The sequence below is a fragment of the Agelaius tricolor genome, unplaced genomic scaffold (genome assembly GCF_023055355.1).
Source record: "Agelaius tricolor isolate 1412-34295 unplaced genomic scaffold, bAgeTri1.0.p SCAF_66, whole genome shotgun sequence".
In the NCBI taxonomy this organism is placed as follows: Eukaryota; Metazoa; Chordata; class Aves; order Passeriformes; family Icteridae; genus Agelaius; species Agelaius tricolor.
This window is the reverse complement of record NW_027269326.1, coordinates 1-231,040: the sequence shown is the minus strand read 5'-3', so window position 1 is coordinate 231,040 and position 231,040 is coordinate 1. Positions and strand designations below refer to the sequence as shown.

The 231,040-nt window shown below is 58.7% G+C and overlaps 25 protein-coding genes and 1 long non-coding RNA gene across 69 annotated transcripts; 10 read left to right on the top strand and 16 right to left on the bottom strand.

Moving 5' to 3' along the window:
• Window positions 1-6,933: 6,933 nt before the first annotated feature.
• On the bottom strand, window positions 6,934-31,081 carry KCNN3 (potassium calcium-activated channel subfamily N member 3). Its single transcript, XM_071456960.1, has 8 exons — window positions 30,212-31,081; window positions 26,975-27,070; window positions 23,567-23,985; window positions 17,743-17,884; window positions 16,105-16,215; window positions 14,430-14,557; window positions 14,189-14,258; window positions 6,934-13,516 (listed from the first exon to the last, which is right to left on the bottom strand). Exons 1-8 carry the CDS (start codon window positions 30,926-30,928, stop codon window positions 13,220-13,222), a joined length of 1,980 nt encoding a protein of 659 aa, XP_071313061.1. The 5' UTR covers window positions 30,929-31,081; the 3' UTR covers window positions 6,934-13,219.
• Window positions 31,082-31,800: 719 nt separating this feature from the next.
• On the bottom strand, window positions 31,801-33,922 carry PMVK (phosphomevalonate kinase). Its single transcript, XM_071456727.1, has 5 exons — window positions 33,784-33,922; window positions 33,578-33,641; window positions 32,761-32,913; window positions 32,241-32,370; window positions 31,801-32,048 (listed from the first exon to the last, which is right to left on the bottom strand). Exons 1-5 carry the CDS (start codon window positions 33,864-33,866, stop codon window positions 31,912-31,914), a joined length of 567 nt encoding a protein of 188 aa, XP_071312828.1. The 5' UTR covers window positions 33,867-33,922; the 3' UTR covers window positions 31,801-31,911.
• A 932-nt stretch (window positions 33,923-34,854) lies between these two features.
• On the bottom strand, window positions 34,855-38,355 carry PBXIP1 (PBX homeobox interacting protein 1). Of its 2 annotated transcripts, XM_071417085.1 has the most exons (11): window positions 38,277-38,355; window positions 37,696-37,774; window positions 37,378-37,489; window positions 37,227-37,294; window positions 36,991-37,135; window positions 36,686-36,898; window positions 36,581-36,604; window positions 36,425-36,498; window positions 36,215-36,340; window positions 35,162-36,126; window positions 34,855-35,081 (listed from the first exon to the last, which is right to left on the bottom strand). In XM_071417085.1, the coding sequence occupies exons 2-11, from the start codon at window positions 37,753-37,755 to the stop codon at window positions 35,024-35,026; spliced, it is 1,845 nt and encodes a 614-aa protein (XP_071273186.1). In that variant the 5' UTR covers window positions 37,756-37,774; window positions 38,277-38,355; the 3' UTR covers window positions 34,855-35,023. The 2 variants fall into 2 exon arrangements, with proteins under 2 accessions (XP_071273186.1, XP_071273188.1); XM_071417087.1 differs by lacking the exon at window positions 36,581-36,604 and having other exon boundaries at window positions 36,425-36,518; window positions 36,682-36,898.
• Window positions 38,356-38,488: 133 nt separating this feature from the next.
• Window positions 38,489-40,495, bottom strand: PYGO2 (pygopus family PHD finger 2). 2 transcript variants are annotated; one of them, XM_071417097.1, is made up of 3 exons: window positions 40,240-40,495; window positions 40,106-40,155; window positions 38,489-40,030 (listed from the first exon to the last, which is right to left on the bottom strand). In XM_071417097.1, exons 1-3 carry the CDS (start codon window positions 40,361-40,363, stop codon window positions 38,957-38,959), a joined length of 1,248 nt encoding a protein of 415 aa, XP_071273198.1. In that variant the 5' UTR covers window positions 40,364-40,495; the 3' UTR covers window positions 38,489-38,956. The 2 variants fall into 2 exon arrangements, with proteins under 2 accessions (XP_071273198.1, XP_071273196.1); XM_071417095.1 differs by having other exon boundaries at window positions 40,106-40,495.
• A 141-nt stretch (window positions 40,496-40,636) lies between these two features.
• On the bottom strand, window positions 40,637-51,657 carry SHC1 (SHC adaptor protein 1). Of its 7 annotated transcripts, none has more exons than XM_071417094.1 (13): window positions 51,608-51,657; window positions 45,861-46,022; window positions 45,595-45,665; window positions 45,260-45,323; window positions 44,880-44,999; window positions 44,414-44,467; window positions 44,276-44,327; window positions 43,968-44,094; window positions 43,699-43,867; window positions 43,457-43,514; window positions 43,177-43,344; window positions 42,353-42,615; window positions 40,637-41,533 (listed from the first exon to the last, which is right to left on the bottom strand). In XM_071417094.1, the coding sequence occupies exons 2-13, from the start codon at window positions 46,017-46,019 to the stop codon at window positions 41,405-41,407; spliced, it is 1,434 nt and encodes a 477-aa protein (XP_071273195.1). In that variant the 5' UTR covers window positions 46,020-46,022; window positions 51,608-51,657; the 3' UTR covers window positions 40,637-41,404. The 7 variants fall into 7 exon arrangements, with proteins under 7 accessions (XP_071273195.1, XP_071273194.1, XP_071273191.1 ...); XM_071417093.1 differs by lacking the exon at window positions 51,608-51,657 and adding an exon at window positions 51,527-51,580; XM_071417090.1 differs by lacking the exon at window positions 51,608-51,657 and adding an exon at window positions 49,613-49,696.
• On the top strand, window positions 49,753-52,671 carry CKS1B (CDC28 protein kinase regulatory subunit 1B). Of its 2 annotated transcripts, XM_071417099.1 has the most exons (3): window positions 49,753-51,918; window positions 52,227-52,354; window positions 52,421-52,671. In XM_071417099.1, the coding sequence occupies exons 1-3, from the start codon at window positions 51,860-51,862 to the stop codon at window positions 52,471-52,473; spliced, it is 240 nt and encodes a 79-aa protein (XP_071273200.1). In that variant the 5' UTR covers window positions 49,753-51,859; the 3' UTR covers window positions 52,474-52,671. The 2 variants fall into 2 exon arrangements, with proteins under 2 accessions (XP_071273200.1, XP_071273199.1); XM_071417098.1 differs by having other exon boundaries at window positions 52,227-52,671.
• A 249-nt stretch (window positions 52,672-52,920) lies between these two features.
• Window positions 52,921-55,871, top strand: FLAD1 (flavin adenine dinucleotide synthetase 1). Its single transcript, XM_071456963.1, has 7 exons — window positions 52,921-53,102; window positions 53,198-53,957; window positions 54,379-54,526; window positions 54,720-54,818; window positions 54,900-55,089; window positions 55,476-55,549; window positions 55,631-55,871. Exons 1-7 carry the CDS (start codon window positions 52,953-52,955, stop codon window positions 55,764-55,766), a joined length of 1,557 nt encoding a protein of 518 aa, XP_071313064.1. The 5' UTR covers window positions 52,921-52,952; the 3' UTR covers window positions 55,767-55,871.
• A 1,375-nt stretch (window positions 55,872-57,246) lies between these two features.
• On the top strand, window positions 57,247-60,842 carry LOC139605474 (mothers against decapentaplegic homolog 6-like). Of its 3 annotated transcripts, none has more exons than XR_011684409.1 (5): window positions 57,247-57,666; window positions 58,007-58,420; window positions 58,563-58,661; window positions 59,282-60,332; window positions 60,395-60,842. XR_011684409.1 is itself a non-coding variant. In XM_071456967.1 (4 exons), the coding sequence occupies exons 2-4, from the start codon at window positions 58,027-58,029 to the stop codon at window positions 59,815-59,817; spliced, it is 1,029 nt and encodes a 342-aa protein (XP_071313068.1). In that variant the 5' UTR covers window positions 57,247-57,666; window positions 58,007-58,026; the 3' UTR covers window positions 59,818-60,842. The 3 variants fall into 3 exon arrangements, 1 of the variants encoding a protein (XP_071313068.1); XR_011684408.1 differs by having other exon boundaries at window positions 59,282-60,361; XM_071456967.1 differs by having other exon boundaries at window positions 59,282-60,842.
• A 52-nt stretch (window positions 60,843-60,894) lies between these two features.
• ZBTB7B (zinc finger and BTB domain containing 7B) lies at window positions 60,895-75,821 on the top strand. Of its 3 annotated transcripts, none has more exons than XM_071456965.1 (3): window positions 60,895-61,019; window positions 72,286-73,295; window positions 74,358-75,821. In XM_071456965.1, exons 2-3 carry the CDS (start codon window positions 72,295-72,297, stop codon window positions 74,776-74,778), a joined length of 1,422 nt encoding a protein of 473 aa, XP_071313066.1. In that variant the 5' UTR covers window positions 60,895-61,019; window positions 72,286-72,294; the 3' UTR covers window positions 74,779-75,821. The 3 variants fall into 3 exon arrangements, with proteins under 3 accessions (XP_071313066.1, XP_071313065.1, XP_071313067.1); XM_071456964.1 differs by lacking the exon at window positions 60,895-61,019 and adding an exon at window positions 62,278-62,410; XM_071456966.1 differs by lacking the exon at window positions 60,895-61,019 and adding an exon at window positions 65,219-67,596.
• A 2,640-nt stretch (window positions 75,822-78,461) lies between these two features.
• On the top strand, window positions 78,462-84,356 carry LOC139605475 (translocon-associated protein subunit beta). 2 transcript variants are annotated; one of them, XM_071456968.1, is made up of 6 exons: window positions 78,462-78,606; window positions 80,640-80,794; window positions 81,625-81,723; window positions 82,087-82,195; window positions 83,079-83,156; window positions 83,824-84,356. In XM_071456968.1, the coding sequence occupies exons 2-6, from the start codon at window positions 80,640-80,642 to the stop codon at window positions 83,932-83,934; spliced, it is 552 nt and encodes a 183-aa protein (XP_071313069.1). In that variant the 5' UTR covers window positions 78,462-78,606; the 3' UTR covers window positions 83,935-84,356. The 2 variants fall into 2 exon arrangements, with proteins under 2 accessions (XP_071313069.1, XP_071313070.1); XM_071456969.1 differs by having other exon boundaries at window positions 78,561-78,715.
• A 2,346-nt stretch (window positions 84,357-86,702) lies between these two features.
• CCT3 (chaperonin containing TCP1 subunit 3) lies at window positions 86,703-97,208 on the bottom strand. The gene is made up of 14 exons (XM_071456961.1): window positions 97,070-97,208; window positions 94,720-94,781; window positions 94,154-94,204; window positions 94,012-94,074; window positions 93,177-93,273; window positions 92,734-92,851; window positions 92,305-92,491; window positions 91,570-91,719; window positions 90,441-90,573; window positions 89,898-89,979; window positions 89,601-89,781; window positions 88,393-88,638; window positions 87,658-87,789; window positions 86,703-87,051 (listed from the first exon to the last, which is right to left on the bottom strand). Exons 1-14 carry the CDS (start codon window positions 97,098-97,100, stop codon window positions 86,947-86,949), a joined length of 1,638 nt encoding a protein of 545 aa, XP_071313062.1. The 5' UTR covers window positions 97,101-97,208; the 3' UTR covers window positions 86,703-86,946.
• A 1,011-nt stretch (window positions 97,209-98,219) lies between these two features.
• LOC139605411 (cilia- and flagella-associated protein 45-like) lies at window positions 98,220-103,375 on the top strand. The gene is given in 12 exon segments (XM_071456799.1): window positions 98,220-98,451; window positions 98,454-98,599; window positions 98,602-98,759; window positions 99,055-99,196; window positions 99,536-99,691; window positions 100,217-100,395; window positions 100,512-100,641; window positions 100,843-100,989; window positions 101,446-101,559; window positions 101,772-101,965; window positions 102,811-103,035; window positions 103,164-103,375. Coding segments are annotated over 12 exon segments (1,884 nt in total). The 5' UTR covers window positions 98,220-98,237; the 3' UTR covers window positions 103,243-103,375.
• Window positions 103,029-104,720, bottom strand: LOC139605412 (uncharacterized). Its single transcript, XR_011684344.1, has 3 exons — window positions 104,631-104,720; window positions 104,023-104,044; window positions 103,029-103,177 (listed from the first exon to the last, which is right to left on the bottom strand). It is a non-coding gene; the product is annotated as an uncharacterized lncRNA (long non-coding RNA).
• A 345-nt stretch (window positions 104,721-105,065) lies between these two features.
• LOC139605465 (Fc receptor-like protein 6) lies at window positions 105,066-109,665 on the bottom strand. 3 transcript variants are annotated; one of them, XM_071456949.1, is made up of 6 exons: window positions 109,617-109,665; window positions 107,230-108,416; window positions 106,534-106,554; window positions 106,220-106,450; window positions 105,715-105,981; window positions 105,066-105,625 (listed from the first exon to the last, which is right to left on the bottom strand). In XM_071456949.1, the coding sequence occupies exons 2-6, from the start codon at window positions 107,258-107,260 to the stop codon at window positions 105,264-105,266; spliced, it is 912 nt and encodes a 303-aa protein (XP_071313050.1). In that variant the 5' UTR covers window positions 107,261-108,416; window positions 109,617-109,665; the 3' UTR covers window positions 105,066-105,263. The 3 variants fall into 3 exon arrangements, with proteins under 3 accessions (XP_071313050.1, XP_071313049.1, XP_071313051.1); XM_071456948.1 differs by lacking the exon at window positions 109,617-109,665 and having other exon boundaries at window positions 107,230-109,442; XM_071456950.1 differs by lacking the exons at window positions 106,534-106,554; window positions 109,617-109,665 and having other exon boundaries at window positions 107,230-109,442.
• A 225-nt stretch (window positions 109,666-109,890) lies between these two features.
• SNX27 (sorting nexin 27) lies at window positions 109,891-133,184 on the top strand. Of its 2 annotated transcripts, XM_071456953.1 has the most exons (13): window positions 109,891-110,188; window positions 116,569-116,605; window positions 116,688-116,882; window positions 117,640-117,832; window positions 119,652-119,716; window positions 120,739-120,843; window positions 121,556-121,634; window positions 122,892-123,055; window positions 124,420-124,509; window positions 126,076-126,225; window positions 127,563-127,691; window positions 129,670-129,729; window positions 131,008-133,184. In XM_071456953.1, the coding sequence occupies exons 1-13, from the start codon at window positions 109,929-109,931 to the stop codon at window positions 131,053-131,055; spliced, it is 1,575 nt and encodes a 524-aa protein (XP_071313054.1). In that variant the 5' UTR covers window positions 109,891-109,928; the 3' UTR covers window positions 131,056-133,184. The 2 variants fall into 2 exon arrangements, with proteins under 2 accessions (XP_071313054.1, XP_071313055.1); XM_071456954.1 differs by lacking the exon at window positions 116,569-116,605 and having other exon boundaries at window positions 116,651-116,882.
• LOC139605466 (CUGBP Elav-like family member 3) lies at window positions 133,154-149,979 on the bottom strand. The gene is given in 15 exon segments (XM_071456952.1): window positions 133,154-135,782; window positions 136,284-136,416; window positions 137,212-137,355; window positions 138,337-138,371; window positions 138,373-138,436; window positions 138,967-139,032; window positions 139,104-139,253; window positions 140,028-140,046; window positions 140,048-140,167; window positions 140,757-140,900; window positions 142,113-142,192; window positions 142,602-142,730; window positions 143,936-143,984; window positions 146,132-146,214; window positions 148,896-149,979. Coding segments are annotated over 14 exon segments (1,356 nt in total). The 5' UTR covers window positions 149,041-149,979; the 3' UTR covers window positions 133,154-135,782; window positions 136,284-136,288.
• A 1,039-nt stretch (window positions 149,980-151,018) lies between these two features.
• MRPL9 (mitochondrial ribosomal protein L9) lies at window positions 151,019-159,673 on the bottom strand. The gene is given in 8 exon segments (XM_071456719.1): window positions 151,019-152,165; window positions 154,680-154,763; window positions 155,315-155,347; window positions 155,349-155,417; window positions 155,491-155,541; window positions 156,675-156,799; window positions 158,272-158,431; window positions 159,411-159,673. Coding segments are annotated over 8 exon segments (777 nt in total). The 5' UTR covers window positions 159,534-159,673; the 3' UTR covers window positions 151,019-152,033.
• On the bottom strand, window positions 159,665-167,437 carry TDRKH (tudor and KH domain containing). 6 transcript variants are annotated; one of them, XR_011684339.1, is made up of 13 exons: window positions 166,923-167,437; window positions 166,479-166,585; window positions 165,595-165,793; window positions 164,482-164,621; window positions 164,094-164,391; window positions 163,234-163,397; window positions 162,465-162,637; window positions 162,318-162,382; window positions 160,905-161,056; window positions 160,373-160,441; window positions 160,189-160,282; window positions 159,906-160,066; window positions 159,665-159,872 (listed from the first exon to the last, which is right to left on the bottom strand). XR_011684339.1 is itself a non-coding variant. In XM_071456712.1 (13 exons), the coding sequence occupies exons 1-12, from the start codon at window positions 167,041-167,043 to the stop codon at window positions 160,023-160,025; spliced, it is 1,626 nt and encodes a 541-aa protein (XP_071312813.1). In that variant the 5' UTR covers window positions 167,044-167,437; the 3' UTR covers window positions 159,665-159,965; window positions 159,999-160,022. The 6 variants fall into 6 exon arrangements, 4 of the variants coding, with proteins under 4 accessions (XP_071312813.1, XP_071312814.1, XP_071312815.1 ...); XR_011684338.1 differs by having other exon boundaries at window positions 159,939-160,066; XM_071456712.1 differs by having other exon boundaries at window positions 159,665-159,965; window positions 159,999-160,066.
• Window positions 167,438-167,905: 468 nt separating this feature from the next.
• Window positions 167,906-179,413, bottom strand: RORC (RAR related orphan receptor C). 2 transcript variants are annotated; one of them, XM_071456716.1, is made up of 10 exons: window positions 179,357-179,413; window positions 173,622-173,707; window positions 172,698-172,839; window positions 171,271-171,681; window positions 170,764-170,885; window positions 170,407-170,539; window positions 169,506-169,613; window positions 169,322-169,432; window positions 168,403-168,512; window positions 167,906-168,186 (listed from the first exon to the last, which is right to left on the bottom strand). In XM_071456716.1, exons 1-10 carry the CDS (start codon window positions 179,361-179,363, stop codon window positions 168,022-168,024), a joined length of 1,395 nt encoding a protein of 464 aa, XP_071312817.1. In that variant the 5' UTR covers window positions 179,364-179,413; the 3' UTR covers window positions 167,906-168,021. The 2 variants fall into 2 exon arrangements, 1 of the variants encoding a protein (XP_071312817.1); XR_011684340.1 differs by lacking the exons at window positions 167,906-168,186; window positions 168,403-168,512 and adding an exon at window positions 168,797-169,050 and having other exon boundaries at window positions 169,096-169,432.
• On the bottom strand, window positions 175,011-176,682 carry LOC139605481 (cuticle collagen 2C-like). Its single transcript, XM_071456979.1, has 3 exons — window positions 176,652-176,682; window positions 175,311-176,557; window positions 175,011-175,273 (listed from the first exon to the last, which is right to left on the bottom strand). The coding sequence occupies exons 1-2, from the start codon at window positions 176,680-176,682 to the stop codon at window positions 175,617-175,619; spliced, it is 972 nt and encodes a 323-aa protein (XP_071313080.1). The 3' UTR covers window positions 175,011-175,273; window positions 175,311-175,616.
• Window positions 179,414-179,956: 543 nt separating the features above from the next.
• Window positions 179,957-184,817, bottom strand: LOC139605378 (acyl-coenzyme A thioesterase THEM4-like). The gene is made up of 5 exons (XM_071456718.1): window positions 183,842-184,817; window positions 182,308-182,488; window positions 181,692-181,802; window positions 180,894-181,018; window positions 179,957-180,146 (listed from the first exon to the last, which is right to left on the bottom strand). Exons 1-5 carry the CDS (start codon window positions 184,050-184,052, stop codon window positions 180,085-180,087), a joined length of 690 nt encoding a protein of 229 aa, XP_071312819.1. The 5' UTR covers window positions 184,053-184,817; the 3' UTR covers window positions 179,957-180,084.
• A 778-nt stretch (window positions 184,818-185,595) lies between these two features.
• S100A10 (S100 calcium binding protein A10) lies at window positions 185,596-192,501 on the bottom strand. Of its 6 annotated transcripts, none has more exons than XR_011684425.1 (4): window positions 192,402-192,498; window positions 188,404-188,557; window positions 186,129-186,375; window positions 185,596-185,954 (listed from the first exon to the last, which is right to left on the bottom strand). XR_011684425.1 is itself a non-coding variant. In XM_071456997.1 (4 exons), the coding sequence occupies exons 3-4, from the start codon at window positions 188,533-188,535 to the stop codon at window positions 186,214-186,216; spliced, it is 294 nt and encodes a 97-aa protein (XP_071313098.1). In that variant the 5' UTR covers window positions 188,536-188,557; window positions 191,617-191,903; window positions 191,936-192,036; the 3' UTR covers window positions 185,596-186,213. The 6 variants fall into 6 exon arrangements, 5 of the variants coding, with proteins under 5 accessions (XP_071313098.1, XP_071313097.1, XP_071313093.1 ...); XM_071456997.1 differs by lacking the exon at window positions 192,402-192,498 and adding exons at window positions 191,617-191,903; window positions 191,936-192,036 and having other exon boundaries at window positions 185,596-186,375; XM_071456996.1 differs by having other exon boundaries at window positions 185,596-186,375; window positions 188,404-188,546; window positions 192,402-192,501.
• A 527-nt stretch (window positions 192,502-193,028) lies between these two features.
• On the top strand, window positions 193,029-206,665 carry DEDD (death effector domain containing). 3 transcript variants are annotated; one of them, XR_011684412.1, is made up of 6 exons: window positions 193,029-194,116; window positions 198,135-198,498; window positions 199,795-199,902; window positions 200,982-201,128; window positions 202,671-203,315; window positions 204,003-206,665. XR_011684412.1 is itself a non-coding variant. In XM_071456987.1 (5 exons), the coding sequence occupies exons 2-5, from the start codon at window positions 198,141-198,143 to the stop codon at window positions 203,045-203,047; spliced, it is 990 nt and encodes a 329-aa protein (XP_071313088.1). In that variant the 5' UTR covers window positions 193,029-194,116; window positions 198,135-198,140; the 3' UTR covers window positions 203,048-203,322. The 3 variants fall into 3 exon arrangements, 2 of the variants coding, with proteins under 2 accessions (XP_071313088.1, XP_071313089.1); XM_071456987.1 differs by lacking the exon at window positions 204,003-206,665 and having other exon boundaries at window positions 202,671-203,322; XM_071456988.1 differs by lacking the exons at window positions 193,029-194,116; window positions 198,135-198,498; window positions 204,003-206,665 and adding an exon at window positions 198,626-198,863 and having other exon boundaries at window positions 202,671-203,322.
• Window positions 205,826-213,869, bottom strand: NIT1 (nitrilase 1). Of its 14 annotated transcripts, none has more exons than XR_011684418.1 (8): window positions 213,774-213,819; window positions 213,226-213,297; window positions 212,300-212,572; window positions 211,005-211,108; window positions 209,836-209,969; window positions 209,207-209,332; window positions 207,079-208,288; window positions 205,826-206,476 (listed from the first exon to the last, which is right to left on the bottom strand). XR_011684418.1 is itself a non-coding variant. In XM_071456990.1 (7 exons), the coding sequence occupies exons 3-7, from the start codon at window positions 212,557-212,559 to the stop codon at window positions 208,019-208,021; spliced, it is 894 nt and encodes a 297-aa protein (XP_071313091.1). In that variant the 5' UTR covers window positions 212,560-212,572; window positions 213,226-213,297; window positions 213,828-213,869; the 3' UTR covers window positions 205,826-208,018. The 14 variants fall into 14 exon arrangements, 2 of the variants coding, with proteins under 2 accessions (XP_071313091.1, XP_071313090.1); XR_011684416.1 differs by having other exon boundaries at window positions 205,826-207,574; window positions 207,654-208,288; XR_011684417.1 differs by having other exon boundaries at window positions 205,826-207,552; window positions 207,654-208,288.
• A 3-nt stretch (window positions 213,870-213,872) lies between these two features.
• On the top strand, window positions 213,873-219,148 carry PFDN2 (prefoldin subunit 2). Its single transcript, XM_071456991.1, has 4 exons — window positions 213,873-213,995; window positions 215,193-215,281; window positions 216,270-216,393; window positions 218,898-219,148. Exons 1-4 carry the CDS (start codon window positions 213,933-213,935, stop codon window positions 219,069-219,071), a joined length of 450 nt encoding a protein of 149 aa, XP_071313092.1. The 5' UTR covers window positions 213,873-213,932; the 3' UTR covers window positions 219,072-219,148.
• An 803-nt stretch (window positions 219,149-219,951) lies between these two features.
• On the top strand, window positions 219,952-230,748 carry LOC139605367 (V-type proton ATPase catalytic subunit A-like; the record flags this gene model as incomplete). The annotated part of the gene is made up of 15 exons (XM_071456701.1): window positions 219,952-220,011; window positions 220,595-220,934; window positions 221,635-221,763; window positions 222,343-222,557; window positions 223,329-223,466; window positions 224,314-224,465; window positions 225,371-225,533; window positions 226,572-226,680; window positions 227,198-227,320; window positions 228,248-228,362; window positions 228,817-228,880; window positions 229,485-229,757; window positions 230,007-230,045; window positions 230,165-230,206; window positions 230,707-230,748. Coding segments are annotated over exons 2-15 (1,671 nt in total), but the record flags the coding sequence as incomplete, so codon positions are not given.
• Between the last annotated feature and the right edge of the window lie 292 nt (window positions 230,749-231,040).

Below are 231,040 nucleotides of genomic sequence, written 5' to 3'. Positions count from 1 at the left end.
ACTGACATGGAAAATCTTCCTAACTCCACAGCATCAGTTCCCCTAGAAGGGAAAAAAAAAATGCTTTATTTCCTTCCAATTGATTTTTATGGTAGCTGTAAACATGGAGCAGGTAACACATGGGAGGTGCTGCCCCATTCTGAGCCTGTGCCCTTGGAATGGGCACCAGAGCAAGGAGCTGCTTCACTGAAAGGCAGCTGGGCCTGGCACATCTGCAGCAGAAGGAGGCAGCAACGCTGACTCCCACGGCAGCTGCAGTGGTGGGAAGCAGGCACAGGTTTTATTCTGCCTGGTACAAAAGGTACCCTTGAAAAAAGGCAGAAGGCAGACTGTGGCTCAGGCAGGACGTGCTACGTGAGCACGGCCTCCTCTTTGAGTTCTTGGATGCTCATGTGAAATATTATTAGTAAATTATTATTATTATTATTATCATTATTATTATTATCATCATCATCATCATCGTCGTCATTACTATTGTTATTATTGTTATTATTTTAAATATTAAAATTAATATTATATGTGTTGTGTTAGGAAGTAATGCTGTATTCATTCTCTTGTGTTAAATATAGTTTTAGGTTATAAAAAAATGTTAAAATAGAAACTATGCTGTGTAGGATACTTTTTTTAAAGAAAGGACTTGCAGTGAGATAGCAGCCACGGGACACCTCAGTCTTTCAAAGAAAAAGAATTTATTGCTCATGATCAATAGAAATGAACTTCTTCCCACCTCGAAGGTGCTGTCAGGATTCAGAGGAAGAAGTTGATGATGACCAGACAGAATCCTGTGTTTGACTGGAATTTATGCATCATGTATGAAGTGTATGAATATGCAACAGGCTGTTGTTTTTAAGGGTTAATCTTTTGTTAATGGGGGTCCCTTTTTTGGGCTCGTACCAGAAAAAAGGTACCTGGACTGTTTGTAACTCTTTGTCTTTATTGTCTCATAATGTCCTAATTCAAATGGTCCAAATTATTATTACCCTAATTGTGTTACTATTTTTATAACCATTTTATTCCTATTAAACTTTTAAAATCCTAAAAACAAGTGATTGGCGTTTTTCACACTCGGGGGCTCTTTTTGTGTGGTTTTAGAGCCATCACAGCATGTGTGGTTTTGGAATGGGCTCCCTCCCAGTGCCTTGATGCCCAGGGGCTCCTTCAGCTTGGAAAGGAGCTGTGGGAATCCTGGCTGCTCAAATGTCAGCGTCTCTGGCATGGCTCCATGGTCAGCCTGTCCCTTGCAGAGCTGTTGGCTCAGGTGTGGGCCAGAGCCTTGCTGCAGGAGGTCAGGTGGGATCCTAGACAGGCCATGAACCTCCCAGCTTGTGAGGAGGAGGGGGTTCCTTTCCCTGCACATCTGATGCAGAGGTTTCCAGAGAGTCAATCAGCTGAATTAATGAATCCTTCCTAAAGCCAGAATTCAAAGATCTTCCCAGTGCATGTCAGCTGACGTGGCATTAACACTCCCTTCTGTGACCTTTACATCACCATCCAAGCCCAGGCTCCCCTTTTTGCCCTTTCATATTTAATATTAAATCTGATTTAGCTGCACGGGGGCTTTATCATGTGCTCAGACAAACCAAAGGGATTTCACAATCCATCTCTGAGGCAGAGCCATGGGTGGGAAAAGCATTGCCCTGAGGAGAAAAGCACTGACCTGAGGGGAAAAGCACCACATGCACCGAGGACAGAGCCCTCCACCACTACTCCCTCACCACTTAGCACCACTCCAGTGCCTGATTTTTACCTGTGTTGCTTGAGCTACTTGCTGACCCCCCCTTTTTTTCTTGGAGCTCAGTGCTCAGCAAACTCCAAAGCTGCCCGAGGCAGCAGCTGCTGCTCTCCTCTCCTCTTGATTTATGTGCTGTTGAGCACAGAGAGATTCTAAAGCACCAGCTCACAGGGAAAAGCCTGGCACAGCTGGATCTCCAAAGGACTTCCTTGCTTGTAGGACTCCTTTGTGCCTCCCGTGAGGTCCCATTACACCTCTTCCACTGCTTTTTCTTTAATTGCTGCAGATGATTTTTTTTTTTTTTCCATGCAGCACAAACTGACTGCTGATGGAGTCAGTGCCATGTGCTGCTGGAGACACAGGAGGCTTGACTGGAGGGAGTAATGGATGGCAGAGGAGATGCCAGCTGCAGATCACAGGGACATGTACAGCACTGCCATTGGTTGGCTTGCACAGATTTCCTCCCAAAACAGCATTTTTTAATCTAAAAGAATGCAAGAAACTGGAACATGTCTTGCTTCATTCATGGCTTCCCTGGAGGCAGCAGCAGCATGTTAAGGAAAAAAGAGAAGGAGGAGGAAAAAATAGTCAGAAGCACCAGGTGGCTGAATATCTTGCAGCCTAATTGATTCCTCTTTAATTAGAACAAAACCTGTTGCACTCAACCAGCATTCAGTGCCAGCTTTGGAGAAAGCAGCATCTTCCCTGGCCCTGTACCAGCACAGCTTGGCATGGAGGGAGGAGAGGAACCTCGGGGAACCATGTGAAGCTGACAGTGCCTCTTCCACACCTGGGAATTCAGGCAAACTCCAGCTCCTACAACTTTCTCCGAGGCAGCAAGAGCAGGATGAAGGAGAGCCAAGCATTTCAGTGTCTGTTGCACACTGAGCTGCAGCAAGGGGCTTGGCTGGGATTAACTGGAGTAACTGAGACTTCACAGGGATTTCTGTGCCTGTGCCTGACCTCACTTGGGAACTGCTCACCGCTTCTCCCAGAAATCCAGTTATTTTTAAAATGGGAAAGAGCTCGGCTTCGTTTGCAGTGAAATGATTTCTCTGCTTTTTTGCCTCTTCAGTTTTGAATGGATGTTGGGGACCCTCCCCACCTGCAGGGCTGTGTCCAGCTCTGGGGCCCCAGCACAAGGACATGGAGCTGCTGGAGAGGTTCCAGAGGAAGCCATGAAGATGCTCCCATGGCTGAGGCACCTCTGCACTGGAGATGGGCTGGGAGAGCCTGGAGAATTGAAGCCTCCAAAGAGATCTTAGAGCCCTCTCCAGTGCCTAAAGGAGCTCCAGGAGAGTGGGAAAGGGACTTTGGACAAGGGCCTGGAGGTACAGGACAAGGGGGAATGGCTTCCCACTGCCAGAGGGCAGGGTTAGATGGGATTTTGGGAGGGAATTCTTCCCTGTGAGGGTGGGGAGACCCTGGCAGAGGCTGCCCAGAGAAGCTGTGGCTGCCCCATCCCTGACAGTGTCCAAGGCCAGGTTGGACTTGAAGCAACCTGGGATAGTGGAAGGTGCCCCTGCCCATGGCAGGGGGTGGGACAAGATGAGTTTTAAGGTCTCTCCCAGCTCCAACCAGTCTGTGATTCCATGGAAACAGGCTCTGCACTGGCTGGTACAGGTTGGGTGGCAGTGTCCAACCTCATCCCCCATCTCAGCACCTGCTCACATCTCAAATGCTTTTGGCAATGCCACCTTATGGTTTTAATTCTTTGGTCCCTGTGACATGTGCAAGGGTGCAGGGTGGCTGTGGGGGCTCTGCTGTCCTCTCACAGCTCCTCCCCAGCAGACCCAGGAGTTGGACCCCACTCCTGGCCCTGGGTTGCTAGTTCTATTGAAATGTCGTGATGGATGAAGCGACAGCTTCATCTGTCTGTGGGTTTTGTAGCAAAGCCCCCAGCACCAGCTGGCTTGGGATGGCTGCTGTTGTTCCAGCACAGTGACTGCTCCCCAGCAGAAAACCCCAAAACAATCATTTGAGTAGCAAAGTGTCATTTTCCAGCCCATCCCTGCTCAAAAACCTTTCTTATGGTGGCAGCACCAGGCCAGCAGCCTCTGGGAAACTGAGATGACTTCTTCCACCTGTTTAACATGTACAGGGGCACAGATGCTGTTGAATCCAGCCTGGCCTCTCATCAGGCAGCTCCATCCTTTGCAGGTGCTCTCAGGAATTACAGGGAGAGAGGAGGAAGCCGATATGCAAATACTGGGGCTGAGCAGGAAGCTCAGAAGGGAAAAAGCATGAAAAAGCCTCCCCCCAGCCCCTGCATGCAGCCCCAGCTGTGCTTTCCTGCCTGAGCAGGGGAGCTGGCACTGCCACAGGCTCCAGCAGTTCCCTGATCCCATTGCTCCATCCCTGGAGCAGCCCTGAGTGGGTTTGTGAGGGCTCAGGAGCAGTTTTTGTGGTGCCCAAGCTGCTTGGCTGATGTTACCCGCTCTGATCTGGCCTGCAGAGCTCACACCACTGCTGGTAATGAGCAATAATGAATGAAGCCCTCCGTGCCAGGAGCACCAAGGCTGGGTGGGTGAATTAACAGCACAGCAGCCTCAATTTTACCTTGGAAAAGGAGCAGCACACCCAAGATGGAAATAGCTACAGAACAGGTCCCCACCACCTCATTTTATCCCTGCAGCAAGTGCAGAAGAAGCTTTCCTGAATGCTTTTCTTCCTGCCTTCAAGAGCTGGGCACCAGATCTGCATTGCCCAGCTGGAATCCACCTCTCCTGCTCACTCACCACCCACCCCATCCCCGAGGAAGCAAAAGCTTCTCTGCAGGGAGTGAGACTCCCAGCTCCTGACTGGGGGAATGACCTTTTTATTTATTTATATATTTATATATTTATATATTTATGTTTATATTTATATTTATTTATTTATTTATTTATTTATTCATATTTTTATACTTTTATATTTTATTTATTTATATTTTTATAATTTTTATATTTTTATATTTCTATATATTTATATATTTATATTTATATTTATATTTTTATTTATTTATATCTTTATATCTTTATATATTTATATTTTATAATTTTTATATTTTTATATTTTTATATTCTTGTATATTTATATATTTATATATTTATATATTTATATATTTATATATTTATTTGTATTTTTAGAATTTTTATATTTTTATATTTCTATATTTTTGTATTTTTATATTTCTATATTTTTATATATTTATTTGTTTATTTTTATTTTTATTTTTTTATTATTATTTTTTATTTTTATTTAGAGGCCTCAGCTCAGCACAGAACACTTGCCTGCCTGCAAAGTCAAAGCCTGCTCCAAAGCCCCTGTTCCCTGCCTGCCCCTCCCTCGCCCCCAGGAGCTGCCTCCCACATCTGCTCACTCCCAGCAGGCAGATGCTGATTCAAACCTGTGCCCTGTGGAGCCGGTTTGCTTGGGATTTTCCTCTGCCTTGTGGAAAGCCAGTAGTTCCCCACTTTCTATGAAAGTTCTATCTGTAAGGAACTGTTTAGCAAAACAACAGCTTTTTTTTGGGTTTTTTGGGGTTTTTTGGGGGGTTTTTTGGTGGGATTTTTTGTTTCGTTTTTTTTTGTGTGTGTGTGTGTGTTTTTGGAGTTTGGTTTTTTTTGTGGGTTTTTTTTTGGGGGGGGTGTTTTTTTGTGTATGTGTTTTTGGGGTTTGGTGGGTTTTTTGTGGGTTTTTTTTGAGGGGTTTTTTTTGTGTGTGTTTTTGGGGTTTGGTTTTTTTTGGGGGGGGTTGGTTTTTTTTGTGTGTGTGTTTTTGGGGCTTGGTGGGGTTTTTTGTGGGTTTTTTTTTTGGTTTTTTTTTTGTGTGTGTTTTTGGGGTTTGTTTTTTTTTGGGGGGGGTTGGTTTTTTTTTTTGGTTTTTTTTTTTTGGTTGGTTTTGTTTTTCGGTTTTTGTTTTTTCCCCCCTCCTTTTTTCCCCTCTTTTCTTCGGAATGCACTTCCCCTCCTGTCACTGCACATTCCAGCACTGATGCAGGCACATTGAGCTGGGTGTAAAAGGCTGCCCAGACCTTCACACCAACAGCATCCTCCTCCTCCTCCTCCCTCTCACTCCTGGGACTGGGAAAGCAAAGGGCAGGCACAGGGAGGTGGAGATCTGCACTATGGCCATTATTACCTTTCTGTTCAGAGAAACTTTAATCCTGAGCCATTATTTAAAACAGATTTCATGCTGCACATAAAGATTAACATATTTTGCCTTGCCTTCATGGGCAGTATCAGAACCAGAGCTGCCTTTGTACAGCAGGGCTCTGCTGCTCTAAGCCATTAATCCTGGAAATGAAGCTCCAAGGGTTTAATCACCTATCAGAGAGCCCCCCGGGCTGCTGGAGGTATTTTTAGGATTTAGACGTATTAGCTCAAAACTAAAAAAGCCTGATTTATTGATTAATCACAGTTCAGCTGCTGCACATCTCCCTCCTCCTCTGCTGGCTCCACAGCACCATGTTTAGCTGGGGGAGCTGTTTCTGTTGGCATCCTCCTAGCTTGCAAATGAGGGTGGAATTTGGGGTGCCATCTTCAGGGTGAGCTGAAACCAGCACTGCCCCATTGCTGGGCTCAGAGTGCTGCTCACTGGGAAAGCTTCCCCTTATCTCAACCAGTGCATTCAATTTGGGAAAGTTATTTGTGTGCTCTTTGCACACCCCAGACAACTTTTAGCCTTGTGGGTTTTTTTTAAGAGGTGAGGGATGAACTGGAGGGAGCAGCCCAGCTCTGATGTTTGAGCAGAGCTGGGTGAGCGTGAGGAGCCTCAGTGCAGAGCCAGAGGAAAAAGCACCAACCTCCTACGCTCCTTTCTCGAGCCACAGCCCAAGAACTTGGCAACCAAAAATCCTTTTGGGGACCAGGAGTCTGGAAAACCCCTCACCACTCCCATAGAACAAAGCACCTGGGGGTTCCCCCTGGTTTTCCAAAGTGCCCAGCAGCTCCTGGCATGGGGAGCCCAGAGATGTGACCCCTGCACAAGGGGACAGGGATTTATCCCCTGCCCTGGGGGCTTCCCAGGCTGTGCAGATGGACCCTGAGGAGCACCAAGCTGCTTCCTGGGGATGAACAGCACTGCTGAGGGCAATCCCTGCACCCAGCACAACCCTCGAGCACAAAGTTTCACCTTGGCCAGGGGTGCCTGGGTCAGGAATGCCTGCCTGAAAGGAAAGAGCTCTCGTGGCTTGCAGAACAGAGGGTCTGAGGCACTGGTGGCTGTACGTATAGATCATATATTTGTGTGTGTAACTCTGCACACAGAGCTGCATCCTTACACACCCGCACAGGTAAATACTTCTAGATAGTGACCTCTTCAGATTAAAGTCCAAGGCACTTTTTACAGTGAACAGGTTAAAGCCATAGTTTAAAACATGCCTGTTTCTGGGTACAGCTCGGGTTTATGGCAATGCTGTGGGGATGGGCTGTTGTTGTACAGGCCAGCCCTCACTCCTGTCCTCCAGCTGAGAGACCGGCCCTGAAGGAGGAAGGTAAAGCCCAGGACTGGCTCCTGACCACAGAGAACATGCAAGCAGCTCCCACTGGAAGGTGCATGGGCAGTGCTGAGACCCCAGCGGGGGGAAGAACACTTTGGGTGGAAGAAGGAGCAGAGCTGGGTGCGCAGAGCCCCCAGCCAAGAGCACCCACTGGGCTCTGGAGCCCTGCCTGGTGCCTCATGGGGCTCTGAGGTGGCTCATCCCATAGGGAAATAACCAATGCCATGGGGAAGAAGCTTTTTCTCTCTCCTGCAAACTCCCCTCTCTACAACCTTGGACCCTTTGGATGCCTGTTAGGAGGGAGCTTGGAGTTAGGTGAGAAGCAGCTCAGAGCAGTCAGCACAGAGCCTGGCAGCAGAATCTTCCCAACCTGCTGAGCAATCACCACCATTGCCCCCCACCAAACATACCTGGTGGCCAAGGCAAAGCCCAAGGGAGAGGACCAGGAATCCCCTGGCAGCCCCAGACCTGGCTGGCAGCAGCAGAGGCTCAGCCCTGGCCTCTCAGAAGAAGAACCAGCCTCTTTCCTCCATCAGAGCTGGTTTCTGCAGGGAGATTTCAGGTCTGGGGTCCAGCAAGGAGCATCCAGACCTCATGGCAGCTCATTGCTGCTGGGGCTCTGCTGGGTTGGACTGGCCTGGAAGGGTGAGACCAGCACAGCTCTACGGTGACAGCATGGCAGTGGCTGCAGCTCTGACCAGGAAGGGCCAGTGCAGGGACTTTTGGACTTTCTCTGGACAAAAGCAGCAGGAATTGGTTCCATAGGTGCTGCTCATTCCCAGACACATCGTGCTCTGTGAAAACTGGCCAGGACAAAGTTTGGCTGCCAAAGAGCAGTTTAAGACTTAAGATCCAGCAGGGATCAGGTCCAGCAGCTCAGGAAGGGCTGGAGGTAAGGTAGTGATGCTCTCTGAGGCTCAAGGAGTCCATAGAATCACAGAATCATGGAATCACAGAACAGTTTGGGTTGGAAGGGACTTAAAGCTCATCTCATTCCCCATGCCACGGGCTGAGACACCTTCCCCTAGACCACGTTGCTCCAAGCCCCATCTAACCTGGCCTTGAACACTTCCAGAGATGGGGCAGACACAACTCTGGGCAGCCTGGAATGCTGAGACAAAACAATCCCTGCAGCCTCTTCTCATTTCTCTTTCAGGCTCAGGGTTTTGTCCTCCCATGCCATCATACCCTGAGGTTCAGCAGAAGCTGCAGCTCCCCAGGGCAGGGTGTGAAAGGTGAACTGGACCTGTCCCAGTCTCTTCTCCCAAGTAACAAGTGAAAGGACAAGAGACAATGCCTCAAAGTCGTGCCAGGGGATGTTTGGGTTGGATATTGGGAAAATTTCTGGCGTGTAAGTGTGGCCAGGCTGCCCAGGGCAGTAGTGGAGTCCCCATCCCTGGAGGAATCCAGAAGATTTGTGTTTGTGGCACTCGGGTGCATGGGCTTGGTGGTGCTGCTGGGTTAACAGCTAGACTTGATGCTCTTAGAGGACTTTTCCAACCTTAATGATTCCATAATTCTATGAAAATGTGCTCTGCAGCGCTGCTTTCTCAAGAGCCTCCACCCTGGAGGAAAAGGGGAATTTTGACTCTTGCAGAGCTTGTGCCCAGGGAGCAGAGTCCCTCCTTCTGCTGGAGGACACAACCTGGGGCAAAATGGCTTTCCAGAACCTGGGGAAAAAAAAAGGGGGAGCCTGACCTTTCTGTGGGGAGAAGCAAAGCTCTGGTGCCATTGGGCCACACACAGATCCAGACCTGTTAGAGGTCAGCTTCCAAGTACTGGAAATGAGTACAAGGGTGATAAAGGGTAAGAGCGTGGGTTCTGCACCTCTCCCTGTCCCCCATCCTCACTGGCAGTGGTAGCTGTACTCAGAAACAGACATTTTTGGCAGCAGCCTGGTGTTGCTGCCTTGCTAACAACCGTGTTGGGTACAAAACCATAATTGAAAGTTACCATAACCATCATAATATAGCAATATATTTCATAGTTAAAATAAACTATTATGCTTTCCCCTATCATTAAAAAAGAAGCGAGCAGTACAGAGGCAAGATGCAAACCCAGGTCAAAGCTCCTTAAGTCTGGACAGAAACATCCATGAGTTTGCAGAGAGATTGTGGAATTTTTCTGGGATTTCTAGGACAGTTCCTTGCAGGCGGAGCAGGAAGGAGACTCGTGGAGCAAAAAAAAAGCCCCCAAGACTGTGCCAAAAATGGGACTGGCTGGGTCAGGTGGGTCCTGGAGGGGCATTGGCCCCACTGGGCTGTGGGATCAGATGCTTCCCAGCTTGCAGGAGGTCGGCATCTCTGCGATTTTCCTCTCGTGCTGTTCTTCCACCTCGGTTGCCGATCTCTTCTCTCCGTCCTGATGTCCCTTAGGGTACCCAAAGTGATCATCTCAGGTGTGTGGGCTGGGCTGGACTGGCTGGGGAGCATTTACTGGAGCTGTTCACCGGGGCTGTGCCAGCCAAGGCTGCTGGTGACCTGGAGCTGCCATCAGGGAGCAGCTCTGGGTGGGCACGGTGGGCCCTGGGGGCTCCTCACTCCTCCTGCCTCCCCCCGTGGCCTCAGGTGGGATTTGGGCTCCTGGAGCAGGGCTGGAGGGGGTTGGTCTCAGTGCTGGCCATGGTGGAGTCTGGTGCTGGGAGCAATGGGTCAGGGCTGCTGCTCAAACTGGCAGGGGAGTGGGTGAAGGGGTGGGATAGGGGTGTGGGGATTGGGATGGGCATCCAGGGGTGTGGAATGGGGGTGAAGGGGAGTGGGGATTGGGATGGGCATCCAGGGGTGTGGGATGGGGGTGAAGGGGTGGGATAGGGGTGTGGGGATTGGGATGGGCATTCAGGGGTGTGGGATGGGGGTGAAGGGGAGTGGGGATTGGGATGGGCATCCAGGGGTGTGGAATAGGGGTGAAGGGGTGGGATATGGGGTGTGGGGATTGGGATGGGCATCCAGGGGTGTGGAATAGGGGTGAAGGGGTGGGATATGGGCTTTGCAGATTGGGATGGGCATTCAGGTGTGGAATGGGGGTGAAGGGGTGTGGGGATTGGGATGGGCATCCAGGGGTGTGGAACGGGGGTGAAGGGGTGGGATAGGGGTGTGGGGATTGGGATGGGCATCCAGGGGTGGGATGGGGGTGAAGGGGTGGGATATGGGCTTTGCAGATTGGGATGGGCATCCAGGGGTGTGGAATGGGGGTGAAGGGGTGGGATAGGGGTGTGGGGATTGGGATGGGCATTAAGGGGTGTGGAATGGGGGTGAAGGGTGGGATAGGGGAGTGGGGATTGGGATGGGCATTCAGGGGTGTGGAATGGGGGTGAAGGGGTGTGGGGATTGGGATGGGCATCCAGGGGTGTGGGATGGGCGGTGGAGGGGTGGGATAGGGGCGTGGGGGTGTGTGGGATGCAGGGTGCAGGGTGCAGGGCACAGGGTGCAGACCCCAGGTCACAGGCAGAAGGGTGGCTGCACTGCAGGTTGTGCTGAGATGAGGCCAGGGCAGGAAGGCTGTGGGGTGCACAGGGATCCACTGCCCCAGCCCTGTGGCAATCCCACTGCAGCAGCAGCGGCTGCTCTGCCCCAGAACAGGGGGCTCTTGCTCCAGCTGCAATCCCAACACTCTCACTGTGGCCCTTAGCACCTCCAGGCAGCTCCTGCTCTTGTCTCACTTGGTTGGATTTCCCAGACTTGATCTGTGCCTGGCAGGAAGGTTCCTGCTGGCAATATTGATCTTTAAGGATCAATACTTCCCCTGGCTCCCTGATGCCACAGGACACATCTTCACAGCACCATTCCATGGGCAGTTTGCTCCTATCTGAAGCCCAGAAAGCATTTTTTTTTTCTCCACCAGCTGCCTGCAGGCTGGGGAAAATGCTGCATTTCAGGCTCTTTCTCAGAATTTCTAACTTATTCTCCATTGCTATGCTGGGAGCCTCCTGAGAGAGATCAGCACGATGGACAGGGGGGCACCCACAGGCACCCAGGGAGCAGCAGCTGGGCTGAGAATAGACCATGGGGGGCTTCCAAGGCAGCAGTGAATCCCCAGCCATCCGTGGGACATCAGTGATAGTAATTACAAGAGCTTGGAAGAGCAGCTCCTTCCCAAAGCCAGTTTCTCTCCCACTGGCCAAGGACCAGCAGCAATGGGCACGTGCCTGCCTGAAGGCAACAGGGATGGGTGTGTTTGTCCCCTGCTTCCAGCACCTCTGCAGCACAGAGATCTCATTTTGCAGCCTTCCTCCTCCTCCTCCTCCTCCTCCTCCTAGGGCCAGCATGGGGGCAGCGCTCCTCACTAATTTCTGCTTATTTTCTATGTAACTCCAGCTGCAGGGCACAGGGAGTGAAACCACCTCACACCACTGGCAGCAAGGAAATCCTTCAGCATTGGGGGTGTAGGGGTGGTGGTGGTGCAGGAGGGTGGTGGGTCTCTACCCCTACGTGTGCACAAAATCCAGCATTATTTATGGAAGGGGGAAAAGTTACAAAGGAGAGCGTTACAGGCTGAGTATACCTGGAGTAACACAGTGACTGATTACAATTACTGACACTGCTGGGTGAGGTGCAATTAATATTGCAGAGTAATTACATGGTTACTTCATCTGTTTAAAAATATAGAAATATTCTCTGCTGAGTTTTCATGGAAAGCAGCAAACACCAACCCCAAAGTCAGAGCCTGGCATGGCTCCATGCAAGGACCCAGGAAAGCCAGAACATGACACTGGGGAAGAAGAACTCAGGAGGAAAAAGGGAGAAATGGTGAAAGCAAACCAGAAAGTGGCTGGTTCCAGAAGCAGCCAGGTGATGCCAAGGGTACCTCAGGAAGCTGAACACCAGCAAAAAACTGTAATGGGGTCTGATGTGCTGCTCTTTGGCAGGCATGGGCAGCAGTGCCTGTGCCAAGACGGAGCCAGAGAGTGCTGCTGTCCTCCACCAAACCCAGCAGAAGTGGCATGAAGGCCATGGGCTTTGTTTTAAACAGATGAAGCACCTGCCCCTGCTACCACATCACTTGCCAGTGAGCTCCTGCTTGATCCTGGTGGATTGGGCATTGCCAACTGGGCTCAAGCATGGATGTTCCCAGCGCGAGTGGAGACAGCTGGAGCTGATGGGGTGTTCATCCAGCACTTCTGAGACTGCTGCAAAGAGCCCACTGGCTTTGCAAAATGCTGGGAGGCTCCCAGCAGGCAGTGATGTGAGCACCTGGAGACCCCCTCAGTGCCCGAGCTGGCCTGCCAGCCCCACCACTGGCCACCAACACGTTGGCTCTGGGGGCAGCCCTGCGTGGCCCTGCACGCTGTAGGCACTGCTCTCCTGGCTCTGGCACGTGTCTCCAGGCAGAATGTGACACTAAGGACCAGAAAGAAGAAGTGTCCATCGTTTCTTCTCTGGGTAGAAAACACTCACAGCTCCAGAGAACTCCACAGGAAGGTTACAGTCAGGCATGGTCACCCAGCTGTCAGTGTGAGGGGGCTGTCCTGTGGCCAGGAGATGGAATGGAGCATAGGCAGCGTCAGCCAGAGCCTGCATCACCAACCTCCCCACGCTGGCATCTGCCTGGCGAGGTTTGGCAATCTTGAGAGGGCCAGGGGGCCAGGGGGGGCGCCCCAGGGAGAAAAAACTCTCCCTCCGGTGTCTCCGTTGCTTCAGTGCTTCTGACTTGGTGTTTTGTTTTGTTTTGTTTTGTTTTGTTTTGTTTTGTTTTCAAATGTGAAGACCTGAGATTGAGCGTGGGTTTTTCCCGTCTGCCACCGGACGCCGCGGCACAGGCTGGCCCAAGGCATCACCTTCTGTCCCCTTCCTTCACCACGTGTAGAGGCACCTGAAGAGGGATGCAATTCCCAATACCAAGGCGTTGGCAAAGCTCCGAGCGACGCTCGGCACTGCTGGTCCCACTACTGGCTCCAGCTGAAGGCTCCTGCAGCGGTTCAAGGACCAGAGGAAAAGTTCACAGAGACCTCGCGATCTGTGTGGAAATGCTTCCCCTGTCCACGGCGGGGCTGAAGGGGCTGAAGTGTTTTAGCAGCTGCTTGAGCTCGTGTAAGGGGTGGGGAAGGAGGTGGAGCTGACCCCGATGGGGCTCTCAGAGAGAGGGGTCTGGGGGGTGCCCACGGGCACCCCAACCCCTCTGGCCTCCAGGACGGCGCTGAGCAGGCGCTGCTGCTGCTGCCGCAGCATGTCAGCCATCAGCAGGGGCAGGGAGTTGAAGCTGGCACTGAGCTGCTCCAGCTTGGATTCCAGGCCGCTGATCTGCTTCTCCAGGTCCTCACTGCGGTCGTTTAGCTCTGTGATGAGGTCGTACATCACGTTCTGCATCTGGGGAGGGGACACGGGGGACAGTTAGTACCATGGCTGGAGGGGTTAATGCCACAGAGCTCACCCTTTTACCCCTGAGAGCTGCCCCATCTCAGCCCACCCCAGCTTCTCCAAGGGCTCTGCCACTGCAGTTTGGCTCAGCTCACCCCTTTACCCCTTTCTGCCCTGAGAGCTGCCCCATCTCAGCCCACCCCAGCTTCTCCAAGGGCTCTGCCACTGCAGCTTGGCTCAGCTCATCCCTTTACCCCTTTCTGCCCTGAGAGCTGCCCCATCTCAGCCCACCCCAGCTTCTCCAAGGGCTCTGCCACTGCAGCTTGGCTCAGCTCACCCCTTTACCCCTTTCTGCCCTGAGAGCTGCCCCATCTCAGCCCACCCCAGCTTCTCCAAGGGCTCTGCCACTGCAGTTTGGCTCATCCCTGGCTGTCAAAGCAAGGAAACTCTGCTGGCCCTGTGCTGCTGAGGTGTGGTACCCCTTGCAAAAAGGGTTGCAGGGAACCTCTGGCTCATGAATGTGTATCTCCTGCTTTGCAAGGGCAGCCATCCCACAGCAGCTATTCCTTGCTGACATTTACTGAGTCGGAGCATTTTGCGGTCAGCCAAGTCTGCTTTAGTTATTCCAAGCGAAGAGAAACACTCAGTCTGGCCAAGCCACAGGGTTCCTGTGGGACTTGCCTTTGAGAGGTCGACAAGGGTGTTGGCTTGGTCACTCAGCTTCCTCTGCTCCATCTTCACGCTCCGTAACCTGGGGAGAAGGAAAGAGCACGAGGCTGCACTCCCTCCCCTCTTCCAAACTGCACCTGGGCACCTGCCTGCATCTTGGGCAACGCAAAACTGCCCCCACAGCCCTGCCAGGGACAGGATCCTGCTTTATCTGGAGCTCAGCCTGCCCCCAGCCCACTGCACAGCCTCTTACTGGTGGATGGCTTGTAGGAACTTCCTCTGGTGCTTCCTGACTTTAGCATGGTCGATCTTCTTGAGCAGCTTGGTGTGTTTGTAGATCAGCCATGTCTCCCGCAGGACGTTGGCTGCCGCGTTCTTGATCTGAGAAGGAAGAGTGGCTGCAGGTCACCAGCCATGTGGGAGCCCAGAGACGCTGCCCTGGCTCTGCCATGGACCTGCTGCACATGCCCTGCCCCAGCTGGAGCGGGGCTCTGCACCCACAAAGCTCTCCTGGCCTGTTCCAGGGGATGCTGAGCACTTCAAGGAGTAAAAGAAGGCAGAGCTGTTGGCCCCTGGTGTACCCACATCCCAGTCCTGGCTCTTAGCCTACACACAAAGTTGTACCATAAACCTCAATTAAAAAAAAAAAAACAAAAAACCCATTTTTTTTTCTCCACCAGCTGCCTGCAGGCTGGAGAAAATGCTGCATTTCAGGCTCTTTCTCAGAATTTCTAACACATTCTCCATTGCTATGCTGGCAACCTCCTGAGAGAGATCAGCAGCAGCTTCTGCTGGGCACGATGGACAGGGGGGAACCCATCTGTGAATCCTGGCAGGTCCCAGACCAGCAGGTCCCAGTTGTGCTGCTGGTGCTGGGATGTGATTTCTGCAGGCTCTGTGCCTGAACCACAGCTCAGCTGCTCATTCCAGGAGCAATTGGCTGCTCTCTGCCTGGCATGGAGCCTGCAGATCCCTATCAATGGCAGTGCAGAGGGGCTCACCAGCTGTTCTGCTCTCCCAGCCTGGTCACACCAAGGTCCTGACTATTGCTGGGGTGTCAGGGCTTTGTCTGGGGCTCTGCTCTCTGGGGTGAAGTGGGTGCCCTGCTTGCATCCCACCACTGGTTGCCTTTCCAAGGGCTGCACTGATGCTCCTTTTGCCACCATCCCCTCTGAAATGTTTTCTATTGAGCAGAGACCATTCTATGACACACCACTGTGGGTTGGCTGATGCTTTGCCACGATGAGGCTGCCAACACCAGCGACCTCCTGCTGCTCCTACATGCTAGCAGGGATGTGACACCAGTTCTGGTGATCCCATGAGCACCCTGCTGCAGGCTCTCCTCAGGGGAGCCTCGCAGTATGGTTTTTATCTGTGGTGGACACTGAACCACTGAAATCCAGTTGTCTTCCTGACAGCAAGAGGAGTGAGATCATGCTCTGGAAGAGGAGGGAGTGTGCTCCCAAAATCACCTCAATCCCTGGAAGAGAGCTGCTGTCTTTGTCTCAGTGTAACACTTGTGCCTGTGCAATGTCCACAGCATCTGGAAAACTTCCTCAGCAGTGGTACCCACAGGACCCACACCCAAAGGTGCCAACACCTTCCTGTCCTGTTGTAGCTTCACTCAGAGATGCTGGCACCTCCTTCCACTGTGATACCCACAGGACCCACACCCAAAGGTGCCAACACCTTCCTCTCCTGTTGTAGCTTCACTCAGAGATGCTGGCACCTCCTTCCACTGTGATACCCACAGGACCCACACCCAAAGGTGCCAACACCTTCCTCTCCTGTTGTAGCTTCACTCAGAGATGCTGGCACCTCCTTCCACTGTGATACCCACAGGATCGAGAGGTGCTGACGCCTCCCTCCTGCCACGGTGGCCCAAACCCCAGCTCCTGGCACTCAGCAATGCCCCCATGGCACCTTACCCTCTTTGTCAGCTGTGTGTCCATCATGAAGTTGTGGACGTGCTTCTCAGCTTTGGTGAGCTCCAGCTTCCTGGCCACCACAGCCACCACCAGTGCTGTACATCCAGCACCCTGTGCAGGGACATCAGGTGGGGAAACAGTTTTTGTCTCTGTTTTGTAACACCAGCACTCCCACCCTCCCCCTTGAAACCTGCAGATTCCTAAAGCTACGTGTCCTCCCTGTTATCCTGACAAGATCTGGCAGAGCCTGGGTGTCCTTGAGTGGCTGATGAAGGGCTCTGTGACTAACAGGAGAGGCCAGGGGCTCTGTGACTAACAGGAGAGGCCAGGGCTGTCAGCAAGGTCAGCAGTGGTTGATGGGGAGCCTGTGCCACTGCAGACCAGAGATCTGCCCCGTGCCCTGTGGGATGAGGAGCCCTCCATTCCCAAGAGAGGGCTGGGCTGGGAGAGCAGTGGGGAAACACCAGGCAGCACAGGTGAGAGCAGAGAAGGGGCTCCAAATTCAAACTGGTGCAGCTGGGAACTCCCTTATCCAGCAATCACACCAGATGTGCGTGGCAGCCACCATCTCCAGTGCACATCTGTGCTGAGCTGTCCTTCCCAGAGGCTCTGTGCCTGCTGTGCTCCTGAGCTCTGCTCGTTCCAGCTGGGCCCCTGCCCCCAGAGCTCTGGCAGAGAGCTGTCAGCCTGGCAAGCTGTCCTTAAAGAGCCATTAATTAACCTGCTGGCCTGAATCCTTCAGTGTCCTCAAGGGTCCTGCTGCACTCTCTGACTGCCACCAGGATCAGTGACTCTACCCTGGTGCTGACTGCCCAGCAAAGCCTCCAACCCCACAGGGCGTGGGGGTCTCCATTCCCAGGGGTGGGGGGACACTTTGGAAGATGGGGCCTCACTTCAAAGTTATCTCTGGCTGGGCAAGGGTTTTGGGAAGCTGGAACCCCCACAGCTGAGCCAGCAGCTCCTCCTCTGCTGGCAGTTGCTGCATCACCCCCATCCACAGGGATTTTCTCCCACCAGAAACACCAGCCTTGCTGCCTCTGGCCTCATCCAAGACACATCAAAGATTTGCAGGTGATACAGGATGAATTCTTCTTGCTGGAGCCCCTCCCCAGCTGATGGTACTCATGGGGTCTGCCCTAGCTGGAGGAGGGATGGCTCCATCCCCAGGGCCTGGAGCTGAGGTGGGCAGAGCTGATGGCTGGGGAACATCTGTGAGGACCCCCCAGCTGCTCCTTCAGCAGCCCTGGCTGGAAAGTCCCACAAGCCAGGAGATCTCGTGGTGGGCTTCTAAGGGCAGGTACTGTGGAGGCACTGGAGAATGGTGGCCTTTTGGCTGAGAAGGAAAGGAACCCCTGGCAGATGAGCAATGGAAGCCAGATGATGTGGACCAGGATGGCCAAGGGATGCTCAGGTGCCCTTCTGCTCCCTGACTCCACCCTTACTGACTGTGGGTCCAAACCCACCCCAAATTCATCAGCTGAGACAACTCTCTGAACTTCCAGGCTGTGAGACCTCAGAGCTGGACTCATTAGGCCTTGTACATTGAGAAACAGGCACTGGTAAACTCCAGAGGCCCCTCCTCTGCCATGGAGACAGGCAGAGCCCACAGAAGGGAAAGCAGCTCAGCATGGCCCTTACCATGATGCCAGTGAGCAGGCAGACTCCCTTGCCACAGTAGGTGTGTGGGACCATGTCCCCGTAGCCAATGGAGAGGAAGGTGATGGAGATGAGCCACATAGCACCCAGGAAGTTGCTGGTTACATCCTGCTGGTCGTGGTACCTGCCAAGGAGACAGGGGCATCAGTGTCACAGCAGGGGACAGGGATGGATGGGGCAGAAATGGGGGTACCTGGGCTCCCCCAGCCTGGGCTGGGCTGGGGTGCAGGATTAACAGCGCAGTAGGATGTGCCATAGTGGCAGTGCTTGCGTAATTTCTGGCACTGGGAAACCCAGATGGGACAAAATGAGAGCAAAAACTCGGTGGAAAAGGCTTCTGCTTTCAGTCAGACCTGTCACCACATCCCAGCCCTGTTGTGTGTCCCCAGTGGTGCTGCAGTGAGGATTGGCTGGAGGGACAAAGAGCTGTGGCTCTGCAGAGGCTCTGAGCACAGCAGCTCACCCTTGGCATAGCTCCCTGCATCCCACTGCTGCTGTGGCACTCCAGAGGGCACAGCTGCCAGCAGAACTGCTGGGGATGGGCCCTGTGGAGCCTCTGGCACAGCCTTGGCTTTCAGGAACACAGGAACAGCTCCCACACACTCAGGACACAGCACACGTGGAGTGGCTGCAGCTTTGGGAACGCTGCAGATTTTCCAGGTCCCTGCTGGGGATGTGAGGTCAGTGACCATTCTGGCTGTCCCAGAGCTGGGTTTTGGCTCTTCCAGCAAGCACACAGAGAGGGGCCCCAGCTGCCTCCAGCTCCCCAGGGCACAGCCAAGCCAGGCAGGTACAAGTGCCAGGGATGTGGTGCTGACTCCTGGCAGCCAAACTCGGCCCTAAGCTGGCAGGGGCAGGCAGGGCCTTTACCCCACTATGAACAGGATGGTTGTTCTCCTGCCTCCCTGGCAGGCTTCTCCCAGCCTCTTCACAGGATCTGGAGAGGGAAAACAGATGGAGCTTTTGGCAATCCCAGCTCCAAGAGCATCACTCGCAGAGCAGTTGGGTTTTCTCCTCTTCTGAAATGTTTTTTTCCCTCAGCTGGGGACTCAAATGAGGTCCTGGTGCAGGAGAAAGCACCCTCAGCCTTGGTAAGGCTCACTCTGGGCAGGGTTGGCCAGGGGAGATAGAGCCCATAACCACAGTGATGCTCCCCAAAATTCCAGTGCCAGCAGTGGGGAACACACAATCATCCCAGAGCTGGATAGGTTATGGGCTCTGTGGGAGTTAGGGCCCATAACCTCAGTGGAACTCCCCAAAATTCCAGTGCCAGCAGTGGGACACACACAATCATCCCAGAGCTGGATAGGTTATGGGCTCTATGGGAGTTAGGGCCCACAGCCTCAGTGGAACTCCCCAAAATTCCAGTGCCAGCAGTGGGGCACACACAAAATTCTCCCATCCAGTGTCTTGTCCTGAGGAGATCTGAGCCCACCTCATCCCACAGGGTGGAATATCCTGAGAGAACAACCCCAAGAGCATCATGCTGGACAGGGGGGGTTCCAGGCCTGCTGGACAGAGGGACATTTTCTCCACTAAGCAGCATTTTGAGCAAGATTGATAAACCAGGGGGGTTGACCAGAAAGAGGGGCCACCTGCTCAGACACCAGCACCATTTTCTGGGGTGAAGAGCAGAGGGTCTGAGGCACTTTCTGTCATCCCTTGACCTGCACACAGCCACCCTCACCTCTCTGGCTGCCCTGAGCATCACCTACAGCCCTGCCCTGAGTGCAGCAGCACCAGCCCCGGGCTCTGGGCAGCCCTGGCTGCTGCTCCGGGCACACGTTCCTGTCACAGGCATCTTTTATGGAAAACCCTTTCCTGAGGATTGTTCCTCCTGAGAAGCTGAGAGGCCTCAGGAACAAAATGTAACCAATGGTTATCTGCTGCTGTGGAATGCAACAGGTGCATCTGGGATTTGGCTCATGTGGTTGTTTCTAATTAATGGCCAATCACAGCCCAGCTGGCTCGGACAGAGACCCGAGCCACAAACCTTTGTTATCATTCTTTCTTTTTCTATTCTTAGCCAGCCTTCTGATGAAATCCTTTCTTCTATTCTTTTAGTATAGTTTTAATAATATATATATAATAAAATAATAAATCAAGCCTCCTGAAACACGGAGTCAAATCCTCATCTCTTCCCTCATCCTCGGACCTCTGTGACCACGGTGCCACGTTCGGGCTCCGGGCACACGTTGGGGCACACGTGCGCTCCGCGGGGCCGGGCGGGCGCGCACCGGAGCGGCGGGCGGGGTTGCTAAGCAGCGAGAGGAGCGGCCCCGCGGCGCACGGGAGGATGCTGAGGATGCTGAGGATGCTGAGGATGCCGAGGATGCTGAGGATGCCGCTGCTGCCCCCACAGCCACGGAGAGCACAGCTCGGTGCCGTTGTTGCGTTGTGATTTCGGGGTTTACCTCAGAACCTCCGTGAAAATTCCCTGCCAGGTGTGTCAGTCACCTCTCCTTTCCCCTCCCAGTGCCACTCCTGGAATTCCAGAAGTGATTGGCAAAATTCAAAAGATGCTTTCCACCCCTGGGGGGCATTGGGCCATCCAGGTGTCCTTTGTCCCTTGTCCCTCCCCTCCTGTCCCTGCTTGGTGCCTCCCTGCCCCTTCCCTGCCCCTCTCCCCGGGGTTAAAGGAGCAGCAACCACAGGCTCAGGGAGTTCTGTTGGAGCTGGTGCTGCATTCAGAGGCCTGAGGGCCAGAATAAAGCTCTGGATCCAAACCCTCCATCAGAACCGACTCCTTTCCTTCACCATGGCCTCAAAGCCTCTCTGGCAGAGATAAACCTGAGGAGCAGCCCCTGTTATGGGGGGAAGCTCCATCCCAGCACCACCAGAGCTCCTGCAGGCCTGGACTTGTCCCCACGTGCCCAGCTGCAGCACCCAGGCAGCCCAAAGTGTCTGTGGGGTGAAACACCACACACCCAGGCAGCCAAAAGTGTCTGTGGGGTGAAACACCACACACCCAGGCAGCCAAAAGTGTCTGTGGGGTGAAACACCACACACCCAGGCAGCCAAAAGTGTCTGTGGGGTGAAACACCACACACCCAGGCAGCCAAAAGTGTCTCTGGGGTGAAACACCACACACCCAGCCAGCCAAAAGTGCCTCTGGGGTAAAACACCACAGTTGCTGCTTTTTGGTTCAGCAGCAAGGGCCAGACAAGCTCAGGCACGTCCTGTCTGGCTAGATTGGTAAATATTCCAATAAGATGTAGCACCCCAGCCCCAGGATGTCTTGGAGAGGCACCACCACCTCTAAACTGCCTGGGCCCAGTGGGTGCTGCTGGGGAATGGTGCTGCAAATGGCTGGAAGCTGTTTTCCAGTGCCAGTGGGCAGTGTGGACAGGGGGACACGTCCTGGGTAGCCCTTGTGGGAGCTGTGTGAGGCCCCCAGGGCTGGTGCATCCCCCAGGGATGTGGCATCCCTCACACACAGAGCGTGTCCCAGGGCCTCTGCATTCCCCCAGCCCTGCATCCCCCAGGACTGACGCATCTCCAGCCCACCTGGGTTCTCTTCTGCCTCTCTGTACATTGAGGGAGGTGATGGCAACTGCCAATGATCTGCAGTGCCTCGTCTGCATAATTTCTGGGGATTTTTGTTCCTGATAGTTCTTCGTTGCTTCCTCCAGCCTGAGCCTTGCCAGCTGTTGGATTACCCTCCTGTGTGTGTCCTGGGTGCCTGTGCTCCTGCTCCCTGCTGAGGAGGCACAAACCACAATCTCTCAAACACAATTAGGCACAGCCTGAGCATCCAGCTCATAAGGAGAGCATCATTAAGGGAGCCAGGAAGGCAAATGCAGCCAGTAAAAGCTCATAAAATCTCAGCGTGCCGTCCCACGCCACTGCCACAGCACTTCCAGCTGCCCTAATGCCCCTTTGCAGTGTGGCCACAGCAACGGGTCCCACCCCGAGGAGGAGGGGGGTGGCCTTCCTCTCACTTTGAAAGCAATCTAGAATCAACCTGGGTGTCCCAGGTAACCCTGGGCTGCCAGTTGCTGTGATCCCTCACACCTCAGCTCCACGAATGACACAAAGCTACCACAACAGGGCAGCTCCTGGAGGAACCTGCCCTCCCTTCCCCGGGTGCTGCTGCACTGTGGCTGTGGAGAAAACCTTCTGGCACAGCCCTGGGATGCCACCAGCACAGCCCCCTGGTTCCCTCAGTAGACAAAGAGTGGTGGCAGGTCCCTGAGAGATGGAGGTGCAGTGATACCCACCAGGCTGGTCGCCACAGCAACCCCGGTGCTGAGCACGCTGGTGCTGGCGTGATGCCATCAAGCTGTGGGTATGTCACCACAGTGTTGTCATGGCAGTCACTTGCAGCGATGCTGGAGCCTGAGCCAGGCCCTGTCACTCCCCATCAGCACCTCTGGGTCCTCCCCATGCACAGCCCCCAGCTCCCAGCACTCTCCTTGTCCCCCACCCGTGCTCCTGGAGCTTCTGGCACCACAGATGTTCCCTTGCACAAGGACCCTGTGAGGACAGGGCTGACCCTGCTCTGCTTCCTGCCTGTGCAATTTATCATCTGTAACAGCAGGGCTCAGTGCAGGGAACCACTGAGGCCCCAACACCCCCCCTCCTCCAGGCTGTTGGGACATCACATCTCCATTGAGAATTCCAGACTGCCGTGAATCCCAAACCACAAACTGCTGAGCTTCCAGAGGCACTGCACATCATCATGCATTCCTGAACCGCTGCACATCCTGAACCGCTGCACATCCTGAACCCTGGAGCTTTCCAAACCTCCACACAGCCCAAACTGTTTGTCATGCTCGTGTCCTGAGCTACTGAGCATCCCAAACCTCCCTGCATCCCAAACCTCCCTGCATCCTGAACCTCATCATGCATTCCTGAACTGCTGCACGTCCTGAACCGTGGAGCTTTCCAAACCTTCCCACATCCCAAACTGTTTGTCATGCTCATGTCCTGAGCTACTGAGCATCCCAAACCTCCCTGCATCCTGAACCGCTGCACATCCTGAACCGTGGAGCATTCCAAACTCCACACATCCCAAACTGCTGTTGTCGTGCTCGTGTCCTGAGCATCCCAAACCTCCCTGCATCCCAAACCTCCTTGCATCCTGAACCTCTGTGCATCCTGAACTGCTGCACATCCTGAATTGCTGCACATCCTGAACCGTGGAGCATTCCAAACCTCCACACTGCTGCTCATCATGCTTGTATCCAGAACTACTGAGCCTCCCAAACCTCCCTGCATCCCAAACCTCCCTGCATCCCAAACCTCCCTGCATCCTGAACCTCTGTGCATCCTGAACTGCTGCACATCCTGAACTGCTGCACATCCTGAATTGCTGCACATCCTGAACTGCTGCACATCCTGAACTGCTGCACATCCTGAACCGTGGAGCATTCCAAACCTCCACACTGCTGCTCATCATGCTTGTATCCAGAACTACTGAGCCTCCCAAACCTCCCTGCATCCCAAACCTCCCTGCATCCTGAACCTCTGTGCATCCTGAACTGCTGCACATCCTGAACTGCTGCACATCCTGAATTGCTGCACATCCTGAACTGCTGCACATCCTGAATTGCTGCACATCCTGAACCGTGGAGCATTCCAAACCTCCACACTGCTGCTCATCATGCTCGTATCCTGAACTACTGAGCCTCCCAAACCTCCCTGCATCCCAAAACTCCGTGCATCCCGAACCTCTGTGCATCCTTAACAGCTGAGCACCCCAAACCACCAAGCCCTGAGCATCCTGAGCTGCCACAAACCCCTAACCCCAGCTCACTGCAAACACCCTGAATCCCAGAGCACCAGGCACCCCAGCCCCTCTCACCTCTCACACACACGGACTGTCCACGCAGCGATGATCCAGAGGGAAATGCTGAAGACCAGCAGCACTGTCCCGGGGCAGATGGTCATGAGTGTCTTCATGACGAAGCGGGTGTTGAAGTTGATCTTGTTGAGTGCCCCGATGCTGCGCGAGGAGGCGTCGGTGAAGAGCTTGCTGTGCAGCAGCATCACCCGAGCGATCAGGTAGAGGCGCAGGAACATGGGGATAGACAGGATGATGTCCACATCGGCCTCTGCCCGAGATGGTGTGTAGGAGAAAGCCAGGCGAGCTGTCCAGAAAAATTTGTACTCCCCAGGGATGGGGTGTATGGCACAGACCAGCATCTCCAGGCTGATGTAGAGGATGCGCTCGTACGTCATCGCTATCCGCCAGTCGTCAGCTCCATTGTCGATCACAAAGAGCTGCCAGGATGCAGAACAGTCACCAGTGGCCCCACAACCTGCCCACTGCCATCCCTGACCCTCCCTCCGCAGGATCTGGGGGTCAGAGCTAAGAGGAGCGCTGGGTGTGGCTCAGCCAGAAGGGTTGGGGATGGATGGGGGAAGAAAAACATGGGAATGAGTCACCACCAAGCTCTGTGCTGCCCTGCTAGTGTGTGTCAGGGATGGTCACCAAAACTTTAAGGTGCCTGGCCTTGAGCACACACACCCAGGGACAGCATGGGGACAAGCTCACTCAAAATCTGGCTGGCAGGAGCCCACCTCCCAAAACATCCCCCTCATCCAGGCCACAGAAATGGGCAAGCCATGGTGCCACAGAGCCCCAGCATGAGTCACCCCAGTCCCTCTGCTCCTGGGGTTGCACTGATTTTGCTGACAGTTGTCACACCCTGAGTGCCAGGGCAGTATCTGGGCAGTGAACACCACAGTCGGAGCATCCAGCTGCTGGCGGAGATGGGATTCAGTTGTCATGGCAACTGACGGTTCATCCTGGGTACAGCAGCTCCTCTCCCATCATCAGTGATGGAGCTGGGGTCTCTGCAGGAGCTGGGAGGGGGTGGCAGCTCCGTTGGCCTCCCTGGGATGCCAGCAGAGCCCTGGGAATCACCCATGCGGGTGACTCGGCAGGGGCAGTCCTGAGGCTGCCATTGGCTCCTCCCTGGTGCGACAGGGACACCCGGCAGGAGGGACGGGCTCGGGGCCTCTCTGCAAGCAGCACTTGCCAAAGGAAGCACCAGGAAGGGATCCAAGGGGGATGTGGCAGCTGGTGCCATTGTCCGTGTCCTCAATCCCTCACTCATGGAGCGACGCTGGCTCGCTCACAGAGCCAGGGCTGGGCAGAGCCCAGGCAGAGGGTGAGAGGTGAGTGGGGAGCACGGCCCCAGCTGGCCCTGAGCCCAGGAGCAACCCCCCAGAGGCCCCAGTACACCTGTGCCAGCCCAGCGTGGCATTTGGGGCTCTCCCTGGGGATGGCAGGAGCCACGGGGACTGAGTCACAGAGTGGCTGTCCCAGCCACCTCCCTTTCTGTAGGGAAAACTCTGCTCCTTTTAGCTGCTTTGTTTGAGAAATTGTTTACAAAAATGCTCCAAGCTGTCAAGGGAGATCCTCAGGCATTTAGCAAGCTGACAGCCTATTCCTTCCTGGAAAAGGGTGTTAAAATAAACAAATTAGCAAGCGGAAAAGGCAGGAGCCTTTTGACTGTATGATGGGGAACTGCCATAGGCCAGGGAGGGGAAGGAGCAAGATTTGGGCAGGATTCCCCTGAGCCAGCCCCTCTGTGTTCTGTACCTGTAAAGCATCAAAGTGGGTTTCCATGGAAACCTGGAGTGGTTCAGTGGTACCCAAGGGGGCATTTCCCAACACATGCAGCATCACTGGCTCCAGCAGGGGCAGGGACAAGATCCACCATGTCTCCAGAAAAACAGAGGCCAAGAAAAGCTACCAAGACGCCTCATGAGGACTAAAGTTTCACCAATAGCCTGAACAGCTCCAGGCACTCCAAGCACAGGGATGAGGGGGTCTCTGCTCATCCACAGCACCCTGGCAGGAGCTGACAGCATTACCAGCACTGCTCTCCTTCACCTGTTGTGATATAACGTGGTGCTGAGTGATGCCTCAGCCCCAGAGAAACTGAGGCACAGAAAGACCTTCAAAGGACTCATTAACACAATTAGTAGGATGATAGAATCACAGACTGGTTTGGGTTGAACAGGACCTTAAAGTTCATCTCATTCCACCCCCTTTCATGGGCAGGGACACCTCCCACTACCCCAGGCTGCTCCAAACTCCATTCAGCCTGGCCTTGGACACTTCCAGTGATGAGGCAGCCCCAGTTTCCCTGGGCAAGAGCTGAAGAGGGAATCCTGAGGGAAGAGGCTGATTGTTTCCCAGAGGCTGGGAGGTCTGACAAGTGCCATGGCCAGCTGAGCACAGTCCCCCACCTTGGCCAAGAGGTACAAGAAGATGAGGATTTACAGCTCTGGCAGCCCCATTCAGTTTTTGTTGGATTGTCAACAATTTCTTTATAACATTTTATAACACTCAGGGCAATGAGCAGCCAGCACAACTTTGTTTGGAGCAGATCAAGTCCAACTCATCTCATTGTCTCATTCCCTGTCTCCCAGTGTGACTGGCCTGGCAGAGCAGCTGGGATCATGGTGAGGTGCAGAGGGACAGCAGTGGCACTTTGGCTCTGCTCAGGGCAGGAGAGGTGGGATGACCTGTGTGCTGCCTGGGTGGATGTTGTGTTTGCCCAACCCACTGCCAGGAACAACAAGCAGAGAGGAAACAGCAAGCACGGAGGGCACAGCTCACCCGGCTGACCCCAGCCACCGTCATCCTGGGGTAAATATTATTGCAGCAACAAGCAGAGCTCTCAAATATTTGCATTGAGCAACTCACCCCCAGGCTTGGTCCCCATGGGTGCAGGCTGAGCTGGAGTGGGGACTGGGGCAGGCAGGGAGTGGGTGCTGCTGCCAGCGCCTCCATGGCAAAGCCCCCCAGCCTCAGGAGGGACAGGGTGGGATTTTGGTGCACTCAGGGCCGGGGGCTTTGACATCCCTTGCCAGGATGCTCCTTCTCCTGCCTGGTGATTCATTCCTCCCAGGCCCTGAGCAGGCTGGCATTGTGCCGAAGCACAGGGAAGCAGAGCTTTCCTGGAACAAACTGGGACTCCTTTAACTTCCCAGGGAGGAAGAGAGTGTGCAGCCCTGATTAGGAAAGGATTTCTTGGCTTTCCTTGGCACTTTGACTGCCTTGAGCCCTTCCTGGCTGCAGTCTCCCCAAGCCACCAGTATATCTGCCCAGCACCTGGGGCTCTCACAGGCCAAGAAGTGCCCCCCAAGACCCTGACAAAGAGGAAGGATGCTCCAGGGTGTGAGCTCAGGTGCTGTGTCCCACTCAGGTGCTTGGCAAACCCCACAGCCCCTCACTGGCGATGCCAGGACCTACCTGCACCTCCCGGGTGTGGTAGGCGATGATGAGGCCCAGCAGGATGACGGTGGAGAGGCTTATAAGGCATTTCAGGGCCAGGGAGAACATGGAGTCCTGCAGGGTGAGAGCAGGGAAGGCATTAAGGGGCACACAGCTGTGGGAGTCTGCTGGCACTGAGCTCCACACCCCAAAGGAAACACTGCCCCCAACACCTGCTATCCCATCCTCAAAGGCACTTTTGCTGCTTCAGCTTCCCCCCAGGCAGCTTGACACAGTAGTAAGGGCACCATCAGAACCATCAGCACCACTGGTACCACCAGCAAAAATAAACAAAAACTCTTTTTTTAATTCTCTTTTGCTGAGTGCAGTTCCCAACCTCCCCTCTGAGATGTGCAACATCAGTGCCCCAGCCCCATCCAGCCTGAGCCCAGTGTTACGGTATCCACACAGAAAATCTAACCAGACCCTCCAGCTAATTAGCCTTATGTAAATTAAACCAGCCCCTGATTCCCTGATGCCTGTGAAAAGCAGGATTCAGGGTTCCCTTTGGATGCTGGTTCACCCATGTGCATGCCAGCCACAGTCCAGCCCCACAGATGGGGAGAATTGGCAGCCCCTCACCAGGATGTTACCCCAAAACCAACCCCCCTTAGCCCCCATCCCACACCTCTGTGCCACCCCTGGCGTGCTGAGGCCTGGCACACCCGGCCTGCCAAGGCCCAGCTCGCCCATGGCACCCAACCCTTGGCTTCCCCAGCGTGCTGGGCTGGCTCTGGGCTGGCTCTGGCCTGGCTCTGGGCTGGCTCTGGCCTGGCTCTGGCCTGGCTCTGGGCTGGCTCTGGCCTGGCTCTGGCCTGGCTCTGGGCTGGCTCTGGGCTGGCTCTGGCCTGGCTCTGGCCTGGCTCTGGGCTGGCTCCGGGCTGGCTCTGGCCTGGCTCTGGCCTGGCTCTGGCCTGGCTCTGGGCTGGCTCTGGGCTGGCTCTGGCCTGGCTCTGGGCTGGCTCTGGCCTGCTCTGGGCTGGCTCTGGCCTGGCTCTGGGCTGGCTCTGGGCTGGCTCTGGCCTGGCTCTGGCCTGGCTCTGGGCTGGCTCTGGGCTGGCTCTGGCCTGGCTCTGGGCTGGCTCTGGCCTGGCTGGGCTGGCTCTGGCCTGGCTCTGGGCTGGCTCTGGGCTGGCTCTGGCCTGGCTCTGGCCTGGCTCTGGCCCGGCTCTGGCCTGGCTCTGGCCTGGCTCTGGGCTAGCTCTGGGCTCCCTCTTCCCCGTGCTCCTCATCCCCACAGGCTGTTTGCACGCAGAGAAGGGACTATTTGCTGTGGAGGCGGCACCGCATTGTTAACGACTTGGCTCTGGCTGTGCAATTGTGTGGATATAATGGCTGGTGCTAAGAAAAGTGCTGTGACTAAACACTACTATTAACAGGCAAGCTCCGGGGCAGCATTGTGCCAAGGTGGCTCTGGCCAGACCCTTCTCAGGGGCACAAACCCTGCGTGGGGCACCTGGCAAGCGTCACACAGGGTGTACCAATACCTCCTGCCTGAGGAGAGCTGTCAGGAAGAGCCATTCCTGCATCCCAAACAACATGGGGTGGGGGCCAAAGTGGAAAAGGACCTTGGCACCCCTGGCGCACGTCCTGCTGCACCAGGGGATGCCAGGGTGCTTCACACAGGTGGTGGGAGCAGCAGTACTGAGAGGCCCTGTCCTGCCCGCAGTCAGTGGACAGGCAAACCCTGGCCAGTGTGTCCCTGCTGCCCAGCTCAGCCCTGGCACCCTGTGGCTGGCATGGCTGGGGCCGTGGGGCAGGGCTGGGGCTGCACTGCCTGCACCCCATCTGCACCACAGGCGCTCCCACACCCGTGATCACGGCCCTGCCGCCGAGTTCTGGTTTCCCACCGGGGGATTCACTCACAGCTGCTGCAAATCTGGCCAAGGGGCCTGCAGAGGCCAGAGGCAGGCACTGTCCTGCACCCTGCTTGTGGCTGTCAGCACGGTTGTTGGTGTGACAGTGGGGCAGCAGCGTGTCACAGCTGCTGCATGGCAGCAGCGCTGACTCACGGGGTCTTCCCCAGCTGACACAGCAGCTCCATTGGGCATGGCAGCATTCTGCTGGTGAGGCTGGACAGTCCCCCTGGCGCCAGGCACGCGGGCACACGGAGCCTGCCAGCCTCAACAGGTAGCAGATGCAGGTGGGGGATGGTGGTTTGGCATTGCTCCTGCCAAAGGGGGAGTGGGAACCACCAGAAAAAAAGGCTCTGGCATTGAAGCATCTTTCTTTCTCGGCGAGGATGCCAGCTTGGCATGCCCCAGCCTCAGACAGAGCAGTGCAGCTGCTGCCTGCACCCCCCATGCCCACTGAGCCGTGCAAAGATGGGGCTCAGGACCACCCCCCCCAAATCTGGCTGGGGAGGCAGCAGGGTCCCCAAAATCACAGGAGCCCCGACTGTATTTCTCCCCTCCTCCACCTCCCGTGCTCGCAGTGCCCATGGATCATGGCAGGAAGGGGGGAGCAGCCCCTTCCCACCGCTCCTTCCCCTTCCCACCGCTCCTTCCCCTCCCCGGGCGGCACCGGGACCCCCGCTGGCTGCACCGCAGCCCCCTCGGCAGCAGCACCGGCCCCGCTGACGCCCATGGGTGCTGGTGGGGGTGCCGATGCCTTCCCCCCTCTCTGGATAAGTATAAATAACATGACAGATGTCTATACAAAGAGTTATTCATATCGCTGCCAACCAGCGCAGCCCTGGGAGCAGGAGCTGGAAGGGACGTGGGGGGGAGAATTATAAATAAAAGACACTGTCCTGCAAAAAAAAAAAAAAAAAAGAAAAAAAAAGGAAAAAAAAGGCAAAAAAAAAGGCCAAAAAAAAGGCAGGAAGGGGTGTGGAGGAGGAGGAGGAGGAGGGAGGGGGTGCTTCGCTGCACGGCCGGGGGCACAGTGCTCGTGAGGAGTGCACTGCCATGCCAGCAACAGGCACCACAAACCTCAGTGGGTCGGTGCCTGCTGCTGCTGCAAGTGCCTGGGGCAGGACTGGACAGAGCAGCAGCCGCCAGCACGAAGCCCCTGCAGCTCCAGCCGGGTGCTCACCCTGTGCAACACCTGTGGCTGCGGCATCCGCTAAAGAAAGCGCTGGGAACGTCCCTCCAGTCACCAGCCAGCCTGTCTGCCCCTGCTGCGCTCCACACGAGCTCCATATTTATCCCGTGGCACAGATGGGGCAAATGGCTCCGCGCTCACCCCGCACACACCCCCCGGCCCCGCCGGTACCTTGGAGTAGAGCCCCCAGGAGAGCTCAGTCTCAATGACCATGACGACAATGCCAAACATGCCGAAGATGAGCGCGTAGTCACTGAGGCGCTTCCTCTTCTCGAACAGTGCCCGGCGGTGCCCAAGGCGGTATCCAATGTTCTGTGCCTTGCGCTTGGGCCCCTTGGCAAAGGTGGTGGGGGCCGGCCGGGCGGGCGGGCGGCTGGGACGGTGGGCGGTGGGCGCATGGTTGTCCTCGCGTGAGACAACAATTTCGGGGGGTTCGCCGGCACCAAAGAGCTGCAGGGGTTGCGCCTCCGGCTCGGCCTCGATGAGGTTCCGTCGGGATGCGCTGAGTCGGCTGAGGGGCTTCATCACCCCCCCGCTGTACTTGCAGGAGCTCATGGCGATCTCGGTGAAGGGGTTGCTGTCCCGCCGGTGGACCAGAGGGCTGGGCTGCCGGTGTTTGCTGCTCGCCACCCCGGAGCCCGCGGGGTGGTCGCCGAGGTTGAGCTGGCTGCCGTGGCGGGAGGAAGGGTGGAGGGCGGCGGGGGCGGCGGGAGGAGGAGGAGGGGCCCGTAACGACCCGGGCGAGGAGTGCAACAGGCTGTGCTGGAGCGGCGGCAGCGCGGAGGGCGGCGGCGGTGACCGTTCATCCCCCGGTAACGGGCAGGGACACCGACCATCCTCCTCCAAGTCCCCCACGCCCGAATCGTGGAGATGCCCCGATGTCTCCATGACGGCGGTACCGGCGCCGCTTTGCAGGGCACCGGTTCCGCTTTACTTGCCACCGGCCCCGTTCGCTGGATCATGAATGGGCTCCGTTGCTCTCGCCGCTATCGCCGCCGCCACCGCCCCCGCCGCTGCCGCTGGCCCGGCCCCGCAGCGCCATTGGCCACGCTGGGGCTCCCCGCAGGCTGACATCATCCCCGCCCGCTCCCCGCTTTGGATCTCCCCCCCCAGCACACCCCCGGCTCCTGCATCTCTGCGGGGTCGTTCGGGACTTGTAGTGCACGGGGCTGCACCGGGCTGCACCGATGAGCGAGTCCCGAACGACCCCAAATCTGGTTAACCCGTTGGGTTCCCCCTTCACGGGCATCCCCCCTCCTTTGATATGATCCCCTTTAATCCGTTTAGAGGACGGGGATTACGAGCAGCAGCCGGAGCAGGTGTTCCCATCCCGGCGTGGGTCACCCCATGGACGGGGGGCACGGGGTGTGTGTGTCCCACGGTGTCCCCAAGGTCGGGGTCAGGGTAGGGGTAGAGCCAGAGTATGGGATACACACATACAGATCTACATAGGGCCCTAATCCCCCCTCAAAACCCCCAGCCCACCCAGGCACCCCCAGCCCCTGCCGTGCCCAGCTGTTGCAGGGGAGGAGCAGATGTGAGTGTACGAGTTTGGGAAGCAGATAATCTGTAGGGAATTGGCTGCTAGAAACCTTATTAAAAGACACCATGAGACATCCAGCTGGTGACCCTCTGCTTAGACAGAACTGCAGGACAAAAGTTCTGCCTCCTGAAAGCTGGGAAACCTGTGGTGGGCATGGGGCAGGATCACCTGTGTGTCCCTTCCCCAGAAATGAGACACAGGCCCAGCGTGGCAGCACTTCCCAGAAGTCAGAGCTTTATTCCAGAACAGGAAGCAGCAGCAGGAGGTGGAGATGCTGAGGGGCTGGGGGGATGAGGCAGTCCCCAAGCCCCAGTGGAGAGACATGGAGCTATAGGCTCCTGTGGAGAGACTGCACCAGCTCCTCCAGCTGCTCGCCCAGAGCCGCCTCATCGCCGTCATTGGTGATCACCCAGTCAAAGGCCACTCCTTGGTCCAGGCCGCACTCAGATTCAGCGTCGTCCACCCCTGGTAGCACAGAGCCCAGGGAGGCACCAGGGATGGTCAGGATGTGTCTGCCTGTGCCCCCACCACTGCCTCACCCCCCAGAGGTGGGGGGGCCTTGATCCCCAGCCTCCTGCTCCCACTGCCAAGGAAGGGCAGTGGAGGCAGCAGACAGGTTTGGTGTCACATAGGCCAAGCTGCCCCTCCCTCGCTCACCAGCGACAAAGACCCAGTTCCTCCTCTTCCTCGTCTCCTCAGTAGCCACCACCCTCACGGTCTGCACCACATCCCCGTAGGCGTCCCGGAACCACTCCACGTCTGAGAGGCGCCGTGTGTCGCTCACCACCTGCACAGGGCTCCATCAGCACCCGGCCTGTGCCCCCAGGGCCCCTGTGCACCTCCCAGAGCTCACCCACAGCAGCTGCAGCACCCCCAGAGCTCACCCACAGAGCCTGCAGGATCCCTGTGCCCTTCCAGAGCTCATGCACACCGGCCCCAGAGCTCACCCACACCAGCTGCAGGGTCCCAGAGCTCACCCACACCAGAACAGGGTCCCCATGCCCTCCCAGAGCTCACCCACACTGGCCCCAGAGCTCACTCACACCGGCTGCAGGGTCCCAGAGCTCACCCACACTGGCACAGGGCCCGGTGCCCTCCCGTTGCTCACCCAGACCGGCTGCAGGGTCCCAGAGCTCACCCACACCGGCACAGAGCCCTGTACCCTCCCAGTGCTCACCCAGACCGGCTGCAGTGCCCCCTCCACCGCGGCCCGGCAGAAGAAGCCGGGGTCGGCGCGGCGCTTCTCCTCGCCCCAGCGGATCATGTCCTGGCGGAACCTCTCCTTGTAGGCGCTGGCATCCAGGAGGCGCTCAAAGTCCAGCCCGTGCTCCTGTGGGGAAGGAGGGTCAGTGGGCATGGCCTGGGCACACAGCATGGCATGGCATGGCATGGCATGGCATGGCACGGCTGCTGTGACACGCCACAGCACAGGGACGGGCTGGCTCAGCACAGCATGCAACAGCTCAGCACGGTGTGGTACAGCACGGCTGTGGGATGGCACAACGTGGCACAGCATGTCCTGGCATGGCTTGGTGTGGTGCAGCATGGCACAGCATGGCACAGCATGGCAAAGCATCAGATGGCACAGCACAGTGCAGCAGGGAAAGCAGAGGACAGGCGAACACATGCCCTGGCACAACTCAGTGTGGCACAGCACAGCTCGGTGTGGCACGGTGTGAGCGTGGGATGGCACAGCACAGCACAGCAGTGTCCTGGCACAGCTCAGGATGGTGTGGCACTGTGTGGCACGATATGAGCATGGGATGGCACAGCACAGCAGTGTCCTGGCACAGCTCGGGACAGTGTGGCACTGTGTGGCACGATATGAGCATGGGACGGCACAGCACAGCACGGCACAGCAGTGTCCCGGCACAGCACGGCAGTGCCTGGCATAGCTCAGGAAGGTGTGGCACGGTACGAGCGTGGGATGGCACAGCACGGCACAGCACGGCAGTGTCCCGGTACAGCTCGGCGGCTGTGACATGGCTCCGTACCTTGGCGTATTGCTCCTTGAGGGGCCCGGAGAGGCGCAGAATGGTGCAGACATCAGGGCCCAGCCTGCGGGAGAGGGGCGAACGGGACGGGCACTGGCACCGCCTCTACTCGGCCAAGTCCCGGCCTCCCTGTACTCCGGTACCATCCCCGCCCGCCGTGCCTTCCCCGCCCACACGCTCGGCCCCAGTCCCGCCCGTCCCGGTACCGGCTCCGCAGCTCCTCGGCCACGAAATCCTTTCCCGATTTCCTCTTCCCGCTCAGCAGCAGCACCGAGCGCGGCGCCGCCATCGGCGCCTCCGCCCCGCCCCTGACCACGCCCTCGGTCACGCCCACACTGGCCCCGCCCCCGGCAGCCCGCGCGTCTCACGGCGCCCTCTGCCGGGCAGAGCCCGCACAGCAGCGAGGCCGCCCCGGGGACACGGCGAGTTCTGCCCCCGGTACCCCGCACCCCGACACCCCTCTGCCCTCGGTATCCCGCACCCCGGCACCCCCCTGCCCCCTGCCCTCCCTGCCCCCGGTATCCCGCACCCCGGCACCCCCCTGCCCCCGGTATCCCGCACCCTTCTGCCCCCGGTACCCCGCACCCCTGCCCTCCCTGCCCCCGGTATCCCGCACCCCGGCACCCCTCTGCCCCTCTGCCCCCGGTATCCCACACCCCTCTGCATCTCTGCCCCCTGCTCTCCCCTGCTCCCAGTGCCCTCACTTCCTCCTCACACCCTCCATTCTCCTCTGATGCTCCCTTTCCTCAGCACCCTGCTTCTCCCAGCATCTGCATTTCCCCAGCACTCTTCCCCCCACAATCCCTACTCCTCTTCTGCACCCCGCTTTCTGCCAGCATCCGTTTCCCCCAGTAGCCTCTTTTCTCTCCAAGCACCCTTCCTCCTCAACATCCTTATGCCCCCTCTGCACCCCACTTTTTCAACTGCTCCTCACTTTCTCCAGCACTCCCCTTCCCTCTTCACTGTTCCTCCTCTAAATCATTTTCCCCCAGCACCCTCAATACTCTTTATTCTCCCCCAGCAACCCCCTTCCCCTCCAGCACACCATATTCCCCTCTACCCCACCTTTTCATCAGCACCCCCTCTCCCCCAGCAGCCCTTCCTCCTCCCTGCACTCCTTCCTTCCCTCTCACAGCACCTTCTTTTTCCACAGCACTTCAGTCCCATCTGCTCTCCCCTTACATGCCCTGCCTCCTCTGAACCCCCATTTTTCCAGCCCTCTTCCCTCAGCACCCTCCTTTTCTCCCACCCCCATTTTCCCCACATCTACACAGCTCTGCCCAGCAGTGACTTTATTGATGGTGGCAGTGCAGCGTCACACAGTGCATTTGGTTAGGGATGTGGCCCTACTTGGCCCTACAGGGTGTGGGTCACCCCTAGACCCCCATAAACAGCATGTGGGGAGCCCTTGCATGGGGGTGCTGGTACACTACTGCCCCCCTGGCTCTACCCACGTGTGCCATGCTGCCTTGGGGCTCTCTGGCTCCACATGTTCCCGGAGGTGCTGCAAGAGAAGGGAAAATGTGATGGGCAGCAGTAGGAGGGAATCCCTGGGGACCCCTGGCACTGCCCACCCCAGCTCACCCACTATAGTGCCGCAGCATGTACTCCTCGAAGCCATCAGCCGCCTTCTTGTCACCCTGTTCCTGCCACGCCACGTCCTCAAGCAGATCCTCCACATCATCCACAAAATCCACGAACCGCAGGCGGTCGTGGGCAAAGACACCATCAGCCCTGAAGGCCCCATCGAGCTGGGGTGCCAGCCTCCCAAATTGTCTCCCCAAGCCCAGCTGCCCCATGAAGCTCTGCAGCAGTTGCAGGAACTGCACCTTCTGCACCGGCTCCAGGGCAACCCCAAGCACTTCCCGGCCCTCCTTGTGGGCACAGTCGGTCACCCCAGAGCAGCCCTGCGGTGCCCGGTACCGCTTGTGCCAGGGCAGCTCATGGGAATCGTGCCAGGGGTGGCTGTGAGATGGCTTCCCCCAGGCTTTGCCTGGCTTGTGCTCACGGGGGCCTCGGGGCTCCTTTTTGTGGTGTTTGCCCTGCTCTCTCCTCTCCTGCTCATGGGGGGATCCCCTGGCGCCGTGCTGCTTGTGCCACTTGCTCTCCTTCTCCACCTTGGATGGCTTCTTCCAGGGTGTGGAGAAGGACCTGTCTGCCTCCATCACCTGGGCCAGGTGCTGCTCCAGGGCGCTCAATTCCTCCACGAGCCCCTTGAGATCCCCAGAGCCCCGCACACGGTCCAGGGTGTCCGCCAGCTCCTGCCGCAGCGAGTCCAGGCTGCTGTGCCGCCGCGCCGTGGCTCTGCCATTCCCTGGCACACCCGTGGCACGTGGCTGCTCTGCCCGTGGCTCCCTGGGGCTGCCAGGGTCCCCCGTGGCCTGCAGGCGCCGCAGCTCAGCCTGGGCCTGGCGCAGCGCCGTCACCTCGCGCTCCAGCGCCGCGCGCAGCCGCGCGTTCTCCGCGGCCAGGCTCTGCTGCTGCGCCCCGGCCGCCGCCGCCTCGCCCTCGCTCTTGTGCAGCAGCGCCTGCAGATCTTCCTTGTGGGCCTGGGGCAGGGGTGAGAGGCTGTGAAAGAGGTGGCAGCGGGATAGAAGCACCGGGATGCAGCTCAGAGGTGTAATGGGCACCACCAACCTGTAGCTCTGCCTGCATGAGCCGGATCTCCTGGTTCTCTTTGGCCAGCTTGTCCAGGAGCTGGCTCATGGACTGCATGCTCTGCGGGCCCCCATCATCTGGCAGAGGGGGCTGCTGCTGCGAGTCCTGGAGGACAGGAAGGTTGGGAGCCCTGGGGGCGTTGAGGACACCCTCTGCCCTCACTCAGACCTGCTTGGGACCCCTCCTTACATTGCTGTCTATGGACAGCAGTGACTCCTGCTCCCCAGCAGCCAAGTCCCAGCTCCCCACACTCTCCACAGGGCCTGCAGAGAAGGACACGGGTCTGAATGTCCAGGCTGCTGTGAGATGTCCCCCTGCCCAGGTGGGCAAGTCACCTCTACTCACCATCTGCCACGTCGTAGATACCACCTGGGGAGAGGAGGGGACAATGAGGGGGACGTCTGGACCCTCCCCTGTCCCTGGGGCCTTGGCCACTGGGGCCCCACTTACCAGTGATGATCAGCAGCCCCACAACAACCATGGCCAAGGCCCCCAGCAGGTACGTGCTCATACTGAGCCCATCATCACCAGTGTCTGGTGTCCCCCGTTGTGGGGCAGGTGTGACAGTGGTGGGCTCAGGACGGGGCTTGTGGCCCGGCCTCCACCGCAGCCCCTCCATGTTATCGTCACTGCTGGTGCAGGACACGTCCTCCGTTGTTGGCCCTAGGGGGAGATGGGGGGAACCTCCAGGGAGGGTCTACACCTAAATACTGCCAGCAGAGATTCCCCCAGGCCAGTCCCCTGTGAGGCCTGACCTGCTGGGGGGGTGTCAGGGCGGGGTTGTGGCTCAGCCTCAGCATCCAGCTCCTCCTGCTCATCGCCCTCCAACACGCTGGGCTCTGCAGAGCCATCCAGGGCAGGCTCTGCGCGTGCCTTGGAGTCCTCACATTGCTCTGGGTCCTGCAGACACAGGCTCTGGCACATGGGGTATCTCTGTGCAGGGAGCAGCCCAGCAGTTCCAGCTCACCCCCAGCCCCCAGGTCTGACTCACCCCTTGCCCGCTGCCCTCAGGGCACAAGGTCTGCCTGGGGAAGGTGGTGGCACCATTGGCAGTCACAGCTGGGGAGAGGCAGAGCAAGGTCATGAGACAGTGGCACAGGAAGGTGACACCAGGCTTGCCCCATATACTGCTGGCTGCCTGCCTGTGACTGTGTCCTGGGTGCCTTCATCCTCCTCCTCCTCCTCCGGTTCCTCATCGTCAGACCCGTGGGAGGCTGAGTCCCGCTCTGGACCCACCGTGTCAATGGGCAGACCCTAGGGGAGGGGGTACATAGGGAGACACTTTTAGCCCCAACTTCCACGTGCCCACTCTGCCTGCAGCCCCAGGTGGGCACTGTGGGGTGTGCCCGGGGGTCTCCAGCTCTGGGGGGCTGCCCCCAAGGCATGGGGTCCCAGGTCTGGGATGTTGCCCTGGATATCTCAAGCAGTGAGGGTCTGCTCTAGGGGTTGCAAGCCCTCACCTCACCGCCCGCCAGCACCCAGTTGCTCTCTGAATCCCGGGAATCCAATTTCTCCGCCATAGGGACAGTCCAGCGCTACCTGCAAGGGGACAGACGGGCGGACACACGGACAGCGGGACACGACCCAGCTCCCAGGACCGGCTGGATGTGACCGGGAGAGCCTGGGTCCCGGTGCCAGCCCGTCCCTCCAGCCTGTAGCTGGGAGGCTTTCAGGGAGCCGTCCCGGTGCACCGGCTCTGGGCTGCTCCCCCCTGCCACCAGCTGCCGCCGCGGGGTATTTTTAGCCGGTGATGCGACCCAGCAGGTGGACGGGAGCCGCAGGGCCCGGCGTGGGGGAATCAGGGGCCCCGGTCGGGATCCCACAGCCCCACAGCAAAGCGGCAACACCGGACGGGGGTCTCGAGCAGCCCCCGCCCCTCTCTTCCCCTCCCGGTTCCCCGTCCGGGACTCAGAACCGGCCCGGTGGCTGACAACCCCCTCCTCTCCGCTTCCCACGGCCTCTCTGAGCTGTGCCCGCGCCCTCAGCCCCGTCCTGGCTCGGTTGGGCCCGGCAGGGGCAGCGCTCCCGCCGCTCCCGGTACCTGCGCCCGCCGCGTCCCGCCGGGAACTTTCCCCGGGGCCGCCGCCACCGCCCCCGCGCACGTGACAGCGGCAGCCAATCACAGCCCGCGGCGCAGCGTCGCGAGGAAAGGGGCGGGGACAGCGGCCGGTACCGAACACCGCCCCCCCTCCCCCAACCCCCCCAAACCCGGTACCGGACAGACACCGACAGCCCCGGACAGACACCGACACGCGCGTTTCAGAGTTTTATAACGACGGTACAAAAATTTCCATTAACGGTTGGCTAAAACGGACGGACCTGGGGTGGGGGAGCGGGTACTGGGAGCATCCCGACCACCGGAGCAGGGGGTACCGGGACTCTGCCCCGTGAATGTGGAAGGGGACACACCAGGAGCGCTGCACAGCCCGGGAGGTGCCCCCTGCAAGGGTAATGACCCAAATGGGGGCAGCACTGTAAAGCACCAGGAAACCCCAGCCCTCAGTGAGCCGGTACACCGGGACCAAAGGGCTGACACCGACACGGCCAGCACCGTCCCCGGTCCCCTGGAAGGTCCCGGTGCCAGGCAGTGCCCAGTGAGCAGCCACAGCCAGCACATAGCAGTGGCTCTCTGGCTGGCAGGGGGGGGTGACAGCTACAAAAAACGGGTGTTTGGTCCTAAATCAGTGTGGGGAAAGCTGTACATGGCGGCTGAAGGGTGGCTCAGCCGTCGTTGGCGGTCACCAGCTGTCCCATGCCCTCCCGGATGTAGACCGACTGGATCTCCTTCGTCTTGAGGCAGAAGTCGCAGGCCCAGACGGCGGAGGCCTCGGTGGTGAGCAGCCCGTAGGCGTTCTCGGTCATGCCCGTGCACTCCCGGTGGAACCACTTCTGGCAGGAGGCCTCGCACAGGATGGCGTCCTGGTCGTCGTTCACCTCGTTGCGGCAGGCCCCGCAGGGGTAGACGAGCCCCGGGGGCGGCTGGTGGCCCGAGGCGCTGCCGGCCTTGCCGGGGGCCGGCAGGGGGAGGCTGTTGCTCTCGGGGGTGCCGGCGCCGCGGCCGCCGCTGTTGGGGGCGAAGCCGGGCTGGGCCCCGTTGACGGTGGCGGGCGAGCCCGAGTGCTGCTCCTGGGCGAAGGTGCTGGGGGGAGGGTTCTTGCCCCCCTCCTCGCTGCTAGCGGGGAAGCCGGGATCCGCCCCAGGGAAGGGACTGGCTGTAGGGGGCAGCGGGGGCATGTTCTGCCCGGGGCGCTGCATGGGCGACTGTCCAAAGAGGTTGCTGGGCTGGCTGAAGCGCTGAGGCACCGCTGGCCCCCCGGGGGGGTTGAGGGCTGGCCCCGGTCCCATTTCCCCCCGCGGGGGCTGCCCCATAGTGGGGGACATCATGGGCCCGAAGCCCCCAACGGGCCCCTGCATGAGCTGCCCCATAGGGGGGCTGAAGTTCTGTCCGAGGGGCTGGCTGAAGGGCTGCCCGGCGAAGCTCAAGCCCCCCGGCTGCACGTAGTTTGGATTCTGGGGGGGCATGCTAAAGGCCGGGCCCATCTGCCCGGGGGCGAACGGCGGCGGCTGCCTCCGCAGGGACTGGGGACCACCGCCGTAACCAGGGGGCACCTGCGGCGACATCCCCCCCTGCATGCGGAAACCGCCGAACGGGACCGGGCTGCCCAGGAAGGGGGCGGGCGCCGCGCCCACCTTGGGGGCCCCGAAATCATCCTCGAAGGGGTTGGAAGCCACCAGGTGATCCACCATGGGGGTGGGCGGCGGGGCGAACTCCGAGAGGTGCGAGTAGGCAGGGCCCTGCAGGGAGAAGGTGGCGGTCAGGCTTGCTGCGGCTCGTCCCCGGCCCCCGCGCCGCCCCGAGCCCGGCCCTACCTGCGTGTTCGATTTGCGCCGCTTCTTCTCGGGGCTCTTCATCTGCAGCCCTGCGGGGACAAACGAGGCCGCGTCAGCGGAGCCGCGGAGACCTCCACCCACCCCAACCCCGACCCCGGTCCCCCCGCGCTCACCTGCCTTGCCCTGCTTCCGGCCGGGCCCGCCGGCGGCAGCGCTGCCCGCGGGGTGCGGGGGCCCCGGCGGGGCCGGCGGGGCCGGGACCGCTCCCTCCAGCTTCTCTGCGTGAGGGGCCGCCATAGCCCTCACAGCGCGCGCGTCGCCGCCATGGCCCGAGCGGAACCGGAACCCGCGCGGGGCCAATCACAGCGCGCGGGAGGGGCGGGGCGAGGCGCGCCAGACGTGTCAATCACCGCAGGCTCCCGCCCCACCCGCCAGTCGGACCAAACCAAATGCGGCATGATGGGAGGGGGGGGGAGCAGACGGGACAAACCACGTACGAGCTCCCGGGGGGCGCACAGGGATGAACCACCCGCCCACAGCGATCCCTCCCGTTTCACACCAGCCAGGACCTAGAGAAATACCAACTTTAATACAACCGCCAGTTCCTTTGGTATAGCGGGGCAGGGGCTGCGAGGCTGCGCTTTGGCTTGGGGGAGTTACACTGTGCATGCAGGGGGGTCCTCCCGCCAACCCCCCGGGGCTGCCCGGAGCTGCCCTTGCCCAGCCGGGATGGGCAGGGAGGGAAGGGGACATGGTGGCAACGTGTCCTGGAGCACAAGCATGTCACGGAGGGGGTACAGGGTGCTGGGAGCACGGGGGAGGCTCTGTAACCAGCCCCTGCCCTTGCATAAGAGTGTGGGACCTGCGGGGTCAAGGCACAGAGTTAACACGTAAAGTGATCCGGTACAGTCGAGGGCCTCGTGCTTGGGGGAGCAGAGCCCCCCATGGGCACCCTCCTTGGGCCCAGGGGCCAGAGATAAGGACAGGCTGCCTCTGGCTCAGGGGGGCTCAGCCCTGCCAGTCCTGAGCCCGTGCTGGTGAGCACAAGAACGGCTGTGGCACAGCAGCAGGGCTGGATTTTGGTAGGAGCTGAGCTGCTCTGCAAAGGCTGGAGCTGGAGAGGCTTTGCAAGAACGGTTCCCTACCCTGCAGGCACTCACAGCCTGAGCCCCCCATGGCCACCAGCTCCACGTGGTGAAAGGAGAGAGGCCCTGTCCTCAGGCAAGTCCATGCTCAGTCCTGGGTGGAGCACCTGCAGAGTCTGAGGGCTCCCTGGGGCACGGAACACGGCCGGAGGGCTGCGCTTTGGGGGTGCCGTGCGCTGGGGTCCCCGGGCGCTCACAGTCTCCTCTCCACGGGCTGCTGCAGGCACATCTCACTGCCGGCTGAGATGATGGGCAGGTGATTGTCCATGTGGTAGCTGATGAGGTGGCTGACGCTCTCGAAGCGATGATCTTTTGTCCTCACCTGGGGGGACAGAAAATGGGCACTTGGGACGCTGTCAGTGCCCACGTGAGGCCACAGCTGCCACCCTCCATGGCACGGGCTGGGCACAGAGCTGGCGCTGCAGTCTCCAACCCACGCTCTGCCCAAAGCCAGCCCAGCAGTGTTGCTCCTAATATCTGATCTAAACCTACTGTTTATCAGTTTGAAGCCGTTCCCCCTTGCCTTGTCACCCCAGCCCTTGTAAATAATAGTGTCTCTCCATCTTTCTTTTCGGCTCCCTTCAGGTACTGGAAGGCCACAATCAGGTCACCCCAAAGCCTTCTCTTCTCCAGGCTGAACAATCCAAATTCTCCCAGCCACTCTTCATACAAGAAGTGTTCCGTCCCTCTGATCTGCCTGGTGGCCTCCTCTAGACTGGCTCCAACAGATTCATGTCCTTCCTATGCTAGGACCTCAAAGCTCTCCTTTGATTTATAACTGCTAGTGAATTAACACCCTATGATATGAAGCAGTATGCTCCATATATTTGGGTCTCACAGTGCTCACCCCAATGCTCTGGTGGCTCTTGTAACCCCTAGGACCCACCGTGCTGCCCCTTTGAGCCCCCTGGTGCAGAGCTGGCCCTGCTCAGCACCTGCCAGAGCCAGAGAGCTCCAACTTCTGCTCTACTTGGAGAACCACTGAGAAATGGCACTAACTGATTCTGGGCTGATAGCCCCAGGCCTCAGGGATCAGCCCTCCAGCTGCTGAGAGGATGCAAAGGCATCTGGTGTGAGTGCTTCACTGAGTCTGAGGAGTTTGCCCGTGCTGCCCCAAGCTCCTTCCCCTACGTGGACTCACCACTCCCTCGGGATCCACGAGCAGCAGATGCTTGGGCTGCCCACCCTGCAAGCCAGTCAGCACATACTGGCCCGGGGTGGTGGTGCTCTCCCTCACCAGGAAGTCCCCGTTGACCTTCAGCAGCTTCTCGGCCTCCTTGCGGCTCATTTTGCCATGGTACCAGGGCTCCCTCCTCAGCTGCTCCTCCATGGAGGCCACAACCTGGGCAGGGGGCAGCCCCACAGGCACAGAGGGGGGCACACGCAGGGCATCTTCAAAGGGCTCTGCAAGGACAGAAGAGCTTTGTAGGAATGTGCCTCTTGTTGAGGGAGTGACAAAATTATCCTTTGTCCCTTTAAAAAGGAAATAAGCTTAGGAGTTTCTATTTTGGATTAAGTGAAAAGGCATCTCATAGGACTTGGAGGATTTCACTTCAAACTTAAGGATAGGTAATTGGAGCTTAAAAGTCTTGCTTGGGCAATTTACTTTCTCTTTATAAAATTTTACTTTCTCTTTAGAAAAAGAAGAGAACAAAGAAATTAATTGCTTTTGTGAGGTGTTTTACTAGAGGCAGGAGGGCTTCTTGTACTTGGATTGGTTTTTCTCTGTAAAGAATTTGTTATTTTGCCTTTTATTGAAACTTTTCTGTTTCCAATACTGCCACAGAAGCCATCCTGCTGATTTTATGCTTTCTAAGGTAGCTGAGCTATCTTGGGTGTGATATAAATCTCCAAGAGCTTACGAGACCTGGCTGAAGGAGACTCCTAATCCAGGAGCAGGGGGACCATAACCAAGCCCAGAGCCACCTCTGCCCAGCCCTGGCTGCAGAGACACCGTTCACTCACTCATGTCAAAGAGGTCCCTCTGTGTGCTGCCGTTGGCTGTGGCAGGGCTGCTGGCAGCTGGAGCTTGTCTTGTCTTGTCTATGTTCTGCACGTTGACGTAGGACGGGTCATCAAAGAGGTCTGTGCGCCCAGCTGTGCCTGCTGGAGCCGGGTACTTCTCTCTCCCTGCTAGCAGGAGCACTGTGGTCAGCAGGGTGGGCTTCAGCCCACCTTGGCCCCCCCCCCCCCCATCAGAGCACTGGGGGTCCATGGGAGAGGATGGAGACACCCACCACATTACCTTGGGCAGGAGCGTGCTGCTTCTGCGGGTCAAACTCCCCACCGGATTGGCCAACAGGCTGCAGGGAGAGGCAGTGATGAGCCCCCATCCCCTTTTCCTGCTCATCCCCCTTCCTGCTCCCCACACCCCAGAGACATTGAGGAGGCACAAATAACCTTCAGCAGAACCCACGGCCCATTTAGGGTCCCTACATCTCCCTTACAAGACGGTGCCTCCCCGAGAGGATGTGCCCAGAGCCTCACCAGCGTGGCACCCAAGTGATTTGGGGTCTGAGCAGCCCCATCCTGCAGCCTCATGTCCACGACCCCCCCAATGGGAGGCTCCTTGCCAGGGAAGTCGTTGTAGTACTGGTGATCTGGAGCTGGTTCCTCCTCTTCTTCATCCCAGGCAGAGCCATCAAACCCTGCCATCCTGAGGGAGCACAGCACAGGTAAGCCCGTGACAGCAGCCAGGGCTGCATCCCCCCCTCTCCAAAGCCACCTTTGTCCTTGTCACAGCACCCTGCTCTGACCTGTCGTGGGGTGTCACCAGCTTTGGAGGGTTCTTCAGGTACTGCTTGAAGCGCAGCTCGAAGGCCTGCCCGATGGTGCTGATCACATCCTGGGCCAAGCCTTCAGGACACTCCAGGATATGACAGGCTGGGTAGAAAACGGAGGAGTGGGATTGTGCAACTCCAGCACCAATGTTCTCCACCCCTGAGGCTGCCCTGTACACCCCAGAGCTTTCTGAGGGGTCACCCAGCTCCCCCACTACGTTGAGCTGATCCTCAACACCTCCAAAGTGGGGCTTTGGCATCGAGGACCCTTGCAGCACCCTCACCTCTCTGATTGACGGGGTCTTTGGCAACGTAGGCAACGTATTCAGCTGTGTCCTGTGGGTGAGACAGCAGCAGTGAGGCTGGGGCTGCTGGGGAGCACTGGGCAGAGGGCACAGATGGGGACCCTGCCAGGTACTCACCGGGTCTCCCCCTGATGCGAAGGAAATCGACTGCATGTGGTGGTTGGCGATGATCTGCAAGGTGGAGAGCTTGTTGGACACAGCCAGGAGTTCCTTGTCACCCACCCAGGGGTGGCCCATCCCGCTCCTCCCCAGGGCTGACCTGCCATGGGGGCTCAAAATCCTCCAGAGCCCTGGCTATGAGCCACAGACCACCAGGAAAAGGACTGGGACATCACCAGGACTGGGGTCAAAACCAGGAGATCAAGGGGATTTGGGTCTCAGTCTCCAGGAGAGATCCAACAAAGCACATGGGATATTCCTCCCACCTCTTCAGCCCCAGGCACTGTGGGGAGGTGAGCACCCATCTCACAGCCCATCCAGACATTTCCTGGGGAGGCTGGGGGCATCCCCTGCCCCAGCAAGATCTGAGCTCCATGAGGATTCCTGCCTGTCCAAAGCCAAGCCAACCCCTCCCCATTCTCACCTGCTTGCAGTCTGAGGCCATGAGGTTGAGGCTGCTGGTGGAGATGGTCAGGGTGATGGGCATGCCTGCAAACTTCAGGTTGCTCTTGCCCAGGATGGAGTTCAGGGAGCGGCTGCAGGGCTAGGGGCAAATGGTGGCGTAGAGAAAGGGCTCCCCAGAGCAGAGAGCCCAGCAGCAGGAGGACAGAGCACATCCCACTGCTTCCACAGCAGAGATGGGCACCTTGTCCTCACCAGTGGCCCTGGTCCAAGCCTCAGCTGGGAGATCAGAGCCCTGGGCTGACCAGCACAGCACTGCCAGCTGGGCTGGGATCTGGTCCTTGGCCCTGTGCCCAAACCAGCCACAAACGCTCCCCCAGCAGCTTCCCAGCCAGGCCTCACCTTCCTCCTCCTCACGGCTCCCTTGGCACCAGGCACAGCCTCACATACCAGCCCAATGGCCTCCCTGCAGGGAGTGCAGTGAAATGTCAGCCCCCCACAGTGCCTGCCTTGCCCCAAGACCCCCCCAAACACAGCACTCGGGACAGTGGGGACACAGGGGTCAGCACAGGAGAGACAGGGTGACAAAATGGAAGCTCTCAGGCAAAGTGGGGCTCTTTGGGTGGGCAAAGTGCACTGGAATTAGTGTTTGATGGGCTGCAGCAGCCCCTGGCCCCCACTGCAACTTCCTCACATCTCCCCAAAAAGAGCAGCCCTGGGGGAGAGGCAGAGCTCACCTGGTCACCTGTGTCCTGGTGTTGAAATCCAGAGCCCTCATGGACTGGAGCACTTCCACACAGCCCATGTACTGTGCAAGAGAGCAAGGTGAACTTGGCCAGCTGTGGAGTTTGTCCCCCAAGCACCCCAGCTCACAGCAGTAACTACCCCAGGAATCCCACTGCCCCACCCTGTCCCCCACTCCTCCCAAAGATCTTGGTGCATCCTCCCACCAGGAAGTCCCCAAATCCCCACAGTGACCCTTCCCAGTGTCCCCAGCACTCACCCGGACATGGTAGGAGACCCCAGAGCCCATGACCTTGTCATCTGGATGCAGCCAGCCACGGGTGGGTTTATTGACAAAGCTGCCGTGGCGCGTCCACTCATCACCCCCCAGCTGGCCGCCTTCCACCCGCGTCTTCTTCCCACAGCTCAGCTTGTTCATATCCTGGGAACAGACAGTGACAGGCCTCCCTGAGCCAGGGCTGGCACCACCCCCTGGCACTAGTGCTGGCATCCCAGGGGGACCAGGCTCCCCTGGGCTGCTGCTGGCTGCAGAGCCCCGCAAGCTGAGCAAGTTGGCGGGATTGGAGAGCTTCAGGTTGGCCATTTTGGGGAAGAAGGAGCAGAGGGTGGTAGGGCTCTCGTCCAACTCAGGTGAGAGCTCCACAAGAGGCGCAGCGTGGCTGAGGGAGGAGGAGGACAGGGAACCAGGCAGAGACTGCGTGCTGGCAAGGGACTCCACTGGGGAGGGCAGGACTCCCAGGCCTGCCATGGCCTCCTCCGGAGAGGAGACAGATTCATTCCTCAGGTGGCTGTATTTGCTCTTTTGCAGGAGATCCATGCTGGAGGCAGGTGAGAAGAGCCACAGCCGCCCTGTCCCGAGTGGCAGTGGGGTGGATGCAGCCAGCTGGGCCTCACAGGGGCCCTGCAGAGAGTCCGAGTGCCTGCAGCCGCCGGGAAGCTGCCCCCAAGCAGAAGCCTTGGCTGAACTCTGTGCTAGATCCACGCCAGCCCCACATGGCTGGCTGGGAGAGCTGGGCCTGGCAGCAGGTCCAGGGGCTGCCTGGCACAGCTGATCAGTCCTGATCAGCGGCAGAAGGATGTGCAGATCCGTTCAGGCTGAGAGCAACACGCTACAGCAGGGAGGAAACGGGGCCGCGGAGCTGCCGGCACAGGGAGGGGAGCTCAGAGTGCTCTGGGCTCAGCCTGGAGGTCCTCAAGCCCTTTGCCACTTCAACACCGAGCCAGCAACAAAACCCATTGTCTTCATCCAGCTCCAGCTCCCTCTGCCCTGCTGCTGGGCTCGGCACGGCCACCCTCTTCCACCCCACAGCTCGCTCCAGCCCCCGCGCCGCTGCCCGCTAAGAGGAAATCAAAAGCATGAATATTTAAAGCCCGGAGATGAGGCAGACACAGAGCGCATCCAAGCCCATCCCAGCCCTGCTCCGAGCACTGTCCAGGAGGGAACAAGGTCCTTGTGTGGCAGCCAGCGCCACCCAACCCACGTGCCGGCGGTGAGCAGCTGCTGTTGGCTTGCCGGGCTCTGCCGGGGGGGAGCAGCGATGCTGAGATGACACCGGTGCTCGCAGCTTCCTGGAATACGGGGACATGCAGTCCTTTTGAGAGCACAGATCTTGCCTGGAGGGCTGCTGGGAGAAAGAGGAGGACGGCCAGGAGCAGGATACAGGTAAGGCAGGGCTCAGCACAAACCCCCAGCCGTGGTGGGGAGCCCGTGGGAGAGGCTGCAGCGAATCGCTGCCGCTTCCCGCATGCCCAGCTGCTCCTCCTGCGAGAAGAGATGGAGGGGCTGCGGCTGATGGGAAGAGCTGTGCTGACTCACAGGCGGCGGGGCAGGCTCTGCCCGCGGCGCGGGCTGCGCTGGGGCTGGGGCGGCAGCGCAGGAGGGGCTCCCGGCGAGGGGTGGGGACGCAGCGCTTATCTGGAGCAGAAAAATCAAGGTCACAGGCGGAGCTAGCGGGAGAGGGCGGCAAGAACGTGCCGTGGGGGGAGAAAAGTTGGCCCCTTCAGCCTCGGGGAGCTGGGTGAAACTCCCACCTGTGGATCAGGGGGCTCAGGGGCAGCTCTCCCTTGTTGCCCTGTCCTCGGCGCACTTGCACGCAGCAGGAACTTGGGCCAGCCCTGGCCCCAGTGAGGGATGAGAGCTCTCCCCCATCCCCTCTAGGATGAGGCAAGGAGTTCAGACAGAACCCAAGCCCTGACACACCACGAGCCAGATCCTTCCGAACCACCAGGTGCTCTGTCCACCAAACCAAAACTGCGTAAATCCAGGCCAAGGAAAAGGCTCTGCCTGCTTGCAGCCTTCATCCAGCACTGCTTGGCACTGGCAGCTGCCTGCCCCACTTCACAGAGCCTGGCACACTGCCATGGGCACAGGGGGCTGGAAATTGCCACCTCCGTGATGCGAGGGGCTGTGGCACACACGAGTGGGGCCATCCCTGAAGCATCTCCTTGGCCATGCACAGTAGCTTTGTGAAAGCCAGCCCTCCCACCTCAGCCACGGTGGTCCCACAGGCACAGAAAGCCTGGCACACTGCCATGGGGACAGGGAAAGCCACGAGAGGGCTGGAAATTGCCACCTCCGTGATGTGAGGGGCTGTGGCACACACGAGTGGGGCCATCGCTGAAGCATCTCCTTGGCCATGCCCCCCACCCAGCTCAGCCAAGGTGGTCCCACAGGCACAGAGAGCCTGTGCTGGCTGTTCCACACGCTGCCTGTCCCCTCCAGGGGCCCCTGGCTGCTCAGTCAGTGCTGTGACCTTCCTGTGGCCGCAGCACCACTCCTCTAAAGAAAAGCAGGAAGCCCGGAGGCAGGAAGTTGCTGGCCCGGTGAGGGGCCAGTGCAGCCCTGTTGCCAGGGGAGCCTGGCTGGGCAGCATCAAGTGGCCACAGAGCACTGGGATTTGCCCACGATGGACAAAATGGTTGATGTGGGCTTGGGCTTGCCTGGCACAGCAGCTCTGTGAGCCCTGATGCTTCCCAGGATGAGAGCAGGAGGGAATTGCAAGGGGGCAGGAGAGTTTCCTTGGCCCCTTTCCACCAGCAGCCATCACCTCCAGGCAGCAAAGGGCTGATGAGCCTCCCAGCTGAAGCTCCTGCTCAGACACATCTCTGCTCTTAGAAGCTAAAATAATTCCTGATTTTCTCAGAACCTTCCAGGCCAGTCTGTAAGAGCTTGTTACAAGATGCATGGCAGCTCCCAGCCCTTGGAGACCAGAGGTGCTACCATCACAGCACCCCCCCCAGCCCCAGAGTCCACCCCAGGGCATCAGAGCTCCCTCTCAGCGGGCTCTGAGTGCAGAAGGCAAACCTGGAGATGTGCAAAGGTGCAGAACTGCCTGAACAGGCAGTCCCAAGCCCCATCCCCAGGCTGCAGCCCTTCCCTTTGCCAGGAAGATGCCAGAAGCTCCTGTCCCTGCAGCAGAGGATGAGCAGAGCAGCTGGAACTGTCCCTGAGGAGCTCTGGGGACATGTCCTGCTCCATGTGCCCTGCCGCCACAGAAAGATCTGGATCATGAGGAACAGAGGGATGTGGGCTACTTCCAGGCACCTGAGACTGGGAATTCACACAGCAGCTGGGGCAAGGAAGAGAAGCAGAGTGGGGATGCTCAGGGCTCCACTAACAGCATCCTCCCTGGAAAAAAACCTGGGAGCTGAGTCAGAGGCCTGGAACACACCAGAGGTTTGGCAAGAAATCACAGCAAGGTGCAGGTGGCCACACATACAAACCTGACCCTGGGCAGGAGACCCCCTCTGTCCAATGCTGAACCTCTGAGGCAGGGGTGAAGCAAAGGAGAACACTCAAATCCAGCCAACAGCTGATTTTTTCCCCCACGCATCACAACAGCATCGAACAACATTTACACATTCCTGCACGCAACCTTCTCCTTCACTCTGCAGAGGGGGTTAGGAGATACCAGTGGAGATGTGGGGAAGAGGCTGGAGACCTCCCAGAAGGCAGAGGAGGCAGGCAGGATCCACCACCGAAGCCACTGAGCCCTCCACCGAGGTCCTTACCACATACTCCATCGCCGGCGGAGGGCAGGGCAGGCCCCGGGCGGGGAGCAGAGACACAGAGCCCCTCTCGTCTGGCACTCCAACCTGTGGTTCAGGGACAAACAGGGAGTTAGGCAGCCCTGTCCCAGCCTGCTGAGGTGGCCATGGTGCCAAGAGGCAGACCCTGCTCCTCCATATGCTGTCCACAGGTGGATGGGGTTGTGGCTGCTGTGCCGTGCTGCTGGCACCAAAGAGCAGGAGAAATCTGGAAGCTGCCTTCTTGCCATTGGAAAGAAGATGGAGATGGGATGTGCTGGGACAGGAACACCAGGCTGAGCCTGGCGTTGCTTGGGCCCTGCCCACACTGGCAAATGGTATTGGGGGCCTAGAGTCACTCTGTGACCCAAGGAAAGTGCTGGAGCTGATCCCTGTCCAGCCCTAAAACCAGTACTGGAGAGCCACACGCAAGGAGGGAGAGCAAAGGCAACCAGAGGGGCAGAGCTGTCCCTTCCTGCACCACTTCAGCTGGCATCCTGATGCAAAATTACACACAGAGCCCCCAGGGCTGTGTCCCTTCCTCCCAGGGGACCGGTGAAGACAAAAGTCATGGAAAGAGTCTACAAGGGGTGAGCTGGCAGAGGCAGGAAGCTCTGCGAGGGGAAAACAAGGCAAGCAAAGCTCTTTTCTCACTCCTCTCACTGCCACTGCCCAGCTGAGGCAGTCAAGGCCGGGCTGGTAGAGCAGCAGCCATGATTTACTGCTTGGCAGCACTTGTACCTTTATCTGCCTGTGCCAGCTGTCACCACCAGCTTGGAAAGCAGCAAGATAAGGAGGGCTGTGCTTGGCCATGGAGATTGACCCCTGCAGCACCACGCCACTGCCAAGCAGAGGTGGTGACCAGGGCACCGAGGCTGGTGGCAGGGAAGAAGCATCTGGACCCAGGGCCAGGGTGCTCAGCCTTACCAAAGCCCATTTGTGTCCCTGCCCAGGATGGAACACTGCTTTGCACAGCTCCAGAGGGGATTCCCCCACCAAAGGGCAGCGGGGTGGATCCTCAAGCCCTCCCTGGCTGAGAGGAGATGGCATCTTCAGCCCCTCTGGTACAGGCTGACACCAGGGCAGCCCCAGCAAACACGGAAAAGAAGTGCCCTTTGCCCACAGATTTCTGCAGCGCCAACGTGGCAAGCAGGGCCCGGGTCACATCTCCTTGGAAGCCGTGTCCATGGTCTATAATCTGTGTGGGTGACCCCATCTAAGAGATTCAAGGGGAGAAGCAAGAACAGATGGACACAACACGCAACTGGAGAGCAGACACACAGATCTCCAAAGGGGAGCAGCTACCCCTGTCCACAGCAGCTGGGTAGGCTCCAGGTACTCACTGCTGCCTTACTCTGAAGCACAGAAGGCCGGAGGGCAGAGCCCAGCACCGCAGAGAACGAGGAACCCTCCAAACCCAGCCGTGCCCCGTCCCTGCTGGAGGTCGTGCCAGCCTCGGGGTTGTCCCCGGACCCTGCAGCGCCTCTACAGCCCACAGTCTCCTTCCCGTGCACCGCACCGGCACCGGGTGGGGACCCCAGGCACACGCAGCAGCCGCCACGCCGGGTGGGTCACCCCCGACCTCAGCACGGCCCGGCACCGGCTCCTCCGCCCCCTGGTCCGGGCCTGCCCCACGCCGGGCGAATGAGGCAGCTGGGAAGGGCGGCTCGGCTCTCACAGCACGGGGAGCGACGGCGGCAGAACCCCCCACAACTCGTTCCGCGGAAAGCGGCGGCGAAGCGGCGGCGAGCGATGCGGCCTCAGTCCGGCGACACAGCGGCCGCGGGGGGGGCACGGCGGGGCCTGGCCCGGAGTCCCGGGCCCTTTACACGGGTCTCCCCCCCTCCCACCCCTTCCTCCGTCCGCACGCCCTCACCGCCCCGGCCGGCGCGCGCTCACCGGGCACCATCGGTCACGCGCGGGCCTCGCTCTCCGCCGCTCCCCCCACCCCCCCCTCCCGCCGCCCTCACCGCCACTCACTTCCGGCCCGCGCCCCTCCGGCGTGGGCCCCGCCGCGCCCGCGCCACGTGACTCCCCCCTCACACACCAGCCAATCGCGGCCCGCGCCCGGCCCGCGGGAAGCAGCGCGGCGGCCAATGAGCAGCCGCCCCGCCCCCCGTCGCGGCGCGGCTCTGGCCAATGGGAGCGCGAGGCGGCGGTGTTTGAAAGCACCGCGGGGGGGCGGGGGCGCCAACGGCCGCCGAGGGAGGGCACGGCGGGGCCTGTCCCGTCATGGCGCACAAACAGATCTACTACTCGGACAAGTACGACGATGAGGAGTTTGAGTACCGGTAAGGAGCGGGGAAGGGGTGCCGGTAATGCCCGCTTGATAAGGAAGAGGGGGGTGTCGGTTAAGGTTTGCTGCGGTGAGGGAGGGAAATGCCTCGGTAGCGTAGGATTAACGGCTCGCGAGTGGGAGGGGAACGGGGGGCGAGTCGCTGGTCAGGCAAGAGGGGAATTATCCTGATAATTTGGGGGAGGGGGTCCCGGTGAGGGTTCTGTATCGGGTCACGGCGCTGGTGCCGTTAACAGCTCTCCGGTGGGGAATGAGGGGGTTTCGGGGGTGCCCCGGTGTTGACTGAGAGGTGCGGGACTGCAGGCACGTGATGCTGCCCAAGGACATCGCCAAGCTGGTGCCCAAGACCCACCTGCTGTCGGAGTCGGAGTGGCGGAACCTGGGCGTGCAGCAGAGCCAGGGCTGGGTCCACTACATGATCCACGAGCCAGGTGAGCCCCGCGGGGAAGCGGGTGGCGCCCAGGCGGCCCGGCCTGACCCCCTCTTTTGCCCCGCAGAGCCCCACATCCTGCTCTTCCGACGGCCATTGCCGAAGAAGCCAGAAAAGTGAGTGGCCCCTGGTCTGCCGAAGCTCCCAGTCCTTCCACTCTGAGAAAACACCTTTCTCCTTCTTCTTCTCGACATTTCTTGGGGGCTTCACCCCCTGACCCTCGACGCTGCTTGGGCGTCGTTTTGTCGGCTCGGCCCCGGTTCCGAGGGCCCTTCTCGTTGCGATGCCTCCAAAGCTTCAATAAAGTGATGTTTGGGAGCTGTCTGTCTGCAGTACCGGGGGCAGCTGGGCTGGAGGGCGAAGGGGTCCCGGTCGCGCGGAGGTTCCCGAGGAGACTCCCCGCGCCCACGGGAGAGGAGATGTGCCCCGGTCCGCCGGGCACGGCCGACACCCCCTCCCTTCGGCCCTGCGATGGTTCCGTCCCCGCAGGTCCCGCCTCTCGGCCAATGGGATCTGGCGGATCCCTGTGACTGACGTGCGGGCCGGCCTGTGAGCGCGCGGGGCGGTGTCGCGGTGTGCGGAGGTGCCCGGGCGGCTCCATGTGGGGGGTGCTGAGGGTTGCGGGGAGGGTGTGCGGGCCTCTGCGCGCTGCCGCCTGCCGCCTCATGGCCGCTTCGAGCCCGGCAGCGGTGACTCAGGGATCCGCCAGCACCGCCGGCATCATCATCATCGGCGACGAGATTCTCAAGGTGCGGCCGCGGGCGGGCCTGGGCTGCGGGCATGGGACGGGCTGGGGCCTGGGGTCGGGGCGCTCCGCTGTCACGGGCGTCTGCGGTCCCCTCAGGGCTACACACAGGACACGAACTCCTCCTTCATGTGCCGGCGGCTGCGGGCTCTTGGCGTGAGTGTCGCCCGCATCTCCGTGGTTCCCGATGATGTGGAGGCCATCGCCAGCGAGGTGGCCGCCTTTGCTGCTCGCTTCACCTACGTGCTGACCTCCGGCGGCATCGGCCCCACGCACGACGATGTGACCTTCGAGGCCGTGGCTAAGGCCTTTGGGGAGAGGGTCATCCTCCATCCCGAGCTGGTGGCACTGGTGCACAAGTTCTTTGGCAAGACGGAGGAGCAGTGCCCTGAAATGAAGCTGGCTCGCGTCCCCGAGTCCTCCCGCCTCAACTACGGCACGGACGGGCACACTGGCAGCGCTTTCAAGTACCCTCTGGTCAGTGTGCGCAATGTCTACATCTTCCCCGGCATCCCGGCGCTGATGGAGCGGGCCCTGGATGGCCTCGCTCACATCTTTCGCAGCAAACAGACCCATTTCCACTCCCGCACCGTCTATGTGGCATCTGATGAGATGCTCATCACGCCGGTGCTGGACAGGGCTGATGCCACCTTCCGGGGCCGCGTCAGCTTGGGCTCGTACCCAGACTGGACCAGCAATTACTACCGTGTGAAGCTGACCCTGGACTCAGAGTCAGAGCAGGACCTGGAGGAAGCGTATGGCTTTTTGATGAGGGAGCTGCCACCGGGTGTTGCTGTGCCGTTGGTGACAGACTGTGTCTCTCCAGCAGCTGTGGAGGTTTATGGCCTGGCTGAGTCAGGTACTGGGAAGAGGTGCTGCAGCACAGCTCTGTGCTTCCCCTGTGCAGCCTAGCAGGGCTGGGGCAGTGGGAACTCCAACCTGGCAGCAGAGCTTGCCTGTTGTGTGCTGGGAGGCTTGAGGTGTGCTGCAGCTGCAGTGGGCTTCATCCTACACGGGTGGAAATGGGATCTGTAACCTCAATTAGGGCTGGTGATGGCAGGGTCTGAGAGCACACTGTGCAGCAGTAGCTGCAGTGCCACAGTTCCCCATGTCCTCATGATCCCTATCACGTTGTGGCCCAGATCTCTGGGTTGAACAAGCTCTTGGCTGTGGTACCAGCAATGGCTCTGCTGTGTGTCCAGAGGGTGAAGTGCCCTAGGCCCTGGGGCCATGCTAAGGGAACATGAGCTGGGCAGGCACCAACTGTCCTGTCCTGGCAGGCTCGGCCCTGGGGCAGAAGGTGGCAGCAGCCCTGAGAACCATCGAGGAGGCTTTGGACCAGTACAGTCTGGTCCAGCTCTGCGTGGGCTTCAACGGGGGCAAGGACTGCACAGCCCTGCTGCACCTCGTCCATGCTGCTGTGCAGAGGTACCCACGCATGGGGCTCCAGGCTGGGGCAAGGCTTAGGGGTCCTGCAGACCCTGGCCAGGGCTCTGGGGCTCTTGCTTGCTCCACCCTGGGGGAATGAGTGGATTCCTGGGCTCTATCTGGTCAGATCTGGACGCTGCCTTGCCTCCAGTTGCCATGGGTCAGAGTCCAGCTGCCCTGGGTCTCTCTGCAGGCGGTTCCCAGCGAGGCAGGAGAAGCTGCAGGTGCTCTACATCCGCATTGTGTCCCCATTCCCTGAAATGGAGCAGTTCATTCAGGCAACAGTCCAGAGGTAGGAGGCACAGTGGGGTGGGCTGCTGCCCAGAGGCTGTGCAGTGCAGCCTGCAGACAGCTGTCCACCCTGCCTGTGCAGGTATGGGGTCCAGCTCTGCACTGTGGAGGGCTCCATCCGGGAGGCCCTGGCGCAGCTGAAGGAGCAGCAGCCCCAGCTGGAAGCTGTCCTGATGGGAACGCGGCGCACGGACCCCTACTCACGCACCCTGACCCCCATGTGTGTGACAGACCCCGACTGGCCCCCTTACATGCGGGTGAACCCCTTGCTGGTACGTGGCCCCCACCTGCTGTGGGGCTGGAGCTGTTGCCACAGGGCCTGGCAGGGGGATCTGGTGGGGCTGGGAAGCAGCAGTGATCCACCCCCATCCTGAACAGCTTCTCTCACAATTCTCGCCCTCCCAGAGCATTTGCTGCCCCTCTGTGCAGCTGTGGGTGCCCCTTGCTGCAGTGATGCTGCTGGGTGCTGTTGGGCAGGGCTCGTTCTTGCCTCCTGGGGGGTTGCCCTGTTTTTGGGGAGGTGCTGGGAGGAGTGGTGGTGCTCTGCTGACCATCTGGCTCTCCCAGGTGCTCTCCAGGAAGGTCTGGCTTGCTTCCCTGGGAGGCAAGGGAGCAGCCTTTTGCCTCTGCCTCAATCCCTGCCCAATTCTGCCTGCAGGACTGGACCTACCGGGACATCTGGGAGTTCCTGCGCAAGCTCTTTGTCCCCTACTGTATCCTCTATGACAGAGGGTGAGTGCCCGCTGCTGCCCTTCTCACATGCACAGCCAGTGGCCCTGGGTGCAGTCCTGCAGCTGCTTCTTCCCTCCACAGCTACACATCCCTGGGGAGCATGACCAACACAAAGAAGAACCCAGCCCTACGCTGCACCGATGCTCAGGGCCGGGAGAGCTACAGGCCTGCCTATGAGCTGGAAAATGAGGAAGAAGAGCGCACCTCCCGCCAGTGAAGGCCACGTTCTGGGAGCCTCCTCCACTGGAATGCTGCTGGGAGTGACCCTGAATAAAGTTGCTGCCTGTCAGCACTAAATAAACCTGCTGCAGTCTGCACTGCACTGGCACGTGGTCTTGTTGAGCCCTGAGGGCTCCATGGGGCAGGAGTGGGAGGAACAAAAGGGTCCCCAGGTTGTGCCCCCTTCCCTGCACCCACTATTGTAGGAGTTTTGGAAATGCAGAGAATGTAGCAGGTTCCAGTGCTTGCCAGGGCCCCACACGTCAGCACTGCTGCCTCTCCCACCGTGTCAGATCCTGCTGATTCCTCATGGGCCATGCACATCCTCTGGACCATGGCAGCCTGTCTGCAGGGTGCTCCCCAGCCAGTGGCACGGGTACAGGCCCTGGCACTGCCAGCACCCGCTGCCACCTCCCTCGGGCTGCGCCTGGGCTCCTGGTTCCTGCGGCTTCTGTGGAAATGCATCTACTTCCTTCTCTGCAGCTGGTGCATCCGTGAGCTGCTGGACTAGGGAAGGACCCTCCCAGTGTCCCAGGACCCTGTCAGCCCCTGCCTGCCCTGGTGCTGTGGGTGAGTGACCTGCCTGCAGCTTGACTTGACATGGTGCTTGGAACATGACAGGGGCCTGGCTGTGGCAGTTCTGGGGGTTGAGAGGGTGTTGCCTTGGTACTGGTCAGTGGGTTGTTACCCCCTGTGCCTCTCTCCCCTCCCCAGGACTGTCCCTGTTGCCCTGTGCTGATGGAGCTGATGGACCTCTGGCGTTGAGACTGATCCAGCCTGTGCCCTCCCTGATCAGAGACCCCAATAAACCTGAGCAGTGCCTGACTGGCTGCATCTGTTTGGGCAGAGCTCTGGGAATGTCTCTGTGTGTGTGTGTCCCCAACCTCCTGTTCCTAGCCCTGGGTAGCACTAAGGCACTCCAGCACACCCCTTGCCCCTGTCCAGGACTGAGGGTCCCCACATCCCTTGGGGCCAAGGGGCAAGAGTGGGGGGCTGGGGTTCTTCCTGCATCTCCTGCCTGCTCCCCCACTCCTGCCTGTTTCCTATTTCACTCTGTGGGAAGCAGCTAGAGCAAAATATCTCCGATGGGCCCAGCCTGGCTGGGAGCTGCAGCAAAGGTCACGGCTTGTAGCACCAGGGGGTGGCTGTGGGTCTGTGAGCCCACCCTGCCCCACTGCTGCCTGTGCTGCTGCCTGGCCCCAGCACAGGGGAAGCTCTGCATGCCCCGTCCTCGGCAGCAGCGCTGGCGCCAGCGTGGCCTCCCTTATCTCGGCGGGAAGTCAGGAGCAGGAAGCCTGGCCCGGCGCGGGATAAGGGTCCCGTTTACATTAGCTCCTTTGTTGTGGAGCAGGCTCCCACCCTCACCCACTGCCCGCAGGGGGGCCCCGGCCAGGTCAACATCTGAGGGGCAGCAGAAACCCTTGCCCAAGATGCCACGAGGGGCTTAAGGTGGTCCTTGCAATGATCCCTGCGAGGACGTGAGTAGGGATGGGGTCTGCAAAGACTCTGCCTTGTGGTGTCCCCCTGCCCAGATCAGCTCTCAGCTGGACCCTGCCCTGTGGTTGTGCACTGGTGTCTGTGGTGCTTTTTAGGCTCCTGGCTGCCTTGGTAGCACAGTGCTGGGCATCCCTGACCACTGCAGCCCAGGCATCTTGTGCCATGTCCTGGTGTGGTAGCCCTGACGTGGTGGCCCTGGCGGTGGCTCAGCCCCAGGGCTGGCTGGGATGAGGGAAATCAATGAATTCCCCAAACGGGAAGGTCCGGGGGAGGGGAGAGAGCGTCCCAGCACAGGAAAAAGTCCAGGCAGTGACGCGTGACGGGCAGAGCAGTGCCGGCCGCCCCGAGAGCACAGCCCCATGCGGTGCCCTGGAGCCTCTCACCCACCTCCACCACCCACCGTGAGTGAGACCCTCCTCTGCTGGGACCCCTTTCCCAGCCCCATGACAGACAGGGGGGTGAGAGGGTGCGGGTGGGTGCTGTGGGCAGGAGCACAGGCAGGTTCCCCAGCGGTGAGGGTTGTTTTTGGGCTCGTGTCTGATGTGACCTTGGGGATGCCGCTACGCCTTAAAGCAGCACCATGCCCACATGAGGTGGGGATGACAGCAGCAAATCCAGGCAAAGCAGCCTTGCCAGGGACCTGGGTGGACACGGGGAGAGATGCACAGGGTCCCCATTGGGACCCCCCGGAGCCACAGCTCTCAGAGGGCACGGGGGGTGATGCCTGTCTCCATCCTGCAGGTGGTCCCCACGACCACCGCATGTTCCGATCGCGCCGTGCTGGGCTGGTGCGGAGGCTGTGGCGGCAGCGCTGTGCAGCAGCCAGCCCCGAGGATGGCCCCGCTGCCCTCAAACCAGCGGTGCATGCCCTCTTCAAGAAGCTGAAGGATGAGGAGCTGGAGCTGCTGGTGCAGGTGGTGGAGAGCCGGGGCGCCTGGGAGTCTGGCTGCGTTTTGGCACCACGGGGGGACCCACGAGGGGTCAAGCAGGGACTCCCCCCTCAAGTCCTGCTCTGCCGCCTCTTCCGCTGGCCTGACCTCCACCAGTCCCATGAGCTCAAGCACCTCTGCTACTGTGCTGGGGGCCAGGGAGCCTGTGGGGACTTGGCTGGGCTGTGCTGCAACCCCCATCACTTCAGCCGCCTGGCTGTACCTGGTGAGTGCTGGTGGCAACACTGGAGGCTGCCTCACCCACCCAGGCTCTGACCCCTGCTCTCTGGGGCTGCCTCAGGGCTCCAGTGGGCTCTGGGGGGCAGGATGCACTCCCAGCCTCCTATTTCCCTCTCTCTCCTCTGCAGAAACCCCGCCACCTCCCTACTTGAAGGCATCCTGTGGTCCCTCCTGGCCAGATGAGCCCCAGCTCATGGAGTTCAGCTACGACGGTGGGGACTGGTGCGGTAAGATGCGCCCAGCACGCTGGGAGACACACAGGGCACAGCCCTCTGCCACACCCAGCAGGCAGGAGGGCACTGGGCAGGGCTGAACCCCTGAGTCAGAAGCAGAGATTGGAGAGGACAGAACATGAAAATCAGGGAATGGAGCCAGCAGTCACTCCCAGCAGGAGGAAAAGACTCCGACAGGGGATGAGGGGTTCCTGCTGGGGGAGCGGTCTGGGCCCAGACGCCCCCCCGCCACTGAAGCTCCTGTTATTTTTGGCAGCACCAGGCTCCCTGCTGGAGGAAGCGCTGCCTATGGGGACACACACAATGTGCCTTGACGCACACAGCCCCAGCTCCCGCCTGGCTGCTGGCCACCAAGGCCACCAGCTGCCACTGCCCCACCTTCCCCTGCACTCAGGGACCAACCCCCCCCCCGACAGCCCGCCCCCAGCCCTTCACCACCGTACTCGGGGACTGGGAACAGCTCCAGGGGCTCACACCCAGCGCAGGACTCTGCACTGAGGCACCACGTCCATCTGTCTGTCCTCACACACCCTCTGTGCCCACTCCCCTCGGCCCTTCCAGCTGCTTGGCTCAGTCACATCCTGCTGCTGACAGCCCTGCTCTCCCCTTGCCAGACACCAGTCTCTCGTGGAGCACCATCAAGGACGGCTGTTGGTGCAAACTGGCTTACTGGGAGTACCGGACGCGCGTGGGCCGCCTCTACGCCGTGCACGAGGCCTCGGTGAACGTTTTCTGCGAGCTGCCCCGGGGCAGCGGCTTCTGCCTGGCCCAGCTGCCCGCCGCCTACCGCAGCTGCGCCGTGCGCCGGGCCCGGGGCAAGATCGGCCGGGGGCTGCAGCTGAGCCAGGAGCCAGGGGGGGTGTGGGCCTACAACCGCAGCGAGCACCCCATCTTTGTCAGCTCGCCCACCCTGAGCCCCCCCGGCGCCTGCGGGCTGCCTGTCCTCAAGGTGCTGCCCGGCTACTCGGCAAAGGTGTTCGATTATGAGTGGGCAGGGGGCAGAGGGGGCTGGCAGCTGCCTGGGGAGGGGCCCTGTGATCCCCACAGTATCCGCATCAGCTTTGCCAAGGGTTGGGGACCCTGCTACTCCCGGCAGTTCATCACCTCCTGCCCATGCTGGCTTGAGGTCCTGCTGAACCAGCCACGCTGAGGCTGGGGTTGGTGGGGGGGGGGTGCCAGGGAGCTCCCCCAAAGCAGGTTCACAAACTGGGGGGCCCTTCTACTGTTCCTCAGCCTGTGTCTTCCAGGGCTGTGTTGCAGCAGGATCATCCTGGCTCTGGGGACTTTCTGCCTCAGTGCCCCTCTTGCATGGTTCACCACCTTGCCAGCACCTGCTTCCCTCAGCCATGGGGCTCTCAGTGACACAGGGCACTATTTAATATCTCTTTTTTTTAATATAATTATTATTTTAATGTTTAAGTTTATATTAATTTATCTATTTTTGTAAAAAAAGCAGAGCATGAGGCAGGAGTCCCCATTGTCAGGACCAGGCCTGGGGGGTGGCAGCCAGAGCCCGTGGGGACAGGAGGAGCAGGAGAGAAGAGGGGTGAGAGGGAGCGAGGAGGAAGGGGAAGCTGTGGGCCTAGGTGTCACTGCAGACAAGGGGAATGGGAGTGAACTGGTACAGCTGGGGGGGAGGTGGGGCAGGTTAGAACATCTGGATAGGTGTGGCATAGGTCAGAACATCTGGATAGGTGTGAGGCAGGTATGAACATCTGGCTGGATAGGTGTGGGGCAGGTTAGAGCATCTGGATAGGTGTGGAGTAGGTTAGAGCATCTGGATAGGTGTGGAGTAGGTTAGAATATCTGGATAGGTGTGGGGTAGGTTGGAACATCTGGATAGGTGCAGGGCAGGTTAGAGCATCTGGATAGGTGCAGGGCAGGTTAGAATATCTGGATAGGTGTGGGGCAGGTTAGAATATCTGGATAGGTGTGGGGTAGGTTGGAACATCTGGATAGGTGCAGGGCAGGTGCAATGGGGAGGGCAGGTGAGCACCCCTGGGGTGGGGACCGGGTCAGGGTTACCCAACCTAGGTCCCAGGCCCGGGGGCTCCTTCAACCGTTCTGGCAGCATGGGGGGAGCCCCGAGCAAGTGCAGCCGAGGGGATCCCGGATTGCCCGAGTCGTGTCTGCTGTTTTTAACCTAAATAAACGGTGCCACCGGCACCAAGAGACCCCCGTGTCCCTCCGCGTATCGGTGCCGCCCACGGGGCTCGGCTCCGGGAGCCAGCAGTGCCCTCTGCAGGCGGCTGCCGCGGGCCGCGATGACCACCCGGTCCTTCCTGCCACGCCGCCGGCCCGGCTGAGCCCGCGGCCCCCGCCCGGCCCCGCTCTTGGCCCCCGCCGGGAGAGGTGAGTGCGACCGCACCGTCGGCATCGCCTCGGGGGAAGCAGGGAGAGAAGAATCACCGGGAGCACAGCCGCGGGCAGTGGCAGAGCGCAGCGGCGATGGCGAACCGTGGCCCGAGGGGACGGGCGGGGAGCGATGGAGCCGGGGGTCGGTGGCAGCCGCGCGGAGGGTGAGGTTGTTCTGCGGATTCCCCTCTCCGCCCCGCGGAAGCCCCGAGCCTGGCGGGCCGGTACCCCGGACGGGGATGCAGGTGCACGGTCAGAGGGACGGAGCCGAGGGGAGCGAAGAGCGTGGCTGGGCGAGGCGCGGCGGCAGGTGCCCGGTACCGGGGCCTGGCGACGGGGTGGGGGTCCCGTTCTGTGCCCCGGCGCGGCCCCCCCCGCCCACTGACATAACGTCTGCGCGGGGCCGTGTTTGCCTTGGCAGCCCCGGAGCGGCGGTGGCTCCTCACACTTTCCGCTAGCGCCGGGCAGTGGCCGCGCTCGGAGCCAGGCGCGGGGGGGCCGGGGTGAGCCGAGGTGAGCCCCGGGGCCGCCGCTGCCTCCCTGTGAGCCGGCAGCGGCCAAACAGGTTGCGCGGGGCCCGCGCCCAGGCACCTGCGGAGGAGCCACCCCGCTGGGGGCCGCCGCGCCCCGCTCCAGCGCCGCCGAGAACCGGGGGCTGCTCCCTGTGCCGCTCCCCGCCGTGCCACGTTCTCCGTGTCCAGCTCTCCATCCCCCCGTGCCCGCCGCTCCAGTATCCCGGTGCCCGCTCCTCGGTGCCCGGTTCCCCGAGCTCGGCTTTCCACCCTCCGTACCTCACCCTACGCACGGTTTCCCGTGCCCGGCACTCTAAACTCTCCCTCGGTGCACACTTCTCGGTTCTTACACCCCCCCCCCCCCTCCACCTCCATGCCCGGTTCCCCGCCCCCCCGTGTCCGCGGGGCGGAGCGGGCAGTGCCGTGCCGGCCCCGGCACTCGGCGGCCGCAGCGGGCGGGGCGCGTTCGGCGCCTGGCACCGCACTCGGCGCCGGTGGGGGCCGCAGCGGGGCCGTCCCGTGCTCTCCTGCCCGGGCCGGGGCCCGACCCCCGCCCGATCCCGTTAACCGCCTCTGACTCAGCCGCCCCCCACCCGCGCGCCCCGGTCCCGCGGGCCCGCAAGACCCCCGCCCTCCCGAGGGGGGGGTGGGGCGGGGCTGATGGGCGGGGCATTCCACCAATGGGACGCGTGACCGCCGGCGCGCTGCCCAATGAGGAGGCGGGGGCGGGCGCTTCCTGGAGCCCCGGCGGCGGCGGCGGCGGCGGCGGCGGCGGCAGCAGTGGCCGGGGGGCGGGCGGGGCGCGGCGGCGGCAGGTGAAGGCGGAGGCGGGGCCGTGGCTCCGGGACCGGTCTGTGGCTCGGGCGGGGTGCGCAGGTGAGCGGCAGTGGGTGGGAGCGGACAGACCCACCGGCGGGGCTTGCGCGGAGGTACCGACCCACCGGCAGCGGGATCGGGACGGGGACCGGTGCGGCGACCGCTTTTTGCCGCCCGGTTGCGGTGAGTCGCGCTGATTCGGGATGCTGCGGGCAGCGGGTGGGCACGGTTGGCACGCGATCGCCGCACGGCCCCTGTGTCCCCGCCCGCCGCCGGAGCCGGTGGACACGTCGCCCGTGGGGCGGGGGGTGTCACTCGTGGGCTGTTCCCGGTCCCTGCGCACGGGGCTGCGGGAAATCTGTGACATCGGCAGGTCCCCGCTGCGTGCCGGGGCGGCTGCCAAGGTTCCGCTGTGGTCCTGTTGCGGTGCTGCTCCATTCAGCCGGGGTCCCACGGGTGACTGCGTGCTGCCACCCCCCCTTCCCAACCTGGTGAGCAGCTTGGCGGCATGCCTGGCGCACCGGATGGGGACGGCACCGTTGCAGGAGGAAGGCAACTCAGAGAGCCCCTTCTGCACCCATATTGGTAGAGTTGGAAGCTATCCCAGTGTCCCAGCACGCTGTGCCACGCTGGTGAGCTGGTGAGCCCCGGCGCTGGCACAGTGGGCAGCAGCAGTGGGTGCCTCTTCTCGGCTGTGCAGTGGTCCCCCGGGATCGGTGTCATGGTAGCACCTGCCAGGCACCGGTGGACTCTGCCCCGTGCGCCCAGCCCTGCCGTACCTGTCCTCGTCCCCCTGGCTGGCTGCCCCCGGCCGCTGTTTGCCCGGGGCGGGGTGCGGTATTTACCCTCCCGCCGGAGCAGATCCACGTCTTGGGCCACAGCCGCCCTCGATCCGTGGCTGCGCTCACTTGGCGAGGGGACACAGCGCCGGTTTTGTCGCGGGGTGAGTCGCACCGTGCCTCGGTTTCCCCCACCGCAGCCGGGCTGGCAGGAACGGGGTCAGCCTGGGATCCCCGGCACCGACGGGGGCACTGCCGGGGACACTGCCGGGGGAACGAGGCAGCTGCGGCCGCTCAAGGTTTCGGTGGTGATGCTGGTGCTGGGAGGGAGGGACTGAGCTCGGAAACTTAAAAGTGGGCGCATGGAGAAGGGGAAACTCTGGCACAGCAGAGAGAGCGGGGCAGCAGGGCTAGGAGTGTCTGTGCCGGGGATGGGTGCGGAGGTGACAGCTGTGTGCCGGGGGGGCACACCCGTGTCAGGTCCTGGGGACCCTCCGAGCCCCCCTGCCCGGGCGCGGGCTGTCCCCAGCGCTGCGGTGCTGAGCCCGGGGCTGTGGCAGCGCGGCTCTGCCAGCTGCTGCCGTGCACCCTCAGTGCACACGTGGCACGAACGGGACAGGCCCGAGCACACGGGGGCGGGAGGGGCACGGCGGGGCTGCGGCCCCAGCGCGGCCCCCGCTGCACCCCAGCCCTCGAGGGGCGGCTGCTGCCCCGTGCGTGAAGCAGGAACTTCTCCTTCAGGGCAGGCAGCGGATGATGAAACCAGGGAGAAATCTCTCCTGGCAGCGTGTGGGCTGCTGGCGGGAGCCCCCGGGAGCCTGCGCTCCCCCTGCGCCACCAGCGCTGCCTTCCCATGGTAACTCCACGGCGGGAGCAGGCAGGGTGCCGGTGGGAGCGGCCGCCCCGTCTGGAGGATTGGCGCCCGCCTGGCTCCCCGTGGCAGCACCGGCGTCCCTGACATGCCCCGAGAGCTGCATGTCCACACCCCAGCAAGCCCCAGGGCGGTCAGAGGACCTGGTGAGGGGCTGGGCTGAGACCCGTCAAACTCGCTTCGTGCCAGGAAGATGGCGCTTGGGTAGCCATGCAGGCAGGGGAGGGAGGTGGTGGTGCCGGGGCTGTGGCCGATGACCTTCAGTGCACCCGGGCACAGCCTGTGCCCAGGGCTGGGCAGGTCGGTTGACATGCAGGATGGTGCAGTGGGAGCCATGGTGCCCGGGTGATTTGTATCCCCAGAGCTTCTGGCATGACTTGATGGAGCCCTGGGCAGGCAGGGGGACCAGCCCGGGTGAGGGAAAATGAAAGCAGGTGATGCGGAAGGAGAAGTAGGTCAGGCGAGCTCTGGCCTCTCCCGGCAGCCTCGGTTGCACTGTGTGCTCCACTCTGCCCAGCTGTCTCTGTCATGTCCCCAGGCCCCGTGGGCAGCAGTTGGAGTGGGGAGTGGGTAAGGGGGTCCTGCTGCCAGGCTCGGGGTCCCGGGCAAGGTGGGTGCCAGGCACTGCCAACACTGAGCACCAGCAGGGTGGAGAATGTGGCTGTGCTGGCTGCCATTCGTTGGGTACAGTGACACCCCAGCAGTTTTGCTTTGATTCCCCTCCCCTGGGCAACCATCAGGGCACAGGACTTGGAGCCATAGCAAGGGTGGGCAGGGGGATTACCAGCCCCACTGCAAGGAAGAGAAAGGAAACCAAGGAAACCGAGCCCCTCGTGCCCTGCTGGGGTGGCACAAGGCAGCTGCTGTGGTGTGGATATCACGGTGGGCCCTGGGGACAGAGGGGCTCCACAGAGGCTGCCCATGCCTGCTGCCCTGCAGAGCCCTGGGGCATTGCCCTCCCCTTGCTGCAGGGCTGCCTGGGGTCTCCTCGGTGCCACTCTGTGGGTTGGCGTGGCTGCGGCGGGCACGGCCTGGCTGTCGGTGCTGTGTGGGCTCAGGGGGGGGCTGGGGGGGGGGGGATTAGAATCTCCTGCCCCCCTTCCCTCCCCGGGATCAGCCGTGGGCAGCGGGGAGCTGGCAGCAGGCAGCTGCCGTGGGGGCGGAAGCCGGGCTATTTTGGAGGGTGTGGAGGGGGGGCTGTGGGCTGGCACTGTCCTTGCCAGGTGACCCCACCGGGACCAGCGCCACCCTGGTGCCAGGATGGAGCGCTGGGGGCACAGCCTGTGCCACTGGTGATGCTCAGTCCCCGAGGTGCTGTGAGGAGGAGGTGCCACCAGCTGGGGGGGGCCCCTCGGGCTGTGCAGCACAGTGGGACCCAGGGGGTCTGGCTGCCCTCCAAGGGGTTCCCGTGACTGTGCTGCGGGGCCAGCAGCTCCAGAGCCAGCTCACCCTGGGGCCAGCCAGCAGGCCCAGTGGTAGGTGAGCCTGCCTGTCCCAGGCTGCTGGTGGCTGGCAGAGCCTTCCTTCCTTCCTTCCTTCCTTCCTTCCTTCCTTCCTTCCTTCCTTCCTTCCTTCCTTCCTTCCTTCCTTCCTTCCTTCCTTCCTTCCTTCCTTCCTTCCTTCCTTCCTTCCTTCCTTCCTTCCTTCCTTCCTTCCTTCCTTTCCTTCCTTCCTTCCTTCCTTCCCTCCCTCCCTCCCTCCTAGGCCAGAGGTGACACACAGAGGCCACATCTGCCCTGAGCAAGCATGTGGCCATGCCATGCCATGCCCTGGCAGGTCAGGGTGCTGCTCTGTGTCAGGATGTGATGCAGGAGATGGGATTGCCCATCGTGCCATTGGAAGAGGAGCTGGGATGAGGCCATGTCCCCTCACTGGTGACACTGGTCAGGGTGACACTGGCCAAGGCAAGGGTGGAGCGGATGGATGGATGGATGGATGGATGGACGGACACATGGAGGTTAGCCCATCTTCCCCAAAGGCCAGCACCTCCCCAGCTGCCCCCCCAGCCCGATGCCCCCCAGCCAGGGCGAGCAGCAGTTTGTGGCCAGCGCCCGGGTGGTTGCAACACCCCCAGGGTGGGGGGGCCACGGTGACTCACCCCATCCTGGCCACCAGTAGGAACCCTGACTCAGGGCTGCGTGCCCATGCCGTGCCGTGCCCCTCCCTGCCCGCCTCGCCCACCTTATCTCCCGCCCTTAGCACCTGGCACACCTGGGCCAGGGGGGACTGGCGCCATTCCCCTCCTTTATGGGGAACAAAGGGCAGGGGAAGGGTTGGCAGCAGGTGCCACAGCCCTCCTCCTTCCCTCCTGTCCTCCCTCCCTCTCATGGATGTTGTCCAGGGCTGTGCCCTGTTTTGTGCCCCCCACTGGGGCACCCTGGAGCAGAGTGCTGGGCAGTGCTGCCCACAACGCTGTGCTGGCTGTGTGCTGCCTGCACTCCAGGCACTCCTGTGGCTCCACAGCTGGCTCCTGCCCAGCACGGGGCCCACAGTGATGGCACAGCAGGATACCATGGAGGGCACACTGGGGATGCCCCTCTGCCCGTCTCCACTGCCTGCCCAGGGGCTCTTGCACAACCCAGCTCCTTCCGTCAGCACTGCTGGGGCTGGGCCCTTTGCTGTCCCCCTGCTTTGCTGTGGGGCTCTTCCCCTTTCTGCCTGGCCTGCTGCAGACATCCCCAGCTCTGGAGCCTGCTGGGCCATGCCAGGGTGCCACAGTGCCGGTGCCCCTGACTGGTGTGGCGTGGGTTGCCTGGGCGGGTGCTGGTGCTGGTGGTGGGGTGTGGGGCGAGCTCTCCGGGCTGCTAATTGCTGTTTAGCTGGGGACACAGAGGGTGTAATTATGGGGGCATTGCATGAATGTGCAGCCTGGCCTGGGGAGCCCACGAATGCCCCTGCCCAGGGAGTGGAGGGGATCAGGCAGCACAGCCCAGCTGGGCCGTCGCTCCTTCCCACATTCCCCATGGGGATCTCGGGAACCTGCTCCAAGGGGAGAGCAGGACAGGAATCCATAGGACCGGGGGGTGGCTCCAGGGCTGGCCGGGCAGGCTGCAGCATGCTGCACCCAGCCCTGCCCTGCTGCCGCCGAGCACAGGCACCCTGGCAGCCCGGCTGGGCTGGCCATGGCCAGTGGCGAGCACCCAGCGCCCTGCCTTGGGGCACACGAGAAGGTGAGGAGGGCCTGTGTGATGTGCCACGGCACGGGGGGGCAGGGGCAGATGCCTTGGAGACGGTGTTAGTGGCAGGGAAGGCGTGCTCAAGGTACGGCTGCCTGTCCTGGCAGCGCTGGGGATTTTCTCCCGTGGGAGTGGGCCAGGGGATGCCCCCTGCCCGGTTCCGGGTTGGCGCCCCACGGCGCAGCACTGGCCGCAAAGAGTTAATGCCGTGTGTGTTCTGGGAAGCGGGGCTGGGAGGTGCGTGACCCGGGGTGTGGGCGTCGACTCCTTTTGAGGTGGGATCCTGAGCTCAAGTGCAGCGGGGAGCGGGGCCAAGTTCACACAGCACCAGCACCCTGCCCCTGCCTTCCCCTCCCTGCCACTCGCGGGCCGCCAGCGGGGCCGCCACGCAGCGCGGAGCCACGCCGGGACACGGGGCAGGTGAGCCACACTCCCACCCTGCCAGCGCTGCTGCTGTGGTGCAGGAGCTGCCAGGGTGGTGGGGACCCAATGTGGCACCGGGCACTGGGAGATCTGGGCCAGCTGCCTCAGCCCCAGCAGGCTGTGGGACGTTGGCGTTGCCTGAGCCCCACACCACCCTCACTGCTGATGGGATGGGGTGGGATGGGACGAGTGGCGAGATCTGGGTCACTTTGGTTTGGCAGAGCAGGGCCCACACCCTAGAGTGGCAATGCCAGGCAGCTGGATGTGGCAGTGGGGTAGGTTTTGGCGGCAGGAGGGGATCAGGATGCCAGCACAGTGCCAGCAGGCCGGGTGGGCAGCATGGGGGACTTTGCTTCTTGTCCTTGCCACAGATGCCAGGAGCGGCTCTGGCAACACCACCAGTCCTGCTCCACCGCAGCAGGGATGCCCTGTGCCCAGCCTCCGTGGCAGCTGTTGTGCCAGGCTGGCACTGGCCCCAGGTGCAGTGCTGGCTGGGCACTGAGGCAGCCCTGGGCCACGGCGCTCAGCCCCCTCTCAGTGCTGGTCTCTAATGTCCCTGGGAGCTCTGGGTGAGCTGGCCAGTGCCAGGGGGCCTGAGCAGTGCCATGGGGCTCACTCTCAGTGCTATGGGGTGGGGGACTGTTTATCCTCTTTCATCTCCAAACCATTTCCTTTTGTCTCTACTTGTTCTTTTCTTCTTTCAAAGAGCACTGCTGCTCTCCCCACTTCCTCCAGCAATGGGACCCTCGGCATGTGCTTGCTACAGGGTCACCAGCTGAGCCAGACCCCGGCCACCACCTTCCCTGCTGGGCAGACAGAGGGGCTGCACAGCCCCAGCCCTGCAGCCACGCCACCCTCCATCCACACCGTGGCCATCGGCACCAGGGCCGCTGCTGCTCCCAGTTGGCTTCAGCTGCTGCAGGGTGGGGGGCTTGCCCAGCCCGGACCCCTGGGTCCACATCCTGGATCCCAAAGGGTGAGGGGCCCCACGGGGCGAGGGGCCAGGGCGACTCCGCGCTGCGCTCCCCTTCCGGGGTGACTCATTCTCCCCATGGGGCTGTGAAGTCCCTCGACAGCATTTGTGACTCTTGTGACCGAAAGCAGGGGCACTCGGCAGCAGCCCGGGGTGGGGACTGTGCTTCCTGGGACCTCTGCTCTCCTTCCCCGATCTCCATGTCGGGACATCCCCACTGGACACCCCTTTCCACCTCCCACCGTCCCCAAGCCGGGCCCAGTGCACTGTGCCCTCACCCGGGGTGCCACCCCTGCTTGGTGGCATGGCACACACACAGGAGGGGCACTGCAGGGACCCCAGCCCGCTGCCCACGGCCCTGCCTGGGTGGCTGGACCCCTCTCACAGAGGAGCTGGCACATGGGTGGAGCCTCGCCGTGGTTGTCCCAGGCAGCCTGGGCTGGCAGAGGGATGGATGTCAGGGTGACCCGGGCAGACATTGTTCCTGCTGCCACCCGCCCTGCATGGGAGCCAGCTCAACACGGGGAGCAACTCCCCCTTTCCTTTCCTTTCCTCAGTTCAGCCAAAATGTGCCCAGCCACAGCACTGAGGTAACCGAGGAAGCTCTGGCATGGCGAGGCCATGGGCATCACCACCTGTGCCCTCCCAGCCATCACCTCCGGGAGCAGCCCGGGAATGCTGGGGGCCCGGGGGCGGCTCCTGTCCCCTCACACCTCATCCTCTGCCATTTCCTTATCACTGCGGTGATCTCCTCGACGGCAGCACCCGCTCAGCATGTGACTTCTTCGCTCCAGTGAGGAGGATGTGCGGGGGGGTGGGGGTGTCAGCAAAGGAGCCGTAAAGGGGGCGGTTTGGTGCGATGGAAAATCCCCCTCCTGCCGCCGCCACCTCGCCCCCACCCTGCCCCAGCCCTGCAGCTCTGTCTGGTGGCACCGAGCCCCGTGGCTGCTCACCGGGGTCCCGGCTGCCTTAGCAGAGCTCCGCTGGTGATTTGTGTGACATTGGCAGCTCTGAGGCTGTGTCCGTGTGCGCTGGGACGTGGTGAGGCCGGTGCCCGTCGCTCAGAGCACCGTGCCACCTGCTGGGACGTGACGGGGTCTCTGCTGCTGCCCTGTGCCCAGACAGCCCCAAAGGCACGTGCCAGTGGGTGCCATCACTGTGCCCTGTGCCCAGGTTTCTCGTGGGGTGCTGTGGGCACCAGGGCAGAAGGGAGGCTGTGCTGGTGCCATCACTGGGGGAGGCAGTGTTGGAGGACACGGTGCCACCCCATCCTGTGACTATTGCCTGTGGCAGTCCTGGGGGTCCGTGGGGCTCTGGCCCACCCATGGCAGGTGCCCCATCCCTGTCACCCCTCTCCAGCTGCCCAAGCTGTGGCATGGGATACTTACCCCCCTGCTTAATCCTGCCCCTGCAGCTAATCCTGCCTAATCCCACCGGGGGCTGTCACTGCCTGTTGGCTCCGGGGGCCCTGATGGTTTAATCACCCCTAATCCGATCACCCCCACCTCGGCAGGCAGAGGGGACCTCAACCAGTGCCGGGATGGGCTCCTGCCAGCCAGGGGGGCTTGGCCACGGCTGCTGGCGCCAGCATCCCAGGCGGTCGGCACTGCTGGCTCCCGGTTTCAGGGGCGGCTGCCGCCTGCCCTGCCGGTCGGGCCTGCTCGGCAGCGGCTGGGGCGGCTCCGCAGCCGGTTGCTCCGGGGCCGTTCCCAGCTGCCTGCCGAGGCAGCCCCAGCTGGCGGCCGCCCAAGCGCAGGGAGCGGCCGGCTTGGGGATGGGCCCCTGCGCCGGGGGCCGTCGCCCGCGCCGCCCCTCCATGGGCAAGAGGGGGCACGTCCCCCACGCCCGCCTGCCGACGGCACAGTGTGGTTTGGCACGGCCCGGTGGGCCTGGCGTGGCTCGGCGTTGCTTGGCACGGCTTGGCGATGGCCGGTGCCGCATGGTGCTGTCCACCACGGCACAACTCGAGAGGTGGTACCGGCCTCTGCCTCCCCCAGGCTGCAGATGCTGGGCTCCCATTCCACTGACACCCAGCAGTGCCAGCACAGTGTGGTTTGGCACGGCCCGGTGGGTTTGGGGTGGATGGGCCTGGCGTGGCTCAGCGTTGCCTGGCACGGCTTGGCCATGGCCGGTGCCACATGGCACAACTCGAGAGGTGGTACCTGCCTCTGCCTCCCCCAGGCTGCAGATGCTGGGCTCCCATTCCACTGACACCCAGCAGTGCCAGTGTCACCTGGCTGGCTGCAAGGGCCATAGCTGGGCACGCTGTCACAGGGCAGGTTGCAGCCCTGGAGCTGCCTCTGCTGCCTGCAGCCTGCCTGCGGGCTGTGAGGGTCATGGGCTCCCCCTTTCCCACCTGTGCTGGCTGCACATGTGTCCCTGGTGGTGCACCATGGGCACCACAGTGGGAGTGTGAGCAGTGCTGGGTTTAGGGCTGAGGCCAAGCTCTGCCAGCTGCAGCGTGGGAAAGGCCTGACTGGCGCAGGCTGGGCTTGGCTGGGCGAGGAGTGGCCCCGGGCTGGGGCACAGGGGGAGGGAGGGGGCCCAGTCCCGACCAGGAGCGGGGGCAGGAACCGGTGGCACAGGTGCTGATCCTAATCTGCCGTGGCAGGAAGTGTGGCCCCTGTTCCCAGCCCAGCTGGGCTCCACGGGGCGGCCCCCTGGCCCTCAGGGTGCTCTTCCCAGCGCTCGCCCGCCCACCATGCCTCTGCCAGCGAGGCCCGTGTTCCCAGGACGGGGCTGCTGGGAGCCAGGGGCTGCGCCGGGCCGTGGCAGCGGGCTGGGGGGATTGTGGGTGGGCTGGCACAGGAAGCGCTGCACCTCGCTGCTGTTCAAAGGCACCACGCTGAGATTTCTCCCTTTGCTGTGGCGGCGCGGGCGGCTGGGTGCTGGTGGTAGTGGAGGAAGTGTGGAGGCCTGTGGTGGGGGGCCTGCACCCACCAACCTCTGCACAACATGGAGGGAACTGAGGCAGACCCTGGGCCCCAAGCCTGCCCCAGTTCATGTCCCACTGAAACCCCAGTGCCACCCAGCGTGTACAGGCAGCGTTCCTTGTGCCCTGGCTTCATGGCAGCAACGCTCCAGCTGCGGTGTTTCTTCCAAGCGCTCTCTCCCAGCTTGTTCCTCTGTCGGTCAAGCAGCATCCTGTCCTTCCTGCAGGACGTGGTGTGGTGTGATAGCCTTTTGTAATTTAGTTGTTTTTTCGTTACTTAAGGGGAAGGCTTGCTTGTGGTATTGGCCTCACTTTTCCTATCCTTTCGTACTGGGAAGAGTTCATCATAGATAGAAACCGACCTGGATTGCTCTGGTCTGAACTCAGATCACGTAGAACTGTTAATTGTTGAACAAACGAACCCTTAGTAGTGGCTGCACCACTGGGATGTCCTGATCCAACATCGAGGTCGCAAACCTCTCCATCAATAGGGACTCTCAGGGGAGATTGTGCTGTTATCCCTGGGGTAGCTTGGTCCATTGATCAATTGTATTGGTCTGGGTACTATTAGCACGTTGAGGGGTTGCTCTCAGTCTAGAGGTGTGGTGTAATTTTTGGAGGTTTTGTTTTGCTCCAAGGTTGCCCCAGTCAAAAAATGCACACAGACCAGTAGCTTATGTGTCAGTGAACCCGGTGGGTGAGTATGTGTTTCAAGGTGCTTGCTGGTTTTGAAGTTCCACAGGGTCTTCCCGTCTTATCCCTGGGTTTATTATCCCTGCAGGTGAGGACAATGGCCAGCCCAGAGGACGACCTCATCGGCATCCCCTTCCCTGAGCACAGCAGCGAGCTGCTGAGCTGCCTGAACGAGCAGCGGCAGCTGGGGCTGCTCTGCGATGTCACCATCAAGACGCAGGGGCTGGAGTACCGCACCCACCGTGCCGTCCTGGCTGCCTCCAGCCGCTATTTCAAGAAGCTCTTCGCAGGGCCGGGGCCGGGCCAGGAGGTCTGCGAGCTGGACTTCGTGGGTCCCGAGGCGCTGGGCGCGCTGCTGGAGTTCGCTTACACGGCCACGCTGACCATCAGCAGCGCCAACATGGGCGAGGTGCTGCGCGCTGCCCGGCTGCTGGAGATCCCCTGTGTCATCGCTGCCTGCGTGGAGATCCTGCAGGGCAGCGGGCTGGAGGCACCCGGCCCCGACGACGGCGACTGCGAACGCGCCCGCCGCTACCTGGAGGCTTTTTCCACCCTCCCCGAGGGTGAGGTGCCTGCCCCGCCGCCCCCCCGCCCCACCCCGCGCCGCAGCAAGAAGACCCGCAAGTTCCTGCAGGCCCGCGGTGCCCAGCTCAACAACCACGCCGCCGAGGAGCCGCCCGCCGCTGAGGCCGAAGGCTCCGGCAGCCCCCAGCCGCCCTCCCAGCTGCCCTCACCCCCTCTGCCCGAGGGGCTCTCCCTGCCCTACGACAGCTTCGAGCTGCCTGAGGAAGAGGAGCTGCCCCCACACTCCTTCCCCTTCCCCTACCAGCCCCCCTTGTCCCCTGAGGAGGCACCTTCTGACGAGGACGCCATCGACCCCGACCTGATGGCGTATCTGAGCTCGCTGCACCACGAGTCGCTGGCGCCTGGGCTGGACAGCCCCGACAAGCTGGTGAGGAAGAGGCGCTCACAGATGCCCCAGGAGTGCCCCGTGTGCCACAAGGTCATCCACGGTGCTGGCAAGCTGCCTCGCCACATGCGCACGCACACGGGCGAGAAACCCTTTGCCTGCCAGGTCTGCGGGGTCCGGTTCACACGGTGAGTGCCCCTGGATGGGCTCTGCCCACCTGATGCGTGCCCTATGGCATCCCCTGTGGCACCAGCGCCCCGTGCCAGTCCTACCAGGGGTTTTCTGCATCCCCTGAGTGCTGCTGGATGGGCTCTCCCTGCCAAATGACATCCCCTATGGCACCCACCCTGGTCCTACCAGGGCCTGGCCATAGGTCTGGTGTGGTTCATGGGGTTTCCTGCATCCCCTGAGTGCTGCTGGATGAGCTCTGCCTGCCTGATGTGTGCCAAAGGACATCCCCTATGGCACCACCCCCCCATGCCAGTCCTACCAGGTCCTGGCCACGGGGTTCATGGGGTTTTCTGCATCCCCTGAGTGCTGCCAGACCAAACTGATGGCACTCTGCACAGCACCCCTCTGCCAGTTTGAATGTGCAGTGCACATTCAAAGCGTCTTCTGCACCCCATGGGTGCTCTGGACCAACACAGGTACCCAGTGGCATCCTCCATGGCACCCCCTGCAATTTCTGTTGTGGTGCAGTGGGGTTATGGGGCCTCCTGCACCTCATGAGTGCTGCTGGGCTGACCTGAGGTACCCAGGAACATCCCTGGTGGTGTCCCTCTGCCATAGCTGCTGGTGAAGTTGGGTCAATGGGGTGTTCTGCACTCTGTGAGTGCTGCCAGATCACCCAAGGCACCCATAGCACCTCATCTGTCAGCCCTGGCATGGCTGTGGTGCAGGTCCAGGGGAGTCTTCTGCACTGTGTAAGCATCCCCCTGCCAGCAGCCAGCTGCATCTGAGCCATCCAATGGTCCAGAGCCCTGTGCCCTGCAGAGCATCCAGAGCCCTGTGTCCCACAGAGCATCCAGAGCCCTGTGTCCCACAGAGCATCCAGAGCCCTGTGTCCCACAGAGCATCCAGAGCCCTGTGCCCTGCAGAGCATCCAGAGCCCTGTGTCCCGCAGAGCATCCAGAGCCCTGTGCCCTACAGAGCATCCCTGCTCTCTCTCCAGCGCCATTTCCCTCCCTCAGGTGTTTGGATGCCATGTTGGCCACTCAATGCCAAAATCTCCCTGTCTGTCCCACCTCCAGGAACGACAAACTGAAGATCCACATGCGCAAGCACACAGGTGAGCGGCCCTACTCCTGCCAGCACTGCAGCGCCCGCTTCCTGCACAGCTACGACCTGAAGAACCACATGCACCTGCACACAGGCGCCCGGCCCTACGAGTGCTACCTCTGCCACAAGGCCTTCGCCAAGGACGACCACCTCCAGCGGCACCTGAAGGGCCAGAACTGCCTGGAGGTGCGGACGCGCCGCCGCCGCCGCGACGAACCAACGCCGCCGCCCACCGGGCCCCCGGGCCTCGACCTCTCCAACGGGCGCCTGGAGGGGCTGCGCCTCTCCATTGCCCGCTACTGGGCTCCAGGGCAGCCCGAGGAGGAGGAAGAGGAGCAGGAGGGTGAGGAAGGGCCGCAGCCGGACGGCACCGTGCCGGTGGAGACGGCGTAGGGGTGATGCGATGGGCAGGTGTCGTGGCGTTCCATGCCGAGCTGTGCCGTGCCCACTGGGGTTTCTGTTCCTGTTTTTCCCGTCACGGTTCATTCCTAGTTATGCAAAGGGGGAAAATCCCCTCGGCCGATTTGCACAAGGGGGTGGGGGGCCCCTATCACCCCCCCCCACCACCGTGCCCGGGCCCACCTGGTCATGCCCAGGGTGCGTGATGGGGGGATCGGGACTTGGATGTCCCCCCACCAAACCCCTCGTGGATGCCAGGACCGGGCAGGGGCACCCATGGACCAAGGCCCCCCCCCCCCCCAGGTGGGGAGAGCCCCCCCCATCCTCTCCAGTGGAGGGGGGCACTGCCCTACGCTGTGCATAGCTTGTCCCCACCTCCCCACTCTGAGCAGCCCCCCCCCCGGCGAGCCCCCCTCGCCCCTGCACTCCCGGCTGCTTTCTCTTGGTTGCACTATTCGGGTGAGCCCACCCGGGTGCGGGGCAGCCCCGGCCCCCCCCGGACCTTTTTCCCCTTCTGAAATCCCCCTGGCCCTGTGGGACCCCTCCCTTTCCCTGGGGTGGCCGGGCCCCCACGGTCACCCCTCTGTCCTTTGCACATGCCCCCCGCAGGGCGCAGCCTCCCCGGGGGTGGAGGGGACCGGCACTATTTGTCTACAAATAAGAGTTTTATCTATATTTAAAAAGATGATGTAATATATTCCCCCCCACAGCCCCTCCGCTGCCAACCACCAGCGCTGCCCGGCCCCCACGTGTGCCATGGGGTGCCGGCAGGAGCGATGGGGCCGGGGGGGGGCTCTGCTCCCGTCATGGCTTTAAAGTGCCTTATGGTGAACTTGAACCTTTTTCGGCTACTTGAACCTCTCTGGTGTCAGGAACCAAACAAAAACCATGGGCGGGCGGCCCCCGCCCCGCCGGGCCGCCTCTGCCTGTCTGTATGTCTGTGTTTGTTTTTGTTTTGTTTTGGTTTTTTTTTTTTGGTTTTTTTTTTTTTTTTTTTTTAAACAAAGGCTGCTTGGTAATAAACGGAGAAGCAGGGACTTCCCCCGCGTCCAGCTGTCTGTCCGTTCTGCATCTGCGCCCTGGGGACACTGTGGGGCTGGGGACAGGGACATTGAGAGTCTGGGTTGGGGAGTGGGCACTGTGTGTGGGGAGAGGGACACCGAGGGGTGGGGGGCACCGCAGGGATGGGAATGGGGACACCATAAAGGCTGGGGACAGGGGTGTGTAGGGGCTGGAGGCACAGTGGACATGGAGATGGTGGCACCAAGGTGCTGGAGATGGGGCTGGGGGCATTGGGAGGCTGGGGTCACAACAGGGATGTAGCCAGGGCAGCAAGGAGCTGGGGTATCAGAAGGTCAGGACCATCGTGGGGTGGTGGATGCCAACTCAAGAGTACCAGGACTCAGGTGCCTTGAGGATCAGGTGATTTGTTCACCAGGCTTCCCCACCCAGTGGCTCTCAGCTTCTGCAGCACTGGTGGGGCTGGATCCATCCATCATCCATCCATCATCCATCCATCCATCCATCCATCCATCCATCCATCCATCATCCATCCATCATCCATCATCCATCCCTCATCCATCATCCATCCATCCATCCATCCATCATCCATCCATCCATCCATCATCCATCATCCATCCATCCATCCATCCATCATCCATCCATCCATCATCCATCCATGCATCCATCCATCCATCCATCCATCATCCATCCATGCATCCATCCATCCATTCATCCATCCATCATCCATCCATCCATCATCCATCCATCCATCCATCCATCCATCCATCATCCATCATCCATCATCCATCCATCATCCATCATCCATCATCCATCCATCCATCATCCATCCATCCATCATCCATCATCCATCCATCCATCATCCATCATCCATCCATCCGTCCATCCATCCATCCATCCATCCATCCGTCCATCCATCCATCCATCATCCATCATCCATCCATCCATCCATCCATCCATCCATCCATCATCCATCCATCCATCATCCATCCATCCATCATCCATCCATCCATCATCTATCCATCCATCCATCATCCATCCATCCATCATCCATCATCCATCCATCCGTCCATCCATCCATCCATCCATCCATCCGTCCATCCATCCATCCATCATCCATCATCCATCCATCCGTCCATCCATCCATCCATCCATCCGTCCATCCATCCATCCATCCATCCATCATCCATCATCCATCCATCCGTCCGTCCGTCCATCCATCCATCCATCATCCATCCATCCATCATCCATCCATCATCCATCCATCCATCCATCCATCCATCCATCCATCATCCATCCATCCATCCATCCATCCATCATCCATCCATCCATCCATCGTCCATCATCCATCCATCCATCATCCATCCATCATCCATCATCCATCCATCATCCATCATCCATCATCCATCCATCCATCATCCATCCATCATCCATCATCCATCCATCCATCATCCATCCATCCATCCATCATCCATCATCCATCCATCCATCAAGGGATGGTGGTAGAAGCACAACCCCTCATACAAATGGAGGGATCTGCTGGATGGAGGGGTGCATTTACACTCTAAAATGGAATTTTTGGAGATCTATCAGCAGAAGAGAGGAGAAGACAAACTGATACGGATTTTGTGAGCTTGGAATAGTGGGGCTGTGTTTGTCCACTTATTAATTGGTGCAAAAATCTATTAAGTCCTATAGGCAGTGAGGATCAGCTTTATGGGGGATGTGCTCAGGGACAAAGTGAGGTCAGGGCTCCTGTTTGGCAGGACATTGCCACCCCCACTGTGAAAAACGCCAATCACTTGTTTTTAAAATTTTAAAAGTTTAATAGTAATAAAATGGTTATAAAAATAGTAATAAAATTAGAGTAATAATAATTTTGGCAATTTTAATTAGGACAATATGAGACAATAGAGACAAAGAGTTATGGACGTCCGGGTACCTTTTTCTGGGCAGCAGGAGCCTGAAAAAAGACACACATTAACAAAGGATTTACCCTTAAAAACAGCAGCCTGTTGCATATTCATACACTTCATACATGATGCATAAATTCCATTCAAACACAGGATTCTGTCTGGTCATCATCAGCTTCTTCCTCTGAATCCTGACAGTGCCTTCGAGGTGGGAAGAAGTTAGTTTCTTCTGATAAGAGGGCAATAAATTCTTTTTCTCTGAAAGATTTAGGTGTCCTGCAACTGCTTTCTTGCTGTGAGTCCTTTCTTTAAAAAAAGTGTCCTATACAGCATGGTTTCTATTTTAACTTTTTTTTTTTTTATAACCCAAAACTATACTTAACACACTACTTAAGAGAATGAATACAGCATTACTTTCTAACACAACACATATAATATTCACTTCAATATTTGCAAAAAGCCGATCATAAAATACGCATTTTTCATAGTACCAACTATAACTAAAAGTACCAACTATAAGTCCCAACTATAACTAAAAGCACCAACTATAACTAAAAGTCCCAACTATATAACTAAAAGCACCAACTATAACTAAAAGCACCAACTATAACTAAAAGTCCCAACTATAAAAGTCCCAACTATAACTAAAAGCACCAACTATAACTAAAAGTCCCAACTATAACTAAAAGCAGCGCCCGCCGCTACTTCCGCCATAACTGGGCAATGGGGCAGCGCCGGAAGTGCGGTCTGCGCATGCGCGGAGTCCCTGCGTGCGCACAGGACTCCATTTCCCAGGGGGCATAGGGGTTTCCTGAGTCGCGCTTCACGTGCGTCATTTCCGCCTCGCTGGCGCTGACTCGTCTTTGCGGCGGTGGCGGCGGGAGAGACGGTGAGGGGCGGGAGGCCCGGGAGGCCCGGGGTAGTTTGAGGCCGTGTCCTCGGCCCTCGGGACGCGTCTGTAGGAGAGGATCGGCTCTGAGGGGCCAGGAAGGACCAGCGTCAGAGTCGGGGTGTTCCGCGGGCAGCGTGGGTGAAACCGGGCAGTTCCCTGTTGGGAGGTTCCTTGAGCCCCTCTGGGCTTCGTGAGGGGGCAGGAGCAGCCTGGGCTGCAGCAGGGCACGACTGGGGGGAAGGAAGGGGCTTCTGGGACGGGCTGGGTCCGTGCCAAGCCCGGGAGGTTCAGCGAGGCCAAGGGCAGGTGCTGCACCTGCATTGGGGCACCCCGAAACACAAACAGGCGGGGGGAGAATGGATGGAGAGCAGCCCTGGGAAGGATGTGGGGCATGGGACAGTGACAAGAAGCTCAGCACTCTGTGGCAACGTGCACTGGGAGCCCAGAAAGCCAACACTGTCCTGGGCTCATCCCCAATAGCGTGGGCAGCGTGTGAGGGGGGGATTCTGCCCCTCTGCTCTGCTGAGACCCTGCCCTGCAGAGCTGCCCCAGCTCTGGGCTCCCCAGCACAGGGAGGACAAGGAGCTGCTGCAGTGAGTCCAGGGGAGGCCACAGAGATGATCTGAGGGCTCTGGAGCTCCTCTGCTCTGGACACAGGCTGGGAGAGCCGGGGGTGTTCAGCTTAGAGAAGGCTCCAGGGAGATCTCAGAGGCCTAAAGGGGCTCCAAGAGAACTTGTGAGGGACTTTGACAAGGTCCTGGAGTGACAAAACAAGGCTTCCCACTGCCAGAGGGCAGAGTTAGACGGGATATTGGGAAGAAATTGGTGCCTGTGAGGGAGGTGAGCCACTGGCACAGCTTGTCCAGAGAAGCTGTGGCTGCCCCATCCCTGGAGGTGTTCCAGGCCAGGTTGGATGGGGCTTGGAGCAGCCTGGGTTAGTGGAAGGTGTCCTTGCTCACGACAGGGGGGTGCAATTCCATGGTCTTTACAGCCCTGTCCAACCCCAACCACCACCCTGTGACTGTGGAAGGCAGAGGCCCTGGCATTGAAGCAGTTTTTGCATTTAGAAGCCCCATCAAGTGTCCCCACTGGTCACATCTGTGGTGTTGCTGTTGTCTCCTGGTCCTCTCAGCAGGGTGGCTGCAGAGGGCTGGGTTGGGATAAGTTAAGGAACGTGGCCTGAAGCAGGGACTTGTGCAGGGGATCATAAAATCCACTGGAGGGAGTTGGTGGTGCTCAGTGGTTGGAAATAGGGAGGAATAATGTTGGAATTATTCTTCTTTTCTTCTTCTTCTTTTCTTCTTTTCCTCTTCTTCTTTTCCTCTTCTTCTTTTCCTCTTCTTCTTTTCCTCTTCTTCTTTTCCTCTTCTTCTTTTCCTCCTCTTTTCCTCCTCTCTTCCTCCTCTCCTCCTCCTCTCCTCCTCTTCTCTTCCTCTTCTCTTCCTCTTCTCTTCCTCTTCTCTTCCTCTTCTCTTCCTCTTCTCTTCCTCTTCTCTTCCTCTTCTCTTCCTCTTCTCTTCCTCTTCTCTTTCTCCTCTTCTTCATTATTATGTCAATGTTCAAATAATAATGATGATGATAATAATAATAATAATAATAATAATAATAATAATAATAATAATAATAATAATAATGTGCTTTCTAAGGACTAATTCTGTTGTCTAAGACAGCACTGGAAAGTTGCCAGGCTTTGCAAGGGCAATTAACCATCAGTTGCTAAAACTGATGAAATTGTTCATTACCAAAGCTTTTGCTCTGGAAGAGCCTTAGTGCTCTGAAAGCTTTGCCCATTACTGAGATGTGCAGGGGTGCAGGGCTTGGACTTGATGATGCTTTTGGGTCCCTTTCAACTCAGGATATTCCATATTCTGCAAAAGGGAGTGGTACTGGCCAGGAGCTTTGAAAGAAGAGAAGATCATGAACTTTTCTTCCAGATCTGCAGATCTGGGACACTGCTGTGCCAATTCTTCCATCCTCACGGGCAAGTTCAGATATTTCAGATGCTCAGTTCCATTTCTTTGTGTTTCTAGATGAAGCTCCCCCTTCTTGCCGTGTTTGCTCTGCTGTCTGTGGCTCGCTGTGAGGATGGTGCCAGGCTCCTGGCCTCCAAATCCCTGTTGAACAGATATGCAGTGGAGGGCAAGGACTTGACTTTGCAGTACAACATCTACAATGTTGGCTCCAGGTAAGCCCTGGCCAGGCTTCAGTGCTGACCATGAGCAAATGTTCTCTGTGTGGCTGCAGGGTTGGCAAGGCAATTTCTGAGTTCTCTGATGTGCTGTTGCTTTTTGCTCCCTCTAACTCTGAATTTTGCAGCAATGTCTGAAGGATTGACACTGAAATTTGCCTTTTAGTTCCTGTGCTGTCCTGTGACACTGTTCCCCACGCATGCAGCTCCCTTTCTTGGCTTTGTAAGCTGTTTTTCACATTTATTCTTTTTAATGAAAATTCCTTTTTTGCTCTCAGGACTTAACTGAGGTCCTGTCAAAGATAAAACAGAACTTCCACCATTCATTCCAGAATGAAAAGCTGATTGAACAAATGCAGGACCCCATTAAAATGCTTTGAGATTTTGGTTTTTTTATTTTTTTTTTTAAGGCAGAATAATGCACACTGAGTGCTAACAGAAGAATATATGGTGCTGTAATGTTGAATTGATACAGCATTAATGAGATCCTGTAATTTTATATGTGGGATTTGGTTATTATTTAGGCCAGCATGTGTATCCATGGGATGTTATCTGAAGTCCAGCAAACTGCCAAATTGTGTTGTGGAAAAAATGGTGTTTTTCCTGTCCTTGTGTTTGTTTCTCTCAACTTTGCCTTCCTCCCTCTGCTGTCTCCCTTTGAGATACCTCAACTCTCCTCCCCATCTTCTGCTGGTGACATTTCCTCTCTCAAAAATCACTTCTTCCATTTGCTCAAGATGGAAATATCAGTGCACTTTGCTGCAGAGCCTGTGAGCAGATGGCAAAGCTTCAGATTCCTGTCTCACCCCTCTCTTTGTTGTGCTCAGTGCTGCCCTGGATGTGGAGCTCTCAGATGATTCCTTCCCCCCAGAAGATTTTGGCATCGTCTCTGGCATGCTCAGCGTCAAGTGGGACAGGATTGCTCCGTATCTTTTCATGTTTTGAAATTTTTCCCAGCTCTCTCTGTTGCCCCTGAGCATCCTGCAGCTTCATCCTATCTTCACCTGCTGTCCCTGAAATTCCTTCCAGAGCCTGGACATGGTGGCAAATCCAAACCCCTCCTCTTCTGGATGGAGCAGTGTGAAAACAAAGCTCTTGCAGAGCTGGGTGGTTCCTCTGCCTGTGGAGGAGCAGCTGGGTCAGCCTTGGCTGGGTCTGGCTGTCTGTGACCACCAGCACTCAGATCTGTCAGCAGCACTGAATTTCTGACCTGGCTCCTGGTTGTTCTTTGCCATCTCCTCACTTTTCTTCCTGAAATACAGCAGAGTTCCTTAACATCCAACCCCCAGAGCCAGCAACGTGTCCCACACTGTGGTTCTACGGCCTCTCAAGGCTGGGTACTTCAACTTCACCTCTGCCACCATCACCTACCTGGCACAGGAGGGTGCCCAGGTGGTGGTAAGTGGCTGATTTATGGGATCCCTGCATGTGGTGGTGTTCACAGGGGTCTGGGGATGAGGGAGGAGATGAGGATCTGACTCCATGTTTCAGAAGGCTTGATAGATATTATGCTAAATATGTATATTAGATTAAATATATAATATTTAATATAATTAAATATATATATTTTATAAATAAATAATATTTAATATATTTAAAGAGATAAATATATAATTAAATATATATTTAATTACATATTTATATATAAATAATATATATAAATGTATAATTAGATATATCTTTAATTTTATATATTTTTATATAAATAATATATATTCATTTAATTCTATATTTAATTATATATATAAAAATATATAATTAAATTAGATATAATTCTATATATAAAAATATATATAATTAAATATAGAATTAAATTACTATAAATTATATTAAATATATATATATTATATTAAAACTATACTAAAAGAATAGAAGAAAGGATTTCATCAGAAGGCTGGCTAAGAATAGAATACCAAAGAATGATAACAAAGGCTTGTGACTGACCAGAGAGTCCAGACAGCTGGGCTGTGATTGGCCATTAATTAGAAACAACCACATGAGCCCAATCCCAGATGCACCTGTTGCATTCCACAGCAGCAGATAACCATTGTTGACATTTTATTCCTGAGGCCTCTCAGCTTCTCAGGAGAAAAAATCCTAAGGAAAGGATTTTTCATAAAAGGTGCCTGTGACACCTGCAGACACACCTGACCCCAGAGCTGCATGGTCGAGGTGATTCATGTCTGTGTTGCTCTCACCCTGCCCAGTTCTGGAGCAAGCAGGAAAGGTGGCAAAGTCTTTTCCCTGTCTTTTCCCTTCTTTTTTCCCTGCTTTTTTCCAGGTTGGCTTCACCAGTGCTCCTGGGCAGGGAGGAATCCTGGCTCAGCGTGATTTCGACAGGAGGTTCTCCCCTCACTTTGTGAGTACCTTTCAATGGACAATGGAAAAGTGCAGCTGCAGCCCAGTGTGGTGGATTCCTGCTTGCACATGGTGTGTGTGCCTTGCCCTGCAGTCACCTGGAGAGCTGCAGAGGGAGCTGGAGTTGGTTCCTGTCAGTTCTCCAGAGAACTATCACAGAAACAGCTCAGTTTCCATCCCAGCTCCCTCTGTGAAGGAGCTGCACTGTGGCATTTGAGGCAGAAAATCTGAGAGTAGAATCTTAGAACCTCCTGGGCTGGAAGGGACCTGCAAGGATTGTGGAGTCCAACTCCTGGCCCTGCAGAGGACAACCCCAGGAATCCCAACCTCTCAGCCCTATCCAAACTCCTTGAGCTGGTGTCATTGGTGCTGTGACCACTTTCTGAGGAGCCTCTTGCAGTGCCTGGGAGAGCATCCTCTGGGAGAAAGAGCCTTTTCTTAATACCCAGCCTTTAATGCTGCCTGTCCTGACACAGCTGTGGGTGCTCCCTCGGGTGCTGTCACTGCTCACTGAGGGCAGAGCTCAGCGCCTGCCCCTCTGCTTCCCCATGTGAGGAAGCTGCAGACAGTGTGAGGTCTCTCCTCCCTCTCCTCCTCTGACCTCATTGCTCTAAGACTCCCCTGGCCTGGATTGTTTTGACTTTTCTCTTACCAATTTCTCCCTCTAGCTGGACTGGGCGGCATTTGGCGTGATGACCCTGCCCTCCATTGGGATCCCCCTGCTGCTCTGGTACTCGAGCAAGAGGAAGTATGACACCCCCAAGAGCAAAAAGAACTGAGCAGAGTCCAATGCCAGCAGCAGCAGCAGCCCAGAGCTCGGGAAAGGACACCCCCAAACCCCCAAGAACAGCAGCTGGGTCGGGATCCATCCCCCTCCAGGTGCTGCCTGTGTGGTGCTTCAGCCCTCTGGGCAAAGGATTGGGTGGCTGCAGCAGCAGCTGTGAGGTGTCCTCTGTGTTCTGCTGGAGAAACAAGAAAAAAGAACAAGCAGGAGTCCCAAACTGCCTTGTCCAACCCCTTTGGAGGCAGAACCCCTCTCTCCTCTGCAGCTGCAGCAATGGTGGTAGTGCCCAGAGGGGCCTGTGTGGGGCTCTGCCCCCTGTGCTGCCTCCAGCTCCCATCTGCCTGCTGCAGTTTTCTGAAACACCTTCCCTCTCCTGTGAAAATTGTAAAAGTTTAATAAAGGACAATAGGAAATAAAGACCAAATAGCAAAGGTTGATATGGCCAGGTGCATCTTGACACTGAGCCAAGAGCACACTGTCACCTTTGGGGATACCCTTTAAATACGTTTCCCATTACATCTGACCCTTATGCATATCCATAACCCAGTTTACACGGCCTCTCCTTGAGTCTGCCTTTTTAGAGCTTGCATGTTTCCTGGCTGTGGTTTTGGCTCTTTCTCTTTATCATTTCCAGGTTTTGGGCCTTGGTCCACACTGTCTCAGACAGCAAATTCTGATGGTTGGCAGATCTGTACAGGTGTCCTCATCCTGTGTTCATTGGGTGTTATCCCATCCAAACAGGCATTTTAACACAAGCATCCTTACATCAGCTATTCCACTAAGCTTAATTAACAACAGAAATAAAAACTACATCTTTATAACAAAGTTACTTTAACATTACACATATAAAATCCATTTGAATATTTGCAAAAAGCCCAATATTATAATATGTACCTATAGCAGTGTCACATCTCAGGGTCCCCTCTGGGTGCTGCCTCCCTGTGGGACAGAGGTGGCTTTGGTGACACCACAGCCCTGATTTGACAGAGGATGTCACAGCTGCTGCTTTGCCCAAAAGGGGCACTAAGGGAGGTCCCTGTTGGTGGTGTTCTCTGGGTGGCCATGATTTGGTTTTTTTTTTGTGTTCTTGCTGTTCTTTTTTATTCTGCACACGTTTGGGTGTGTGGAAGTATTGAGGATTTTGTAATAATATAAAAGGAACATTGTGACAGTGTGCATTGCACCTGCCCTTGGCCTCACTGAACCTCCTGGGCTTGGCACAGACCCACCTGCCCAGCCTGTCCCAAATCTTGGGTCTTGGTTTAGAGAAAATTCTAGGAGAAATATGCTCTAAAATGATTGTTTTTATCAAAATAGAGAGGGTTTCAATAAGTTCTCTTTCTTCTGCCAATGAGAGAAATGGATGGCAGGGGATGAAAGTGAAAAAAAACCCCACGTATTTATTAATAGAAAAAACAAACTTCAACCACCCAAAAAAAAGGGAGAAAACATTTTGAAACTCAAACCCCACCTCACCACGTGGCTGAGAGGCAGAAGTCGTGACTGCCCTTCTTTGCCTATGAGGACAGAGCAGAAAAGTGTTCATAGAAGCTGGAACCTGTTGGATTTCTGGCGTGGGTCCTGCAGCGGCTGAAGTTGGTGGATTTTAATTTCATTTCTCGTGTGGGTTCAGCTCCTCCAAGAGGCCTCGGGTTCGGGGCGGTCCCGCCGGCTCCCCCGAGCGGCCGAAAAAGAAAAAAGAAACCAAGCAAGCCGGAATAGTTCAGAGAAATAACAAAACACCGAGAGAGGATTCCCGGTACAGCCTCAAGGGAAGGGAAGGGAAGGGAAGGGAAGGGAAGGGAAGGGAAGGGAAGGGAAGGGAAGGGAAGGGAAGGGAAGGGAAGGGAAGGGAAGGGAAGGGAAGGGAAGGGAAGGGAAGGGAAGGGGAAAAACCCTTTAAAACCCTTTTGCTTCACTCTAGCAGCAAAAAACCCCAACCCAATCCAACGAAAGGAACAAAGTGGTCCCGGTCTGGCCTGAGCACCCAGAGAGGGGCTTGAACAGAGCCCACCCAGGGCTCCCCACCTCACCTCTGGCTCCATCTTAAGGCTCCAGATTTTGTTTTCTGGGCATAAAGCCAAGATAAAGGAATAAATCATAAAATCACCCTGTGAGATGCTGCTCCCACCACTGTGCTCTCAAAGCCAGAGTGCAGTGAGAGTAAATCCCTGCAGCCATGCCCACAACAGGGGATTTCTTCTTCCTCTTGCAGAATCAGAGTGAAGTGATAATGGGATAACAGGGTAACAAACTGCTTTGGTGTGGAAGGGACCTTAAGGAGTACCCAGGTCCAACCCCTTCCACCAGCCCAGGCTGCTCTGAGTCTTCTCCCACTGCCAGGACTGGGGCAGCTTCTCTGGGCCACCTGTGTCAGTGCCTCACCCTCTGCACAAGGAAGGAATTCCTTCCCAATATCTCGTTTTCTGGCCCTACCCCAGAGCTGGAGGCAGCTCCAACAAGGGGGTGGCTCTAGGACAGAGCAGAGGGGCAGAATCCCCCCCTCACACGCTGCCCACGCTGCTGGGGATGAGCCCAGGTCAGTTTTGGCTTTCTGGTGTCCCACTGCACGTTGCCACAGCGTGCTGAGCTTCTTGTCACTGTCTCATGCTCCACATCCTTCCCAGGGCTGCTCTCCATCCATTCTTCCCCAGCCTGTGTTTGTGTTTTGGGGTGCCCCAATGCAGGTGCAGCACCTGCCCTTGGCCTCGCTGAACCTCCTGGGCTTGGCACGGACCCCAGCACAAGGATTAAAGACAGAAAGAGCCTGAAACAATGCATTTATTTCGAGGTGAAGAGAATTTTCACTCAGTAACCCTCACCCCACAAGCAGTGCAGTGCTGCCAACAGCCACTGCACCTTTTCCCCATGCCCAGGGTGTTCTCCATCCCTCCTGGACTTTAAATAAACTTTTCCAGGCTCAGCCTTGAGACCAGGCCACTGCATTGAGCTTCTCCCATGTCCAGGTCAAGGCAGGTGGTTCTCCCCCGTGGGAAGAGTCAACCTCTCACTCCTGGGCTGGCTCTGGTGCTGCAGACTGCTTGCTTTGGTTGTCACCCTTCTTTTTGTGCCCCGAAACGATGTCGTCAATACGGAGGAGGAGAACTGCAGTCTGCAGAGAAAGCCCAGGGCCAGGGCTCATTCAGAGCCCATCACAAAACACAAAACACAAAACCCAACCTGCCCAGCTTCCACACCACACAATCATCAGCTCTGGGCTGAAATGGCTCTTTCAGCACAGCAAAGGGGAATGGTGTCTCACAGGCTCGAGGGAGCAGCAAGGGGCTGCTCTCCCAGCACCATGGAAACAAGGACACCCTTTTTTTTCCTGTTGTTTGATACAGAAAGGACACAGTATCCCTTCGAGGAACACCAGCAAGGTAATGGCAGGATCTACAATGTTCTCATTGCAGCTGAGACATGGCAGCCCCAGCCAGCCAAAGGGATCAAGCTCCCACGGCCACTCATGATTCCAGCATTTGTGACACAGGATTGCTCAGGCACAGCTCTGCCTGGCACTGCACTCTGCACTGTTTGCAGGGAAAGGTGGGATGAAATATGATCAAATTCAGCTGCAGGATCAAATCCCTTGTTCTCAGACACCAGCACGCCCTGCACTGGGTGTGATGCCCACCCAAACACCCCAGCATGCAGGGAAGGATGTTCTCCTGCCCCAGATGATACCCACAGAGGCTCTGAGGTTTCCACCTCTCCTTACCTCCACGGCTGTTTTGTAGGTCTGAAGTTTGACAGCCAAGGGCTCCCAGATCCCCAGCTCCTTCATGTCAACCAGGGCTCCAGTCTCCCCATTCACCCCCCATGTCTGGCTGCCTTCCTGAGTGTGCTTGGCCTGGAAGCAGAAGGACAGGGTGGGTGAGATGGCAATTTCCCCTCTGGAGTCTCAAACTGACTGTGTGTCACAGACATCTTTTCTGAAAAATCCTTTCCTTAGGATTTTTTCTCCTGAGAAGCTGAGAGGCCTTAGAAATGAAATGTAAACAATGGTTATCTGCTGCTGTGGAATGCAGCAGGTGGATCTGGGATTGGTCTCATGTGGTTGTTTTTAATTAATGGCCAATCACAGTCTTGGACTTGCGTGTCAGTCACAAGATTTTATTATCATTCCATTGCTTTTCCTTTCAAGCCTTCTGATGAAATCCTTCCTTTTAGTATAGTTTTAATATAACATATATCATAAAATAATGAATCAGCCTTCTGAAACACGGAGTCAAGATTCTCATCTCTTCCCTTGTCCTGGGACCCCTGTGAACCCCAGCACAACTATGGCCTGAGGAAACTGTAACAGATCATTGGAATATTCTTAATTTTGGAGTTTACACAAGAACCCGTCACTGACAGCACAACAAGGGCACTGTCCTGAACAGTGCCTGACCCCAGCTGGAGCTGGTGAAGCAGGGAAGGGCTGACTCTGTCCTGCTGCCACATTCCTTACCCTGAGCGAAGTCAGAACACGGATTGTGCTGGCGCCGCAGTTCTGGATCAGCGTGCGGGGAATCACTTCCAGGGCCTGGGCCACTGCACGGTAGGGCCACTGCTCCACTCCTGTCATGCCCTTGGATTTCTCTGTCAGTGCATGGGCCACGGCCATTTCAGTGGCTCCCCCGCCGGGCACCAGCTGCGGATCCATGAGCACGTTGCGGCACACCTGCATGGCGTCCTGCAGGTTCCGCTCCACCTCCTGCAGCAGGGACAGAGCCACAGCATTCTTGAGGCTGGAAAGTTCTCTGAACATCATCGAGTCCAAATATTCCCCCAGCACTGCCAAGGTCACTGCTAAGCCAAGTCCCAGGGTGCCACATCCGTACATTTGTTAAATCCATCCGGGGATGGTGACTCCACTACTGCCCTGGGTCTGACCACACTTTCCATGAAGAAATTTCCCCTAATATCCCATCTAAACCTCCCCTGGTGCAACTTGAGGCCAATCTAAACCTCCCCTGGTGCAACTTGAGGCCAATCTAAACCTCCCCTGGTGCAACTCGAGGCCGCTTCCACTTGCCTGTCGTGAACGGCGGGAGAATTGCCTCACACAATATGCATGAACAGCAAATCTCGAAATTTATTGATAACTCACACATATTTATATTGGTGTTAATGAAGCTTATACATATTGCAAAAGCTGAGCTCATTATTGGTTAAAACACACTTAAATCAACCACACCTACTTCTATGCTCTAATGATTATTTTGTTTCTATGTTTACATTCTTGTAGCTATTCTACCTAGGCTATCTTCATTTTTCTGGCAAAGGATTTTCTCCCCCATCTTCATGTTGCAGCAAAGGTCACCATGACCTTTGTCAGTGATTGGACACTGATTACTTAATCCCCAGCTTGTTTCCCCTATCCTTATCCAACGGTATCGCATCAAAGTGGCCTTTCTCAGCTAGCCAATTATCCACAAAGCTCTCCACACTTGCCCTGTAATTTTTTCTAGGGTGAAGAGCCTGACTAAATAGGGAGCAATAAGGTGCTTGCTGAGCCCTCCAGCTCCTCCTTGTGTTCTACACCCTTCCTCAGCTCCACTGCCCTTCTCATTATTACCTGGAGCACCCCACCAGCTGAAAGCCCAGCCCACAGTGTGCTCACTCACCACAAAGGTGGCTGGCACAGGAGGTGAAGCAGCCCATGCACTCACTCACCGCTAGGATTTCCTTGCTGGCTCCCCTCAGGATGATGGTGCAAGCTTTAGGATCTTTGCAATCAGTGATGAAAGCAAAATACTCATCTCCTATTTTCTTCACTTCAAAGAGCCTGGCACCGGTTCCCACATCCTCTTCCCGCAGCTCATCGGTGCGACTGACGATGCGAGCGCCACAGGCCCTGGCACACCAAAGCAAAGCATCAGACACCCCCAAATCAGAGCTGAGAGGGTGGGAGCACAACAATTCTGTGTCAGGCACAGTGGGAATGAGCTCCAGACAGGAGCCAAAACCCACCTGGCAATCCGGTTGTTGTCAGTCTTCCGCACCCTGCGGATGGCGGTGATGTTGGCTCTCATCAGGTAGTGCTGGGCCAGGTCTGAAACCAGGTTTGTGGAATTTCAGTCATGAACCAGCAGCATCATGCTAAATTTCATCTGTTTATCAGTTATCAATCCAGCTATTTTCATTCCAGTCTTTGAAGCAAAAGGGGTTACAGGAGAAAAGCAGCCAAATGCAGCTTTTTAAACCAGGCTGCAAGGCAAAATGGCAGCACAGCTCTCCAGGGCTTAAAACTCAGCTTCACTTGTGTTTTGGTATCTTTCCCAAATTGCTGGAAAAGCAAAATATTATTGTAGGAGTCTACTTTCACAAAGCAACATCAAGGATGAACCTCAATGCCCTATTTGCTGGTGTACACCAAGTTTGGGAGGAGCTGTATTAGTTTGCTGCTGTGTTTTTAGTTTTGGTTGGGTTTTTTCCTAAGTTCCTGAGCAGTGCATTTAATACCATGAACCTCACTGAGATGAATTCAACACAAAGGATCACGTGTGCCATTACCAGAAACTCCTTTTTCTGTGATGACCAGATCTGGCTTGACTCTTATCAGATCCTCACACATCTGCTGAATGTACTCTTCCTCCATCTGCAGGATTCGGGCAAAGTCTTCCTCCCGAGTAATTTCAATGTCAGTCTGTACAAAAGAGGTGCAAACAGCTGAGGTGTTCATTCCAACCTTCACAGCATTAGACACACCTTCCCCAGCTTCAAGCAGCTCAGCTCCTCCAGTATAACCAGGGAAAAGTCAGGGATGAAAACATTGATCAAATAAACTGTGACACCGTGCCAGCTGAGCAGTAACCTTAGTTCAAGCTCAGAAATATTTCTTTTGCTCTTGACCAGCATTTAGATACACCAATCACTGTAGCTGCTTCATTTGAAATGCTGTAGCCTCACTCCTATTTTTCTGAAGCCCACAGCAGAATTAGCCCCCACATTTAGATAAATCACAAATCACTGTAGCTGCTTCAATTGAAATGCTGTAGCCTCACTCCTATTTTTCTGAAGCCTGTCGCAGACATCTTTCATGAAAAATCCTTTCTTAGGATTTTTCCTTGTGAGAAGCTGCAGTTTCAGCAACCAAAAGGAAACAATGGTTATCTGCTGCTGTGGAATGCAACAGGTAGACCTGGGATTGGTCTCCTGTGGATGTTGGGATTTCCTGACCACTCATGGCAGAGCTGGCTCTTGCTCTCTGTCTGAGACACAGATCTTTGTTATTCATTCTTGTCTATTCTTAGCTTAGCTAGCTTCTGAAGAAACCTTTTCCTTTCTATTTATTTTAGTATAGTCTTAATGTAACATATATCATAAAATAATAAATCAAGCCTTCTGATCATGGAGTCAACATTCTCGTCTCTTCTTCATCCTGAAACCCCTTGTGACCACAGTCACAGAAGCCCACAGCAGAATTAGCCCCCACATTTAGATAAATCACAAATCACTGTAGCTGCTTCAATTGAAATGCTGTAGCCTCACTCCTATTTTTCTGAAGCAGAATTAGCCCCCACATTCAATAAGTCTCTGAAAAGTAGAGCACAGAAATCCTTTCCCCACCTGCAGCTTTAAAAACCCATCTGCATCTGTTTGTTTTACTCATTCTAAATGAAGAGCTGCAGGTTTCTCTCACCTGGCTCTCTCCTTTCTTGTACTCCAGGGAGCAATCCAGGAGGACGATGCGCGGATTCTTAATAAGGCGGCGCATTCTGGGGTGGGTCACGTCCTTGTTCACCATAATTCCACGCAAAACGCACGAGTCCTCACTAAAACCACCTGGGATCTGACAGACACAAGGCAGGAAATGAGGCCAGTCAGTTTAGTTTACAAAAACATCTTCCAAGTAACCACAGAGAGCCCAGATCACTACACAAAGTTTAATTTTAAGCACGAGTCCTCACTAAAACCACCTGGGATCTGACAGACACAAGGCAGGAAAATCAGGTCAGTCAGTTTAGTTTACAAAAACATCTTCCAAGTAACCACAGTGAGTCCAGATCACCATACAAAGTTTAATTTTAAGCACACACTGATTTAGATTTTAAGTGGGAAGTTGTGAAAGAACTTAAGAAACTTTTAACATTCTATTGTCTGACAATATGTTTAATTTTCCATGCTCCAAATCGAACTGAAATGATATTTTTGACAGGCACTCTTTTTTTAAAAGAGTTGAAATAGCAGCCACAGCATGGCTGACAACACTGACTGAAATTATAAAGGATTAAAATAAATCATCCTGAAATAATCGAGGATTATGTCTGCAGACTGCAGAGAAGCAACACCAAATTCTTCCCAACACACCCTACAATAAACCAGTTCAGAACAAGAAAGGAGCACAAGGATAAGAAACAGTTCAGGACAAACTCACCTTTTCTACTTTTGCATATTTTTTAATATCAATTTCTTTTCTGCCATTTTCTTCAAACTCCACAGTCTTTACAGCATCAAGAGCAATGCTGCAGGCCAGATCAGACCAGCGGTTGATTGCCTTGGTGTTTATTGCACTCTTAATTATTTTAAGCATCATCTCTTTATTGTTCACATCCACTGGAGTTCTGAGATAAAGGAAAAACCAAAGAGTTCTGAGATAAAGGAAAAACCAGAGATAAAGGAAAAACCAAAAACCAAAGTTCTGAGATAAAGGAAAAACCAAATTAACCATTGTTAAGTCCAAGCAACAATCTTTGGACTCCCTGTCCAGTTTTGCTAAGCTGTGTTTCAGTGCCTGAAGGGGCAGCTCCAAGCAGTACAGAAAGCCCCAATCACTCCTCTCTAACCCCCACCAGCCCAAACTTACCCAATTTTCTTCAGAATACTGATCATGTCATCCAGAGCCTTACGATAAGCCCAGATGATCACAGTTGGGTGCATCTGCTGCTCAAGAAAGTGTTCAGCAACAGAGAGCATCTCTCCAGCTAAAAAACCAAAAAATAAAATTAAAATAAATCAAAATTCTTCAAGTTAGCAGGACAATCAACAGTCAAGAAAGGAGAGCATGTACCAGAAAAAATATGTTTGCTCTAATATCACCCACACATTTCTTTACTCTTAACTGGGGTTATCATGGGGAAAGAACAACTTCCCAAAGTGTGGAGCTGATCACACCAGGGTCTCACAGTAAAAACTCCTCCTCCCCATTTCAAGATTAGTAAATAATTAGGATGTGTCTCATCATAGGCTTTGCTTAGAAAAAAGAGTGAATTTTAGCCTTGAATAAAGTGTTGGAGTCAGTCTCCTTACCAAGAATAATGACAGATGTGGTCCCATCTCCAACTTCTTCATCCTGAGTGCGGCTGATCTCTATCATGGATTTTGCAGCTGGATGCTGGACTTGAATCTAGGCAGGAGCAAGGATGGGGCATGGATTTGAATATTATTTCTATTTTATATATATATATATAAAATAAAAATATTATTTCTATTGAACATAATGTAATAATATAAATATAATATAAATAATACAATGATATAATTGAATATAAATTATATGTATTAATATAAATATTAATATAATAATAAAATTATTATTATTATTATTATTATTATTATTATTATTATTATTATTATTATTATTATTATTATTTCAGAATATGAAAGAAATGTCTCACATCACTCAATGGAACAAATACCACACCCTTAACACAATTAAAGGCATTCTGTCCAACAACAGCAAGGCTTTTTCTTCCTTTTTGAGATCAAAATCAAGCCCTTGTATTTGACAGGATTGTGTCTCTTGTTTTGCAGGCATTTCAGTTTTTAGGATGTTCTTTTAACAATAATGATTTCCAGGTCTCATCACGTGGCATTGTGAACACCACCTACCCAAAATGTCTCAGTGCAATTGATAACAGCTCCAATTCCCAAAGAATTTGCACCAGTTTTGTAAATACTCCATGAAAACTTCCCATTTCTGTAGAGCAAGAATACCTGCTGGGTATGTTTGATATGTTTCATTTCTCCCCAGTGAGAACCTTTCTTGGAGCAGGGGAGATCACACAGCTCCCACTGCCATCCAAAATTTGGCACATACTGATTTAATGTTTAACAAGAAAAAAACCCTTGAGGAGAAACTCACCTCTCTAAGAATAGCATTGCCATCGTTGGTCATCACAATCCCACCCATGGGGTCCAAAAGCATCTGCAAGAAGAGAATCAACACTTGAGTGCTCTGTCCCACGTGGGTCTCACTTCTAATCAGCTGCAGCACAAATTCTTACCTTCATCATCGCTCTCGGTCCCAAACATGTTCGGATAATGTCAGCAATAGTCTGGGAGGAATCAAAGAAAGGAGGTTATACAGGAGGGCATCAAAAAGCCCCAAAAAATCCCCACTGTGAAAATCAGCAGCCCCTGCAAAATTTAAAGTCATCCAACAGCTCTGCTGTGGGGTTGATTGTATTGTTGAGGTGCAGCCACGGTTAAGAATTGTATGGAAATGAGAATATGGGGATTATCAAGACACTGGAACCACACTGAATTATTATCTCAGTCAGATGTCAAAACTGAGACACTTTCAGACTTTGCAGAGAAAAGGGGTTTGGTTAGCTAAATCCCTCCATGGTGATTTATAGGGTACCCATTACATGAACAATGCAGATATTTTGGTTTTATACAGAATTTTTAATGTAATAGTACAGGAATCTTCTGCTAACATAGAAAATTATTTTCTATGTTGCTTCTTCTTCTACTCTACATTCATATCAAATAGAGAAAATACGCTCCCCGTTCAGTTTTCCCTCTGAAATCTATAAATACACACACACACAGCCTGAGAATTTGGTACCTTTGCAGCAGTGATGTTTCCTGTCTGGACTTTTCTTCCAGACTCACGTTTCGTATTCTGACCTAAAGAATACAGAAAAAATAAAATTAATCAAGTACAAAACATCAAGGATGCAGTCACCTCTCAGTCACACACTCAACACGTGACCAGATTGAAATTCAGAGTTTACAATACAAATACTGCAGTCATGATGAGAAATACATTGTTAGAAAACTATTAGTGAAAACCAACACTCCCTATTGTAACAGAACTCCTTGTTAGCATCCTGAGACAAAGCTTTGCAACCCCGAAACAGGACCTATTACACCCCAGAAAAATCAAACTGCAGGGACTCACTGGGATCTGCCAGATCTCACAAAGCTGAGGAGCTGCTATTGTACAGGAGCCTTCAGTCAAAAAAAGTTACAGAGGCTCATGTACAGTGAGCAGAACTGTAAGGGTGATCATTAAGTTAATCCATCAACGTTATTTTGGCACATGAGGGTGAGCAGCAGCTGGGGTACCGAGTGGTTCACAACCACAGCTGGAATCCAGCTGTCAACAAACTCAGCCCTAGGGCACATTTGGGCTCAGGGATGCTTTTCTGCTATTGCAAGCCCGGCCCGAGCACGCCCAGATTTATTCGGGAGCAGATGCACAGGGAGGTGTAAGACAGAACAAAAGGAAACAACAGCAAGAGCAGCACCAGGTCTCAGGCAAGCAGGCTTACAGAAAAGGGGTGCTGGGCTATGATAGTCTGCCTACTGGGTTAATAGAGAACAGAATGGATGGAGAAGACAATGAGATACCCAAACAGGAAAAAAAAAACAAACCCGGGAATACCTCATGTTGGTAGAAGGTGAGAGAATCACAGAATGGTTTGGGTTGGAGTGGACCTTCAAGACTATTTCATTCCAAAACCCTTTCATGGGCAGGGACACCTACTAGAGCAGAGCTCCAAGCTCTGTCCAAGCTGGCCTTGGACACTTCCAGGCATGGGGAAGTCACAGCTCCTCTGAGCAATATGTGCCAAGGCCCTACCACTGCCACAAGGAAGAATTTCTTCCCACTATCCCGCCTAACCCTATCACTCCAGGCCCTTGCCTAAAGTCCCTTTCCAGCCCTCTTGGAGCCCCTTTAGGCCCTGGACGGGGCTCTGAGGTCTCCCTGGAGCTTTTACTTCTTCAGGCTCAACACCCCCAGCCCGTGTCCAGAGCAGAGGGGCTGCAGCCCTTGGATCATCTCTGTGGCCTCCTCTGGACTCACTGCAGCAGCTCCAGAGGCCCAAGAACTGGGGTTCAAACGGGGCAGGACAAAGCAACGCGCTGAGAAAGACGCGAGCACGGAACGCTTCCAGAAAAGGTCTGAACGCAGCGGGCTCCGGGCTGTGGGCAGGGAGCTGTGAGGGGCAGCTGAGGGCAGCAGCGATTCACGAAGGGGCTGCAGCCCTTGGAGCCTCTCCGTCTCTCCGTGGCCTCCTCCAGACCCGCTCCAGAAGCTCTCAAGAACTGGGGATCACAGGGGGTTCAAACAGGGCAGGACAAAGCAACGTGCTGAGAAAGAGGCGAGCACAGAACGCTGCCAGAAAAGCTGAGGGCAGCGGGGTCCGGGGTATCCCGCGCAGGGCGCGGCAGAGGCTGTGGGCAGGGAGCCGTGAGGGGGAGCTGGGGGCGATTCCCGGAGGGGCTGCAGCCCTTGGAGCCTCTCCGTGGCCTCCTCCAGACCCGCTCCAGCAGCTCTGGAAGCCCGAGAACTGGATCCCCGGCAGGACAGGCGGGCCCGGCCGGAACGGGCCGTGAAAGGGCGCCCGGCCATGAGGAGCCGCAACATGGCGGCAGAGCGGGGCGGGGGTCCGAACCGGCCACCCCCTCGCCCTCCGCCCCGGCAGTGCGGGCCGGGCCCGCTCTATTGTTAGAGCGTCTAAACGCCGGCATTTACCTTCTATTCTACACGCTCGCCAGCTAACTCCCATTGCTAACTGCCATCCTCCACCTACACAACCAAATCGGTGCATTATAGTTCCCGATATTTAAACTCTCACATCCCACATTAAACACCGCTTGATCAAGCCTAGTCAAAAGCCTAGCCCTACTCCTACCCTTAATAGTAAAAGCCCCCCTATACGGTTTACACCTATGACTCCCGAAAGCCCACGGAGAAGCCCCCATTGCCAGTTCTGTGCCCCCATTGCTAGTTCCAAGCCCCCACTGCCAGTTCCATGCCCTACTCCTAAAGCTCTAAGGCTACAGCATCATACCAATCACTATCCTAATAAACCCAGCATCAAATAACCTCCACTACCCCTTCACCACCCTAGCTATGAGGTGCACTAATAACCAGCGCTGCCCACCACAAACCGCTCGGAACTTACTGAGAACCAGGACGGGGCGCGGGCCCATCATCGCGGCGGAACCTTCTGGAGCCTCGCGGAGCCGCCACACCGCCCCCCCCACGCCGCCCTTAATGGCGCGCTCGGCTGGGAAGTGACGCTGAGCGCAGAGGGCGGGGACCCGCCGCACCCAAGGCCGAGCGGAGGGGAGGAACGGAACCCTGCACAGCCCCGGAGGAGAAGCGGCGGGCGCCGCCGGGCGGGCGGCGGAGTGGACGTTTCCCTGCCGCCTCCCCTTTAAATCCGGAAGGCAGCGAGTCCGAGATGTCATGGGCGAACTCGACTCGTAGAGGCAGAGCTCAGTGAGCCCCCCTCGCTCAGCAGGGTGGTCTCGCCCAGCCTGCGCTGCTGGAGCCCAGCGGAAGGACGGAGGGTGAGGCGGCCCCGCCTGTCCGACCGCGCCGGCCGGGCCCGGGACCGCCGAACCCTCTGAGCACCTCCGGACCCCCCAGGCCTCTGCCTGCCTTAACCCCCGCCGTGGACCAGGCGGGCGCCCCCCCGCCCCAGTTTTGTCAGGCCCAAAGTAATTTTTTATTAATATTATTTGACTGGGCGGGTGCGGTGGCGCTGCGCCCACCCCACCGCTCCGCAGTGCCTTGGGGGCTGCTGGAAGGCCACCCCAGCGTGTTGGGGAGCAACCCCTGTACCCCAATAAACGGATCCTCTTCTTTCCACGGTCGTGATTTGGGGCTGGGGGAGAGCAGGGGGGTCCTGCTGGGTTACAAGGGGGGACACCCCGGTCTGGGGGTGCAGAGGCCCCATAGCAGCGTGGAGGGGCGGGACCACGACCAAGGGGCGTGGCTTGGGCGGGGCAAGAGTAAAGGCGCGGAGGGGGCGGGGCTGGGGTGGAGGGGCAGGACTGAGCTGAGGGGCGGTGCTTGAAAGGGCGGGGCAAACATCGGGGCGGGGCTTATGGGGAGGGGCGGGGCCGTCACTCCCCCCTGGGAGTCGCGTGTGTCGCGTTCATTTAGGGGCACTTTAAGGGGGTCCGCAAGGAGGACACCACATGGGACAAGTGTGAGCACACCGGGTGACACAGCTCCGCCGAGCCCCGCCTATTTCAGCCTAAGTCCCGCCCCTCCCACCTGAGGCACCACCCCCAATTCCCCCCCCCGACCCGTCACACCCTGCGAGCTGTTGGGGCGTTTCCATGGCAACACCGGGACAGTGGCTTTGGACACGCTGTCACAGTCCAGGACAACAGGACAACACCGATAGCCCCGAGAGCCCCGCGATGGCAGCCGCGACTGCCGGCACAGGATCCCGGTCCCTCCGTGCCCGGGGCTCCTCCCGGAGGTCCCTCCTCGCCCGCCGTCTGCAGCGTTCACCGCCGGGATTTCAGTCCGTCCGTCCCGATGGCTCCCCCGGGCTCCCCAGTTCCCCTACTCCCCGCAGGATGTCCAGCTCCTCCCGCTGACCCCCGGCCCCACTGTCCCCTCTGGATGTGCCCCTGACACCCCCGCTCCTGCCGGGATCTCTCCGTGTCCAGGGAGCGCCAGGTGGGGCGGAGGGCTTCAGGTCCCTCAAACTTTTCTTTTCGGCAGGTCACGGGCTCCAGCGACCCTGTCGTGATCTCTGAGGATGTGCCAAAACATCCTCGAGAGCTGCTCTCCTTCAAGCCCAAGCTCAAGACCATCCAAGTCATCACCAAGGACCTGATCCGGGAGCTCATGTAAGGCTGTGCCTGAGCCCTGAGGGGTTTTTGGGGCCCAGCAGGTGTCAGTGCAGCATCCCAAAACCTCTCTGACCACTCCTGGGGATCGTGCCCCCTGCATCCCAGCCTGGTGCCACTCTCACCACACTTTCCCTTCCTGCCTCACCCCAAAACAAGAGAGCGGGGTCCCCACGGCTTCCCCAGCATTTCCCTCATTGCTCTGGCCTGGCTTGGTGGCCAGGTGGGCAGCTCAGGGAGCACAGGGACCTGTTGGGGTCTCCGTGCCACTGAGCTCTCTCCCTGTGTTCCCCAGCATTCCCCAGGAGAAGCCCCAGCCTTGTCTCATCATTGGGGAGAAGGAATACGAGAGGATCAAGGAATCATCTCGAGCCCTGACTGAGGTGGAGCACTGGGACAGGCTGAAGACCCTGAGAGCCCGACAAGACGCTGCTTTTGTAGGCATTTAACTTCCTGCTTCCCCCTTTTCCTGCTCCCTGGCAGGCTCCAGGGGTGGTGGCTTCAACCCTTTTGTCCCTAATGTTTTGGGGCACAGGGGAGGCTGCAGGGCTCAGGGCTCCTCTGAGAGCTGGGCAGCACCCCTGAAATTGTGCCCAGCACTTCCAAGGGCATGGGGTGTCTGCCCAGAGGTGTGGGGAGGGGTGCCCATGGCCATGCCAGGGCCCCAGGAGCCCCACATGTCCCCACTCAGTGTTGGGAATGCAGCACCTGGAGCGTGACTCCTGCGAGCCCTCGGGAAGGTGCCCAGGATTGGGCAGCGCTCCCTGTCCCCACAGGAAGCCCTGAAAAAGGCCCAGATGGAGGAGCAGAGAAAGGCAGAGCTGGAGGACAAGAGGGACTGCTGGAGAGACGAGGAGGAGGAGCAGAAGCTGCTGCAGCGGGCAGTGAGGATGAGGCTGGAGCAGGAGGAAGATGTGCGGGAGCTGAACACGGTAGGGCCAGCGCTTGTGACAGCGTTCACAGGGGTCTCAGGCTGAGGGAAGAGACGAGGATCTGACTCCATGTTTCAGAAGGCTTGATTTATTATTTTATGATATATATTATATTATATAAAACTATACTAAAAGAATAGAAGAAAGGATTTCTTCAGAAGACTGGCTAAGAATAGGATAGGAAGGAATGATAACAAACGTTTGTGGCTTGGGTCTCTGTCCAAGCCAGCTGGGCTGTGATTGGCCATTAATTAGAAACAACCACATGAGACCAATCCCAGATGCACCTGTTGCATTCCACAGCAGCAGATAACCATTGTTTGCATGTTGTTCCTGAGGCCTCTCAGCTTCTCAGGAGGAAAAATTCTAAAGAAAGGATTTTCCATAAAAGATGTCTACGACAGGCGCTCCCCTCTGTCACCTGGCACTGCTGAGCCTCCCCTGCTCCTCGTGCTCCCGGGTTCTTCCTCTCCTTCCCTGGCCCTCCCTGCTCCCTGTGTCCACAGACACCTCCTGTCCCCACAGCTGTTCCTCAATGCCAAGTGCAGCATGATCTGGGACAAGCAAGTCCTGGAGAAGAGGATGATGCACAAGGAACTGGCGGAGGAGGAGAAGCGCCTGGACAAGATGATGGAAATGGAGAGGGAGAAGGGCATGGAGGTCCAGGAGGAGCTGCAGCGCCAGAGGAAGCAGGAGCTGATGAGGTGGGCATCCCTCCCTCTTCCCCATGGAGGCATCTGTCCATACACACCAGCCCTGTCCATGCCAGTGTTCCCACAATGGGGAGCAGGATGGAGTGAAACCCTTCTCATATTCCCAGAGCCCGGCAGGACATTGTGAAACAGATGGAGCAGAACGCAGAGGAGAGGGCACTGAGGGCTGAGGAGCTGTACCAGGAGGGCCAGAGGCAGCTGGAGAGGCTGGAGCAGATGAAGAGGGAGGATCTGAAGGTGGGAGCAGGGAACAGGGGGTGCAGGGAGGTTTCCACCTGGCAGAGCTGGATCAGCCACACTCAGGGAGCGGGGACAGCAGCCAGCAGGATCAGAGCTCTGGTCCCTTGGGAAGAGGTGGCCCAAAGCCTCCCTGCCCTGACTGAGGAGGAGGAAGGAGCGTTCACCTTGGTGGTCTCCAACCCTGCATGGCGTTTCCAGGCCTGGGAGCAGAAAGAGGAGCGACGAAAGCAAATCCAGGCTGATATTAAACGTTTCAACATGGAGAGCCAGAGGCTGAAGGATCAACAGCGGGAGCAGGAGAGGCTGGAGGACGAGCGGGTGCTGGAGCAGCAGCGGCAGAAGGCTGTAAGAGCAGTGGGATCCTGGTGGGGTGGGCAGGGGCTGCAGGAGCTGTCCTGGGGCGCTGTCCCATTCTGGGGCTCTGTCCCATTCTGGGGCTCTGTCCCATCCTGGGGCTCTGTCCCACCCTGGGGCTCAGTCCCACCCCAGGGCTCTGTCCCACCCCAGGGCTCTGTCCCATCCCTGGGGCTCTGTCCCATCCCTGGGGCTCTGTCCCATCCCTGGGGCTCAGTCCCACCCCAGGGCTCTGTCCCACCCCAGGGCTCTGTCCCACCCCAGAGCTCTGTCCCATCCCTGGGGCTCTGTCCCATCCCTGGGGCCCTGTCCCACCCCAGAGCTCAGTCCCACCCCAGAGCTCAGTCCCACCCCAGGGCTCTGTCCCATCCCTGGGGCTCAGTCCCATCCTGGGGCTCTGTCCCATCCCTGAGGCTCTGTCCCACCCCAGGACTCTGTCCCCCGTAGGAGCGCGAGGCTGCCTTGGAGGCAGAGCAACACCAACTGCACCTGGAGAAGGAGAAGGAGCTGGCCCGGCTCAGGGCCACACAGGAGCGGGCCCAGGCCTGGCAGGCAGAGCAGGTGAGTGGCCCAGGCACAGGTGCTGTGCTCCCCTGCCCCGTCCCTGTCACCACCCTGGCGAAGGGGCAGCACCCCTGGATGTGGGGGCTCTGCAGGACCAGCCCCTGGAGCCAGGGGATGTCCTGGAGTGGTGCTGGCAGAGCCAAAGCCACGGCCAAGAGCTTCCATAGGTGCCCCTGAGGGAAGCCCAGCACTGTCCCCTGTTTGGGCAGGATGCTCTGAGGGCCAAGAGGAACCAAGAGGTCGCAGACCGGGAGTGGCGGCGGCAGGAGCTGGAGAAGGCGCGGAAGAAGGCCGAGCTGGAGCAGCAGCTGAAGCAGGATCAGCTGGAGCAGGTGGCCCAGAAGGAGCAGTACCTGGCCAGGCAGGTGCAGCAAGACCGCCAGGAATTCCAGAGGGTGCTCAGGTGAGGCACACGGGACCAAGGGATGGCTGTGGTTGGTGGCCAGGGGGCTCCCAGTTCCAGCTGGTGGCTCTGGGGGCTCCAGTGCCAGCCCAGGTGCTGTGCCAGGTGTGGGGGGCTGTGGCAGGGTCCCTGAGTGTCTTGGTTTGGAAAGGCAGGAGTCTGCTAAGGAAGGCAGGAGCCTCCCCTGAAATGGAGAATGTAAACCCTCCCCACCCCTTTGAATTGCTATAAATGTTAAATTAAGGGGCTCTCAGGCAAAAATATGGGAGCGGGAAATAACAGTTCTTTAATAGGGAAAGGAAAAAAATAAAAGGATAAAATAAACAATGCAGTACACTAGAACAACACTGCCAGAGTCAGAACCCAGCCTGACACCCTGTGGGTCAGGGTGTTGGTGGCAGTCCCATTGGAAATGTGGCTGCAGCCCTCCTGAAGTGCCAGGGGTGGTTCTGTTGGAGCAAGGGGGATCTGTAGAGAAGGATGGACTCTTCCTCTGAGGATCCAGTGGAAGGAGAGGCAGCTGCTGTTCCTCTGGGGAATCCCATGGAGAAAGCTGTGCTGGTGTCTCCAAACCTCTGGATTATATCTGGGTAGCAATGCTTGGCTCCTCCCTCTGGGCTCACATCTCCCAATGGGATGTTACAGTTCTTATCAGCCATGCAGGGACATTCCATAGCTGTTATCAGCAGATGTCCCCTCCCAGGGAGATGTGAATGTGGTCACTCAAAGAGAGAGAGATAAAGCAAACTGCTCACTTGACAAAGGTAATCTGCCATACAGATGGCAATTGAAAAAACACCTTGCATTGCAATCTTCAACACTGAGCCAGCCCGGCTCTCCCTCAGGGCCCTTCAGGAGCAGCTGGAGCGGGAGAAGCTGGAGCAGGAGCAGAGGCAGCTCCGGCAGCGCGGCCATGCCGAAGGTCTCCGGCGGCAGATCCAGGAGCGGCAGCGGCAGCGGCAGCGGGAGCGGGCGGCTCTCATTGAGGAGGGCCAGCGGCTGCAGCGGGAGATCCGGCAGCACAGCCAGCGCCTCGCCCAGCTCAGGCAGCAGAAGCTGCAGGAGTTCAGGTCAGGGGCTGTCTGTGCTGCTTTCAGGGCTCCCTGAGTCCCTCCTGGTGTCCCACCCCTCATCTCCATCTGCATCCTCGGCTAACGGGCCCTTCCATCGGGAGCCTGATGGATTCTTTCCTCTGCAGAGCCACCGGAATTCCTGACAAATATTTTGCCCAGTTGGAGCGCAGGGCCCGGAGCAGAGCCAGCAGAGCCCCCTCCTAGGCCCAGCCCCACCAGGAACTTATTGGGGGCTTTCCCTGGAAGTCGTTCCTTTTGTGACCCTTTGGACTCTGAACCTTGTTGCTGTTGGTTTTATTCTCTCTCGTTGCAGTTTCAGGAAATTGTTCTTCTCTCAGCCCTTTGGGATCTTTGTGCCTCCACGGGGAGGGAGAGGGGCAGCAGCCCCTGGTTTTTAGTGCAGCCCAGAACTGGAGAATCCCATTCCTAAACCCCCACAAAGCTGAACAAACACCATCTCTGCCAGTTTAACCAAAAAGCTGCATTTTGGACCAAATACAAAGGAAATGGCTCCTGTGCCCCCTGGCACTGGGAGGAGCCTGGGGGGCCATGGGTGTACTGGGGGCACTGGGAGGGGGAAAGGGGAGCACTGGGGGCCCTGTGCAGCCCCCCCTGACTCGTGATCATCACCCCAGGCAGGATGGGCCACAACGGGAGCCATGGGATGGGGACTCCCAGTGTCCCCCAGTGTCACAGCACGTTCCCATGGATGTCACTGGTGTCCTGCAGTCGCCCATGTGGTCCTGGCAGCTCTGCCTGGGTCACCTGGGGGTCCTTGGGAGGGACAGTAAGGGACACCTGGCTGGGGGTGACACCCATGGGTGACATGTCCGTGTCCCCACCCATTCCCCATACTCACCCCCTGCCCCCTCGGTGTCCAGCCCCTCCCCCTCCTCCAGGGGATAAGGGGGTTCTGGGGGGCCCTGTGGGAATAAGGGGGGCCTGGGGGGCCAAGGAGAGCCATGGCTGGAGCTCCCCACTGACCTGTCCTGGGATTTCCTGAGAGCTGCAAGAAAAAGAGGACGGGGTGATCATGGGGTGCCCTGGGCCCCAACCCCACCTGGGACCTTTAAATGCCCACTGGACCCCTGAGCCCCCACCAGACACTGATTTCTACTGGACTCCCAGGCCCCTGCACCCCAAACCACCCCTGAGGAGCCCCAGAACACCTGAGCCACCCAGGTACTCCAACCCCCTCCCCAGGACCCCTGAACTGCCTTGGGACCCTGATTCTTCACACAGCCCCTGAGCACCCCTCAAGCCCCCAAAAACCCCAAGAATGGAATGCAGGGAAGCCTCCAAACAGCTCCAGGATCCCTCAAGAGCTCTCAACATCCCTGCACAACTCTCCAACACCTCCCTAAAAGCCCCCAGGAGATCCCAGAGTCACCCCAATATTCCTCAGGGCCCTTCCTGGGACAGCCCAGGACCCTCCAAAATGTCCCCAAACCTGTGAGCACCCCAAGCAAAGGTCACTGGGGGCTCAGCTTCCTCCAAGTCAGGGGCTTTGGGTGATGCCTCAAGTGCCCCCCCAGTGTGTGGGGCTTCCCCCCGGTTCCTGTAGGACCTCGTCTCCCCCCATTGTCACCCACCCCGGTGGTGCCACCAGTGACAGCCCCCAATGACAGCCAGGAGCAGGAGCAGGAACAGGAGGGTCCTGCCGACATTCACAGCCACTGCTGGGGACAGAGGGGACACATTGGGGTCACCTGGAACCCTGGAGGTCCTGAACACCCCGGTGACCCCGTGTGACCCCACCTGTGACCCAGGGTGAGCCAGGTGTCACCTCCAGGGCCAGCTCAGGGCTGAGTGCCCGGAACACGCGGTGCCCATCCTGTCCCAGCTGGTTGGTGGCCATGCACTGGTAGGTGCCCGAATGTCCCACATTGATGTCCCTGAGCTCCAGCAGGGGACCCCGGGCCACCTCCCGCCCGTTGTGCAGCCAGGTGAAGGTGACAGGGGCTGAGCCCACCTGCACTGAGCAGTGCAGGGTCACGTTGTCACCTGCATGCACCTGGTGTGACAGGGGACCGGGGGTGATGGTGGCATTGGCCACAGGCACTGCGGGGACACAGACAGGGCTGAGGGCACAGGGAGGGGCTGGCAGCCGGTGTGGGGGGATAGGGACAGGGAGGAATGGGTGTGGTGGGGGATGTTGGCAATGGGGTCACATCAGGGAGGGGTGAGGGGACACAGGGCAGAGGCGGGGGGACACAAGAAAGGTGTCAGGGGGACATGGGGGTGCCCAGGCAGGGGATCCCAGGAGGCTGAGGGGGCTCCCCGTGCCCATCCCCGCACTCACTGCGCACCGTGACGCGGAGCCGGGCGCTGCTCTTCCGCACGGCCCCGCCCTCGGATCGCACCTCACAGCCGTAATCCCCCGAGTGGGAGACCCCCACGGCGGGCACCAGCAGCTGCGGGGACCCCTGCGGGCCCCCCACCACCTGCCCGTCCCGGTAGAACACGTGCAGGAGGGGGGCTCGGGGCCGCAGGGGGCTGGGGGTGCTGAGGCAGCTGAGAGTCAGGGGGGACCCCTCGGTGGGCTCGGGGGGACCCTGCAGCACCAGCACCGGCTCTGTGAAGAGCTCTGGGAGGGAGAGGGGAGGGGGATTTGTGAGCCGGAATCCCTGGGGAGGGGCTGTGGGGGTGTCAGGGTGGCAGCTGTGGGGTGCTCACCGTGCACTGTCACTGTCACCGGCTCTGACCACCTCAACTTCTCTGACCCCCAGTATCCCACCCAGCCCCTGCAGCTGTAGCGGCCACTGTGGTTCAGCTGCAGAGGGGACAGGGACAGCTCGGGGCCATCACGGAGCCTCTCCAGTTCTGTCTCCTCTCGGTAGAAGGACACCGATGTGACCTTCGTGTTCTGCCAGCCCCGGCAGCGCAGTGTCACCGTGTCCCCCTCCAGCAGCGCCCACACCGGCGCCTGCAGCACCAGCCAGTCTGGGGACAGAGGGCTCCTGTCACACCCGATGGCACCGGGACCCCCCATTGGGTGACACCCAGCGCACCAGGGGTCCCCAAATCCAACATGGGGTTCTCCAATCTGGGATGCTCTGGGATGTCCCCAGAGCAGGGGACGGGCTCAGGTCACACAGGGGGTGACCCATGGAGCGGAGCCCACCCAGAGCCCTCAGGGTCCCCATGGGTGCCAGCCTGGGGACACCCAAACCCTACTCACCATTTAAGACTGTCACCGTAGGGCTGCGCCCGGTGCCGGGTCTGTAACACCTGTAGGTGCCACTCTCGGTGACAGTGAGGTGGTCCTGTCCCTGCTGCCCCAAGCGCCGCCCATCCTTGTACCAGGTGGTGGCACTGGCGGTCCCCGAGCCCTGGCAGGTCAGGGTCACCCGGTCCCACAGCACCGCCGGCCTCCAGGGGGGCTCCACCAGGAGCTGGGTGGTCTGGGCACCTGTGGGTGACAGGGGACACCAGCCTGGCAGGGCCAGCGAGGGGCTGGGGACAGCGGGGTCATGGCATCCCCTGAGGACTCACCAGCGAGGCCGAGGGTCTGGGCTGGAAGGGAGAAGGGACAGGGCTGGGTGAGGGTGGCACCATGGGGACAGCAGCACCAGGGTACAGGGAGTGGGGGCTGTCCCCAAACTGTCCCCGTGGGGACAGCAGTTCTTGTTGGAAAATGTGTCTGGGTGGTCCCCAAAAGTTTTGGCGAGGCAGGGGGACATGTCTGCGTCACAGCCACCCATGCACCACATCCCTGTGGCACAGACACCTTGGGAACAGGGACACCCGAGGCCACACTGGGCTGGGGCAGAACATGGGGACACTGGGGACACCCCGGGCACGAGGACACCACGGACACAGCCCATGCTGGCCCAGGTCACCCCCACCAGCTCATGATCCCATCCCCGTGATCCCATCCCCACGGCCACATCCTCACCGTTCTTGTTCCCTTCTGTCCCTGCATCCCAGTTCCCTTGTCCTTATCCCCAGAGCTACCTGAGGCCAAAGGTGCCAGTCCCCACATTCCTGTCCCCACATCCCCATCCCCAAATTCCTGCCCCCCTGTTCCTGTCCCCAAAGCCACCCTACATCCCCAGTCCCACCAAGGTTCACTGTGGGTAACATGGACTGGCACTGCTGGCATTGGGGACCTCAGGGGTCACCACAGCCCCCCTGTGCCCCCTCCCCTCCCTATCTCTGGGCTGTCAGGCCCGTGTCTGGGGCACTCACCCCACAGGAGCAGCGCCACCTTCCCGGCCATCCCGGTGTCCCCACCTATGTGCACTGGCTGTCACTCTCTGCCAGGGGTGGCTGTCCCCTGGGTGGTGGCTTTTTGGCTAAAGGGGAAGGAAGTGAGGTCAGGTCTTGCCCTCATGCGTAGGTGACCCTTGGTGGGGGCAGGGTGGCCACAAGCTGGGCACAGGATGGGGACAAGGCTGGGTGGGACACAGTGGGACAGGGGGTTCCCAGGAGTGAGGGGCTCAGAGGCTCAGGGATGGGTGTCCAGGGGAATGAGGGGTCCCAGGGATGGGGTCCCTGGGAATGGGGGTGCCATGGGAATGGGGGTGCCCAGGGCTGGGGGGACTCAGGGATGGGAGTCCCAGGGGAACGAGGGCTCCAGGGATTTGGGGTCATGGGATGGGGGTGCTGTTGGAATGGGGGGGTCCCATGGGAATGAGGGTCCTGGGAGAATCAAAGTTCTGGGGGAAGGGAGATTTCAGGGGATGGAATGGACAGGAAAGGGTTCCTTGGGAATGGGGTGCTGGGCCATGGAGATCCTGGGGAATGTGAGTACTGGGATAGGGGGTCTCAGGCAAGGTGGGACATAAGGAATGGGGGTCCCATGTTTCGGTTCTCAGGGAAATGAAGGTGGCAGGGACGGGCAGTGGCTGGGTGGGCCTGTGGGTCTCAGCTCCTTCCCTGGGTGCCTCAGCTTTTGGGGTGACCCAGAGCCCAGCACAGCCCCCACAAGGTGCTGGCAGCCAGGGGCTCACCCCAGACAGATTCCAATGTGCTCTGGGTCTGTGTCCCCACACCCCCAGTGACTTTTCCCTCTCTTTATTTCCATTTCCATCATTTTACCCCTCAATTTCACAAGCCCCCCAGTTCGTGCCCTGATGATCCCTGAGCAGGGAAGGGGTTGGGGGAAGCCCAGGGTGGGGGAAGCAGGGGTGAGGGGTCTGCAGGGAGGGCTGGGGAGGCTGTGGGGGACGGGGGTGTCCAACTGTGCCCTCCCCAACACTTTCACTTCCTCTCTCCTGCAGCAGAAGGAAGAGGAAACATTTGTCACGTTTGTCACACTGTCCTAGGGGGGCACATCCAGGGGCTTCCTGTCCTGGGGAATGGCAGCTCTGGAGGGGTCCAGAGCTCATCCCCTGCTGGATCTGAGCTGGCAAGAGCAGCTGGGGAATGGAGACCTGGGCAGGAAGGAGATCCCAAAATTCTCCTTGAAGACAAGGGTGGGGCACAGCCATGGCCACTTTAAGCCACAGGCCCCCCAACACCAACTCTGCCTCTTTTCCCTGGTTAACAAAACTCCCCAACCCAGGTTCCTGATAGCAGATTGCAGGAGCCACTTGGCATTCCCAGAAAATTCCTTAAAACCTCCCACCAAAAAAAAACCCTAAAATAGCCTTAAAAAGCCCTGAAAAAAAACCTAAAAAAAAAAAAACAAACCAAAAACTTCTCAGCCCCCAACACCTACCTGCAAGTGTCTGGCCCACAAAAATCATCCCTGCCATTTAATTGGGGTAACTACCTGCAGCTGCTGGGGGGGTTCTGGGTCTGTCCCAAAATTTGGGTTGCTGTGTTGTGCTGCTTGAAGGGTTTTGGGGCTGTCCCAAATTTAGGGTCACCGCCTTGTGCTGCTGTTGGGGAAAACTGGTGTCCCTGGGGTGCTGTTTAGGGTGAGCTTAGGGTTGGGGTGAGGGCTGCTGCACCTGGACCATAACCCTAAGGGGACACACAGGACATGGGGACAGGCAGGGACAGGGACATAGAGGACACGGGGGACGCAGGGCATGGACACAGAGGATGCAGCACCCATGGGGACACACAAGAGGACATGGGGGACATACAGGGGACACATGGGGACACACACAGGATATGGGGACATGCAGAACTGTTCTTGTGCTCCTGTCTGCCATGAGTGACTGAGGGTGACGCTGTCCCCGGCATGTGACAGTGACAGTGCACGGTGACCCCACAGATGTCACCCCAACACCCCCAGAGTCCCTCCGCAGGGACTTGGGGTGACACGAGTGACGTCACCACGCTGCACCGCCGCAAACAGCGCCCCCTTCCTGTTCCCAGGGAAACCGCACCCCTGTTTCCATGGAACACACACCGTGTTCCCATAGCAACAGCATCCCATCTCCATGGCAACAGTCCCCCGTCCTCATGTCAGCAGCCCCCTGTCCTCACGCCCTCAGCCCCCCAGTCCCATGGCAACACCACCTTTCTGTTCCCATGGCAACAGCCCCCTCCCCGTTTCTATGCCCATAGCCCCCTCATTACCATGGCAACAGCCCCTCCCATTCCCATGCCTACACCCCCCCATTCCCACGTTAACAGCCCCCCAGACCCATGGCACCTGTAGCCCCCGTTTCCATGCCCACCTCTCCCCGTTCCCATGGTAACAACCCCTCGGTCTCCATGGCAACACCCCTCCTGCCCGTGACAACAGCCCCGTTCCCATGGCAACACCCCCGCTCCCACGCCCACAGCGCATGCGCCGCACTCTCCCCGCCTCCCCGTCTTCCTGACTGCATTTCCCATCACTCCCCGCGGCCCGCGGCGCGCTAACGGCGCTCGGCAGCTCCGCGGACTCCATTTCCCATCGCACCCCGCGGCGCGGACGGGAGGGGCGGGTCCCTACGGCGGCCGTCGCGGGCCCGGTCTCGTGACGCGCGCCGTGCGCGGACGCCAAGATGGCGGACGAGGAGGGCGAAGCGCGGCCGGGGGCGCGGAACGGGGCCGGGGAGGGACCCCCGGGCGGGCCCCGCGTCGTTCGCATCGTCAAGTCCGAGTCGGGTTACGGCTTTAACGTCCGCGGGCAAGTGAGCGAAGGCGGGCAGCTGCGCAGCATCAACGGCGAGCTGTACGCGCCGCTGCAGCACGTCAGCGCCGTGCTGGGCGGAGGGGCCGCCGACCGCGCCGGGGTGCGCAAGGGGGACCGCATCCTGGAGGTGTGAGTACGGGGGGGCCGCCCACCCACAGCCCCCCGGCAGCCGGGCCCGGGAACGCGCCCCACACCCACGGGCAGTCCCGGGGGAACGGGAATGGGGGTCCTGAGGGGCCATGAGGGGGCTCTGGGGGCGATGAGGGGGCTCTGGGGGCCATCAGGGGGCTCTGGGGGGCCCGGGCTGAGGGGACACCGAGCCCTTGGTGCGGTGTTGGGGTGCGGAGGGGCTCTGCGGGGCCTCGGGTGAGGGTGTCATGAGGGGGATTGAGACCCCCGGCTCTAGGGGGGATTTGGGGGCTCGTGAGGGGGCTGAGGATCGTGTGATGAGGAGGGACTGAGACCCCCGGGGGTTTGGGGGGAATCCTAAGGGGGCTGAGCGCCCTTTGGTGAGGTTTGAGGGGTTTTGGGGGCTCTGAGGGTCCCCTGGTGAGGGTGTGACTGGGGAGGAGGGGGAGCCCCCGACCCTTGGTGAGGATTTGGGGGGTCGTGAGGGGGGGTGAGGGTGTTCTGAGGAAGAGACCCCCAGCCCTTGGTGGGTCTGGGGGTCCTGAGGAGGCCCTGAAGGGGCTGAGGGTCCCTTGGTGGGGATGTCGTGAGAAGGGCTTGAGACCCCTAGCCCTTGGTGGGAATTTGGGGGGGGTCCTGAAAGGGCTGAGGGTCCCTTGGTGGGGATGTTGTGAGAAGGGGTTGAGACTCCCAGCCCTTCGTGGGGGATCTGGGGGTCCTGAGGAGGCACCAAGGGGGCAGAGGATCCCTTGGTGAGGTTTAGGGGGTCCAAAAGGGGCGTCTTGAGGGGGCTGAGGGTCCCTTGGTGAGGGTGTCATGAGCCCTCGGCCCTTGAGGGGAATTTGGGGGGTTCTGAGGTGGGGGCTGAGCCCCCCAACCCTCGCTGGCGGTTTTGGGAGGGGTCTTAGAGGAGCCTCTCAAGGGGGAACATGGGGACCCTCCTGGGGAGGTAGGGATATTTAGGGATAAACCCTTTTGATTTCAACGTGGAGACTCCTAGGAAGGGCAGAGGGGCATTTTTAGGGATAAACCCCTTGGATCTCAGTGTGAGGACCATCCTAGGGAGGGCAGAGGAGCATTTTTAGGGACAAACCCCCTGAATTCCAACCTGCAGCCACTTCCTTCCCATTCCTGGCTCTCGTGTTCTCCAGCTGCTGCTTTTTCACACCCAAATTTGTAACTTTGCCCCAGAAAACACCTTCCCATGGGAATATTCCTGCTGTGTGGAAACTCATCTTCCTTTCCCCATCCCCCAAAAAATAAAAAGTCCTTAAACTTTGTGGCTGAAATCCCTCAAACCCCAGCGTGGGGCTTGGTTTTCAGGGATCCCTCCGGATCCTCCCACCGTCGCACTTCGCTCCGGGTCGGTTAAGTCCAATTACTGATTAATTCCAGGGATTTCTGAGCTGCAGGAATGTTTTGCTGCCAGCTCTGGAAGTCCAAGGGGTGTGAGGAGCTGTCAGGACCTCTGCCCGTGGCCGGCGAATCCCGCAGAAATCCCAGCTGGGATTTGGCTCTGTCCCAGCTGACCCAAATTCCCGATTCTTTGATTCTTCTGTGCAGGAGAAGCTCTGGGAGCAGGAGGAATTCTGCACCTGGATGTGCCAACTGGGGGAGCAGCATTCCCAGGCTGAGGGGGGAGGGTTTTGTGGGCACTGGGATGAAATTTTCCCTCATTTTCTGAGCGTTTTGGGGAACATTTAAAACACTGGGTTTGGCATGAGAGAGAGGTGCTGGAATTTTGGGGTTCAGTGGCTGGTCCCAAGTGAGGACTGGGGCGTGATGTGTGAAATAATTAAGCCCTAGGATTAATGATGGTTAATGAGCAGGGTTTGCTTGTGGCCTCCCAGTCCTGGTATCCCTATGGGAGCTGGAAGGATTGGGAATTTCCTCTTGGTTTATCCATTTATTTCCTGGGAGAGGTGGCTTTAATTTGTCCCTGTGTCCTGTAGGGCTGCCAGGTTGGCTCTTGCCCTATTCCAGTATTTATGTATCCCCATATTCAATATTCCAGTATTTATGTATCCCAATATTTCAATATTCCAGTATTCCAATTTTCCAATAGCCTTGCATCCTAATATTTCAATATTCCTATATTTCAGTATTCCTGTGTGCCAATATTTCAATATTCCTCTATTTCAATATTCCTGTGTACCAATATTTCAGTATTTTGTTATTCCTATATTTCAGTTTTTTAGTATTTCTGTCTTCCAATATTTCAACATTCCAATATTTTAATATTCCTGCATTTCAGGAATTTTTTAGCAATCCTGCCTTCCAATATTTCAATATTCCTATGTTTCAATATTCCAATATTTCACTATTTCAATATCCCAGTATTCCAACACTGCTGTATTCCTATTTCCCTATATTCCAATATACCAATATTCCCATAACTCAATGTTCCCATACTCCAATATCCCTGTTTTTCAACATTCCAAGATTACCCAGTTCCCATATCCCAGCATTCCCATCTTTTCCTGCAGAAACCACCCAAAAATTCCCGAGTCCCATCCCCTGCTCTGGCAGCATTAAAACCCCCCCCTCATTTTCCTCAGCTCTGTGAAAATCCCAACTCCTGGAATTCCTGGAGGAGGAAACAATAACCCAGGAGTCCCAAAATAGCTCTGATTTCCCTTCCTTTCGCGGGAGCAGCGGGATCGGGGCGGGAAATCCGCTCTCCCGGCCATCCCGGTTCCTCCAGAGGGAACTCCCCAAAATCCAGGCCCTGGAGCTCTGGGAGGAGCTGCCTGGCTGGATTTGGGATGTTCAGGGTGTTGATTCCGTGCAGGATTTTCCTCCCCACCTCCTGGAATTCCCAGCAGACCGGCCCCGAGGAGGGGAATTTTTGGCGAGGAAGAGCCGGAGCGAGGAGGTTGTTCTGCTCCTGAGGGATTCCTGCTGGGATTTGTGGGGGATATTTGGGATTTGGGTGCTCACCTGTGGCTCTGGCACTGCACAGCTCATCCCTAGCCTGGAAAACCCTGGAGATCACCCATCCAAGTGTGTTTCCCATGAAAAGCCCACTCTTCCCCATCCTTATCCAACACCAATGGATGCTCCAGGTCCTTTTTCCATCCCTCCCTCCAGCTCCTCCCTGTGCCTTCCCAGGCTCTGGAATGCTCTGGAATGCTCTGGAATGCTCTGGAATCTGCAGGGACAGACAATGGGAGCTAATTGAACACTTGATTAACGCCCGGAATGTCGATCATCACCAATCCACCGGGAAGAGAAGCTCTGGAGCTGTTTGAGGAAGGACAGAATGGAGGAAAAAGGGATTTATCCCTAACACTGAGTGGGAAAATGGATGGATTTAGGTGGGATGGGCAGGGCTGGGGCATCCTGCATCCCACCAGACTCATTCCTGCTGCAGGGAAACCTCTGGAACAGGTGCAGCACTGGGAAAATGTCAGGTTTTGATGGAATAACCTCCGGAATCGGCGTCTTCCCAACATTCATGAGGCTTTTCCCTCAGGAGGTTGGACTGTCCCTCTCTCCATGGGCTCAGTTTCCATTTTATGGGATGGGAGAAGGCAGCTCTGCCTTGGAAAGGTCTGGAATGGTCTCTGTACTGCAGTGGGAGCTGCTGGCTCGGCGCATTCCCGGTGTTCTGCTCGCCAAAGGCGCTGCTGGGAATTCGCCCCGGGAACAGGCAGTGGGAATTTCCTTGTCCAGAAGCCCTGAGGGGTCTTTAACCTTGGAAAATTTAGGGAATTGATTGGAAGGGGAAGGTAAAATCCCTCTGATCAGCAGCTGATTCCTCTTCCCATTCTTTTCTTTCCCATTTCTTCCCTTGTCCCCTCTGGAATTTCTTGGACCCTTCATGCACCCCATCCATTCCCAGTGATCTCCATCTCCAGGATGCTCCTTGCCCAGTTCCTCACAGTGAATTCCCCTGACAGACCCCAGGTCAGGGAATTTTCCCAAATCCTGGTGGAAAATGACTCAATCCCTGTCAGAACAGGAACCCCGGAATGTTTTCCGTGTCATGGAGCCCTTGCTCATCCACGTTGGCGTGATGGGAATTCTGCTTCATCCTCACACTTTGCCAGCAGCTCTGCTCTTCCCAGTGGAAGATTCCCAGATCCCAGGATGTCCCAGCTTTTGCCAGCAGCTCCGTTTTTCCCAATAGAAGAATTCCAGATCCCGGCCCAGCTGGTGGGTGAGGTGTTTTCCACACTGCCTCCATTATATCCAGGGAATATCACACTGGGCTGAGGAGCTTCTTGCCAGCTCCTTGGAAAAGGGATGGGAGAGGAATTCCATGAGAAATCCAAACTCCAGCTTCCACCCGTTGAATCCCAAGCTTTCCCCACTGTAACCTTCCCATGGAATGAAGGGGAAGGAGGCTTCTCCATCCTGTAGTGGGAAATGCCAGAACCTCCTGCTCTGGGTGGAACCCCTTCCACATTCCCAAAAAAAAAAAGGGATTTATCAGAGGAAGTTGCTCCTGGAATGCTGCTGGGAGTGGCTCTCCTCAATTTCCCATCCTGTGGAAAAGAGGCAGATCCGCCTTCCCAGCAGGAAGGATCCCTTGGATCTGGTGTCATCTCTTGGATCTTGATGTCCTTTCCCTGCTCCTCTCGCATTCCCTGGATTCCCTGAAGGATCAGAGCAACACCTGGATCCATTTTCCAGCTCCAAGCAGAGCCAGAAGCTTGAGGAGCAAAACATCCCAGTGTTCCTTTTATCTTGGGAAGAGGCTCCTGGATCTCACCTGGATTTAATATGCCTGGATTCCAGCCTCCGTTGCCGTGGTGACTTCATCCCAAAGTTCTGACTCCTCCTTGGAGACACGAGCAGGGAGGCATCCAAGCTTGGGAAGACCCTCTGGGACTGATGGGGAGCCAGCATTTTTGGGAATGGAATGATTTCTTTTTGGGAATTCTGGGTCCTGTCCACGCCCTTTTCCCAGAATTTGCTGTCGGCTCAGGGAGAAAACATCCAAAGGTTGCTCCATTGTCCCTTTTCCCTGGAATGATACAGGAGCTCCAACAGGTTTGGACAGCCTTGGGTAGTGTTGGAGCTGGAGGAAACTTTTCCAGCTCCTGCAAGAGTTGGAATTTTTGCAACCTGGATCTCTCACCTGGATTTGTAAGCGGAGATCCAAACTTTCCAGGGTGATTTCTTGTAAGGAAAAATTCCATAAAAATGAATGGATGGGACTGGTCAGAGCTGTTCCCTTCCCTTGGGGAGCTGGGAATTGAAGGCCAAATCCCACTCTGGATCCTGGGACCAGCCAGCAGCACAGAATGAGGGCAATTCCAGGCTTTTTGGTGGAGAAATTCCTTGGTGGGAATTGGGATTGCGGCGCCATCGCCACGATGAGAAATTCTGAGCAACTTTTCTAGAAGGATCCCTTGTCTCCAAAGCAGCTTGGGAATGTCTTGGGTCTAAAGCACTTTCATGGGATTCCAGGAGGTTTGGGATTGACTGGGATGAGTTTTCCTGGGCTGGTTGGCCAAGGTGGAAATCCTGGTGGAAAATGATCCAGATTTTCTGAGCAAAGCCAAATCTTTTCCATGAGGTTCTTGGGAATGTCAGGAGGTGGCTTGGGAATATTTTCTGTATTTCTGTGGAACTTTCCATTGTCTCCAGAAAGTTTGGGATTACTTGGGATGAATTTTCCAGGGCAGGTTGGATCCATGTTTTCTGGGCAGAGCCAGATCCAGACCATGGAGCTCTTGAGAATGTCAGGAACGTTCTAGAGGTGGCTTGGGAATGTCTTGAGTCTAAAGCACTTTGATGGGATTCCGGGAGGTTTGGGATTGACTGGGATGAGTTTTCCTGGGCTGGTTGGCCAAGGTGAGATCCAGATTTTCTGGGCAAAGCCAGATCCTTTCCATGAGGTTCTTGGGAATGTCAAAAATGTTCTTTGGGGTTGGCTTGGGAATGTCTTCAGCACTTCCATGGGAATTTGGGATTTGTTCCCTTTAGGAACGGGGTGAACGTGGAGGGAGCCACGCACAAGCAGGGGGTGGATCTGATCCGAGGGAATTTGGGATATTTTCCCCTTTAGGAGTGGGGTGAATTTGGAGGGAGCCACGCACAAGCAGGGGGTGGATCTGCTCCATGGGAACTCAATGGGAATTTGGGATATTTTTCCCTTTAGGAACGGGGTGAATTTGGAAGGGGCCACACACAAGCAGGTGGTGGATCTGCTCCATGGGAACTCAGTGGGAATTTGGGATATTTTCCCCTGTAGGAACGGGGTGAACGTAGAAGGAGCCACGCACAGGCAGATGATGGATCTGCTCCATGGGAACTCAATAAGAATTTGGGATATTTTTCTGTGTAGGAACAGGGTGAACGTGGAAGGAGCCACGCACAAGCAGGTGGTGGATCTGCTCCATGGGAATTTGGGATATTTTCCCCTGTAGGAACGGGGTGAACGTGGAGGGAGCCACGCACAAGCAGGTGGTGGATCTGCTCCATGGGAATTTGGGATATTTTCCCCTGTAGGAACGGGGTGAACGTGGAAGGAGCCACGCACAAGCAGGTGGTGGATCTGATCCGTGCTGGTGAGAAGGAGCTGGTGCTGACGGTGCTGTCGGTGCCGCCGCACGAGGCCGAGAGCCTGGAACCGCCCGAGGAGCCGCTGGGGCCGCCCTTCTACGACTACAGCGAGAAGCAGGCGGTGCCCATCTCCATCCCCACCTACAAACACGTGGAGCAGAGCGGGGAGAAGTTCGTGGTGAGGCTTTTGTCCCCCTGGGAATGGTGGGGGGGGAAATCTGTGGGTTTGGGGTTTTGTTCGTTTCTGGGGTTAGGGGGGTTGTTGACACTAAGTAGCGGGGTTGAAATGTGGGATTGTTGAAATATGGGAATGTTGGAATGTAGGGATGTTATGATATAGGATATAGGGATGTTAGGATATAGGATATAGGAATGTTAGGATATAGAGATGTTTTGATAAGGATATAGGGATGTTATGATATAGGATATAGGAATGTTAGGATATAGGGATGTTTTGATATAGGATATAGGGATGTTATGATATAGGATATAGGAATGTTAGGATATAGGATATAGGGATGTTATGATACAGGGATGTTATGATATAGGATATAGGAATGTTAGGATATAGGGATGTTTTGATATAGGGATGTTATGATATAGGATATAGGAATGTTAGGATATAGGGATGTTATGATATAGGATATAGGGATGTTATGATATAGGATATAGGAATGTTAGGATATAGGATATAGGGATGTTATGATACAGGGATGTTATGATATAGGATATAGGAATGTTATATCCATGACCCTGAATCCCAAGATTTGGGATTCCTGAGGCTCTGGAATGCCGGGATCAGCGGGGACACCCCCCCATCTCCAGGCTCAGCACATTCCCCTCCTCTTTCCCCAAACCCCTCACTCCAGGAGGGCACGGCCGGGCTGTGGGGAACACTGGGGAACATTTGGGAATTCTGGGGGCTCTCTCCCCAGGTGTACAACGTTTACATGGCCGGGAGGCAGCTGTGCTCCAAGCGCTACCGGGAATTCGCCATCCTGCACCAGAACCTGAAGCGGGAATTCGCCAACTTCACCTTCCCGCGCCTGCCCGGCAAGTGGCCGTTCTCCCTGTCCGAGCAGCAGCTGGACGCCCGCAGGAGGGGCCTGGAGGAGTACCTGGAGAAGGGTGAGCTGCTCCCAGAATGCCTCCTTGACCCTAAATTCATCCTCAGACCAATCCCGCACCCCAAAATCCCTCCTCGACCCTAAATCCGTCCTCAGCCCAAAAGCCCTCAGCTCAAAATCCCTCCTCATCCCAATCCCACACCCCAAAATCCTTCCTCGTCCCTAAATCCCTCCTCAGTCCAATCTCGCACCCCAAAATCCCTCCTCGCCCTTAAATCCGTCCTCAGACCAAAGTCCCTCATCTCAAAATCCCTTCTCGGCCCCAAATCCTTCCTCACCCCAATCCCGCACCCCAAAATACTTCCCCTAAATCTCTCCTCAGGCCAATCCCTCACCCCAGAATCCCTCCTCACCCCAAAACCCCTCCTTGTCCTTTAATCCATCCTCAACCCAAAATCCCTCAACTCAAAATCCCTCCTCGTCCCTAAATCCATCCTCAGTCCAATCCTGTACCCCAAAATCCCTCCTCAGCCCAATCCCACACCCCAAAATCCCTTCTCATCCCTAAATCCATCCTCAGCCCAGTCCCACACCCCGAAATCTCTCCTCGACCCTAAATCCATCCTCATCCCATTCCCACACCCCAAAATCCCTCCTCGTCCCTAAATCCATCCTCAGCCCATTCCCACACCCCAAAATCCTTCCTCGTCCCTAAATCCATCTTTAGACCAATCCCGTGCCCCAAAATCCCTCCTCACCCCAAAATCCCTCCTCACCCCAAAATCCATCCTCGTCCCAAAATCCATCCTCATCCCAAAATCCCTCTCAAAATCCCTCACTCAGATCCCTCAACCTAAACCCTTCACCCCAAAATCTCTCCTCGTCCCAAAACCCCTCCTCACCTCAATCCGTCATCCCAAAATCCTTCCTCATCCCAAAATCCCTCTCAGAACGCCTCACCCTAAAACCCCTCATCCCAAAACCCCTCACCAGCATTCCCAGGGGGTGTTCCTGGCCCATTTGTGGGTTTGCTCTGGGAGGTTTGGGGAGGTTGGGTGGGATTTTGGGGTGAAGCTTCTTGGAGAGGGTCTGGATCCATGAGGGACACCAGGACATGGAGAACATGGAGTTAACAATGACACTGGAGGTGACCTAAGGGACAGGAGGTGACACAGGTGACAGTCAGGGCACTGCAGGTGTTGGCCTGATCCACCTTGGAGAAAGTCTGGATCCATGAGGGACACCAGGACCTGAAGAACATGAGGTTAACAGTGACACTGTGGGGACAGGAGGTGACAGAGGTGATCCAAGTGACCAGAGATGACCCAGGTGGTGCTCCTTGGGCTGCTCCATCTTGGAGAGGGTCTGGATCCATGAGGGACACCAGGACATGGAGAACATGGGGTTAATGGTAACCCAGGGGACAGGAGGTGACCGTGGGGACACTCAATAACCTTGGGGAGGTTCTGGATCCATGAGGGACACCAGGACCTGGAGAACATGGGATTAACAGTGACACCTGGGGACAGGAGGTGACCCAGGGGACAGGAGGTGACCCAGGGGACTCTCAGTCACCTTGGAGAGGATCTGGATCCATGAGGGACACCAGGACCTGGAGAACATGGGATTAATGGTGACCCTGGGGACAGGAGGTGACCCTGGGGACACTCAATCACCTTGGAGAGGGTCTGGATCCATGAGGGACACCAGGACATGGAGAACATGGGGTTAACGGTGACCCAGGGGACAGGAGGTGCCTCAGGTGCAGGAATTCCCTTCAGGATGAGTTGGGATGATGGGAAAGGGTTGCTGGGCTGGCCCTGGAGGGGACATTCCCAGGTCCTGGTGACATTCTGTGTGACATTCCTTGTGTCCCACAGTGTGCTCCATCCGGGTCATCGGCGAGAGCGACATCATGCAGGAATTCCTGTCGGAGTCGGACGAGGTGGGTGACGTCATCCCGCGGAATTCCATGGAAAAAACCCTTCCATGGAATCGTCAAGGTGGGAGAACCCCTCCTGTCCAACTGTCCCCAAGGCCACCCCTGATCCCTGTCCCCCAGGTGTCACATCCATGGGGTTTTGGGACAATTCCAACCGTTCTTCGTGGGATTGAGGCTTGGTCCAACTGAATTCCGTAGGGAAAAAAATCTTCCATGGAATCATGGAAAAGCCTTCGGAGCTGCTCATATCCAACTGTCCCCAAGGCCACCCCTGATCCCTGTCCCCAAGTGTCACATCCATGGGGTTTTGGGACAATTCCAACCATTTTTGGTGCGATTGAGGCTTGGTCCAACAGAATTCCATGGGGAAACAGCTTTCCATGGAATCATGGAGAAGCCCTCAGAGCTCCTCAGGTCCTACTGTCCCCCAAGGCCATCCCTGATCCCTGTCCCCAAGTGTTTTGGGGACAATTCTGCCTGATTTTTATGGGATTGGGGCTTGGTCCAACATAATTCCATGGGAAAAAAAAAATCCTAAGGCTTCCATGGAATGTCCAAAGCTGGAAAAGCCCTCAGAGCTCCTCAGGTCCCACTGTCCCCGAGGCCTTGCCTGATCCCTGTCCCCAGGTGGCACATCCATGGGTTTTGGGGATTGAGGCACCCCAAGCTCCCAGAATTCCTCCAAACCCCGCACTCCTTTGGGATCCAGGGAACATGCCAGGAAAGAGCAGGAATTCCAGGGGGTGAATTGGTCCCAAAGCCCCAGTTTGGGACAATTCCCAAGATGGCAATTCCACAGTGCCCTCAGCAGCACTGACCACGAAGGGATGAAGGAATTCCATGGAGGAATTTTCCCAAACATCCCACCTTGATCTCCCTGACCATTCCCTTGGGAGAAGAATCCAACCCCATCCCCTCCTCCCACACCGAATCCCCACTGTGGGATTTTTAGGGATCACAAATAACTGGAAAACCGGGAATTTCCTGATTTTTTTGGGGGGCATTTTCCCTTTCCTTTTTCCCAGAATTACAACGGCGTCTCCGACGTGGAGCTGCGGGTGGCGCTCCCGGACGTCACCACGGTGACAGTGAGGGTGAAGAAGAACAGCACCACGGACCAGGTGTACCAGGTGAGCCCATTCCCACCTGGAATTGCCCTTCCCACTGGGAATTTCCATCCCCTCAACTCCATTTCCCCACCCCTACCTGGATTTTCCTTGTTTTCCCCACCTGGAATTTCCTTCCCATCACTCAGTTTTCCTTCCCCACCCGGATTTTCTTCCCTTCCACCTGGATTTTCCTTTTTCACCTGGAACTCCCTTTCCCACCTGGAATCTCCATCCCCTCAACTCAATTTCCCCACCCTCCCCTGGATTTTCCTTTTTCCCACCTGGAATTTCCTCTTTTCACACCTGGAATTTCCTCTTTACACACCTGGATTTCCCCCCATTTTTTGAGGACTGGGATCCACTGGATCCAAAGATTATGGGGAATTAAATACCACTTTGGAAAAAGGAGATGAAAATTCTGCTGGGAAAGAGTGGGAATTCCAGAATCCCGTGGATAAACAGGATTTTGGGGTGTGCTCAGCACACACAGCCCATGGAATTCCACGCTGAGTTTTGGCCGTGGAATGACCCCAGACGGGAACTTCCAACTCCTTTTTCCCTGGGGAATCCAGGCTGGAATTGTGGGGACCCCACAACCTCAACATCCCCAGGAAAAACGGGAGTGAGGAGCTGGCCTGGTTGTGCTGGCAGAGTTCCAACGGGGTTTTCCGTGGTCAGGGAATTCCCGGGAACGCCCGGCTGGCGCTGATCCCGTTTTCCCGGCGTTTTCCAGGCGGTGGCTGCCAAGGTGGGCATGGACAGCGTCACCGCCAACTACTTCGCCCTCTTCGAGGTCATCAACCACTCCTTCGGTGAGCCTGGAATTCCCTGGGATTTAGGGGTGGGAAAAAAAAAAAAGAAAGAAAAAAAAAGCTGGATAAAAAGGGAATGGAGGGATCTGCAGGTCCCTAGGGTGGGATTGTGGAATTTGTGGGGCTCCCGCCATCCCAGGCTGCTCCAAGCTGGTTTTGGATGATTTTCCAGGGATGGGGAATCCAATCCATGGAATAACCTGGGATAGGGAAGGGTTTATCCCTAAAATCCCGTTAAAGCAGGACAGGGAATCCTGGAATGGTTTGGGATGGAAAAGATCCTTAAAGATCCTCGGGATCTTGGGACCTCCCACTGTCCCAGGTTGATCCAAGGGGGAATTGGGCACTCCCAGGGATGGGGAATCCTGGCTGGAAAAGCCCCCTGAGACTGAGGCCAATCCCACCAAATCCCATCCCCCAGGTGCCACTTCCAGTAGGTAACTCTGGAAGGATTTGGGGTCATTCTGGAAGGATTTAGGGTCATTCTGGAAGGATTTGGGAATCATTCTGGAAGGATTTGGTGTCATTCTGGAAGGATTTGGGACCATTCTGGAAGGATTTGGGAATCATTCTGGAAGGATTTGGTGTCATTCTGGAAGGATTTGTGGTCATTCTGGAAGGATTCGGGACCATTCTGGAAGGATTTGTGGTCATTCTGGAAGGATTTGGGACCATTCTGGAAGGATTTGGGGTCATTCTGGAAGGATTTGGAAATCATTCTGGAAGGATTTGGTGTCATTCTGGAAGGATTAGTGGTCATTCTGGAAGGATTTGGGGTCATTCTGGAATGATTTGAGGTCATTCTGGAAGGATTTGGGGTCATTCTGGAAGGATTTGGGGTCATTCTGGAAGGATTTGGAAATCATTCTGGAAGGATTTGGTGTCATTCTGTAAGGATTTGGGACCATTCTGTAAGGATTTGGGGTCATTCTGGAAGGATTTGGAAATCATTCTGGAAGGATTTGGTGTCATTCTGTAAGGATTTGGGACCATTCTGTAAGGATTTGGGGTCATTCTAGAGGATTTGAGATCACTCTGGAAGGATTTAGGGTCATTCTGGAAGGATTTAGGGCAATTCTGAAGAACTTGGCACCATTCTGGAAGGATTTGGGGTCAGTTTTGACGGTTCCCTGTGGGAAAACCCCATTTTAACGCCGATTTTTTTTTCTTTTTTTGGCTCTCCTGGACCCCCTGTCCTCCCCACGCCCTGACCCCGACATTCCACGGCCTCTCCGGGCTCTCCCGGGCCGTTCCCAGTGCGGAAGTTGGCTCCCAACGAGTTCCCCCACAAGCTCTACGTGCAGAACTACACCTCGGCCGTGCCGGGGACGTGCCTGACCCTGCGCAAGTGGCTCTTCACCACCGAGGAGGAGGCGCTGCTCAACGACAACGACCTGGCCGTCGCCTACTTCTTCCACCAGGTACGGAATTCCCAGCAGGAATTCCTCTGGAACGCCCCTTTGGGTGGGAAAACTCCTTATGGGGTCCTTGGGTTCCATAGTTGATCCCATGTGGGATGGGGTTTTGGTTGTTTTTATGGGATTGAATCCCAAGGTTCTTGGGCCACCCCAAGGTCCCTCAAGGAATTCCCACCTGGAATTCCTCTGGAATGCCCCTTCAGGTGGGGAAAACCCCTCATGGGGTCATTGGATTCCATAGTTAATCCCAAGGTAGGATGGAATTTTGGTTGTTTTTATGGGATTGAATCCCAAGGCTCTTGGGCCACCCCAAGGTCCCTCAAGGAATTCCCAGCAGGAATTCCCCTGGAACACCCCTTTGGGTGGGAAAACTCCTTATGGGGTCCTTGGGTTCCATAGTTGATCCCATGTGGGATGGGGTTTTGGTTGTTTTTATGGGATTGAGGCACCTCAAAGTCCTTGGGCCACCCCAAGGTCCCTCAAGGAATTCCCACCTGGAATTCCTTTGGAATGCCCCTTTGGGTGGGGAGGACTCCTCATGAGGTCATTGGGTTCCATGGCTGATCCCAAGGTTGGATGGGGTTTTGGCTGTTTTTATGGGATTGAATCCCAAGGTTCTTGGACCACCCCAAGGTCCCTCAAGGAATTCCCAGCAGGAATTCCTTTGGAATGCCCCTTCAGGTGGGGAAAACTCATGGGGTCGTTGGGTTCCATGGTTGATCCCAAGGTTGGATGGGGTTTTGGCTGTTTTTATGGGATTGAATCCCAAGGTTCTTGGGCCACCCCAAGGTCCCTCAAGGAATTCCCACCTGGAATTCCCCTGGAACACCCCTTTGGGTGGGAAAACTCCTTATGGGGTCCTTGGGTTCCATAGTTGATCCCAAGGTTGGATGGGGTTTTGGTTGTTTTTATGGGATTGAATCCCAAGGTTCTTGGACCATCCCAAGGTTCTTGGGCCACTCCAAGGTCCTGCAGGTGGGGAATTCCCAGCAGGAATTCCTCTGGAACGCCCCTTCGGGTGGGGAGAACTCCTCATGGGGTGGTTGGGTTCCATGGTTGATCCCAAGGCAGGATGGGGTTTTGGTTGTTTTTATGGGATTGAGGCACCTCAAAGTCCTTGGGCCACCCCAAGGTCCCTCAAGGAATTCCCAGCAGGAATTCCTCTGGAATGCCCCTTTGGGTGGGGAGAACCCCTTCTGGGGTCATTGGGTTCCATGGTTGATCCCAAGGTTGGATGGGATTTTGGTTGTTTTTATGGGATGGAGGCACCCCAAGGTCCCACAGGTCCCTGAGGGTGAAGCATGAGGTGGCTCCTCCTCCTCCCATCCCAAATCCCAGATTTTTCCCGTTTTTTTCCCCATTCCCAGGCCGTTGATGACGTCAAGAAAGGCTACATCAAAGCCGAGGAGAAATCCTACCAGCTCCAGAAGCTCTGCGAGCAGAGGAAGATGGTCATGGTGAGTGGATTCCCTGGAATGCTGGGGAATTCCCTGGAATGTCCCCCATGGAATCCCTGCCCGTGTCTGTATCCCAGTGAATGCTGGGAATCCTAGTGAACCCCTGGAATCCTGGTGAATCCCCTGGAATCCCAGTGAATTCCTTGAGATCCTGGTGAATCCCAGAATGCTGGTGACTCCCTGGAATGTCCCCATGGAATCCCTGCCCGTGTCTGTATCCCAGTGAATCCTGGAAATCCCAATGAATTCCCTGAAATCCCAGTGAATTCCCTGGAATCCTGGTGAATCCCCTGGAATCCCAGTGAATTCCTTGAGATTGTGGTGAATCCCAGAATCCCAGTGAACCCCTGGAATCCTATTGAATTCCCTGGTGGATCCCAGTGAATTCCCTGGTGGATCCCATTGAATTCCCTGGGATCCCAGTGACTCCTGGAATCCCAGTGAACCCCTGGTGGATCCTGGTGCATTCCCTGGTGACTTCCTGGAATCCTGGTGAATTCCCTGGCATCCCAGTGCATTCCCTGGCATCCTGGTGCATTCCCTGGGGTCCCTGTGCATTTGCTGGGATCCTGGTGAATTCCCCAGGACCCTGGTGAACCCCTGGGGTCCCAGTGACTCCCTGGGGTCCTGGTACATCCCTGGTGCATTCCCTGGGGTCCTGGTGCATTCCCTGAGATCCTGGTGACTTCCTGGCATCCTGGTGACTCCCTGGCACCCCAGTGATTCCCTGGCACCCCAGTGCATTCCCTGGCACCCCAGTGATTCCCTGGCACCCCAGTGCATTCCCTGGCACCCCAGTGCATTCCCTGGCACCCCAGTGATTCCCTGGCACCCCGGTGATTCCCTGGCACCCCAGTGCATTCCCTGGCACCCCAGTGATTCCCTGGCACCCCGGTGATTCCCTGGCACCCCAGTGATTCCCTGTCGCCCCGGTGATTCCCTGGCACCCCAGTGCATTCCCTGGCACCCCAGTGATTCCCTGGCACCCTGGTGATTCCCTGGCACCCCAGTGATTCCCTGGCACCCCAGTGCATTCCCTGGCACCCCAGTGCATTCCCTGGCATCCCAGTGATTCCCTGGCACCCCAGTGATTCCCTGGTACCCCAGTGACTCCCTGGCACCCCAGTGCATTCCCTGGCACCCCAGTGCATTCCCTGGCACCCCAGTGATTCCCTGCAATCCCAGTGCATTCCCTGTCACCCCAATGCATTCCCTGGCACCCCAGTGATTCCCTGGCACCCCAGTGCATTCCCTGGCACCCCAGTGATTCCCTGGCACCCCAGTGCATTCCCTGGCACCCCAGTGATTCCCTGGCACCCCAGTGCATTCCCTGGCACCCCAGTGCATTCCCTGGCACCCTGGTGACTCCCTGGGATCCTGATGACTCCCTTGGGTCCTGGTGCATTCCCTGGCACCCCAGTGATTCCTTGGCACCCCAGTGAATCCCTGTCACCCTGGTGACTCCCTTGGGTCCTGGTGCATTCCCTGTCACCCCAGTGATTCCCTGTCACCCCAGTGATTCCCTGTCACCCCGGTGCCTCCCTGGTGACCGGGCTGTCCCCACAGTACCTGAACATGCTGCGGACGTGCGAGGGCTACAACGAGATCACCTTCCCTCACTGCTCGTGCGACTCGCGGCGCAAGGGCCACGTCATCTCCGCCATCAGCATCCGCCACTTCAAACTGCACGCCTGCACCGAGGAGGGCCAGCTCGAGGTACTCCCTGCATCCCTGCCGTCCCCAGGCCACCTCTGACCCCACAGCCCTGCAGCTGTGCCCTCCTGAGTCCCTGGGATTGTCACCCAAATCCATGGGGTTGTCCCCGAGCTCACAGCCTGGGTTTTACACCATCACCCAAATCCCTGGGATTGTCGCTGAGCTCACAGCCTGGGTTTTACACTATTACTGTGTTCCCAAATCCCTGGGATTATCCAGTTCCTTGGGGTTTGTCCTGGGATTGTCCCCGAGCTCACAGCCCAGGTTTTACACTATGACTGTGTTCCCAAATCCCTGGGGTTGTTCCCAAGCTCACACTCTGGGTTTTACACCATCACTGTGTTCCCAAATCCCTGGGGTTATCCAATTCCTTGGGGTTTGTCCTTGGATTGTCCCAGAGCTCACAGCCTGGGTTTTTTCACCACCACAGTGTTCCTGAATCCCTGGGGTTGTCCCTAAGATCACAGCCTGGGTTTTGCACCATCACTGTGTTCCTGAATCCCTGGGATTGTCCCCAAGCTCTCTGGGATTGTCCCCGAGCTCACACCCTGGGTTTTACACCATCACCCAAATCCCTGGGGTTGTTCCCAAGCTCACACTCTGGGTTTTACACCATCACTGTGTTCCTGAATCCCTGGAATTGTCCCCAAGCTCTCTGGGATTGTCCCTGAGCTCACAGCCTGGGTTTTACACCATCACCATGTTCCCAAATCCCTGGGATCATCCCTGACCTCAAAACTTGGATTTGCACCTGCCCCTTGTCCCCAAATCCCTGGGGATCATCCCCAGCCCAACACCTTTGGATTTGCACCTGGACAGTGTTCCCAAATCCCTGGAGGTTGTGCTGGGATCATCCCTGGCACTCCTGGGATCATCCCTGATTTCACACCTTGGTTTGCACCTGGACTGTGCTCCTAAATCCCTGGGGATCATCCCTGACCTCTCACCTTGGTTTGCACCTGGATTGTGTTTCCAAATCCCTGGGGATCCTCCTGATATCCCTGAGATCATCCCTGACCTCTCACCTTGGTTTGCACCTGGACTGTGTTCCTAAATCCCTATGGATCATCCCTGACCTCTCACCTTGGTTTGCACCTGGACTGTGCTCCTAAATCCCTGTGGATCACCCCAGTTCCCTGGGATCATCGCTGACCTCACACCTTTGGGTTTGCAAATCCCTGGCATCTCCCTGAGCTCCCTGCTGGGATTTGGGAACCAAGGATAACTCGGGGAATCCTCCCTGTGCTAAACCTGGGACAAACCCTCCTTTCCCTCCTCACCCTGCTCCTGGGGGCTCCCCCTGCCCGGGATCCTGGCTCAGTTTGGGAATTGTGCAGAACCAGGTGATCGCCTTCGAGTGGGAGGAGATGCAGCGCTGGGACACGGACGAGGAGGGCATGGCCTTCTGCTTCGAGTACGCGCGCGCCGAGAAGAAACCGCGCTGGGTCAAGATCTTCACCCCCTACGTGAGTGTCCCTGTCCCAGTCCTGCCTGGAATGCCCTCAAATCCCACCCCAGATTACCTCAAATCCCACCCCAGATTCCCTCAAATCCTGCCCCAGAATTCCCTCAAATCCCACCCCAGAATTCCCTCAAATGCCACCCCAGATTCCCTCCAACCCTGCCTGGAATTGCCTCAAATCCTGGCCCACAATTCCCTCAAATCCCCACCCAGAATTCCCTCAAATCTCTCCCGGAATGCCCTCAAATCCCACCCCAGATTCCCTCAAATCCCACCCCAGATTCCCTCCAATCCTGCCTGGAATTGCCTCAAATCCCACCCAGAATTCCCTCAAACCCTGCCCAGAAATCCCACCCCAAATTCCCTCAAACCCTGCCTGGAATTGCCTCAAATCCTGGCCTAGAATTCCCTCAAATCTCTCCTGGAATGCCCTCAAATCCCACCCAGAATTCCCTCAAACCCTGCCCAGAATTCCCTCAAATCCCACCCAGAATCCCCTCAAACCCTGCCCAGAAATCCTACCCCAAATTCCCTCAAACCCTGCCTGGAATTGCCTCAAATCCTGGCCTAGAATTCCCTCAAATCTCTCCTGGAATGCCCTCAAATCCCACCCCAAATTCCCTCAAACCCTGCCTGGAATTGCCTCAAATCCTGGCCCACAATTCCCTCAAATCCCCACCCAGAATTCCCTCAAATCTCTCCCGGAATGCCCTCAAATCCCACCCCAGATTCCCTCAAATCCCACCCCAGATTCCCTCCAACCCTGCCTGGAATTGCCTCAAATCCTGGCCTAGAATTACCTCAAATCCCACCCAGAATTCCCTCAAACCCTGCCCAGAAATCCCACCCCAAATTCCCTCAAACCCTGCCTGGAATTGCCTCAAATCCTGGCCTAGAATTCCCTCAAATACCACCCCAGATTCCCTCCAGCCCTGCCTGGAATTGCCTCAAATCCTGGCCTAGAATTTCCTCAAATCCCCACCCAGAATTCCCTCAAATCTCTCCCAGAATGCCCTCAAATCCCACCCAGAATTCCCTCAAACCCTGCCCAGAATTCCCTCAAATCCCACCCCAAATTCCCTCAAACCCTGCCTGGAATTGCCTCAAATCCTGGCCCAGAATTTCCTCAAATCCCACCCAGAATTCCCTCAAATCTCTCCCGGAATTCCCTCAAATCCCCCCCCCCCCCCAGAATTCCATCAAACCCTGCCCAGAATTCCCTCAAATCCCGCCCCAAATTTCCTCAAACCCTGCCTGGAATTGCCTCAAATCCTGGCCTGGAATTCCCTTAGGAATAGGATGTGTGAGTGTCCCAGTCCCACCTGGAATTCCCTCAAACCCCACCCAAAATTCCTTTTAAATTCCTACCTGGAATTCCCTCAAACCCCACCCAAAATTCCTTTAAATCCTGCCCGGAATTCCCTTGAGAACTGGATCGTGAGTGTCCCAGTCCAGAATTCCCTCAAACCCTCACCTGGAATCCCCTCAGGAACAGGGAGAGCTGGAAAAGGGGGGAAGGAGAGGCTGATCCTGGGACCACCTGGTTCCTCTCTGGAACTCCTCTGGATCTGCTGGATCCTCAGGAGCTGCTGGCCCCTGTTTGGAATTCTTGGTTCCTACCTGGAGCTCCTGGCTCTGAAATTCCTCTGGGAGCTCCTGGTTTTTGGGTTTTTTTTTTTTTCCCTGGAGCTCCTGGATTTTTCCCTGGAGCTTCTGGTACCTCCTGGTTCCTCCCTGGAGCTGCTGGATCCAGAAGTTCCAAACAAGAACCAGGAGCTCCTGGCTTTTCCCTGGAATTCCTGGCTCCAGTCTGGAGCTGCTGGAGCCTCTGGCTTTTCCCTGGAGCTCCTGGTTCCTCCCTGGAGCTGCTGGATCCAGAACCTCTGCCCAGAGCTCCCAGTTCCCCTCTGGATCTCCTCCCTCCCCCCTGGATCTCCTGGCTTTTCCCTGGATTTTCCCTGATTCCCATTTTTCCCCCACAGTTCAATTACATGCACGAGTGCTTCGAGCGGGTGTTCTGCGAGCTCAAGTGGAGGAAGGAGGTGAGAATTCCAAACTTTTCCCTTTCCCAGGTGGGAAATGCTTCTCCTGGTCCATAATTCCCACAGGGAATGATTGGATAATCCCAGGATGGGGAAAAGCAGGGGAGGAGCTCTGGAGGTGGGGAAGGTTTCATGGAGCAGCTGGAAAAAGGAGCTGCAGGTGTTGGGAAAAGGCTCCTGGAGCTGGGAATGACCTGGGATAAAGCTGGGGAAAATCTTGAGGAGCTGGGAATGACCTGGGATAAATGTGGGGAAAATCTTGAGGAGCTGGGAATGGCCTGGGATAAATTTGGGAAAAATCTTGAGGAGCTGGGAATGGCCTGGGATAAATCTGGGGAAAATCTTGAGGAGCTGGGAATGACCTGGGATAAATCTGGGGAAAATCTTGAGGAGCTGGGAATGACCTGGGATAAATCTGGGGAAAGGCTCCTGGAGGTGGGAATGGCCAGGATAAATCTGGGATGAGTCTTCCTTCTCCATCCCATTTCCCTCCTCCTCCTGCTTTAAGGAGAATTTTAAATTGGAATTGGGATTGGCATTGGAATTGGGATTAGAATTGGGATTAACATTGGAATTGGAATTTAAATTGAGATTGGGTTTGGAATTGGCATTGGAATTGGAATTTAAAATGAGATTGGAATTGGTATTGGGATTAGAATTGGAATTTAAATTGAGATTGGCATTGGAATAGAAATTTAAATTGAGATTGGCATTGGGATTGCAATTGGAATTGAAATTGCAGTTGGAATTGGAGTTAGGATTGAAATTGGCATTGGGTTTGGAATTGGGATTGGAATTGGGATTAGAATTGGAATTTAAATTGAGATTGGCATTGGAATAGAAATTTAAATTGGGATTGGCATTGGGATTGCAGTTGGAATTGAAATTGCAGTTGGAATTGGAGTTGAGATTGGAATTGCATTGGAATTGGAATTAGAATTGGAATTTAAATTGGGATTGGGATTAGAATTGGAATTTTAATTGGCATTGGCATTGGTATTAGAATAGAAATTTAAATTGGGATTGGCATTGGGATTGCAATTGGAATTGGAGTTGGCATTGGAATTGGATTAGAATTGGAATTTAAATTGGCATTGGGATTAGAATTGGAATTAGAATTGGCTTTGGGATTGTGACTGGGACCCTCCAGGTGAGCTGAGCCCTGCCTGGGATCTGAGCCATTCCCAGCACTCCCATCTCTCCTCAATCCCATTTTCCCACTGGGAATCCCAGGGGTTTTTTCCACCTTCACCTTTTCCCCCTTTCCTTCTTTTCCAGAACCTTTTCCAGCTGGTCAGGTCACAGCAAAGGGATGCAGCCACTTAACCCTGGGAGCTTTTCCAGCAACCCCCAAAATTCCTTTATTGTATTAAAGCCCCCCCCCACCCCAAACTAAATCTCATTAATTCCAAATCCATTCGTGCCCGTCATCTTTATGGAATTCCAGAGGAAAAAAACAACAAAAAACCCAAAAAAAACAAATTGGGAAAAGCCACCTGAGGGGGCTCCTTTTTCCCACTCAGATCCAGCTCCAGGCTGGGAATTTTGGGATTTTTTTTTTTTTTTAAATTTTATTTTCTTTTTTTTTACAACTGGAATTAAGAAGTTGTTGTTTCTGCTGGGTCAGACGTGGAAAAATAAGGGGGAAAAAAAAAAAGCAGGAAAAAGCCCTGAGAATGTTCCATATGGGAATAATTCCTTTAAAATCCCACAGGGTGGCAGCAGCTCTTGAAAGGGATTTTCCCCCTGTTTCTCCTCCCAATCCAGGTTTTTTTTAATCACTACAAATAAAAAAAAAAAAAAAAACCAGGAAAAACATCCAAAAGGAGCAAAATTCCAAGGAAATGCCACTCCTGGCACAAGGATCCCTCTCATGGATTTGCATTCCTGCTTTTTGGGCTGTTTTCCCAGGGATTTGGGTGTGCCTGGCTCCTTGGGATGGGATCTGGGAGATTCCAGGATCCTGGGGCTACCCCTGGATGGGGATGAGCAGCTCCCAGGAGGAAAAAATAACCTGGAAATTCCATTTTTCCCTATTTTTGATGGGATTTTTCCCTGGATCCAGTGGCTGGGCAGCTCCCAGGAGGGAAAACTAACCTGAAAAAGCCATTTTTGCCCTGTTTTTGAGCACTTTTTATCCATGACTTGGGTGTCCAAGCAGGAAAAATAACCTGAAAAAAAAAAAACAAAAACCAAAACATTTTCCCTCATTTTGAGCAGGATTTTTTCAGAGTTCTGGAGGAAAAATAAGGTGGAAAAACCTTTTTTTTCCCTGGTTTGGAGCAGGAATTTTCCATATTTTGGGTGGATGAGCAGCTGCCAGAGGGAAAAAAAACCCTCTGGAAAAGATATTTTCCTAAATTTGGAGTGAGTCTTTCTCATCTTTTGAGAGGAAAAATAAGGTGGAAAAGCCATTTTTCCTTGGATTTGAGCAAGTTTTCTCCATGGTCCAGGAGGCTGAGCAGCTTCCAGCAGAAAAAATCACCTGGAAAATCCATTTTTTCCTGGATTTGAGTGCAATTTTCCCACGTTTTGGGAGGAAAAATGAGGTGGAAAAGCCATTTTTCCTTGGTTTTGAGCGGGATTTTTCCGTGGATCCGGCAGCTGAGGAATTCCCTGAAGGAAAAATGATGGAAAATCTGTTTTTCCCTGGTTTTGAGTGGGATTTTTCCATGTTTTGTGAGGGAGGAAAAAAAGCACCTGGAAAAGCTGATTTTGCCTGGTTTTGGGCTGGCCTGGAGCTGGTCCCACCAAGGTTTGGGGTGGATTTGGGAATATTTGGATCCAAACCCACCAGGAGCATCCTGGCCTCATCCCCAACCTCTGGAATGTGCCAGAATTGCTCCAAAATGGGATTTTCCCCAAAATTCCCTTTTTTGGGAAGGGCTTTTCCCCACTCCTCCTCCCCCTGGAGGAGCCAGGATGGGGGAAGATTTTTTGGGGTTTTTTTTTTGGGGGGGTGGGAAATCCCAAATCCTCGGCTCTGGAGCAGCTGGGAATGAATTCCATTAATTGGATCCCTGTAATTAATTGGATTTCCGTTGTCCTCGGGAGCCCCGAGCTGTGGAAAACCCAGGAATGAGGGGAGGGAAACTGGGATCCCCAAAATCCTCCCCTCTAAAATCACCTTCAGCACCCCCAATTTGGGTAGAATCCCAGGAAAATCTTAATTTTGATCCCAATTTTCCCCGCTAGCCCCAAATTCCAACGGATTAAGGAGAGCTGAACCATCTTCCTGTGGATTTTTTTAATCCAAAAAAGCAAAACAAAACAAAAAAAAGCCCAAAAAGGGAGAAATCGGTCAAAAAAATTACAAAACCAAAACCCTGCCCCCCTTCTTGTCCCATTTTCCCTCTTCCAGCTGCTCCCATTCCTTGGGTTCCCAGTCGGGAAAAGCCCCTTTAGTGTAATTAATTGTAACATATTCTTTTAAATAAATTGATTTATTGAGGAAATTCTGGAGGGCCGTGGCCGTGCTCCTTCCCCTAGGGGGGGGCTCCTGTTTACCCCCAAAATCTGGGAGAATCCAGGGATGGTTTCAAACTTCTGAACTTTGGGAATTTTCGTGGGGTTTTTTAAGGTGTGGTTTGGTGGGGTTTTTTTTTTGTTTGTTTGTTTTTTGTTTTTGTTTTTAATTTTTTATTTCGACAGAAAAACCAAAAAAAAAAAAAATAGAGAAAAAAAGTCAATTCTGAAAGGAACTGCAATAAATAGCAAATAAATAAAGCCTTGAGCCCAGGGGGCTTCACTGCCCCTCCCCAACGCCCCCCAAACCCCCCCCACCCCCCAAAATCAACCCAGCAGGTCCCAAACCCCCCCAAAATGGGGGGGACACGGAGGGGGCCCAACACCCCCCGTTATGTACAGTGGGGATGGGGGTGAAGAGGGGGGGCACTGGTTTGGGGGTGCTGGGGGCACTGGGGTGGGGTCTGGGGGGGGCATTGACCCCGTTTGGGGGTGCCCTGACCCAGTTTGGGGAGGGCTGGGGGGACATTGGACCCAGTTTGGGGGGGACCCTGACCCAGTCTGGGGGAGCTGGGGTGGCACCGGCCCCACCTGGGGGGGCTGGGGGGGAATTGTCCCAGTTTGGGGGTGCTGGGGGCACTGGTTTGGGGGGCACCGGCCCAGTTTGGGGCACTGGTTTGGGGGGCACCGGCCCAGTTTGGGGGACTGGTTTGGGGGCACTGGGGGTTTTGGGGTCCTGGGGGGCTCCTGGCTGGACACGGCCCCAGTTTGGCTGGTGGGGGCCGGCACCCCCCGGATTTGGGATCATTTGGGGTTTGGGATTATTTGGGATTTGGGGCCGGGCAGGGCCGGAGCCTCGTGTCCGTGTCCGTGTCCGTGTCCATGTCCCCAGTCTGGCTGCTCCTGGTGTCCCCTGGATTTGGCTGGTTTGGAGTTCCCAGGAATTCCTGGGATCAGCCACTCCGTGTCCATCTGGCTCCTTGTGGGGACATCCCAAAAAGTGGGGACATCCCAGAATGGGGACATCCCAAACAGTGGGGACGTCCCAGAGGAGTGGGGACATCCTGGGGTCAGGGCATTCCGGTGCTGAAGCGTCCCATGGCTGGGGAGTTCCGGGATCGGATCATTCCAATGTTGGAGCATCTGATGGAATGTTCTGGTGTTGGAAAATTCTGGTCCTGGATCCCTCTGACCTTGGAGCATCCCAATAATGGAGCGTCCCAATAATGGAGCATCCCCAGGGTGGAACATTCCAGATTGGAGCATCCTGGTGTGGGACCATCCCAGGGCTGGAGCATCCTGCTTTGGGATCATCCTGTGGGATCATCCTGCTGTGGGATCATCCTGTGGGATCATCCTGCTGTGGGATCCTTCTGCTCTGGGATCTCCTGTTGTGGGATTGTCCTGCTCTGGGATCCTCTGCCGTAGGATCTGCTGTGGGATCATCCTAATGTGGGATCATCCTACTGTGGGATCTGCTGTGGGATCATCCTACTGTGGGATCTGCTGTGGGATCATCCTCTGCTCGGGGATCTCCTGCTCTGGGATCCTCTGCTGCAGGCTCATCCCACTGTGGGATCCTCTGCTGTGGGATTGTCCCAGTATCAGAGCATCCCCATGGTGGAACATTCCGGTATCAGAGCACCCCAGTGTCAGAACATCCCAGTATGGAGCATCCCAGTATGGAACATCCCAGTATGGAGCATCCCAGTGTGGGAACATCCTGGTGTGGGATCACCCCGGTGCCAGAGCGTCCGAGGGATGGAACAGCCCAGTCCTGGTCCATCCCAGTCCCAGTCCATCCCAGTGCTCGTCCATCCCAGTCCCAGTCCATCCCAGTACCGATCCATCCCAGTACTGGTCCATCCCAGTGCCAGCCTACCCCAGTAGCAGCCAATCCCAGTCCCAGTCTATCCCAGTGCCAGTCCATCCCGCTCCCAGTCTATCCCAGTCCCAGCCCATCCCAGTCCCAGCCCAGCCAATCCCAGTCCCGGCCCATCCCAGTCCCAGTTTATCCCAGTCCCGGCCCATCCCAGTGCTGGCCCATCCCAAGGGGAAACTGAGGCAGGTTGTGGGCGGAGCGGGTGGCAGTGGCAGTGTTGGGATCCCGCTGCGCTCCCGGGAGGACATTGGGGGGGCCGTGTCCCCCCCTTTGGGACCCCCCAAAACCCCCAGGACCCCCCAGAGACCCCCCCATCCCAGTTTGGAGCTGCTTTTGGTCCTGTTTGGTGAGAAAAGCCCCAAGAAAGGTCCCCGGGGGGGGGGAGAATGAGGGGGGTCCTTTTGGGGTCCCCCCAGGGTGGGCACGACCTCCCCCCAAAAACGGAGTGGATGTGGCTGCTGTTGGGGGGGCACTGGCACCCTGCACTGGGCTGGACTGGGCTGGACTGGGATGGACTGGGATGGACTGGGAGGGTCGGGGGGGGGCCTGGAGGGGGGGGTCCATCCTTCCTGAGCGTGGGGGGGTCTGGGGCCCCCCCCCAGCAGGACCGAGCCCCCCCCCCCCCCCTCCGGGCACCGCTGGGTTTGGGGGGGGCTGCTCTGCAATTGGGGGGGCACCCAAAGGTGCTGCTCCGGAGCCTCCGGACCTGGGGAGGGAAAATTTGGGAATGGAGGGGTTAAACAGAGTTTGGGGGGCACTTCCTGCCCCCCCCAAACCCTGAGACACCCCAAATCCCAATGGGGGATACCCCAAATACCCCCGCAGGCATTTCCAGCCCTCCTAAAACCCTAAGACACCCCAAATCCCAATAGGGGGATATCCCAACTGGAGGTTTGGGTTTTGGGGGGCTCAGGGGGTTCCCAGCCTAGAGGGGTTATAGGGGGTCCGGGGAATTTCTGGGGGGACGTCCCGGGGGTTTTCCAGCCCTGGAGAGGTTCCAGGGGGTCCCGGGGTGCCCCAGGGGTGTCCCAAGGTGTCCCAGGGGTGTCCCAGGGGGTCCCGGGGGTGTCCCAGATGGTCCCAGGGGTGTCCTGGGCATGTCCCAGATGGTCCTGGGGGTCCCAGGTGGTCCTGAGGGTGCCCCAGGGGTGTCCCAGGGGTGTCTCAGGGGATCCCAGGGCTGTCCCGGGGGTCCCGGGGGTCTCACCAGGCTCAGTAGGGCCGGTTGGCGTCTTTAGGCCTCTTGAGCTGCACCTTGAGCCGCTTCATCCCGATCTGGAAGCCGTTCATGGCCTGGATGGCGGCCTGGGCGCTCGCGGGGTTGTCAAAGCTCACGAAGCCTGCGGGGACATCGGGGGGCGTGGGGACATTGGGGACATGGGGACATCGTGGGGATATGGGGACATGGAGGACATGAAGGATTTGGGGACATTGTCCCCGTGTCCCCATATCCCAATCTCCCCAATGTCTCCAGTATCCCCATATCCCATTATCCCCATTGTCCCCATTATCCCCATTGTCCCCAATGTCCCAGTGTCCCCATATACCATTATCCCCATTATCCCCATTGTCCCCAATGTCCCCGTGTCCCCAGTGTCCTCATATTCCACATTGTCTATCCCATATCCCATTACCCCCATTGTCCCTGATGTCCCCAATGTCCCCATGTCCTCGTATCCCTGATATCCCCAATGTCCCCGATGTCCTCATGTCCCCATTGTCCCCATATCCCACATTCATATCCCATTATCCCCATTGTCCCCGTGTCCCTGATGTCCGCACAGTCCCCACAGTTCCTGATGTCCCCAATGTCCCCATATCCCATCTCCCATTATCCCCAATGTCCCCATTATCCCCATTGCCTCTGATGTCCCCATTGTCCCCGACGTCCCTGATGTCCCCATGTCCCCAATGCCCCCAGTGCCCCCATATCCCACATTGCCTATCCCATATCTCAATGTCCCAATGTCCCCAATGTCCCCATTGTCCCCAATGTCTCCAATGCCCCCATTATCCCCAGTGTCCCCATTGTCCCCATTATCCCCATTATCCCCAGTGTCCCCATTATCCCCATTACCCCCAATGTCCCCATTGTCCCCATTATCCCCAGTGTCCCCATTGTCCCATGTCCCTACCGAAGCACTTGCTCTGGTTGGTGGCCCTGTCCACGAAGACCTTGGCGGAGATGACGTTGCCGAAGGGGAGGAACATCTGCAGGATCTCGGTGTCGGCGAACTCCTGGGGCAGGTGGTAGATGAAGATGTTACAGCCCTCGGGGCCTGCGGAGGGAGCGGGGTCACACCTGGGACTGCGTCCCCAAAACCGACCGGACCCCACAACCGGGGCTGCCGACCCAAAACTGACATAGACCCCAAAACTGGGGCTGCCAACCCAAACCCAACACAGACCCCAAAACCAGGACTCTCAACCCAAACCAGACACGGGACCCCAAAACCAGGGATGCCAACCCAAAACTGACACAGACCCCAAAACCGGGACTCTCAACCCAAACCCAAGACAAGACCCCAAGACCGGGGCTGCCAACCCAAACCAGACACGGACCCCAAAACTGGGGCTCTCAACCCGAACCCAACACAAGACCCCAAAACCAGGGATGACAACCCAAAACTGCCACTGACCCCAAAACCAGGGCTCTCAACCTAAACCTGACACAGCACCCCAAAACCAGGGCTCTCAACCCAAAACTCACACAGACCCCAAGCCGGGGCTGCCAACTCAATACTGATACAGGACCCCAAAACTGGGGGTCTCAACCCAAAACTGACACAGGACCCTAAAACTGGGGATGCCAACCCAAACCCACCATGGGACCCAAAACCAGGGCTCTCAATCCAAACCAGACACAGCACCCCAAAACCAACTTAAACCTGACATGGACCCCAAAACTGCCACTGACCCCAAACCCAGAGCTCTCAACCTAAATCAGATACGGGACCCCAAAACTGGGGGTCTCAACCCAAACCAGACACGGGACCCCAAAACCGGGGCTCTCAACCCAAACCTGGCTCCTGCTTTGGGTTCACAGCTCTGATTTGGGCTCCCAAGTCTCAGTTTTGGGGGTCCCAGGGCATTTTGAGGGTCCTGGGAGGTTTTGGGGGGGTTGTCTCAGGTGCACTGGGGAGTCCCGGGGAGTTTTGGGGGGTCCCAGGTCTACCAAGGGGGTCCTAGGACATTTCAGGGGTCCTGGGGAGTTTTGGGGGGGTCCCGGGGGGTTTTGGGGGGTCCCGGGGGGGTCTCACCTTCACGCTGCTGCTGCTGCGGGGGGGGCGGGGGGGGCGAGCAGGGGTCCCGGGGGGGCGAAGGCCGGGCTCACCAGCCCGTAGGCGGCCGGGTACGCGGCTGGGGGCACGGGGGGCACGGGGGGCACGGCGTCACCGGGGACATCGGTGCCCCCAGGGCCACCCCAGTGCCATAAAACACCCTCCCAAAGCCACCAGCGACACCAGTGCCCGCCCAGCGCCACTCAACACCCTCCCAGTACCCCAGAGCACACCTCCAGTTCCTCCCACTGCCCTCCCAGTGCCCCCCAGTTCCCTTCCAGTGCCCCCCAGTCCCATCAGGAGCTCCCCCATTACCCTTCTCAGCTCCCCCAGTGCCCTCTCAGTGGCACACAACCCCCTCCCAGTGCCCCCAATGCCACACAACAACCCCCCAGTCCTTCCCAGTGTCCCCTCAGTGCCCCCCCAGTACCACACAACGCCCTCCCAGTACCCCCCAGCTCCCTCCCACTCCCTCCCAGTGCCACAAAACAGCCCCCCAGCCCCTCTCAGTGCCCCCCAGTACCACACAACCCCCTCCCAGTGCCCTCCCAGTGCCCTCCCAGTGCCCCCCAGTGCCCCCCAGTCCCTCCCAGTCGCCCCAGTACTCACCAGTGTAGTGCTGCATGCCAGCGTACGCCTGCTGCAGGGGGTCCCCGGGGGCCGCGGGGCTCTGGGCTGGGGGCACAGGGGGGGTTAGGGGGGGGGCCCGGCGGGGCTCGGGGGGCTGGGGAGGGGTCGGGGGGCACCTGGGAAGGGGGGGACCCCCCCGGCGTAGACGGCGTCGGGGGCGGGGGGTCCCGCGGGCTGCGCGGGCACGGGGCTGTAGCCGTTGACGCTCAGCGGGGCCGCGATGGCCGGGACGGGGGTGGCCGCCATGGCCGGGGGGGTGCTGGTTCCTGGGGACAGCGCGGTCACCGCCGGGTCAGCACCGGGACAGCTCCGGGACAGCACCGGGACAGCTCCGGGACAGCCCCGGGACAGCCCCGGGACAGCTCCGGGACAGCACCGGGACAGCACCGGGACAGCCCCGGGACAGCACCGGGACAGCTCTGGGACAGCCCCAGGACAGCACCGGGACAGCACCGGGACAGCCCCGGGACAGCACCAGGACAGCCCCGGGACAGCCCCGGGACAGCACCGGGACAGCCCCGGGACAGCACCCGGACACCCAGGGGACACCAGGACTGTGACCCCAGAGGGTGGGGAACCCCCCACTGGTTCAGTGGTGGTTGAGCATCCCCATCCCATCCGTGGTGTCCCCATTTATCCCATGTTCCATCCTTGGTGTCCCCATCCTACCTCTGGTGTCCCCATCCCACCCCTGGTGTCCCCATTCCATCCATGGTGTCCCCCCATATCCCATGTCCCATCCCTGGTGTCCCCCCATGTCCCATGTCCCATCCCTCATGTCCCCATCCCATCCATGGTGTCCCCCCATGCCCCATGTCCCATCCTTCATGTCCCCATCCCATCCATAGTGTCCCCATCCCACCCCTGGTGTCCCCATCCCATCCATGGTGTCTCCCCATGTCCCATGTCCCATCCCTGGTGTCCCCATCCCTGGTGTCCCTCCCCATTGTCCCCATCCCTGCTGCCCCCCACCACCAGCACCCCCATCCCCATGTCCCCCATCCCCTCCCCGCTGTCCCCCTGTCCCCTGTCCCCGTTACCTGAGGAGGGTGGCAGGGGGGGTGGCGATGAGCCCGTTGGGGTTGACCGTGCCCATGTGCTGCATCTGGACGGCCATGGTGGCCATGGGGCTGAGGTAGGCCGAGTGCGCGGCCACCAGGGCCGCCTGCTGCTGCATCAGCTGTGGGGACACGCCTGGCACCGCGCGGCCACCACCACCCCAGGGACCCACCCTGGTGCCACCACACCACTGCCCCGGGATGTGGGACCGGCATCTCCCCATGGATGTCACCCCAGTGTCAACAACACCCCGGGACATGGGACCAGCATCTCCCCAGGGATGTCACCCCAGTGTCACCAACACCCCAGGACGTGGGACCAGCATGTCCCCATGGATGTCACCCTAGTGTCCCATGCAGGACCAGCACGTCCCCATGGATGTCACCCCAATGTTCCAACCAGGACCAGCATGTCCCCATGGATGTCACCTTGGTGTCCCATCCAGGACCAGCATCTCTCCATGGATGTCACCCCCAGGACCAGCATCTCCCCAATCCCCCCAGTGTCCCCAGTCCCTCCCAGTGTCCCCAGTGTCCCCAGTGCCCCGTACCGCCTGCGTGTAGGCGCTGTAGGTGCCGAACTGGAGGGCGATGGGGCTGAACATGCCCAGCTGGCTGGTGACCCCAGTGTCCCCAATCCCCCCAGTGTCCCCAATGTCCCCAATGTCCCCAGTCCCTCCCAGTGTCCCCAGTGTCCCCAGTGCCCCGTACCGCCTGCGTGTAGGCGCTGTAGGCGCCGAACTGGAGGGCGATGGGGCTGAACATGCCCAGCTGGCTGGCCACCTGCTGCATGCGCCGCAGCCCCCGCTCCTTCTCCGTGTCCGCAAACTTCACCACCAGGCTGGATGAGGCGCCCTGCGGGGACACGGCGGTCACTCGTGGTCACTCGTGGTCACTCACGGTCACTCGTGGTCAGTTGGGGTCACACGGAGTGGGGCAGTGGTGGGAGCGGTGATGGGGGTGATGGTTGGGTTGTAGTGGGGTGAGGATGATGGTGGAGGTGATGAAGAGGATTAGGATGGGGTTGATGATGGGGACAGTGGTGAGGATGACAATGGGATGATGATGCAGACGTTGGTGAGGATGGTGATGGGATGATGGTGGAGAAGATGGAGGGAATGATGAAGGAGTTGATGAAGGAGAGGATGGTGGGAACAGTGATGAGGATGAGGAAGGTGACGGTGGGGGTGATGGGTTGATTATGGAGATGACGAAGACAATGGTGGGGATGATGAAGGTGATGAAGAGGATGATGATAGGGACGATGACAGGGACGGCGGTGGGGATGATGATGGGGATGATGGTTGGGTTATAATGGGGTGAGGATGATGATGGGACGGTGGTGGAGATGGCAAGGAAGGAGGGCATGAGGAGGATGATGGTGGGGACAATGGTGGAGACAATGACGGGGATGAATGATGAAAGAGGTGATGAAGAGGATGACGGTGGGGATGATGGTGAGGATGATGATGGGATGATGATGGGGATGGTGGTTTGGTGATAACGGATGAGGATGATGAGGGGACATTAGAGGGGTGATGAAGGAGAGAGGGATGGTGGTGAGGTCAATATCGAGGGTGATGATGGGGCGATGAAGAGGATGGTGGGGACAGTAATGAGGATGATGAGGAGGATGATGAAGGGACGACAAAGGACACGATGAGGGAGACGATGGTGACGATGATGGGGGTGATGAAGGTGACAACGGGGATGACAACCATGATGAGGATGATGAAGGGGACCATGAAGGGGATGATGATGAGGACAATGAAGGGGACAATGAAGAGTACGATGAAGGGGACGATGATGAGGATGATGAAGGGGACAATGGAAAGGATGATGATTAAGATGATGAAGGGGATGATGATGAGGACAATGAAGGGGACAATGAAGAGTACGATGAAGGGGATGATGATGAGGATGATGAAGGGGACGACAAAGGGGATGATGAATGAGGATGCTGAAGGCGACAGCGCAGGGGATGATGATAATGACAGTGATGGGACAATGAAGGGGACAGTGACAAAGGTGACACCGCAGGTGACAGCGCTGAGGACGGTCCCTCACCGGCAGCGTGCGGCTCCCGTGCAGGGCGGCGATGGCGGCCTGGGCCTCCGCGTGGCTCTGGAACTTGACGAAGGCGCAGCCTGGGGACATTGGGGACATTGGGGACATCGGGAACATTGGGAACATCGGGAACATCGGGGACATCGGGGACATTGGAGACATCGGGAACATTGGGGACATCGGGAACATTGGGGACATTGGGAACATCAGGGACATTGGGGACATCAGGGACATCAGGGACATCAGGGACACTGGGGACATCAGCCCCATGGCAGCTCCAGGGAGCTCTGGGGGTCCCACCCCACCCTTACACCCCCATCACCCCATGGACCCCCCAAACCCCATTAACCCCATCCCTGCCGTGCTCCCCCTAAACCCCATCCCTGCCCCACAGATCTCCCTGTGCCCACCCCGGTGACCCCCGTGGGACCCCCCAGGACCCCCGAGGGACCCTGCCCACCCCGGGGTGTCCCCCCCGGGTCCCCCCACCTTTGCTGGTGCCGTCGGGGCCGCGCAGCACCGTGCACTCGTCGATGGTGCCGAAGGGCTCGAACATCTTGCGCACGTCCTCGTCCGCCTGCTGCTTGCTCAGCATCCCCACAAAGAGCTTCCGGTCCTCTGCGGGACACCGCCGGTGACATTGGGACAGCGCAGGTGGCACTGGGACGTGGGCATGGGGACACGGGCACGGGGACACCGCGGGTGGCATCGGGACATGGGCAGGGGGACAGGGGCATGGGGACACCACAGGTGGCATTAGGACAGGTGCATGTGGACACCACGGGTGGCATTGGGACATGAGCAGGGGGATATGGCCATGGGGACATGGGCACAGGGACACGGGCACAGGGACAGCGTGGGTGGCACTGGGACACTGCGCATAGCACGGGGACACGGGCATGGGGACAGCGCAGGTGGCACTGGGACACAGACAAGGGGATATGGCCATGGGGACATGGGCACTGGGACACCATGGGTGGCATCAGGACACCATGGGTGGCACTAGGACATGGGCATGGGGATATGGCCATGGGGACACGGGCATGGGGACATGGGCACAGGGACAAGGGCACAGGGACACCACGGGTGGCATCAGGACACGGGCACAGGGACAAGAGCACAGGGACACCGTGGGTGGCATTGGGACATTGCGGGTGGCATCGGGACATGGACAAGGGGACATCATCATGGGGACATGGGCACAGGGACACCACAGATGGCATTGGGACACCAGCATGGGGACATGGGCACAGGGACACTGTGGGTGGCACCACGACACTGGCACAGGGACACCACAACTGGCACTGGGACACTGGCATGGGGACAGTGCCACGCAGAGGGGTGTGACACTCCAGGAAGGATGGGGTGGGGACATTGGGAATGGGCAGAGGGTGACAGCTCCTGGGAATGGGGACACGGAGGGACACCCCAGATGGGGACAGGGACAGATGTGGGGTGGCCCTGGGGGTCTCACATTGCGGGGTGGCCCTGGGGTAATGTGGGGACACCGGGGTTTGGGGACAGGGTGGTGTGGGTGAGTTTGGGGGGGATTTGGGGGAAGATTCTGGGGGATTTTAGGGGGATTTGGGGGTGATTTGGGGGGGGATTTTGGGGTGACTTGGGGGGGATTTTGGGGTGATTTGGGGGGGAATTTTGGGGGGATTTTGGGGTGACTTGGGGAGGGATTTTGGGGTGATTTGGAGGTGATTTGGGGGGGGATTTTGGGGTGATTTGGAGGTGACTTGGGGGGGATTTTAGGGTGATATGGGGGGGGGATTTTGGGGTGATTTTTGGGGGATTTTGGGGTTTTTTGAGGGCGGTACCTCCTCGGCTCTCACTGTCCGCCGGCTTCACCTGGATGGGCCGGTTCATCTGGGGGGAGGGGACACAGGGGGGGTTGGGGACACACAGAGACCCCCCCCAGACCCCCCCCCCAGGCCATCCAGCACCTCCCCCACCCCCTCAGAGGGTCCCAATCCCCCCCATCCCGCCCCCCAAAGATGCTCCGGTCGCCATGGCAACGCCGGGCCTGCATCCCGTTACCTGGCAACGGGAGCCGCTGCCGTGGGGTGGGGGGGGAGGAGGGGGGGCCCGGGGGGGCCGCGTTAATGAGCGCCCCTCCCCCCCCTGCGTTAATTGGGGGGAGGGGGGAATGGACCCACCCCCGCCCCTCCCCCCCCCACACCCCGGAACCCCCCAGAGGAACGGGGCGGGGGGGGGGGAGGGCGCAGATGCGCGGTTGCCATGGCAACGGCCGGCTCCGCTCCATGGCAACCGCCCACTCATCCCCAATTTACCCATCGCCGTTGCCTGGCAACGCCGCTGACGTCATCAGCGCTCGCGATAAACAATGACGGGGATGGGGATGGGGATGGGGGGGGGCAGGGATGGAGATTTGGGGATTGGGGATGGGGGGGGGGGGGGACGGGACCCTCCCAGGCCTGGTGTGACCCCGCCCCTCCCCCCCCCTTCCAAAAAACCCCCCTCGGGGTGTGGGGGAGGGGCGGCCGTGCCCCATCTCGGGGGGGATTTGGGGGAATTTGGGCTGCGGGAGGTGGGGGTGGCGGGGGGGGGGCGGGTCCATCCCCGGCTGACCCCGCTCGTTCCTTTCGCCGCCGAAAGCGAAGGTGCCCCCCCCGAGCCCCCCCCCCCCCGCCATGAGCCCCAGATGGCGCTGGAAATGTGGAAATGCCCCCCCCCCTCCGGGCTGGGGGCGTTAATCCCCCCCTAATCCCCCCCCCCCTGCGCTGGATCAACCCCGGCCGTGCAGAGGGGGGGGACACAAAGGGGGGGGGCGAACAAAGCCCCCAACCCCCCCCAAAACAACACCGGGACCCCCCCCCCTCCTGTGCTCAGCGCAGCGTGGGGGGGCCCTGAGGGTGGCGCCCCCTCCCCAAATTCCCAGCGATGCGCGGGGGCAGCTGCTGGGGCGGGGCCGGCCCTAATCCCCCCCCCCAAAAAACCCCATTCACCCCCCCCCCACCCCAATCCTCCCCCCCCAAGCCCGGATTTACGGCCCCAAATCCCGGGATTATCCCGGCCAAGCCAAATCCCCCCCGGGCCTGGCGGGACACGCGCGGAGCCCGCGGGGGGGGGGGCGCGCTCCGAGCCCCCTCCCCACCCTGGGGACCCCCAAACTGCCCCCCCGTCCCCCCCTCCTCATCCCCCAAGAAGCCTCGAACCCCCCCAAAATCGGCCTGGGGGGAGGGAATGGGAGGTGGGACCCCCCCAAAATTGAATTAAGGGTGGGGGACACCGGGAGTTTCGGACCCCCCCCCCCCCCCAAATCTTGGGCTTTGTTGTCTCCGTGCCCGCCCGGCCGCGCTTCATTAGCGCCGGGCCCTCATTAGCGGCGCTAATTAAACACCCCACAGATGTTCGGGGGCGCCCCCGCCCCCCCCCCAAAAATCCTCACCGCAGTGGGGACTGGGGTGGTCCTGAAAATGAGGGGTGGGGGGTGATTTTGGGGGGATTTTGGGGGATTTTTAAGGGGTTTTGTGGTGATTTTTGGGCGGATTTAGGGCTGATTTTTGGGGGGTTTCAGGGTGATTTTTGGGGGTTTTTAGGGCTGATTTTTGGGGGATTTCAGGGTGATTTTTGGGGGATTTCAGGGCCATTTGGGGGGGGTTTCAGGGCAATTTTTAGGGGTGATTTTGGGGGCTTTAAGGGTAATTTTTAGGGGGGGCTTATAATTGATTTTTGGGTCGTTTCAGTGTGATTTTTGGAGTTTCACGTGATTTTTGGCGTTTCAGGGTGATTTTTAGGGGCGATTTTGGGGGATTTAAGGGTGATTTTTTTGGTTGGTTTCTGGGTGATTTTTGGGTGGTTTCACTGTGACTTTTGGCGTTTCACTCTGATTTTTGGGGTTTCACTCTGATTTTTGGGGTTTCACTCTGATTTTTGGCATTTCACTGTTATTTTTAGGGGGTTTATCGGGGATTTTGGGGTGTCCAGGGTTGGGGGCTCACGGGGGGGGATTTGGGGGTGCCTCGAGGGGGGTCCCCATGCCCCCCACTCACCCCCGGCAGGGTTTTCTGCTCGTGCAGGGCACTCTGGGCCTTCAGGGCCGACTCGCGGGCGCAGTAGGTCAGGAAGGCGCATCCTGGGGGGAAGGAGGGGAAAATAAAGGGTCGGGGGGCTTGAGGGGGGACCCCCGAGGTGTCCTCACCCCCAGATGGAGGTGACACAGAGGGTATGGAGTGGCCAGAGAGCCCCAAAAGTAGCGGGACCCCCCTCAGAACACCCAGAGCCCCACAGACCCCAAATAACCCCGACAGACCCCAAAGAACCCCCAGAGACCCCAAAGAACCCCCCCAAAGCCCCCAGACCCCACATTTTGGCCCAGTGACCCCCCCAAGACCCCTGGGGGTCCCACAGAGACCCCGAGGCCCCCCAGGAGCCCTGGAGACCCCCCCAGTTCCGGTGCCCATCGGGGCACAGTCGGTGCCGGGGTTTGGGGGGGCTCAGGGACCCCCTCTGGGTGCTGGGGACACCCCTGGTGGGGGCAGCGGGGCCCTGTCACTGTCACCTCCGGCTGTGTCACCCTCAGGGACACACAGTGACCATGTGACACCCCAAAAACAGACACAGCACCCCAAAACAACACCTGGACACCCCAAAACAACACCCAGAGACCCCAAAATGACACCCGGACACCCCAAAATGACACCCGGACACCCCAAAATGACACCTGGACACCCCCAGAGACACCCAGAGCTGGTGTCACCCTCACAGGGACCCATGGGGTGATGATGTGACACCCAACACCTGCCTGGCACCCCAAAACAACGCCTGACACAACACCCCGACACCCCCAGGGCCAGGTGTCACCTGAGGGGGCACCCACGTGACACCCAACACCCGAAACAACACCCGGCAGCGCCTGGAACCACTGCACCACCTGGCACAACAGCCCAACAACAACAACAGCCCAACAACAACAGCCCAACAACAACAGCCCAACAACAGCTGGGCACAACACCCCAGCAACACCCAAAATCCAACACCCAAACGGCACCTAACAACAACACCCCAAGAACAACAGCCCAAGAACAGCCCAAAAACCAGCACAAAACCCAAAAAGCCCAGCCCAAGAACAGCCCAACAACAACAGCCCGACAACAACAGCCTGCACTCAGCCAGCCCCACAACAGCCGGGTACAACACCCCACAGCTGACACCAACACCTCACAGCCACCCCCAGCCCCAGCACCTGGGGTACAACACCGTGACACGGGGTACCCCGGCTGGGCTGGGGGCTGGGGCTGTTCCCGGTGCCTGGGGCTGTACCCGGGGCTCTTCCTGGTGCCTGGGGCTGTACCCGGGGCCTGCAGCCGTAGGCTGAGCTGTGGGTGTTGCTCAAGGCCTGCGGCTGTACTGGGGCTGTTCCTGGGGCTGTTCCTGGGGCTGTTCCCGGTGCCCTCGGTTGTACCCGGGGCTGTTCCTGGTACCTGGGGCTGTTCCTGGTACCGGGGCCTGTTCCCAGTGCCCTCGGTTGTACCCGGGGCTGTTCCCAGTACCAGGGGCTGTTCCCGGTGCCCTCGGTTGTACCTGGTACCATTTGTGCAGCTGTTCCCGGTACCGGAGGTTGAATCTGGAATGGTTCCCCAGGCTGGGGCTGTTCCGGTTACCGGGAGCTGTTCCTGGTACCGGGGCCCTCGGTTGTACCTGGGGCTGTTTGTGGGGCTGTTCCCGGTACCGGGGGCTGTTCCCGGTGCCCTCGGTTGTACCCGGGGCTGTTCCCGGTGCCCTCGGTTGTACCCGGGGCTGTTCCTGGTGCCCTCAGTTGTACCCGGGGCTGTTCCCGGTACCGGGGGCTGTTCCTGGTGCCCTCGGTTGTACCCGGGGCTGTTCCCGGTGCCCTCGGTTGTACCTGGGGCTGTTCCCAGTACCCCAGGCCACATCCCAGGGCTACTCCTGCTGACAGTGGCTGTTCCCGGTACCGGGGCCATATCCTGGGCCATTCCCGGTACCGGGAGCTGTTCCTGGTGCTGGTGGCCATTGCCAGTCCCGGGGACCCCATTCCGGGGCTGTTCTCGGTACCGGGGCTGTGTCACAGGGCCATCCTCGGTGCTGGGAGCTGTTCCCGGTACCGGGAGCTGTTCCTGGTGCTGGAGGCCGTGGCACGGGGCTGCTCCCGGTACCGGGGCTGGATCCCGGGGCTATTCCCGGTGCTGGGGGCTGTTCCCAGTACCGGGGGCTGTTCCCAGTACCGGGGGCTGTAGCACAAGGCCGCTCCCAGTACCGGGGCCATGTCCCGGGGCTGATCCCGGTATCTGAGGCCAAATCCCGGGGCTGATCCTGGTTTCTGGGGCCGTTCCCGGTACCGGGGGCCACATCCTGAGGCTGATCCTGGTACCGGGAGCCATTCTCAGTAACGGGGGCCACATCCCGGGGCTGATCCCGGTATTTGGGGCTGTTCCCGGTACCGGGGGCCACATCCTGAGGCTGATCCCGGTACCGGGAGCCATTCCCAGTAATGGGGGCCACATCCCGGGGCTAATCCTGGTACTGGGGGCCACATCCCGGGGCTAATCCCGGTATTTGGGGCTGTTCCCGGTACCGGGGGCCACATCCTGGGGCTAATCCCGGTACCGCGGGGCCATTCCCGGTACCGGTGGCCGAATCCCGGGGCTGCCCCCACACCCCCGTGCCCGTGCCCCGCACCCACCCCCGCTACCCGGGGCCGTGCCCGCTGCCCCTGCCCCATTCCCGCCGCCCGTTCCCGTTGCCCGGGGCCGTTCCCTTTGCCCATCCCCGGTTGCCGGTTACCGGTTCCGGTACCTTTGTGCATCCCGGTGTACTTGTCCTTGATGACGGTGAGCTCGTAGATTTTCCCGAATTGCTCAAAAATCGGTTTCAGGTCCTTCTCCTCCAGGTGCCGCGGGATCTGCCCCACGAAGAGTTTGATGGCGTCGGGTTCCTTCATGGGGCCGCCGGGGGGTCCCCGGGCCCCGGGGCCGCTCCCGCTCCCCGCTATCACCGCCCGGCCTCGGCTCCCGGTGCTCCCGGCGGTGCCCGGTGCCCCGGCGCACACAAAGGACGAGGCGGCCCCGGGGCTCGGCTCGGCTCCGGGGACGGGGCGCGGCGGGGCGGGGGCAGCTCTGCCCGGGGGGCGGCGCTCCCGGCGCTCCCGGTGCGTCCCGGCCGTTTCCCGGGTGCTGCTCCCCAAAATCCCGGTGGATGCGGCGAGCGCCCGCCCCGCCGGTACCGCCCCGGTGGCCTCGGGGAGGTTCCCGGTACCGGGCGGGGGGCGGGGGGAGCTCAATGCCCGGTTCGGTTCATGGCGGCCGCGGAGGCCGCCGGTCCCCGCCGAGAGCCCCGGTGGTGGCCGAGCCCCCCCGCCCCACCCCGCCCGCTGGGGCAGCGGCACCGGGTACCGGGTACCGGCACCGGGATCGGCACCGGGAGATGCTTTTCTTCCCCGGTTGGAGCCGCCCCGCCCCGCCCCGCCCGGTGCTGATGTCAGAGCGGCACCGGGGACCGGCACCGGCGACGACACCGGGACCTGGGGAGCGGGAGCGGGGACGAGAACTGGGAACCGGCACCGGGGACCGGCACCGGGAGCGGATAACGGGCACCGGCACCGGCTGTGGGGCACGGGGCTCTGCCTGCCGGGCACCGGCACCGGCGACAACAACGGGACCTGGAGTCCGGGACCGGGGATGGGGCTCTGGGAAGCGGCTACCGGCACCGCCAATCGAGCAGCGGATAACGGGCACCGGCACCGGGACGCTGGGCAGCGGCGGCAACACCGGGAGGGGGAACCGGGGAGGGGGCGCTCGGAACCGGGCACCGGGGACAACACCGGGACCGAGCACCGGCCCCGGGAACCGGGAGGGGGCCCCGGGCTCCGGTAACGGCCCCGCCCGGGCCCGGGGGCGGTGGGGGGGGGGATGGGGGGGGGGGAGGGGTTGGGGATGTTTTGGGGAGGGGGCGGGGCCGGGGCCGCTCCCGCGCGCACGCGCAGAGGGGAGGGGGGGGAGGGTCCGGTGTCCGCCCACGCGTGTCCCCTCCCCCCCCCCCCGCGTGTCGCTGTCGCCTCCCGGTGCTGTCCCCGGTGCTGAAGTCAGCCCCGCCCCCTCCCCTCCCCTCCCGTGTCACCGCCCACGCCCCCAGGCCGGTGTCACCCCTCAGTGTCACCCCCCGGTGTCCCCAAACCCGCTGTCACCCCCCCGGTGTCCCTGGTCCAGTGTCACCCCTCAGTGTCAGCCCCCGGTGTCCCCAGGCCGGTGTCACCCCTCGGTGTCCCCAAACCCGGTGTCACCCCTCAGTGTCACCCCTCGGTGTCCCCAGGCCGGTGTCACCCCTCAGTGTCACCCCCTCCGTGTCCCGGTGTCCCCGATGCGGTGCCACCTCACCGTGTGCCGGTGTCACCCCTCAGTGTCCCCAAACCCGGTGTCCCCAAACCCGGTGTCACCCCTCAGTGTCACCGTGTGCCCCCCTCGGTGTCACCTCCTTTCATGTCCCGCTGTCCCCAGCCGTGTCCCCGTGTGTCCCCCCCCCCTCCCGCCGTTGTCATGGCAACGAGCCGGTGACAGCCCCCACCCCGAGGGGTGACACCTTTGGGGACACCCAGTGGTGGCACTCTGGGGACACGGGGCAGGTGGGGACCTCCCTTTTGGGGTCACAGCCAGGTGGCTTTGGGGACACCCCATGGTGGCACTTTAGGGACACCCCCGTGGTGGCACTTTGGGGACCCCCCCCATGGTGGCACTTTGGGGACACCCCTTGGTGTCACTTTGGGGACACCCCTTGGTGGCACTTTGGGGACATCCCCGTGGTGGCACTTTGGGGACATCCCGTGGTGGCACTTTGGGGACATCCCCGTGGTGGCGCTCACCTGGCCGAAGGGGGCGGGGCTTCCCCAGGTGGGTCCCGCCCCCAAGAATTGACTCCAAACGCCCAAATTCGGATCCCAAAATTCCCTTTTTTTTGGCCTTTTCTTCCCCAAATCCCACAGCTCCCAAAACTCCGAGATTCCCCCCCCGCCCCCAAAATCTCTGAGACCCCACAAAATTTTGGGAACCCCCCAAAAAAAAATTTTTGGGATGCCCCCAGAAAAAATCCTGATCCCCCTTTTGTGGGGGGATTCCTGCTCCAGCAGCTCCCCAAAGGGGGAAACTCCCCCAAATCCATCCCAGAGACCCCAAATCCACCCAGGGAATCCCCAGGATTTTGGGGTTCAAGGAGGGGTCCTGAGGGTCTCACAGGAATTCCACAGCCCCCCAAAATTCCACTGAATTCCCTTTTCCACAGGATCCCAAAGGGGAAACGGCCCCAAAATCCATCCCAGGGACCCCAAATCCACCCTGGGAACCCCAAATCCATCCCAGGGACCCCCCAGATCAGAGTGGGGTTCAGGGGGATTTGAGGGGAGCTCAAAAAAAACCCAAAATCTGCTCTGGGAACTCAGAGATGTCCAAGAGTTCCACAGAGGTGAGGGGGGATCCCAAAGAGGGGAAACGGCCCCAAAATCCATCCCAGCGACCCCAAATCCACCCTGGGAACCCCAAATCCACCCCAGGGAACCCCCAGATCAGAGTGGGGCTAAAAAAAAACCCCAAAATCTGCTCTGGGAACTTGGAGATCCCACAGAGGTGAGGGGGGATCCCAAAGAGGGGAAACAGCCCCAAAATCCATTCTGGGAACCCCAAATCCATCCTGGGAACCCCAAATCCATCCCAGAAACCCCAAATCCATCCCAGGGACACCCCTGGAGGAGCAGAGTGGGGTTCAGGGGGATTTGGGGGGGTTCAGGACAATCCAAAATTCCTGAGCTGCTGCTCTGGGAATTGGGAGTTCCACAGAGTGAGGGGATCCCAAAGAGGGGGGAACGGCCTCAAATCCTTCCAGGGGACCCCAAATCCTTCCAGGGGACCCCAAATCCTTCCAGAGGAGCCCAAATCCGTGGTGAGGGGGTCAGAGGAGCCGCTCCCTGCTGCTCTCCAGCTGCTGCTGCTGCTGCTGCTGCCAGTGCCGGAATCGTTTGGTTTTGGGGTGCAGGAACTGCACCACGTCCATGGGCACCCGCACAGTGTCCAAACCGTTCACCTGGGGAGCCCAAAAACACCTGGGTCACCCTAAAAAACACCTGAGTCATGCTAAAAACACCCCAAAAACCACCCCAAAAACACCCAAGACATCCTAAAACCACCCCAAAACCACCCCAAAAACAGCCCCGGTGCACCACGTCCATGGGCACCCGCACCGTGTCCAAACCGTTCACCTGGGGAGCCCAAAAACACCTGGGTCACCCTAAAAACATCTCAGTCATGCTAAAAACACCCCAAAAACCGCCCCAAAAACACCCAAGACATCCTAAAACCACCCCTAAAACCACCCCAAAAACAGCCCCGGTGCACCACGGCCATGGGCACCCGCACCGTGTCCAAACCGTTCACATGGGGACCCCAAAAACGTCTCATTCACTCCAAAACCACCCAAGACACCCCAAAACCACCCCAAAAATCACCCCAAAAACACCTGAGTCATGCCAAAAACACCCCAAAAACACCCAAGACATCCCAAAACCACCCCCGGGCCATCACGGCCATGGGAACCCGCACGGGGTCCAAACCGTTCACATGGGGACCCCAAAAACATCTCAGTCACCCCAAAAACACCTAAGACACCTCAAAAACATCCCAAAAAACACCTAAGTCACCCCAAAAACACCTGAGTCATGCTAAAAACACCCCAAAAACCACCCCAAAAACACCCAAAACACCCCAAAAACCACCCCAAAAACAGCCCTGGTGCACCATGGCCATGGGCACCTGCACTGTGTCCAAACCGTTCACCTGGGGAGCCCAAAAACACCTGAGCCACCCCAAAAACACCCCAAAAACACCCAAGACACCCCAAAAACACCTGGGTCACCCCAAAACCACCTCAGTCATTCCAAAAACACCTGAGTCACCCCAAAACCACCCAAAACCACCCCAAAACCACCCCCGGGGCATCACGGCCATGGGCACCCACACGGGGTCCAAACCGTTCACATGGGGACCCCAAAAACACCTGGGTCACCCCAAAAACCACCCCAAAAACACCCAAGACATCCCAAAAACACCCCAAAAAAACTCCTGAGTCACCCCAAAAACACCCCAAAAACACCCAAGACACCCCAAAAACACCCCAAAACCACCCAAGACACCCCAAAAACAGCCCTGGTGCACCACGGCCATGGGCACCTGCACGGTGTCCAAACCGTTCACACGGGGAGCCCAAAAACATCTCAGTCACCCCAAAAACACCTAAGTCACCCCAAAAACACCTGAGTCATGCTAAAAACACCCCAAAAACCACCCCAAAAACCCCCAAGACATCCCAAAACCACCCCAAAAACAGCCCTGGTGCACCATGGCCATGGACACCTGCACTGTGTCCAAACCGTTCACCTGGGGAGCCCAAAAACACCTGAGCCACCCCAAAACCACCCCAAAAACACCTGGGTCACCCCAAAACCACCTCAGTCATTCAAAAAACACCTGAGTCACCCCAAAACCACCCAAAACCACCCCAAAACCACCCCCGGGGCATCACGGCCATGGGCACCAGCATGGGGTCCAAACCATTCACATGGGGACCCCAAAAACACCTGGGTCACACCAAAAACCAGCCCAAAAACACCCAAGACATCCCAAAAACACCCCAAAAAACACCTGAGTCACCCCAAAAATGGGGGAAATGAGCTGGAAATGGGGAAGAAATGAGGGGAAAGTAAAATTGGGAGCGGGGATTTGGGGAAAATAGGGAGGAAATGAGGGGGAAATGGGAGAGGGAAATGGGGTGGAAGTGAAAGGGAAATGGGGGAAATGGGAGGAAATGAGGGGGAATAGGAGAGGAAAATGGGGTGGAAGTGAGGGAGAAATAGGGAAAAAGTGGAAGAGAAATTGGGAAAATGGGGAGGAAATGAGGGGGAACAGGAGGGAGAATGGGGTGGAAGTGAAAGGGGAATTGAGAGTGGGGATTGGGGAAAGTGGGGTGGAAATGAGGGGGGAATGGGGAGAAAGTGGGAGGGAAATTGGGGGAAATGGTGAAGAAATGGGGAAAAAATGGGGAAGAAATGGGGAGAAAATGGAAAGGGAAATTGGGGGGAATGAGGGGGAAATTGGGGGAAATGAGGGGGGGAAATGGGGTGGAAATGAGGGGGGAATAGGGAGAGAGTGGAAGGGAAATGGGGAGGAAATGAGGGGAAAATTGAGAGTGGGGATTGGGAAATGTGGGGAGGAAATGAGGGGGAAATGGGGAGAAAATGGAAAGGAAATTGGGGGAAATGGTGAAGGAATGAGGAAAGAAATGGGGAAGAAATGGGGAGGAAATGGGAAGAAATGGGGAGAAATTGAAGGGAAATTGGGGGAAATGAGGGGGAAATGGGGAGAGAGTGGAAGGGAAACTGGGGAAAATGGTAAAGAAATGGTGAAGAAATGGTGAGGAAAATGGGGAGAAATTGAAGGGAAATTGAGGGAAATTGGGGGGAAATGGGGAGGGAGGGGGAGGGCAATGGGGTGCAAGGGGTCCCCCCTGTCCCTGTGTCCCCTCTGTGTCCCCATGTCCCCTCACCGTGACGTCACACCAGAAGTGTCCCCAGCGGGTGATGGGCTCCGGTGGCAGCCGCAGGGCGTGGGGGGGCACGAACACCCCGAGCTGGCAGGGGACAGAGCGGGCATGGCCCCAAATCCTGGGGTTCACCCCAAATCCCGGGGTTCCACCCCAAATCCTGAGATTTCACCCCAAATCCTGGGGTTCCACCCCAAATCCCGGGGTTCCACCCCAAATCCTCAGATTTCACCTCAAATCCCGGGGTTCCACCCCAAATCCTGGGGTTCACCCCAAATCCCGGGGTTCCACCCCAAATCCTGGGATTCCACCCCAAATCCTGAGATTCCACCCCAAATCCTGGGGTTCCACCCCAAATCCCGGGGTTCCACCCCAAATCCTGAGATTCCACCCCAAATCCCGGGGTTCCACCCCAAATCCTGAGATTCCACCCCAAATCCCGGGGTTCCACCCCAAATCCTGGGGTTCCACCCAAATCCTGGGATTCCACCCCAAATCCCGGGGTTCCACCCCAAATCCCAGGAGCAGGGCCGGCCTGAACCCCCCAAATCCTTCGGGAATGCCCCCAAACGCTGGGATTTGGCCCTGGGAATCCCAAAAATGCCCCAAATGCCCCAAATCCCACAAATGGCACTCACGTTCTTGAGGAAGTGCCGGGCCACGATTTCGGGGGGTGAGCTCCCAGCTCACGTTGTTCTTCATCCCCACCTGGAGCCGGCAGCGCCTCAGGAACTCCAGGGTCTGGGCAAAGGGGTTTAGGAACGGGGGGAATTCCCGGGATTTTGGGGTTTTTGGGATGGGGAACCTCGCTCACCTTCTGCCCGCTCTGGGTTTGGGGCTCCTCCAGCTTCCCCTGCTGAGCCAGCTGGGGGGAAATGGGGAAATGGGGGTTAGGGGAATGGGATTGGGGGAATGGGGGAAAATGGGGGGAAAATGGGGGGAAATGGGGGTTAGGGGATGGGATTGGGGGAAATGGGGGGAAAATGGGGAAAGGGGGGTTAGGGGGAATGGGATTGGGGGAAATGGGGGAAAATGGGGGGAAATGGGGGGGAAATGGGGGTTAGGGGGATGGGATTGGGGGAATGGGGGAAAAATGGGGGAAATTGGGGGTTAGGGGAATGGGATTGGGGGAAATGGGGAAATGGGGGTTAGGGGGAATGGGATTGAGGGGAAATGGGGAAATGGGGGTTAGGGGGAATGGGATTGGGGGAAATGGGGAAAAATGGGGGAAATGGGGGAAAATGGGGGTTAGGGGAAATGGGGGAAAAGGGGGGAAAATGGGGGGAAATGGGGGTTAGGGGGAATGGGATTGGGGGAAATGGGGGAAATTGGGGAAAATGGGAGTTAGGGGGGATGGGATTGGGGGAAATGGGGGGGAAAATGGGGGGGAAAATGGGGGGAATGGGGGGAAAATGGGGGAAAATGGGGGGAAAATGGGGAAATGGGGAAATGGGAGTTAGGGGGAATGGGATTGGGGGAAATGGGGAAAAATGGGGGGAAATGGGGGGAATGGGGGGAAATGAAGAAAAAATGGGATTTAGGAGGGAAAACAGGAATAAAAGAGGTTTAAGAGGCAAAAAGCAGGATTCAGAAGAGAAAATGGGGAAAAATGGGATAAAGAATGATGAATGGGAAAAATGGGGATTGAGGAACAGAAATGGAGGAAAACAGATGGAGGAGAAGTGGGAAAAACAGGGATTGAGGAAGGATATAAGGGAAAAACCCAGAGATGGAGGAGGAGGAGGATGAGGAAGGATAATTGAGGAAGGAATCATGGCTGGAAATGCCAGGAGAGTTCTCCCCTCATCCCAAACCCTCCTGTGGAGGAATTTTTGATGGATCAAGGCTCACCTTGAGTGAGGTGCTAAGGAAACCAGCACCTCCATGCCAAAAATCCCCCCAAAACCCATGTGGGATGATCCCAAAGAGCCTTTAAACCCCAATTCCTGCTTCTCCCAGGTTTGGAAGGGTTGGAGAAGGCCCTGAGGAGCTGCTGACCTCCTTCTCCTGCTGGAAGAGGCGCAGGTTCTCCGGGGATGGGTACACGGCCAGGCCCTGGGGCAGGAGTTTGTTCCTGCCCAGGCTCTTCCTCACCCTCACCACGTCCCCACGGCTGCCCAGGTCTGCCAGGAAAATCGGGAAAAGTCACCTGGGAATGCTGGGAAAAATCCCAACTCTCCCAGCAGCCTGGGAGGGGGGAAGGTTCCAGCCCAAAGGGGTTAAATTTTATGTAAAATTCCGTGAAATTCAAGAGATATTCCAGGGGATTGTTTGGTTTGGGGAGGGGGTTAAAAATCCCATTCCCAGGAAGGGCTGGGATTGAGGAATTCCCAGGAAGGCACAGAGAATTCCCAGGGAACTCCCAGACCCCCAGGAATGGAGAATTCCCAGACCCCAGGGAAGGGGATCCCAGGGAATGAGGCACCCCCAGACCCCAGGGAATGAGGCCCCCAAGACCAAGGGAACGAAGCCCCCCAGACCCAAGGGAATGAGGCATCCAAAGGGAATGAGGCCCCCAGACCAAGGGAATGAAGAATTCCCAGATCCCAAGGGAATGAAGCTCCCCAGACCCAAGGGAACGAAGCCCCCCAGACCAAGGGAACGAGGCACCCCAGGGGAATGAGGCACCCCATACCCAAGGGAACAAGGCACCCCAGACCAAGGGAATGAGGCACCCCAGAACAAGGGAATGAGGCATCCAAAGGGAATGAGGCCTCCCAGACCAAGGGAATGAGGAATTCCCAGATCCCAAGGGAATGAGGCATCCCAAGGGAATGAGGCCCCCCAGACCCAAGGGAATAAGGCACCCCAAGGGAATGAGGCCCCCAGACCAAGGGAATGAAGAATTCCCAGATCCCAAGGGAATGAGGCATCCCAAGGGAATGAGGCCCCCCAGACCCAAGGGAATGAGGCACCCCAGACCAAGGGAATGAGGCACCCCAGACCCAAGGGAACAAGGCACCCCTGACCAAGGGAATGAGGCACCCCAGACCCAAGGGAACGAAGCCCCCCAGACCCAAGGGAATGAGGCACCCCAGGGGAATGAGGCACCCCAAGGGAATGAGGCCCCCCAGACCAAGGGAATGAGGCATCCAAAGGGAATGAGGCCTCCCAGACCAAGGGAATGAGGAATTCCCAGATCCCAAGGGAATGAAGCTCCCCAGACCCAAGGGAATGAAGCCCCCCAAACCAAGGGAACGAGGCCCCCCAGACCAAGGGAATGAGGCCCCCCAGACCAAGGGAATGAGGCCTCCCAGACCAAGGGAACGAGGCCCCCCAGACCAAGGGAATGAGGCCTCCCAGACCAAGGGAATGAGGCCCCCCAGACCAAGGGAATGAGGCCTCCCAGACCAAGGGAACGAGGCCCCCCAGACCAAGGGAATGAGGCACCCCAGAACCAAGGGAATGAGGCCTCCCAGACCAAGGGAATGAGGCACCCCAAGGGAACGAGGCCTCCCAGACCAAGGGAATGAGGCACCCCAGAACCAAGGGAATGAGGCACCCCAGAACCAAGGGAATGAGGCCTCCCAGACCAAGGGAACGAGGCACCCCAGGGGAATGAGGCACCCCAAGGGAATGAGGCACCCCAGCTCACCCTGCACAGCCTGGCTCAGCAGCAGCTCCATGTCCCCCCGGGGCAGGTGTTTCCCGTCCCGCAGCACTCGGTACACGCGGTGCCGCCGCGGGTGCAGCCGGGGAGCGGCTCCGGCCCGGCCCAGCGGCACCGGCCACACGCGCTCCACCACCACCGAGGCCTGCGGGGATGGAACGTTCCAGAAGGTTCTAAAGGGTTCTGATGGGAACGGGACACTGAGCCCTGCAGGGGGATGGAACGTTCCAGAAGGTTCTGATGGGAATGGGGCACTGAGCCCTGCGGGGATGGAACGTTCCAGAAGGTTCTGATGGGAACGGGACACTGAGCCCTGTGGGGTTCTGGAATGTTCCAGAATGTTCTAAAGGGTTCTGATGGGAACGGGGCACTGAGCCCTGCGGGGACGGAACGTTCCAGAAGGTTCTAAAGGGTTCTGATGGGAATGGGGCCCTGAGTCCTGCAGGGTTCTGGAACGTTCTAAAGGGTTCTGATGGGAATGGGGCTCAGGATGGGGATGGGGCACCGAGCCCTGCGTGGTCCAGAACGTTCCCATAACAATGGGGGGTTATGGGGTCTCTGAGGGATATGGGGAGGTTATGGGGTCTGGGGGGGCTCGAGTGGGGGATTACAGGTCCTGAGGGGAATTTGACTGGGGGTTATGGGGCCAGGTATGGTACAGGGGCTGTGGGGTCTATAGGGGCTGTGGGATCTATAGGGCCTATAGGGCTCCATAATGGGATTATGGGGTCTATAGGGGCTATGGGATCTATAGGGTTCCATAAGGGGGTTATAGGGTCTCTAGGGTTCCATAACGGGTCTATGGGGTCTATAGGGTTCCATAACGGGGCTATGGAGTCTATAGGGTTCCATAAGGGGGTTATGGGGTCTCTAGGGTTCCATAACGGGGCTATGGGGTCTATAGGGTTCCATAAGGGGGTTATGGGGTTTACAGGGTCTATAGGGTTCTATAACAGGGCTATGGGTCCGGCTCAGGGCCCATCCCGCCGCCCCCGGTACCGACCCCAGGCCCATCCCCGGCCCCCCCATTCCCGGTGCCGCTCCGCTCTGGGTCAAAGCCCGTCCCCCTCCTCCGGTACCGACCCGCAGGCGCCCCACACCAGTCCCGGTGTCCCCGCCGTCACTGAGCCATGGCTCAGGCTCAGGGCCTGTTCCCCCGCCACTCCCGGTGTCCCCACCCTCACCGGGCCATGGCTCAGGCTCAGGGCCCGGCTCAGCACCCGTCCCGCCGCCCCCGGGGCCAACATGGCGGCCCCGCTCCCTCACGGCGCTGAGGACCCCGCGCTGCCCGCACTGCGCCTGCGCGGGACGCGCAGCGGAGCGCAAGGACCCCAGCGGGGCTGCCCGCGGCGCGCCTGCTCCCGGTTCCAGCCGCGGCGCTGAGAAACCTTCAACTTTATTAACTCAGAACCACAATTAGTGCAACGGAACAGCCAAACAAGGCGAGAGAACCGGGAACTCCCGGTAACGGAAGGGGCACCGCCGGCCCTCGGCCCCGGTGTGTCGTGTCCCGACAAGAGGCACAAGCGGAGATCCCCGCGATTTGTCGGTGCGGCCTCCCGGAGGGCTCCGGAGAGGGGATTGCACTCGGTGGTGGCACCGGGAGCGGCTCCTGTTACCGGGACGGGGTCACCGGGAGCGGCTCCGGTTACCGGGATGGGGCCACCGGGAGCGGCTCCGGTTACCGGGATGGGGCCACCGGGAGCGGCTCCTGGTGGCACCGGGCACGGGCAGCTTCAGGTCACCGTGACGGCGTCCCCGGGCACGGCAGCGGCGGCGGCTGCGGGACCGGGAAGGGCTCAGGAGGGTCCCGACCCCATTCCCGGGGCAGGGAACGCTCCCGGTTGGGACACACCGGGAACGATGTGACAGAACCGTGTCACCGGGACACGCCGGGCTCACCGGGCAGGCTGAGGCAGGACGGGGTCTCGGGGCTGTCCCCGGGGCTGTCCCCGGGCTCCACCGGGCTGGGGATGGAGGTGCAGCCGAGATTGTCCTGCCCGGGAACAGCGGGATGAGCCCTCCCGGGCCACCGCGAGGGGACACGGGGAGGGGACACCGGGAGGGGACACCGGGAGCAGCTCACCGGGGGCTCCTCGGGGGGCCCGGGCACAGCGTAGCCCAAACGCACCAGCTCTGCTCCCACGTCCAGGCTCTGCGGGGACACCGAGGTGGGGACAGGGGACAATGAGGGGAATTGTGGTGAGGGGACAGTTGGGGACACACCTGGCTGTGGCATAGGGAGCACAGGGATGGGGACACTTGGGGACAGTTGTGGTGACCTTGGTGACACACTTGTCCATGGCTCTGGGAACACTGGGAATGGGGACAGTTGTGAGGACACTTGGGGACAGTTCTGGGGACACTTGGTGACACCTGGGGACACTGGTGATGCAGCTGCCTATGTCACTGGGAACATCAGGAATGGGGACACTTGGGGACAGTTCTGGTGACCCTGGGGACATTGGGGACAGTTCTGGGAACACCTGGGGACAATTCTGGTGACCCCTGCCCATGTCACTGGGAACAGCAGGAATGGGGACAGTGGGGACAGTTCTGGTGACCCTGGGGGCATTTCTGGTGACAGCTGGTGACCCCAGGGGACAGTTGTCACCCACCTGTCCCTGGCAGTGTGTGAAGAGGCGCAGGCGGGGCCGGGGGCAGGGCCCGGCGGGGCCGTAGCTGCAGATCCGAGCCACCAACGGGGCCCACTGGGCACAGCCCGTGAGGCGATCGAACTCCTCCAGGGCAGCCTCGGGCCACGAGCCACCTGTGGGGACATGGGGACACCTGTGACAGTGACACGGGGACAGGGGACACGGTCAAACTCCTAGAGGGGAGCCTCGGGCCACGAGCCACCTGTGGGGACATGGGGACAGTGACACAGGGACAGGGGACACAGTGAAACTCATCCAAGGCAGCTTCGGGCCACAAGCCACCTATGGGGACATGGGGACACCTATGACAGTGACACGGGGACAGGGGACACAGTCAACTACTGCAGGGCAGTCTCGGGCCACGAGCCACCTGTGGGGACATGGGGACAGTGACATGGTGACAATGACATGGTCAAGCTCCTCCAGGGCAGCCTCGGGCCACGAGCCACCTGTGGGGACATGGGGACACCTCTGACAGTGACACGGGGACAGGGGACACAGTGAAACTCATCCAGGGCAGCTTTGGGCCACAAGCCACCTGTGGGGACATGGGGACACCTGTGACAGTGACACGGGGACAGGGGACACGGTCAAACTCCTCCAGGGCAGCCTCGGGCCATGAGCCACCTGTGGGGACATGGGGACATGGGGACAGGTGACACAGGGACACAGTCAAACTCCTCCAGGGCAGCCTCGGGCCACGAGCCACCTATGGGGACATGGGGACAGTGACACAGGGACAGGGGACACAGTCAAACTCCTCCAGGGCAGCCTCGGGTCACGAACCACCTGTGGGGACATGGGGACAGTGACACAGGGACAGGGGACACAGTCAACTACTGCAGGGCAGTCTCGGGCCATGAGCCACCTGTGGGGACATGGGGACACCTGTGACAGTGACACGGGGACAGGGACACAGTCAAACTCCTCCAGGGACACACCAGGGACAGGGGTGACAGCAGGGACACCGAGGTACCAGACAGGAGGACAGGAATGACACCAGGACACCGGTTACACACTGGGACAATGGTGACACCGGCCACCAGACACACTGGGACAGCAGGGACATGGCCTGGGGATGGGCCGTGTGGCACCCCAGGAGGGGACATGGCTGTGTGCCACCCCCAGCAGGTGACAGAGCTGTCCCACCCAAGGAGGTGACAGAGCTGTCCCACCCCAGCAGGTGACAGGGCTGTCCCACCCCCAGCAGGTGACAGGGCTGTCCCACCCCCAAGGAGGTGACAGAGCCATGTCCCACCCCCAAGGAGGTGACAGAGCTGTCCCACCCCCAGCAGGTGACAGAGCTGTCCCACCCCAGCAGGTGACAGAGCTGTCCCACCCCAGCAGGTGACAGGGCTGTCCCACCCCACTCACCGTTGGGGACAATCCCGGCCAGGCTGCACTCGATGGCCTGGAAGGGCAGGCTCAGGAAGTCGCTCCTGCAAGGACACGGTGGTGGCACTCCCTGGGGACAGGGCCATCGTGGCAGGGGACAGGGACAGCATCACCCCCCTGGCACACCTGAGGGCACGCAGAGCCTCGGGGGGGGCCTGGCCGTTGTCCCCAAAGTCCACGTAGTACAGGTCCAGGTGGCCGTTGTCCAGTGTCCCCAGCACGCGCGCCCGGTACCACTCGCCATCGTCCAGGTACGGGGCGGCCACGATGTCACCGGGACGGACGGACGGGGGCGGCACCTGGGGACACGGGGACAGTCAGGGGACACGGGGCTGGGACAGCAGGGACAGTCAGGGGACATGGGGCTGGGACAGCAGGGACAGTCAGAGGACACAGGAGGGACACGGGGCCGGGACAGCAGGGACAGTCAGGGGACACGGGGCTGGGACAGCAGGGACATGGGGACAGTCAGGGGACATGGGAGGGGTATGGGGCTGGGACAGCAGGGACATGGGGTCAGGGGGTAATGGAGATAGTGGGGACAGTGCTGGGACAGTAGGGGACACAGGATGAGGGTAAGGGATGTGGTGGGGACAGTGCTGGGACACGAGGGGACATGGGGACAGTGTTGGTACAGAAGGGGACATGGGATGGGGAAGGGGACACGGGATAGGGGACAGTGCTGGGGACACAGCATGGTGAGGGACACAGAGGGGACACAGACAGGACACAGGTGACACTGAGGGGACACAGGTGACAGAGGGGACTCACAGTGGGGGCTGCTCTGGTAGAAGTGGCTCATCTTGGCCATGAACTTGTGCAGTGCTGGGACACAGAGGGGACACAGGACAGGACAGGGGACACAGGGGACACAGAGGGGACACAGGGGACTCACGGGGGGGCTGCTCTGGTAGAAGTGGCCCATCTCAGCTGTCAGTTTGTCCAGCTGCAGGCTCCGTGTGCCCAGCAGTTGGATCCAGAAGTGCCCGGGGCTCTCGGCCGCCGACACGTAAACATCCAGGTGCTCGTCAGCAGGGAAACTGAAATCTGGGCTGGGCACTGTGGGAGCAGGGAAATTCACTGAAATCCACCCAAAATCTACTGAAATCTGCCCAAAACCCACTGAAATCCACCCAAAATCTACTGAAATCTACCCAAAATCCACTGAAATCCACCCAAATCCATTGAAGTATACTTAAAATCCACTGACATCTACCTGAAATCCGCCCAAAAGCTACCTGAAATCCACGGAAATCTACCCAAAATCCACTGAAATCCGCCCAAAATCCACTGACATCTACCCAAAATCCACTGAAATCCGCCCAAAATCCACTGAAATCCACCCAAAACCCACTGAAATCCACGGAAATCTACCCAAAATCCACTGAAATCCGCCCAAAATCCACTGAAATCCGCCCAAAATCCACTGAAATCCGCCCAAAATCCACTGAAATCCGCCCAAAATCCACCCAAACCCCACTGAAATCCACCCAAAATCCACCCAAACCCCACTGAAATCCACCCAAAATCCACCCAAACCCCACTGAAATCCACCCAAAATCCACCCAAACCCCACTGAAATCTGCCCAAAATCCACTGAAATCCACCCAAAATCCACTGAAATCCGCCCAAAATCCACTGAAATCCACCCAAAATCCACCCAAACCCCACTGAAATCCACCCAAAATCCACCCAAACCCCACTGAAATCCACCCAAAATCCACCCAAACCCCAATGAAATCCACCCGCTCTCACCCTCGAACTTGGCCACGGGCGGTTCCTCGCTGCCGTCCCCGCGCTCCCCTCCCGCATCCCGGGGCTCCTCACTCCCCATCATCTCCGCCTCCGCCGCCGTTCCCGCGCCGGCCGCCGGTGCCCATTCCGCATCCCAGCACTCCTGCCATCCCCCGGGGCTACCGGGGGCACCGGCGGGCGGCACCGGCGGCTCCCGGCGGCTGCCCAGGGGCTGCTTCCGCGGGCACCGCGCGGCCGCCGCCTGCGCCAGCTCCCGGCGCAGCGCTTTGTCCTCCGACAGCTTCTCCATGATCAGCTTCTACCGGGGGCACCGCGAGGAGGATGAGGAGGGTCCCGGGGCGGGGTGGGGGATGAAGGAGCCGCCCCGAAAGCGGCGAGCCGCGCTCACCTTGGCCGCCTCCACCTCTTTGCGCGTCCCCAGCAGGCGCACGATGCGCAGCGGGGCCAGGCCGGCGTCGGGCTCGTGGCCGCACTCAACGCGAGCCCCCGAGCTCCGGGAGATGGCCCGGACGGTCTCCCCTCCGCGGCCTGGGGGCACCGGGAACGGCCCGGAGGGGAATGAGGGGCGGGGGGGGAACGGGGAGAGGGGGCTTGGGGTGGTGGTGAAAGGGAATGAGGGGGAACGGGGAGAATGGGGAGAGGGGGCTTGGGGTGGTGGTCAAAGGGAATGAGGGGAATGAGGGGCGAGGGGGAACAGGGAGAGGGGGTTTGGGGTGGTGGTCAAGGGGAATGAGGGGGAACAGGGAGAGGGGGTTTGGGGTGGTGGTCAAAGGGGATGAGGGGAATGAGGGGTTTGGGGGAACGGGGAGAGGGGGTTTGGGGTGGTGGTCAAAGGGAATGAGGGTTGGGGGAAAAGGGGGTTTGGGGGTGGGAAGGGAGTTTGGGATTGGGGTTCCCTCAGGATTTGGGGTGTCCCAGGGGTTACAGAAGGTTCCCGTGGTATTTGGGGATACAGAAGGTTCCCCTTGGGATTTGGGGTGTCCCAGGGGATACAGAAGGTTCCCCACAGGATTTGGGGTGTCCTTATGGCTATGGAAGGTTCCCCACAGGATTTGGGGATACAGAAGGTTCCCTCCAGGTTTTGGGGTGTCCCATACCAATGATCCTGCTCATGGCCTGCTGGGGCACACAGAGCTGCTCAGTACCCTGGGATTTGGGGTTACCCTGTGGCTATGGAAGGTTCCTCCCACAGGATTTGGGGCTGTGGGAGGGTTTGGAGTGCCCCGTACCGATGATCCTGCCCACGGGATTTGGGGTTCCCCTGTGATTTGGGGTTCCCCAGGGGTACAGAAGCTCTCCCCAGGGTTTTGGGGTGCCCCATACCGATGATCCTGCCCATGGGATTTGGGGTTCCCCTGTGATTTGGGGTGCCCCAGGGGTACAGAAGGTTCTCCCAGGGTTTTGGGGTGCCCCGTACCGATGATCCTGCCCACGGTACCCTGTGATTTGGGGTGCCCCAGGGGTACCGAAGCTCTCCCCAGGGTTTCGGGGTGCCCCGTACCGATGATCCTGCCCACGGCCCGCTGGGGCACGCGCAGCTGCTCGGCCACGGGGGCGCTGTCGGCCACGATTCGCAGCACGGCCGCCCTGGCCCGGCACACCTGGCCCGGCGAGCCCGAGATCTGCACCAGGGACTGCCCCCCTTCCTCCTCCTCCTCCTCCTCCTCCACCTCGATCTGCGCTCCCGTCTCCTGCCTCAGCTGCGGGGATACCCCGTGCTCCTGGTATTCCCAGTGCCCCCCGTGCTCCCAGTGCTCCCAGTTCCCCCAGTGCTCCTGGTGCCTCCAGTGCCCCCAGTTCCCCCACTGCTCCCAGTACTCCCAGTTCCCCCAGTGCTCCCAGCACTCCCAGTTCCCCCAGTGCTCCCAGTGCCTCCAGTGCCCCCAGTTCCCCCACTGCTCCCAGTTCTCCCAGCACTCCCAGTTCCTCCAGTGCCCCCAGTGCTCCCAGTGCTCCCAGTGCCCCCCGTGCTCCCAGTTCCCCCAGTGCTCCTGGTGCCCCCAGTGCTCCCAGTTCCCCCAGCACCCCCAGTTCCCCCCGTGCTCCCAGTTCCCCCAGTGCTCCCAGTACTCCCAGTTCCCCAGTGCTCCCAGTGCCCCCAGTTCTCTCAGCACTCCCAATGCCCCCAGCACTCCCAGTTTCCCCCAGTACCCCCAGTTCCCCCAGTGCTCCCAGTTCCCCCAGCACCCCCAGTTCCCCCAGTGCTCCCAGTTCCCCCTGCATTCCTATTGCTCCCAGTGCTCCCAGTTCCCCCTGCATTCCTATTGCTCCCAGTGCTCCCAGTTCCCCCAGCGTTCCCAGTGCCCCCAGCACTTCCAGTTCCCCCATCACTCCCAGTTCCCCCAGCACTCCCAGTGTTCCCAGTTCCCTCCCAGTTGCCCCCACCTGGTTGATGGTGGCTCCCCGGCGGCCGATCAGTGATTTCAGGGCCGTGCGGGGCACCCTGACCGCCACCTCCAGCCCCTCATCTGCCACCAGTGTCACCTGCGCCTCTGAGGGGACAGCGGGGACACGGCTGGGTTCCCAAGGGGGGCACCGAGGGGCCGGGACCCCCCCGGGGTGGGGGGTGACAAACAGGGTACAGAGAATTCCCAGTGGGAAAAGTGACTCCAAGGGGCCCCCACTTCCCAGGGGGTACCCAAAGGGTCCCCAGGGTGGCCCCAGAGGGTCCCCGGGGTGTCCCCAGAGGGTCCCAAAGGGACAGGGACCTCCCTGGGGAGCTCACAAGGGAATTCCCAGTGGGAAAAGCGACTCCGAGGGCCCCGAGGGAGCTCCCGGTGGTACCGGAGCGGGGGTCAGGCCAGGCCCCGGTGTGAAACACGCACCCACCTCGGCTCTCCCGGTAGCGCCGGTACAAGATGTAGAGCACGGTGGCGGCGGCCGGGACGCCCAGGAGCAGGGCGGTTTTCTGCAGGCTGCTCAGGCTGTGCACGGGGCCGCGTCCCGCCATCGTCGGCTACGGACGGGGCTTACCGGTCTATACCGGGCTTTACCGGGCAGTTACCGGGGGATTACCGGGAGCCCACCGGGAGCTCCCGGTGGGGCCGGGCCGCGCTGCGCTCCCCACCCTGGGGACTCCCCACCCGTACCCTCACGGAGGGCTCGGCTCCAGGCGCGCCGGTGCAGGCCCCGGGCCCGGTGCAGCGGCAGCGGAGCCCCCGCAGCCGCCTCGGCCGCCGCCCCCCGGTGGTCTCACGGTACCTGCAGGTGCCGGGGCCGCCCCCCGGCCCCGCAGCGACCCCCGTTCGGCCCGGCCCGGCCCCGAAAGGCCCCGATTCGGGCCCGGCCCCGGTTCGGGCCCGGTGCGGCCCCGGTGCCGCCGCCGCCTCCCGCGCCCCGCCGCTGGCCCCGCCTCCTCCCGCTCTCCACCAATCACATCGCGGCACCTCCCCTTCCAGCCAATCACAGCGCGGCCTCGCACCGCTCCCACCCAATCACCGCCTGCGGAGCCGCGCCCAATCCCCGCGAGACCTCCCACATGCGGGGGCGGGAAATAACGGGAATAAAGCAACCAATCAGCGGCGAGTAGCGGAGAGGTGAACCAATCAGCGAGCCAGAAAATCCGAATGCCCGCCTCCTTGTTTGAGTGACAGGCACAGCAGCCTATAGAAACTCGGAGCGCTGCGCGTGGCGGGACTCTAACGCCGCTGCAGGTGTCCCCGCGTGTCCCCCGTGACGGAGTCCACGGACACGCGGTCCCCAAAAACGCCTTTATTCCCCTCAAACGCCGCCGCATTCCCGGAAGGTGCCTGGGGGGGAGCACCCCCAGGTGTCCTCAGATGCAGGGGCGGTCCCGGTAATCCCGGTGACCCCGGAGGTTCCGGTGATCCTGGAGGTTCCGGGGGTCCCGGGGGTCCCGGCGGTCCCGATGTCGCGCTCAACAGGGTCACGGATGGTCCCGGTGGTCCCGGTGGTCCTCGGGTGGCGCTCAGCGGGTCCCCGCGGGGCCATCGGCGGCGGGGTCGGGGGCGAAGAGCTCCCGGTAGAGCGGCGGGAAGGCGGCCGAGACCCCCGCGGGGTGCAGGCGGCGGAAAGCCTGAACCTGCTCCAGGTGCTGCGAGCACAGAGCGCGGAGCCGGCCCGGGGCGGGCAGCTGCGGGGACACGGCTGTCACCGCGGGGGACAAACGGGGACACCGCGGGGACAACCGGGAGGGACACACGTGACACATGTGCAGGGAACCCTCCGACCCAGGGCCACCCCCAATGTCCCCAAACCCCCACTCTGCTCCCCCCCGTGACCCCCACGGATCCTCGTGGCCCCTCCCTGCTGTCCCCGTGTCCCCTCCCCGGTGTCCCGGTGTCCCCACCCGTGGCAGGAGCCCCTCGCGGCGGGTCCGGCGCAGCAGCAGCCGGAAGGCGACATCGAGCTGGCCCTGCAGCCGCGCCACCCGCGGGCGGTCCTGCAGCCACGGCCGGCCTGGGGACAGCGCGGGGACACGGACACGGTGTGGGGACAGGGACAGGGACACGGACAGGACGTGGGGACAGGGATAGGGACAGGGTGTGGGGACAGGGAGAGGGACACAGACAGGACGTGGGGACAGGGATAGGGGTGTGGGGACACCGCAGGGACACGGACCAGGTGTGGGGACATGGACATGGGTGTGGGGACAGGGACAGGGACAGGGGTGTGGGGACAGGGATAGGGACAGGGTGTGGGGACAGGGATAGGGTGTGGGGACAGGGACAAGGTGTGGGGACAGGGATAGGGGTGTGGGGACAGGGACAGGGATGTGGGGACAGGGATAGGGGTGTGGGGACAGGGACAGGGATGTGGGGACAGGGACAGGGACAGGGGTGTGGGGACAGGGATAGGGGTGTGGGGACAACACGGGGACACGGACCAGGTGTGGGGACAGGGTCGGGGATGTAGGAAGAGGGACAGAGGTTTGGGGACACCCTGGGGGCACCCTAGGGACGGTGTGGGGGACACTGTGGGGACATCTTAGGGACACCTTGGGGGAGACCCTGGAGACATCTTAGGGACACCCTAAGGACACCTTAGGGACAGCTTGGGGACACCCTGGGAACACCTTGGGGACACCTTGGGGACACCCCGCCACCCACCCCGCTCAGGGACAAACCCCATTTGGGGTTAGGGGAGCACGCGGGGAGGGACAAGGGGACACGGAGTGGGGACACGGAGCGGGACAGGGGGTGCGGACGCCGGGGGGACACTGAGCAACACTTGGGGACACTTGGGGACACTTGGGGACAGTGGCTGACCGGCGTTGAGCAGCAGCAGCGCGCTGAGCAGCGCCAGCTCGCTCTCGGAGCAGCGCAGCGCGCTCAGCCCCCGCGCGAACTCAAAGACGGACGCGACGAGCTCGGGACACCCTGGGGACAGCGCGGCGTCACCGCTGTCCCCAAGCGTCCCCCCGCGTGTCCCCAGCCCGTGTCGCCGCCCTACCCAGCGAGCGGAAGAGCTCGGGCCCCGCCAGTTTGCCCTCGAACAGGACCGTGCCGGTGGCGGCGTCGAAGGCGCGGCACATCCGGAGCAGGACAACCTCCATGGCCCCTGTCACCGCGGCGGGGAGGCGACAGCGCGGCTGGCACCGGCGACACCGCCGCCGGCCACAGGGGGTGCGGCGGGGACGCCGCGGGGGTGGCCCCGGGCGGTGTCACCTCGGCAGGAAGGAGGGTGGAGGGGGATTTTGGGGACTGTCACCTCCCCCTGGGACACACGGGATTGTCACCTCACCAGGGAGGAGGGGGAAGATTTTGGGGATTGTCACCTCCCCCGTGGGACACACGGGATTGTCACCTCCCCGTGGGACACATGGGATTGTCACCTCCCCGTGGGACACACAGGGTTGTCACCTCCCCCGTGGGACACACGGGATTGTCACAAGGACACAGGGTGGCCCTTGGGTTGGGGACAAGGAGATGGGATAGCCCTGGGGCTGGGGACAAGGGGACAGAGTGTCCCTAGGGCTGGGGACAATGTCACAAGGGGATAGGGTGGCCCTGGGGGTGGTGACAATGGGGTGGGGTGACCCTAAGGGTGGTGACAATGGGGTGGGGTGGCTCTGGGGGTGGGGACAATGGAGTGGGGTGGCCCTGGGGGTGGGAACAATGGGGTGGGGTGGCCCTGGAGCTGGGGACAATGGGGTGGGGTGGCCCTGGGCTGGGGACAGTGAGATGGGGTGGCCCTGGGGGTGGGGACAAGGGCACAGGGTGGCCCTGGGGGTGATGACAATGGGGTGGGGTGGCCCTGGGGGTAGGGACAAGGGGCCGGGGCGTCCCTGCGAGTGTGCACCAGGGCCCTGGGGTGGTGACAGTGACACGGGGACACATGGGTGGCCGCGTACCCGCCTTGAGCAGGACGATCTGGTCGTGCTGGCTGAGCTGCAGGAAGCCCCGCAGGCGCTTGGCGAACTCCACCACGCGCTCGATGGCCTCGGTGACACGGCGGGCACAGCGCTGCCACATCTCCGCCATGGGCTGCGCCAGGGAGCGGCTGTCACCCCCCGCGCCACCGCTGGGGACAGCCGTGTCACCCGCCCACCGCTGGGGACAGCCGTGTCACCCGCCCACCGCTGGGGACAGCCGTGTCACCCCCCGCGCCACCGCTGGGGACAGCCGTGTCACCCCCCGCGCCACCGCTGGGGACAGCCGTGTCACCCGCTCAGCCTTGGGGACAGCCGTGTCCCCTGCCCGGCCCGCACCTGGCTCTGGTAGGCGCGGATCTCCTCGGGGCTGAAGGTGGCCCAGCGGTGGCCCTGGAGGTCCTCGGCACGGGGGTGGCACGTGGCACGGTGTGACAGCAGGACACTCTGTGTCAGCAGCTCTGAGGGGACACAGGGGTGGCACAGTGTGACAGCAGGACACTGGGGTGGCACAGTGTGACAGGAGGACACTGGGGTGACACGGTGTGACAGCAGGACACAGGGGTGGCACAGTGTGACACCAGAACACTGTGTCAGCAGCTCTGAGGGGACATTCAGGGCTTGGGGACAGGTGTGGGGACAAGGAGGGTGGCCCCGTGTGTGGCCTTGGTGGGTAAGGAGTCACCAGCGTGGTGGCATCCACAGGTGACAGAGCCGGTGCCACCACCACGGAGCATCCACAGGTGACATCCCAAGGTGCCACCAGCCCTGCCCAAACAGGTGACACCGCCAGCCCCGCAGGTGACACCGCCACCCCTGCAGGTGACAGTCCCCGGTGCCACTCACCGATCTCCAGCCCCGCGGGTGACTCCGGGACGCCGCCGGCACCGGGCTGAGGCACCGGCCCTGTCCCCGCTGTCCCCGCCCTGTCCCCGTCCTGTCCCCTCCTTGTCGCCTCCTCCGCGGGCCACGCCCTGCTGGGACAGCCCGCGGGGACAGCGGGGGACAGCGGGGGACAGCGCCCGGCCGGGGGCGGCTGCGGTGGCACCGGGGCCGCCCGTTCCTGCTCCCGTTTTTCCCATTTTTCCCGGTTTTCCCGCGTTTCCGGCTGTTCCAGCTGCTCCCGGGTTTGTTCCCGGTGTTCCCGGGTTTGTTCCCGGGTTTGTTCCCGGTTTTTTTCCCGCTTTTCCAGCTGTTCCAGCACCTCGGCCTGCAGCCGGTCCCGCTGCTTCTTGGACATGCGGCCGAACTTGACGGCTGCGGGGACAGAGGGGACAGAGGGGACAGCGGGTGACACCGCAGTGCCACACGCCCGCGGGGACACCGAGTGGCCCCGGCCCTTCCCCAGGGACACCTCGGGCTGTCCCCAGGGCAGTGACAGTGACAGGTGGCGCAGGGACAGGAGACAGGTGTCCCCAGGTGGTGCCAGGGTGGGGACAGGTGTCCCCAGGTGGCGCAGGGACAAGGGACAGGTGTCCCCAGGGCAGGGGACAGGTGTCCCCAGGTGGCACCGGGGTGGGGACAGGTGTCCTCACGGGAGGGGACGCGTGTATGCAGCTTTGGGGGACAGGTGTCCCCAAATGTGGGGACACCAGGGGTGGGTCCAGCTGTCCCCAGGGGCACAGAGTGGTGTCCCCAGGGGTATAGATTGATGTCCCCAGGGTCACAGAGCAGTGTCCCCCGGGGTTACAGCTGTCCCCAGGGTCACAGGGGAATGTCCCTAGTGGGTACAGATGTCCCCAAGGGTACAGATCATTGTCCCCAGGGCCACAGGGCGATGTCCCCAGGGGATCCAGGTGTCCCCAGGGGCACAGAGCGGTGTCTCCAGAGGGTACAGATGTCCCCAAGGGCACAGAGCGATGTCCCCAGGGGTTACAGCTGTCCCCAGAGTGACAGGGCGATGTCCCCAGGGAGGTCTAGCTGTCCCCAGGGTCACAGGGCAGTGTCCCCAGGGGTTACAGCTGTCCCCAGGGTCACAGATTGATGTCCCCAGGGTCACAGGGCAGTGTCCCCAGGGGTTACAGCTGTCCCCAGGGTCACAGATTGATGTCCCCAGGGAGGTCTAGCTGTCCCCAGGGTCACAGATTGATGTCCCCAGGGTCACAGGGCAGTGTCCCCAGAGGCCCAGATCAATGTCCCCAGAGGGTACAGCTGTCCTCCAGGGACACAGATCGCCGTCCCCAGGGGCACAGAATGGTGTCCCCGTGGACAGTCCCCGGTGTCCCTGGGCTGGGTGGCGGCTGTCCCCGCGCTGTCCCCGCAGTGTCACTCACCGTCGCGGGACATGCCGAGGCGCAGGCACTTCTGCAGGCGGCAGTGCTGGCAGCGCGTGCGGGTGGCGCGGTCGATGTCACAGCGCTGCCCGCGGTGACACGCCAGGCTCGGCCCGCGCCGCTCGCTGCGCCGGAAGAAGCCCTGGGGTGGCGCCGTGTCACGCGTGTCACCGGCGTCACCCGTGGTGCCCCCACGGCCACCCATGGCACCCCCTGTCCCAGTGTCCCCGTGTCCCCACACGTCCCCCGTGTCCCAATGTCCCCTCCATGTCCCTTTGCTCCCCAAGGTCCCCATGTCCCCTCTCGTGTCCTCGTGACCCCAATGTTCCCAATTGTCCCCATATTCCTCCGTGTCCCCATGTCCCCAAGTCCCCCCTTTTCCCCATGTCCCCATCCCCCCCCTTGTCCCCATGTCCCCATCCCCCCCCTTGTCCCCTCCATGTCCCTTTGCTCCCCAAGGTCCCCATGTCCCCCCTCGTGTCCTTGTGTCCCCAGTGTTCCCAATTGTCCCCATATTCCTCCATGTCTCCATGTCCCCCTTTGTCCCCTGTCCCCAATGTCCCCAATGTCCCCATATCTCCTCATATCCCTCATATCCCCAACGTCCCCTTGTCCCCTCCTTGTCCCCAATGTCCCCATGTCCCCTCCTTGTCCCCAATGTCCCCATATCTCCTCATATCCCCATGTCCCCCCATGTCTCCCCCATGTCCCCAATGTCCCCATGTCCCCCCTTATCCCCCACATGTCCCCCCTTATCCCCCACGTCCCCATGTCCTTCCATGTCCCCATGTCCCCTCCTTGTCCCCAATGTCCCCGTATCTCCTCATATCCCCAATGTCCCCATGTCCCCCCTTATCCCCCACATGTCCCCATGTCCTTCCGTGTCCCCATGTCCCCCCCGTGTCCCTGTGTCCCCCATGTCACCTTGCAGCCCTCACAGGTGATGACCCCGTAGTGCACCCCGGAGGATTTGTCCCCGCAGATCTTGCAGGGAATCGCCTCAATGTGGGCTGGGGGGACACGGGGACATTGGCACGGGGACACTGGCACGGGGACATTGGCACAGGGACACTGGCACGGGGTCCCTGTCACCAGGCTCCCATGGGACCTGCAGTGCCACCCGTGTCCTCCTGTGGTTCAGGTGTCCCCACGGGCTCCTGTGTCACCCGTGAGACTGAGTGTCACCTGTGGGACCAGGTGTCACCTGAGGCTTCACATGTCACCTATGGGACCAGGTGCCACCTGTGGCCTCTTGTGTCACCTGTGGGATCAGGTGTCACCCTATGGGCCCACATGTCCCCTGTGGGACCAGGTGCCACTTGTGGCCTCCTGTGTCACCTTTAGGACCAAGTGTCACCCGTGGCCTCACGTGTCACCAGCGGGACACGTCCCTCGTGTCCTCACGTGTCACCCACAGCTTCACGTGTCACCGCCCTGTCCCCTGTGGCCGCTGCCACCCCTGTGTCCCCTCTGTGCTGACGTCACCATGAGCGCACACGTCCCCCATGGCTTCCTGTGTCACCTGCGTCACCTGTGCCACCCACGGTGCCGCTGACACCGACTGTCCCCTCTGGTGACAGTGTCCCCTTTGGTCACAGCGGGCTCCAGTGCCACCCCTGGGCTGGGGGGTCCTGAGGCCCCCGAATGTCCCCAGTGTCCCCAGTGGTGTCCCCAGTGTCCCCAATGGTGTCCCCAGTGTCCCCTGTCACCCTGTGCTGGTGCTGCCAGAGCCACAAAGCCACAACTGGGACACGGCCCCGGGGCAGGAAATGTGCGGGGCCCAGTACGGGACTGGGAGCTCCCAGTGTGGCCCCAGTATGGCCCAGTACGGGACTGGGAGCTCCCAGTATGGCCCCAGTATGGCCCAGTATGGGATTGGGAGCTCCCAGTATGGCCCAGTATGGGACTGGGAGCTCCCAGTATGGCCCCAGTACAGGAATGGGAGCTCCCAGTATGGCCCCAGTATGGCCCAGTACGGGACTGGGAGCTCCCAGTATGGCCCCAGTACAGGAATGGGAGCTCCCAGTATGGCCCCAGTATGGCCCAGTATGGGACTGGGAGCTCCCAGTATGGCCCCAGTATGGCCCCAGTACAGGAATGGGAGCTCCCAGTATGGCCCCAGTATGGGACTGGGAGCTCCCAGTATGGCCCCAGTACAGGAATGGGAGCTCCCAGTATGGCCCCAGTATGGCCCAGTACGGGACTGGGAGCTCCCAGTATGGCCCCAGTATGGCCCAGTACGGGACTGGGAGCTCCCAGTATGGCCCCAGTATGGCCCCAGTATGGGACTGGGAGCTCCCAGTATGGCCCAGTAGGGGACTGGGGAGTTCTCAGTATGGAATGGGAGAGCTCCCAGTATGGCACTGGTGAGATCCCAGTACGGCCCTGGCCTGGCACTGCCACTTGTGCAAGGCCCTTACCCAGCTGCTCCTCCACCTGCACACGCGTGTGACACACCTGGACATGTGTGACACACCTGGACATGTCTGACACACCTGGACACGTGTGACACCCTCCCAGACACGTGTGACACACCTGCACACGTGTGTGGGACACCCTGGACATGTCTGCCAGCCCTGCCACACGCATGTGACACCCCCGGACATGTGTGACACCCCGGACACGTGTGACACCCCGGACACGTGTGACATCCCCAGACGTGTGACACCCCACTCACATGTGACCCCCGGACACGTGTGACACCCCAGACACGTGTGACATCCCACACACGTGTGTCACCCCCGCTCCCTCCCCCCCGCCCCGTTTTCCTCCTGCCCCAGTTTTTTGGGGCCGGCGCCGCCCGCGCATCCGGCCCGGGGGGGGCCCAGGGGGGCCCGGGGGGGACCGGGGGGGACCGGGGGCACCGGGCCCAGGGGGGACCCCGGGTTTGGGGGCGCTGAGTCAGCCCCGCGCCCCGAATTACTCAGCCCGTGCCGAGAAGCGCCGCGGCGGGGCCGCTCCTGCCGGGAACCGGCGGGCGGAGGGCGCCGGGGGCACCCACGGGAACGGGGAGAACTGGGGGCACCGGGGGCACCCACGGGAACGGCGGGCAGCGGGGAAATTGGGGCAAGCACCGCGTTTGGGGGTACTGGGAGAACTGGGGGCACTGGGAGCCCTTGAGGCCCCATCACACCGGGGGTTACCGGGGCGCTCCCAAACCCCGCGGGTACCGGGGGCACCGGGGACAGCGGGGAACGGGGGAAACCGGGGGCACCGGGGCAGCCACAGCCCCGGGGAACCGGGGACACCGCAGCGCCCGGGGGGACCGGGGATTCCGCCGGTACCGGGGGAGTCTGGGGCACCGGGAAACACCGGGGGCTGCCGGTAAGGCGGGCACGTCAGTCCCAGCGGCACTCGCCGAACTGGGGGCACTGGGAGCACTGGGGGCAATGGGGGCACTGGGAGCACTGGGAGGGCACTGGGAGCACTGGGAGCACTGGGAACACTGGGAGCACTGGGAACACTGGGAGCACTGGGAGCACTGGGAACAATGGGGGCACTGGGAACACTGGGAGCACTGGGGGCACTGGGAGCACTGGGAACACTGGGAGCACTGGGAGCAATGGGAGCACTGGGAGCACTGGGAGCACTGGGAGCACTGGGAACACTGGGAGCACTGGGAGCACTGGGAGCACTGGGGGCAATGGGGGCAATGGGGGCAATGGTGGTGCCCGTGCCCGGTGTCTTCTCCCGGCACCGGCGGCACCCGGAGCCGCACCAGCGGCACCAGTAACGGACTGGGATGGACTGGGACACACTGGGACACACTGGGAACGAACTGGGACACACTGGGACACACTGGGACGCACTGGGAACGAACTGGGACACACTGGGACACACCAGTAACGAACTGGGACACACTGGGACACACCAGTGACACACTGGGAACGAACTGGGACACACTGGGACACACCAGTAACGAACTGGGACACACTGGGACGCACAAACCCTCACCGGTGTCCGCCATCCCCACCCCCAGCCCCATCGCCCCCGGGCGCTGTCACCTCCTTGTCCCCACAACCCCTGGGGACACCCCAGGAGCGCCCCGGGCACCGCGACACGGGGGGGACAGGGAGGGGACACAGAGGGGACACAGAGGGGACACGGAGGGGACACGGACAGGACAGCGGGGAGAGCGCTGAGGACACGGAGGGGACAGTGGGGACACGGAGGGGACAGGGAGGGGACAGCGGGGACAGCGCTGGGGACAGGGAGTGAACACGGAGGGGACAATGGGGAGACGGAGGGGACAGCGGGGACAGTGTTGGAAACACGGAGGGGACAGAGGGGACACGGAGGGGGCGGGGAGGGGACAATGGGACACGGAGGGGACCCTGTGGTGACACGGAGGGGACACGAAGGGGACCATGGGGACACGGAGGGGACACGGAGGGGACAATGGGGGACACGGAGGGGACACAGAAGGGACAATGGGGACACGGAGGGTCCCCAGCCCCCCGGGGCGCCCCTCCCCGTTTCCCGGGGGTTGGCGGTGACGGCGCCACCTGCGCGTCCCCGCCGTTGTCACCGCAGGGTCCCCCCCGGGGTCCCCCCCCCCGGCGCCGCCGCCACATCAAGGGAGGGACCCGCAGGTGCGGGGGGGGGGGACAGGGACACGCGGGGACACGTGTGACAGCCCGGGACACGTATGTGACACCTGACACACGGGTGACAGCCCGGGACACACGGGTGGCACCTGACACATGTGTGTGGGACCTGTGACACGCATGTGGGATGTGTGACACACGGGTGACAGCGTGTGACACACGTGTAAGAGTGTGACACACATGTGACAGCCTGTGACACACGCGTGACACCTCACACAAGTGTGTGGGGCCTGTGACACGCATGTGGGATGTGTGACACACGGGTGACAGCGTGTGACACATGTGACAGCCTGTGACACACGCGTGACACCTCACACAAGTGTGTGGGGCCTGTGACACGCACGTGGGACGTGTGACACGGGTGTGTGACCTGCGGCACACGTGTGACAGCCTGTGACACGTGTGTGGGACATGTGACATGCGTGTGACCCCCGAAACACGCGAGTGCAGCTCACAACAGCCCTGTGCACACTGTGACACAAGTGACACATCTGTGACACACCTGTACAGCCTGTGACACGCGTGTGAGCCCTGTGACACACATGTACACCCTGACACAGACATGCACAGCCTGTGACACACCTGTGTGCCCTGTGACACGCTTGTGCACACTGTGACACACATGTACACCCCGAAACAGGCGTGTGCACACTGTGACACACGTGCGTGTCCTGACACGGGCACGTCCAGCCCGTGACGCACCCGTGCGCCCCCTAACAGGTGTGTGCAGCCTGTGACACGTGTGTGCGACCTGTGACACACATGAACAGCCTGTGACACACCCGTAGAGCTTGTGACACACTCGTGCACCCCGAAACACGCGTGTGCAGCCCGTGACACACCCGTGCACGCTGTCACACGTGTGTGTGCCCTGTGACACACATGAACAGCCTGTGACATGCATGTGTGCCCTCTGTAGAGCCTGTGACACACGTGTGCACCCTGTCACACACTCGTGCACCCCGAAACACGCGTGTGCAGCCCGTGACACACCCGTGCACGCTGTCACACGTGTGTGTGCCCTGTGACACACATGTACACCCTGACACATGCATGTGCAGCCCATGACACACCCGTGTGCCCTGTAACAGGCATGTGCAGACTGTGACACACATGTGTGACCTGCGACACACTCGTGCACCCTGAAACATGCGTGAGCAGCCCGTGACACACCCGTGCACGCTGTAACACGTGTGTGTGCCCTGTGACACACATGAACAGCCTGTGACATGCCTGTGTGCCCTCTGTGCAGCCTGTGACACACGTGTGCACCCTGTCACACATATGTACACCCTGAAACACGCGTGAACAGCCCGTGACACACCCGTGCACGCTGTAACACGTGTGTGTGCCCTGTGACACACATGAACAGCCTGTGACATGCATGTGCAGCCCATGACACACCCGTGTGCCCTGAAACATGCGTGTGCAGCCCGTGACACACCCGTGTGCCCCGTAACAGGCGTGCACAGCCCGTGACACACCCGTGCACGCTGTAACACGTGTGTGTGCCCTGTGACACACATGAACAGCCTGTGACATGCATGTGCAGCCCATGACACACCCGTGTGCCCCGTAACAGGCGTGCACAGCCCATGATACACCTGTGCTCCCCGTGACACACACGTACACCCTGAAACACGCGTGTGCAGCCTGTGACACACGCGTGTGACCTGTGGCACACCCATACAGCCCATGACACACCCGTGTGCCCCGTATCAGGTGTGTGCGGCCTGAAATGTGCACGTACAGCCCGTGACACACGTGTGAGCCCCGAAACACACGTGTACACCCTGAAACACGCGTGTGCAGCCCGTGACACACGTGTGAGCCCCGAAACACACATGTACACCCTGAAACACGCGTGTGCAGCCTGTGACACACGCGCGTGCCCCGTGACACACCCCGCACTTCCCCCCCCCCACCTTTGCACACACCTGGGGCTGCCCCCGCCCCTTTGCACACCGCACGCTCAGCCCCGCCCCCTTTGCACGCTCGGCCCCGCCCCCTTTGCACGCCCACCCCTCCCTTGCACGCGCGCGTGCCCCGCACCTCTCATGGCTCCGGCTCCCTCCCAGCCCCGGCCCGGGCGGGGCCCCTTTAAGGCCTCGGGGCTCCCCCCCCCCAGCCCCACCACGCCCCCCCCCCCCCCAAAATTTCCCCGCCCCTCCCCCCTCCCCCCCCCCCGGGTATCCTGCCCCTCCCCCCCCCAAAAAAAAAGAAAAAAAAAAAAAAACAAAAAACGCGGGAAATTTCCGAATTTCCCCGCAGGGAAACTGAGGCACGGACGGGGAGGGACGGACCCCAAATCCTCCCAAACGTCCCATTTTTGGGGTGCAGGGACGCCCCGAGCCCCCAAAACTCCCAAATGTGGGGTTCAGAGACCCCAAATTTCCCATTTTTGGGGTGCAGGGACCCCGAACTCCCCCCCCCCCCCCCGGGCTCCATTTTGGGGTAGCGGGACAGAGACCCCAAAGTTCCCGGTTTGGGATGCAGAGACCCCAAAGTTCCCAAGTTTGGGGTTCAGGGACCCCAAATTTCCCAATTCTGGGGTGCCCCCCCCCTCGTCCCCACCCAGGACCCCAAAGTGACACAAGGGACACGAGGGGTGGTGGCAGCAGCCGTGATGGGCACAGGGACAGCCCTGGGGACACTTGGGGAGGACACAGCGGGGACACTTGGGGTGGCTGAGGGAGAGCCAGGGTGGCACTGGGGGACAGGGAGGGCACCGAGGGTCACACGGGTGGCACGGGAGGTGGCACAGGTGACACGGGTGACAGTCACCGGCCACTGTCCCCTCCCTGTGCCGGCTCCTTGGCGGCGTCCAGCTGGATGAAGAGCCCTGGGGACAGAGGGGACACCTCAGGTGGGGACCCACGGTGTCCCCAAGTGTGTCCCCAGCTCCCTCAGTGTCCCCAGGTGTGTCCCCACCCCTCCCAGTGTCCCCAGATGTGTCCCTAGCCCTGTCCCCAGTGTCCCTCACTGGTGGCCCTGGTGTGCAGCGTTGAGCCCAATGTCCCCAATGTCCCCAGGCTGTCCCCATGTCCCCTCACCAGCGGCCTTGGCGTGCAGCATGCCCCCAGTGTCCCCAATGTCCCCAGAGTGTCCCCATGTCCCTCACCGGTGGCCTTGACATGCAGCGTTGTCCCCAGTGTCCTCAGTGTCCCCAGGCTGTCCCCGGTGCCCCCAATGTCCCCGTGTCCCCAGGCTGTCCCCAATGTCCCCAGGCTGTCCCCAGTGTCCCCATGTCCCTCACTGGTGGCCTTGGTGTGCAGCATTGTCCCCAGTGTCCCCAGGCTGTCCTCAGTGTCCCCAATGTCCCCATGTCCCCAGGCTGTCCCCAGTGCCCCCAATGTCCCCAGGCTGTCCCTCCCCAATGTCCCCAATGTCCCCAGGCTGTCCCCAATGTCCCCATGTCCCCAGTGCCCCCAATGTCCCCATGTCCCTGGTGTCCCCATGTCCCCAGTGTCCCCGTGTCCCTCACCGGTGGCCTTGGCGTGCAGCGTTGTCCCCAGTGCCCCCAGTGTCCCCAGGCTGTCCCCGGTGCCCCCAATGTCCCCAGTGTCCCCAGTGTCCCCGTGTCCCTCACCGGTGGCCTTGGCGTGCAGCGTTGTCCCCTCAGCGTCCCACAGGTCACAGCCCAGGAAGAGCTTCTGGCCCTGGTGGCGCTGCAGGAACGCCTCGAGCAGGAGCACCGAGAGCAGGGGGACAGGCCTGGGGACAGCGGGGGACACCGGGGACACACAGTGACACCAGGGCCCTCTGTGCCACCCCTGTCACCGTCACAGCCCCCAGTGTCCTCTTTTGTCCCCCGCCCCGGTCACCCCCGTGTCCCTTCACGGCCACTCCAGTCACCCCCATGTCCCCTGATGTCACCTCAGTGTCCCCCCGGTCCCCACCCTGTCCCTCCTCTGCCCCCCTGGCCACCCCAATGTCCCTTGTGTGTCACTCTGTGCCACCCCAGTGCCACCCTGTGTCCCCCCCGGCCACCCCAGTGTCCCCTGTCACTCTCATGTCCCCTTGTGTCCCCTCCCCTGGGGACACTCACACCACCCTCGGGGACATTTGAGACACCCTTGGGAACATCCCCTGACCCTTGGGGACACCCAGACCCTCCTTGGGGACACCCCGACCCTTGGGGACACCCCCTGACCCTTGGGGACATTTAAAGCACCCCTGGGGACACACCGACCCTCCTTGGGGACATCTCATGGCCCTTTGGGGACACCCTCTGGGAACACTCCTGCCACCCTTAGGGACATTTGAGACACCCTATGGGGACACCCCCTGACTCTCGGGGACATCTCCTGGCCCTTTGGGGACAGTCACACCACCCTTGGGGACACCCATGTCCCTTGGGGACACCGCTGGGGACAGTGGCACTCACGCCAGGTAGTCGATGCTGAGGTTGGCTGTCACCACCCGCCCGGCCACCGCCAGCGCCAGCGTCCCCAGGGAGGTGTCAATGAGGGTGGCGATGGCACCGCCGTGGGCCAGCCTGGGGACATCGTTGGGGACATCGTTGGGGACAGCTGGGGGACATGGGGACAGCATGGGGACAAGAGGGGACAGCAGGGGGACATTGGGGACAAAAGGGGACATTGGGGACACTGGGGATAGCAGGGACAGCAGGGGGACACTGGGGACAAAAGAGGACATTGGGCTCACTGGGGACATTGGGGACACTGGAGACATTGGGGACAAAAGGGGACAGCAGGGACATGGGGACAGCAGGGGGATATTGAGGACAGCAGGGGACATGAGGGTGACAGATGGCAGCAGTGCCACACAGGGGACAGGAGGTGACAGGGGGGTCACCCCAGGTGTCCCTGCAGGAAGAGCCTGGGTTGGCACAGGAGGTGACAAGAAGTGACATTCAGTGACAATAGGTGACAGCGGGTGACAATGGGTGACAATGGGTCACAGTGGGTGACAGCGGGTGACAATGGGTGACAGTAGGTGACAGCAGGTGACAATGGGTGACAGTGGGGACAGTGACTCACCCCGGGTGTCCCTCGAGGAAGGGCCCCAGCTGGCACAGGCAGCGCAGGCGGCCCTTGGGGACATTCAGGAACATGACAAACTCGAAGCCGTCCCCGTCACCCTCGATGGCCCTTGGGAACAGCCGCGTGTCCCTGTCCCTGTCACTGTCCCTGTCACTGTCACCGGGCAGCCCCAGCATCTCTGCGGGGACAGCGCTGTCACCAGGCTGGGGACACTGGGGACACTGGGGACATGGGGACACGGGTGACACAGGTGACACAGGTGACAGTGGTGACACAGGGATACAGGGATACAGGGATACAGTGACACAGTGACAATGACAGGTGACACAGTGACACAGTGACAATGACAGTCACACAATGACACAGGTGACAATGACACAATGACAATGACACAGTGTCAATGTCACCCACATGGGTAGTACTGTCAGTAGGATGGCAGCCGTGCCCACGGTGACACAGTGACAATGACAGTGACAATGGCACAATGACAGTGACACAATGACACAGTGGCACAGGTGACAGTGACACAATGACACAATGACACAGGTGACAGTGACACAGGTGACAATGACAGTGCCAGTGTCACTCACAGGGGCGGTACCGTCGGTACAATGGCAGCCATGCCCACAGTGACACAGTGACAATGACACAGGTTACAATGACATTCACACAATGACACAGCGACACAGGTGACAATGACACAGTGACACAGGTGACAGTGCCAGTGTCACTCACGGGGGCGGTACCGCCGGTACGATGGCAGCCGTGCCTACAGTGACACAGTGACAATGACACAATGACACAGTGACACGGGTGACAATGACACAGGTGACAGTGACACAGTGCCAGTGTCACTCACGGGGGCGGTACCGCCGGTACGATGGCAGCCGTGCCCATAGTGACACAATGACACAGTGACACAGGTGACAATAACACAGGTGACAATGACAGTGCCAGTGTCACTCACGGGGGCGGTACCGTCAGTGCAATGGCAGCCATGCCCACAGTGACAATGACACAGGTTACAATGACAGTCACACAATGACACAATGACAGTGACACAGGTGACAATGACACAGGTGACAGTGACACAGTGCCAGTGTCACTCACGGGGGCGGTACCGCCGGTACGATGGCAGCCGTGCCCACAGTGACACAGTGACAATGACAAAATGACAGTCACACAGTGACACAGGTGACAATGACAGTGCCAGTGTCACTCACGGGGGCGGTACCGTCGGTGCGATGGCAGCCGTGCCTACAGTGACACAGTGACAATGACACAGGTGACAATGACACAGGTGACAATGACACAATGACACAGTGACAATGACACAGGTGACAGTGACACAGTGCCAGTGTCACTCACGGGGGCGGTACCGCCGGTACGATGGCAGCCGTGCCCAGCCCTCCTCCCGTGCCCATGGTGACACAGTGACAATGACACAGGTTACAATGATAGTCACACAATGACACAATGACAGTGACACAATGACACAGGTGACACAGGTGACAGTGCCAGTGTCACTCACGGGGGCGGTACCGCCGGTGCGATGGCAGCCGTGCCCAGCCCTCCTCCCGGGCCCGCTCCAGCTGTTGCCGGTGGTGGCGCCGCATGCGCTCGCTCCAGCCGGGGTTGGGGACAGCCAGGTCCCGCAGGGGGGGACACGGCCGGTGGCAGCGGCGCCGGGGACACGGCACAGGGGACAGCGCCCGAGCCACCGCCCGGGCGCCGCGCAGCATGGCCAGGGTGGCACCGGGGTGGCACCGGGGTGGCACTGCAAGGTCACTGCGATGTCACCACGATGTCACTGCAATGTCACCAGGGTGTCACCAAGATGTCACTGCGATGTCACAGCGATGTCACCACGATGCAACTGCGATGTCACTGGGGTGTCACTGAGATGTCAGCACGATGTCACTGTGATGTCACTGCAATGTCACCGTGATGTCACCACGAGGTCACCAGCGCTGTCACTGCAAGTCACTGCAATGTCACCACAATGTCAATGTGATGTCACTGTGATGTCACCACGATGCCAGCATGATGTCACTGAGACCTCCCCACAATGTCACAGTGATGTCACCACGGACATCACCATAACATCACCACAATGTCACCGTGTTGTCACCGTGACATCACCACAATGTCACCGTGATGTCACTGCAATGTCACTGCAATGTCACCATGATGTCACTGGGGTGACAGCGCTTGGTGACAGCCCCGGTGACGTCACACAGGGACAATGATGTCACTGCTGGTGTCACACCCGGAGCGTGGCAGCGCTGGGGAGGTCACACCTGGTCGGTGATGTCACCGGTGATGTCACACGCAGTCGGTGATGTCACACCTGGTTCCTGGTGACATTGGTGATGTCACACCGGCCACTGAGCTCCCTGCCGACGTCACTGCTGATGTCACACTGGTCAGTGACGCCGGCCGTGATGTCTCACCCGCTGGTGACGTCACCGCCGGTGTCACACCAACCCCGCCCCGCTGCCCGTGACGTCACCCGTCCCCAGCCCCGCCCCCGGCCGATGTCCCCGTGTCCCCCCCGGTCCCTGCCCCGCTCTGTCCCCCCTGCCCGGCCCTTCCCCTCTGTCCCCCCCGTGTCCCCGCTCTCCGTCCCCAGCCCTGCCCGGACCCGCGTGCGCCGGGGCCCCGCCCACCGTCGTGACGTCACGGCGCTTCCGGGTTTCCCGGCTTCCGGGGGCGGGGCCTGAAGGACCGGAACGGAGCCGCGTGGAGCCCTACGGAGAGAGACCCTATAGAAACCCTACAGAAACCCTACAGAGACCCGATAGAGACTCTAGAGAGAACCTTATAGAGTCCTATGGAACTCTATGGATCCTATAGAGACCCTACAGAGAACCCTATAGAGAGAGACCCTATAGAGACCTATGGAAGCCCATGGAACCCTATGGAACCCTACAGAGACCTTACAGCGACCCTATAGAGACTCTAGAGAGAACCTTATAGAGTCCTATGGAACTCTATGGATCCTACAGAGACCCTACAGAACCCTACGGAGCCCTGTAGAGACCCTACAGAGCCCTATGGAACCCTATAGAGAGAGAGACCCTATAGAGACCCTACAGAGATCCCCGATGCAACCCCACAGATCCCCCATAGATCCCCTATGCACCCCCCTGGGCCCCACTGTCACCCCACAGAGCTCCCCTACAGCCCCAACCGCCCCGAGTGTCCCCAAAGGGACCCCAAAATGGCCCCAAAGGGACCCCAAAAGGGACCCCAAAAGGACCCCAAGAAGAGCGAGAGCCCCAGTTCATACAAAAACCTTTATTGGGGGGTCAGGGCAGCACCCCGGGGTGGGGGCACCCATGGAGGGGAGGGGGGGGCACTGAAGGGTCCCAACAGGAGCCAGGGGGGGCTGGGGGCACCCATGGGTGGGAGGGGCACCCATGAGGGGGGGTCAGGACCCCAAATCAGGGTCAGGACCCCAAATGAGGGTCAAGGCACACGTTTAGGGTTAAGGGAGGATCCAAGGCAGGTTTGGGGTGACACCCCCGGGTGGATGGGGGGCACCCATGGGTGGGGGTCTCAGCTCCTCAGGAGGGGTTCAGGACATTTTTTGGGGGTCAGGATCTTTGGGAAAGGGGTCAGAACCCCAAAGGGGGATCAGGGCACACATTTAGGGTTGGGACAGGATCCAAGGCGGGTTTGGGGTGACACCCCGGGATGGGTGGGTGGGGGGCACCTATGGGTGGGGGTCTCAGCTTGCAATGGGGGGGCGTCAGGACCCCCAGATGAGATCAGGACCTTTGTGGGGAGAGATGAGAACCCAAAAGGGGGATCAGGCACACATTTGGGATTGGGGCAGCATCCAAGGCGGGTTTGGGGTGACACCCCGGGATGGGTGGGGGGCACCCATGGGTGGGGGGCTCAGCGGCGGCCGCGCTGCTTCATGTGCTGCACGAAGTAATCGTTGCAGGCGATGGTGAGCCCGGCCACCAGCGAGAAGAAGCCCTGGAAGCCAACGCGGCCATCGCGGCTCTGCTCAACGTCCCGCAGGATCCGGTCCAGGGCGTTGGGGTCCCGCTGGTTCTGGGGGAAAAAACGGGGAAAATGGGTCAGATCCTAAATGGGAATGGGGTCAGATCCCACATGGGAATGGGGTCCCACAGGATCCGGTCCAGGGCGTTGGGGTCCCGCTGGTTCTGGGGGAAAAAACGGGGAAAATGTGTCAGATCCTAAATGGGAATTGGGTCAGACCCCACATGGGAATGGGGTCCACAGGATCCACTCCAGGGTGTTGGGGTCCTGCTGGTTCTGGGGGAAAAACGGGGGAAAAATGGTCAGATCCTAAATGGGAACGGGGTCAGATCCTAAATGGGAACGGGGTCAGACCCCACATGGGAATGGGGTCCACAGGATCCAATCAAAGGCGTTGGGGTCCCGCTGGTTCTGGGGGAAAAAAAGGGGAAAATGGGTCAGATCCTAAATGGGAACGGGGTCAGATCCCACATGGGAACAGGGTCAGATCCTAAATGGGAATGGGGTCAGATTCCATGCACTGCTCCATGTCCAGCAGGATGGGGTTCAGGGTGTTGGGGTCCCGTTGGTTCTGAGGGAAAAAGGGTCAGATCCTAAATGGGAACAGGGTCAGATCCCACATGGGAATGGGGTCCCACAGGATCCAATCAAAGGCATTGGGGGCCCGCTGGTTCTGGGGGAAAAAATGGGGAAAATGGGTCAGATCCTAAATGGGAATGGGGTCCCACAGGATCAGCTCCAGGGCGTTGGGGTCCCGCTGGTTCTGGGGGAAAAAACGGGGAAAAAACAGGGAAAAAGGGTAAAAGGGTCAGATCCTAAATGGGAACAGGGTCAAATCCCACATGGGAATGGGGTCAGATCCTAAATGGGAATGGGGTCAGATCCCACATGGGAACAGGGTCAGATCCCACATGGGAATGGGGTCCCACAGGATCCAATCAAAGGTGTTGGGGTCCCGCTGGTTCTGGGGGAAAAAATGGGGAAAATGGGTCAGATCCTAAATGGGAATGGGGTCAGATCCCACATGGGAATGGGGGAAATGGGGGGATCATGACCTCCTGATCCCAAGGTTTTATAGGAGCTGATCCTGGGGTGCTGTGGGGTTCTATCCTAGAGTTTATGGGATCCAGTCCCGGGATCCTATAGGGTTTGATCCTGGGGTTTATGGGATCCCATCCCAAGGTTTATGGGGTCCGATTCCAGGGTTCTATAGGGTTTGATCCCAATGTTTATGGGATCTGACCCCAGAGCTCTATGGGATCCAATCCCGGGGTTCTATTGGGTTTGATCCCAGGGTTTATGGGATCCCATCCCAAGGTTGATGAGGTTTGATCCTGGGGTTTACAGGATCTGATCCCAGAGTTCTATGGGATCCAGTGTGGGGGTCTGTAGGGTTTGATCTCAGGGTTCTGTCTGGTTTGGTCCCAGGGTTTATGGGATCCCATCCCAAGGTTGATGAGGTTTGATCTCGGGCTTCTCTACCTCCCACTGATCTCATCCCATGGATCCCATAGATGCCATCCTATGGATCCCATAGATCTCATGGATCCCATCGATGAAATCTCATGGATCCCATGCCATGGATCCCATAGATGTCATCTCATGGATCCCATCCCATCCCATGGATCCCATAGATCCCACCCCATGGATCCCACCTCATGATCCCATAGATGCCATCTCATGGATCCCATCCCATGGATTTCACCCCATGGCTCACATAGATCCCATCCCATCCCATCCCATCCCATCCCATCCCATCCCATCCCATAGATCCCATAGATGTCATCTCATGGATCCCATCCCATCCCATGGATGCCATCTCATGGATCCCATCCCATGGATCCCATAGATGCCATCTCATGGATCCCATCCCATGGATTTCACCCCACAGCTCACATAGATCCCATCCCATGGATTCCATCGATGAAATCTCATGGATCCCATCCCATCCCATGGATCCTATGGATGCCATCTCATGGACCCCATCCCATGGACCCCATGGATCCCATCCCATCCCATCCCATGGATCCCATAGATGCCATCCCATGGATCCCATGGACCCCACAGAGCCATGCCCACCTCGAGGAACCCTGGGAACTCCTTGTCCATGAGGGCCCTGAGGTCCTCCTTGGCCAGGTGCTCCTTGTCCCCCGCGTACTTGTGGAAGGTGAACATCAGCGTCTCCATGGCGTGCTCCAGCTGCGACGGCATCCTGCCTGGGGCTGCCAAGATCCTGGTGGGAAACACAAAATCCCAATGGGAAACCTGAAATTCCTGATGGGAAACCCAAAATTCCTGATGGGAACCCGAAATTCCTGATGGGAAACCCGAAATCCCAATGGGAAACCTGAAATTCCTGATGGGAACCCAAAATACTGATGGGAACCCAAAAATCCCCATTGGAAACTTGAAATTCCTGATGGGAACCCCAAAATCCCCATTGGAAACACAAAGTTCCTGATGGGAATCCAAAATCCCAATGGGAAACCTGAAATTCCTTATGGGAACCCGAAATTCCTGATGGGAACCCAAAATCCCAATGGGAAACCTGAAATTCCTGATGGGAACCCAAAAAACCCCATTGGAAACTTGAAATTCCTGATGGGAATCCAAAATCCCAATGGGAAACCCAAAAATCCCAATGGGAACCCCAAAATTCCTGATGGGAAAACCAAATTCCTGATGGGAACCCAAAAACCCCCATTGCAAATTTGAAATTCCTGATAGGAATCCGAAATCCCAATGGGAAACCCAAAATTCTTGATAGGAACCCAAAATCCCAATGGGAACCCCAAAATTCCTGATGGGAACCTTAAAAATCCCAATGGGAACCCCAAAATCCCAATGGGAACCTTAAAAATCCTGATGGGAAACCCAAAAATCCCAATGGGAACCTTAAAAATCCCAATGGGAAATGCAAAAATTCCAATGGGAACCCAAAATTCTCAATGGGATCTCCCAAATTCCCCCTGACACTCCCAAAATTCCTCCTGGGACCCCCAAATTTCTCCTGGATCCCCCAAATCCTCCCCAGGGCCCCCCCAAAATTCCTCCTGGATGCCCCAAATTCCCCCTGAACTCCCCAAAATTCCTCCTGGGACCCCCCAAATTCCCCCTGGACTTCCCAAATTCCCTCCTGGATCCCCCAAATTCCCCCTGAGACCCCCGAAATTCCTCCTGGACCCCCCAAACTTCAATCCTGGGAGCCCCAAATTCTCCCTGAGCCCTCCAGAATTCCCCTGGCCATCTCCAATTCATCCTGGATCCCCCCAAAATTCCTCCTGAGCCCCCTCACAATTCCTCCTGGATCCCCCAAATTCCCCCTGGACCACCCCAAAATTCTTCTTGGGGCCCCCAAATTCCTGATGCCACCCCCCAAATTCCTCCTGGGACCCCCAAAAGTCCCCCTGAGCTCCCCCAAGATTCCCTCCTGGGACCCCTCCAAATTCCCCCCGCGCCCCCACAAATCTCTCCTGGACGCCCCAAAATCCCTCCCGGGAACCCCAAAATTCGTGTTGCCGCTCCCCAAATCCCTCCAGGATCCCCTAAAATCCCTCCAGGATCCCCTAAAATCCCTCCAGGACGCCCCAACCCCCCCTCGCTCGCCGCGGATTTTCCAGGAATGTCCGGGAATGCTCCGGGCGTGACTCAGCGCGGGGGGGACACGAGGGGGACACGTCCCGAGGGTGTGGCCGCTGTGTCCCCCCCCCCTTGGGGACACCCCGGTGACTCACGGGGGGAGGGGGTAGGGGCGGTCCCGCCTCAGGTCCCCCACCCAAAAATTAAAAAAAAAAAAATCCTAAAAAAAATGAGGGATCCTCCCTAAAATGACCCAGGACAAAATGGGAAGAGTTGAAAAAAATATAAAGGGAACCGCCCCAAAAAAAGGAGGAATTGCTCAAAATGAGAGTCGCCCCAAAAAAAAGGGGGAATCCTTCAAAAAGGAGGAATCCCCCAAAAAAGAGGAAAAGAGGAACCCCCCCAAAAAAGAGGAACCCCCCAAAAAAGAGGAAGCCTCCAAAAAAAGGAGGAGCCCCCCCAAAAAAAGGAGGAATTCCCCCAAAAAGGAGGAATCCCGCCAAAAAAGGAGGACACACCCAAAAAAAGGAGGAATCCCCCCAAAAAGGAGGAATCCCCCCCAAAAAGGAGGAATCCCCCCCAAAAAAGGAGGAATCCCCCAAAAAAGGAGGAATCCCCCCAAAAAGGAGGAACGCCCCCAAAAAGGAGGAATCCCCCCCAAAAAAGGAGGAACGCCCCCAAAAAGGAGGAATATCCCCCCCCCTTAAAAGGAGAATCCCCCAAAAAAGGGGAATCTTCAAAAAAGGAGGAATCCCCCCAAAAAGGAGGAATCCCCCCCAAAAAGGAGGAATCCCCCCCAAAAAAGGAGGAATCCCCCCCCTTTAAAAGGAGAATCCCCCAAAAAAGGGGAATCTTCAAAAAAGGAGGAATTCCCAAAATGCACCCCACCCCAAAAAAAAAAGGAGGAATCCCCCCAAAAGTGACCTCCCAGAAAAGGGGGACCCCCGAAAAAGGGGAACCCTGAAAAAAAGGAGGAACCGCCCCAAAAAGGAGGAATTCCCCCAAAAGGGACCCCCAGAAAATGGGAACTGCCCCAAGAAGGATGAACCCCAAAAAACGATGGAACCACCCCAAAAGTGAACTTTCCAAAAGGGTGGGACCCCCAAAAAGGGTGAGACCCCAAAAAGGGGGTTTGGGGATGGAAATCCCCCAAAGTGGGGGACAGGGATGGGGTCCCCCGAAGTGATGCTGAAAATTCCCCCCCAAAATCGGGGTGCGGGACCCCAAATTTGGGGACGGGATTGATCCACCCCCAAATGGGGTTTGGGGATGGAGACCCCCCAAAAACGGACACCGGGATGGGGCCCCCCGGTACCGGGCCGGGAGGGGGACCCCAAAAAGGAATTTAGACCCCAAAGCGGGATTTGGGGATGGGGTTCCCCATTTTGGGGTGCGGAACCGAGCCCCCATTCCCGTTACCGGGCGGGGGACCCCAAACCCGGATTTAAACCCCAAAGCGGGATTTGAGGATGGGGTTCCCCATTTTGGGGTCCGGGACCGACCTTCCGTTCCCGTTACCGGGAGGGGCACCCCAAACCCAGATTTAAACCCCAAAGCGGGATTTGGGGATGGGGTTCCCCATTTTGGGGTGCAGGACCGACCCTCCGTTCCCGTTACCGGGAGGGGGACCCCAAAGCGGGATTTGGGGATGGAGTTCCCCATTTTGGGGTGCGGAACCGACCCCGCGTTGCCGGGGGTGCCGCTCTCACTCACCGTGCGGGGCTCGGTGCCGGTGCTCGGTGCCGGTGGCGGTGCGGGCAGTGCCGGGGCGCGGTCCGGCCCGGGATAGGCACGGCGGGGGCGGGCCGGACCGGGGGGCGCGGGCGGGGGGGGCACCGTGACTCACCGGGACCGCCCGGACACCGCCCGGGCACCGCGCCCCGCCCCGGGCAGAGGCCCCCAGCGCCACCAGCGCCACCCGGGGCGGCGGGGACAGCACCGGGACCCCTCCGGGACAGCGGGGACACCACCGGGACCCCCCTGGATCCTCCGGGGACACCACCGGGACCCCCCTGGATCCTCCGGGGACACCTCCCGCTTCTGTTTCGGACACCACCGGGACAGCGGGGACACCCCCGGTTCTGTTCCGGGACCCCCCCGGGCACCACCGGGGAAGAGCCGGTGTGACCCTGGATAACCCCCCCGTGTGTGTCCCCCCCCCCCGTGTCCCCTGGGTCCCTCCCCGGTGTCCCCTGGGTCCCTCTCCGGTGTCCCCCCAACCCCGGGGGGGGCCTCACCGAGGTTCCCTCCCCGCCCCCGGTTCGGGGCCCGGCGCCGCGGTGGCGCGTGCCGCGCTAATGACACTAATTACAATTACAATCGTTAATTGCCGCGCCCCGGGGCAGCCGAGGAAGAGGGGGGGGTGAGGGGGAAGGGGACACTGAGGGTGAGGGAGGGGACACACCCAGGTCACCCCCCCCCCCCCCTTCCCCCCGTGTCCCCTCCCTGCCCTGCCTCAGTTTCCCCACCCAGGAAGGGGCAAAGGTGAAGGGCCCCACCCGTGGGTGGGGAGCGCTCGGGGCCATGGGGGTGGCATTGCCCTCCCAGTTGTCGCCTCCTTGTCGCCAGGGTGTCCCGCCCGCCCTCAGGACGGGCTCCTCCTCCTCCTCCTCCCGCATTGTCCCCGTGCCCCTCCCGTTGTCCCCCTCATCCCCCCGCGCAGCCCCCCTCAATCAACCCCACCCCACTGCTCTCCCCTCCCTCACAGAAGCCCTCCTGAACCCATCCCCACCCTCCCTACCTCACCCCTTCCCAAAACGCCCCAAAAAAGACCTCAAAACACCAAAAATCATCAAAATCTCCTCAACGCCCCCCGAGACCCCCCTTGCTGCCCTCAGTTAAGATGGCGGCGCCTCCGCCTCACGATTTCCAAGATGGCGCCCGCGCCGCCACGCGGCCCCGCGCTGCCAGGCTGCCCTTATTCAAGATGGCGTCCGCCCCGTGCTAACCAATAGCGCTGACGCCAACAGCAGAAACCCGGATGTAGCCGCCATCTTGCCCTCACCCAACATGGCGCCGCCCTCCCCGTGTTTCCCTATGGGCGTGAAGCCGCGGCGGGCGCGCGGGTGCCCGGATGTGGGCGCGGCTCCGAGGCGGGAAAGGGGGCGTGGCCTCTGCCTGCCGGAAGTTGCGTCAGGGCGGAGCCGCCCGCGGGGAGCGGGGAGCGGAGCGGACGGAGCCAAGATGGCGGCGCCGGGGCTGGGCCGGCCCTGAGGGGCCGTGAGGGGCCGGGAGGGGCCCCCGCGCTCGGCGGGCTGGGACGGGCCCGCAGGGGGGGCCCCGCCGCTCCCCCCGCCGCTCCTCGCGACGCTGCCGCCGCCGGAGCCTCCCCGGGGCCTGACCGGAGCCTCCCCGGGGGAGACGCGGGGCCTGCTCGGGGCCTTTTGCGGCCTTACCGGGGCCTCCCCGCTGCCTTTCGGGGCTCGGCGGGGCCGTTTGGGGCATCCCCGGGGCTCGGTGGTGCCGTTTGCTGCCTTACCGGGGCTGAACCGGGCCTTGACCGGCGCTTTTTGGGGTCGAACCGGCCCTTCCCGAGGCCTCCGGGGTTGAACCGGGGCTTTGAGGTCCTTTGACGGAGCCCCCCGGTGCCCCCGGTTTTGGTTCTTTCTCGCTGGAATTCGGGGCCGATTTCAGCCGAAATCGCGGTAAAATCGGAATTTTTTGTTTGGTTTATTTTTTTTTAAATTTGTTTATTTAACAGCGCTTTTCCCGTTTTTTTTTTTTTTTTCCGGGATTTCGGCTCCTCCTGAGGGTCAGAAAATCCCGGGATTTGAGGCCCAGCAGGAACGGGATGAAATTCCAAGGATTTCTTCAGCCCAGCGAGGTTTTTTTGGGGTTTTTTATTGCGGTTTTTGTTTTGAGCGAATAAAATCCGCCAGAAATCCGCGATCCAGGGAATTCCTGCCTCGGGAATGTCGACCCTGGAACCGGGAATGACTTAAAGGCAACGCCACGCTTGGTTTTTCCTCGATAAATTATTAATTAGGAAATTAAAAAATAATTTAAAAAAGGGGTTTTTTTTGGGGGGGAGGGGGGGAAATTAGGGAAAAATCCGGTGTTTTCCGGCAAGGACTGACAGCGCTCAAGGAACTTTGGGAGCCTCCGTGGGGATTTTTTTGGGGGGAGATTTATTGGAAAGGAAAATCAAGGAGAAGGAAAAAAGGGATCGGAGATCGCCGAGAACGCCCGGGAGCCGCGATCGGGCACGGCTGAGGTGGGTCCGGGGGCTGGTTCGGGATTTAATTAATTGGGGATTGAATTAATTTGGGATTTAGCCGGGGGCGTGGGACAAGGGAGGGATCCAGGGAAGGTCGGGATGGATCTGGAGAGGATCAGGGTGGATGCAGGGATGGATCCGGAGGGTCCTGATGGATCTGGAGAGGTCTGGGATGGATCCAGAAGATCCTGATGGATCCAGAGAGGTTCAGGATAGAGCCAGGGAAGGTCAGGATGGATCTAAAGGGGTTTGGGATGGATCTAAAGGGGTTTGGGATGGATCTCGAGGGTCCTGATGGAGCTGGAGGGGTCTGGGATGGATCTAAAGGGGTTTGGGATGGATCTAAAGGGGTTTGGGATGGATCCAAGGGGGTTTGGGATGGATCCAGAGGTCCTGATGGTTCTGGAGAGGTCTGGGATGGATCCAGAGAGGTTCAAGATGGATCCCAAGGGGTTTGGGATGGATCTCGAGGGTCCTGATGGAGCTGGAGGGGTCTGGGATGGATCTTGGGAAGTCTGAGATGGATCCAGAGGCTCCTGATGGAGCTGGAGCAGTCTGGGATGGATCTAAAGGGGGTTTGGGATGGATCCAGAGGGTCCTGATGGACACAGGGAGGCTTCTGATGGATCTGGAGAGGTTCAGGATGGATCCAGAGACTCCTGATGGATCTGGAGAGGCTCGGAGTTGGATCCAGAGAGGTTCAAGATGGATCCAAAGGGGTTTGGGATGGGTCCAGAGGGTCCTGATGGAGCTGGAGGGGTTTGGGATGGATCCAGGGATGGATCCAGAGAGGTTCAAGATGGATCCAAAGGGGTTTGGGATGGATCCAGAAGGTCCTGATGGAGCTGGAGGCATTTGGGATGGATCCAGGGATGGATCCAGAAGGTCCTGATGGATCCAGAGAGGTTCAGGATGGATCCAAAGGGGTTTGGGATGGATCCAGAGGATCCTGATGGATCTGGAGAGGTCTGAGATAGATCCAGAGAGGTTCAAGATGGATCCAAGGGGGTTTGGGATGGATCCAGAAGGTCCTGATGGAATTGGAGAGGTCTGGGATGGATCCTGGGAGGGATCCAGAAGGTCCTGATGGATCCAGAGAGGTTCAGGATGGATCCAAAGGGCCTCAGGGCGGATCTAAGGAAGTTTGGGATGGATCCTGAGGGTCCTGGTGGAGCCGGAAGGGTCTGGGATCGATCCATGGATGGATCCAGAAGGTCCTGATGGATCCAGGGAATTTGGGGATGGATCAGGAGAAGCTCAGGAATTCAATTCCCACATTCCCAGCTGGTTCCAGGGTTGGGAATTCCCAAATTCCAGCCCCAAATTCCAGAGCTGGTTTTCCTTGGGATGTTTTGTCAGGAGCTTCCTCCTCTTCCTCCTCAGCCTCTGGAGCTCCTCTTCCCAAAAAATCCAATTTATTGGGGCCGGGAATGGATTTTTGGGAATTCCTGTTGGATTTAGGAGGTGAATTCATCAGAAAAAAAGAGGAAAATTCAGGATTAATCCAAATTTTTGGGAGTTTTTCCCCAGTTGTTTGGGAATTGTTCCTATCCCTGGGAACTGGGGGGGGGGAAAGTCTCCTTCATGTCCATTTCCCTTGGAAAATTCACCTAAAATTTGGGATTTGGGCTTTTTCTCCCCACCCAGGTTGGGATTTTTAGGGATAATTCTGGAATTCTGACGGTTTTGGCCTGGATTTAGTGGGAAAAATCCCAAAATATCTGCAGGGATCCCATGGGGCTGAGCCCTGGGAAACTCCAGGAACTCGTTTTTCCCGTTTATCCCGAAATTATTTGAATGCTCCCGGAATTCTCTTCCTGGGAAAAGCCTCCAGAGAGGGGTGGGAGGGATTTTCTGAGAGATTTTGGGATCCTTGTGTTTTCCTGAGGGATTTTTCTTGCTCTTTTCTGAGGAAAATTCAGGGATTTTTTGGGGATTTCCACCTCCCACCCCTGTGGATTTTGGGATTTCAGGATTTTGGGAGTCATTGGAATCTTGGGATCTCCTCCACAGCCAGAATTCCCTGCTTGGAAATGAATTTAACCATTTTTGTGGATTTTTTTTTTTTGGAAGTTTAATCCCTAAAATTCCCCTTTCCCAGGGGTCAGCACTTCCACAAAACCTCAATTTTCCCAGATTTCTTTGGATTTTTTCTGGCTTCTACAGGAGGAAAACCATCCAGGATCATTCCAGGGGGGTTGGTGCTGATGAATCCAAGGATTTTTCCCAATTTTTGTACAATTCACCACCCAAATTGAGGGAAAAAAGGAGACATTTTAAGGAAAATTCCCTAAAAAAAATGCAGGATCACAGCACCAGGTGCTTCCCATTCCTGTTTGCCCTGGAGCTGGGGCCAGGTTGTTTTTTTCCAGGGATTTTTTTGGAATTTCCGCCTTGGAGAGGAATTGGGGTGGGTGGGGGGTTCCTGTCGTGATCCCAATGTTTTCCCTTTGTTTGGGAGATTGTAGACAGGGAAAGGCTGGAGCAGGGACGGGGGTGGATCCCAGGGAAATCTGGGATTGAGGCCCTGATGGAAAATCCTGGGATTGGGGTTGGGATCCTGATAGAAAAACAGAGAGATTGGGGTCAGGATCCTGATGGAAAATCCCAGAGATTGGGGTCAGGATCCCATTGGAAAACCCTTGGGATTGGGGTCAGGATCTTGATGGAAAACTGGAGAGATTGGGGTCAGGATCCTGATGGAAAATCCCAGAGATTGGGGTCAGGATCCCACTAGAAAATCCTGGGATTGGGGTCGGGATCCTGATGGAAAATCTCTGGGATTGAGGTTGGGATCCTGAGTGGATCCCATTGGAAAATCCCTGGGATTGGGGTCAGGATCCTGATGGAAAACTGTAGAGATTGGGGTCAGGATTCCAATGGAAAATCCCCAGGATTGGGATCGGGATCCCACTGGAAAATCACTTGGAGTCGGGATCCTGAGTGGATTCCAATGGAAAATCCCCAGGATTGGGGTCAGGATCCTGAGTGGATCCGACTGGAAAATCCCTGGGATTGGGGTTGGGATCCCAAAGGACTGGGATTGGGGTTGGGATCCCAAAGGAAAATCCCTGGGATTGGGGTTGGGATCCTGAGTGGATTCCAACAGAAAATCCCCAGGATTGGGATCCTGATGGAAAATCCTTGGGATCTGGAGTTGAGATCCCTCTGTCCCCAGGTGCCCACGGTGGGCCAGAAGCGCAGTGGCTGTGACAGGGCCATGTCCCTGCCAGTCCCTGGCCCTGTGTCCCATTGTCCCCGTGTCCCCAGGTGCCCACGGTGGGCACTGCCAGTGGTGGCCAGAGGAGCCGGACAAGGGCAGGCAGGGCCCGTACTGAGCCCTGTACTGACCCCATGTCCCATTGTCCCCATGTTTGACCTGATGTCCCCTATTGGTGTCCCCAGGTGCCCATGGCGGGCCAGAAACGTGGCACTGACGGTGGCAGTGGTGGCCAGAGGAGCTGGACAAGCGCAAGCAGGGCCTGTAGTGACCCCATGTCCCACTGACCCCATGTCTGACCCCATGTCCCATATTGGTGTCCCCAGGTGCCCATGGCGGGCCAGAAGCGCGGTGCAGGCGGTGGCACTGCCAGTGGTGGCACAGGGTTGGTGCCGTGGCCCGAGGAGGCGGGCGAGCGCGAGCAGGGTCTGTACTGACCCTGTGTCCCATTGTCCCCATGTCCCGCTGACCCCATGTCCCTGTGTCCCCATGTCCCCAGGTGCCCATGGTGGGCCGGAAACGTGGCACTGATGGTGCCAGTGGTGGCAGTGGTGGCTGGAGGAGCCAGGCAAGCATGAACAGGGCCTGTACTGACACCTTGTCCCATTGTCCCCATGTCCCACTGACCCCATGTCCCCAGGTGCCCATGGCGGGCCAGAAGCGTGGCACTGGTGGTGGCACTGCCAGTGGTGGCACTTGGGTCGGTGCCATGGCCAGAGGAGCTGGGCGAGCACGAGCAGGGCCTGTACTGACCCCATATCCCACTGACCCCATGTCCCATATTGGTGTCCCCAGGTGCCCATGGCGGGCCGGAAGCGCAGCGCAGGCGGTGGTGGCGCCGGCGGTGGCACGGGCGGCGCGGTGCCGTGGCCGGAGGAGCCGGGCGAGCGCGAGCAGGGCCTGTACTCGCTGCACCGCATGTTCGACATCGTGGGCGCGCAGCTGACGCACCGCGACGTGCGCGTGCTCTCCTTCCTCTTCGTGGACGTGCTGGACGAGGCCGAGCGCGGCCGCATCCGCTCGGGCCGCGATTTCCTGCTGGCCCTGGAGCGCCAGGGCCGCTGCGACGAGAGCAACCTGCGGCAGCTGCTGCAGCTGCTGCGCATCATCACCCGCCACGACCTGCTGCCCTACGTCAGCCTCAAGAGGCGGCGCCCCGGTGAGTGCCTGGGGTGATATGTCACGATATATCGTGATATACAGGGTGATATCGGGGTATTGGGGTGACATCATCACCTGCCATGACCTGCTGCCCTACGTCAGCCTCAAGAGGCGGCGCCCCAGTGAGTGCCTGGGGGGATATGTCACGATATATTGTGATATATGGGGTGATATCGGGGTATTGGGGTCACATCACCCACCACGACCTGCTGCCCTACATCAGCCTCAAGAGACGGTGCCCCAGTGAATGTCTATTGCGATATGTCACGATATACGGGGTCACTGTCAGTGTCTGGGGGTATTGGGGTCACATCACCTGCCATGAGCTGCTGCCCTACGTCAGCCTCAAGAGGCGGCGCCCCGGTGAGTGCTCGTCGCGATATATCGCGATATACGGGGTGATATCGGGGTATTGGGGTCACATCACCCACCATGACCTGCTGCCCTATGTCAACCTCAAGAGGCGGCATCCCGGTGAGTGCCTGGGGTGATATGTCACGATATATTGATATATATGGGGTCACTGTCACGATATACGGGGTGATATCGGGGTATTGGGGTCACATCATCACCCGCCATGACCTGCTGCCCTATGTCAGCCTCAAGAGACAGCACCCCGGTGCGTGTCCACTGTGATATATCGCGATATATGGGGTCACATCACCCACCATGACCTGCTGCCCTACGTCAGCCTCAAGAGACGGCACCCCGGTGCGTGTCCACTGTGGTATATCGCGATATACGGGGTCACTGTCGCAATATATGGGGTCAATGTCAGTGTATGGAGGTATTGGGGTCACATCACCCACATGACCTGCTGCCCTACGTCAGCCTCAAGAGACAGCACCCCGGTACGTGTCCACTGTGGTATATCGCGATATACGGGGTCAATGTCAGTGTATGGAGGTATTGGGGTCACATCATCACCTGCCACGAGCTGATGCTCTGCATCAGCCTCAGTGGGTGGTGGGTGCCCCGTTGAGCGTCTGTCACAATATGTCACAATATATCACGATATACGGGGTCACTGCCACAGTGTACAGCGGTATTGGGGTCACACCATCGTCTGCCATTCCTGTGACATTCCCATTCCCGTTCCCGTGCCATTCCAGTGCCATTCCCGTGCCATCCTGGAGACATTCCCATTCCTGTGCCATTCCTGTGCCATTCCCATTCCCGTGACATTCCCAGTGACATTCCCGTTCCTGTGACATTCCCGTTCCCGTGCCATCCCGGTGACATTCCCATCCCGGTGACATTCCCATCCCGGTGACGTTGCCGTTCCCGTTCCCAGTGTGCCCGGACCTGGTGGACAAGTACCTGGAGGAGACGTCCATCCGCTACGTCACCCCCCGCGCGCCCGGGGGGGCCCCGCCCGGCCTCGGCCACCCCCACAAATCAGGTACGGACCCCCTTTTGGGGCCACTGTCACCCCCTTTTGGGGCCACTGTCACCCCCTTTTGGGGCCACTGTCACCCCCTTTTGGGATCATTGTCATCCCCATTTTGGGATCATTGTCATCCCCATTTTGGGTCATCATCACCCTTTGGGGTCACCGTCCCCTTTTGGGGTCATTGTCATCCCCTCCTTTGGGATCATCACCCCCATTTGGGATCTTCCTTACTCTTCCCTTTGGGATCATTACTCCCATTTGGGGTCACCATCCCCTCTTGAGATCATCGTTATTCCCATTTGGGATCATCGTCACCCCCATTTGGGGTCATCGTCACCCTTTGGGGCCTCCTTCCCCTTTTGGGGTCATTGTCACCCTTTGGGGTCATTGTCACCCTTAGGGGTCATCACCTCCATTTGGGATCATCATCACCCTTTGGGGTCACTGTCCCCTTTTGGGGTCACCGGCCCTCCATGGGATCATAGTTGCCCCCTCCTTTGGGGTCATCACCCCCATTTGGGATCATCACCCCCATTTGGGATCATCATTCCCATTTGGGATCATCACCTCCATTTGGGATCATCACTCCCATTTGGGATCATCACTCCCATTTGGGATCATCACCCATTTGGGATCATCACCTCCATTTGGGATCATCACCCCCATTTGGGATCATCACCTCCATTTGGGATCATCATTCCCATTTGGGATCATCACCCCTATTTGGGATCATCGCTCCTATTTGGGATCATCACTCCTATTTGGGATCATCACTCCTATTTGGGATCATCACTCCCATTTGGGATCATCGCTCCCATTTGGGGTCACCACCACCCTTGGGGTCATCCCAAAGTTTCCGAGCCCAGAGCCTCCCAGGGCTCTGGGTTTGGGGGACTGTGCCCAGATCTGATGGATGGGTTTGGGGTTTCTGGGGTTGGATTTGGGGTCCCTGACTCCATTTCCCCCATATCCCAGTGCCTGCCCCCACCCATCCCTGGGGGAGGATGGGGTTTGGGATCTCTGGGGTTGGATTTGGGATCTCTGGGGTTGGATTTGGGATCTCTGACCCCATTTCCCCCATGTCCCAGTGCCTGCCCCCCACCCGTCCCTGTGCTGCCCCCCGGGGGGGCCCCAGCTGGGCCCGAAGCGCCCGGGCCGGGCCCGGAGCCTCCTCGGGAGCCAACGGAAACGCAGGAAGTCAGCGACCCCCGACCCCAAGGAGAAACAGACCTGCGGTGAGAGGGGCTGGGAATATGGGATTGGGAATGTGGGATTTTGGGATTGGGATTGGGAATGGGATCCCCAAGGAGAAACAGACCTGCGGTGAGAGGGGCTGGGAATGTGGGATTGGGAATGTGGGATTGGGAATGTGGGATTTTGGGATTGGGATTGGGAATGGGATCCCCAAGGAGAAACAGACCTGCGGTGAGAGGGGCTGGGAATGTGGGATTGGGAATGTGGGATTGGGAATGTGGGATTTTGGGATTGGGATTGGGAATGGGATCCCCAAGGAGAAACAGACCTGCGGTGAGAGGGGCTGGGAATGTGGGATTGGGAATGTGGGATTGGGAATGTGGGATTGGGAATGGGATTGGGATTGGGATCCCCAGGGAGAAACAGACCTGCGGTGAGAAGGGCTGGGAATGGGATTGTGGGATTGGGAATGTGGGATTGGGAATGTGGGATTTTGGGATTGGGATTGGGAATGGGATCCCCAAGGAGAAACAGACCTGCGGTGAGAGGGGGTTGGGATTGGGAATGTGGGATTGGGATTGGGAATGGGATCCCCAGGGAGAAACCCACATTCTCCCAGTCCCTAAACCCCACATTCCCCAATCCCTAAACCCCACATTCCCCAAATCCCAAACCCCACATTCCCCGATCCTAAGCCCCCATTTCCCCAAATCCCAAACCCCACATTCCCCGACCCTAACCCCCCACATTCCCCAATCCCAAACCCCACATTCCCCCAATCCTAATCCCCAATTTCCCCCAATCCCAAACCCCACATTCCCCAATCCCAAACCCCACATTCCCCGACCCTAACCCCACATTCCCCAATCCCAAACCCCACATTCCCCAATCCGAAACCCCACATTCCCCGATCCTAAACCCCCATTTCCCCCAATCCCAAACCCCATTCCCCCAATCCCAACCCCCACATTCCCTGACCCTAACCCCCCACATTCCCCAATCCCAAACCCCATTCCCCCAATCCTAATCCCCAATTTCCCCCAATCCCAAACCCCACATTCCCCAATCCCAAACCCCACATTCCCCGATCCTAACCCCCCATTTCCCCCAATCCCAAACCCCATTCCCCCAATCCCAAACCCCCACATTCCCTGACCCTAACCCCACATTCCCCAATCCCAAAACCCCACATTCCCCAATCCCAAAGCCCATTCCCCCAATCCCAAACCCCACATTCCCTGACCCTAACCCCACATTCCCCGACCCAAACCCCACATTCCCCAATCCCAAACCCCACATTCCCCGATCCTAACCCCCCATTTCCCCCAATCCCAAACCCCACATTCCCCGATCCTAACCCCCCATTTCCCCCAATCCCAAACCCCACATTCCCCAATCCCAAACCCCAATCCCCCAATCCCAAACCCCCACATTCCCCAATCCCAAACCCCACATTCCCTGACCCTAACCCCCCATTTCCCCCAATCCCAAACCCCACATTCCCCAATCCCAAACCCCACATTCCCCAATCCCAAACCCCACATTCCCCGACCCTAACCCCCCATTTCCCCCCTCAATCCCAGACATCCGCCTGCGCGTGCGCGCCGAGTACTGCCAGCACGACTCCGCCCTGCACGGCAACGTCTTCTCCAACAAGCAGGACCCTCTGGAGCGCCAATTCGAGCGCTTCAACCAGGCCAACACCATCCTGAAATCGCGGGATTTGGGCTCCATCATCTGCGACATCAAATTCTCGGAGCTCACCTACCTCGACGCCTTCTGGCGGGATTACATCAACGGCTCCCTCCTGGAGGCCCTCAAGGGCGTCTTCATCACGGACTCGCTCAAACAGGCCGTGGGCCACGAGGCCATCAAGCTGCTGGTCAACGTGGACGAGGAGGATTACGAGTTGGGTCGCCAGAAACTCCTCAGGAACTTGATGCTCCACACGGCTCCCTGAGGGATTCACCCCCGTCCCCTCCCCGCCTTTCCCGCAGTTTTTTTTTGGGGGGTTTTTTTGGGGGGTTTTCCTGGTTTTTTGTTTTCTCCTCTTCCACCCCCCGGGTTCTTCGGCGGAGCTCGCTCGTGGATTTGGGGAGGGTTGGAGGTGTGGGGGATTCCGGGATTCGGAGGTTTTTGGGGTTCCTGATGGGTTCTCCTTGTGTTTTCCATGGGGTTTTCCCCCTCCTGTTTTTTCTTTTGTATCCATTAAAAATGGTGATGAAAAGGCAAAAATCCCATTGGTGCGACACACTGGGATTTGGGGATTTGGGGGTGTGGAATATTCCAGAATTCCTCACTTTTCCCTCTCAATTCCTCCTTGTGTTTTCCACATTTTCTCCTTTTCTTTATGTTTTCCATGTTTTCTTCCTTTTTCTTGTTTTTCCATTGAAAATGGTGATGAAAAGGCAAAAATCCCATTGGTGCAACACGCTGGGATTTGGGGGTGTGGAATATTCCAGAATTCCTCACTTTTCCTCTCAATTCCCCTTTGTGTTTTCCATGTTTTCTTCCCATTTTCTTTTCTTTTGTATCCACTAAAAATGGTGATGAAAAGGCAAAAATCCCATTGGTGGACACACTGGGATTTGGGGTGTGGAATATTCTAGAATTCCTCACTTTGCTCTATCAGTTTCTTCTTCTCTTTATGTTTTCCACGTTTTCTTCTTCTCTTTATGTTTTCCATGTTTTCTTCCTTTTTCTTTTTTTTTCCATTGAAAATGGTGATGAAAAGGCAAAAATCCCATTGGTGCGACACACTGGGATTTGGGGATTTGGGGTGTGGAATATTCCAGAATTCCTCACTTCCCTCTCAATTCCTCCTTGTGTTTTCCACGTTTTCTTCTTCTCTTTATGTTTTCCATATTTTCTCCCTATTTTCTTTTCTTCTTATCCATTAAAAATATGATGAAAAGGCAAAAATCCCATTGGTGCGACACGCTGGGATTTGGGGGTGTGGAATATTCCAGAATTCCTCACTTTGCTCTGTCATTTCCTTCTTCTCTTTATGTTTTCCACGTTTTCTTCTTCTCTTTATGTTTTCCATATTTTCTCCCTATTTTCTTTTCTTTTTATCCATTAAAAATGGTGATGAAAAGGCAAAAATCCCATTGGTGAACACACTGGGATTTGGGGGTGTGGAATATTCCAGAATTCCTCACTGTGCTCTGTCATTTCCTTCTTCACTTTATGTTTTCCATGTTTTCCATGTTTTCTTCCTTTTTCTTTTTTTTCCATTGAAAATGGTGATGAAAAGGCAAAAATCCCATTGGTGGAACACGCTGGGATTTGGGGGTGTGGAATATTCCAGAATTCCTCACTTTTCCTCCCAATTCCTCTTTGTGTTTTCCATGTTTTCTTCTTCTCTTTATGTTTTCCATGTTTTCTTCCTTTTTCTTGTTTTTCCATTGAAAATGGTGATGAAAAGGCAAAAATCCCATTGGTGGAACATGCTGGGATTGGGGGTGTGGAATATTCCAGAATTCCTCACTTTTCCTCTCAATTCCCCTTTGTGTTTTCCATGTTTTCTTCCCATTTTCTTTTCTTTTGTATCCACTAAAAATGGTGATGAAAAGGCAAAAATCCCATTGGTGCAACACACTGGGATTTGGGGATCGGGGGTGTGGAATATTCCAGAATTCCTCACTTTGCTCTGTCATTTCCTTCTCTCTGTGTTTTCCATGTTTTCTTCCTTTTTCTTTTTTTTCCATTGAAAATGGTGATGAAAAGGCAAAAATCCCATTGGTGCAACACACTGGGATTTGGGGATCGGGGGTGTGGAATATTCCGGAATTCCTCACTCTTTCCTGTCAATTCCTCCTTTTCTTTGTGTTTTCCATATTTTCTCCCTATTTTCTTTTCTTTTTATCCATTAAAATGGTGATGAAAAGGCAAAAATCCCATTGGTGGAACACGCTGGGATTTGGGAATTGGGGGGTGTGGAATATTCCAGAATTCCTCACTTCCTTCTCAATTCCTCCTTGTGTTTTCCACATTTTCTTCCCATTTTCTTTCCTTTTTTTCCATTAAAAATGGTGATGAAAAGGCAAAAATCCCATTGGTGCAACACACTGGGATTTGGGGGTGTGGAATATTCCAGAATCTCTCATTTTTTTCTATCAAACTCTTCCCTCTTCTTGTGTTTTCCATGATTTTTCCTCATTTTCCGTTTTTCATATCCATTAAAAATAGCAAAAAGGCAAAAATCCCATTGGTGCAACACGTTGGGAATTGGGGATTTGAGGTTTGGGAAACCCCAGAATAACAGAATGTTCCAGAATTTCTCATTTTTCTCTGTCAATTCCTCCTTTTCTTTGTGTTTTCTGTGATTTTTTCCCCTATTTTCTGTTCTTTTTTATCCATTAAAAACAGCAGGAAAAAGCCAGAATTGGGGATTTCAGGTGTGGGAAACATTGGAAAGATGGAATATTCCAGAATTCCTCATTTTCCTTTTCAAATTCCTTCTTGTGGTTTCCATGATTTTCCCTTCATTTTTCCCCCTCTTTTATATCCATTAAAAACAATGAAAAGCAAATGGCAATTTCCCCCAAAATTCCCATTTTCCTCCCCAAATCCCTGTTTTTTTTCCCCAAAAAATTCCCATTTTCCCCCCAAACCCAACATGGGATGGAGTTTTTTCCCATTTTTCTTGTTTTTTCCCCCATTTCCACCCAGGCATTTGGGGGGTTCAGGGTTGTCCCCAGTCCCTTCCATCCCAAAATTCCTCCACACTTTGGGGTCATTTCCTGGGATTTTGTATTTTTCAAATTTTAATAGAAAGAAATTCCTCCCCCCCAGAACCCCTAAAAAAGGGGGAGCCCCCCCAAAAAATTGGAAATCCCATTTGGGGACAAAAGTGCTGATTCAGTGCAAATTTGGGCTGATTTGGGGTTGAATTGATGCAGATTTTGGGGTGAATTGGGGCAGATTTGGGGCTGATTTTGGGCTGATTCGAAGCAGATTTGGGGTTGATTTTGGGGCAGTTTCAGAGCAGATTTGGGACTCCCCCCCCAAAAAAAGGGGGACACTTTGTGCTGTTTCATTTTGGGGACAAAAATGCTGATTTGGAGCACATTTGGTGTAAACTGGAGCTGATTTGGGGCAGATTCAGGGTCAATTTTGGGCTAAATTGATGCAGAATTGGAACAAATTTGAGGCTGAATCGGGACCCTAAAAAAGAGTGGGGACCCCAAAAGGAGAGCAGGGAGGACATGTGGCATTTCATTTTGGGGACAAAAAGGGCAGATTTGGGACTGATTTGGGGCTAAATTGGGACTGATTTGGGGGAAGATTTGGGGCTGAATTAGTGCAGATTTGGGACCCCAAAAAAAGAGAAAGGGGGGACATGTAGTGCCATTCCATTTTGGGGACAAAAAGGGCAGATTTGGGACTGATTTGGGGCTGAGTTGATGGAGATTTGGGACTGATTTGGGGGAAGATTTATGGCTGGATTAATGCTGATTTGGGGCAGATTTGGGGCTGAATTGGTGCAGATTTGGGGCTGAGTTGATGGAGATTTGGGGCTGATTTGGGACCCCCAATAAAGTAAGGGGGACACATTGTGCCATTCCATTTTGGGGACAAAAAGGCAGATTTGGGACTGATTCAGGGCTGAACTGGTGCAGATTTGGGGCTGAATTGATGCAGATTTGGGGGAATATTTGGAGCTGAATTGATGCAGATTTGGGACTGATTTGTGGGAAATTTGGGGTTGAATTAATGCAGATTTGGGACTGATTTGGGGGAGATTTGAGACTGAATTGATGCAGATTTGGGACTGATTTGGGGAAATATTTGGGGCTGAATTGGTGCAGATTTGGGACTGATTTGGGACTCCCCCAAAAAGAGCAGGGAGGACACATTGTGCCATTCCATTTTGGGGACAAAAAGGCAGATTTGGGAGTGATTCAGGGCTGAACTGGTGCAGATTTGGGGCTGAATTGATGCAGATTTGGGGGAATATTTGGGGCTGAATTAATGCAGATTTGGGACTGATTTGGGGCTGAATTGGTGCAGATTTGGGACTGATTTGTGGGAAATTTGGGGCTGAATTAATGCAGATTTGGGACTGAATTGGGGGAAATTTGGGGCTGAATTGATGCAGATTTTGGACTGACTTGAGGGAATATTTGGGGCTGGATTAATGCAGATTTGGGACTGATTTGGGGCAGATTTGGGGCAGAATTGGTGCAGCTTTGGGGCTGAGTTGATGCAGATTTGGGACTGATTTGTGGGAAATTTGAGGCTGAATTAATGCAGATTTTGGACTGATTTGTGGGAGATTTGAGGCTGAATTGGTGCAGATTTGGGGCTGATTTAGGGCTGAGTTGATGGAGATTTGGGACTGATTTGAGACCCCCAATAAAGTAAGGGGGACACATTGTGCCATTCCATTTTGGGGACAAAAAGGGCAGATTTGGAGCTGAATTGGTGCAGATTTGGGGCTGAATTGGTGCAGATTTGGGGCTGAATTGATGCAGATTTGGGACTGATTTGGGGGAATATTTGAGGCTGAATTAATGCAGATTTGGGGCTGAATTGGTGCAGATTTGATGGGGATTTGGGACCCCCCCAAAAAGAGCAGGGAGGACACATTGTGCCATTCCATTTTGGGGACAAAAAGGGCAGATTTGGAGCTGAATTGGTGCAGCTTTGGAGCTGAATTGGTGCAGCTTTGGGGCAGATTTGGGGCTGAATTGGTGAAGATTTGGGGCTGAATTGATGCAGATTTGGGGGAATATTTGGAGCTGAATTGATGAAGATTTGGGGCTGAATTGGTGCAGATTTGGGGCTGAATTGATGAAGATTTGGGACTGATTTGGGACCCCCCAAAAAGAGCAGGGAGGACACATTCATTGTGCCATTCCACGTTGGGGACAGAACAGCAAACCCGGTGCAGATTCCGAGCGCGTCCCACCCACGCCCGGCGCCGTCACGTCCCCGGTGTCCCCGTGAGGGTCCCGTAGATGTCCCCACGGCGGTGGCCGTGCACGGGCAGGTCCCTGCGCACCTGCTCCAGGTAGGCCAGGTCGATGTGGGCCAGGCAGAGCCCCGGCCCCTGGTGGCACTGAGCCACCACGGTGCCCCAGGGATCGGCCACCAGCGAGTGACCGAAGGAGGCGCGGGTGGCGTTGTGGCGGCCGGTCTGAGCCGCGGCCACCACGTAGCACTGGCACTCGATGGCACGGGCACGCAGCAGCACCTGGGGGACAGCGGGGACACTGAGGGGGACGTGGGCACACAGTGGGGTGTCACTAAGGGGGACATGGGGCACTCGATGGCACGGGCACGCAGCAGCACCTGCAGGGACAGTGGTGTCACCAAGGGGGACATGGGCACACAGTGGGGTGTCACTAAGGGGGACATGGGGGCACGGTCACGCAGCAGCACCTGGGGGACAGTGGGGACACTGAGGGGGACGTGGGCACACAGTGGGGTGTCACTAAGGGGGACATGGGGGCACTCAATGGCACCCTGGAAGCACCTGAGGGGACAGTGGGGACACTGAGGGGGACGTGGGCACACAGTGGGGTGTCACTAAGGGGGACACGGGGCACTCAATGGCACGGGCACGTAGCAGCACCTGGGGGACAGCACTGTCACCAAGGGGGACATGGGGGACACTCAGTGGCACCCAGGCAGCACCTGCGGGGACAGTGGTGTCACCAAGGAGGACACAGGGGGCACGGGCACGCAGCAGCACCTGGGGGACAGTGGGGACACTGAGGGGGACATGGGCACACAGTGGGGTGTCACTAAGGGGGACACGGGGCACTCGATGGCACGGGCACGTAGCAGCACCTGGGGGACAGCACTGTCACCAAGGGGGACATGGGGGACACTCAGTGGCACCCTGGCAGCACCTGCAGGGACAGCACTGTCACCAAGGGGGATATGGGGGACATTCAATGGCACCCTGGCAGCACCTGAGGGGACAGCGCTGTCCCCAAGCCCCCCAGGGAGTCCCCAACTCCCCCATGGATGTCCCCAACCCCACCATGGGTGTCCCCAACTCCCCACGTTGGGTGTCCCCAACCCCACCATGGGTGTCCCCAACCCTTCCACAGTGTCCCCAAGCCCCCCCAGGGGTGTCCCCAAGCCCCCCAGGGTGTCCCCTCACCTCCCAGTGTGCAGCTCCGGTGGGGACGGTGAAGGCCGAGGGGAAGGTCAGGATTTGGGCACCGGCCCTGCGCAGGGCCTGGGCCAGCTCTGGGAACCGCAGGTCATAGCACACAGCCAGCCCCAGCTGGGGACAGGAGGGGACATTGGGGACACCTGGGGACAGCCCTGAGCACGGGGCCAGCTCTGGGAAATGCAGGGCAGAGCACACGGCCAGCCCCAGCTGGGGACAGGGAGGGGACATTGGGGACAGCCCTGGGGACATCCTGGGACAGCCCTGGGGACATAGGGAGGGTCAGGGGTCGGGGCAGGGCCAGCTCTGGGTAGCACAGGCTGTAGCACTCAGCCAATTCCAGCTGTTCTTTGGGAATACCAGCGGTCAGCGTGGGCAGGGGACACCCTGGGGACACCTTGGGACACCCTGGGGACACCTTGGGACACCCTGGGGACATTTGGGGACAGCCCTGGGCACTGTGGGGTCAGGGGGTGGGTTTAGGGCTGGGGTCAGGATTAGGGCAAGGCCAACTCTGGGTACCACAGGCTGTGACACATGGGGTTTTTTGGGAATGCCAGGGATCAATGAAGGCAGGGGACACCTGGGGACACTTGGGGACAGGGCCAGGGCCGTACCTTGCCCACGGGGGTGTCGATGGGGGGCAGCAGCTCCTGGCCAGGGTTGGTGAAGGAGCTCTCGCACAGCGCTGGCTGCCCCGGCAGCGCCGCGTCAAACAGGTGCAGCTTGCGGTACGCGGCCACCAGAGCGCCTGGGGACAGCCACCGAGGGGTTGGGGACAGCCACAGGGGGCTGGGGACAGCTACAGGGGGTTGGGGACAGCCACGGGGGCTGGGGACAGCCACCGAGGGGTTGGGGACAGCCACAGGGGGCTGGGGACAGCCACCAGGGATTGGGGACAGCCACCGAGGGGTTGGGGACAGCCACAGGGGGCTGGGGACAGCCACCAGGGATTGGGGACAGCCACCGAGGGGTTGGGGACAGCCACAGGGGGCTGGGGACAGCCACCGAGGGGTTGGGGACAGCCACTGAGGGGTTGGGGACAGCCACCAAGGGGTTGGGAACAGCTACAGGGGGTTGGGGACAGCTACAGAGGGTTGGGGACACCACTGAGGGGTTGGGGACAGCCACAGGCATTGGGGACAGTGAGGACAGCCATGGGGATTGGGGACATTGGGGACAGCCCCCGAGGGGTTGGGGACAGTGAGGACAGCCATGGGGATTGGGGACATTGGGGACAGCCACAGCAGGGCTGGGGACAGCGACAGGGATTGGGGATAGCGGAGACAGTGGGGACAGCCACAGGGATTGGGGACAGTGGGGACATTGGGGACAGCCATGGGGATTGGGAATGGTGCAGGTATGTGGCCACCAGCACACCTGGGGACAGCCACCAAGGGGTTGGGGACAGTGGGGACAGCCACGGGGGTTTGGGGACTCTGGGTTCAGTCAGGGACAGTGGGGACAGCCAAGGGTTGGAAATGGTGCAGGTATGAGATCACTGCCACACCTGGGGACAGCCACAGGGATTGGGGACACTGGGGACAACCAGGGGTTGGGAATGGGGGGGACACGGCCACCGCTGCACCTGGGGACAGCCAGAGGGGACTGGGGACACTTGGGACGGCAAGGACAGCCAGGGGGTGGGAATGGTGCAGGTACGTGGCCACCACGGCACCTGGGGACAGCCACAGGGACTGGGGACAGTGGGGACAGCCAGGGGTTGGGAATGTTGGGGACCTGGGGGACACGGGGGTGGCACGGGGTCAGGAAGGCCGTGTCCCACCCGAGCTGTCCAGCAGCAGGTGACAGTTGTAGATCCGGCCGGTGCTGTCCCAGTCCTGGCCACGCTCGTGGAAACCCCCGAGGGAGAGCCACACGTCACATTCCCTGGGGACACAGAGGGACAGGGCCTGGGGACATGGAGTGACAACACCTGGGGACACAGAGTGACAGGGACTGGGGACATGGAGTGACAACCCCTGGGGACAGACAGGGACATCCCCTGGGGACACAGAGGGACAGGGACTGGGGACATGGAGTGACATTCCCTGGGGACACAGAGGGACAGGGCCTGGGGACATGGAGTGACAACCCCTGGGGACACAGAGGGACAGGGCCTGGGGACATGGAGTGACAACCCCTGGGGACACAGAGGGACAGGGCCTGGGGACATGGAGTGATAACCCCTGGGAACACAGAGTGACAGGGACTGGGGACATGGAGTGACAACCCCTGGGGACAGACAGGGACATCCCCTGGGGACACAGAGGGACAGGGCCTGGGGACATGGAGTGACAACCCCTGGGGACACAGAGGGACGGGGACTGGGGATATGGAGTGACAACCCCTGGGGACACAGAGTGACAGGGACTGGGGACATGGAGTGACAACCCCTGGGGACACACCATCACATTCCCTAGGGACACACAGTGACATTCCCCAGGGACACATTGTCACATTCCCTAAGGACACACGTGGTGACATTCCCTAGGGACACACAGTGACATCCCCTGGTGACAGACAATGACATCCCCTGGGGACGCATGGTGACAGTCCCTGGGGACACACACGGTGACATTCCCTGGGAACACACCATGACAGCCTCTGAGAATAGAGACATTCTGTGGGGACGTACGGTGACACTCCCTAGGGACAGAGACTGACAGTCCCTGGGGACACATTGTCATTCCCTGGGGACACACACAGTGACATACACGCAGTGACATTCCCTGGGGACACACAGTGCCATGCAGCGGGTGACATTACTTGGGGACGTGCTGTCATTCCCTGGGGACATACACAGGGTGACATTCCCTAGGGACAAGTGTCCCATTCCCTGGGGACACACAGTGACATACACACTGTGACATCCCCTGGGGACACACTGTCATTCCCTAGGGACACACATCCCATTCCCTGGGGAAACACTGTCATTCCTGAGGGACACACAGTGACGTACACACGGTGACATCCCCTGGGGACACGTGTCCCATTCCCTGGGGACACACTGTCATCCCCTGGGGGGACACACAGTGCCATCCCCCGGGGACACGCAGGTGCCACCCGCGGCGTGGGTACCTGGCCAGCTGCCGGTAGCGCCCCACGGTGTCCCCGTGCAGTGGCTCTGCCAGCTCCAGGCTGTGCTGGGGACTGTCCCCGATGAAGTCGAAGCCCTCGGGCAGGAACACGGCCCTGGCCCCCATGGCCGCCGCGCGCCGCACCAGGGCCGAGCACTGCTGCCAGTTGTGCTCCTTGTCCCCCGTGGATGTCACCTGGGCCACCGCCACCAGCCCGCCCGGGGCGCCTGGGGACGCTGAGGGGGCCGGGGGAGCTGCCATGGCTGTGAGGGACCTGGAGGGACAGGGGGACACCAATGAGTCTGGGGACACTGAGGGGTCTGGGGGAGCTGCCATGGCTGTGGGGCTGCAAAGAGGGGACACCGTGAGGGACAGGGGGACTCCAATGGGCCTGGGGATACTGAGGGGTCTGGGGGAGCTGCCATGGCCATGGGCTGTGGGGAGGGGACACTGTGAGGGACCTGGAGGGACAGGGGGACACCACAGGGTCGGGGGTGCTGCCATGGCCGTGGTGCTGTGGGGAGGGGACACTGTGAGGGACAGGGGGACTCCAATGGGCCTGGGGACACTGTGAGGTCTGGGGGAGCTGCCATGGCCACAGGGCTGTGGGGAGGGGACACCATGAGGGACTTGCAGGGACAGGGGGACACCAGCAGGCCTGGGGACATGGCCATGGCTGCGGGGAGGGGACACCGAGGGCACCCCATGGGGACTGGGGTCACCCCATGGGACACCTCAAAGGGACTGGGGTCACCCCACAGGCCATGCCCTTGGGGACAGGGACAGCGTGTCCATGGGGAGCAGGGTCACACTTGAACCCTCCCCACACACACCTGGGGTCACCCCCACGGTCACCCTCAGCCCCCCTTGGGGTTCCCATGGGGTTTCTGGGGTCCCCCTTGGGGTTTTTGGGGTTCCCCTCTGTACCTGCCCGCGGTGCTGGAGCTCTGGGGGGCTCTCGAGGCGCAGCACAGCAGGGCCCAGGGGGCCACCCTCAGCCTGGGAGGGGGGGACACCCCAAATTGGGGAGGGGTCACACGGCTGGGGGGGACCTAGAACCCCCCCCAACTGCCCCTGAACCCCAGAACTACCCCAAAACTACCCCAGACCCCCTCAAACTACCCCAGGTGTGAACCCAAACTGCCCCCTGACCCCCCAAATGCCCTCAGGTCCCCCAATTTTGATCCCACAGTACCCCAGCCCCCTAAAAACGGCTCCCAGACCCCCCAAACTGCCCCAAAACCCCCTAAATCTACCCCAGACTGCCCCAAACACCCCCAAAACTACCCCAGACCCCCTTAAACTGCCCCAAACACCCCCCAAAACGGCCCCAATTTGGACCCCAAACTACCCCCACCCCCTAAACCGCCCCCCACCCGTCCCCAACCCCCAAATCCCCGCACCTCCGCCCTCCCCCCACCCCAAACCCCTTTTTCCCCCCACTTTTTCCCCGCTTTCCGCCCCCATTCCCGCACATTCCCCGCCGGCGGCAGCGCGGCCAAAGTTCCCCCCGCAGGCGCTGCCCTCACCCAAGATGGCGGCGCCGCCGCCTCACCCTCACTCAAGATGGCGCCCGGAAGTGGCGGCGGCGCGAGCGCGGCTTGAGCGGAAGGGGCGGAGCCTCGCGGGACAAGATGGCGGAGCCGGGGAAGGGGCGAGGAGCGGCCCCGGCGGGGAAGGGGCTGAGCGCCGAGCAGGTCAGGGGGAACCGGGAGATGGGGAGGGGTGCCCGGGAACGGAGGAGTGAGGGGGAAGCGGAGGGGGTGGGCCTGGACGTGAGGAGAAGGTGGGGATGGGGGGGGATGGGGAGTGAGGGGGATGGGGAGTGAGGGGGGGTCCCTGATAATGGGGAGGGGGTCCCTGATGACGAGGAGGAGTCCCTTAATAAGAGGGGACGAGTCCCTGATAATGGGATGGGGAAATGGATGGGGTGGCCCTGGGCCTGAGGGGAAGGTGAGGAATGAGGGGGAGGGTTCCTGATAACGGAGGAGGGGTCTTTGATAACAAGGAGAAGACCCTGATAATGAGGGGGGGTCCCTGATAATGCGGAGGGGTTTCTGATAAGAGGAGAGAGGTCCTTGATAATGGGGAGGGGTCTCTGATAATGAGGGGCTGGGGTTGGGGAACGAGGGGGGGGCGCTGCTGTGGGGTTGGGGGGTTCCCCCTCATCCCAAGGGGCTCCCCAAGCCCCCAGTGGGATCCCAACCCCAATCCCAGGAGTTTATCCCAGTTTACCGCAGTTGATCCCAATCCAATCCCAGTTTACCCCAGTCTATCCCATTCCGAGCTTTCCAATCCCATTCCCAGCTCCCCAGTCCTGGTGTATCCCAATCCCAGTTGATCCCAGTCTGATCCCATTCCCAGTTCCCCGATCCCAGTTTATCCCAATGCAATCCTATTCCCAGTTTAGCCCAGTTTACCGTGGTTTATCCCAGTCCATCCCAGTTTATCCCGTTACCAGTTCCCCAATCCTGGTTTATCCCTATCCTAGTTTACCCCACACCATTCGTGGTCTTATCCCAGTCTGATCCCAGTTGATCCCAGTGCCATCCCAGTCCCATCACAGCCCCCCTCAGTCCATCCCAGTGGCTCCCAGTTAACCCAGTTCTCATCCCAGTCAATCCCAGTCCCCTCCAGTCTGTCGTAGTCCATCCCAGTGGCTCCCAGTTAACCCAGTTCTCATCCCAGTTGATCCCAGTCCCCCCCAGTGCCTCCCAGCCCATCCCAATGGCTCCCACTTAACCCAGTTCCCCCCCCCCAGTCTGTCGTAGTCCATCCCAGTTGCTCCCAGTTAACCCACTTCCCCTCCCAGCCCCCCCAGTCTGTCCCAGTTGCCATCCCAGTCCCTTCCCAGTCCATCCCAGTCCGTCCCAGTGATCCCAGTTTGGCTGCAGGTGGTGTCCCGGTTTAACCGCCTGCGGCAGGACCAGCGGGGTTTGGCCTCCAAGGCGGCCGAGCTGGAGCTGGAGCTCAACGAGCACACGTGGGTCAGGGGCTGGGGGGTTTGGGAGCGGGATTGGGGGGTTTGGGAGCGGGATTGGGGGGTTTGGGAGCAGGACTGGGGGGTTTGGGGTCGGGATTGGGGGGTTTGGGGTCAAGGGTGAGGGGTTTGGGGTTGGGATTTGGGGGGTTTGGGGTTGGGATTTGGGGGATTTGGGGTCGGGATTTGGGGGGTTTGGGGGGTTTGGGAGTGGGATTGGGGGGTTTGGGGTCGGGATTTGGGGGGTTTGGGATTGGAATTGGGGAGTTTGGGATTGGGGGATTTGGGGTCAGGATTGAGGGATTTGGGGTCAAGGGTGAGGGGTTTGGGGTCCAGAATGGGGAGTTTGGGGTTGGGTTTGGGGGATTTGGGGTCGGGGTTGGGGGATTTGGAGTCAAGGGTGAGGGGTTTGAGGTCAGGAGTTTGGGGGGTTTAGGGTCCAGATTGGGGATGGGGATTTGGGGTCAGGATTTGGGGGGTTTGGGGTTGGGATTTGGGGGGTTTGGGGTTGGGATTGGGATCAGGGGTTTGGGGCAGGATTGGGGATTTGGGATCAGGGTTGGGGATTGGGGATTTGGGGTCGGGTTTGGGGGTTTGGGATTGGGGGGTTTAGAGCAGGGATTGTGGGTTGGGGTCAGGGGTTCAGGGTCAGGACTGGGGGTTTAGAATGGGAACTGGGAGTTTGGGTTTGGGATTTGGGATGGGGATTTGGGGCAGATTTTGGGGTTGGGATTGGGATGGATTTGTGACAGTGATTTGGAGTGTATTTGGGGTGGAGATTTGGGGTATTATATTTGGGGTGGAATTGGGACAGGGATTTGGGATAGGGATTTGGGGTGGATTTGGGATAGGGATTTGGGGTGGATTTGGTGTGGATCAGGGTGTGTTTGGGGTGGGGATTTGGGGTGGATTTGGGATGGATCAGGGTGTGTTTGGGGTGCATTTGGGGTATTTTTGGGGTGGATTTGGGACGCTGACCCCGCTGCCCCAGGCTGGTGATCGAGACGCTGCGGGAGGTGGATCCCACCCGGAAATGTTTCCGCATGGTCGGGGGGGTGCTGGTGGAGAGAACGGTCAAGGAGGTGCTGCCCGCCCTGGAGAGCAACAGGGAGCAGGTCTGGGACCCCCAAAACACCCTGGGATCCTGTAAAATCCCACTGGGATAGCCCCAAATCCATTGAGATCCCATAAAAACCCAATGGGATAGCCCCAAACCCACTGGGATCCTGTAAAATCCCACTGGGATAGCCCCAAACCCACTCAGATCCCATAAAATCCCACTGGGATAGCCCCAAACCCACTCAGATCCCATAAAATCCCACTAGGATAGCCCCAAACCCACTCAGATCCCATAAAATCCCACTGGGATAGCCCCAAACCCACTCAGATCCCATAAAATCCCACTAGGATAGCCCCAAACCCACTCAGATCCCATAAAATCCCACTGGGATAGCCCCAAACCCACTCAGATCCCATAAAAACCCACTGGGATAGCCCCAAACCCACTGGGATCCCATAAAAACCCAATGGGATAGCCCCAAACCCACTGGGATCCTGTAAAATCCCACTGGGATAGCCCCAAACCCACTCAGATCCCATAAAAACCCACTGGGATAGCCCCAAACCCACTGGGATCCCATAAAAACCCAATGGGATAGCCCCAAACCCACTGGGATCCTGTAAAATCCCACTGGGATAGCCCCAAACCCACTCAGATCCCATAAAATCCCACTGGGATAGCCCCAAACCCACTCAGATCCCATAAAATCCCACTAGGATAGCCCCAAACCCACTCAGATCCCATAAAATCCCACTAGGATAGCCCCAAACCCACTCAGATCCCATAAAATCCCACTGGGATAGCCCCAAACCCACTCAGATCCCATAAAAACCCACTGGGATAGCCCCAAACCCACTGGGATCCCATAAAAACCCAATGGGATAGTCCCAAACCCACTGGGATCCCATAAAATCCCAATGGGATAGCCCCAAACACCCTGGGATCCCATAAAAACCCAACAGGGTATCCCAAAATGTGATGGGATGGCCCCAAACCTAATGGGATCCTATAAAAATCCTATAGAGCGTCTGAAAACCCAATTGGATGACCCCAAATCCAATAGGATCCCATAAAAAATTACTGGGATAGTCCCAAACCCACTGGGATCCCATAAAAACCCAACAGGGAACCCAAAATATCTGCTGGGACCACCCCAAAAAAATCTCTCGGGACCTTCCCCCCTTTTTTTTTCTCTTCTTTTTCCCTTTTCCGCCCCTTTTCCCCCCAAATCTCCAAGCAGATTTATTCTCTCTCTTTTCCCCTATTTCCCCCATTTCCCCTATTTCCCAATTTTCCCATTTTCCCCATTTCCCCCAAATCTCCAAGCTGATTGAGTCTCTCTCTTTTCCCCAATTTTCCCCCATTTCCCCCATTTCCCATTTTTCCCATATTTCCCTGTTTTTCCCCCCAAATCTCCAAGCTAATTGAGTTTCTCTCTTTTCCCCCATTTCCCCTATTCCCCATTTTCCCTGTTTTCCCCCACATCTCCACTCTAACCAAATCTCTCTCTTTTCCCCTATTTCCCCTATTCCCCATTTTCCCCGTTTTCCCCCCAGATCTCCACTCTAACCAAGTCTCTCTCTTTTCCCCCATTTCCCCTATTCCCCTATTCCCCATTTTCCCCATTTCCCCCCCAGATCTCCAATCTAACCAAATCTCTCCCTTTTCCCCCATTCCCCATTTTTCCCATTTCCCCATTTTTCCCCAGATCTCCACTCTAACCAAATCTCTCCCTTTTCCCCCATTTCCCCTATTCCCCATTTTCCCCATTTTCCCCCTTTTTCCCCCCAGATCTCCACTCTAACCAAGTCTCTCTCTTTTCCCCTATTTCCCCCATTTCCCCCATTCCCCATTTTTCCCATTTTCCCCATTTTTCCCCAGATCTCCACTCTAACCAAATCTCTCTCTTTTCCCCTATTTTCCCCTATTTCCCCTATTCCCAATTTTCCCCTATTTCCCCTATTCCCAATTTTCCCCTTTTTTCCCCCCAGATCTCCACTCTAACCAAATCTCTCTCTTTTCCCCTATTTCCCATTTTTCCAATTTTCCCCATTTTCCCCCCAGATCTCCACTCTAACCAAGTCTCTCTCTTTTCCCCTATTTCCCCCATTTCCCCTATTTCCCATTTTTCCCATTTTCCCCCTTTTTCCCCCCAGATCTCCACTCTAACCAAATCTCTCTCTTTTCCCCCATTTCTCTCAATTTCCAATTTTCCCGTTTTTCCCCCAAATCTTCAAACTGATTCAGTTTCTCTCTTTTCCCCTATTTCCCATTTTTCCAATTTTCCCCATTTTTCCCCAGATCTCCACTCTAACCAAATCTCTCCCTTTTCCCCTATTTCCCCTATTTCCCATTTTTCCCATTTTCCCCCTTTTTCCCCCCACATCTCCAATCTAACCAAATCTCTCCCTTTTCCCCCATTTCCCATTTTTCCCAATTTTCCCATTTTCCCCCTTTTTCCCCCCAGATCTCCACTCTAACCAAATCTCTCTCTTTTCCCCTATTTCCCCCATTTCCCCTATTTCCCATTTTTCCCATTTTCCCCCTTTTTCCCCCCAGATCTCCAAGCTGATCGAGGCCCTGGCTCAGCAGCTGCAGGCCAAGGGCCGGGAGCTCTCGGAGTTTCGGGAACGCCACAACATCCGCCTGGTGGGGGAGGACGACCCCAAATCTGCCCCCAGGGACGGCCCCGAGGGGGGCAAGGGGGGTCCCGGGGGGGTCTTGGTGTCCTGACCCCCCCCAAAAATTCCCAGAGGGATTTGGGGGCGTTTCAAGGGGGGGTTTGGGTAATAAACGGGAGTTTGGGACAATCCCCGGGTTGGTTTTTATGGGAAAAGGGGGAAAAAAGGGTTTGGGGTGAGGGGAGGGGGGAAATGGGAGAACCCCAAATAAGGGGGGGGAAGGGGGAGCCTAAAAACGGGGGGTGGGACCCCAAATGTTGGGGGATGGGACCTAAAATGAGGGGAAAACGGGGACCCCAAAAATGGGGAGAGGGGACCCTAAAAATGGAGCGTGGGAGTCAAAAATGGGGAAAAAAGAGGACCCCAAAAATGGGGGGTGGGACCCCAAAATGGGGAAAAAGGGGATCCTAAAAATGGGGGGTGAGGATGCCAGAAATGGGGAAAAAAGAGACCCCAAAAATGGGGGTGGGACCCAAAACGGGGAAAAAAAGGGGACCCTAAAAATGTGGGGTAGGACCCTAAAAATGGGGAAAAAAGGAGACCCCAAATATGGGGGTGGGACCCCAAAGAGGGAAAAAAAGGGGACCCTAAAAATGGGGGGTAGGACCCTAAAAATGGGGGGTGGGATCCAAAGATGGGGGGAGAATAGGGGACCCCAAATGTGGGGGGGGTGGGACCCAAAAAAGGGGATCCCAAAATGGGGAGAAGGGACCTCAAAGATGGGGGCTGAGACCCCCAAATCGAGGGGAATGGACCCCAAAAAGGGGGGGGGGGTGTTGGGGTTTGGGGGGAGATCCCCAAAATGGAGGTTTTGGGGTTCAAGGAGGTGACAGGGCCATGGGGGTGACAGAGAGAAGGGGGTGACAGGGCCATGGGGGTGACAATGACATGGGGGGAGTGACAAAGGGAAGGGGGTGACAAGGACACAACAGGGGGGTGTCAAGGCCATGGGGGTGACAAAGAGAAGGGGGTGACAAGGACACAGCAAGGAGGTGACAAGGCCATGGGGGGTGACGAGGCCATGGGAATGACAAGGACATGAGGGGGTGACAAAGGGAAGGGGGTGACAGGGCCATGGGGGTGACAAGGAGAAGGGGGGTGACGAGGCGTGGGGGTGACAATGACATGGGGGGAGTGACAAAGGGAATGGGGTGACAGGGCCATGGGGGTGACAAGGCTGTGAGGGTGACAATGACATGGGGGGAATGACAAAGGGAAGGGGGTGACAAGGACGTGGGGGTGACAATGACATGGGAGTGACAAAGGGAAGGGGGTGACAAGGCCGTGAGGGTGACAATGACATGGGGGGAGTGACAAAGGGAATGGGGTGACAGGGCCATGGGGGTGACAATGACATGGGGGGAGTGACAAAGGGAAGGGGGTAACAAGGACATGGGGGGTGACAATGACATGGGGGGAGTGACAAAGGGAAGGGGGTGACAAGGCCATGGGGGTGACAATGACATGGGGGGAGTGACAAAGGGAAGGGGGTGACAAGGACGTGGGGGTGACAATGACATGGGGATGATAAAGGGGATGAAAAGGCCATGGGGGTGACAAGGACGCAGCAGGAAGGTGACAAGGACACCCACACCGTGTCCCCGTCACCCCGGGCCGGGCCGTGCCGGTGTCACCCGGAGCTGTTGACTGCACACAGTGCCACACCCGCGCTGGCCCTGTCACCGGAGCCAGCCGGTGTCACCCCCTGTCCCCGCGGTGTCCCCGGGGGTGGGGACACGGCCGCTGGTGCCACACCTGCGGTGGTGGCCCTGTCCGGTTGTCACCGGCGCCCGGGGCCATTTAACGGCGGTGGCAGCGCGGGCGGCGGGGAGGGGACACGGGGACAGCATGGAGGGGACACGGCTGGAGGAGCGCGAGAGCCTGGTGGGGGCCGTGCATGGCGTGTCCGGGCCCGGTACGGTGACACTGGGGACACCTGGGGACAGGCACAGCCCGGGGACAGCTTGGGGACAGCAGGGGATGGGGACACGGTGGCGTTTGTGGCGCTAAACTGGGGACAGGAGAGGGGACAATGGAGGGAGACAGAGGGACAGGAGAGGGGACGATGGGGGGGGACAGGAGAGGGGACAAGGGAGAGGGAACAATGGGGGGTAGCACTTTGGGAGGGGACAGGAGGGGGGACAATGGGGACAGAGGGACAGGAGAGGGCACAATGCGGGGGAGCACTTGGGGAGGGGACAATGGGGAGGGGACACCCTGGGGACAGAGGGACAGCCGGGAATGGGTATCCTGATGGCGTTTGTGGCACGAAAATGGGGACAGGAGAGGGGACAATGGGGAGGGGACAAGGGGGGGCGAGCACCTGGGGAGGGGACAATGAGGAGGGGATGGAGTTGAGAACAGGAGGGGACATCGTGGGGACACCCTGGGGACAGAAGGAAGGGGGATCCCGATGGCGTTTGTGGCACTAAAATGGGGACAGGAGAGGGGACAATGGGGAGGGGACAGTGTGGGAAAGCACCCGGGGGTGGTCGTGGGGAGAGGACAGGGATGGGGACAGAGGGGTCCCGCTTGGGGTGGTGACCCCGGTGACAAGGGGGGGATGGCAGGGGGTGGTGGCCCCGGGCCGGGGTGACAGCGGCGTGTCCCCGCAGTGGTGACAGCCACGCGCATGGCGGGGGCGGCCATGTACGAGCTGGTGCGGGTGGGACACGCGGAGCTCGTGGGGGAGATCATCCGGCTCGAGGGGGACATGGCCACGCTCCAGGTGTACGAGGAGACCTGTATCCTGTCCCCGCTGTCCCCTCCCCGCCACCCCTCTGTCCCTCCGACCGCCCCGCCCTGTCCCCGCCGTCCTCTGCTGTCCCCTCCCTTGTCCCTCCCTTCTGCCCTGTCCCCTCCCCGTCCTCCCCACCCTCCCTGTCCCCTCCCTGTCACCCCCATCCTGTCCTATCCAACCCCCCTGTCCTGTCCCCTGTGTCCTGTCCCCCCAGCCTGTCCTGTCCCGCTGCCCCCTTGGTCCCCACTGTCCTCACAGTCCCCATGTCCCCACTGTCCCCCCCGTGTCCCACCGGTCCCCGCGGTCCCCATGTCCCCCCCGGTTCTCGTGTTCCTGTTGTCCCGCCTGGTCCCCGCTGTCCCCCTCGTGTCCCCGCTATCCCGCCCGGTCCCCACTGTCCCGCCGGTCCCCGTATCCCCCCGGGTTCTCGTGTCCCTGTTGTCCCGCCCTGTCCCCGTGTCCCCCCAGTCCCCGTGTCCCGCCGGTTCCCGTGTCCCCGCTGTCCCTGCAGTCCCCGTGTCCCCGCTGTCCCCCCGCTGTCCCCCCGTGTCCCTCCGGCGGTGACATTCCTGAGCGGCCGCAGCGGGGGTGCAGGTTGGGGACCCGGTTCGGCGCACGGGGACGCCGCTCTCGGTGGAGCTGGGCCCGGGCATCCTGGGCTCCATTTTCGATGGGATCCAGCGGCCGCTGCGCGACATCGCCGAGGCCACGCGCAGCATCTACATCCCGCGGGGCACCAATGTCCCCGCGCTGCCGCGACACCTGGACTGGGACTTTGTCCCCAGCAAGAACCTCCGGGTGCGTGCCCCCTCCCTGGCACCTCCCTGTGTCCCCGTCCTGTCCCTTTGTCCCATCTCTGTCCTGTCCCCCCTTCCCCATCCGGCTTCCCAGGCTCTCTGTCCCCTCCCCTGTCCCCTTGTTGTCCCCTCCCCGCCCTGTCCTGCCATCCCTTTCTTGTCCTCTCCCTGTCCTCTCCCCGTCCAGTCCTGCCATCCCCTCTGTCCCCTCCTTGTCCCCTCCCTGTCCCCCCCCATCCTGCCTTGTCCCCCTCAACCCCTCTGTCCCCTTTTGTCCCCCCCAGTCCCGTCCTGTCCCTGCCAAGGGACATCATCCTCCATTGTCCCCTCGTTCTGTCCTTCCCTGTCCCCTCCCTGTCCCCCCTGCCGAGGAGGGGACCCCAAAAAGGGAGTGGGGACACAGTGACAGAGAGGACACAGGAACGGAGGGATGCGGGGACGTTGGGGACACAGGGACATGGGGGACTCGGGGACACGGGGGCCACAGAGCCGCGGGGACATCGGGGGACACAGGAGACATTGGGGGACATGGGAGACTTGGGGACACGGGGCCACAGAGCCGCGGGGACATTGGGGGACACAGGGGACATTGGGGGGGACACAGGGACAGTGAGGATGCAGGGACATGAGGACACGGAGGTGGCAAGGACGTGGGGACAGGGGTCACACGGGGGAAACGGCGGGACACGGGCACCGCCGTTGTCCCGGCAGCCGGGGCGGGGGGCGCGGAGCCGCCCGGGGGTCGCTGACGGTGTCGCCGCCGTGTCGCCAGGTCGGGAGCCACGTGACAGGAGGGGACATTTACGGCTCGGTGGCGGAGAACTCGCTGCTGCAGCACCGGCTGATGGTCCCGCCCCGCAGCCGCGGCACCGTCACCTACATCGCACCCCCCGGGCACTACAGAGTGACGGTGAGCGGCACCGGGACCGGGATGGGCACCGGGACTGGCACCGGGACCGGCAACGGGACTGGCAACGGGACTGGCACCGGGACCGGCGGGATTGGGATTGGGATCGGGATCGGGATCGGGATTGGGATCGGGATCAGCGGGATCGGGATCATTGGGACCAGCGGCGTCAGCGGGATGGCGGTCGGGATTAGAGGGATTGGGACTGGGATCAGGATCGGGATTATTTGGATTAGCCGGAACGGGGTCGGGATCAGCGGGATTGGGATCGGAATCAGCGGGATCGGAGTTGGAATTAGCGGGATTGGGATTGGGGTCGGGATCAGGATCGGGATCATTTGGATCAGCGGGATTGGGATCGAGGGGAGCGGGGTCGGGATTAGCGGGGTTGGGGTCGGGATCAGTGGAAGCGGGGTCGGGATCAGGATCGGGATCATTGGGACCAGCGGGAGTAGGGTCAGGATCAGGATCGGGATCATTGGGACCAGCGGGATCGGGATCATTTGGACCAGCGGGAGCGGGGTCAGGATCAGGATCGGGATCACTGGGACCAGCGGGAGCAGGATCGGGATCGTTGGGATCAGCGGGATCGGGGTCGGGATCATTGGGATCGGGATAGGTGGGGTGGGGGCCGGGCAGGGTGTCCCGAGTTGATCCCGGTTTGATCCCGGGCCAATCCCGGCTAACCCCAGCTGATCCCAGGCTGATCCCAGCTGATCCCGGGCTGGTCCTGGCTGATCCTGGGCCGGTCCTGGCTGATCCCGGCTAACCCCAGCTGATCCCGGCTCATCCCGGGCTGATCCCGGGCTGGTCCTGGCTGATCCCGGGCTGATCCCCACCGATCCCGCAGGACGTGGTGCTGGAGCTGGAGTTCCAGGGGGTCCGTGAGCCGCTCTCCATGATCCAGGTGTGGCCGGTCCGGCAGGTCCGACCCGTGGCCGAGAAGCTCCCGGCCAATCACCCCCTGCTGACCGGCCAGAGGGTCCTGGACGCGCTCTTCCCGTAGGGAACGGGATCGGGACTGGGATCGGGACTGGGATTGGGACTGGGATTGGGACTGGGATGGAGATCGGGACTGGGATCGGGCCCGGGGGGGTGCACTGTTCCTGTAGGGAGTGGGATCAGGACAGGGACAGGGGACAGGAAACAGGGATGGGGACAGGGACGGGATTTGGGACAGGGAAAGATGGAGCTGAGGACAGGGATGGTGACAGGAGCTGGATATGGGGACAGGGATGGGGACAGGCAGAAGGCAGAGATGGATTTGGGGACAGGGATGAGGACAGGCAGAGATGGATTTGGGGACCGGGATGGGGACACGAATGCAGACAGTGATGGTGACAGGCAGAGTTGGATTTGGAGACAGGCAGCGATGGATTTGGGGACAGGGATGGGGACAGGAATGCAGACAGTGATGTGGACAGACAGCTGGATTTGGGGACAGGCAGAGCTGGATTTGGGGACAGGAATGGGAACAGGCAGAGCTGGATGTGGGGACAGGGATGAGGACAGTGATGGGGACAGGCAGAGCTGAATGTGGGGACAGGGATGGGGACAGGCAGAGCTGGATTTGGGGACAGGAATGGGGACAGACAGAGCTGGATTTGGGGACAGGGATGGGGACACGAATGCAGACAGTGATGGGGACAGACAGAGCTGGATGTGGGGACAGGAATGGTGACAGGCAGAGCTGGATTTGGGGACAGGGATGGGGACAGGGATGGTGACAGGCAGAGCTGGATTTGGGGACAGTGATGGGGACAGACAGAGCTGGATGTGGGGACAGGGATGGGGGCAGGAAACAGTGACAGGACGGGGCTGGCGCGGGGTCAGGGCTGCATGGGGACAGGCGCGGGGTGTGGCCGCGGTGCCACCAGCGCCATGCAGTGTCACCGCGGTGTCACCAGGTGCGTGCAGGGCGGCACCACGGCCATCCCGGGCGCGTTCGGCTGCGGGAAGACGGTGATCTCACAGTCCCTGTCCAAGTACTCCAACAGCGACGTCATCGTCTACGTGGGCTGCGGGGAGCGCGGCAACGAAATGTCCGAGGTGCTGCGGGACTTCCCCGAGGTGACAGCGCCACAGCGGACACCGGGACACCAGGGACACCAGGGACATCGGGGTGGCACCGTGATGCGGCGGGATGCGGGGATATCGGGGACATCGGGGTGGCAGGGCGGTGACAATGACACGGGTGTTCATGGAGAGTCCTCAGGGACTTCCCCGAGGTGACACGGGGACACTGGACACCAGGACATCTGGGGGACATGGGGACATTGGGGTGGCACTGTGACACAGTGGGACATGGGGGTGGCAGGGCAGTGACAGTGACACGAGTGTTCATGGGACTTCCCCGAGGTGACACTGCCACACCGGGACATCCGGGGGACATCGGGGTGGCACTGGGACATGGGGACACGGGGGAGCATCAGGGTGGCAGTGGCACGGGTGTTTGTGGAGAGTCCTCAGGGATTTTCCCGAGGTGACACAGAACATGGCAGGACATGGGGATGGCACTGTGACATGGGGGTGGCAGGGCAGTGACAGTGACATGGGGATTCATGGAGGGTCTCCGGGGACTTCCCTGAGGTGACACGGCCACTCTGCACAGCAGGACATCTGGGGGATGCAGGGACATCGGGGTGGCAGTGACACAGGTGTTCATGGAGAGTCCTCAGGGATTTTCCTGAGGTGACAAAGGGACATGGGACATGGGGGGACATCGGGGATGTTGGGGTGGCAGGGGGGTGACAGTGACATGGGAGTTCATGAAGAGTCCTCAGGGACTTCCCCGAGGTGACAGCGCCACATGGGACATTGGGGGACATGGTGGGACACGGGGACATCGGGGTGACAGTGACACGGGTGTACATGGAGGGTCCTGAGTGACTTCCCCGAGGTGACACGGGGATGACACAGAGAGGTGACACGTGGTGCCAATGCGACACTGCTGTCCCCTCTGACCATGGAGGTGGGTGGCAGGGCTGTGCCGTGGTGCCACAGGGAGGTGACAGTGTGACACTGCTGTCCCCTCTGACCATGGAGGTGGGTGGCAGGGCTGTGCCCTGGTGCCACAGGGAGGTGACAGTGTGACACTGCTGTCCCCAGCTGACCATGGAGGTCGGTGGCCGCTCCGAGTCCATCATGAAGCGCACGACGCTCGTGGCCAACACGTCCAACATGCCCGTGGCTGCTCGAGAGGCCTCCATCTACACCGGTGGGGACACGGGGACACAGGGGGACAGGGACACGTGTGTGTGTGTGTGTGTGACAGGGTCATGGGTGTGTGACAGGGACATGGGGACAAGGACATGTGTGTGTTATAGGAAAGTGGGGACACGTGTGTGTGACAGGGACACAGGGACGAGGACATGTGTGTGTGTGACAGGGACACAGGTGTGTGACACAGGGGTGCGTGTGACACAGAGGTGCGTGTGACATGGGGTGACAGGGACACGTGTGTGTGTTTGTGACAGGGACACAGGGACATGGGCATGGCCGGGGCAGTCTCTGGGGATGGGATGGGTGTGTGACATGTGTGACGTGTGATATGTGTGACCTGCACGCGTGACAGGGGTGACGCTGTCCCTGGGGCTGGGGCTGTCCCTGGGGGTGTGACAGGTGTGTGACACGTGTGTGTGGCACATGTGACATGTGTGGCAGGGATCACGCTGTCCCTGGGGGTGTGACGGGTGTGTGACACACGTGTGACACACGTGTGACACGTGTGACAGGGATCACGCTGGCCGAGTATTTCCGGGACATGGGGCTGCACAGCTGCCTCCTGGCCGACTCCACCTCGCGCTGGGCCGAGGCGCTCAGGGAGATCTCGGGACGCCTGGCGGAGATGCCGGCAGGTGAGACCCCAAAACACGGGGGGGAGACCCCAAAACACGGGGGGGGGAGACCCCAAAAACCCCGGGGTGGGGGTGGGAGAGACCCCAAAAACCAAGAGGTCACAGGGAGGGAGAGAACCCAAAAACGCTGGGGTGTGGGGTGGGACCCAAATCCCGGGGGATGGGCATGAGGGAGACCCCAAAAACGCCAGGGTGGGCACGGGGAGACCCCAAAAACCCCAGGGTGGGCACGGGGAGACCCCAAAAACCTGTGGGGCGACAGCAGGTGGGAGAGACCCCAAAAACCTTGGGGTGACAGGGAGGTGATAGGGGGGTGACAGGGAGGTGACAAGGCAGTGACAGTCGTGTCCCCACAGACGGTGTTGTCAGGGGGGTGACAGGGAGGTGACGGTCGTGTCCCCACAGACAGCGGGTACTGGGGGGTGACAGGGCAGTGACAGGGAGGTGACAGGACAAACACAGGGAGGTGACAGTGAGGTGACAGCCGTGTCCCCACAGACAGCGGGTACTGGGGGGTGACAGGGCAGTGACAGGGAGGTGACAGGGCAGTGACAGTGAGGTGACAGGGAGGTGACAGGGCAGTGACAGGGAGGTGACAGCCGTGTCCCCACAGACAGCGGGTACCGGGGCTGACAGGGCAGTGACAGGGAGGTGACAGGGAGGTGACAGGGAGGTGACAGGGAGGTAACAGCCCCGTGTCCCCACAGACAGCGGGTACTGGGGGATGACAGGGCAGTGACAGGGAGGTGACAGGGCAGTGACAGGGAGGTGACAGCCCTGTGTCCCCACAGACAGCGGGTACTGGGGCTGACAGGGCAGTGACAGGGAGGTGACAGTGAGGTGACAGGGAGGTGACAGGGAGGTGACAGTGAGGTGACAGGACAAACACAGGGAGGTGACAGTGAGGTGACAGCCGTGTCCCCACAGACAGCGGGTACCCCGCGTACCTCGGTGCCCGCCTGGCCTCGTTCTATGAGCGCGCGGGGCGGGCGCGGTGCCTGGGGAGCCCCGAGCGCGAGGGCAGCGTCAGCATCGTCGGGGCGTGAGTGTCACATGTGCCCTGAATGTCCCTGTGTCCCACCGCGTCCCCGTGAGTGTCCCCCATGTCCCTGTGACCCCCCGAGTGTCCCCGTGAGTGTCCCCATGTCCCAGTGTCCTTGTGTCCCCGTGAGTGTCCCTGTGTCCCCGTGAGTGTCCCCGTGAGTGTCCCTGTGTCCCCATGTGTGTCCCCATGTCCCCCCATGAGTGTCCCCGTGTCCCCGTGAGTGTCTCCTGTCCCTGTGACCCCCTGAGTGTCCCCGTGAGTGTCCCCCATGTCCCAGTGTCCTTGTGTCCCCGTGAGTGTCCCTTTGTCCCCGTGTGTGTCCCTGTGTCCCCCTGTCCCCATGTCCCCTGAGTGTCCCCATGTCCCCATGTGTGTCCCCGTGTCCAGGGTGGGGGGAGCTCCCAGGGCACCCCCAGCTCACCTCGACCCCCCCCCCCCCCCCGCCCCACAGGGTGTCCCCTCCTGGAGGGGACTTCTCGGATCCTGTCACCTCGGCCACGCTGGGCATCGTGCAGGTGAGGGGACACAGGGGACACTGGGGACAGCAGGGACACTGGGGACACAGGGGATTGCGGGGGAGGCATGAGTGGGACAGGGACACACTGGGAGAGGGGACATGGCGGGGACAGGGACACACAGGGAGACGCTGGGTGACACGGGGGTGGCACAGGGGGTGACCCAGGAGTGACCCAGGGGTGGCACTGTCGGGTATTCCATGGGGACAAGAAGCTTGGGGACAGGATGAGGGACACAGGGGTGACATTCCCAACCTGGGGGTGACATGAGGTGACACTGTGTGACACTGCCAGGTGTTCTGGGGGCTGGACAAGAGACGCTGGGTGACACGGGGGTGACACTGGCAGGTATTCCATGGGGATAAGAAACTTGGGGATGACCTGGGGATGACATGAGGTGGCATTGGGTGACACTGGGTGACCCGAGGTGACACTAAGTGACACTCCAGGTGTTCTGGGCGCTGGACAGGGACACACAGGGTGACACAGGGGTGACCCGGGGGTGACACTGCTGGATATCCTGCGGGATAAGAAGCTTGGGGACAGGATGGGTGACCCGGGGGTGACACTGGGTGACCCTTGGTGACACTGTGTGACACGCCAGGTGTTCTGGGGGCTGGACAAGAAGCTGGCGCAGCGCAAGCACTTCCCCTCGGTGAACTGGCTGATCTCGTACTCGCGGTACCTGCGCGCCCTCGAGCCGCACTACGAGCGCGCCCACCCCGAGCTGCCCGCGCTGAGAGACCGCGCCCGCCGCATCCTGCAGGAGGAGGAGGAGCTGGCCGAGATCGTGCAGCTCGTGGGGAAGGTGGGACCGGGGGGTTTGTGGGGTTTGGGGGGCCTGTGGGGTCTGGGATGTGAGATAGGGGTGGAGGATGTGAGATATGGGATGTGGGATGTGAGATATGGGATGTGGGATATGGGATGTGAGATGTGGGACCCTGCAGGAGGAGGAGGAGCTGGCCGAGATCGTGCAGCTTGTGGGGAAGGTCTGGCATTGGGGTTTGGGGGGCTTGTGGGGTCTGGGATGTGAGATAGGGGTGTGGGATGTGAGATATGGGATGTGGGATGTGAGATATGGGATGTGGGATGTGAGATATGGGGTCTGGGATATGGGATCCTGCAGGAGGAGGAGCTGGCCGAGATCGTGCAGCTCGTGGGGAAGGTGGGACTGGGGGGTTTGTGGGGTTTGGGGGGCCTGTGGGGTCTGGGATGTGAGATATGGGGTGTAGGATGTGAGATATGGGATGTGGGATATGGGATGTGAGATGTGGGACCCTGCAGGAGGAGGAGGAGCTGGCCGAGATCGTGCAGCTTGTGGGGAAGGTCTGGCATTGGGGTTTGGGGGGCTTGTGGGGTCTGGGATGTGAGATAGGGGTGTGGGATGTGAGATATGGGATGTGGGATGTGAGATATGGGGTCTGGGATATGGGATATGGGGTCTGGGATGTGGGATCCTGCAGGAGGAGGAGGAGCTGGCTGAGATCATGCAGCTCATGGGGAAGGTGGGACTGGGGGGTTTATGGGGTTTAGGGGATTTATGGGGTCTGGGATGTGAGATATGGGGTGTAGGATGTGAGATATGGGGTCTGGGATATGGGATATGGGGTGTGGGATATGGGATATGGGGTGTGGGATATGGGATGTGGGATCCTGCAGGAGGAAGAGGAGCTAGCCGAGATCATGCAGCTCATGGGGAAGGTGGGACTGGGGGGTTTATGGGGTTTAGGGGATTTATGGGGTCTGGGATGTGAGATAGGGGTGGAGGATGTGAGATATGGGGTCTGGGATATGGGATATGGGGTGTGGGATATGGGATCCTGCAGGAGGAGGAGGAGCTGGCCGAGATCGTGCAGCTCATAGGGAAGGTCTGGGATTTATGGGATTGGTGGGACTGATGGGATCAATGGGGTCTGTGGGGTGAATGAGATCTACGGGAGCAGTGGGATCAGTGGCGTTGATGGGACTGTTGTGATCTATGGGATTGATTGGGTTTTTGGGATCTGTGGGATCTATGGGATCAGTGGGATCAATGGGATTGATGGGATCAGTGGGATCGATGGGGTTTGTGGGATTTTTGGGACTGATGGGATCAATGGGATCAATGAGATCAATGGGGTCGATGGGACTGATGGGATCTATGGGGTCGATGGGGTTTGT

What these genes read in the sequence shown, in the direction of transcription:
- ZBTB7B (XM_071456965.1), top strand. Translation starts at nt 72,295, where the DNA reads ATGGCCAGCCCAGAGGACGACCTCATCGGCATCCCCTTCCCTGAGCAC. An exon ending in TGCGGGGTCCGGTTCACACG is followed by an intron (nt 73,296 to 74,357) that starts GTGAGTGCCCCT and finishes TCCCACCTCCAG; the next exon opens with GAACGACAAACTGAAGATCC.
- LOC139605474 (XM_071456967.1), top strand. Translation starts at nt 58,027, where the DNA reads ATGTTCCGATCGCGCCGTGCTGGGCTGGTGCGGAGGCTGTGGCGGCAG. An exon ending in CAGCCGCCTGGCTGTACCTG is followed by an intron (nt 58,421 to 58,562) that starts GTGAGTGCTGGT and finishes TCTCCTCTGCAG; the next exon opens with AAACCCCGCCACCTCCCTAC. An exon ending in CGACGGTGGGGACTGGTGCG is followed by an intron (nt 58,662 to 59,281) that starts GTAAGATGCGCC and finishes TCCCCTTGCCAG; the next exon opens with ACACCAGTCTCTCGTGGAGC.
- S100A10 (XM_071456992.1), bottom strand. Translation starts at nt 192,439, where the DNA reads ATGCCACCCCCATGGCCCCGAGCGCTCCCCACCCACGG. An exon ending in CGAGCGCTCCCCACCCACGG is followed by an intron (nt 188,558 to 192,401) that starts GTGGGGCCCTTC and finishes GTTTCCCACCAG; the next exon opens with GATCTTGGCAGCCCCAGGCA. An exon ending in AGTTCCCAGGGTTCCTCGAG is followed by an intron (nt 186,376 to 188,403) that starts GTGGGCATGGCT and finishes TTTTTCCCCCAG; the next exon opens with AACCAGCGGGACCCCAACGC.
- CCT3 (XM_071456961.1), bottom strand. Translation starts at nt 97,100, where the DNA reads ATGATGGGCCCGCGCCCCGTCCTGGTTCTCA. An exon ending in GACCGAGAGCGATGATGAAG is followed by an intron (nt 94,075 to 94,153) that starts GTAAGAATTTGT and finishes CTCTTCTTGCAG; the next exon opens with ATGCTTTTGGACCCCATGGG. An exon ending in GTGTTCTGACTTCGCTCAGG is followed by an intron (nt 87,790 to 88,392) that starts GTAAGGAATGTG and finishes TTCTGCTTCCAG; the next exon opens with GCCAAGCACACTCAGGAAGG.
- CKS1B (XM_071417098.1), top strand. Translation starts at nt 51,860, where the DNA reads ATGGCGCACAAACAGATCTACTACTCGGACAAGTACGACGATGAGGAG. An exon ending in GATGAGGAGTTTGAGTACCG is followed by an intron (nt 51,919 to 52,226) that starts GTAAGGAGCGGG and finishes GCGGGACTGCAG; the next exon opens with GCACGTGATGCTGCCCAAGG.
- KCNN3 (XM_071456960.1), bottom strand. Translation starts at nt 30,928, where the DNA reads ATGGAGACATCGGGGCATCTCCACGATTCGGGCGTGGGGGACTTGGAG. An exon ending in CCTGGGGGCTCTACTCCAAG is followed by an intron (nt 27,071 to 30,211) that starts GTACCGGCGGGG and finishes CTCACCCTGCAG; the next exon opens with GACTCCATGTTCTCCCTGGC. An exon ending in TTCCTACAAGCCATCCACCA is followed by an intron (nt 14,259 to 14,429) that starts GTAAGAGGCTGT and finishes CCTTCTCCCCAG; the next exon opens with GTTACGGAGCGTGAAGATGG.
- LOC139605378 (XM_071456718.1), bottom strand. Translation starts at nt 184,052, where the DNA reads ATGCTGCGCGGCGCCCGGGCGGTGGCTCGGGCGCTGTCCCCTGTGCCG. An exon ending in CTCAGCATCGACTACCTGGC is followed by an intron (nt 181,019 to 181,691) that starts GTGAGTGCCACT and finishes CGCTGTCCCCAG; the next exon opens with GCCTGTCCCCCTGCTCTCGG. An exon ending in GCTGCACGCCAAGGCCACCG is followed by an intron (nt 180,147 to 180,893) that starts GTGAGGGACACG and finishes CTCTGTCCCCAG; the next exon opens with GGCTCTTCATCCAGCTGGAC.
- PMVK (XM_071456727.1), bottom strand. Translation starts at nt 33,866, where the DNA reads ATGGCGGCGCCGCGCTCGGTGCTGCTGCTGAGCGGGAAGAGGAAATCG. An exon ending in GCCGAGGAGCTGCGGAGCCG is followed by an intron (nt 33,642 to 33,783) that starts GTACCGGGACGG and finishes CCTCTCCCGCAG; the next exon opens with GCTGGGCCCTGATGTCTGCA. An exon ending in GAACTGGGTCTTTGTCGCTG is followed by an intron (nt 32,049 to 32,240) that starts GTGAGCGAGGGA and finishes CTGTGCTACCAG; the next exon opens with GGGTGGACGACGCTGAATCT.
- DEDD (XM_071456987.1), top strand. Translation starts at nt 198,141, where the DNA reads ATGGCGGGCCGGAAGCGCAGCGCAGGCGGTGGTGGCGCCGGCGGTGGC. An exon ending in CGGCCACCCCCACAAATCAG is followed by an intron (nt 199,903 to 200,981) that starts GTACGGACCCCC and finishes CCCATGTCCCAG; the next exon opens with TGCCTGCCCCCCACCCGTCC. An exon ending in CAAGGAGAAACAGACCTGCG is followed by an intron (nt 201,129 to 202,670) that starts GTGAGAGGGGCT and finishes CCTCAATCCCAG; the next exon opens with ACATCCGCCTGCGCGTGCGC.
- PYGO2 (XM_071417095.1), bottom strand. Translation starts at nt 40,363, where the DNA reads ATGGCGGCCCCTCACGCAGAGAAGCTGGAGGGAGCGGTCCCGGCCCCG. An exon ending in GGCGCAAATCGAACACGCAG is followed by an intron (nt 40,031 to 40,105) that starts GTAGGGCCGGGC and finishes TTCTCCCTGCAG; the next exon opens with GGCCCTGCCTACTCGCACCT.
- RORC (XM_071456716.1), bottom strand. An exon ending in GATCGTCCTGCTCAAGGCGG is followed by an intron (nt 169,614 to 170,406) that starts GTACGCGGCCAC and finishes CCGCGGTGACAG; the next exon opens with GGGCCATGGAGGTTGTCCTG. An exon ending in CGAGCTCTTCCGCTCGCTGG is followed by an intron (nt 169,433 to 169,505) that starts GTAGGGCGGCGA and finishes CGCTGTCCCCAG; the next exon opens with GGTGTCCCGAGCTCGTCGCG.
- PBXIP1 (XM_071417087.1), bottom strand. Translation starts at nt 37,755, where the DNA reads ATGGCGGAGAAATTGGATTCCCGGGATTCAGAGAGCAACTGGGTGCTG. An exon ending in GGGTGCTGGCGGGCGGTGAG is followed by an intron (nt 37,490 to 37,695) that starts GTGAGGGCTTGC and finishes CCCCTCCCCTAG; the next exon opens with GGTCTGCCCATTGACACGGT. An exon ending in TCATGCAGGCAGAGCTACAG is followed by an intron (nt 36,127 to 36,214) that starts GTTGGTGGTGCC and finishes CCCCTGCCCCAG; the next exon opens with GCCCACAAGGAAGATCTGCA.
- SHC1 (XM_071417088.1), bottom strand. Translation starts at nt 46,418, where the DNA reads ATGGATCTCCTGCAAAAGAGCAAATACAGCCACCTGAGGAATGAATCT. An exon ending in ACCAGGACACAGGTGACCAG is followed by an intron (nt 45,324 to 45,594) that starts GTGAGCTCTGCC and finishes CACTCCCTGCAG; the next exon opens with GGAGGCCATTGGGCTGGTAT. An exon ending in GAGGGACCTCTTTGACATGA is followed by an intron (nt 42,616 to 43,176) that starts GTGAGTGAACGG and finishes CTGTCCTTGCAG; the next exon opens with AGCCCTTTGAAGATGCCCTG.
- FLAD1 (XM_071456963.1), top strand. Translation starts at nt 52,953, where the DNA reads ATGTGGGGGGTGCTGAGGGTTGCGGGGAGGGTGTGCGGGCCTCTGCGC. An exon ending in ATTCAGGCAACAGTCCAGAG is followed by an intron (nt 54,819 to 54,899) that starts GTAGGAGGCACA and finishes CTGCCTGTGCAG; the next exon opens with GTATGGGGTCCAGCTCTGCA. An exon ending in TGTATCCTCTATGACAGAGG is followed by an intron (nt 55,550 to 55,630) that starts GTGAGTGCCCGC and finishes TTCCCTCCACAG; the next exon opens with CTACACATCCCTGGGGAGCA.
- SNX27 (XM_071456954.1), top strand. Translation starts at nt 109,929, where the DNA reads ATGGCGGACGAGGAGGGCGAAGCGCGGCCGGGGGCGCGGAACGGGGCC. An exon ending in TCCTGTCGGAGTCGGACGAG is followed by an intron (nt 119,717 to 120,738) that starts GTGGGTGACGTC and finishes CCTTTTTCCCAG; the next exon opens with AATTACAACGGCGTCTCCGA. An exon ending in TCAAGATCTTCACCCCCTAC is followed by an intron (nt 127,692 to 129,669) that starts GTGAGTGTCCCT and finishes TTTCCCCCACAG; the next exon opens with TTCAATTACATGCACGAGTG.
- LOC139605475 (XM_071456968.1), top strand. Translation starts at nt 80,640, where the DNA reads ATGAAGCTCCCCCTTCTTGCCGTGTTTGCTCTGCTGTCTGTGGCTCGC. An exon ending in ATCTACAATGTTGGCTCCAG is followed by an intron (nt 80,795 to 81,624) that starts GTAAGCCCTGGC and finishes TGTTGTGCTCAG; the next exon opens with TGCTGCCCTGGATGTGGAGC. An exon ending in AAGTGGGACAGGATTGCTCC is followed by an intron (nt 81,724 to 82,086) that starts GTATCTTTTCAT and finishes TCCAACCCCCAG; the next exon opens with AGCCAGCAACGTGTCCCACA.
- TDRKH (XM_071456712.1), bottom strand. Translation starts at nt 167,043, where the DNA reads ATGGCGGGACGCGGCCCCGTGCACAGCCTGAGCAGCCTGCAGAAAACC. An exon ending in TCTACCAGAGCAGCCCCCCC is followed by an intron (nt 162,638 to 163,233) that starts GTGAGTCCCCTG and finishes CCGTGTCCCCAG; the next exon opens with GTGCCGCCCCCGTCCGTCCG. An exon ending in TCACACACTGCCAGGGACAG is followed by an intron (nt 160,442 to 160,904) that starts GTGGGTGACAAC and finishes GTGTCCCCGCAG; the next exon opens with AGCCTGGACGTGGGAGCAGA.
- PFDN2 (XM_071456991.1), top strand. Translation starts at nt 213,933, where the DNA reads ATGGCGGAGCCGGGGAAGGGGCGAGGAGCGGCCCCGGCGGGGAAGGGG. An exon ending in AGGGGCTGAGCGCCGAGCAG is followed by an intron (nt 213,996 to 215,192) that starts GTCAGGGGGAAC and finishes GTTTGGCTGCAG; the next exon opens with GTGGTGTCCCGGTTTAACCG. An exon ending in TGGAGAGCAACAGGGAGCAG is followed by an intron (nt 216,394 to 218,897) that starts GTCTGGGACCCC and finishes TTTTCCCCCCAG; the next exon opens with ATCTCCAAGCTGATCGAGGC.
- LOC139605481 (XM_071456979.1), bottom strand. Translation starts at nt 176,682, where the DNA reads ATGGGGCTGGGGGTGGGGATGGCGGACACCG. An exon ending in GGTGGGGATGGCGGACACCG is followed by an intron (nt 176,558 to 176,651) that starts GTGAGGGTTTGT and finishes GGTGTGTCCCAG; the next exon opens with TGTGTCCCAGTTCGTTACTG.
- LOC139605465 (XM_071456949.1), bottom strand. Translation starts at nt 107,260, where the DNA reads ATGGCCGGGAAGGTGGCGCTGCTCCTGTGGG. An exon ending in CCAGACCCTCGGCCTCGCTG is followed by an intron (nt 106,451 to 106,533) that starts GTGAGTCCTCAG and finishes TGTCACCCACAG; the next exon opens with GTGCCCAGACCACCCAGCTC. An exon ending in GGTGACAGTGACAGTGCACG is followed by an intron (nt 105,626 to 105,714) that starts GTGAGCACCCCA and finishes TCTCCCTCCCAG; the next exon opens with AGCTCTTCACAGAGCCGGTG.
- NIT1 (XM_071456989.1), bottom strand. An exon ending in AGCTCCAGCACCGCGGGCAG is followed by an intron (nt 212,573 to 213,225) that starts GTACAGAGGGGA and finishes CTGTCCCTCCAG; the next exon opens with GTCCCTCACAGCCATGGCAG. An exon ending in CCGGAGCTGCACACTGGGAG is followed by an intron (nt 208,289 to 209,206) that starts GTGAGGGGACAC and finishes GCTGTCCCCCAG; the next exon opens with GTGCTGCTGCGTGCCCGTGC.